Raw genomic sequence first — 276,501 nt, 5'->3', positions numbered from 1 at the left:
TCTGAAGTCTCCCTCTAATTCCCAGGGTATCCTTCCGATTCCCACAGTCTACATCCAATCTCTGTAGTCTCCCTCTGGCCCCTAGTCTCCACCTGATCTCCACAGTCTCCCTCAGATCCCCACTGTCTGTATCTGGTCCCCATAGTCTCCCACTGATCCTCACAGGACCCCTCTGTTCCCCCAGTGTGCATCCTATCACTGTAGGGCCCATCTAACCTCTGCACTCCTCCTTCGATCTTCTCAGTCTCCCTCCGATCCCCACAGTCTGCATCTGATTGATATACTCTCCTTCTGATTCCCGTAGTCTGCATCGTATCTCTGAAGAGTCCATCCAATCTCTGTAGTCTCCCTCTGATTCCCACAATCTCCCTCAGATCCCGATTGTGTGCATCTGATCCCCAGTCTCCCCACAGTGTGCACTGTATCAATGTGGGGCCAATCTAATGACTGTAGTCTTCTTCGGATCCCCAAAGTATACCTCTGATCCCCAGCCTCCTTTGTGTCTCCAATGTCTGTACCTGATTCCCATAGTCTCCATTTGGATGCTTCTAAACCCCACAGTGTGTATTTTATCTCTGTGGGGCCCATCTAATCTCAGTACTCTTCCTCTGATTCCCAGAGTATCCCTCTGATACCCACCGTCTCCCTCTGATTCTCATAGTCCACACCTGATTTCTGTAGTCTCCTGCTGATCCTCAGTCTCCCTCTGATCCCAGCAGCCTGCATTTTATCCCTGTAGTGCCCATCTAATCTCTGTGGTCCTCCTCTGATCCAGAGTATCACTCTTATTCCCACGATCTCCTTCAGATTACACCTGATTCCCATAGTCTTCATCTGATCCCTGTGTTCGCCCGCTGATCCTCACTCTCCCCCTAATCCCTAAAGTGTGCATCCAATCTCTGTAGGGACCATCTGATCTCTGTAGTCTTCCTGAGATCCCCACAGCCGCCCTCTACTCCCCACAGTCCTCATCTGATTGGTATACACTCCCTCTGATCCCCACAGTCTGCATTCTATCCCTGAAGAGTCAATCTAATCTCTGTACTCTCATTCTGATCCCCAGACTATCCATCTGATCCCAGTCTCTGTCAGATCCCCAAAGTCTGCATCTAATTCCCATAATCTTCAATGGATCCCTATAATCTCCCTCCTTCTGATCCCCAGAGTATCCATCTGATCTCCACAGTCTCTGTCGGATCCCCAATGTCTGCATCTACCTCCCATAATCTCCACTGGATCCCTATAGTCTCCCTCTGAGCCCTATTGTCTGCACCTGATCCTCACAGTCTCCATCTGATTCCTGTAGTCTACAGCCAATCCTCACAGTCTCTCTGTATGGCCCATCTATTCCCCATAGTCCCACTCCGGTACGCATAGTCTGCATGTGATCCCTGTGGCCTCTCTTATCCCATCTCTTGATAACCACCATGTAATTCCTTTTTTAATTAATTAAAAGCCCCCAAAACCCCCATAGTCGCCCTGTGAACACCAGTCTCCTTATGACCCCTATCATCTCCCTTTGATCCTAGGCTCTGCCGAACCACAGATCTCCCCATCTACCTTCTGAACTCCCCTTATAGCCTCCAGAATCCTTTTGACCCTAAGTCTCCTTCAAAGTGAGATGAATCTCCTCGGATCCCTTTCTCTTTCTGTTAGGAGCTATCCCAGAACCTTTATCAAATTCCATTAGTCTCCCTCTAAACTCTAAAGTGCCTCACTAATCCCCATAGTCTACATGTGATCTCATACTCTTTCTCTGGACTCATAGTCTATCTAATCCTATAGTCCTTACCTGAGCTCCACAATCTTCCTTCAATACCCAGTCTCCCTCCAATCCCATTATCTCTCCTTGATTCCACAGTCTCCCTTTAATCCTTTAATTCAGTGTCAGGCCCCAGTAGTCCCATATGAAGCCCAACATGTGTATTTCAACCCAGCAGAGATTCTTTCTGACGCCAAATAATGTTGCCCAACTAGTTTATTCGCACTGGTGGAAGGAGAGGGTGAGTTGGTCACTCTAAATTTCAAATCTGTTAACCACAGATAACTCACTTATTAGACTGGCCTCAGTTAATTACAGTAGGACCATACATTTGGCAAACTATCTATCAGCAGTATCTGATGGTCAGGTGTATTAGCTTGTAAGTTTAAGGCAGCTGTTGCAGAAATTTGTGTCTCCAGCAAGCCTCAGGGTCTGGTATTTGCACGATTATTCCTGTAGTTAATGTACCTAATGGAGAGATCTGTTTGTAATCTGCTCGTCAGGAATTTGAGACATTATAATACAGCCTAACGGGTTAATATCTCTTAATGTCCATTGCACAGAACACTTTTAACCTGCAGGCCATATGGGCTGAAACACATCTAGATAACACAGTCGATGTATGTGTTTGTTGCAGAAATCCATGTATAACCTGCATGTCACATGTTCTGATCCTGGTACATAGTTCAGTGCGTCAAATACCTGCACATAAACTGTAAGGCGTGTTTGAACATTTGTAGGCCCTAACTCAAACTTCTAGTCGTCAGAGAAAAATCAAATTAATGAGTTGCGTAGTAATTTACACCTATTATTATGTGGCAAGCAATTCTGTTTATAAAATGTGCTATGTATTTGGTCAGTACTTACATACTTCGATGCAAACAGCTGTAAAACATTTGATATATTACATCTATTACGTGTGAAAAAGACCCTTTGTTTTCAGTGCCTTTATCGAAGGCCTGAAGCAAGTTATCTGGCGGCAATTTCTGCTGCTTATCATTCTTCTGGTGGCAAACTACCCTGTCTGACAAAATGTAAATAAGGCCCTAAGTACAAACTAAAGAGCTAAAATCTGGTGGACCACATACGTCAATGCAACTTCATTCAATATGGTCAGACTTCCGGTGGCAAGCAATTCTCGCCGCCATCTAGCCTGCCACCGATTCCAGCCTCGTCTCTGTTTGAACCCCTGCCTACCTGTTAAACCGATGGCCCAGTAACCGGAATTATGGGTTCAGTGATATTCCACCCAGACAACTCACCTGCTACAAGAAGCTGAAATCTCTGGTTTTAATGCCGGGTTAAAAAAGTGCGGAAATTGGCACAGTAAGTCACATTTCTGTACGTTATTTCCCAAAAACTCCCAATTATTTCTCCTCTCTGAAATTACTGGGACCCCGGTAATGCTAAATCCTGGGGAGGGAAATAACTGGGACGTTTATGGGCCCCTCGGCCTGAATGATTTCCCACACATTTTTGGTACCGGTGAGAGCATCTCTCCTGCATCCAGCCTCACTTCTGTTTGCACAGGGATCGTGCACCAACATGTGACGTTTATGATGTCATTCAGCCAGTATCCTTCCCCTGGAGTGGAGGGCAGCGGGTATAAAAGGGGTTTTGAGAGAAAGAAGTGCCCAAATCGTGGCAGGGTTTGTGTAATTGACTGTTTTACTTTTCTCACAGCAGCAAGAAATTGTGCCACAGGGTATATGAGAGTGGTACTAGATAGCATTGCGACAGTGAGTGTCTGGAAGGTATGGCTTTCTTCCACATCCAGATACAGAAAGCTGATTTATCTGTAGCCTGGAAACGGTGCGGCATGGCCTGCCACTCATAGAAGATTCACGTGAATGCTTCAAAATGGATAATTCGACAGACCCTTGTAGATTCTCCATTTCTAGAAGTGGGGTTAAAGTTCCAAAATCCCTTAGATATGTTACGCTTAACAAGACTTTATAAACTCGTATAACTGACTGAACAAAGAAAATTAATGTCAACTGAATCACTCAGAATTTATAGAAGTGTGTACCTTCTTCTGGTTCCACAATGGAGGCAGATCACCAGAGGAACATGTACCTTCTGCTTCCACAATGGAGTCAGATCACCAGAGGAACATGTACCTTCTGCTTCCACAATGGAGTCAGATCACCAGAGGGCCATGTATCTTCTGGTGCCACACCAGGACAGATTACCAGAGAAGCATGTAACTTCTTATGGATTCACAGGACAGGTGAGCCAGAGCAGCTCACCAATAAAGCAAGGGCCTTACTCTGACTTTGCATGACAGGCGAGCAAGAACAGATCAGAGAAGCTTAGGGCTTCCTTTGGCTCCAAGAGACAGGCGAGTCAAAGCAGATCATTAAAGGAGCATGCAATGTTCTGTCACTCTGCAAGGTAGGAAAGGCACAGCAGATCACCAAGGAGGCTTGTGCTTTACTTTGGCTCTACAGTGTCGAAAAACCAGATCGGATCGCCATGAAATATGTAACTTCCTTTCGCTCTGCAATGCTGAAGAGCTACAGTAGCCATCGAAGAAGAATGCCACTTCCTGTGGCTCTGTGAAATAGAAGAACCACAGTAGATCTCAAGAGAAATATAGGACTGACAAGCCACAGCAGATACAAGAGCGGAATACAGCTTCCTCCAGCTCTGCAGAATAAGTGAGCCACAGCCCTATATGAAGATTGGAAGGAACTCCTCATTGGGTCAGGAGGTCTTTATTATACTGGCTGCAGTTAACCACAGAAGGACCATAAGCACAGGAGGTCATGACGGACAATGGTCCGGGTTCCTCACCTTCTGTCCAGCCCTAGACGTTCACCTCAGTCAGCAACGCAGGTCCAATGGCAGGTGGCTGGAGCTGATAAGGACTCCAACACATAAAATGCAGCCTCCTTCAGCACCACTGGAATCATCCAAAGCTCCACTTCGAGAAAACCGAAGACCCTTTGTTCCTGTGACAAAAAAACACTTCAGGCAAGAATATTATGTTTTTAAGCAGGGCAGTGAGGACAAACCATAGGATTTAATCTTGGCCACCAGTAAGCCAGTGCTTGGCCAGAGAAGATCTCTGTCTTCCCTACAGCCTACACACACCTCTCAGCCCTCTGTTGACTCTATAACTTCTGCGTGGGCCCAAAATGAATGCTGTTTTCAGGTCTCCAGATGAAAAACAACTTTTGTGTTACTTTGAAATTCAATGTGAATTATTGCTGGTTTTGGCCAGTCTTGATGTGCTTTGATTTTAAACCTCAACATTTCTTGCTACTGTTCTGGTTCACTCTTCACAAGGACAGCACCTAATAAGGACACCAAAGCTTCATTACCTATTGATCTAGAACTTTAATTTTCTATAGAGATCTGCATTTGCCTTAAAGAACGTATTTTTTACTGCCCTTTCACCGATTTTCACCAACTGTATTTTCTCTTCCACACTCACCATAATACGTGAGCCACCCACGTTTTCTTGCTTGGAGTACATTGTTAGGTCTTACTTGACATCACAGCTGTCTGCATGAAATATTAAGTCACCAATCATTCAAAATATACACATAATGGGATTAGGTTAAGCTTATAACAGCAGCTCTCCCTCTCCTCATGCTACTGGCTGTGTATACTTCCACCTCCTACCAAGTGTGCTTTCACTGCAATGTACAAGGGACTATTTTACAGACCAAAGTACACTGAGTCATCAGACATTAAATGGTTTACCTTATAGAGGCACTGATACAGAAATCTTTTTTTTTTGTTTTTACTATAGCCAGCTTTTAAAATTTTTAGTCAGGACTTAAAATGCATGTTGGACCTATTGGCTTAGCCAATGCTTATTACATAATGCATTCCTACATTTAATGCATACTACTGGGCATTTTATCACTTTCATTTTAATTATATTTCAAATATAAATGTTTCTCACCGCTCACAATGGGGCATATTTACAAGCCCCTAGCGCAGTGGTTTTCAAACTTGTTAATGTTGCACCCCCCCAATGGGAAAAAAAATCATTGGGACCCCCTCAGAATTTTTCATTACTATTCTATTAAGTTGGCAATGTTTAAATAAGTCTAGACTTATTCAAACATTGCAGTTAAGTTATGTTACTTTTTTTGCAAACGCAATAAACATGTTTCTGCTTAAAACAAAGCACTGTTATCTGCACAATCCTTCTTTTGGCCAGAGCCTGGCGCCCCCCTGGGATCACCTGAGGCCCCCCCCAAGGGTGGCCCGCCCACCAGTTTGAAGACCCCTGCCCTAGCGCCTCCTTGCACCACCCTAGTGTCATTTTCTTTTACACTACGGCGGTGACAAGGAAGCATTTTCCTTGTGCCAGATTTACAAAGTGGCGCAAGCAAGCATTGCGCCACTGTGAAACCCCTTGCGCCACATTATGTCTGCGCCAGGCATAAAGTATGCAAGGGGTGGCGTTTCCACATTAGGAGGCCCAGAAAAATGGTGCAGTGAAATTTACGAGATTTCCCTGTGCTATTTTTCTTGTCATAAAGTGACGCTCCCGTTGTTTCCATTGGGACTCCCCATGCATTGCAGGATTACCACTGTCATTTGTAGTGCTAGTCGACCAATGCGCCACAATAGCATAAAAAATGTAGACTCTATTGTGCTAACGTGTGCCATGGTGTGCCGCATTGTAAATACGGAGCTACATGGTGATGTTAGCGGGGTGCAAGAAACGTGGTGCATCATAGCTGATGCGCCACTTTCTTGTAAATATGCCCTCACACATTTTAAGTAAAGCCTTGTGCTCTGCCCAACCACCACAGAAAGAAGGGGGTTTGGAAATTGAGACGTTTACCCTATTTTTCTGCACGGCTGAACTGGCCCAGAAGCTAGTTAAATGCGAGTTGGGAGCACCTCACAGTCCATGTATTTCAGAGCAGACAGATTTACTCACATTCAAGCTGGACCTTCAGCACGTGAGGAGGGGGGCAGTAGGGTGTGAGTAGCTCTAGATCAGGTACAGTCTGTGTTGTTACAGCAGACAGGAAAACGGTAAAACCGAATGGGTCTGAGTGACCTAATCTGCCCTCCATCATGTATAAGTGTTATTTTTGCCCCTTGAGCGCATGGACACAAGAAAGCCAAAGGAGTGGAAAAGCATAGAGAACAGTGTATAACAAAGCATGTTACACAGGGAAAGGATTATACCAACTCATGGAAGAAACAGAGGGGCGTATAGCACAGCATTGCTGAAAGAGAAAAACCTATCATGCATGGGAACCTGGAATCCCTTTATAAAAGCCAGCCTCTGAATTCATCATTAACAGCGAGATGCAATGTCAAATCCAGCACCCAAAGTGAAAGGCAGGTGACAGAGCATAATTACAGCCACATTTTAAACAAGGAGAACAGGAACTGTCTTTCCTTCTTCATTTTTCTGATATATTTCTTTAAAAATAAAAAGTGATCTACAGAAAGAAGATATTCACAACAACGTGATTATTTTTCAACAGCTATAGGTTGGTGCATGACAGATAGAATCTCTGCATATTTCTACATATTCTGAGTCACACCATTTTTAACATGACTTACCTTAAACTGATTCTGTTATCTTTTGGCAGAAAATATTAACTGCTTTTTGGTGGACTGTATTTCCCTGTACAGATTATGCTTTTATTTTTCTTGTCTGCAATGAATTTGAAATAGCAAGGCAGCAAGGATATAACCACTTTCTGGAAATGGTGATGTGTTATTATTTATTATAAGGAATAAAATACCTTCTGCCATATGTTAAAAGGATATTGCAAATCACCTCAGAGTTCAGTGGTCTTACAGAGGCACTCAACCATCCATGGTCACAAAACTTCTCTGTGGCTTGTAATGTCCTTATAATGTACAGTAGGAGGTACTTTAATCCATAAGTACAACAACGTATGTTATAAAGGGACAGTCTTTAACAATGCATTCCTCAAAGAGGTGTGCTTTATAATAAGGCATGCAACAAAGAAAAGGGTGTATAGCAAGGCATGGCATGACAGAGGAAAACCTGTTATAACGAGAAAGGCTTATCATAATAAAAGACATTTTAGAAAGAGAAAGATGTTTAGGAAGGAATAGCACAAACAGCAGGGCTCATAACAGGCATGCACCATGGAACGCCTCTTTATACTGGGTGCTGCAAAAAGAAGGCTTATCCTTAAAATAAAGCATTGATGTTTGGTAAAAGGCGTAGTCATTTTAGGAGCAGTGATTTGTAAAAGACCATCTGGTTTTCAGAATGTATGCAAGATGAGGAGCCACATAATTCACCTGGTCGATTGTACTACTAAGATTCCAAACACTGTGCTGTCTATATGGATAACATGATGAAAATGTATTGGTTATAATAAAAGATGAGGTTCTAACCCAAACTGGCGAAATTTGCCCACCAAAGCATATAAATTACTGAGCCAGCACCCCACGATTGACCAGCATGCAGCCTCTCTCCTTGGCAGACAGGTCAAGCCCATGGATTGTCTCAAATACTCTGCTCAACATGTGTTTCATCGAAACATCAAAGAGCAGGCTACAATTGTTTTGTAAGGGGCATCGTCAGAAAGACAAAGAATTAAGGGCCTAATTTAGATCTTGGTGGTAATAATGCCAATCTGCTTCGGTGGTGGACCCAAAATAACCATCAAGTCTATGCTGTTCCACCTGCCGTATTTAGATGTATGCTGAACCACAGACCGCCATGTCGGAGCGCTCTTCCAAGCCGTCAGGCTGGCGGGCTCCCGCCGACCATATTTAGATGTTACTGTCCTGGAGGCGATGTACTTGTGGCAGTTTGCTGGTGGAGGGAGCCTCTTGCTGGACCCAATGAACATCATACAATGGCAGTGACAATGGAATAGAGGTACGTCACACACATAAACACACTGTACCTTAGCCATATATGTCCCCCTGGACAACACTCTCAAATTGCACACACACACAGACGTATTGACTGACATATAAACCACTGGAAGCACAACATCATAGGTATAAGTCCCTTTGCAATGAGCACTCTTTGACATACTCGATGAGTGTGAATGTAACGTCACTGTGGTGCCAGCATTCATTTGGCAATTAATACTGACACCAAAATGACAGTTGTGTATATGTATGATGTGTCATGTACCAGTGTGTCCCCATTCATGTCCCACACAAATGTGCTCCCGACATATGCGTGGCACAGTAATTCAAAAAATTATTGTGACATGTATGTGACTGCAGTGGTCCTGAGTTCGTAATCTGTGACCTCACAACATACACAGTGAATGCAGGTTCCCTACCTTTAAGTCCAGCGATGAGGGGTTGTTTTCTCAGTGGTCCAGTGGCAGAAGTGACGGAAGGTCATGTCCAGTCAAAAACGGAAGTGGAATGGGGAAAAAAGGTAGGTTTGACCCCATTCCCCCTTCAATCCGCCAACTCAGGTGTGGAGGTTGGACCGCCACAGTTGACTTGGCGGCAAGGCACATCCAAATCTGCTTGGCGGTAATGGTTCTGGTGTCAGCCCCTAATCCCAATGCTGCCATTGAGGAGATTCCTGGTGGAGTCGGCCGGACTTGGTTGCTCTTTCACCTTTGGGACCGCCAACATCTATATAGGGCGGGCAGACTGCCAAGGTGGCTGACGGGTTACCCATCGTAAAATCGACAGCGGGCCAAGATCTAAATCAGGCCCTAAGTTTGTAAGGACGACTGAGAGGCGTTGACCCTCAAGACTGAAAAAAAACCTTAGGAAAGGTCTGACAATTGAGTGTCAGACCTGGGCACTTCCTAAAGCCGGTCATGGGTGACGTATTTATTAAGGGCCTTGCTTGATGTATGTACATGATAAACTACCTCTTGCTGTATGTTATAAGGATATTGTCGTTCACAGAGGTGTTCCATGACCATGAAGAGGAACGAGACCAAAGGCCAAATATTTTTTATAAGATTATAGAACTCCAATGTGACTTGCAATATCCTTTTATTGCAGAGCTGAGAATACTGTATTCCTTATAATACATGGTCACACTATCACCTTTCCTAAAAAAGAAATAATAATAATTCTTTGTGTCTAGCACTTTCATGTTCATTGCAGACATTAAGAATAAAATCAGTTGTACTGTGAAATTTAACACACCAAACAGCAGTTAGAAGTTTTTTGCAAAAAGAAGCTGTTTGATGTAAATCAGATTCAAAAAAGGCTGTGATTCAGATTGTGTGGAGTAGAGATACTAATATATAGCACGGAAAAAAAAAAATGTTGCGATAAATATCTCCTTTCTACCGAACACTTTTTTCTTTTGAGAAAAACACATTAGAAGGAAAAGCCAGTTCTTTTGTTTAAAGGGCAGATGCTATTGTGCTCTGGGACCGGCTTTTTCCCCTGGCTACTTGATATGACCTCACAACATCACTGCAATCATGTATTACAGTTCAGCAGCTACATCATCTGTAATAAGAAAAGTAGAGAATGGTGTTTATTGCCGTTTGTATGCTCCCGTGTATTAAAGAACTCTATTTAAAGAAATAAGCGAGGAAACTGCACTGAACTAAAGCTTGGAATCTTCGAATGGGATTATTGTGCCATCTGCTGGGCAGCCAAGGAAAGCCTGCCCCTTGCTCTTTATTGCATTAACGGAACGTTGCTTATTTCGGAAATCCGTCTGATAACACAACACAGATTATCCATGAAGTTTATGCATGAACAAAAGCCAGACTAGACATATTCCAAGACCGTAACACCCGTGCCGACAGTCCGGAGCATTCATATGCGTAACATTAAATCGAAAAACGCGCAAACACAGACACTAGAATAACCAGCTAGGCGGAACCAGAGAAAGGTATATTCACTGTCACACACACACCCTTCACTAAATAAAAAGTTCAATACAGACCGGAAAATCAATACAGAATCTTAGAATTCTTCAGATACCAACCAGTGATCTGTACAGATATTTAAGACATCAATTGGCAATCTCTACAGCACCTACATAGAAAAATACAGTACATTAATTAAAAAAATCCCACACAAAATCCCTACTCACTGACTAAAACACTCATGCAGGAAGTGCTGTAAAACAAGGGAATACCACAGCTAGGGCCAAATGTACAAAGCCATTTAGTATTTATTATTGGTCCGAATCGCTATTTCGGGCTTCTGCAATTCCCAAACAGGAAATTGCAAATAGTGATTTCCTATTTGCGATTTCTACAGCACATGTACAATACAATTCCTAAATGCAAAATGGGCATTTAGGAAATGCAATTATCACTGACTCCAAGTCAATGCTAACCATGTGCAATTAAAAAAACAAAAAACAAAGATGCTTTTTTAAAAGTGCAATAGATCACACACATGTCCCTAAGGCATATGTGTGTGCTCTACGTGTGCACCGCTAGATTTGGGGTGCATCATTGCCCATAGCCATCCTTGGTTTTACAAAAACCGGCCCACTGGAACAAATGCAATAGGATTTCCTAATTGCGATTTCCTAATAGTGATTCCTACTTTGTAGGAATTGCTATTAGAAAATCGGTAAGCACATACATTTGCTTTTTGCATTTCCTAAAAAGAGATTTCTTTGTAGTTGCTACTTAGGAAATGCAAAAGAGCATTTTGATATATCTGGCCCCTAATGTTTAGTCGTTTTGAGTTCCAGCCTAGATCTGTGAAAATGCAGTGCATTTGCAGTCTACTGAACCGGGCATTTTCAGCAGTGCATGTACTTTGTGTTTTGCCTTCAAAGCAACAACATGCAGAGGTTATGGAGGCCTCTTGCCCTCAGTTCCAGCTGTGCCTGAAACTAAAGCCTCACTTAAAGGACCATCAGCACTCCTTTTGTTTGACCCTTATCCTATCTGGGCTCTAGCCGTAGCCTAACACGTTGATGCCGAGGAAACAAAGACAAAAGTACTTAGATAAACTATGATTTAGTGGCAGGGTTTGAGTTCTTCAATTCCTCTATGTAGGAGATACGTATGCACTGTAATACAGTAATTATGTAATATATATATCTGTCTACATGGGTAATTAGACTAATATATATATATATATATATATATACACACACATACATGTTTAATATTAACCAAAAGAATCATTTTAGCAATGCATGTCCTTGATACAGGTTTACAACTCACTGAGCTGTATTACAAGAAATTATAACTTGTAACCCGGAAGTAAAATAAAAATCTCTGCAACAAAAGCATTACCACATAGAGCCAATTACATAAAATACAAAATTGTGATCGATGTGTTACACCCTGCCTTTGCAGCAGGCATATTGTTCCTCTTTGTTATTTTAAAATTCAAACTAGAAGTCAGCTTGCACACAGGTCTCTCCAACAAGGCCATTAATAACGCATAACATTGAAATTGTTAGGTACACTAAGCTCTCTGAAGCACGTGCCTACAAAATGTGACCTGTTTACCACTGATTAAATAAGCTAGACAGCTTTACTATTTCATTTGCCCTTGTTGCCAATTTAATTGGGGCAGGGTTTTTAAAAAAAAGTAAATTTATAGGGTGACTGTCATACTTTGTCCTTACTCCTGCGACGTCTTATCTCCTAATTTATGGGATCCTGATACATTTTTCCCAATTTCCAGCACTACGTAGAAGTAAATATAAAACAGAACATCGATATGCCAATAAGAACATCCACTCACAAGCAAGAACATTTCCATATAGATTAGAACATTAGCACGCACTTGAATGTTACATAAATCCCAATAAAGTACTAAGCGAAAATGCAACATGTCTAAATGTAGATCTGCAACAACCACTCACACAGACTGGAGCATCCATACAAGCAAGAGTAGGAAAGTACTCTCCCGGACACAGTTCTGATCCCCATCCCCTCCATTCACACACTTAATTACCCATATAGAAATTGAAAACTTCTACATGGGCAGCTGTAGTATATCGGCCATGTACACAGATTGGAACATACTGTTTATAGATAGCAGAACATCTATACACTGCACACCGTCTAAGACATCCATAAACAAAAACTAACACCTCTCTCTACACGTAGATGTGGCATATAGACACTAACAAAGAAAAAAAATTAAAATGAGTAATCCTGAACACGAATCTCCTATAGAGAAGTCTAGACATCCGTTGATGCGCTCCTAGAGCACTTCTACCTGGGGGATCTAGAAAACTCTCGGACACGTGTAGAATACATAGACACAACCTAGGGCACTGAACACATTTACACATTTCTAAAGCATGTGCACAGAATAGTACATTTGTGCACAGAATCGAACACTAATGATTTCAGTCTAGAACATTTACTCAGACCCACTAGCACCCACAATGACACACCTATAACATCCTCATTCAAACTACAGCATCCTTGCTGTGGGATATTCACCTGACCTCTACATTACCAGGCATGTTTTGGTCTGTATGCTCCATTTTTTGGATCTCAGTTTTAGGTTTAGACCTGTGTTTCTTTCCCAACAATCATGCACTTCAAGTCGAAGGACAATTTCATCCCTACTTTATAGCCACACTGGCAACAAGAGTGAGACCCTGTGCGTACGACAGTCGTGTCATGTCCTGCCTATGTAGTTTCAGAGTACCCATAGTACTAAAGTGTGGACACTGCTGGGCAAACCATTGGTTCTTGTACTATGGGTCAGTGTGCTGGGAGAGAGGACCTTCTGCCTGTAAGGGGAATGAGGAACAACCAGGAGCGGCTTGTGGCGCTTTGAAAGGGTGGGGTGTGCGGGGGGGATTAATAAAAAATAAAGAAAAAAACTTACCTTTAATGCCACTGCAGCCACCACCGCGCCGCTCGTCTGCTGCTGCAGGCACAGGCTCCCAGCCTGCCCTGCGGCCAATCCGAATGCTGCTGTCATGTTGCTGGCAGCATGACAGCAGCGTTTGGATCGGCCGGAGCGCCCAGCCAGGGCGCTCCGAGGTAGAGTGAAAGTCTCTGTCTGCTCTCTCCAATACACAACACAGTGCCGGGTTGGAAAGAGCCCAGTGCAAAAGTGTGTTTGGCTGGCCCGAGACGGCCTGCCAAACATACATGCACACCGAGGGGGAGTGCTGTGCACTTCCCCTCTGTCCCAGTCATAGCACGTGGCCCCACCCACCTTTACTATAAAACGATAATAAACATTGTTTATTATCGTTTTATAGTAATAGGTTTGCAGCTGCTGCTGCTGGGGGGAGGGGGGCAGGAACTCTCTTCCACCCTAGCGGAAGAGCCGCGCATGGGAACAACACTGTGTATGATATGCATGCTGGAGTCACTGCATGCTAAGTCTGGGCATTAAATAATGTCCATTAAATGAAAGCTTGCAAGACATTACACACGCAAAAAACATACTTGTAGATGCTCTTTCTGTGAGGTAATGAATTTCAAAAAAGAAATAAAATGCACACAAAAAAAGACGGTGAAACAATATCTTGATTACAGTGCATGTCCTGCTGATAAGTGCAAAAACGTTCTTGGGGGAAGCCATATGGCTAATCTAAACCCATTCTCTTCCCTTACATTTGAAATCACTTCTTGTGCAGTACTGCTGATTGGTCCTATGCTCCATTCTTAGAACGTCACATTGTATTTCATATAGAGGAAATACTTTACATTTAGGGATGACTAGGTTTTGTGGGCTTCTAAAGTCGTTTTCACATTTATTCTTTGGCTCTTTTACATTCTTTTAAAATAATCTAGCTATCTGGACAGTGGTAATTCCCTTCCCCTGCTGTCTGCAATGCACTGTACATTTTCTTCAAACTATCTATTGGGTTTTAAGTACATTATCCCCTCAGCCTACTGCTAGGTAGCAAAGGGGAACATAAGTGACCGCTAAAGCAATACATGTACCAGTTTCCTTATTATTAAAATAAGGCAGAACATCTAGTCACCTTCTGCCAGGCTACAATGTACCTTTCAAAGATGCCCGTAAGTGTAGTAACATTCCCCCAGGGGAACAGCTAACAAAACTTCAAGAAGCATTTGGCTCACCTCAGTCTGTAAATATCCTGATTTGAGATATCGTGGCAGCTCAGCTTATGCCCTCAGATAAGAACATGTGTGCACACAGTCGTAGAACCCCGCAGACATCCACCGAGCACCTCGAAAGATAACTGTCGAGAGGATTCCTTAACACACTCCTAGGTAATGCAGATAACAATGGCCTAGAACATGTAGAGACACTTAATAGGAACACCGGTGTTGTCCTGGGGACTAGTGTGCTAGGAAACAGACCTGCAAATTGTCTGGTTCCCCGTCTTCCGTTTTAAATTGCAACGCTTTTAACTGCCCCGTCTGCACGAAGATACGCTTTGGTTCAGTCCTTTGAAGGGAGCCCCGGTGACTTCGAGCAGTGATTGTTCCCTCTTTCTTCTGAACTGTCTCTGTCTGATTTGGCCGGAGTCGTCATCTAAGACTGTGCTTGCTCCACCATTGAGGGAAGGGCAGAATGCGCACATCCATACACAGACCTAAGACGTCACTGATAAAAGACCCAGAGCGTCCGTGGTCAAAGATATGGAACCACCATTTTCCTACCGATGCACAGTATCCACCCATGCACAAATGTAAACAACCCCCTCCAAAACATTAATCCTCTCAGACTCACACCGTACATAAACCCACAAAACAAGTTGAAAAGACCGAGAAAAGAGTGGTCAGGGCAGCAATCCTTACACTGAACACCTACTAATGCTTCATCTGTTTTGCAAGTTCCTGTTATTGGTCCCTCTCTCTTGCCATCCACCATTTGAGACAGTGTAGTGAGGGCCTCTCGTCTGTGTCTCTCAATGGATAGTGGGATCAGAAACGTCATTCCAGAAACAGGAAACACGTGGCCCTGTGGACACTTATGCCAGGGCTACATTGTTGCACACTCTCATCGAATGGTATATGTTCTCTCTAGTCTGGTAGGGTGCATTTTAGTTTCATATTGTTTTCTTCTGAACTAAGCTTTAAATAGATGTTCTTTAGAGTAGTGTATCAGGTGAGGCCTGACAAGGGCCCCGTTTTTTAGAGTCTCATGAAAGCACTGGGAGTCTGTCCTGAGAGCCTCAAAGTAGCCAGACTGGGAGAAAACAGAAAACTGTGAGGAATAACGACCATGTGCTTAATGAACCATGGTGCAGTTTATAACTTGGGGCTGGTCAAGCATTCTAGGTTGGATGGGAAAAGTCACAAGTCATTACCTCCTTATATTTGGCCACCAGTCATCCCATGGTCACAGCTAACAGATGCTTATAACTAGAAGCATCCCACATCTGCATACAAATATGTGAATAGCTGTCGAAAAAAACTGTGAAAATCCTAATTATATTTCTTATGCTAAAGGCAAAATTAATGATTAAAGTATTTTAAACTGCACCTACTTTGTCTTCAACATTCCTTAGTGTTTAGAAAATGAGCTATCTGAAATGCGCAGCGTCTCTCTTCCCCATCTGCAAATTTCCCTTCATGTACAATTCGTGTGCCCTGGTGACAAGGTTCCTGTCTCCCTGCATGAGGGCCATCTTAAGGCTTACGGTAAGACATTTTGGGACCGCCCTCCTTTTCGGAGCAGCATTAAATTTATAAACAATTTTCAGCTAACTCAAGCCCTCATGATCCAAAATTATATTTAATTATATCATTAAAACTTTCAGGAACTGAACACCCAAAAGATAACTAGATAGATTGGTAGCTGCACCTATACTTTCAGTGTAGGTTACTCACTGTGTCATGTATACCCCTCTCTGCATCACCTAGCACCGAATAGGAAGTACATTCACTGTGCAGATCAATCAGCATCAATGTGCCTGTACCCAGTAGGGCGCCCTGGTCCCCTTGAAGTGAGACAATTCAAGGGGAGTGACTCATTCTCTGGGTTGAGCAGAGGAAGGATGGAAAGAGGCAAAATAGAGCGAGATAAGAGCAAGGGCCTGATTTATGTCCAATTATCCTATTATGTCCTATGGGGATCATAATACGGTGGATGGGATATCCTTCATGTTTGTGACAGAGCGTTCTCTCTGCCAATGTCTGAATCAGGCCCTAAGTCAGAGGGAGGCGGAAGTACAGAGAGAGTTAAAGAGTGATAAGGAAGGGAGAGAAAGAGAGATGAAACAATAAGAGTAGGTGAGATAGAGAAATAGAAAATCAGAGAGTGGTTTATGGATAGGTATAAAAAGACAGAGGTAGAGTTAAAGAGAGGGATAGGGAGAAAGCTTGGGATAAAGAGAAGCAGGAGAGAGACTGTCCCAAACACTTTCTGGAGGTGGCCTTGGAAGGTGGAGACCCTGAACAGTCACCCACTTCAACTATACCTTAAATCGTCTGTACCCTGCACAAATCTCATACCATTGCGTGCCTAATTCCAGGGTATCCACATATTCACACATTTTTTCTCAGGCTCTTTAAAACATTTGCACACCTAAAAGCATCAGTATGCTTGCCATATTTAATTACAGGGAATAGGAGTCACTGGGCAACAGTGTGAGATGCGCTGGGCTGCCTCCCTGCAAAGACCCACTATTCAGGTGTCCCCTGCTCAACCAAGACTGCAAATTAGATGAGCTTTTATTAAAAATAAATGAGCCCCTCAGTCAGCGTCTGCAGTATGCTGCTTCCTTGGCCCCAGTCATTCACCCCTCCCTCTTGGCGTTTCTGTCAATCTCCATAGAATCTGCAAAGCAGATTTTGACTGTCCCTAGTTATAATTATTCCAATACAAATGTTGCTTATCCAGCCCACAGTCAACTGGAGATAACCGGGTTATATTTGGGCAAACATTTAGTGGGTGTAGACTGAGTTATAGCCCAGGAATATAATCAGACTATGGCATTTTTGGGTTACAGCCTACCCAGAAATCTGATTATACCCAAACCCTGGTTTAGGGAAGATATAACCATACTACAGCCACTTGTGGCTGTAACAAGGCCACTGTCATCCATTGCTACAAACAAGGCATGGCCACCCCTATATATAATCGGACTATCGATGTTCATGGCTTTACTCAGGTCATGGATAAACTAGGTTTTTCCTGAACCCTTACTTTTTGTTATAACAATATGGCAAGAACAGATCCAGATCATAGTGAGGTCATGTCTAACCATGGTTAAAACAAAGCCCCGCCGGACACACCATACTATTACTGGGGTATGCCCTACGCTTAGTAAAAGCAGACAATTAACTGCTTGGATTAAATTTAGTTACTCCACTTATCTTACAGCTAACACGTCTAGAACCACTTCAAAGTTTCATGGCAGACTGGATGCACAATATTTTGTGCCGGTGACCTTCTTCTGAGAAACACCATCAAGAGTAAGAAATGCTGCCGATCTCTTACATTTCTAGTCTAGGTTTTTCTTAGCATTCTGGTACTTGTAAGCCTGAATTCATATTGGGATAAACAGGACTACAAGAATCAGAATTCAATGAAAAATAACGGTAAGAGTTAAGATACTCACGCATGGAATTATACAGGGAGTGCAGAATTATTAGGCAAGTTGTATTTTTGAGGATTAATTTTATTATTGAACAACAACCATGTTCTCAATGAACCCAAAAAACTCATTAATATCAAAGCTGAATATTTTTGGAAGTAGTTTTTAGTTTGTTTTTAGTTTTAGCTATGTTAGGGGGATATCTGTGTGTGCAGGTGACTATCACTGTGCATAATTATTAGGCAACTTAACAAAAAAAAATATATACCCATTTCAATTATTTATTATTACCAGTGAAACCAATATAACATCTCAACATTCACAAATATACATTTCTGACATTCAAAAACAAAACAAAAACAAATCCGTGACCAATATAGCCACCTTTCTTTGCAAGGACACTCAAAAGCCTGCCATCCATGGATTCTGTCAGTGTTTTGATCTGTTCACCATCAACATTGCGTGCAGCAGCAACCACAGCCTCCCAGACACTGTTCAGAGAGGTGTACTGTTTTCCCTCCTTGTAAATCTCACATTTGATGATGGACCACAGGTTCTCAATGGGGTTCAGATCAGGTGAACAAGGAGGCCATGTCATTAGATTTCCTTCTTTTATACCCTTTCTTGCCAGCCACGCTGTGGAGTACTTGGACGCGTGTGATGGAGCATTGTCCTGCATGAAAATCATGTTTTTCTTGAAGGATGCAGACTTCTTCCTGTACCACTGCTTGAAGAAGGTGTCTTCCAGGAACTGGCAGTAGGACTGGGAGTTGAGCTTGACTCCATCCTCAACCCAAAAAGGCCCCACAAGCTCATCTTTGATGATACCAGCCCAAACCAGTACTCTACCTCCACCTTGCTGGCGTCTGAGTCGGACTGGAGCTCTCTGCCCTTTACCAATCCAGCCACGGGCCCATCCATCTGGCCCATCAAGACTCACTCTCATTTCATCAGTCCATAAAACCTTAGAAAAATCAGTCTTGAGATATTTCTTGGCCCAGTCTTGACGTTTCAGCTTGTGTGTCTTGTTCAGTGGTGGTCATCTTTCAGCCTTTCTTACCTTGGCCATGTCTCTGAGTATTGCACACCTTGTGCTTTTGGGCGCTCCAGTGATGTTGCAGCTCTGAAATATGGCCAAACTGGTGGCAAGTGGCATCGTGGCAGCTGCACGCTTGACTTTTCTCAGTTCATGGGCAGTTATTTTGCGCCTTGGTTTTTCCACACGCTTCTTGCGACCCTGTTGACTATTTTGAATGAAACGCTTGATTGTTCGATGATCACGCTTCAGAAGCTTTGCAATTTTAAGAGTGCTGCATCCCTCTGCAAGATATCTCACTATTTTTGACTTTTCTGAGCCTGTCAAGTCCTTCTTTTGACCCATTTTGCCAAAGGAAAGGAAGTTGCCTAATAATTATGCACACCTGATATAGGGTGTTGATGTCATTAGACCACACCCCTTCTCATTACAGAGATGCACATCACCTAATATGCTTAATTGGTAGTAGGCTTTCGAGCCTATACAGCTTGGAGTAAGACAACATGCATAAAGAGGATGATGTGGTCAAAATACTCATTTGCCTAATAATTCTGCACTCCCTGTACAGTTCAAGAGTCCTAATGCTGTTGATGTCATCCCTAAAATGGGCATTTTGTAACATTGCATGCTATTGCCGAACCGGGGTCCTCAAAATAGGTCTTTCCCCTCTAATCTACTGCAGGCCCTGGATCTTACCTCTAAATATGATCCTTAGTTTCCTTTTCCTTATCTGCCACTATGCCACCCAGGCCAGTTCCTTTACCACTGCCTCTTCCATTTCCATTAGGCCTTCCAACTGTCCCTTTGTTTCTGTCTCTCTCTTTTCCATTGATGTCATTTAGAGACTGCTACCCCTGGCTTGGGCGTTGCGACCTAACACTGTTCTTGTCCCGCCTGGCCTCAGAGGTGGCAGTGCCAGGAACAGAAGATAAACAGGGTCCTGATGAGCACTGATTTTTCCTGCAGCTTCCATTTGGGCATTATACGTTCAATTTAATAAAATAAATGCAGAAGTGCAATTCACACTCTAAACGAAAATAATTTAAAAAAATATACATTTTGAAACAACGTGGTGCCATTTTTATAATTCCCATATATTATACATGAACCATGATGTGTTTGAAGAAAACCTTTATCTCTGTGTTTCACAATAATGACAGTGTCTTACAAGTCACCATATAATAAAACCAATTAACAATAAGTAGTAGATCAAACCAATGACGTTTTCATGAATAAGTTCGGTTACACAGTAAACTGCAACAAGTGCGCATTTATGATGGTCATAAGTAGAACGACAGCTGATTTTAGCTTAAACCTACAGAACGGAAATTCAAATAGTTAAGTTTTCAGGTCACGGACATCATTTTGTTGAAAAATACTTTGCTCCAACAACAACGATGGCAGTTTCTGATTCTTATTACACCACTGGATCTAGTGAAGAACATGATGGTTGGGTGTATGGAAACATGGCGCTTGCAACCCTTAACATAGGGCTTCCAAATGTATATCCGGGTAGTGCCACATCAATTCTCTAGCAAACTTTCTGTTTTAATCATTACTGCCCACTGACCACTCAATATGAGATGAGATGGTACTGCCAGGGGCGTAGCTTGGTCAGTATGATTTGAGGGGTGAGGGAGTGAGATTCAAATTTCCCAACAATCACACAGGCATACCAAGGTAAAATACATTATTTGAGAAGCAAAGCATGAGGGGGCTTAACGGGCAGTGGGAAGGGATATCAGTGCGGATTGTTAGGGTTACGCGAAATACAATAAGTTGTATAATAACCAAAGGTTTTGAAAACTTCAAAACAGAGAGGAGGGAGGGAGGTAGATGAAGAGGTGTATGTTTTTGTCGATATGTGCATGTAAAAATCCGGGGTGAAATCCGTCAGCCACCCCACCATAACCGACTGAAAGTACATGTACCCAACTATTTAGGACTGAAAATATTTATTAGGGGGATGTAACACCCCAAACACCCCCCTCCTCAAGCTATGCTCCTGGATACTGCCTAATCCAGTCTCATGGTTATCTGTTCAGTCCCATCCCAGTTTGTCTTTGTGCTTCAGTGTATATAGAAACTCAGCCCACTCCACTACGCATGTTCGGCCACCAACACGTTTCTGTTGTAACACTGCGTTCGCTCCCTCAGCTTCCGCCCATCTGTAGAGCTCTGCCTTCCAATGCTGTGTCTACGGTGCTTTGTTGCCTTTTCTCAATGTGGCTATGCATCGTTTAGCTAAGATTATGGCAAGCTCAGCAAATCTATAAGTTGGGTTGGGGGTGGGGTTGAGGTCTTGTGCGGACAGTGTAATGTATGAATTAATTTAATCTAGCATTCCTGGAAACCACTTTTGGATGATGTGTTATGGAAGCCCATTCTCTGTCAGTCAGCTCCTCCCCAAGTCTTCCGATTAACTGGCTCATAACACACTGTGGTCAATTTTGGACATGCCCAATAGTGCTGAGTGCAACAGGGTAAAGCTTCCTACCATGCCCCAGGGTCAGTAGCATTGAGAATATTATTATTATTCTAATTGGGATTTTGTAAAGCGCACAGCTAATCAAAGAGTGTCCCGGTGCTAGCAGATTGGTAACCACTGATCAGAAAAAAGCATTTCAGAAAGCAAGTTTAAACAGCAGTGTTTTGAGACTTCGTTTAAAAGAACCTTCATATATGATAGCCCTAAGATTCAAAGGAAGAGCATCCCAGCTCGAGGCGGGCAAGGCAGAGAAAGCGCATGCATCCTATTTCTTCCTTTTAGTTTTTGGTACCACCACTGACAAAGCATCGGATGATCGCAGAGTTCAAGGGGCCAGACTGGTGGAAGGCTGTGTGTGCTAGCACCAGATCCCTGAAGTAACCATGCTCACAGACTGGCAACCAATGCAACTCCTTTAAGTGCAAACGAATAGGATCGTGTTTACAGAGTCCTAACAGCAATCGAGCTGCTGCGTTCTGCACTGCAGTCACTTGAATTGGCACTGTGAGACCCCAGTACAAAGGATTAGCATAATCCAAGCGTGAGGTGATGACCGCATGAATTAGTCTTCTGGCAGTATGAGGGGAGCAAAAATAGACACACTTTTAAAGAACAGAGAAGCCCAAAACACACTCCCACCACACTGTCCACCTGGGAGACAAAAGATAACTTATTATCAAAATGTACTCCCAAGTTACGAACAACTGAGGCAGGAGTAGGCGGGGAGGGAACCAAACTTGCTTTCATTGATCCACAGCAAGTTTAATGGTTCAGAGACTTCCACCAGCGTAGCTTCAGTGCTGTGTCCAGGGCGGAAGCACGATTGGGATGGATGTAGCAACCGATTAGAGTTCAGATACCTGGAAAACTTGAGCGTTTATCAGTTTCTCTAAAATTTTAGAGAAGGCTGGTAACAAAGAAATAGGCCTATAATTGGCCAGGATGGACTTGTCAGCTGAAGGCTTTTTCAGCAGTGGAATAAGCTTGAACTTTTCCCAAAAGCTGTAAACAATGGATTGGGGACGAGAATCGTTTTGAAGGGAGTTGAGAGTGGGATTTATAGCCATGTAGTAGGTCACCATAATGAGGGGAGGGGGCGCAGGGATCATGTGGGAACCAGATTTACAAGATTTTACAGCTTTCTCCGAGTCCTCCAGAGAGATAGTAGCAAAAGCAGTCAAAGAACGGGATAAATGGGTAGGGGCTAAACAAAGCTTGTTTCTCTCCCCGTCTCAGCTGACTGAGTGGCCAGATCCTGAAATAATTAATTATTTTGCAAATATTTATGGGATACCTGAGATTACAGTGTCTTTTTAAATGTAAGGTAATGTACTTAACGTTAGAAATTGAACAATGGGTACTAGATAAGACTTCAGACACTATTAAAAGATAAAAAATGCACAGCCCCATTACCGCCCATCAGAACCACTGTGTGTCATCATACCTGCTTGTGTTCAAATCGTCACATCAACTCCATTGGTGAGTATTTCAAAAGCAGACAAAAACTAGAGGGGTAGGCCTTTTGGAGTGAGCACTCGTAGACGGAGTAGTGTTCAAATATTTATTCACTGAGCTGAGACACGTCTGCTCAACAGGGAGTCATAAATAACCCCATGTCTATAATCCCATAATGTCAATGGGTATTCTATGACTTTATCACAATCTATACACAACATAACCACACCTGTGCTGTGGAGCTCTGTGCCAGAAGTATCTTGCCACTTCAATCAGCATGGGAAAGGCACCACACCACTTCCGCAATGCAAACAAACGTACCACAATTGTTGTGGCATCTGCCACCTCATGTGTACATTGTAAATTTTGTGATGTTATTTCATTCAACCATTATGCCACCCATTGCAATTGGGCAGCCAAGTAAAATAATTCCCTATCTCTGGAGATTTGCAAATATCACAAAGAGGTCTTGTGGCTGTTACATCCCCTGACAAATTCTGTTTGCACACTAAGGGTTGAGCCAGTGTAGTATGGGGTAACACAAACAATACAAATGTTGCGATAGCGCCACGATTTTGATGATGGCTATTCTGACAAACCCCAACAGTAGTAGGCGTTATCAGAATTCTGATGATGCTTGAATGTTCACCGCTACCTTGGTTAAGTTACGTGATGTGGATTGAGGGGAAATGGCCAACCAAGATGGCAGATCAGACGCTCCGAGCTAGAGCTCTATTCGGCTTTTTCATTATCCTTAGCCATCCTGTGCTTCCCCTTGACTAATGGCACCGATATTGGCCACCACTGGGCTGGGAGCACTAGGGCGCCCAAATAAAAGCGGGTGAACTGCACCTGCCTGGATGAGTGGCCCTGCCTGGATGAATGAACCCTGCAGAGACATGTCCAGTTGGACCCCTGAGTGTCTAGGCCCTATCTTGAAGGCACTGACACATGGAATCAGTGTAGAGAGCAGCGGGGGGAAAAGAGTGTTGCTGCCAGTCCATGGCGTCCACCTGTACTGAGCTGTGTGGGGCCTGGAAAAGCTGCAGCCCACCAGATGAGAGCTCCGAGCCCACCTACTGGGTGCTGTGCACTGGGGCCCGGACAGGATGTGCACCAGAGGGTAGAAGACCCCACCCTGAACGGAGCTGAGAGGGTAAGCTGATCCATGCTTCCCCTCTCGGATGTAATCACCCGCTGTGGAATGTAAAGGCCTGGAGGTGTGACCCTCAGGCCCTGGCTGACAGCGGGATTTGTGGCTGTCCTTTCTGTCCTATGGGGTAGAAAACAACAGCCCTTGCACAGACGGGGCAGCTGTGGGTGGCCCCTCAACAGGGCTGCCTATATACAGTGATTCCCACTCTCCTTACCCCCCAATGGGGTCCAAGGGATAACATACCGGAGTACGATGCAAGCACCTCCCAACGAGGTAACTGAAGGCCTGGAACCCAGGTGAGAGACGCTCTGGGCCCCGAATGGCAGAGAGGGTATTTGCAAGCCACTGCCCACCTGATCTGGAGATAAGCATTAATAGTGGCCCTTCTACAGGGAGAGGCGATTGAGAGGCAGACTGGTGGGGAGTGACGGGGGGCGCTACACCATGGGGTCCTGGGAAGAGAACACTGGGGTGTGCCCAGAGAGTGCAGTGTCGCACTGGAGGTTCTCTAGTCCCAAGGGTCCTGAGCCTGTTATGCGAACATGGGAGAAGACAGAACTTTCAGGGCCACACAGCAAACTAAAATGGACCAATATACAGAAGGCAATGGAGGCAGCAAAGCTTTCTGGTGCGCAGATCCTAGTAGAAACTGAGCGATCCAGACAGAGACCAGAACAAAAGATGGATGCAATCTCCACTGAGGTGAATCTTCTGCGCACCAACCTCTGCAAAGTGAATGAGCGCTTCTTTACCACGAAGGAGCAGGTTAACAAACTCAAACTCATGAAAGAAGCAGAGGAGCTCTGGGCCAATACCAGGTGCTTCAGGGACCTAACACTATATTTGAATGAGAGACTTGAGGATGCTGAGGGTAGGTCCAGGAGGTGCAGTCTGCGCTGTGTGGGTTTCCATGAGAGGTCCAAGGAGGAGGCTCCTGAAATGTTCCTGGAAAGTTGGCTCAAATGCACACTGGACCCTGGTAAGTTATTTAAGATCTTCATTGATGAGTGGGTGCTTAGGGCATTGGTCCTCAGGCCCCCCCAGGAGCTCCTCCAAGAGCCATTATAGCCTGAATCCACATCTATAATGACAGTGGCCATTTTAAAATGGGTTCGAAGCAAGTAGATCACGTATTGGTTACCATGCCATCTGCATCTTTCCAGATTACACAAAAAGGTGCAGGCCTAGAAGTTGTTTTACTTGGAGGAGAAACAATATCTGAGAAAACTCAACATCCATTACATGCTCCTATTCCCCGCAAACGTTCATGTAATTTATAGGGGGAGAGCAGACTCACTTTTTCACTAGCCCAAACACTGTGTGGCACTGGCTGTAAGCAACTGGTGTGACAGGTTTGCCTGTGAGGCCTGGTCATGGCGATCGTAGGGCCCAAGCCTGTTGCAGACCTAGCGGATCGGCAGAAGGGAGAAAATGGGGCATGACGGAAGAGCATGCCAGGGTTGTGGAACTTATTAAAATATCTACTTGTCCATGGGACAGGTTGCTTCTGAAATCTACTTGTCCTGTAAAAAAAATCTACTTGTCCCTTTGGTGCCATGTGGTGCAGCAACAAATTATGGCAGCAACCTTATTACGCAAGACCTCTGATAATAGCCTTTTTGTTTATGTCAGGGCTACTACTATAATATGACCTGAATACTTTCAATTTCAATCCCTAATATAGCAATTTCCTTATTTTGTCACCGGTCTACATACTGGGGCTGTGGGAAGCAGTAAGCAATAGTTACAGGGCTACAAATCTACTAACTTGCATGTTTTAAGGATTTTCACCGGCTCTTCTCTAATCTTTTCCCATAATGAGAAAAGTAGAAAGGTTGGAAATTTACTCCTGACAATGGCAGAAGTAGAAGTTCTTCCAGGGTTGGGAAAAAAGTGGTTGGAGGGAAAGTAAACTTGTAAACGCTCAATATATTTTCACATGAGCATATTTGCACAAATATTTCCTGGGAGTACAATTTCCTGGTCTACTTCTGTAAGTTCTTGTGAATTCACAAAAGCTACTAATTCAAAGACATATCCCATGGGTGCACTTTTGTGACTTTCTTTAAAAATTGGCTCCCTAATTAGGTCTGGTGTTAATAAAGACATTTTGGGCCTAATTTGTGAAAAGTAAGCACCGCCTTTATGTCATTTTTTGACGCATAAGCAGCGCAAACTTACAAAATATATATGTTGTAAGTTTGCACAGCTTTTGCATCAAAAAATGACGTGAAGGCGGCGCTTACTTTTCATAAATCAAACCCTTCGTTTTTATTAAACTTCTATTTCTCTATCTATCGTCTGGCTTTATTGTGAGTGATCGCACTCTGCTCCTCCACAAGTAGCATATTGGCACAAAAAAGTAGTTTTGTTCAGTGCAAGGAAATACTACGGCAATCAGTGGTGTAACAAAACTGAAAGGAGCTCCCCTACAGAGAACATGGAGCCCCCCCTCCAGACTCACTCGGGGCAGGTACTGTGCTGAGGGGCCCCCTGGGGGGGTGGGGAGGGGGGGGGGCTGCAGGGCCTTTTCTTACGCAACTGCTGGCAACATGTGCTTTTGAGACCAAAAACTTTTTTTTTCTTTTTGCCAGTGTTTGTTACAATGGTGCAGGCTTTGCAGCCCCCACAACAATAAAGTGGTACAAAAACCATGTCAAAACAAGACACTCATTGGCGAAACCAAAAGACTCATGAAAAATGTCAGATCGGTTGGCTTTGCCAGTGCTTGTTTATTTTCATGCTTTCCATGATCTTGTTGAAAATGTCTACACTTATTTTCCTTTGGTAATATTTTTTGTAAATACTAGCATGCATCAATACATTTTACTAAATAACTCTTCAAAGAAATAGCACCTAAACATTCATAGTAGTGAAATGTTTTTCTCTTACTTGCATTTTTTTTAACATTTCATTTTGAAAGCAAAGAATCATCAATCTTGCTTATAAGCTTCTGCAAACATTTGCATCTAATCAGAGAGCATTCTGGGAGCATTATACTTAGCCTCATATTGTCAAACGTTTCAAAAAGTGTGTATACTTTTTCTCTTTTTTTACTGGCACCATTGTCAGTAGTGCAGTGTGACCTTAAAACGTTTATTTCAGCGCTCACTCTAATAATGAAGGCTTTTCATTAATGAACCATAAATATAAGTTTGAACAGCATTAAGATATGTACACTCATATTACTTCAACTGCAGACAGTTCCGTTCTCTGTAAACTGGCAGTGAAAGGGTTTGTGCTGCAGGGGGTTGGGCCTACTTGTCCCAAGGACAAAATAAACATGAAAACTTGTTGCCCTTGACCCCAAAGAATATGTCCCGGGCATCGGGCGATAGGAATTCCACATCTCTGGCATGCTGTACCTCGGATCGACCTTTGCCCATAAGGCAAGCTTTAACTGGTGGACCCAATGGTGCCCACAGATTCCTCTGGTGTGGCCAAAAAGAGGCCCCCTCTTACAGCAACCTCAATGAACTGAGCATCAGTTTCCATGGTGGAAGCAGCCAGGCAGTGAACTGTTACCAAATTTGGTCCTGATTGAACAGAATACCACCATGACTGTAATTTACACTGTTCTTCTCCAATAAATGTAATGTGTTGTATTTTGCAACCAGGTCAGGGGTGCAGGGAATCAGTACTATACAAGTGTAGGGGGAGTAACTTGAAAATGACTACCATGTTGCAGTGGTTGCACGTTGTCCCACGTGGGATGCTTCAGAATGGGGGAAGACTCTGCACACTGCAGAGACAGTAGTATTGGGATTAAGGCCACTGGGGGGGATCCCGGTCCTGACTTCCACTGAGGACCTCAGGTTCATGGTGCAGGGGGCTAGGTGGTTCCCACTTACTTTTAAACAGTTACTGAAGGTCGCAGTGGCAGCGATCCTGCCTTCCCCACCTTCACCACAGGGGATACCTACCAGGTTCTTACTGTATGTGTTATAGTTATGTGGGAAAGTGCTAAGTGCAGTGTTCCCGGGGTGTTAACCTGGGTGGTAGGAAGGGTTGTTTGATGTTTCACAAGAAAACATGTTCACTCTTAGCCAGACTCCAACTGCAAGTTTGGAGACTTGTGTATGCCGGTCTCCAACTCAATAGGGACTGCACCGCTAGACAAGATCAGTGGCGAAGCTTTCACCCCCACAGAACGTCACCACCCCCATGACGACAGGTAACACGATGGGGATTCTTTATATAGCCTCCTGGAATGTTAGGGGCCTCACTGATTACAGGAGAATGCATAACTACCTCAGACAGCATTGGATTGGGATTATCATGCTGTGGAAGACTCATCTGTCAGAGGGGGAGGCCGATAAACTGAAAGGGATACGGGGCAGATCTCCTCCACGTACTCAACATATGCTCAAGGTACTACGATCTAGATAGCCTCGGGGGTCCCCTCTCAGCATAGGTACACTCACGCAGACATGGATGGGGGGTTTGTGCTTTTATACGGTATGCTAGATGGGGTGGATCTATGCCTGTTAAATTCATATGCACCCAATATTGATTAAAGTCCTTTTATTGGACCCTTTAAGAGATCCTGATCCTGTATACTGATATAATCCTCATCTGGGCAGGGGATTTTAACTGTAATTTCAACAGAGACTTGGATAGACACACCCCTGCACCTCACAAAGTCAGGCATGACTGCCGACCTGACAGATGTAATGACACGCCTTGGGTGTGTAGATGTCTGGCGAGCTATGCATCCAACGCTCAAACAGTACTCCTGCTATTCACCCACCCACAGCAGACTAGACAGAATACCAGCGTCCTGGCAGTCGTTCACTGGAAGACAAACGGTGCAAAACCTACATAGAGTTCTATTCCATCACTCCCCTTACTGGTATATAAGGGCAGGGACTGCTGGGTGGGACCCCGGGGCTGGAGTTTGAGCCAACAGGCTCTAAATGATGTTACCTTCTGAGCAGATTTTCAAGTAGCCCTAGACATATATACAGAATGTAACTGGGGGGTGGAGCACGAATATGCAGGGGACTGAATGCGGTAGGTGCGAGGGGAGTAAATATGAAAAACTTATGGTATATGCCATGGTTTGGAACAGACCTTGACCTCCCTGGAGTTGCGGCAGGCACAATTGCAGGCCCAAGGGATGGCTGACCCAGCGCAGGCGAAATTCCTCCTGGAAGTGGGCCAGGATATAGCAACCACATGGGAATCCCTAGACAAACACACACTGAAGGAATATTGCCAAATGTTGTAAATGGAGGGGGATAAGTCCGGTCATTAGTTGCCATGGCTCTTAAAACAGGAAGGTCCCTATCGTTGATTTTAACCCTGAACAAGCCAGATGGCAAGACCACGGTGACACAGGTAACATTAACCAAATGCTAGCTGAGTTCTTGGTACTCTTATATAGGAAGCTGAAAGGGGAGAAGTCCTGGCAGGACAATAACCCCATGGACGAACTGAAGTTACCAAGAATCTCTGAAATTACCAGGGCGGACTCAAAATGAGAGTTAACCAGGGAGGAAAAACTGGTTTCCCGGTGAAAAGGCGCAGAGGAGAGACAGATTCTGGTTAAATGTTATCAGATATATGCAAGGATGCTAGCGAATATGCAGCTGGAAATTTATCGAGAGGCGAACCAAAAGTCGACTCGATGCAGGTGGCAGTTATTGTCATGGTTCCCAAGTGCCTTAAGAATCCGGTAGAACTGGCTTCATACAGGTCTCTATCAATACTAAATGTTGACACAAAAGTGCTTGCTAAAATTCTGGCCACTAGGCTCTTGCCAACAATGACTGCCTTTGTACACGAGGATCAATGTGGGTTTATCTCAGGATGCAACACCTTGATGAATCTCAGACATTTGCGACATGTCATAGCCTCTTTGGAGAACTCACCAGTGAACAGGACCTTGATAGTGCTCGATATCAAAAAGGCCTTTGATTTCCTTAGCTGGGTGTACATGTTGGAGATTCTAGACAGAAAGGGTTTTGGTCCCAGATTGGTAATATGGATCCGCCTCTTATACAGAGAACCGACAGCCACAGTTAAATTGGGGGGCAAACTCTAGCAAAAATTGCCTTTTGAGAAGGGGACGAGACCGGGACTATCGCTGATTCCTATATGCTCTGGAAACGAGCACTCCTTGCCATGAGGCTGTGACAAATAACGCAGCCCCGGGTGGTTGAGGTTGGGAGCAATGTCGCATCAATGTACGCCAATGACACTTTGATGTACTTAACCCTACCCAGGGAATCTATCCCCATCCTGCTGGTGAATTAGACTAATTTGTAACATCCTCTGGCCTCTGCGTTAATAAACATAAGACTGCACTATACCCTGTGGAAGGACTGGGTGATACTCCCCAGATAGAACTGCCAGAGATCGGGTTTCAATGGGAACTGCATGAGTTTCAGTATTTGGGTGTGCAGGTCACTGCACGGCTGTGACCAACAGAAAATGTTATATTGATTGCATTCTAAAGGGACTATGTGCTTCAGTGGACTTCAGGCACACCCTCCCCCAAACCATGTCCTCCTTGAAATGGAACACAAGCAACCCAGGACTGGTTTTGCCCTAGTTATGAGCTCATCAGCCAGGTACATCTTGTTTCACAGTGTGTCTGGGACCCTTATCTAGGCAAACCCTTCCCACTTAGGGTAACACACCAGAGTATACAAAAAAGTGATGGAAGGAATGCTTGAATTAATCTCAGCCTCAGGTAATTACCTGAGCCGCATCCCAATCCATTATTTTTCACACCATGTCACCTTAGTTTGGACCAAGCTATATGCAAATCAATCTCGACCCTCTCTCTAGTCAGAACAGGCTAGTGCGTACTGCCAAGCCAGGATTTCCCTGAACACGCCCGATGTGCGCTGGGTATGCCCCTATGTGAGTCCCAGGCTCACTGTGCCACTGGAACCAAGCTATACCCAGTTGAAGAGCCCATAACAAGGTTGAAACCGGCCCTGGGTTGCTTGTGTTCCAGTTCAGAGAGGACCTGGCCTGGCAAGTTGTGCTGGACTGTTCCCATTAGGAACAGGGTCAAGACTGAATTGCATATGGCTGGGTATAAAACCGAGGTGTCATGGTAGGTGAAAAATGGTGGATTGGGATGCGGCCCTGAGCGATTGCCAGTGGCTGAAATTCATTAAAGCATTCCATTCATCACCTTGTTGTTTTTGGACCTGACAGTTTAGGGATTGTGACCATCGTTGCAGTGTTAAAGCCTTCCTTTACACCCACATTTACATTTGTTGGATAGTTTACGTGCAAGTCACAATGCTCGCCACTTGTCAGCACTTGTACACATACCTTCAATCCTTATAAGCAAATCAGAACAATGGATATCATCTGGAATCCAATCCCTAAGCAAGCACCCTCCAAGTACTTGGTTCCTAACCACCTGCTTCCAGAAAAACATAAGCCTCTATGATGAGAAACAGTCTTGGGACAAAAGGTGCATGCAGGGCTAGTTATCTAATGGATATAAAGGATGGCCTCACACAGCCCAACCAGAAGAACTACCTATGCAGCCCGGTAGCCCTCATCAGAGCAATACTGCTGTTCATGTAATTTGGCAGTATGCCCCTACACTGTTAATTTAATTACAATTGAGTCAGAAACTACAGCGTGAGGAAGATGTGTGGTGAGAGGTAAGGGAATCATCTTGAGTCAACTGGGCCCAATGAGCAGAGGATGTAACAATAAGAGTAATAATAAAACGCCACTCCACTTTTAAGTGTAAAATATATGCTCAGATGTCATGGATGTGATCTTCGGCGACTGTCTGATGTTGGTGTGATCTTTGGTGAGTGTTCAGTATCAGTGCTCCTGTCATCCATATCTGTTAAAGAAACCACCCTGAATCTGCATAATCATCACGACTTCCGGGGAACCAGAACCTATTCTTATCCATTGTGGGAGCTCAATCACCACGCTTGCCTGCTCAGAGTGGACTGCTTTTTGAATGAATGAATGAATGAGAAATTTGTAGAATGCGAAAGCTGGCCTGAGGACAGGACAACATTGAGACATGGCAGCTGAACATACTAAACAAAACTAGAAAAGGTGTCTTGACTTAAAAAGCGCACACCTGTTTCAGCCCATAGCTAAAGAGAAAAAAATCAATGTCTGGTGGTGCTCCAGGGAGGAAAAGGGCCACCAAACACTTCCAACGGAAGCCAACGCCTCCAACAATATGGAAAAAGGTCCTCCAGAGCAACCAAGTGTAAGTGAATTAATAAGGTCCAGCAAATTCTGAAGTTCTATATTTCAGTCTTCAACCAAGTCCAAAGGCTGTTAAAAAGTCTCATTTTGTTGTTATGGGGCCCACATCTTCAACTTCATCAGGGCTAAAATCAAATAAAATGCAACACATTTGATCCAGACTCAAAACATTAAGAGAACAGGGAAACGTCCCATCCCCAAGCCAAGAAAGGAGTTGCCCCTGATCTTACACCAGTAAATATGGGGGACTTTTAGCAGGTTAGCACCCTCATACCTAAGTAATTATGAATTGTATCAGTAGGTCCTACAGGTGAGGAAGAAAATGGGTGGGGAAGAAATGAGGAAATGACTAGAAAGTGGAAAGGGATAGTAGCATAGTCAATCAATATTACACATGGGTCCTGTCTTAGCGATGGCTCTGTAAGTGATCATGAGGGATTTAAATCTGATTCTGTAGTGAACGGGAAGCCAATGGAGTGCTTTGAAGTGTAAAGTAACAGATTAATGCCTCTATGGTTAAGCAATATGTCTAGCTCCTTTATTGTAGATTCCTTGAAATTGTTATCTTGAGTATTTGGGTAATCATAGATAGAGGTCATTCCGATAGACAAGTCTGGCTGAGAAGTGGGAATGCACCACTGTCTTATGCGAGGAGGGGGGAAAGTAAGCCAGGACTTTCCAGAGGGATTTAAGAAGAATGAAGCAAGTGCCAGCGACCATGGTGATTTGTGATTTAAATGAGAGATCTTGATCAAGTTAGTTTCCAAATTCCTGACTGTTTTATAAAGCGTGGGGGAGAGGCCTAGTTCGAATGGCCACCAAATTGAAGATCCTAAAGATTAAGAGTTCTGGTTATTCAGAATTAAGTTTCAGGCAACTGGTATACATCCAGGTAGAAACTACGGAAAGACAGGCTTTAAACTGTTGCAGGGTAAATGAGAGGTTATCACGGACGGTGATGAGTTGTGTGTTATTGTGTTGAAAGCTATGGAAAAGCTGAATTAATGATCCAGCTTTGTTATAAAGGCTGTACCCGAATTAAACAATAAGGGGCTGATCAAGGAGTCCTGGGGACTCAATTTCAAGAGGATAGAGGAAGTAATCCAATTGTGAACTGAGTCGCGGCAGCCAGGATGGGTGGTAAACTATGTCCAAGGTTTCCGGGAGGTTGAATACGAGAGCGGCATAGTAGCCAATATCAGGGATAAAACAGATTTGTTCCGTACTAGCCAGGAGTGTAGATTCCGTGCCGCCACATGGTCTGAAACCAAACTATAAATCATCTACAAGAATAAAGGATTCTAGTAAGCTGGAGCGTTGCTTATTGACTACTCCTTCACATACTTTTGCTACTAGTGGCAGTAGAGTGGTAGGCTGATAATTCAAAGTCAAAGTATTTTATTGTTCAGTTAATTAAAACTTACAATATTAATACACTGAAAATCTTTAAATAAGACAACCATCAATAAATAACATCATAAAAACAAAGCTATTAGTCATTTTGCTGGATACCCAGTTTTTTCTAAATCATCTTATGACTCAACCCACATAAAAAAGGCTTTAACTTTAGTCATACGACGTAATAACAAACCAATTCTTAGCCCGCCAGCTATAAATTAATAACATGCAAATTGGCCCAAACTTGGCCCAAACTTATTAAAAACCAATGTGCTTTAACATACAAGATTTCACCAGCATGGACCATATTCCAACATTATTTAGCATTATTTAGCAGCATTTGAGGACCTCCTGTCAATATCGTAAGCATGATAGGTCTATTCAGTGCAAAAAGGGCCAATAAAAAGAGCTGCCTGCATATCCTAAAAAAGTGCTTTGTGCATATATGAAACACCACTAAAAACGATTCTTCTGTTCCCATCTACAAGGTTAAAACTTCCACGCATGACCTGACAAACAAACATTACTTTAAACTTTCAACATGGACATCTGGTATAATAAAATTCATGTATTTAGTTTACTCCCCTATGCTTATTATCATATTGTTTATGGCACAACTGAAATCATCCTCATAAATATTATTGCTGCCTTTAAGAACTAATCAGTACAGTATAGTCAAAGTAAGTGCTTTGTGATTATCCTGACTTCATCATTGCAGTTTAATTGGCCATTTCCCTTTTAGAAGAGCTAATTACCTATATACCTTTATGAGAATGCAAGACCTGCAGCTGGATTACCAATATAACTCCTGCTTTGCTAATTTTGACTCAGCAATTGACATAAACTTTAACAATTTGCCACAGAACATTGGATCTTGCCCTTCAAAACACACTTTCACTGCTTGCGGGCATGTACACATTGAATTTCTTATAAAGAACCATCTTAACAGCCCTTTCCGCTCAGACATTAGGGCTGGACAGGTGCAAACTATATGACATATGTCTTCCTAGGGGAAGCTGCAGAGACGGCATGGAGACTCTGCTATCGTTCCCTTCCAAACAGGAATGTTAAGACACGTTTGCAGGTCTCCAAAATGAAGGCGCAGCAACTTTAATTTTGCCTTTATGTCTGATCTTTAAGGGGGCCATAAGTTCCTATTACCAACTATGCATGGGTTCCTTTTGCCAACACTCACTTTATCCATTAGGGATTAATGTTTTTTCCCCCCGATACATTGATGGCTTTTTTAAAGGCAGGTTGTGAGATGGTTTGGCCCTAGAGCTCCTCAGCCTTAAAGGTTTTAAAGGCCATATTGAAATAGTTGTGAGCCATGTTATTCCTCGGGTCCCTCTGCGCTTCCCACATTATGGGGCCTAATGTAGATCTTGAGTCATTTCTTAGTTTATAACGAAATTTCAAATTAACAACCAGACTACTTATCGACTGCCTCCTAAGGCCAAACTCTAAGTGAATTTGGGCTGGCGAGGCCTGGTGTGGAAAATTAAACAGGCATCAATAAATTCCTACAGTTGCATTATTAACTATTTTATCCGTTCTTCCTCTTAGGGCCTCAACTCCATAAGTGAGAGAGAGAGGGCATGTTTAGCAGCCATTACTTGCAATAGTGGCTGAAGGGACAGGCCTTTTAAAGAGGACCGTAATGTTGAAAAAGCAGCCAATAATGTATTATTTCTTCTTTGTATTCCAGAACACTGTTCCTTAAATACACCTCTTGAATCAAAAATCAGTTGCAGATACTTCTACTCGGACACATTTTCTAGAGCTGGTCCATCGATATAGAATGTGGGCGTTGATAATCTTCTTCTTGTTACTAACATGGTTTTTGTTCAGTTGAGAGTTGACCCTATTTAGGCCAGATCACATTTCCGCAGGATACAAATTAAATAAACGTGGAGCGAATACACAGCCTTGCTTTAAGCAGTTTCTTGTTGGATTTTGTTTTAGATATTGTCGTGCCTTTTCCCTTCCTGACCCATGTCCAGGTATCTGTGTACAGCAATTGGATAGCTCTCAAAAGGAGAAGAGGAATACCCCAATTCCGAAGCTTTGTCCACAGAATAGGCTGATAATTAGCAAGGACTGTGGCGTTTACAGGGGACTTTCTTTTGCTTGAATATCAAGCAGCAAGTGCTGCTGATGTTTCTGAGGGGGAGACAGGAGAAAAAACAAGAATTTGCAATGCATTGGGTCTACGTTTGCTCAAGTTAGAGCTATTAGCGTTGTAAATTCCTAACTAGACTTTTCTTGCTACATAAATTAAAAAGTGAAAGTAAAACAGTTGACATAAGTGAGCCAATTCAAAGCGTCATGGCTGCCATGAACGTGAAGGAGAGACACAAAAGGAAAAAGAAGTTTGCTTGCAGTCAGCCGTATCAGCCAATGTGCAATTATCCATGTAAGAGGGTCGGTGTCGAAGGCTGTAACAAAACCGCCCCAAGGAGGGACAAATGTTAAGTATTTACCAAGGATAAAGTATTTTTGAAGGGCAAGCCCATGAATGAGGGAAAGTGTTGGACATGCGATGGGCATGGTTAAAAGCCCACAATACTTACAACAGGTCAAATTGCGTGCGCGCTTGACCTATAAAGAGTCTCACGTTATTATTTTAAGGCGTCTGGAGGCCTGGATGATAGGAAATGATATCTTCAGCCGGGACCAGTATGGTTTTAGGGAAGGCCTCGGTACGCAAGAACAATGTCTTAACCTATTGATGATGATCGGTAAATACACGCAGGCCAGGAAAGGTACCCTCTATCTTGCTTTTATGGACCTTAGTTGTGCCTTTGATAAGGTGATCCGGTCTATATTGTGGGAGAGGTTAAATCAGCTAGGGGTGGATCCTAATATTGTAGAGCTGCTCCGGTATCTCCATTCTGGAACGGCTGCAAATGTGAGGGTGGGGTCTAATGGGGAATGCTCAGAGGCCTTTAAGCTTTCAAGGGGTGTGCGCCAGGGGTGTGTTCTGGCTCCTACTTTGTTCCTTCTATATACAAATGGATTGTCTGATTTTTTGATGGAACATTGTAGGGATGTCCCAAAGGTGAATGGTATTGATATCCCTGTGCTGACGTACGCGGATGACGCGGTCCTTATAGCCCACACTATGAATGGTCTCCGGGAAATAGTTAGAGCTTATGCCTCCTTTATGTCAGCTTTGGGTTTAGAGATCAATTTTAAGAAATCACATTTTATGGTTTGTGGAAGACCCTTGAGTAGGGTGGGGGAGCTAAGGATGGAGGATCAAATTATTAGCAGGGTCCATGAGTTCCCATATTTAGGGGTTATTTTTGATGAGAAAGGATCTTGGAAACCCTGTATTGCCAGAAGAGGTGTGCTTTTTCATGCAACAGTTGGGGCGACTTTTGACTTTGCTGTAAGGGTAGGTAGTAAACCTATTAAGCCTTTGCTTGGAATCTATAGGCGGAAATGCCTCCCTGTCCTGATGTATGGTGCAGCACTTTGGGGTTATAGGGATACCCGAGCCCTTACGGTAGAAGAAAATCGGTTCTGTAGAAGGCTATTGGGAGTTGGACAAAATATCCCTGTTTTTTGCCTTCATCTGGAACTGGAGCTTGAGTTTGTGCAGGACACTATCCAGTTGGCTCCCCTTCTGTTATGGATCTCAATCTGGAGTAATGAACATGCCACTCTTAATAGGGATATTTTAAGGGATTGTTTGGCTTGCGACAATGTAAAGAATATTCCCTGGCTGACGCACATAAGGAAGATGGCCCATGATCTGGGGCGGCCTGAATTGTTTGATTATCCTGAGGGCCTGACTAGTCGTGATAAGAAATGGGTTAAGGATAATTTTCTGAGAATCTAGGAGACCAAGAGGGAGGGGGAGGCTTTAGGGAAAAAAATCGATCAGGGATTTTATCATGCTAAAGATGTGGGTGGGTCCTGAGCGCTATCTCTTAAAAGGATGTGAGGGAAAGGTCTCTTATTACTCGATTCCGTTTGGGGATCATTAGAAGTAATCTGTGTTTCCCATTAGGTCAGTATGGGGAAAAATCTATTAGACCCTGCCAATGTGATGGGGTGTCCCAACAGACCTTGTCCCATTTTACATTGTTTTGTGTTTTTTATGCACCGTTCAGAACTCGATTTCTATTACCTCTCCTAAGGCCCAAGGGTTTCGTGCAATATCGTCCTGCTTTTATGTGGTTGCAAATGGCCTCAGATGTATTGGTGTGGAAGGGCCTGGGATCATTCTTGAAGGGAGCTATTACTTGGCGTAAAAATGTAGAGTTTTTAGAATGAATTCTTTTATTTTATTGTTTTTTTATGAATGAGGTTTTATATGTTTATATTCTTGATGGGTGTTTTTATTGTATATGGTTTTATTGTTATATTAACAAATGTATTGGTGATTATTTGCTTTAATGGATGAATTTTTTCATACCGAATAAAGTCTTAAACTTCTCACGTTAGCTCAGCAGGTAGAGAGAGAAACAAGAATTAATTGAGGGAAAGCTAAGAGGAGATATAGGAATAAATGTCCACAATTTTACTGTGAAAAAAATGCAGCAAGGTTGTCACACACTTTGAGAGAAAGGCACAAATTGTTGACAGGTTGTGGGGTCCAGCACAGAGTTTACAACAGTTAAGATTTCATTACAGGAATTAACTAGTTTTTGTAGAAGAGAGTGTGGGAAAAGCTAATATGTTTGTGATAATTGTTAATGGCATATATATTTTTGGCTGCATAGTTGTATTCTTTTCACTAGAGATGCTCATTTTGCATTTCTTTTTTACCACTCTCAGATTTTCAGAATACCAGGGAAAAAATGGAGACCTAAGAAGTGTGTTGTTAATTTTCGGCAGGGGATACTGAGCCCAATGCAGATGAGAGTCAAGTGTTGATACATCACATCCTTGGTGACTGTACCTGAAAAGGAAGGTGGGTTTAAGGGCCAAGGTCTTAATGAAGATCTCTGGGCTGACCTTCAGCCAAGGTGTGGAGATCTTTTTGGGAAGAAGCGGGGAAGAAATGAGGAACTGAATAGAAAGGGAAAAAGGTATAGTAGTGTAGTCAATTAAGTAAGAGGAATTGGGTGCTTGACAACCAGTGAAGGGGAATCTGAGAAGATCACGTCTAACATATGCCCAGTGATATGAGTCAGGCAAGGTCCAGAAGCGTTATATTTGGAGCTGACATGGCATCTGCAAAGGCAAAACAGTGAATGTTATCCAGGATGTCTGAATGTAAATAAAAGTTACCCAGCAAAGAGAAGTTGTTGAGCTTTGTGATACAGGGTTCTAGCAGGGGTGTGGAATTCCTACAGCTCAACGCCCAGGACATATAGTTTGGTATTAAGGATAATACGTTTTCATGTTTATTTTGTCCATGGGACAAGTAGACCCAACCCCCTGCAGCACACACCCTTTGGTTGCCAGTTTATACTACCACATTATGGATCAGGGAATCCCATTGTCTGCAGTTAAGGTAATATTTGTGTTCATATGTTAATGCTGTTCGAACTTGTATTATGTTTCATTAATGCAAAGCCTTTATTATTAGGGTGAGCACTCTAAGAAAATGTTGTAACCTCTGACTGCACTACTGACAGTGGTTCCAGCATAAAAATGTGTAGACATGTTTGCAAAGTTTAACAATCAGAGGCAACATATAATACTCCCAGAATGCTCTATGGGTAGATGCAAATATTTGCATAAGCTTGAAACCAAGAGTGATTCTTTACTTTCAAAATAAAATGCTCATTAAGAATGCAACTAGAAGAAAAAAAAAACATTTTGATAAAATACTGTGAGATTTTAGGTACCATTTCTTTGAAGCATCATTTAGTAAAATGTGTTGATGTATGCTAGCATTTCCAAAAAAGATATACTTAATTGAAAAATCAGTGTAACCAATTTCAACAAGATTATGGGAAACATGAAAATAAACAAGCATTGGCAAAGTCAATAGGTCTGACATTGGTGGTCAGCCTTTTGGTTTTGTCAATGTGTGTCTGGTTTTGGCAAGGTTTTTGTAAAATGCTATTGTTATAGGAGCTGCCTGGCCCTCAGCATCATCATAAACATTGGCAAAAAGCAAAAATACTTTTTGGTCTCAAAAGCACTCATTGCCACAATGGCTCCTGGCATTCTGTGCCAATACGCTCCTTGGGAAAGAGGAGAATGCAGTCACTCACAGTGAATCCAGATGATGAGAAAGAGAGAGAGAGAATTTTAATAAAAACAAAAGGGCTTGGAAAACAATTAGGTACCCACTTCTTAAAGAAAATCACAAAAGTGCACCCCTCTGCATTAACACGGATTTACAACTTTCATGAATTCACATGAATTTACAGATGTAGGCTAGGATATCACACTCCTAGAAAATATTTGTGAACTACATTTTATCACGAGCAAATACGCATGTGTAGATTTGTTCATGCGAAAATCTGTTGAGCGTGTACAGGTTTACTTTCCCTCTGAACACTTCTTGCAAACCCCGGAAGAAGTTTTATTTCTGCCCATATCAGGAATACATTTCCAACCTTTCTCAGTATGAGAAAAGAGTAGAGAAGAGCTGGCGCAAACCCCTAAAACATGCAAGTTAGCAGGTTTGTACAAACTCGAAAGCGCATTCCAACCCTGGAACTACTGCTTACCCGTATCTCCAGCCCCAGTATGTAGATCTCCAGAAAGGTGCTAAATAAGTTAACTGCTAGTATTCAAACCCTACAATAATATGAGCCCTGTCATCATCAGAGAGGCTATTGACCGAGCTCTTCTATAATGATATTACTGCCATAATTTGTTGCCACACTACATGATACCAACGGGACAAGCAGGTTTTTTTTACAGGACAAACAGATTTATGAAGCAACCTGTACAATGGACAAGTAGATATTCCATAAAATTCCACACCCCTGTTCTAGAGATTCTGCCAGCGTGGAAGTAAAGTTAGTGGGATGCCCTGGGGATTGATAGAGAAGAGAACCAGAGAAAGAACATAACAGGTTTCTTTTCAGAGAGAAGATGAGAGCCTCAGTGTTGATAATACTAGTTGCTAGTGACAGAACAGTCCGATTTCAGCCTAGTCAGTGAACTATAGCTTGGACTGAGCAAGGGACTCATGTTTGGGGATAACCTTGGTCATTTAGGCCTAAATTGGTCTGAGTTGTTTGATTTCCCTTCTAGGGGGCAGATAGGGATGGGCTGTTAGCATGAGGAGCAAGGTCAGCGCTGATTTGCAAAAGGCAGGTCTCTATTTGGAATGGCACATTGGGGAAAAAATGGATAGGAGTGGTAGCATGTGCAATTGCCAGGGGTGCGAGCATTACTTTCATTACCTTTTATAGGTGTAAACGATAGGAATACCTGAATCAACATCCAACCCTTTTCCACTAATTTGGCCTTTCTATCCTCTGGAGTTACCGTTCTCTCTTCTGCCGCAGTAAAGCCAGGACCGTCGCGTTAAAAGAATACAGACGATTTAACACAAATTAGTGTTCATGAAACTGGGCAACAAGGTCGAATGGACATGCTGTGATTTCTAAAACAAACAGGCCCTTGGGTAATATAACTGATGTTCAAACAAAACGCTCCAACACCTTCGGCTCGAGCTCGCGCTATTATTAAACTGAAAAAGAACCTTCCAGTTCACGGCCCTTCACGGATTTCAAAATATGAACCAGGGAGGAGGGGTGTTTGAAAAATACATACTTGCACTATGTTTTGTCATGGCGGGCCGAGGCCACCACCAGGACCGTAACTTAAAAACGATTTTTTTTAAACTGTCTGAAGCAGCGTCCTCGGCTTAATAGGCTCCCGCACAAGGCACCTGAACTCCCTCCCTCAAACTTGATGCCTTTAACGGAATTGTGGGAGCGGTTGAGGCACACTGGAGTGCGGTGATGTCAACTGGGGGTGGGCTTAATGCAGATAACATTTTATGAGGGGCGTGGCCCGAGTTCGGTCGCTATGGGCAACTGAGTTCAGAGTTGTTGCCGGAAGTGACGCGGTAGCGGAGAAACATGGATGAAGTACAAGAACTGCAGGGGGAGAGGGAAACACGCAGATTGGTAAGAATTGTCTACGGCAAGTGAGATTTTTTGCTAAACGGCAGGGGCGCCCCAGACTCTCGGATGAAGTGGCGGGACCAACGCGAGCCGAGGAGAGAGTGATGACTGAATAGCGTAAACGACAAGTGTGAATAGAAGAGAGGGGGCATGCGGGATTTGGGAGCAGGACAAGTAGAGAGGCGGCAGAGGGTGTTACAGAGGGGCAGCAGGAGCGGGGTCGATTACAGAGGTGAGTGCGTGTTATTAGAGATGAGGGATACAACGAGGCAAATTAGGACGGAGAAGGGAAAGTAGAGGGGCTGAGGAGAGCAGAGATTAGCGGGCAGGTATTCACATGGCAACACCTTAGAAGAGGAAAGAGGGAGTTAAAAAAAAAAAAAAACAATAATCAGGAGAATGCACCCCCACTCCATTGACTTCTATTGAAACAGAGGCAATACCGGGCAGGAGATAGCTAAAATAAAACTTTTTTTTTCCATCACAAATCGTAAGTCTACTGGCTGAACCGGGTCTATTGGCATGTATGGAACATATGGTGACCACCTGCCAGCAGCGGCTCGCAGCACGCGGAAGGGGCGGGGTGGCATGTGCATGGGGGATAAAAATTAAGTTAACAGTAAAAAAAATAATAAACACTTCTCTATCGCTGCTGCTGCACCACTCCATCCGTTTCTCTGCTGCAGGCAGGCACAGGCTCCCAGCCTGCCCAGCGGCTAATCCTGAAGCTGGTCAGAGCAGCGTTAGGATTGGCTGGAAGCGCCCAGCCAGGGCGCTCCCTTGCAGACTGGGAAGCCTATGCATGCTCTGCACATGTGTGTTTGACCTTCTGAAACGGCTGGCAAAACACACATGCGCTCTGAGGGGGGAATGTGCACTCCCCCTCACCATGTGGCCCCCCCCTTTACAAGAAAACAATAATAAACACAGTTTATTATTGTTTTCTTGTAAAATCTTTGCAGCTGCCGGGGGGCGACGCTCCTCCACCCTAACGGAGGAGCCGCCCCTGCCACCTGGCATGGAGGCAAATTCTGGACAGGACTGTAAAAAAATTAGGACAAAGGGTCACAATTCAGGACGAAGGGTCAAATTCAGGACAACATTTCTAGAACAAACATAAGTTTTACAGACACAGCCAATGAGAGGCCATACCCCACAATGTTATCAGTGCATTTATTTACTATTTTCTACATAGCACTATTTATTCACTTTGGTCTTTTTGTGACTGCCTCCTGGTATGCTGCATTCAGGTGCCACATTTCGTCCTTGTTCAGTAGTAAATTAATGCCTTTCAGCACTGTGTCAAGGCCATCACCTGTAACCAAATCTACCCAGTCTTTCTTGGAGAGAAAGCAACAGCAAAATTGTGATTATGTTTCTAAACATTTTAATACCCCTGGCAAACAGTTGGGAAACATTAAGGTAAGCAACTTTATGCTAGTTTAAACAAGTTGAACAAAAACAACTGGCTCACCTCAGCCTCCAATGGACTTTAAACTTAAAAAAAAATGAATGAAGCAGAGCAGATGGTGTGCGCGACAGTCCCACACCTAAAATCAGGATGTGAGGTATCCACAACTTGTCTGTAGTCTCACTGCACTGTATGCCCAGGACTCTACATTTATCTCAGAGCTGGGAGCCCAGACTACCAGTCAAAAGAGATTAAAAGAGGAGGATGAAATCGAGATCAGATGGGAGATCGAAAGTACATTTTCAGTTGGTTGTTGCTAAGAACTGGATAAATAAGGAAGAGAAGAATAAGGTGGGACAGTTCCTAAAATCAGACAAGATGGGTCCACCAAGAATATCAGAAGGTATTGCATACCTGGGGAGTTATCTTAACAGAGAGGAGAGAAACAGAAGAGGCACTGTCAAGTGGTTGAACAAGCAGCCCCCACCCTCCGTGGCAAATTCTTCTGGTGCAATGGACCGTTGTTCCTGCTTGTGAAGGGTGAGCAGGGGGAAGACCCCTTGCAAGGTTGTTAGGCAATTGCCCACTCTGCCCATGCCTTAAAATGGTTTTGCAATTGAGTAAAAGCCAACCCACTGATCTGGCCATCCCTAAGTGTAAAGTGCACAGAGAATCTTCAAAATATTTGGGATATAAATTGCACAAACAGAATAAGACCAAAAGAAAGATTTCAAAATGTAATTAGTGTTTTTCCAATTAGGCTTCAGATTGAACTGGGAACCAGTTACCTCTCTATACCTAGGGATTAATATCTATCATTTCCCCACTGATCCGCACAGTGGAAATCTGGGCAGAGTGACACTGTCCCTCCAAGCCCAGTTTAGGTTTTTGGTCTTCTCTTCCGCTTTCAGTAATGGACCACGTGGCACTAATGAAGACTGTGTGCTACTCGATTATTGTATTATTCTGCAAACCTTCCCCTGCTCATCCCTCATTCATTCTTCAAACATGCCACAAATCAGATTTGGTCGCTGGGGTGCCGTCTGGTAGCTCCTTCCACTCCAAAGCTACCCATGACTGTGGGTGAATTAGGCCTCCTCGACTTAGAATGCCATTATTTAGCTCAACAGCTCCAACGGGTGGCTTGATGGCTGTCTTGCCATCCACTCCACATGATAGGGTTTATCTGTAAAGACTTTAAGGAGAGCTTAAGCACTACTCATGGTTTCCTATTGATCATTCTACGGAACACCAATCAGGATTATCCTGCCCAGCTTTCTCTTGCCTTGCTAGAACCTAAAAACTCACTTACACGAAGAATATGAGATGGTGAGGTGTTTTGCCGGAGCAAATTAGCTTATTTGAGAACTATTTATTAACAAGCATTTGCAATGTGGTGGGTCTCGCATTTGCTTGTTTTAGAGCTATTGGGGTTGTAAATTCATAACTTGACTTCTCTTGTCACATAAATTGGTCAACCCTGCCTCATAATTTGGTCTTTTCCTACCACATAATTCCAGTGGCCCTGCATATAACTAAATCACTTCCATTTACCTTCTTCCTCTATCTGCAGCCAAAAATGAAAATGTCATTTAGCATCCTAATTTAAATCTGCCATGCTAATTCCAATAGAATACCACTTTCACCACCCTGCCATCAGAGTTGCTGGCTGCTTAACACAATTCACAAAACAAGACAGACACAGAGGAGTAATGAGAGAAATAAACTAGAAAGGTCACCGAAACATATCAAGAGTGTTCAAATAGTCATAGTGTAATAAGGATTTTAAGATGGCCTGAATCATGGTCACAATTGCAATAAGGAGAGATTAATAAAACATATACCATTATCATATAAACCCAATAAACACCTTAATCAGAAATAAACGTTTGGTATTAGACAGTAATGCTCAGAACAGCCCCTAGAGGACACTACAATAAAATAGCATTTGTAAGAAACATGGTCATGTTACCCTATAGTTAGCCCTAGCCACATGAAAAGAACATGACTGCATTACACACTTTCATTGCAGGCCTACTGCAATGATATTACAAATAAGACCTTTAAAACACAAACTACTCTCAGCTGTAAAACAAAAGTTCCAGCCATGAGAGAGATTAAAAAGATACTGAATGGAGGGAGGGGTTATTTTGGGGGTCCCCACTGACCCAGTGATGTGACCAGAGAGTGCAGCAAATAGTGTAGTTTGTTGACTGTAATGCTCAGAACAGCCCGTAGAGAACCTCACAATCAAAATATAATTTGTAATAAACATGGTCATGAAACCATAAGCCCCTAGAGGCCATAAACACAAGAGGATAGAATGGCACAAAATAACGTACTGCAACAAGCCTCACACATTTTCATGCCTACTGCAGTACTAAGGCCATTAAAACACAAAATGTTCAAGCTGTAAAACAAAATTTCCAGCCATAAGAGAGCTTTAAAGGGGACTGAATGGGAGGGGTTATTATTATGGGGCCGCCACTAACCTAGTGTGGGGCTCCAGAGATGACCTAAACAGAAAGAGTGTGCCATGCTGAACATTTTGGTAGTTGTCCTATTGTCCTACGACCACGACATGCTGAGTTATGGGCAAAATTGTTTTTAAAAAGAATGCTTGCAAAGCATTATGGAGTGACTTTTCCCAAGTGCAATGAATATTGTAGTATCTACTCTCTCACTGTGCCGGGAGAGCCACATTGCGGATTTCCGTTTTCTTTTTTTAGTAAAGCATTGATCAATTATAAGTGTTTTTGGGAAAGCTATGGAGCGTGAAGGGGAGAGCCAAAATAAATGACTCTGATTAGGTAACAGTGTGAACAATGTGACCAGCTCCAATACCGCCAATGGAGTTTGGATACTTGGTGAAATAAAGTATTTGCCTAGGCTCACACAATTTGGTCAAGCAGGGAAGCTAGGATTGATCCCAGATTTTTCAGGTTCAGACTGTGCAATTCTGCCACAAGAGGAGTATCTCATTCTGACATCAAAGGTTAAAGCTTCCTCTTTAATTCTTGATGGATGAGATTAGGGCACAGGGACAGCAGAATCCACGTTTTATTTTTGATAGTTTTACATGACGTGAACATTGCCCAGGGACATCCGCGCGCTTCACCACAGATACAGACTCATTTTACACATTTTTTTAATCACAGGGAGATTTGCCGGGATTGACGGGATGCTGAGCTGAGGCCAGGACTTCAACCTGGTTCTCCATGCTACATGGTTGCCAGATGTAACGACTAGGCACACTACTGAGGTTAATGGTGAATTGAGCAGTGCAAATATTGAAAAGGATTAAGCATGGGCAAGTTGAGGGAAGGTGTGCATTAGGCAGAAAGCGGGAGTGTCGCTTTGACGAAAGCACACCCCCCTCCCAGAGGATCTATGATGTGAATGCGTAGACACTAAAAAGTTTTCCAGAAGGACATCGTTACCAATGGGTATTACTTTACTTTAGTTGCATGTACCACATCATACCACAGAGCATCTGATGTTAGTGCTTTCACTAGTAGTTAATCAAGGAGTGGCACTAGGGAGTCCACTCTGGTCCTGAAGAGGAGTCAAGGGGTAGACTCCGAAACATGTAGACCATTTAGGAGGTAAGGTACATAATATACCCCACCCCCAACACCCCTCTTTTAACCATACCACCCCTGTGAGACATATTAAATTAGTAATACCATCCAGAGGCAGGTATTTTTAGCTCACCTAAGACCCTACCACTCCTATCCCTCTTATTATTCACATTGATGAAACTACAACAGTGCTCCCACGTATTCCATCGGTCATAGCACGCCTCGTTCTGCAGCATAACAGGAGGAAACCCAATGATGAAGCTTGCCACCTAGGGGTAACCCTATTGGGTGAGGGTTTTTCACACAAAAAAACCCTTTTTTCCACCATGTGGAAGTTCATTTGGGCTGGGCCTTTTGGTAAAGTTTTATATAGGCTCTAAGGAGGACAGACTCAGCTCTAAAAAACCTCCTTCTCCCTTTTTGTTAGAATAAGTTGAGGGATAGACATAAAAGAGACAGGATTATTTAGCATTAGTGAGGTAAAATGAGATTGAAAAGTGAGAGAGGTACAGGGCAAGTTTAGAGGAAGGAGAGTGAGTTTCAAGGGGCAGGGGTAGAGAGAGGAGGGGCAGAGTATAAAGGGTGGCAGATTCCCAAAAATACTGGTTGGGTGCACCAGACCAGTTTTTAATATAAATTGGGACGATTTAAGGTGGAAAGTAAGTGCAGTGGAATAATTCACTTGTTAAAAGTATGCAATTTGATCAATATTAAGATTAGACTGTACTACTACTATTGCCACATCTTTGCTCTTGCTCTGCTCACATACTACCCACTCTGTCCCTTCTGCCCACCCACTGCCCTAGTCACTCCCTGCAGTGCCTGAACACTCTGTCTACCCTTCACCTTCGGGTCATTCAATTCCCCACTGTGCTCTATTCCCTCCCCCTCCTTCCGAAACATCTACTGGCCCCTCTGCGTGGATGGCATGGTGCATGGCACACAACAAAGGCACACTTAAAATATTTTCGATGAGCATAGGCTCCTGACAGCAGAATTCATTTATTGAAATGAATTCAAGAAAGTGACCTACACATCTGTAGGCAGAAAAACAACTACATTTAACACAATAAAAGTGCTCTAGTCAAATCAATCTTTTACTACCAGCTTTTCGAAAAGGAAGTTTTAAATAAATGTATGACTAGGCTTCTACTGATTGCTCATTTAAAAAAAGATAAGTTTCACAGATTCCAGTATTAAGCAGAACAGTCGGCACTGGGATTCACTGAAAGACACCCATTACAGTTGGACAGTAGTGGTTTGCCTGGGTCTGAATGGTTAAACGGTCACACCCTTCTAAACTAACGGGGACCTGCTCCAAGGCTTGTTGCCCTTTACTTAGAGAGCCTCTATCAGGTGCAATCCTACTCCATAAAATCTCTGATGGTACCTCTGTTTAGAACCAAGCTTTGGTGCACTTTGAAGTGCCTCATCTGCAGCACCTGTATGATGTGCAGGTGCAGATCAGTGAAAATCGCCAGTGCTGCCCCTCCAAAAGAGGAGCTCCTCAACTGATAGTATTGCTGGTGCTTGACTGCCCGTGGCACACAGAAGTTGGCACTCATGCCGATTACAGAGGGATGGGATTAGCAGGGCTATTTTAAAGGGGTGAAAGTGGAAGATAGACAGGTACACTTTCGTTTAGAGAAAGGAGAGGGACATTGATGACTAGGGAGGAGAGACTCAGAGGTGAGTAAGGTTGCGACAAGCAGAGAGAGACAGAGTAGCCAGGCAAGTAGGGAAGATGGAGGCAAGGCATTCAAATAGAAATTAAAAAGGACTAGAGAACAATGAGTAGAGTGATACAGACAAGCAGAAAGAAATAAGGGACAGAGGACGGAATAAGAACGGAGAAGAGGTGCGGGACAGGTAGAGTGTAAAGTGGCATTAGCAGAAAGCAGTGGATAGTCAGGGGAGGCAGAGAAAGAGGAGCAGAGGGCCAAGTAGAAAGGAGTGGCATATGGTTGGGGGTGTTCTACAAGCAGTACAGCTGCAGGGGAATGTGAAAGAAGACAGGCATGTGCAGTGACAGAATAGTCTGCTGTGCCCAGTCTTCCTACTTCGTTCTCCTTTATGTAGATCACTTCAAAACTCCTTTGGTGCACCTCCTGACACAGTAAGAGTGTCTTCTCTTTTTCTTTCTTAGGGTGTGAAGATGGGTAGAAGAGCACGGGCACCCCAGGATTCCTCTCGAGAGGAAACTTCTTCTTCTAGAAAAAATTCAGCTTCAGGTTCTGTTGCAGAGGTGGGTACTGACACTTAAGGTGGTGGTACTTGGTAAAATCGAATGCTTGTGAAAAAAGTCTATGTATTCATATATTTCTATGTGGTATTTGGTAAGTACAAGCCTAGCTGAAATGCAGTGGAGTGCTATAAAAGGTAAAAGAAAAAGATACAGTCAATGTGGGATTCAAGGGGTAGCTAATTTCTTAGAGCATTGCTGGATCGTGATGTAGTGTTATTTAAATAAATAAGCAAAAAAGTGATTGGCGGGATGCTTAAATTATTCTGGGCCACTGGTAATTACTCAGGCTATATCACAGCCCATCATTTTTTGCCCACAATGCCACCTCAGATTAGACTCAACAGTATGCAAATCAGCCTTGATTACTGCTTAATTTGAGCCAGTGGAGGCCATCAGCACTTTTTTGGGGACCAGCACTTATTTTTCTACCTTAGACATTTAACACCAGTTTTAGATGCTGTTAATATTCAATTTGGTTATAAAGGACCTCATGTCCCATGCTCGCATCAGGGCCCATGATGCTCTTGCTTGCACAACTGGTGCTCTCCTACTACTTCATAAGTATGAATGGGCAGAGATGCATCCTTCAACTCAACATTAATCCAGCCCTCTACCTCCATTAGAAATTCTTATAGAGGTGTTAATCAAATGCAAAAAGCCAATTGTAGTGAAACCTCTGGTTTCTTACACCCTCCTTTAGTTCCCTGCTGTGCTGTCTGCCAATTCCTTTAGTTAAAACTAAACTGTCCTGCTGGGGCCCATCACTAAGCAGACCTGTCTGCCTGCCTGCCTTGTTATCGTGGAGGAGGTATTGCAGAATATAAAACGCCACTGCATTCCCCAGAACACAAACAGAGAAACTATGAAAAAACACTCTTTTAAAAAAATTTTAAGCATTCATCCGCCTCTTAAAAAGTGCAGCAATACACGTAAAGTCTTAATTTTTAAATATATATGTATGGATCCAATGGAAAGACTATTAATGAGTGTACTAGCCCATGTGTTTCAAAGGGAGCTCAGCTTCATAAACTTGTAAACCTTTGGAGTAAAAAAATTGGGGAAAAGGGAGTAAAAATGAACAATAAAAGCATAAAGGTCATCTGCCGGTTCCAATCATGTCATACATACAGCAGCTTCATCCAGCTGTGAGGATACAAGGACTTGAACAGAAGTACTAAAGTTACTTTAGGGGAGGAATGGTGAAAAGAGATTAAACCCCAATTTCGATATACAAGAATCAGAGTAGAACTCCAAATCCTTTGTGTACTGTGAGGTAATTGATTAGACCCACTTAGTTACTGCTGGGACCGTCCCAGGAAAGCTGAGCTATAACCCTACACTACAAGTACGACTATTTTTGAGGAGGACTGTAATTCCAAACGACTGTGTGTATGAGTGAGGGAACTTTACCAACCCACACGTCACACCCCTAAACAATTGTGTCAACTCCAAAACGTGGAGTTTTTACCTCAAAAGGCTCGTACTCCTTACCCAAATTATTGCAATGCTTCACCTAATGTTCTACGTGAGTCTACTAAAGTACAGTGTCAAGTTTTGGAGGCCTATTCTTAAGGTTAGGAATGGATTCGACTGACTCGCACACAACCTTGAATTCATGGAAAAATGTGGACCAACACAAACTATAGGAAAGCGCTTTGCTGGAGCAAATTGTTGACTCATTGAAAGGGTCAGAGAGGAGAATGTAACAACCATAAACTCACAAGTTTGTGGATGTTGGCAAACTGCCAAGACAAACCATATTGTTACCCTCCCTCCTCATTACCATACTGTAACCCTTCTGCCATTCCTACCCCTTGCATGGGGTTTATTATTGTGTAATTGAAGACAATTGTGGCCTACAGTTATGAAGTAGTAAATGTCTTTGCGCCTGATGAGTATCCTTTTTTGGATGTCCGACAGGCACTTTCAGCCATAACTAGACATTTTCAGCCGTAAGCAGCTTTGTGAATCAAGCAATTAACTATGCATGCAGTAGAAGAGGTATACATAGTCCAGCAGAGTGGTAGGTCTAGGCTAAGGGTTATTATAAGACATGCCATGAACCACATAGGAGAATTACAAATAATATATTCAGGGTGAACAATTCTGAATCAGTATGCAGTCTTCCTGCCGCATTGCACCTGCAGAATGACATTTCACCGTCTGTACTGCACTGTACCCTGTATACAAACAACTCGGTGTAGGCAGTATGCAAAATATGATGGCAGGATGGAGCTAGCGAGCGCGGGTAACAGGGTGACACCACCCTCTCGCTTCCCATTAAGAAGAGAGCAGTGATGGCTTGAGGGTCACCCCTGAAACAAAAAAAAACGTATAGCACTCTTCCATCTTGCTATGGCAGCATGGCTGGTGCCATATATGAACTTCTAAGGCATACCACCACATGTATGTGGTTGTGGCTTACTTGGTCTACTACAAAAAAAGCCTCTCATCACTCTCCAACAACACAGAACACTAGCAAAACAAGAAAAGGGTATACAGAGAAGTTAAGGATGGGAAAAAAAATCACGACTGGACAAACACCTGTTTCGAGAGTGTATCTGTGTATGTTTTGAGATGAAAAATCTGCCAGATAAATTGAGCTACATTCCAGTGGCTGTGGGGAGAGAACAACTTTTGTGAGACTTCTAAAATGCTTATCTAGATACAGTGTAAGTAAGTAAATAATCCTTTATTGACACTTTCCACAGCTCGTTACCACAATAGATGGGGGAAGCACATGGTGTCTTTCGGACATAGTCATTGCCATAAAGTTTGGTAGAACTCAATATTTATCTTTCAGAGCTTAATGCTTCAGGAGCAAACATTCAGTCCAAGAATCCTAGGCATAAACAGTGGTGTTGCATGAGGTGCATTCTTTTAGACTCAGTATCTGTTTGTGTTGTGGTCGCTAACCATGCCTCCATGACGCAGTGTATGGGTGCATATGGGCTCTCGAGTCACTGCTCTGAATATGTGTGTATATAGCTGTGCTTCAGGGTGTACTGTGCAAGCCTCTGTGGCAGATTTGGTGTGTGCAGTTGCAACACACCTCTTGAGCTTTAGAATTTGCTACCTGCATCCTTTCTTTTGCCCATAACATAACTTGTTTGTTTTATCATTTCTTTCCATGCTGGTCCCTTAGGATGAAGATGATGGTGAAAAGGTACACACTTTTTACATATGTGTGCCTGTCTATGGCTTTGTGTATGCTCACAGTTTCCTCCATTTATGTTGGTTTCTGATAAAGTGTATGGAAATAGGTTGTGGGTATTCACATGGAAGATTACCAAATGTGAGTCACTTGGAAGGAGGAAAGAGTTAGGCTCAGGCAAGGCAGAAACAAAGTAATTAACTAAGTTCACAATTATCTTTGCTGCGAAACACATGAAACATGTTTCACCTACATTGATGTCCATTCTCTGGCTTCTACCCAGATATATAGTAAGACTCAGTACCTTCTTCCTAATTCACAGCACCTCAGGCATCATGTATTACAAAGAAGTTGAGTAAAGCACGCACGTATTGTGATTGACCCAATGCATTTCAACGTAATGATAGAAAGGTGCAGACAGCCAACTAGATTGGGATGTGGTTGTAGTCAGATGTAAGTATTTAAAATCAACCACTGGAAGCAAAAAAGAGAGGTCATAAATGTCCACTCACTATGTTCAACAGATACTAAAAGGGTAGAATACTTTGACTTTATTGGTGAATCATAACAGATTGATACTGTACTGTTTATTGACAAAGACGACAATGTACTAAAGCAATCGAAAAATTGTGCACCAACGTTTTGCAACAGGTCTGATTTTATGATGCAACATATGTAGTAATGTGTTGCTTCACTAAATTTTCGGTCACGGGGGGGCAGATAATGAATTACCTAATGAATATTTATTAGGCAGGTTGTTATTTGTGACTTCCTGCAATTGGCTACAAACACAGGGATTGTGGCCTGCATAGAACAACAGACCACAATCCCTGGGCTAACATTCCAAATGGGAAGCTTTTTAACTTTTTCATGTAGTCTGTTTTCCTTGAAGGAATTGATGCTGGTTTTAAAAGAAACCCGAATGGTAATATAGTTGGGAGGAGCAGGCAGTGGATCATTGCCTGCTCCACTTGAGGTCGACTGACAAAATTCTCAAATGGGGAAGTTGTCCCAAAGGTGGTGTTGGTAACTGACTAATGGTTTGTGCCTGTAACTATGGTCGCAAACCACTGATAAATAGCATTGTGACTCGAAATTATGAGTGGGCACCACTTTTGTGCCACCACATAATTGTGAATTTCAATAGACTGCAAAATGGATTTAGTAAATGGAAAAAATATGTTTTGTGGTCTCAAATTGTGCAATTGTTCAAATTTCAGGCTTTGTGAGTGCCAAATGGTTTTGTGCATTAGCCAAAATCTATTAATCATCACTTTCTTTTTCACATACATACCCCCATTCTGATGTGAACTATTCGTGCATGACCATACAGTCCTTTTTTTAAGGCACCTATAAAAGACAACATTGAAAACAATCGTAGATTTTTTGTTTCTTTTCGTGCATGACATGTAACTTCTTGATTTGTTTGGCTGTGGTCGCTGATTACAGGCCAGTACAGCAGTCCATTTGAAGCTGATATATGGTTCTTCTTTGACGAACGTGTAAATCCTATGCTAGAGTTTAATATAATAAATGACAGAAACTGTTTACAGTCGTCTCTGTAGTCTGTTTCGAGGTGAAAAATGAATTCCAGTCTTATCTTTTTTCAGCATTGTAACTGAGTTACCTGTGACGGAGATTTGTTTAAATTGGGTAATTGTGCGATTTAAGGAGTGCAGTACAACCCCTGTTTTCGTTTCTTTCAAGCTTTCAGTCTTTACCCATGTACACTTGATTTGCAGTAAACTCTGCACCAATGTGTCTAATAGTAGTAAGAAGTGTTTGGTAGTTTGAAAAAACACTTGGATGTCACCTGCAAAGTTATGAAACTTGATGCTCACATGTGCAAGCAGGAGATTTGAATTCTGTAGAAGCAATTTGAAAACGGGGTGATCGGAAGACTAGTGATGACAGTTGCAGGCCACATAATGGATCTGAAATCAGGTGTCCCAGCTTAACTCTTAACAACTTATTGTTCACATATTTGCATAAATCACACACGTTCGCCAACTCCTTGATTCAAGAAAGTAAAATGGAGTGTCAAGTGTCAAAGTCCTATAAACTATGTGCAGCTGTGTATAAATATTGTTATGAAGAACCATAACGCTGCGTTATATGTCAATAGAAAATTAAATTGTCAGAAGTTTTCTATACACAGCTGTACTTGAATGGCTTCTTCCTTCTCTAATATTTATAGAAGACGTGGGATAATAGTGACAGAATAATAATTTTCAACCCGCTGGATTAGCAATGGTACTTTTTCTTAACGGTATTTATCCATATGTGTGAATTGAGAGTGCACTCAATCATGAGTGAGCAATTGATAGTTTGTTGTTAGTGGCAAAAGGTCCTCGGCTTGGTCTTGTAATGAATAGTCTGGACCTGGTTGTGTCTGCGTACATTTGGCTGCCCCCACTTTGATCTGACCGACTTGGAACGGAAGGCTCTGTCTCAAGCAAGCAGACCTTCAGATCCTTAATTTTACCCCTTTCAAAGAGGAACATGTCAATAAAGTACTACAGCATTTAAATTAGAATGCAGTGGCAAGCTACAAAAGTCAGAATTTATGATCATGCGTCTCATGCCCATTCATACAATTTAAGCTCTGTGAAAGTGAACGATTCCTGTGAGGTGCACTATGGCAGTGCATCTCTTAGTGAATGTTTCAGTTGGTACTACTGATTTAAATTTGCACAAAAGAACACAATACGCCCTGACCCTAGCTTCCATTTGGGGGACTATCAAATTAATGTACCAGAAGTATTTCATTGTTTCACAATCAAATACAATTTTCAGTGATAATTACCAGATTGGTAAAGCATCGAAGAGCTTAATTGAAGCTGTACTGAAACACTCTCTAGAAATTAGTGATGGCTGACAAGCAATTGCAGTTGATAAGCAAGTGTATGCACTGAGTGCTTAGAAACTTCATGACTGTTGGCATGTACCATATAAATGTTAGCGGCTAAAGTGATGTGTGACACCAAGAACTTAACTGGTTGAACGTTCTTACCCAATGAAAAACAAAGAATCTGAGGGATGGGAGGAGCTAATTGGTTAACTGGATAACAGAAGATGCAACAGGAATTTCCTTGCATTTTTCTAACCTAGATGAAGGTGGTAAGAAGTTTTGAATTTAGATGGTGTAGTCAATTGGAAATACACAGTGTGGAAATCTTCGAAGCTACTATTTGTGGATGTTCTATACGTACAAACAAACTTGGCTATGTTCCTTTGTTTTATACAGGTAGTGACAAGTCATCCCTGCTTGTAGTTTTTAACTCCAGGACCTAGTTGTCCCTCTAGATGGAATAGAGATTTAAGGTTTAATATCTAAGTGAGTAAGTTCACAGGAGATGTGAGGATGAGTTAATCTTTCCTCCTTTTGTACCAAACTGATGATGAAGTCTTCATAGTGGACATCTTTGGGTTAGTCAATAGCTGAGCATCTGCAGGTAAACTGGGGCACCTCTTATGAAAATAGACCACGTCAGTCTAATCTGTAGAATGCCCCAGAAAGTGCATATACTTTAAGTGTTTAATGAATCACTGAACAATAGATGCCCCTCCCTATGTTAGAATTATGGCTAAGTGGCTACTGTCTTCTCATTGGGCTATGTGAGACCAGCATTAATGAAGGCATTGTATTATAGTAGAAGGGACAGGCCTTATTACCTATCACCTTGAGGTCTGCTTATGTCTTTGTGGGGCACGGATGTAGAATGCAGGTCCAATCTGCATGTTTTTGCGCATGTGTGCTTCACTGACTTGGCACAGGAATCCATCTTAAGATCCTTTGTGTGGATAGTTTCACAAAATGGAGGGATTATTGGTTCTTTTCATGTACTTTGTTAACCTATGAGTGGTGCTTGGCTCACTTCTGGATCTTCTGCTAAAGATGTCACTGTAGCTGGGTGGCAAGAACGGCATATCCTCTATTTCTTGTTAATGGGAACAGATCCTGAACCTTTATGCCCCTTCCTCCAAGATTTTCACTGTATTCAGGTTGCAGTGGCTGATGGGTGGTAATGCCACACCCTTCCCTTTGACGTTTAGCCTCCTGCACACTGTCAGGGCTTACATGGATCAGTCCTCTTCCTGCTTTATAATGGCTTAACAAGTCTGAGTGTAATAAACAAAAAAGGCAGTAAATGCCTGAAACTGTGCTCATTTGAAAGACATGACTAGTATTTTCTGATCATGCCCTGGTCACTGGAGGGGCATGCAGAATTTGTTTGGGTGAGTTTCCCAAGATATAAACTTTGTGCAAGGGTGACTATCCAGCATGAAAATAAATACTAGGCAGATGCCCTTCTCAGTGTGCCAGTGTTTCTCATGACTAGAGATGAGGACACACCCACCTGTTTAAGACAGCAATTAATTGCCAGAGCCAGGGACTTTGATTACCAGATTGCTAGTTTCCATTAAGGTTATGCCTGTTCTGAAACAAGATCCCTGCAACAGAAGCGTGACTGCCTGCTGTCATAAAGAAATTGCTGGACTACATCTCCTAGATGAGAGCCTGCCTTGCGGAGTCATCAACTCCGGTGCCTGATAACTAGGGAGCTATAAAATGGCTTGAGTCCTGAACTCTGTTGGAAGTGCTGCCTGGATCTGGCTTTTAAATAAGGAAGGTAACGTGCAGTGTAGGGTTGATGCTAGAAATTCACCAAAGCATAAAGTAAAAAGAATCATCCATCAAACATCAATGCTACATGTGGACTTGTGGAAGGATCAGCTCTGCAAGGACTTCCCCCGGGCTCAAATTTGTATCCGTAGTGGACCCTACAAGGGCCTAGGGGCTACTGTCTTCCTTAGGATGTTGTTGATTACATTCTGTTCAGGTGGCGGAGTTTTGGCCACTCTACATCATGCTTGTAATGGAGTTCTGGGCAAATTCCGCCAACTGCTGTGTGGCGGAGTTTTTTCTTGCATGCGGCTCGCCAGCGGTAAGTTGGCGAGCACAAGCAACATTTGTTGCCCCGGTGCAATTTTTAGCCGTTAGGAGGACTCCCAGCGAGATTTCTCCAACACGGCGGGCGCGGAATGTTGCAACCCTTCATGGTCAGAAAGCTGCCGCTCAAGTCGAAAATCTACTTGAGTGGTAGCAAAATCAGTTCGAGAAGGTGCATCCTCTTCTGCACTGCGTGGTGCTGTTCATGCTGTTTTTTTCAGGGCAGAATGAGCTCCCGGTGCTAAATCAGAGCACGAGCTGTGCTCCATGCCTATTTCGGCCTGTTTGCAGAATCGTGTGTAGTTTTTTGTAACTCTGCAGAATTTGAGTTCTGCCCAGGCCTAGTCCTAATTCATGATCTAGAAGTAGGAGTTGGTTATTAGGTGGGGCGTTGCTGAGCATATCTGTGCAAACCACTTCTAAATCTGCCAAGCAGTTGTGGAAGTATTCTACATTGCAGCCCTGCTCCAAGAGAGTCTGCATGTCTGCAGTGTTCCCCCTGGTTCTGTGGGTGTCCCAGTGCAGGTAAATATACGTCTCGGAAGTGTGGTCAAATAAACAAAATTGCTTTTGCGTTTGGACACTTCTAGGGTGTAAGCTAGCACCAAAATACTCCTTCCTTTTTAAGTGGTTCACAAGATACTCATTTCTAAAAGAAATTGCCACTTTATCAGAATTGGGACTGAGGTGGGGACACTTGCAGTCCCCCTTCGAACTCTAGCTCAAGAATCTCAGGGACTTCCTCTATTGATGTAGAGATGGGCATGGGCATTGGGTGGGTACCTCAGTCCGTTTTGCCGGGAGTAAGGGAGACTTGGTTTTAGTCTCGAGGGAAACCCTGGAGAGCATTGCAAAGCCTGGACCGTGGTGGGGAGGTTGTGGTGAGCGTACAATTCCACTTTCTCAGCATGTTATTAGCAGAGAGCTTTCTGGATCACAACCTCTCACTCCACCACTCTGAGCTTTTAAGTGTGCGTAATATTCTTTGGGGATTGTAGGTAAAACTATAGCGCAAATTCATCAAGCCTTCCCGATTGATGACCTTGAGTTGTTCAGAACACAAATTTTTTTCTTGCTCTGAAGCACTTCCAGTAGCAGCCTGGAAGTAGGTCCGGCTGATCCTCAATATTGCCAGATTAGTTCACGCCTGTTGGGAAATGTTTGATGCTGCATAGTCAAACATTGAGACAAATACAATAGGTAAGGACTGATACATAGTAAAATAGCCCCCCATCCCTGATAAAGTCAATAGTCGATGGGGGTGACAGAAAGGGTTATTATAAAATCCTGTGCCAATGACATTAGGTTAGACTACTACATTTTGGAAAGCCTTTTAAGAGTGCCGATTGTTTCCTTATGTGCATTTGTACTGTGTTTTTATAGTTAATATGTATATGGAATAAAGTACTTGCTGTTTTCTTTTTAAGTAAATGTGCAGGGTAAATATTCATTGAATGATGTTTTTGTTTGATTTGCTGAGTTCTGTAGTGCAGTGATTCTTATCCTGTGGTCATGGAGCCCCTGGGGGTCCACAAAGCCTAAACAGAGGGTCTGTGACTGATTCGAAAATTAAATAATCTTAGCAGATTAGTAAAGTTTATATAAATAAAGAAGCAAAATGTAAAGTTGAATATTTGGAAAAGTTCTGTAAATGTGAAGGAATTTGAAAGTGGAGGCTAAAAATTAAGGGCCTGATTTAGAGTCTTTGGAACTTGGAATACAGTGGATGGGCTATCACGGACTAACTCCTATGCCAAACTCTAAATCAGGCCCTAAGTTATTAGCCTCAGATTGATTTGTCGGAACAGTGCATGTGCATCGAACAGAATACAATATAGACGATGAGTGGCCTCAATTGAACTTAGAAATGTTTCAACCTTCCAACTAAAGTTTAAAATGTTATCTTTTTTATATTTATTTGTAAATTAAATAAAATATTTCATCATTTGTGTATTTGTGTTATGATTTCTTGTTTCAGTATTATTTGCATATTGTTTTGCGGTTCGAATCATTGCAAAAGCTTAGGTCTGGGTCTCAGTGAGGGTCCCCGGATTCCAATAGTGATTCAGTGAAGGTCCCCGGCTTCCTGTAATGATTAAGTGGGGATCCACAGAAGTCAAAATGTTAAGAACTACTGGTGTTAGAGCACTACCTCCCTGAGTTAGACTGGGACCTCTCCGCTTTATTATCTTGAGGGTAAAGTGCTAAAGGGGTGTACTTGCCACAAAAAAGAATAAATGAAAGAGGACTTGCGTAGCATTGCAGTGAACTTCTGTGGCAAGGCTGTCCAGCCTGTTTGAGTTGTGGGCCATTGCAATTTTGTTATCAACCAATGGGCCAGCAAGTCTTATTTGAAGACCCAGAGGATTTGCTTACATGTCAGGAAGTGATGTTACCATGCAGAAAGAGCCTTTATTGAAAGAGATATCAAATGAAATAACATTGAAATGACCCAATAAAACGCTCTACATTTGGGGTTGGGGATCACTGCATGGTAGTGTATAGGGGAAAAAAATAAATTTATGTAACTTGAAAATAAATATTAAAGATACCTTTGTGCTAAATAATAATTTACATTCATTTTATATATTTACTTTAAAAATAGAACTAATGAAAATATTGGCACAGAACTATTAAATACATTTTTAATTAAAACTTTAATGGAACTATATTAAATTAAAATGATTTAATTTGAGTTAAATTAAAAGGTAAATCCCCGACTGAGGAAAAAATATATTTTAATGTGCATTAATAATTATTAAAAGTAATGTATAGAATTAATTCAAATGTATTTTTTAGTACAATTTATTGTGATATTATTTTTTTAAGTGTTGTTATAAACTGTATTTTATAATTAAATAATAAATTTGCCCGATTTCTGCTTTTAACATTAATGTATATTTATTTAGTTATTATTTTAACTATTTTAAATGAATTTATTTATTTCAGCATTGTTTCCTATGGGTTTTATTTTAAGTCCGTATTCCATTATTTTCAATCGGAGGGCAGTATCAGTGGTTGGCATGTGTAGTGCTGGACTTAGTACTGTTTTTTTAGTAGTAACTTACACTCAGAGTTTGTCAATATCTATAAGTAATACACTTACTTAAAAGTGTAAGTTATACGGTTAAGTTAGAAATGCAGTTTGTGTATTAGGCCGCATGTGTTGTTCACAAGCATGCCTTTGGAGAGGCCTGTGTGTGTTTTTGTTGAATGTATTTCATGTTATATAGCCTCTCCCCAGGAAATAACTTGCTTCATGGTTCAGACTGGTCAAACATTAGAGTGCAACCGCCTCAACTCTGAAGCTCATCTTCGCCAGCTCAACTGAAAGATCAATCTTCCTAATTCAGGAAACTGTCACCATTCTTAGGCTAGTGTGTTAGGCACCACCTAGGCAGTCCTAGGTGAAGAAGTGGGAGCTACAGAAGTGAATTCATTAAGGCTTAGGAAGGAAGTGTAACTGAATCAGTAATTAAAATGGAGCTTTAAAAGAGGGACAGGACCTGGGAACACTACAGCTTGACCAGAGCAACTCCTTTTGAATTTCCAGTAGGATTGACGTCTTATTCCACTGATAAAGCCTCCTTATGGAAGATTCCAGAAGGGTCATGTTGGTAACACGGGTGTGCGTGTTTCATTGGAGGAAGTTTTGCTCATGGCTTGAGATGCATTCATGTGAGTGTACGTCTCTGAAGGTTGTTTTTGCAGCAGACAATTGTATTTTTGAGGTGGTGTATGTGTTTAAATCTTCTTGTGGTCTAATTGTAGGATTTCACCCGTGAGTCGACTTCTCAGTAAGGGTTACTGTAACCCCCGGGTTGGCTGCTACCTGCAGGACTGGATAGGGTAAGGGACTTTCTTCCCAGAGTGCCCTGACAGCATCCGTCAGGGAGCAGCACGCACTATCTTGAGGACACGTACTTTTTGTTTAACATATTCCACTGAAAACTTTTACATATTTAATGGACACGCAAGAACATTGTAACATATTTGTTTGTTACCATTGTGAATAATATCACATGCAGAAAAGTACGTCCATGTGTTTGATGGGTAATATTTAAAGCTTGTGTGTAAAGGCAATTTGCGCACACAATAGAACGCTAATGTAGACGAGACCATGGCCTAACACAATCTCTGTGAATAGACCAAAATGATGAATATAATGATGGAGTGGAGGGGACAACTCTGTGTAAGTTATGAGAGGGTAGGAGTGACAAGGGTGGGGCAGCTGTGTCGTAGCCTGTGTGTATTTCCAATTTGTATTCCCCACATCACAAGGTATAAATCACTTGATCTATGTGCAAAGATCTCCACTGTTTCTTCCAATGCCTTGTATCCCACCATCTTTAATGAAGGAAGTACGCAAAGAAGGAATCTCTGTTGTCACCCACTTATGTACATCTGACCGCCAGATTCTTATTGTGGGGGTGTGTATGGTCTTCCTCCCCATAGCTTTCTCTTTTTTTTCTAATGAAACACCAAGGTCCACACATCTCCTTTGTATTTGGTTCTGTCTGAATGTGGGAATGCAACCAACAAACATGTCTCCAGTGTTACTGTTTGGCAATCTCCTATCGCCCTCTTCAAGGCAGTAGTATTGCATGCCAGAAGGATATCAACTACGAACATTTCAACACCACAGGCATGTAAGCTGCATCTCCAGCATGGTGTCTAGGAGGGCTGATGCGGGGTACATCTGGTGGAGGTGATTGAACTAGATCCACTTAAACCTGCTGTCCCTATCACTTTTTGCTACATAAGTCATGATATTGTCTCAGTCTTCATCTGATAAATCTTTGCCCAGTGCATGTTCCTATTTGGATTTTAGGTCCAATAGTGGTTTACTTGTGGCTTTTAGTACCTTCCTATATAACAGGAGTTCCCCCTTTCTCTTCCACTGTTAATAAAAGCATGGAGAGCACTGCATGGAATTCGCTTTTAGTATCCCCTGCCCTCCAGGTCGATCTAACGACCATTTGTGAGGAAGCCGTATGCCAGGAATTGGCCAGGTGATGCCATTATCGTTCCGCATGTATTCAAATTTCCCATAGAAGTCGTTATCCCAGGGTTCACATCAAATCCGGGAATTGAGCCTACCAGCCATTTCAGGCCTTCCAGTGGCCACTCAGGGAGGATACTGCTCTGTGTGCTACCTAGTACATCCCTATATTGCTACCACCAATGCCTTGCTTCATGTACCAATGTAGGGGCAGGGGTTGATGTAGGCGTTTACTTGATGTGCTACTGTAGCAAAATAATGCTCCAGAGCAGTGGTTCCCAACCTGTGGTCTGAAGACCCCTGGGGGTCCGTGAAGCCTCTTGAGGGGTCTGAGACTGCTTAGAAAATTAAATATTAATAGATCAGGTCTCCAGCATTCAGTAATGACTCACTGGGGGTCCCTGGATTTCAGTAGTGATTCTGTGTGGGTCCCCGAGTTCCAGTAATAACAAAGTGGGGGTCCACCGAACTAAAAAGGTTGGGAACCACTGCTCCAGAGTACTAAGCCAGGCAGGGTAATTTGCAGTAGTGGGGAAACCATCCAAACACTCCTTTAGATGGTTGTGCTTACTCTGAGAAATATAGGGCTGATGTTTAAACATCTCCAGGGCTGTTTTTAGCTCCCACATCAGCCCTGCATGAAACCCTCTGATTTCAGTCCTTCTAATTTCTCTTAACATGCTTGTTCTGGTATTACTGCTGTTCCCAATCCCTGCTGTGCGAAGTAGCTCCCTTCCATTAAAGCAGAGTCACAGGCACTACTTTCTTTTAGACTTCTAAGCTGAACTTCGGGCACATTCCTCAGTAGGAATCTGAGAAATGTTGCTGGATTGTTGTTCCCAAATTTGGCCAACTTCCCCAGCTTGTAAAATAGTTCCTGAAACAGATCTTGTGACAGAAGAAGATTCTCGTGCCCTTGAGACCCAGTATTCTTTGGGGGTTACATATTTCTCCTCTGCTCCCTTGCACTACTTTTTAGCCCTGAGAGGGCTCTGCAATGGATTTTGGAATAACTTCAAGATCAATTACAAAAAAATCCATAATGCAGCTCTAACAAAAATAGCAGTAGGAATTGTGTTTGCATCCCCTCCCTTGTCATTGTGCACCAGCGCGCACTCATGCTTGGAATGTGCCACTCTTGCCAAAGAAGGAGGACAGATAGCTTGTCGCTGACCTAATGGGAGTACGTCACTCTCCCCTTCATCCTTGGGATGCTCTGGTGAGATCATTGACACAGCATGCCACAGTGAGCGCATGGGGAGCAGTGACGAGAGGCGGTGACCTCATCGTCATAGTCCTCCATGTATGGCATGTTGCCATGTACTTCAGTTGGAGTTTACTTTTTGCTTCCCACGGTTTATTAAGATATTTTTTAGGATAGGGAGTAGGCGAAACAGCCTGTTATAAGTTTTGTCTTCCTGTAGACTGCCGTGTTAGCAATTTTGACTGTGAGGGTTGAACTTTACATTAGGCAATGGGTTCTGCTTGTTATAAGTAGATGTTTTGTGGTCCAGAAGCTTTGTGGGGTTTGACTGGGACCTGTACTCGGTTACAGTTGGTGAAACTCTACTTTCTTATCAATTTGGTAAAGATAATATGCAGATGTGGCCTTGTACCCACTGCTGCTCAAGAGACAAAGCCCGGAGCTACTGTATGTAGAAGAGCCCATGTCTCACCGTTGAGTGGGGGTGGGGAGGAGAATCTCACTAGTGTGGTCACCTGGGTGTGGGGGGGATCCTACGGTAAGGTGGGAAGGGTTTAACCCTTCGCATATGCACTTCTTTATTCATTTTCAGTCCATAGACATTTCCAGAGCACGTTTTCTGTACACATTCTTCATGACATCACTAGCGGAAGCACTGCACTATATAAAGGTCAAATACAGCACCACGTTTCATGGCATAAAATCTAAATCTGGTCAGAGTTAAAGGAAGAGTTTAACCTCTGCATCCCAGATGGAAATAACTGCCTGCCATTGCTCCGCCTCCTCGTTGAAACAGACAGAAGGGATTAGCCTATCAGTGCACTATGTCTAGCTTCTCCAACGCTTAGCTTGTGAGCTGCTGGTAGCTCTCCAGCTACCTGTAAGTAGCTCTCCTGCATGCATCCCCGCCTACTAAATAAGAAGCTTTTTCTTGGTTGAATGTGTATATTCCAAAATTGTATGTTCAAGACAAAAATGTTTCAGAACTTGTGAACTGATGTTTGGAGAAAAATGGCTGAATTTAACAAAGTATATATAAAACTGATTTCGGAATGATAAATCATGTGGGGATACATTACTATTATTAGTACTTTTGTGGCAGGGGCATTGCAGTTGTGGCTGTTTTGTATTACCCATGTAGAGGCGTTCCAAATTGACAAAGCCTTTTCTACATTACTGCTGGCAAACCTATATGATGCACTGAGGTGGTGAGTGATAATAATTTTACATATAGTGGCCACTAATGTAATCTTATCTGATGTGGTCTCTATTACAACACTAATAATACTGGTAGCTCACATTGATTTGCATTGAACACAAGTAACTCTTATTACACAAATACTAAGATATGTTACTGCTCATCTCAGATTGTCCTCCTCGTGTCAAGGGTTGTAATGGATGGGTTAAAGCCAGCGCGAGAACAAACTAATTTCACGGTACTCCCCTAATAACTGTCCCTACAGCCAATAAATGATTAACCTGCTACAGAAGCAAAAGTGATAATCGATTCATCCTTTGAAAGAGTGTTCTGTGCATGTGTATGTTGGTGCGGACTCTGGACAAATAGAATAACTCATTCATGCACTTGTGATGGTTCTACATGGTGCTATTGTTGTTCCTTCACATCTCTTTATCGGAGGTGCCTTAAAGATGTCCCCTTCCTGGAGAAGTGTTCTTAAGGGTTGAGCAGCACAGACTCAAATGAAACTGGCTGCAACCAAGTGCCTTAAAGTGAAAGTCACGTAGGCGTATGTAAGAGAATAGTATTGACAGGATGTGTGCCACTAGCAGGGCTTTAAGTGGGCCAGATTCCTCCGGATCGCAGACCAGGAAGTAATTGAAACCAACATGGAAACTGGCGCTTAACGACCCCATAATCATTTCCTTAATTTTAGTGGCAAAAACATAGATCGATTTCTGAACAAAGAATTTTAAAATTGTTAAGGTAATCCTTGTCAACGATTTAGCTCATGTTTATATTTAACGTGTTTTACTTAATGCTGCACTCCCTAGGAGTGTTAACTATTTCCAGGATGTTGTTCATTTGTGTTTTTTTCTGTGTTGCATATTACTGCTGTATAGTGCATACACTGAACTGAGTCGCCTCCAGGTATTTAGAACTGGTCACATTTGAGAACTCTAGATTTGAGGCTAAAGGCAGTGTGAGTTTCTCACAGTGCCTGTCTGTCAGTGGGTCAAAAAGGTGTTCAGAATACATGGTCATTCAATTCATGGCCTCTCTTCAGGGTGCACAGCTCAATGGTCACGTGTTCCAGTTGCAATTGTGATTCTGGGTGCATGTGTGTGAAGGAGGTACACAGTTGTCAAAATACTACCATTACGAAAGTTAAAGAAAAGGTGATGCTTACATGGTGTTGGTGCGTGGTGTGTTTGAGGGGTGGTGGAGTGAAGAGATGCGAAGAAGTGCATTCAAGATAGTGTGGAAAAAAGAGTGCGCAAGAGGAAAGAGATGAGGTGTAAGATATTCAGATAGAGGAGATGTGGAGAGAAAAAGGGTGTCCAAGTCTAACAGAGTGAACTTAACGAGAGTGATGTGGAAAACTGAAGACCGCTACCCCTTCCATAGGCCTCAGTAGTGTTTATTTCACAGGCTCAAGATTTCAGAATTGAAACATTTTAAATAGTAATTATCTTTAACAACATAATTGTTGTTACTCTTCTATCTTTAACAGTTGAGAACCACAGACAAAGCCAGTTGTCCTGTCTGGTTTCTGGTGTATGTTAGTTGTGTTATATATATTGATGCAATAACAGAAAGCTCAGAGAGGAACCAAAATACCAGCAACGTGGCACAGAAATTGAGTTTGTGCATTTAAGTCATGCCTTTAATTACATTGATCACTTCCTTTTTAGAAACATCCACTTGTTTGATCCCACTTAAAAGTTCTCCTCACTTGACAGCTAGCTTTATTTTGTGCCTTTTTTAAGGTCTAGCGCATTCGTCTTGCTTGCGAGGCTCTTGTGCACAGTAAAGGGCTTGGAGCCTGCCTGCCGATTACCATTTGTTGGCTTGCGTGGCACTCTGCTCCACTGCCTCATAATTCGTCACTGCACGCCTGGCATAATTTCTGTTCCTCTCTGATAGCAGGGACCAAGCACTGATTAATGCAACGTAATCACTGCCCGTCCGCTGCTCCCTATGTGATTGAGGTACTATTTTGTCCTGTTTAGGTCGAGCGCATAAGCGCTTTGACCTGTTGTAAATATTGTGGACTCTTAACCACACCCACCGCATGCCCACCACCATCACTCGTTCATGGGTTTGCCTTTCAAAAATGCTTTGTTATCATTGGTAAATGCTTTACGTTTGTCCCTCCTTGGAGCAGTTTTGTTACCGCCTTGGACACCGATCCTGTTACATGGATAATTGCACGATTGCCAATACGTTTGACTGTGAGCGAACTTCTTTTTCGAGCTCGTGCTCATGGCAGCCGCGGTGCTTTGAATCGGCTCCCTTATGTCCCCTGTTTTACTTTTCATTTTCAATTTATGTGGCAATAAAAGTCCAGTTAGGAATTTACAACTCTAATAGCTTTAACTCGAGCAAACTCAAGACCCATTGCATTGCAAATGCTTGTTAACTTTTACTGCTGTTCAAACAGAATGCATGTGACTGTCAAAGACATGCCTGGCAGGACAAACAGAATTGCAAAGTTTTATTCTTTATAGCTAACTTTCTTTTATTTTGGCAAGTCGTCTTCTGGCAGTTTGCACTCATGTTTTCTTTTGTTTTTGCTTGTGGGTGCTGTTCTCAAAAGATGCCTATTATCTTGTTCTAAGAATTGCAAAGCAACTTTGTTTCTTTATTATGTGTAATTTCTGAAATTATGCTTTTACACATAATCATACAGTACTCCCCAATCCACTCCCCTCCAGTCTGTCCCACTACAGTTCACCACAGCTAACCCCACAACAGTCCACCCACCCCACTCCAATCCTCAGAACTCACCCCATTCTAATTTGCCCCTCTCCAGTCCAACACAATTTACTCCACACCACTACAAAGCAATGTGCCCCACTACCAATCTAAAACAATCTGCTCCACTCCAATCCAAAACATGCCCACTCCAATCCAAAACAATCTGTCGCTCTCCAGTCTGCCCAAACCAAACAAATGTGTCCCTGCAATCTGTTGCACTCCAATCCATAACAATCTGCCCCACTTTAGTCTGCCCCGCTGCAATCCAAAACAATCTGCCACACTCCAATTCAAAATAATCTGCTCCACTCCATTCAGCATCACTCCACTCTGCCCAATTTAATTCAAAACAGTCTGCCCCACTCCAGTCTGCCCAATCCAAAACAATATGCCGCACTCCAATCTGTCCCACCCCAATCCACCCACTCCAGCCTGCCCCACTTCAATCCAAAACAATCTGCCCCACTTTAGTCTGCCCCACTGCAATCCAAAACAATCTGCCACACTCCAATTCAAAATAATCTGCCCCACTCCATTCAGCATCACTCCAATCTGGCCAATTTAATCCAAAACAATCTGCCCCACTCCAATCTGCCCAATCCAAAGCAAAGCAATCTGCCCCACCCCAATCCACCCCACTCCAGCCTGCCCCACTCCAATCCAAAACAATCTGCCCCATTTAAACCCCCCACTCCAATCTACCCCACTCCAGTCCAAAACAATCTGCCCCACTCCAACCTGCCCAACTCAAATCCAGAACAATCTACCCCACTTCAAGCTGCCCCACTCCAATCTGCTTCACTACAATCCAAAACAATCCCCCACTCCAATTCAATCCATCTCACCCTAATCCAATCCACCCCACTCCAATCCAATACACCCTAATATAATCTGCCCTACTCCAATCTGTCCCTCATGAATCCGCCCCACTCCAAAACAATCTGCCCCTCTCCAATCTGCCCCACTAAAATCCAAAACAGCCCCCATTCCAATCCATCTCACCCTAATCCAATTCACCCCACTCCATCCCAATTCAGCCCACTCCAGTCCACCCTACTCCCATCCGTTCCACTTGCAGCAACCCAATCCAATCCACCCCACTCCAATCCACTGTAATATAATCTGCCCCACTCCAATCCCAAATAATCTGTCCCACTCCAAACAGTTCCACTCTAATCTGCCCGCTTCCAGTTTTTCAATCTGCCCCACTCCAACCTGCCCAACTCCAACCTGCCCCACTCAAGTTCAGGTTCAAATTCCTTTATTCGACTGTGGTACAGCCATAAAAGTACACAATTAAATTTTCAAACTATATTAAATCACAATCTCTATAGTGCTATGTGCTACAAAGACAGGTTTACATTGCAAACATCCCTGGCAGAGCTCACACAATTAGATCAACGCCTTAGTGAAGGTGCATAGAAATTCTTGAGCGTCCGGCAGGCTGTAAAAACAAACTCACATAAAAACATGTTTCATCATCACACAATTATTTTAAAAAGAGCAACGACTGCAAGCACCTTGTCAATTTTCGTAACCTAATCAAAGGCATTAAAACATTTTAGAATATTTTTGATAAAAACTACAAAAAAAGTCAAATGTAACATCGTCTGTTTAAAAGTATTATTATACGGGCAAATCTGTGAATCTAGATTGTGCTGAAAGTCTAGCTGGAAACAAAGTAGGTATTTTATCCTATCTGCCTGAAAACGGAAAAATAAAGAATATTCCCACCTACCTCTCCCAGCACAAAGATAATTACTTAAAAGTATTATCATGGCTCATTGGCAAATAAGTCACAACTGATGCTTTTAACGATTCAGTGTCCAGTCTTTTTTTTCTGCACGCAAGTAATGGTTTGGCTTGTTTCCTGCCCATTGTGGCACACAATTCATAATTAGTAAATACCCGAGGTGTGCCAATCGCATCCAAGGATTCTTATATGAATGCTAACCAGGGGATTTTGAGACCGTTATCATATGCCAAGCATTTTTTAATTATTTCCCTGGATAATGATGCCTCTTCATTTTTCTAGATTGAAAGCCACAAAATTGGTGGTAGTATTTGAATACTATCACTTGTATACTTAAGCTTGTATACTTAAGCCCTAATTCACTATGACAAATATAATAAGGGGGTGGAGAGAGGGAGTGGTAAAAGTTTCAGAAAAAGGGATTTTCTTCTACTTGGATTGCTGCAGTGTTCCTGATACCCATACTCTTGCTTCATAGGTAGCGACTGGGGCACATTGCGTGGAATAGATTTGAAGCCTGGGGATGGCATGCTAAAAAGTGAGTCGACTGCTCTTGATAACTTAGTTCTCCAACACCGTTGAATTAAGTCACCCCAGGTAGGAAAATGTATTAGTTTGGTAAATTTGATTTGTTCCAACCACGATACCAGTAATAGGGGAGCACTTTGGGCCACAGGACATGATAAAGGATTTTTAAAAATGTGTTTCCAGTTCAAGAGTGCCCCTGAAGTCAATGAAAGAATTAACCAACATGCGCAAAGCTCTGGGTGTACGTGCCTTAAAAACTGCAATGTCTGCATAAAGCAGAACTGGGCAAGGGGTGCCAAGTACCATGGGAACATCTAGCGTACTAGTTATTAAATGAGCACTCAATTTATTGAATAACAAGGGGGCAAGCATGCAGCCCTGACGTGTTTTTGTATTTGTATTTGCACATTCAGAACAGAGTTACTGAAGCGCTAAGCAGGTGACAAGGCTGAAGCGGAGCAGCCACCTATAATGCGAACAGCCAAGTCTTTAGATGCTTTCGAAATGGCAGAAGGGATGATATCTCTCCAGTTTTTAGAGGAAGCGAGTTCCAGAGCCTGACAGCTGCCAATGAGAAGGCTTTGTCTCCCCATTTTTCTTCTTATCTTCTTTCTGTCTGGGCCAGCCTAAGCCCAGACAATCTTAAAGGGCGGTTGGGAGTGTACCAATTAATGGCAGATTGCAAGTATCCTGATCCTTGAGAGTGGAGGGCCTTATGATTCAAGCACAGTGTCTTAAAGATAATGCATTTTCTGATGGGAAGCCAGTGCAGTTTCTTCAAATCTTCTGTAATAGAGGAGCATTTCGGCAGCCCAAGCACTAGTCGAGTGGCAGCATTCTGTATTAGCTGGAACTTGTGGAGGGATGATTGGTTTATATTTAAATAAAGGGCATTACAGTAGTCCAGTCTAGAAATTAAGATGTTGCGTAGGTTCTCATTAGGTTAATGAGGCTACTGAAATTGGGCACTAAGATTGCATAGATTTTGGGTACTGAGTACAATTCCACACCTGGTGACACCTGTCGGCTCAATCCGGGGTTTCCGGTTAACTAGCAGCGCCCCATCTCTGACCGAGATGGTTGTGGCAACCAAGCTCATGGTAAGATTGACTCCCCAGGGAAGCGTGGTACATCAGGTCACATCCCGTTCTCTCAGTTGCCAAAATCTCACTCAGGCAAAGACAGCAGAGGCAGAATATATTTCAACAAGCATTTATTAAAATATTTGCATTTTAGATAAAAGCAGATGCATAGCAATAACGAGGATCATAAAAGACAATATGAGCAGCAATGTGACTAAAAATGTAAAACACAAGAACAGTCCTACCATGTTGTCTAAACAGGGGAGTGGATCTATAGCCCCTCACCTACGCTAAGTTTAAGCACAGCATACTAAGCCTAATATGCCCTTCGGGTTCCCGCCTAGGAGAACATCATCCATCATACCTGAAGAAGAGGCCTGAGGTCTAGAGAGACACTGCCCCCATCTAGTTCAGGGCTCAGCTGTCTAAACAAGTAGCTGTAGCGAAGCTTGCAGCAATCAGCATACAGTCATGGTCATCTGGCTGAAATCTCCCACTAACATATCTGGAACTAAGGGGTGTTTTTATAATAAAACAGCTGACATTCTAAAAAATGGCCCCCACGTAGGAGTGTGTGTGTTTCTGTGAATGCAGGAGACACAGCATACCACGTTTGTCGGCAACCCTATCTGACTGTGGCTTTCAAGAAAGCACAAAGTGAACTATATGTCCTACTAAGAACACAATGCATTCCTAGGTGAAAGGATAATAAGATAGAGAGAAATAAAAACAGCACCGCAAATTAAGCTATTGCTAGAAAAATAAAGCAATGCTGTGTAAAATGTAATAGGGTGAAGGTGCACAGCGGCAGGCCAAGTTAGCTAAAACAACATGTCTAAAACCTGACTAAAATAGCTATACAACAATGATGACCACCACCACTGTCGCCCTGAGGTCTGGCGGAATGAATGGCAGATTTTTTTTTTGAATTCTAATGATCCAAAGGCAGGTATTGGCAATTTTATCTATCTGTGAATTAAAAGTCGGAACTGAATTGCAGATGACCCTGAAGTTCCTGGCTTCAGAAATAGGAGTGAGAAGGGACCCACAGATATCAGGCCACCAGCTATGATTCCAAATGGAGGTGTTTGACCCAAAGATAATGACCTCCGTTTTATCTCCGTTCATCTTCAACCAATTATGGTTCATCCAATTGCTGATTTCTTTTCTGCAGGATTGAAATCTGTCTGCTGTAATCTGTATATTGTCTTGAATATTGACAATAATTTCGATGTCATCTGCATATGAAGACACCTTGAAGTCAGAAGAGTGGATGATTTAAGCCAGAGGAGTCGTACACATTAAAGAGGGTGGGGCTATGCGACGATCCCTGAGGGACTCCACAGGGAAGCTGAAAGGGGGTTGAGCTGTAGTCGCCACAGCTAACTGTCATTGTCCTGTTTTGGAGAAAAGACTCCAGGATACTCCTACCTGGACCTCTCAGTCCTGCCTGATGTAGACGATGTAGCAAAATTTGGCTTGAGATAGTAACGAAAACCACTGACAGGTCCAATAGTATCAGGATGGCACCACCTCCCTGGTCAACCTGCCTCCTAATGGAATCTGTGCGGATTCCGTGCTGTAGTGTGCACCCCACGCTCAATGCAAATCTCCTTTGTAAGCTCACCTCTATGACCGAACCTCACTCTGGCCCTTATGTTTTTATGCATAAATGCCAAATGATGTATGAGTGGCTCCTTCATCCCCATTTCCAACACAATTTGCCATAATCTCACCCGATTAACACAGTTGAATGCCATGGTGAGATCCATAAATGCAAAGTATATAAGGACCTGTTTCGCCACAGTGTATTTACCTAGAAGTAGTCTGAGATTTAAGCACTGCTCCTGCATTCTAATCCGTTTTTGCAAGCCATATTGACAAAGGCTCAAAATTATTTCCTCTACCCACTCTGTAATTTTGTTTTGAAAAACCCTCCCAAAGATTTTGGCTGGTATATCCATAAGAGAAATTGGACAGTAACAGCTGGGAGAGGAACAAACACTCTTTTTAAAGATTGGTACGATTGTGGATAGAGACCATAAATCAAGTAAAGATTCATAGTTTAGATTGTTATAGACATTAGTCGACAGAAGGGCCCATAAACGAATATTACATTTAATCAGGTAAATTGGTAGGCAATCTAGCCCCAGGGCTTTCCCTCCTGCACTCTGCGTTATTGCAACTGTGACTTCTTGTAGGGTTACATTAACTGCAGGCTTTAGTTCAGTTATCATACTAGCCTCTGTTACAGAGTCCCTTGCTAAATACATTTTAGAGAAGTGTGTGTCCCACACCTCACTACTAATACAACAGCTAGTTGACAGCTTCGGTGGGTTAATTGACCTTAAAGAAGAAACGAAACTCCCAGAAAGATTCACTATTCTTGGTGATTGATGCTTGTGCAAGACTGACCCTCTGCTGGCCAACCACCTTCACCTTCCACCTCTCAGTTACAGCTTTGTACCTTTTTCAAAGACCATTCACTACTAAGGCATCCTTTGAGTGGGCAGTTAGGGCTTTTCTTAAATCTTCATTAGCCCTTGAACGCTCATGATCAAACCAATTTGGAGTTAAGTGTGCCTTTTTCTCTATTTTTATGGGCCTGGAAAAGTGATTTTTGGTACCTGACAAAGAGCTATGAATACACTTGCTATGTTATCATTCCCATTACCGCCAACGTCTGATAAGCAACCCAGAAAGAGATCTAGATTTTTCTGAATAATTTTGGCCAGCCTTTGTAAGTGGTCACGAAGGTTCCAACAAACTTTTAATGTTCCTTTGGACGTCTGCAAATTACAACGTTCTGGTTGGATCTGAAAAGTCGTTTTGGCAGGCATGGTAATTACAATTTCAATAGGATTATGATCACTAAAGTCTGAATGGACAATGAACTCGTGCACCAACCGTTCTAATAAATTGGTGGATACAAAGATGTAATCAATTATGGAGTAGCAATTCCTGTCCCTAAAGGTTGGCACACCCACATCTCTTGCTCCCACCTTCTCAAGCGCATAATGTAAATCCAGTGATGCCAAAAAGTATCTTAATCCCTTACTCCTCTGATCAGGGCCAGTGACCAGTAAAGACTGAGATCCTTGATCAAGACATGCACATTTAGCATTAGTGACCTGCTAAGTGTAGATAAGCTTGTTGCCCCCCACCCCCTGCGTCTCTGACTCCACAATGGGCTCAATGAAATCAAACAAACATCCGATTTGGGGAGTTTAAAAACTCATTGTGGTAAAAGTTATTGAAATGCACTGGGGGTTCTCCTTATACAGCCCTGCTTGATAGCTATTTTCTAATGCTAGAGCGCTACTACCTAGCGTAAGGCCTATCCAAGTAATGAGGCCACCCGAGGCCAGACCTGAGACGGACGGAATGGCTGGTGTGCTAAAGCAACAATACACGACAAGCATTATGGGATCTACTGCCCAAGTTTCCTGCAACATAATAATGTCATAACTTCATATTAACTGTTGCCAATCCTGAAGGGGCATTTTTTATTGTAACCCAGCTATATTCCAGCTCAGTACCTTCATTGTGTCCCACCTCTCACTACTGTCTGAACTTGGGAGATGGTTACACTGTGGTAATTTCAGAAATGTGGGAGCTTCTTGATTAATCTCACTGGGAAGTTTCTCCATCGTAGAGGGGTGGGAGAGTGATGCGACCGGGCAGTGGGCGGTTGCCAAGCCATCAAGTTAATCACACTAACCCAGGTCACTTAATGGTGTAAACCTACTTCCCAGGCTCACTTATAGTGTACTGGTTGGCCCACAAAAGAACAGGCACTGAGTGCCGCTATACTGCGTACCAAGGTCCATCTGGGACCACACACAATCTCTGGTTTGTAGAAGTACCCGAATGGATGTTGCCTGAATCCCATTTAATCTGGTTCGATTAGGTGGACCCAGAGTGGTCAAAAGGGGGCAACAATGTTGGGGTTATTAAAATTAACTAATATATAATCACCTTCTGTTTCGAGTAACTCATGTCTGTGGCACCAGAGGGAAATCCTTACAACTTATCAAGTCCCACTTTGCGATAATGTTGTCAGCATCAGAGGGGAGGTAATCAGTTTTTTTGTAGTGTCTGCAGACGATGGTACTGTCTCGGGGGTGTGTGCTAGTGCCCTCTGGATTAATGGTGGATCCCCGTTGACATTAGTAGTAGAGTTAGCATTACTGTTATTAGGCCCGCAACAATTACAGCGTTACTATCCTTCTGTAAAAACGCTATCTTATTCACTTGTGCTTTTAGTTACGTAAGTTGTTCCTCCATTTGCTCTGATCTGGAAATAATCAACTCAAAGCTCTTGTCACCATCTTTTATGCCCTTTATGGGGATATGTCTGCACTTCCACTGACACTAGGACTCCCTTTTTTCTTTGGGGCAGTTGTGCAGCACTTTCTCTTGCTACAGGAGCTAACGGTAGGGCTTGGACAAATACGTGAATAATTATTTCCCCCCTTCCCCCACCCCTCCCCCTCCAAAGGCCTCCCTCCTGGATATCTCCTCACCTACCCAGTGAAGAAGCCGCCAATTCCTCATTTTGGATAGCTCTTCCTCTTTTGGCCAGAGTTGGGGATCTTGTTCCTGTAGAAACAATGGTATCACCTGCTCGACTAAGTAGCTGGACCTCCACCATGAGAGGGTCCTCTTTCAAAAAAGAGTCTTTTCTCGGCTAATTCCATTTCCTTTGATACCACAGAAACAGCCCGGACAAGTAACCCTCAATGCTGGTAACTTTTACGGTACTCGGTGGTGTCTTTCGTGTGCCTGCTCCCGCCTTTCTCTTTCCCATGATCCGAGTGCGAGCCAACCACAGTTGACAAATGTAAAACTAACATCAAATCAAAATCAAATCAACAATGAATACAACTGTCCTATAAAATTCCATATAATATACCGGTTTGGAAGTGCCAAATTAATAATCCCTCAGATGACGCTTTATCAGGGCCCACACGTTCTCCTATTGAGTCAGATTGCAAATTTGTCAATTTGATAACGCCCAGTGTCTCTCATAAAGAGCGAAAAATAGTTCACAAGTCAAAAAAAGGAAAACTCCAAAGACTGACAGCTGCGTGGGTCCGCCACTTCAAGGTTAGACGAATAGGCTCAATGTCTACCAGTTACCTAAAACATTAACTATTAAATTACAATATACCTCAGTGGCTGGAAAATCCGTTTATAATCCGTTCACACAACTGCAGGACTCACATCCGCTTGGAGTTCCAGGAGCAGGGGCTATGTGAGGTGGCCCTGCTCTGCCTCCTTCTGGTGCCATGGGCGGTGGACCGGCCTGCCCTTGGCCCTTGCTTTGCCCGGGTGTGGCCCAGGAAAGGTGCTTTAATTTATGTGCCGGTTGGCACGCTCCCAGGCAACGAGCAACTCCTGCAGCGGTGAAATGTGGGGCCTAAAGTCCCCGCCCAAACTGATTGCGTCCCGATCAGCAGGGAAAGGTGCTTTAAATTATGCGCTGGTTAGCGTGCTCCTTTGCAACAAGCAGCTCCTGCCTTGGTGAAATTTGGTGCCTGAAGTCCCCCGGCCCAGTTGATCGCTGTCCCACTCAAATCCCAAACAATCCGCTCCAATTCGAAACAATCTGCCCCACTTCCTTTCACCCCACTCAGTCCACTCCATCCCAATTCACCCTCTCCAATCCACTACAGTCCGCCACACAACAGTCCTGTCCACCCCATCCAACTCCAGTCCACCCCAATTTACTCTAATCTGATCCACCCCACTCCAATCACCTCAAACCAATCCAATCCACCAACACTATTCCACTCCAATACAATCCTTTTTAATCCACCCCACTTCCAGTCCAGTTGAGTCCACATTAATCCACCCTATTCCAGTCCAGTCCACCCCACTCCAAACCACCTTAATCAACCCCACTCTACTCCAGTCCAGTCCACTCCAGGCAATCCACTCCACCCCAGTTCAATCCGCTCCAATCCGCTCCACCCCAGCCCTGTCCAAACCACCCCAACCCAATCCCCCATACTCAGCCCAATCCACCAGATTCAGTCCAGTCCATTCCATCCCACCCTAATCCACCACACTCAATCAATCCACCATCTCAGTCCAATCCACCCCCGTAAATCCAGTCCACCCAACTCCAGACCAGTCCACCCCACTCTAATCCAGTTCACCCTATGCCACTCATATCCAATCCACCCACCCCACTCCACACCCTCCACCCCGCCCCACCCCACCCCAATCCACCCCACACCACTCCAATCCACCGCAACGTACTCCAATACACCCACTCTACCCCAATCCAATCCACCCCTCTGTACTCCAATACACCCCACTCTACCCCAATCCAATCCAATCCAGATCACTGCATCCCAGTTCAGTCCACTCCATTCCAGCTAGCCTACCCACTCCAAGCCACTCCACTCCAGTGCAATCACTCCACCCCAATCCAGTCCACCCGACCCAATCCCAGTCCAGGCCCCCCGACACAAGTACACAATCCATCCACTCCACTCCAGTCCAATCCACTCTAATATAATCTGCCCCACTCCAGTCCAAAACAATCGGTCCCACTCCAAACCGCCCCACTCCAATCTGCCCCACTAATCCATTTCATTCCCCCGCTCCAATGTGCCTCACTCCAATCTACCCCACTCCAGTCCCTAACAACCCACTCCAGTCCACAACCATCTGCCCCCCTCCAATCTCCCTCACTCCAACCTACCGCACTCCAGTCCCTAACAACCCACTCCAATCCAGAAAGTCTACTAAATGCCAGGGAATTCTAAAAAATAAAAAAAAAGGGGGCTGATGGCTACCAACCAGTATGGGCAGTGTTATGCCCCCAACCCAACTGAAGGGGTAACAGTCTTTCAGCTCTTCCCTGCACACTAAAACATCTTATCCCACGGCAAGCAAGAGACATTTGACTGTTTTGGGTTTTGGTTTTACGTTTGGGCCATGAGAGCTTGTCTAACTCTCAAAATTATCCCACTTAGAATGGTGAGGGCTGCAATTTTTGGACTTTGGGACGCTTCCATCTAGAAAAATCTACGAGACCTAGACACATCTGAAAAGTAAACACCAGGGTGAATCCAGAGTGGTGTGCTTCACATGCACCCCGCACTATTTTCTTACCCACAATGCCCTGCAAACCTCCAACTTTGCTTGAAATCCCACATTTTTCCCACATTTTTGTGCTGAAACCTTCCGAAATCTGCAGGAATCCACAAACTTTCTACCACCCAGCCTTGTTGCATCTATGCCGATGAAAAATTCTGCCCCACTTGTCAGCCTAAAAATGTTTTTTTCCAAACTGCCCTTTTGAACCCGTTTTGGTTCCCCTCCTTTTCGACATGTTTTTGGCTCTTCCCTGTCACAGGCACTTGGCCCACCTACACAAGTGAGGTATAATTTTTACCGGGAGACTGAGGGGAACGTTGGGTGGTAGGAAATTTGTCCCGGTGCGGTGATCTGACTCACAAATGTGGGAACAATTAAATTTTTTAGCTAAATTTGAGCTTTGCTGAGGATTCTAGGCAAGAAAACACTGGGGGATCCACACAAGTCACACCTCCCTAGTTTTCAGAAATGTATGGGTTTGGTAGGTTTCCCTAGATGACTGCTGAGCCCAGGACCAAAAACGTAGGGGCCCCTCGCCCCACAAAAACAGGTAGTTTTGTATTTGATCATTTTGATTTGTCCACATAGTGTTTTGGGGATTTCCTGTTGCAGGCACTAGGCCTGCATATACAAGAGACGTACCATTTTTATCGGGAGACCTGGGGGAACGCTGGGTGGATGAAAATTGGTGGCTCCTCTCAGATTTTAGAACTTTCACTGAAAATTGAGGAAAAACTTTTTTTTTTTTTGCCAAGTTTTGAGGTTTGCAAAGGATTCTGGGTAACAGAACCTGGTGAGAGCACCACAAGTCACCCCATCCTGTATCCTAGGTGTCTAGTTTTCACAAATGCACAGGTTCGGTAGGTTTCTCTAGGTGCCGGCTGAGCTAGTAGACAAATTCCACAGCTAGGCACTTTACAAAATGTGATGTGTCCATGTTGCGTTTCCTGTCGCAAGCATTAGGCATACCCACACAAGTGAGGTACCATTTCTATCGGGAGACTTGGGGGAACACAGAATAGCAGAACAAGTGTTATTGCCCCTTGTCTTTCTCTACATTTTTTCCTTCCAAATGTAAGACACTGTAAAAAAGACATCTATTTGAGAAATGCCCTGTAATTCACATGCTAGTATGGGGACCACGGAATTCAGAGATGTGCAAGTAACTTCTGCTTCTCAACACCTTATCTTGTGCCCATTTTGGAAATACAAAGGTTCCCTTGATACCTATTTTTCACTCTTTATATTTCACCAAATGAATTGCTACATACCTGGTATGCAATGAAAACCCATTGCAAGGTGCAGCTGTTTATTGGCTCTGGGTACCTACTGTTCTTGATGAACATACAAGCCCGATATAGCCCCGCAACCAGAAGAGTCCAGCAGACGTAACAGTATATTGCTTTTGAAAATCTGACTTCGCTGGAAAAAGTTGCAGAGTAAATATAAAATGTGGAGGAAAATGGCTGTTTTTCAGCTCAATTTCAATATTTTTTTTAATTACAGCTGTTATTTTCTGTAGGAAAACCTTGTAGGATCTACACAAATTACCCCTTGCCGAATTCAGAATTTTGTCTACTTTTTAGAAATGTTTAGCTGTCCGGGATCCAGCATTGGTTTCACACCCATTTCTGTCACTAACTGGAAGGAGGCTAAAAGCACAAAAATAGTAAATACGGGGTATGGCCCAGTAAAATGCCATAAGATGGTGAATTTAGCACCGCAAACACTTTGTTGACGCCATTTTTAGGGAAAAAAACACAATCTTTCTTCTGCAGCCTTTAATCCCCATAAAAACCTCCAGGGGAACCCACAAACTCTGGATACCTCTAGAATCCCTAGGATGTTGGGGAAAATAGGGCTGCAAATTTGTCGTGGGTAGCTTATGTGGACAAAACGTTATGAGGGCTTAAGCGCGAACTGCCCTAAATAACCAAAAAAAGGCCTGGCATCTGAGGGGGGAAAAGGCCTGGCAGTGAAGGGGTTAATCCAAAACAATATGCTCCACTCCAATCCAAAATAATATGCTCCACTCCAATCTGCCCCACTCGATGAAGAGCACCATTCTTCTCTTGGAGTCCTCATGTATGGTAGTCTTGGCCTCTTTGATGAGCTGCCAAAAATAGTACAAAGGACCCTAAGAATTGTGTGCTCTCCCTCCATCTGCATTGACTCTTACATCTGACATCTTATGGCTCATTTGCTGCCAAGGGAGTTTCCTTCACTGAGCAGAGTTTGAGGAGATGGATATTTGCTGTCACCTGAACTGTGTGGTTGAATAAATTTAGAGTGTTGACATTCATCTTGGGGTCAAACATGGGCAGATACGGCTGTTTCTCAGGCTGTTTTTCAGACCATCAGTCCGATGACATTGGCTGATATTGGCGATCAGAAGATTTGTGTAGCAGGTCAAAGGTGCTGGCAGCATTTCAGATCTAGTTTGAGTGATGGTGGGAGGCACATGAGTTTGGTCATGACGATGCATGTTAGGTCCAAGAGTTTTGATTTGGTGTAAGTAGGCAGCATGAAGTGCCATGAGATTTTAGAAGTACCCAGCAGGTTGAAAAGGGCATCCTTCATAGTCTTAGTAGATATACCACCTGGGATATTGAAGTCCCCAAGGGGTATGTTGTTCATATTGGGGGTAAAGGATACAGTGAGTAGGGTGGATATTTTAGCACTGAAGGCTGCATTGGTGCCAACTGAATAGTAAAAGAGGGTGGAAGTTAAAATCAAGGTGCTAGGGAGAGCAACTCGACAAGAAAGGAGCTCAGAAAAGCTGGAGGTTGCTACTGAACTGTGCATGGCCATGGTGATAAAAGGACAACTGCAGTGCTGGTTTGTTGATGTGTTCAATACTATGGATTCGAGGATCCCGACATCCAGGATGTATGTATTGGCTGCTTATTTGTACGAAAGATGGTCCCATGGATGTTTCTGATGATGAGATCATCTATGCCTGCTTTCATGCAGGGTATAGAGCTAACACTCATCAACATGAAGCACGAAATGTGTTGAGTGTTTTTACTCTGTGGGGTAGTGAGTGGCCTATTGAGGTTGTGTGATGTGAGTATGCATGGATGAAATGCACGGATGCAACATTAGATTGAGTTGGTTATGGGAAACCTGGAGATGATGCACATGGTGTTTTTGATGAGAGGATCTATGATGCTGTAAGGTATAATATCTGAGAACCAAGAGGTCGGGCCCTATCCAGCCACAACAGGCCCAACAGGTGGCAATCTTGTCTCCCTTCATCCTTTGCTTCAGCTATCCATGTGTGAGTGACTTGGAGGACCTGAGACTTAAGCCTCTGGTTAAGGAGGGAAACCATTTCTTGCTTCCAATTGAAATGAGAATGAGTGCCTGGTCACGTGGCTTGTCTCAAACTGAACTTCAGGTTGATTGATGAAAAGACAGTGACTTAAAAAGTTTCTGGTGTGGGCAGGATAAGGTTTCTTGCTTGTGACAGACATATGCTTGATGCAGCAGAGTATTACCTGCTTGAAGGTGAATTGTAGGCCATATAGCCCACTCAATCCTGACCTGAGGACAATATTGACAGTAACATAGCAGATGATTACAGTTTGACATTTGAGAACAGGCATGTATAAATTAAAAATTTTGGTTGCATATTGGCGGAGGGTGCCTTAATGGTTCACTTTCTTTGAATGTCTCTCATCAAGTGGCATGTTGAGTATTTGTTTCTGGGTGATCTCAGGTTTTTACTTGTTTCCATTTGCTGGGTGTGTGCTGGTAGCCTGTTGCTAGGTGCCATGCTAGGAGGACTGATGTGTGCTGGAGAGGTGCATATCAAGGGACTTTGGGGACTGCATGTTATTCCCTCATCACTGGTTTCCTTTTCGGTGCCGGTTGTCAAGTATGGTGATGGATGGCTGTCACTGGGTGTTATGTTGAGTGAAAGTTGCATGATGCTGTGTTCAGCATCTTTGGGTGCCTGTTGTCAGCTTCCATGTTGGATGGGCATTGTACAGGGCATGCGGTGTTGTCTTGGGCACAATAAGGCTGCGCTGGGGAGGGGGGCGGGCATACCTGATGTGATCCTGTAGAACAGGGATGCTCAAAGTACGGCCTGCGGGCCTCATGCGGCCCCTCTGACCTTTACATGCGTCCCCTGGGGCAACAGGAGCACTGGGCAGCTGTTTGCTCGACTCTGCACTAACAAAAATATTAAATACACGCACAGTCATTTATTTCAAACTTAATTGGTGCTAAAGAAAGGAAGTAACTAGGAACTTCTGCGCTTAACTTTAGAAACGCCTTCATTTTTAAAGACATCTTGCAGCATAAGTGTAAAACTAAGACAATCTCTTCAATATTAATTAGGTGTATTTAGTTAACATGCAGAACCTTTTCGCCTTAGTACAATTTATTTTATCAGTGCATTGAGATGCATTCCTTTTAAAGTGATAGTTTTCAAACATAAATTTGAAAACATGAATTATTACCCTTACCCTGAGAACACCGCCAATAGTAAATTAAAGAGGCAAGTCACTTGGTATGTGCACTTTATTGGTGGCCTGGGTTCCTATCATACATAAACAACATTATAGTTTATTAACTCAAATGTAGAAGCAGGTTTTGTGCAGCGCACACCATGAATCCTGTATTTCGAGGTCATCTTAAATGTGATAATGCAGAAAAAGGAGGGAAAGTGAAACTAAACAATTGCCTAGGATCACACAATTTGGAAAAGTGGGTAAGCCGGGATTAATTCCAAGTTTTCTGGTTTCCCATTGTTTATTTCAGCCACTAGATGTATAGCCTTTGCTTCCCCCACACCTACCTTGCCACCAATCAACCTAGTCACCCCACCCGAGCGCCACCGCCCTGGCATCAATGCGGCCCCCAAGCACGTCACAGACCAAACTTTTTGGCCCCTGGGAAAATGTTTGCGAGTACCCATGCTGTAGAACAAATATCAGGGCCACTTGATAAACTCAGTTCTCTAATATTGTTCACGTAAGCTTATATCATCTGTGTAAAACCACCCACATGGCAGCATCCTTACTAAAGATTCTCTTTTTGTCATCCGCGTGTATTGCAGATGGATTGTTCTTCGTTGTGTTCATTTCTCCCTCCCATAAGGGACCGTCCCAAAACGCTATTATGTCCTCGTTAAAGTGAATTTCATCCTCAGACGCCTGTCGCCATATATAGAGCGCTTCCTTTGCTCCAGTGCAGCCCGTCCTCCTGAGCCCTGCAGTTATTTCCGAATCAGGCTGGTATTTTTTCCCTCCTTCCCCTCCCCCTTGTCACCCACTGCGATGCTGCGGTTGCTCTAAATTTAGTCTCGTCCTATTTTGGGCGATGGCGGAGTTATGCCGGGTCAGTGTCATGGCTGCGTTTTCCATTGGGTCGTGGCCCCAGGTTTGTGCTGTGCTTTTCCCACACTCGATCGTGTCATGGTTGCAGAAGGGAGCGCTGCTGTGGCCGGTTCATGTGAGGAGCAGCAGTCTTCAGGACAACACCTGCAGAGGTTAGCACGTAGGCCTTCCATCCGAGCTGTCCTCATATAAAACGATAGTAATCTGCTAAATTTCCATATTTGCTTTATTGACGTAAACAAAGCCAATAGCTAATAAAATTAATTTGATTTTTAAATAAAACCATTGTGTCTACACCGAGTCTTCCGATAATCCCTTACATAAAGCGGTGATCACCCGATTTTTAATGGGGCTTTAATCTGTGTTTCTTTTCTGGGATATCGAATTGCGTGAACTATGCTTGGTGGTGCAGTGCCTTTTTATACGATAATGGTATAGTACCACAGCTAAAATTTCCACAGCTTCTTGCTTCTCTTTGTTTTTTTAGGGCCATACTGTACCTTATTGGATGTGGGGTCCAGGTTTTCACAAAGGATAGGCTCCTAATAGAGGTTTTGGTGGATTGAATGCAGTTCACCGACCTTCCCCCAACCCATGTGAATGGGTCCTCCCACCTACCCCGCAGTCCCCTCTCCCCCATCCTTATCGGAACAATCCCATCCCTTTACCTGCGATGGTATCATGCTGGTCTTTGTATTGGTGGGTTCTTCATCACATTGACATTGATGTGATGTGACTGTGTGTACTTTGTCACCGTAGAGGAGAGTGTAGTGGAAGCCATCATGTTCTCTGTATTGACTAAGGTTCTTGCACTGTTGTAGAGTTTTGTCCTATGTCTGTTTTTGCTTTTCTGGCCTGCTGTCTGACTTTCCCTAGTTAACTTGACATCATTGAGATCTCAGAGCTTGCTTCACAGTTTTGTTGTAATTTTCCAGTCTAGTACAATTCCTCCGCTAGACCCCCACAGTAGCGGAGGGGGCCAACTGCACACTCAACAGCCTGTGGGCACACTGACTGTTGGTTAGTGCTGGCTGGCTCAGTAGTGAAAGGACAAAGGCCTTTTTGACCTGTACTCACTGGGAGGGGTCTGCTGACTGTCACAGGCAAAGTACCTTCAGTCCTGCGTACTTGAGGACAATCGCTAACCCCTTCCCGCAGTACAAATATGGTGAGTAGTAATGTGGGGCATGTGTTTGTGTTGTGTGGCTTGTGTTTTGTATGTTTAGGGGCCCATTTCATGTGTGAACGAAGTCCTCTGTGAGAATACAGTGATTGCAGGACACATGCAGTTTTCTGTTCAGGATTTCTCCTGTGTATTTGCCAATCTGAGTGTAGCTCTCCTGCATCAAGTCCTAGAGCCCATCTGAGAGGGTTAGGGTATCAGTACTTGCATCCTGCTAGGCCAGGCCCAGGATACATCTGGAGATATATATTACTGACCCAAACCAGTTTGGCTACGTGGCAACTATGTCCCCAGATCTCTTATGTTCTACTTCTCAGGATTTCTACACTGTACCTCCTTGAAAACCTTTCACAGTAGCCATGTGAAGACTTCACCATTGTCTGGAAACATGAAAAACTGTTCCCGAGAAGCGTGCCCACTTCCCGCAAAGGAGGAAGTTGTACTTTTTACCTGATTGTTTTGAATTATGATTTCTGAAGCTGGCATTTCTTGTTACTCAGTGTGGCTTCCTACCAGTGAGCCAGAAGCCTACTCCGGCTTATGCGACCCTCCTTTTGCTGGTTCAAGCCTATGACAGGGAGACCCATGATTATACACCCTATCCAGGAAGCTGAGGAGCTTGAATGCCTGGGGAGGGGTGGCGATGTCCTTACCTGGCCTGAGTGAACAGTAATCTGGAGGGAGGGCTACTTTATTGACTGAGTCTTTCCGGTTATCATGAGGCAGTAGCCAGCTGGCTGTTACCAAATCTGATGACAACTTCTTGTCATCAAAGACCTGGAACAACAGGTTTTTGAGACTGGGCTCCCATTTAAGAAGCTTTTCGTCGAGGGAGCCTGTTGCACCCTTCTTTAGGCCTGAGAGGGACATCCTTCTAGGAAGAGTGATTCTGGACACATAACTGACAGTGTGATAGGATCCTATTACAAACACCAGTGCCCCACAGTTGCTAATGAGAATAAATTTGTCACGTGAGTAACCTAGGTCCCACATGTACTTCTGCCGCAGTACGTTACTCCCATGACCAGACATTTGAGGTGCCACCCCCTAAGTTTGATACTTCCAGATAGTCAATACGTTTATTACCAGCACCAGTAACTCTTTCATTACAACACTAACTTTAATGAGACCTTATAGAGTTACGACCCTGACCACCAGAGGACCATGGCCAGCTTTAACTGGACCCCGGGAGCTTTGACGCTGAACAGTTTATCCCTGCCAGAAAGAAATTTGCCTATTTTGCAATGGTGATTCAAATTCAATCGTGGGTGATTTCTTTTTTTAAGATCAAACCAGCATAGACTCGGACATGACGTAAGACACACTGATTACCTTTGTGGAATTCCCCATAGTACGAAACTTTCAAACAGAGCCATACGACAGCCAGCCAGCCGAAATCCAAAATAATCTCGTTGTGTAAAGAGATGAACATTCCCTGTACTTCCGTCGAGGTATCAGTCTAAAGCCGCGACCTTCTGTACCCCCTGCAAATGGACCTCTTCTAATCAATCACGCACCGCCCTACGGCCTAAGCTTGCTACTGGCGCAATGATCTGATGCATGGAGTTGGCCTGGCAGAGACCTTGCTGCGCCCTGTAGTCGCCGCAAGGGGGCACGTAATGCTCTATAAACCACCTCGACTGAATAACGTGCACAAAGAGCCTTTACCAAGGGTAGTGTGCTTCACAGGCACAGCCAGTCGAGCTTGTCTGCACTTCACTGAAGTTACGGACATTTTTAGTTTTTCCTTAGTGCGCCATTTTGTGCTTTAAATGTGTATAAAAGCATGGTATGAGGCATGGCAGCCAGAGCTGTTGACTTTGTAACTGGTTCGTCTGGGCTAAACATCCTGTGATTCTGGGCAAATCACTTGATCTCCTCGTGCCTAAAAAAAATGAACGTGCCCTTGTGTAATGTAACTTGTGCTCATGTAAAGCGGGTAGGATTCGCGAAATATAAAACCGCGTCCAAGGGTAAGTTTCAGAACAGTAAAATATACAGTTGGTCGTGCGGTGAAGGGTTTAATTGTTCGACCAATAAATCAGCAGCCACGGGGGTGGTACCACTCAATGAAGTAGGGTTGTAGGTTGCTTATCAGTTGCAGTATCTGCACAAGCAGGAGATATTATGTTCATACTGTCAAGCGACAGGAAGCAGCCACGTTTGAAATCTAACCGAGAGCTGGTTCTTTCCTCAGAAGGCTCTGCTCGAGTTGCTATCCCAATAGGGTGACCAGATTTTGAGGAGCAAAAACCGGGACAGGTCAGACATAAAGGAAGGACTAAGGGCCGTATTTATACTTTTTGGTGCACAACTGCGCCAACGCAGTTGTCCGTCAAAAAATTTAACGCCATTCCAAAGCGCCATGCGGGCGCCTTATTTATGGAATGACGTTAGCCGGCGGAGCTGACTGGTGTGCATCAAAAAAAATGACTTACACCAGGCAGCGCCGGCGTAGGGGAAAATGGAGCTTGGGCGTCAAAAAATGGGGCAAGTCAGGCTGAGGCAAAATTTTGGCCTCAAACCGATTTGCGCCATTTTTTTTTACTCCCAACCCCCATTGAAATGACTCCTGTCTTAGCACAGACAGGAGTCATGCCCCCTTGCCCAATGGCCATGCCCAGGGGACTTACGTCCCCTGGGCATGGTCATTGGGCATAGTGGCATGTAGGGGGGCACAAATCAGGCCCCCCTATGCCACAAAAAAAATATATATATACTTACCTGAACTTACCTTAAGTTCCCTGGGATGGGTCCCTCCATCCTTGGGCGTCCTCCTGGGGTGGGCAAGGGTGGCAGGGGGTGTCCCTGGGGGCATGGGAGGGCACCTCTGGGCTCCTTCCGAGCCCACAGGTCCCTTAACGCCTGCCCTGACCAGGCATTAAGAAATGACGCAAAAGCGGCTGGACGTAATTTTTTTTTTACCCGCCCACTCCCGGGCTTCATTTTTGCCCGGGAGTGTATATACGGCGCACATGCCTCGGAGTCATTTTTTAGAAGGGAACGCCTACCTTGCATATCATTAACGCAAGGAAGGTGGCCACGCTAAAAAATTACGCAAACTCCAAGATCTTTGGCGCTAGACGGGTCTAACGCCAAAGTATAAATATGGAGTTAGTTTTGCGTCGGATTTGCGTAAAAAAAAAACGACGCAAACAGAGTATAAATATGCCCCTCAATACATTACTCACTTTTATATCTGGCCTGTCCCGCTTTTTTTGCATAGCTTTGTGAATGTGTGCCATACGTGTGTGTGTATATATATGTATATATAAATAAATATATACACACACACACATATATATATATATATATATACACACACACACATGTACAAGACTACATATATAAAATTAGCTATGGCTTGACCCCCCCCCCCCCCCTGCACCCCCAACCCGCCCCCACCCACCTCTCTCTGCTTCCCACTCCCTCTCTCTGCTGGGAGCAGCCAGAGGACTGTGTAGCCTGACAGTAATAGATAAAATACTTTAATTATTTCATAATTTGTAGGCCTCTTTAAATTATGCTTCCCTAGATGCTCTAACCTTTGTCCCAAAGACCGGGACATTTATTTAATAATATGACCTTTGTCCCAAAAACCGGGACATTTATTTAATAATATGACCTTTGTCCCAAAAACCGGGACATTTATTTAAAATTAGGAGAAGCGTCAGGACACTGGGACAGTCCTCTAAAAACCGGGACTGTCCAGGGAAATCCGGGACGTCTGGTCACCCTATATCCCAAACACCTTGAATTATTGCTCGCACGTTTCCCAAATGAGACTTGTAAAAATAAGCATTCCCTCTTTGTTTTGCTATGATGCTGGCCGCATTTTTCTTGTGCACTCATGTCGATTCTGAGACACTTGGTGTCACGGAGTTACTGGGTGCGATTTTGCCACATCTGGTAATCCTGCATGTGGGAACACTGGGTACACATTCATCAGGTGCAAAACGGGGGCAAGGGCTGGGGGCATGTGCACAGCTTGTCGACCACCCAACATTTGCAACTTAATGGGGAGAGCGGGCAATGCTCCCCCTCCAAGCCAGACTTCCGAACCACGACCCTCCTTATATGGTAATTGGATCAGAAAAGGGCCTGCTGTTCTACACAAGACAAAGGTCCGCATTGTTTTTGACGCAGTAAATACACCCCATGTGTTATTCCCTATTTTGGGCTGACAGTGTCCATGCTGGTTTTGACCCAGATGTGCATGTTGGTCTCTATTGATTCACATGAGTAGTGGGATTTAGGTGCCAAGATACCAGCCAGAATACGAAATTCTGGTACCTCGGTGTCCCCTCATCCAAATCTGGGCTGCTGTTACCAAGGCTACATATGTGTTTCTCGATAGGCTTCATCCTGTAATATGTTGGGTCATTTTGATGCCTGTGGGTTGCACAAGAGGCTCTTAGCTCTTGTTACAGGAGGCCCACGCAGTCGTATAAAATGGCTTCTGTTGGGCGGAGCTGCTAATAAATTTACTGAACAGGAGCTAGCATTATGGCTGCAGAAGAAGAGGGGACACACATAATATGCCTTGCCTAGGCTGCCTGACTACGTAGCAATTGCCCACGATTAAAGTGATTCTGCTATAAAGTAGGATACAAATAAAAAAAATGAGCTCATATCACACAAAGAAGGATGCTAATCTTTGAATATTTAACTATATATCTATTTCACTGAAAACAAAGGTTAAAGTCAAGTTATGCTTACTGTTGGTAATAACATCTCATTGTATTTTAAAGTGAATGTATGATGGAACAACGAATGCTGGAACGACTCACGCTTGAACAACTTGGTCGGAACAACAACCACGTTGTTACCACAAATGCCTTTACCACGCATGCCTTTATAGCGATTTTCCGTTGTTAAAGCATGCCTAGGAAAGACATGTTTGGGAAAGCCAGGTGTGGTTCTAGGAAGCAACTGTCCTAAGGCCCAGAGGTACCCCACCTCTAATACTAAAACTACCCTATCCTCCCCACCCCTAAAATAAAACAACCCTGGATACCGATCACCCACCCTGAGCCCTAAACCCTTCCCCGACCTCACCCACCTGACCTAACAACAAGTAACCCCCGCCTGCCCCTACAAACAAAACTACTGACCCCAAAAAACCAAACTACCCCATCCCCCCACCCCTAAAACACTAAATACCTGACCCCCTCGCCCCCAAAAACTTAACTACCCGACCCCCCTACCCCATCCCAAAAACACTAATGACCCCCACTCCCAAAAACCAAACTACACCGACCCCCCCACTCCCAAAAACCAAACTATCCCGACCCCCCACAACCAATCTACCCAGACCCTCGCGCCCCTAAAAACCAAACTACCCTGGCCCCCATCCCCAAAAACACTAACTACCCTGACCCCGCACCCCCAAAAACCAAACTACCCCGACACCCCAACCCCAAAAACCAAATTACCCCTGCCCCCCTCCCTACCCCCTAAAACACTAAGTACCCCGACAGTCATTATTATGGATGGCTGTAATAAAGGCCTTGGTGACGTTGTGGTTCAGATGGCAAGTCAGGAGCAACGAACTATAGTTTGTGCATTGAGGAGTGCAAAGCTAAATAAATCAGTTATCAAAAATGAGGTATTTAGCTATTAGTTAAGCAGTTACAAAGTTTAGAATTTATTTGTGGGATTTATTTGTGAGGTGAAGTCTTCACAATCAAATCAAGCCATCAGCCATTGCGGAAGATCTTGACCAAGAAGGGTTTGGATTTGTTATCAGTTTTCCGTTTATTACATTCTCCGGGTCATTAATATTGCCACTGATTGTTTGTCAATGTCTGTCTCCTGTGATAAGCATGGTGGGGTGAATTCAGAGGATGAAGTTTGGTTGAGGAGAATGTGTGGGCTATCATTCAGGAAGCTGTTCTGGAGGAATGAGGTGGCGTTAGATGAGTTTTTTTTTTTTTCTATCGATGGACACAGAAAACAAGTCGAGGTATTCTTCAGTAATAATCAAATTAAAATTTATAAAAGATCAAATCACTGAGAGATCAATAATAACTATTCGTAAGAAGTCAATGATGCCCCAAACAGACTTCACCAAGAAGTTGCCCCATGTTCTATCATGTTCTAGTTCTCGGAGATTTGGGTGAAGTAGAGCATGTTCCAGGTAGCTAATCTTTGCCAGTTTATTTCACCACTGGTCACATGTTGGGGGCAGGTGTGTGGGTGGGTAGCATTTTCCTGTAGGTCGTTATGTTAGGAAAAACTTTTGCAAGTACTGTAAAAAAAACATAATTTGTCTAGGATTTCTTAACACATTCTTTTCTTCTATTAAACCAAAATGAACTGCCTCGGGAAAGCTAATGGTTGAGCCCTGAATTTCAGACTTAAAAAATTAAAGCGGTCACCCCAAAATGTAAGCAGGCACGGGATTTCAAGATGCATATGTTTGGAATCACTTATAGACTTGTCAGTGCTTTGTGGGCAAGCGGGAAGAAGCTTAACTTAACGTCCACTTATTGAAGAATAAGGTAAAATGAAAATTAGGACTGTGAAGTGTAAGCGAAAGTATTAATTTTGAGTCAATCACTATGCACTAAGCCGGCTGAATTAGCTCATTTTGTCGGTATACAGGATATTTCAACAAAAAGATAATTTCTTATACCAATAGCCCAGTCTCATGTTAATGGTTCAGACGAATAGAGCTGATGAACAGTGTTTTTCGTCTGTTTAACCGGTAGTATGGAAAATTCCGTGAACAAGTGATTCAATTGAATATATGAAAAATTCAACCTAGCAGCCAGTATCTTCAAGGGTGTCCCTGGAAGGGCGGCTTATTTTCCTTCTAGATGGAGAATCCTCTGAAGAGTGATGGCCCAATGTCCTCGAGCCTAGAGAGCCACGACCTTCTGAGTGAATTGACTCGGCTTGAGTGACTCGTGCCCTGGGCCTCGCCCTCTCCCCTCCAGATATTACTATTATAGCATCTTTGTCTTAAAGGACTCCTCAGTGGTAGCTCGTCTTAGTGTTTTCCATGTTTATTGTTTGGATTTTTGCCCCCCCCCTTTTCAAATTTTTTCGTCTCATCCTGTCTTAGTTGATGGACTATGCTTACATAAGTTGACTCCCCTCACGTTTTTAAGAGATTGATTTTTTTTTTTTTTTACACAGCTACAGCAATAATGGGGTTAATTGGTGAAGATTCTATCGCTATTGTCATGAGCTCCTATATGCAAAGTATTGCTCTCTTCATACTGAAATATGTTATACCTAAAAAAAACCTTAATAAAATATGTGTAAAAACAGGAAAGAGTCTCATGGAAAAAATATATTGCCAGTTTTCTCGAAATGCTCAGTTGTGCTTAGTGTTGTACCCAGTGGCGGCTGGCACTTATGGAGAGTGGTGAGGCGGGCAAATGGGTGGTTGCATGCACTATCATGCCACCAATAAATGATAAACCCACTTGACTTGCATGCTGCATGCACACACATCCTACCCCTCGGTGCAGTCTGGTGCTCAGCGTGGGTCCCAGCCAACTCCCTTAACTAATCCTAGTGCTGCTCTCATGCTGTTAATCAGCATTAGAGAAGCACCAGGATTAGAGGGAGCAGCCTCTCTCGGCACTCCCAAGGGCACGCAAGGCCTGTGGTTTCTCTCAACCCAGCTGTCTTAAAACAGCTGGGCTAGAGAGATTTAAAGTGTGCATGTGTGGGGCTGATGCAAGATGGCCGGCCAAAGGGACATGCATACTCTGAAGTAAAGTGCACATGCAGCCCACCCTCCTCCTTGCTGCTGCCAGTCAGCATGGCCCGCCCACTCCTGACACCTGCTTCGGGACAAGTGGATGAATAATAAAATGGCAATAAATTAACTTTATTACCATTTTTTTTATCTCTTGGGCTTTTGGGGCCATTTTAATTAGGAGGGTGACACTCCCCAGCTCTGATGGAGGAGCCGCCCCTGATTGTACCCTTTTAGGTGTAACCCACTGGAAAACAAAGACTTCATTCTCTTAGGTGGATTTTAGCTTGAGTGTATGGGATTTGAAGCAGCTTGTGGAGCCTTCATCTGTTCTTACAGAGAGTAGAGTGTCTTTTAGCACACTTTTTAGGTGATTTCCCTAGCTGAATGAAACATGGCAAATACTCTGTTGATATATCTTTTAACATGCATAACAGTATATATTTTTTCGTATGTGTACATGTCTGTCTCAATTCTGTGTATGGTTCTCAGCCATGTGGAGTGGTTATTGGCCAAATTGCTGTCGGTGTCCAGTCTTTGGAGTTGCCCAAGCTGTGCCTTCAGCCCAGCGTAGATGACCAAACCCGCAGGACAAAGCCGTTGGGCAGCTAAGTGGAGGCTGGCTTCCTTTACCTTTTTCATTTTTTATTGTTTTATTTATTTTTTATCAATTTCTTAGTTTGCAGAACCCAGTTCAGGTTGACCATCCCACATTGGTCCATGGCTCTTTATTGGACCTCCTGCAGATTTGTTAACCTGGAACCAGGGCGCAAACTGTACAGATCATTCCTGGTCCATGAGCCCTTTCTAGAGTTTACTGACCACAAAGACAGGGTGTGCAGACCTTGAAGCCATGGTTGTGCTATGAGAACCATGCTTTATTGTCCATGAACGTTTTGACCTAAAGCAGGTCCCTTTGCGGCTCCCTAACTGAACCAGAAGTCAGGTGATGCTCCCCCTGCGGCCATATGATTCCTCTGTTTATTTTCAATCTTGTGGGACCAAGTCCTGTAACGGCGACTGCAACATATCTCTTCAAGCGGTGGTCTGCCAAATGAAATGGACAAAAGGAGAAAAGGCTCCATTTATACAATAGGATTCAATTATTTTTTTGGAAAATTAGTCCGTGGGTGGTTCAATATCTTTTACCCTTTAAGCCCAGCCAAACTACTGAACAGCTTTATACAGTTTTCCCAGGCGAAAACATCTTCTAGGCCAGCCAAAATCAAAGCACTTTGTGTAAACAACCAAGACTACAAGGCAGCCGTAATACAAGTAATCACAGCTACTCTCTTGGTTATCAAAACATGAACACAAGTTTGAGCCCTGCACACAGTGAGCCCTCCAGCTCAGATCCACTCACTGAGCTCTAATCACAGTCATCCTGAAACCTGCCCATCAATTGGGGCCCACAACATTATGGCATCAGCTGTCCCTTCATCGGTACGAGACGTTCTCTTGTGGTGTCCTACCACTCCCCATTCCAAAAGATCTTGCAAACAATGGTCCAAAAGGGGAACACTTGTACCCAGCCACCCAACGGCCACCTGTCTCTTCGCTAATAATAGGGCCAACTGGGCAAGTCTGTAGGGGACTTTATGGGGGTCATTATGACCCCTGCGATCAGTGATAATGTGGCGGTAGTACTGCCAACAGGCTGATGGTACATACCGCCACATTATGAAATTGCCACTCCGACCGCCATGGCGGTAGTAGAAGCCGGGCCGGAGATAACAATCTGCAGCCCGGCGGATGCTAATGTACAGCCGGTGGCATTTTGAGCCTGCCTACTGCCACGGTTTTCGTGGTGTTCGTAATGCCACGAAAACCATGGCGGTAGGCCCTACCACTGACAGGGAATTCCTTCCCTGTCACTGGTAGGAGGCCCACCCACCTCCCAACACTCCCCAGATGCCCTCAACCCCCATCCATCCACGCTCCCCCACCTTCCAATCCCCCAAACCCCCATACACGCACACTTGCAGACATGCACCACGCATACACACACTCACTCACACAGGCATACACGCATGTGTCCTTTCATTCTTGCACACATCCGTACCACATTCACACTGACGTGCAGACACGCATTCACATTTCCATTCATAAACGCATTCTCACTCATGCAAGCACACACGCAAACATGCAAACAACACTACACACACATTCGCATTCACGCACACACTCACACATTCATGCGCACACACACACACACACACACGCGCGCTCCCACAGAACACCCCCACCCCCTCCATTGTCGGAAACCCAACTTACCTGCATCCAGGGGTCTTCCGGCAGGGGACGGGGCACTGCTACCGCCAGCAGAACACTGGCAGGCCGTATTATTTGTCATAATATGGCTGGCGGCGGTCTACTGGTGTGGCACTGCTGGTGGTAGCAGCGCCACCTTAACATCATATGTCAGTATGGCCACAGCCGGATTTCTGCCCTTCTTGTGACGGAAATCTGGCTGTGGTCATAATTTGGCAGACAGATGATAGCCGCGTTGACGGTCTTTTGGCGGCCGTCGCCGTGGCGGTAGGCGGCATTTACTGCCAACCTCAAAATTAGGGCCTATGTCTTCTAGGGCACACCACCACTCCCAGTAAGCAGGCTAGCAGCATCAATGGTATTTCAATCCTGTGGTGGTCTCTACGCGTGGCTGCCACTACCTGTCCCCAGTAATCCATGATGTTTTGGCATTCCTATGCTAGATGAAGGAAAGTGGCTCCAATCACACCACAGCACCCACACTTAGCTCTCTTTGCTGGCTCTATCTTATTCAAACTGTAGAGAGTGACTTAAGTATGATGTAGAAAATGGAAGTACAGCAGCTTAAATCTGTTGTTGTAAGACACAGTACGCATAAGGCCCGTCGCACTCGCCCAAACCAAATCTGAAATGGACAGTTCAAATTTTCTTTCCCAGGCCCCACCTGCTGGGAATTGCTGGGGTTGCATGTCATCTCTAAGAGCTTTGTAAAAGATGGTAAATAGGTGACGTTCCTCTCCCCTCCCAATAAGACCGTCAAGCACTCCAAAGGCAGAAGTCTGTCCAGAGCTCCTTCGCAACACTCTCCAATTTAGCATAATGTAAGAAGTGGCCCAGTCCAACCCTAAATGAGTCCTGAGCATCCGTAAACGTAATGAAGGTCACTCTGGGTTATATATCACCCACTAAAAGAGTTCCTCCCTCCCTCCATTGTTCCATAGACATGGCCAAACTCCTGAACAAATTTACACCAAATCTAGAAATTAAGGAAAGACACTTCCTTGAATAAATGTCTACTTTCATTTTTCAAGTTTGGTGTGTTTCCATTCACCATTTTGTTCTGTATCAGAGAGCAAAAATTGCTATGGAAAATAAAATGGGAAGCAGTTTTTTGCAACCCCATTTCTCTTCCCTTGAACTTTGCTTTTACAATAATATTCACTAAAATCATGGTATATTTAGTTCTTGCAAATGGCCCCAACTATGTTGATGTCTATTGAAATGTCTGCCTTCTGCGCTAATGGACTGCTCTGCGTTTGCCCTCTTGCTGGAACAGGAAACTGACTACTCTGCAGTTAAAATAGTTTGGTTGATTTCAAAGTCACCACAACCTAACAAAGTTAAGCTCTTGTGAAACATTTCATTGAAAACAAAATGCCATCTTGTCAGATTACCTCAGTTAAACTAGACTAACTGCTTACATTAACATTGAGATACTGAAAGAACAGATCCAAGAGTATATCTTCAATACTGCTTTGTGATCAAACCAACTTCACACACCTATCAAAAGTGATCTCTTATGACCCAGACTGTTCGCAACTAGGTTGATATCCCATAGACAGAATGGAAGCTGAGGCTAGAATGCCCTCCACAAGCATAATGAGCCCTGCTTCTTCACCAAGAAAACATTGATATGCTTATAGGCTGTTGTTACAATTGCACTGGAATGTAGTCCAGTTGTCTGTTCATTTATATTAGTAGTTGTGAGCATATGAGAGCATTTGAAGGGGAATGGAAGGTTCTGAATTGGGGTTGGATTTAAGAGAGAATGATGCACATATTAATGGGGAAAGGCATGTGCGTCTTCACATAGTGAGAATTCAGCAAAGCTAACGTTAATATATGTGTTGGAATCTGTAAATACAACTTAATCTCCTTCTTTTCAATATTCAACAGGGTCTACCACCCAAACCTGCTCGTCGGCTAGGTGGATGGGCGGATGAAACTGGAGGATCTTCCAAGTGAGTATCAACTGTTCCCAGGGTACAGAAGGATGAGTGTGTGAATGCAGGACAGCTCAGAGTTTATACGAGAAGAATGCCTATGCTTATAAAAGGAGCTCCCTTTCATTGTATAGCATGGCTCAGAGGTTGAGGCATAATGTGCTGCCTAGAACCCTCGGGGAAGAGACATTTCCCTCTACTCCATAGGTGATGACCTAACATCTACACTATGGGCCTGATTTAGAACTTGGCGGATGAGTTATTCCATCACAACGGTGACGGATATCCCGCCCCACAAAATATAGATCCTATAGCATATAATGGGATTTTTATTTCGGGAAACAGGATATCAGTCACCATTGTGATGGAGGAACCGGTCCGCCAGGATCTAAATCAGGCCCTATACCATCAGCTGGTTATGACAGTGTATGTGTTGTCTTAGTAAAGGCTTATAACATGCTGTATGTTTTTGAGTGTGATGTATGTGGTGCCTGAGTGTTGGCTAATGTGGTGGGCTATGATGCATGGTGGTCTGCATGTTGTGCCTCAGTTCTGGTTCTCAGAGTCGGTTGTTATTTTAAGTGTGCTGCATGTGGTGACCATGTGTGCTTAGTCATAGTATTTCTTATGTAGTGTCCAAGTTTGAGCTCACAGATTGATTCTAGTCTTTGTGTATGACATGCTGGATCCAAGTGTGGTCTGTCTCTGTGAGTTTGTATTCTATTTGTGCTGCATGTTTTAACTAAGTGTGGGATGTTGGGGAGGTGTGTAATCCTTGGTGTGCTACATGTTTTACTGTGTGTGTGCTCATGGTGTGGAATGTGAGCCTTAGTGTGCTGTTTGTTGTGCCTGAGTTACCGGCTCTTAGACATCGATGTGAGTATTGAAGCTATTGTTGATATGCCTCATGCAGGGGCTTTCCAAGTTTGGGATTTCAATGTGGTTAATTATTCCTAATGTGCTGCATGCTTTGCCTGAGTATGGGCTGTTGGAATGTAATGTCATTTGGTAGATGCAGTCCCCTAGAGTGTGGGGCTCATAGGGTGGGTTATGGTTCTTTGGTGAGCTCAATGTGGGCTAAGATTGGGAATTACATGGTTGCCATGCGGGTGTTGCTTCTGTGTTAGGTCCTTGCTTGCAATATGGTTCTTTTGTGTCACATGCAGTGTGGGAAGTGTGGGCCCATAAGATGGAATTCTGAAATTGTACCTGTGGCACTCCAACATGGGTTTAAAATCCAATATTTGGTTTATATGAAGTTACTTAGTGTGGGGTAGTGGGATAGGATGCAATTTTGTTGTATGGCACATACATATTGTGGGCTCATAGGATGCTCATATGATTCTAATGTTGCTTGTGGTACCCTAATGTGGACTTAATGGACTCACTTACGGAATAAGGGCTTATCAGGTTTCTAATAGTGTGGAACATATGGGTAGGCTGTCTGTGTACCTATTTGTGTGTTTGTAGAGGCACTATGGGGTAAAAAAGTGACATTTCCCATCATAATTCCCACACAATTTTTGCTCCTTTATACAGAAAAAACGGCTGACTGGAACTTAGAACTTGATTAAAGGAATTCCCTTTGCTTGGTTTGGTGTTAATCTGTTCAGCAGTTTTTGAGAAACTAGCATTGAAAAATTGTTTCAGTCTTGGCATGAAGAGGTTAAACTATAGAGTTATCTCCATGTTGATCGGGGAGGGTTCATGAACCTGGGTTTACGAACCTCCCATGTGCGGGAAATTCAGAAAATATTCAAAACTGTTGAGATCGTTTTTTCCCCTGATAGCCATTTTGGGTCCACAAATCCAAGGCTTGGATTGCAGACCTGAAGAAATGCCTAGTCACAATAGTGAAAAATCTATTGCAGTCAACATTACAGGTCTCTGGGGATTCGGTCCTCAAATCCAGAAAAGTAAATTGAAATGAGCCAGAAGGGGGCAGGAGTAGCATTCTCTGACCTGAATAAAGTGGGAGGAGCAGATTTTTAAGCTCCCCACACTTCCTCTCACCCTCCCCTAACATCATTTCGTAAAAATAAATACATTTTGTTGAATGGTTTGCATACCACACAGCTAAATTTGTGGGTCCCCGAGTAGGTCCTATGGAGCTCCCATGGTTCACGAAATCAAGCCCCAGGTCTGCGAACCTTTGGCAAGAAACCCTGGCCCCTTGTTCTGCTACTGCAGGCTGTCCGAGGAAGGTTGGCCAGTGAGCCTGGTTGCAGGCCAGGCCCTGTTGTGTCCAATCCTTGATGCACCCCGCTGGCTGCCCCAGGCCTTAGGCCAGCCCTATAGTCATCCCATGCTGCTCATGGTCTAAAAAAAGTACAAACCAAAGGTTGGCTGCCTCTGAATGTTTGGGTACAGTGCCTGTCCCTTAGGTCAAAACCTTTGGCCATGCTCTACAGGGGTTGACTGTCCTCATAATCCTGGGCTCAGAGCCCTGCTGCCAGCTCAGACTGCACAGGGCTGATGGTTGTGCACAGTGGAGGCTTGCTCCCTTGTGGGAGGTTGGGTGCAGGTCCTGACTAGTGGCCAGGACCAGCGACCATTCCCCATTGCATGGCTGAAGGCCATGTGCTGCAGGGTTTGGCTGCATATACAGGGTTGCACGTAAATAGGAGAAGTGTAAAAACATTTGGATGGGTTTTATGATCAAGAATCCCATATATTCAATAAAAAGTAGGTTTTAAAAATCTTAAAAATTCACAGAAAAAAAATCACATTTAAAGTGAAGGTATAGTTCCAAAACCAAACCGAAACCACGAAATTCACCAGTTACAGTTAGGTAAACCAGCCATAGCTTGCACCATTGGCATGTGCTGCTTATGACCCCTACATATGACATTTCCTGTGACATCTTAAATAATATAATTCATGACATCACTGATGACAATTCAAATGACATCATTAATGACATCACGGATGACAACTTCCAGTTATGTATGATTTGTCTAATGATCTTGATGATGAATGTAGATATTTCCATGATATGAGTAAAATCTTATTCTCATAATGAGTCCTTTTGAATCTAGTGCTTTTGTGACATAATAATAGTCGTGGTTGTGTTAAAACAGTTGAATGCTTGTATATTGTCTAGATAGGTATTCCTTTCAGTGTGTCATCATTTAAATATTATTCTATGTTACATGGTAATAGTGGAGCAGGTCTCCGTCCCTTTGTCCGGAGGGCAGGTCTCTGTCCCTTTGTCCAAGAGCAGGTCTCTGTCCCTTTGTCCGGAGGGCAGGTCTCCGTCCCTTTGTCCGGAGGGCAGGTCTCCGTCCCTTTGTCCGGAGGGCAGGTCTCCGTCCCTTTGTCCGGAGGGCAGGTCTCCGTCCCTTTGTCCGGAGGGCAGGTCTCCGTCCCTTTGTCCGGAGGGCAGGTCTCCGTCCCTTTGTCCGGAGGGCAGGTCTCCGTCCCTTTGTCCGGAGGGCAGGTCTCCGTCCCTTTGTCCGGAGGGCAGGGCAGGTCTCCGTCCCTTTGTCCGGAGGGCAGGGCAGGTCTCCGTCCCTTTGTCCGGAGGGCAGGGCAGGTCTCCGTCCCTTTGTCCGGAGGGCAGGGCAGGTCTCCGTCCCTTTGTCCGGAGGGCAGGGCAGGTCTCCGTCCCTTTGTCCGGAGGGCAGGGCAGGTCTCCGTCCCTTTGTCCGGAGGGCAGGGCAGGTCTCCGTCCCTTTGTCCGGAGGGCAGGGCAGGTCTCCGTCCCTTTGTCCGGAGGGCAGGGCAGGTCTCCGTCCCTTTGTCCGGAGGGCAGGGCAGGTCTCCGTCCCTTTGTCCGGAGGGCAGGGCAGGTCTCCGTCCCTTTGTCCGGAGGGCAGGTCTCCGTCCCTTTGTCCGGAGGGCAGGTCTCCGTCCCTTTGTCCGGAGGGCAGGTCTCCGTCCCTTTGTCCGGAGGGCAGGTCTCCGTCCCTTTGTCCGGAGGGCAGGTCTCCGTCCCTTTGTCCGGAGGGCAGGTCTCCGTCCCTTTGTCCGGAGGGCAGGTCTCCGTCCCTGTGTCCGGATGCAGGTCTCCGTCCCTGTGCCTGGATGCAGGTCTCCGTCCCTGTGCCTGGATGCAGGTCTCCGTCCCTGTGCCTGGATGCAGGTCTCCGTCCCTGTGCCTGGATGCAGGTCTCCGTCCCTGTGCCTGGATGCAGGACTCCGTCCCTGTGCCTGGATGCAGGACTCCGTCCCTGTGCCTGGATGCAGGACTCCGTCCCTGTGCCTGGATGCAGGACTCCGTCCCTGTGTCTTGAAGCAGGACTCCGTCCCTTTGTCCAGAACTCCATCCCTTTGTCCGGGAGCAGGTCTCCGTCCCTTTGTGCGGGAGCAGGACTCTGCCTCTTTGTCCAGAAGTAGGTCGCTTTTCCTTTGTCTGGGAGCAGGTCTCCATCCCTTTTTCTGGGAGCAGATCTCCATCCCTTTGTCCGGGAGCAGGTCTCTGCCCCTTTGTCTGGGAGCCCCTTTGTCTGGGAGCAGGACTCCGTCCCTTTGTCCGGGAGCAGGTCTCCGCCCCTTTGTCTGGGAGCCCCTTTGTCTGGGAGCAGGACTCCGTCCCTTTGTCCGGGAGCAGGACTCCGTCCCTTTGTCTGGGAGCCCCTTTGTCTGGGAGCAGGTCTCCGTCCCTGTGTCCGGGAGCAGGTCTCCGTCCCTGTGTCCGGGAGCAGGTCTCCGTCCCTGTGTCCGGGAGCAGGTCTCCGTCCCTGTGTCCGGGAGCAGGTCTCCGTCCCCTTGTCCGGAGGGCAGGTCTCCGTCCCCTTGTCCGGAGGGCAGGTCTCCGTCCCCTTGTCCGGAGGGCAGGTCTCCGTCCCCTTGTCCGGAGGGCAGGTCTCCGTCCCTTTGTCCGGAGGGCAGGTCTCCGTCCCTTTGTCCGGAGGGCAGGTCTCCGTCCCTTTGTCCGGAGGGCAGGTCTCCGTCCCTTTGTCCGGAGGGCAGGTCTCCGTCCCTTTGTCCGGAGGGCAGGTCTCCGTCCCTTTGTCCGGAGGGCAGGTCTCCGTCCCTTTGTCCGGAGGGCAGGTCTCCGTCCCTTTGTCCGGAGGGCAGGTCTCCGTCCCTTTGTCCGGAGGGCAGGTCTCCGTCCCTTTGTCCGGAGGGCAGGTCTCCGTCCCTTTGTCCGGGAGCAGGTCTCCGTCCCTTTGTCCGGGAGCAGGTCTCCGTCCCTTTGTCCGGGAGCAGGTCTCCGTCCCTTTGTCCGGAGGGCAGGTCTCGGTCCCTTTGTCCGGGAGCAGGTCTCGGTCCCTTTGTCCGGGAGCAGGTCTCGGTCCCTTTGTCCGGGAGCAGGTCTCGGTCCCTTTGTCCGGGAGCAGGTCTCCGTCCCTTTGTCCGGGAGCAGGTCTCGGTCCCTTTGTCCGGAGGGCAGGTCTCGGTCCCTGTGTCCGGGAGCAGGTCTCGGCCCCTGTGTCCGGGAGCAGGTCTCGGCCCCTGTGTCTGGATGCAGGTCTCGGTCCCTGTGTCTGGATGCAAGTCTCGGTCCCTGTGTCTGGATGCAAGTCTCCGTCCCTGTGTCTGGATGCAGGTCTCCGTCCCTGTGTCTGGATGCAGGACTCCGTCCCTGTGTCTGGATGCAGGACTCCGTCCCTGTGTCTGGATGCAGGTCTCCGTCCCTGTGTCTGGATGCAGGTCTCCGTCCCTGTGTCTGGATGCAGGTCTCCGTCCCTGTGTCTGGATGCAGGTCTCCGTCCCTGTGTCTGGATGGATGCAGGACTCCGTCCCTGTGTCTGGATGGATGCAGGACTCCGTCCCTGTGTCTGGATGGATGCAGGACTCCGTCCCTGTGTCTGGATGGATGCAGGACTCCGTCCCTGTGTCTGGATGGATGCAGGACTCCGTCCCTGTGTCTGGATGGATGCAGGACTCCGTCCCTGTGTCTGGATGGATGCAGGACTCTGTCCCTGTGTCTGGATGGATGCAGGACTCCGTCCCTGTGTCTGGATGGATGCAGGACTCCGTCCCTGTGTCTGGATGGATGCAGGACTCCGTCCCTGTGTCTGGATGGATGCAGGACTCCGTCCCTGTGTCTGGATGCAGGACTCCGTCCCTGTGTCTGGATGCATGTGTCTGGAAGCAGGACTCCGTCCCTGTGTCTGGAAGCAGGACTCCGTCCCTGTGTCTGGAAGCAGGACTCCGTCCCTGTGTCTGGAAGCAGGACTCCGTCCCTGTGTCTGGAAGCAGGACTCCGTCCCTGTGTCTGGAAGCAGGACTCCGTCCCTTTGTCCAGGAGCAGGACTCCATCCCTTTGTCCGGGAGCAGGTCTCTGTCCCTTTGTGCAGGAGCAGGACTCTGCCTCTTTGTCCAGAAGTAGGTCGCTTTCCCTTTGTATGGGAGCAGATCTCCGTCCCTTTTTCTGGGAGCAGGTCTCTGTCCCTTTGTCCGGGAGCAGGTCTCTGTCCCTTTGTCCGGGAGCAGGTCTCTGTCCCTGTGTCCGGGAGCAGGTCTCCGTCCCTGTGTCCGGGAGCAGGTCTCCGTCCCTGTGTCCGGGAGCAGGTCTCCGTCCCTGTGTCCGGGAGCAGGTCTCCGTCCCTGTGTCCGGGAGCAGGTCTCCGTCCCTGTGTCCGGGAGCAGGTCTCCGTCCCTGTGTCCGGGAGCAGGTCTCCGTCCCTGTGTCCGGGAGCAGGTCTCCGTCCCTGTGTCCGGGAGCAGGTCTCCGTCCCTGTGTCCGGGAGCAGGTCTCCGTCCCTGTGTCCGGGAGCAGGTCTCCGTCCCTGTGTCTGGGAGCAGGTCTCTGTCCCTTTTTCCGGGAGCAGGTCTCTGTCCCTTTTTCCGGGAGCAGGTCTCTGTCCCTTTTTCCGGGAGCAGGTCTCTGTCCCTTTTTCCGGGAGCAGGTCTCTGTCCCTTTTTCCGGGAGCAGGTCTCTGTCCCTTTTTCCGGGAGCAGGTCTCTGTCCCTGTGTCCGGGAGCAGGTCTCCGTCCCTGTGTCCGGGAGCAGGTCTCCGTCCCTGTGTCCGGGAGCAGGTCTCCGTCCCTGTGTCCGGGAGCAGGTCTCCGTCCCTGTGTCCGGGAGCAGGTCTCCGTCCCTGTGTCTGGGAGCAGGTCTCCGTCCCTGTGTCTGGGAGCAGGTCTCCGTCCCTGTGTCTGGTAGCAGGACTCCGTCCCTTTGTCCGGGAGCAGGTCTCTGCCCCTTTGTCCAGGAACCCCTTTGTCCGCGAGCAGGTCTCTGTCCCCTTGTCCCGGAGCAGGTCTCTGTCCGCAGGTCTCTGTCCCTTTGTCCCGGAGCAGGTCTCTGTCCCTTTGTCCCGGAGCAGGTCTCTGTCCCTTTGTCCCGGAGCAGGTCTCTGTCCCTTTTTCCGGGAGCAGGTCTCTGTCCCTTTTTCCGGGAGCAGGTCTCCGTCCCTTTTTCCGGCAGTAGGTCTCTGTCCCTTTTTCCGAGAGCAGATCTCCGTCCCTTTTTCCGAGAGCAGGTATCCGTCCCTTTTTACGGGAGCAGGTCTCCATCCCTTTGTCCGGGAGCAGGTCTCCGTCCCTTTGTCCGGGAGCAGGTCTCCGTCCCTTTGTCCGTGAGCAGGTCTCCGACCCCTGGGAGCCGTCTTTGCCCCCGTGCCTGGGAGCCGTCTTTGCCCCCGTGCCTGGGAGCCGTCTTTGCCTCCTTGCCTGGGAGCCGTCTTTGCCCCCTTGCCTGGGAGCCGTCTTTGCCCCCGTGCCTGGGAGCCGTCTTTGCCCCCGTGCCTGGGAGCCGTCTTTGCCCCCGTGCCTGGGAGCCGTCTTTGCCCCCGTGCCTGGGAGCCGTCTTTGCCCCCGTGCCTGGGAGATGTCTTTGCCCCCGTGCCTGGGAGATGTCTTTGCCCCCGTGCCTGGGAGATGTCTTTGCCTCCGTGCCTGGGAGATGTCTTTGCCCCCGTGCCTGGGAGATGTCTTTGCCCCCGTGCCTGGCAGCCGTCTTTGCCCCGTGCCTGGCAGCCGTCTTTGCCCCCTGCCTGGCAGCCGTCTTTGCCCCCTGCCTGGGAGCCTGCTCGTCTTTGCCCCCTGCCTGGGAGCCTGCTCGTCTTTGCCCCCTGCCTGGGAGCCTGCTCGTCTTTGCCCCCTGCCCGGGAGCCGTCTTTGCCCCCCTGCCCAGGAGCCGTCTTTGCCCCCCTGCCCGGGAGCCGTCTTTGCCCCCGTGCCCGGGTGCTGTCTTCCACTTATGCCTGGGAGATGATTACACCCCATTTCTGGGAGCGGTCTTTCTTCCATGTACCCTGTCTGATGGCTGTCTTCATCCCTGTGTAAGGAAGCGGTCTTCTGCCCCATACCAGAATGCTGTCCGCCACTCAGGGTCTGGGAGTGGTCTACGACGCAATGCTTCTGAATCTTACTAGTCCTATATGTCTGGTGCCAGTCCTGGTCTCTGTTGGGATTAGGTGGAATAGGACTTGTATCCCTCGATTACTTTGGGCCTCTGGCTTCCTGGGGGCTCCTTACTATTGGACCCAAACTGAAAGCTAAGTACAGTGGTTAAGCACTTGACTCTAAGGCTAATGTAGCAGACAAGACCGCGCCGTACTCTGGGAGGCGTTGTTGACTAGAAACTCAGAACTCGTCAAACACAGTACTATCAGTTCAACTGTGCTGCCAATTCAGTCAATGTTTTCACTTTTAAAGAGAAAATATACTATATTTTCACACACTGGTACCTACTTCACATAAAATGCAAATGCATACAGAGATCTTCCGGGTCTGTGTTCATCATCCTGGTGAATAAAGGCTGTTTTCATCCTGGTGTTTGTGAGCTGCCCTGTGCCTTGAAGAGTCTTATCTTCCATGTGTCTGAAATCTGACCTTATGTCTGGATCAGGCCTCTTTCCTTTGTCTTCTTTCTTAGGTCCCATAGCCATGCTTATCGATGTCTCATCTGTGTGACCACTATCCTTGTCTATGTGTCTTCATCCTTGTATCTGAGAGCTGTCCTCATCCCTATGTCTGAGAGCTGTCCTCACCCTGTGCCTCAGGAGCTGCCAGTGTCCTGTGGCTGAGAGCTGTCCTCATTCTTTGTCTGGCAGTGAGCCTTGCCCATTTGTCTGAGGTCTCTTTATTCATGTTTCCCACTGTTGCCCTCTTTCTTGTGTCTGAGAGATGTCCTCATTAGTGTGTCTCAGGTTTGTCCTCGTCTAGTGTCTGAGATTTGTCCTTGTCCTTTTTAGATCAAAGCTTAAAAGACAATGTAACTGTTTGGTTTGCCAAAGATACCTTGGGGAGATTCTGAAAGCTTCCCTGGGAATGCATTCTTCCCATTGCTGATCATTGGGCTGGTGTTTTGTAACTCACATTTGCTTGCTTTCTATTTGCTGGCTTCAATTTTTTTAGGCTGTTCAGCTTGGCTTCGGCCCCTCCCATGGAGTATAGCCTATTTACTGTATTCTTCCAAGGGTGCTCCCTTTCTGTAAACAGGCCTTTAAACCTTGTTCTTAGCTTGTCACATTTGCTGTCCATTTAAAGACAAAGGTCAAATGTCGGGCTCTGTCTTCTGAGGAACCATGGTGTTTACTTTTCTTTATCAGACTTCAAGGTGAGAGGATTTATGTGACAATCTAGGTGTGAAAGCAAAGGTATTTTTCTAGCACACAACAACATTTACATTTCTGTAAATTAACTGTGCAGATATTTCAGAATAAATAAAAATTAGGAAAACACAAATGAAGCGCATTTTGCGTAGCTCTGGAATGTGATGAAATCAAATATTTTAATTTTCTGAAAACAAATCAGTACACTAGGCGATGACATTTCCACATATTGTCATGTGTGTGTTGTATAGTTTTATCAGTAAACAATATGGGCCTCATTATGACCCTGGCGGGCGGCGGAGGCCGCCCGCCAGGATGCCGCCCTCCATAATACCGCTCCGCGGTCAGAAGACCGCGGAGGGTATTATGAGTTTTTCCCTGGGCTGGCGGGCGGTCTCCAAAAGACCGCCCGCCAGCCCAGGGAAAAACTCCCTTCCCACGAGGATGCCGGCTCGTAATCGAGCCGGCGGAGTGGGAAGGTGCGACGGGTGCTACTGCACCCGTCGCGTATTTCACTGTCTGCTACGCAGACAGTGAAATACTAGCGGGGCCCTCTTACGGGGGCCCCACGACAATCCTTACCGCCATCCTGTTCCTGGCGGGCGAGCCGCCAGGAACAGGATGGCGGTAAGGATTGTCAGAATCCCCTCGGCGGCGCAGCGAGCTGCGCCGCCTTGGAGGATTCTTAGGGGCAGTGGAAAACCGGCGGGAGACCGCCGGTTTTCCCGTTCTGACTGCGGCCAAAGCGTCGCGGTCAGAATGCCCAAGGGAGCACCGCCGGCCTGTCGGCGGTGCTCCCGCCCCCGTTGGCCCTGGCGGTTCTCTACCGCCAGGGTCATAATGAGGCCCCATGTCTGTTCAAATGTAATGATCATTTCAATTGAAAATATGTCTGTAATGGCAGTGAGCTACTACACCATGTATACTCCATACTACACCACTCCATTCTACACTGCCCCACTCACCAGGACTGTACTCCATGCCCCACCGCTCTACTCCCCACCACTCCATTCTGTGACACTCCACGACACACCACTCATTCTGCGACACAACACTCCATCTCACTTCACTCTACCATACGTCACCTCACCCCAGGTCACAGTTCTCCAGATCACTCCACACCACTCTTTGTCACTCCACGCCATTCTACTCCACTAATTGCCACTCTGACATGCCGCTCCACTCTACGACATGTCACTTCTCCCTACTCTACGACATGCCACTCCACTCTGTGCCCCTCTACTCTAAGACACTCCACTCTGACATGATAATCCACTCTATGCCACTTCACTCTATTCCACTCTACAACTGTACTTCCCTTTGTGCCATTCTACGACATTCTGCTCTGTGACACGCTACGCAACTCCCTCTGTCACTGCATGCCACTTTACTCCACTCTGTCCCACTCCCGATTACAACACTATGCCACTCCACTCTCCTCCACTCTATGCCCCTGCACGCTACTCACTCCACAACACTCTACTCTGTACCTCTCTACGCCACTCCACAACACTCCACTTTGACGCTATGCCACTCCATTTTAAGACACTGTACTCCACTCTATGCCACTCCACTGTACGACAGTCTACTCTACTCCACTCTGTGCCAAGCCAATATACTCTACTGTACACAACCCCCTCTATATTCTATGCCACTCCATGACATGCTATGCCACTCCACAACACGCTACGCCACTCCATGTCACTCCACAACACTCCACCGTACGCCACTCTACTCTTCAACACTCTATTCCACACCGCTCTCCATCACACCACTAACTTTTAGCCATGCTGAACAGCAAACACACTGGTATACAACATGGCTAAAACACATTGGCAAAGCCAATAGCTCTTGCATAGGCGTATATATCAGAATTAGGAAAGCAAAAATGAAGTACCTTTTTTGTAATTCTAAGGTGTGGTGGAAACAAATATTTCAAAACAAATCAATATATTGGACAGTGCCATTTCTACAAGTTACTGTTTGTGTGCTTTATAGGTTTATCAGTAAAACAGTATGCCTGTGCACATGTAATGGTCATTTCAGTTGAAAATGTGTTGCCTGTATTGGCAGAGCTCTACCACACCATGCATACTTTACTCCTCTCCACTCTGTGCCACTTCATGCCACTCTGACATGCCACTCTGACATGCCACTCCACTCTGCGGCACTCCATGGCACAACACACACTCCACTCTATTCCACTTCACTCTACGAAATTCCACTGCCATCCACCGTACGACACATCACTGTACGCCGCTCTGACACTCTTTGATACTCCGCTCCACTCTACTTGACTTTATGCCACTCCGCTACACTCTACGCCACTCCAGTCTATGCTGCTCCACTCCTCCACTTTACTCTGACACGCCCACTCCACTCTGACATGCTACTCTACTCTGTGACATGCCACTCCACTCTATGCCACTCCACTCTGCCGCTCTGAGCCCCTCCACTCTAAGCATTCTCTACTCTACACTCCTCTACTCAACTCTAGTCTAAGACTCTTCACTCCACTCTACACTACGCCACTCCACTGTACTCCACTCCACGGCACGCCAGTCTTTGCCATTCCACTCTACTCCACAACACTTTACCCCACTCTACACCACTGCATGACACTTTTCTCCACTCTACTGCACTCAACTCTACATCCTTCCACTCTATGCCACTCTACTCTATGCCACTCTCCGACACTGTACTGTATGCCCATCCACTCTGACACTTTATTCCACTCAGTGTCGTTCTACAACGCTCTGCGCCCTCTCTGTTCACCAATTCACTTTGCTCCACTTTACGACACACTACTCCACGCCACTCCACTGTATGACACTCATCGGCACTCCACTCTACTACATTCTATGCCACTCTGGCAGGCAGAAGGCACTTACAGGATTGGATCGGTAAGGGTTGAGATTCCAACAGGATTTTTTAGCTGATCCTGACCCAGGCTTCAGGCTCAAGCTTAGCCTGAGGTTTCAGTGGCTCGTCCGCCCCCAACACGTACTGAGCTTAAAGCTTGACAAACCCACTAGTGAACTGTGAGCGTAGATTGTAGCAGGAGCCTGCTGAGCTGTGACGTAGCAGTGCAGCTAGGCTGGGGCGTGATAGGCCAGCACCCTCTCGTGGAAGGCTAAAATAATGGATCATAGTGTAGGCAAATCCTACAGATGGTAGGCCCTGCCCTGGCTAGTGGCTGATTCTACCCTACCTTTACCTGCCTTTGAGAGCTGCTTGCCTGTCGAGACATTACATTTCACCAAAGAATGGTTCTCCAACCTCCCAGGGCTATTCTACAATTATTCATTTGTTCCACAGGAATCCTGGTACCAGGGGCAGCGGGGCGCTGGACTGTTTATGGAAGCAGCAAAAGGGCACTTGGGGCGTGGTGGCAACAAAAAACAAAAACATTTGCCCCATCTTCCTCCGGAAGGGCCCCATCTTTTTGGCTGGTCGTGTCGTTATTTAGTAGCCCACTTTTCTCCACTATGTGCAAGGGTTGATGCCTTACCAGTACTCGTGCACCTCTAACTTCAGGGCAGAACAGAAGTAGTGGCGGGGGTCCAGTTCCTGTACAGTAGGTGGGCTGTGGCTGCTTGGGTAACTATGAAGCCAAGTGGAGGCGTTAAGCCAATTAAACAGGAGAGGTCTGGTTTTGGGGGTTAGCCCCACTAATCGAGCCCCCCATCACACCTCCTCGGAGACGTGGGACCTTCAGGACTTGGCGCTCAATGTCAGCAGTCAATCGGCGCCCCCTCCCTTTACCGCCATTAATTTCAGGGCCAGGACCAGGGGACGCGTCCGTTCATCAGCTCTAATTGACACTAAGTGATCTGTCGGCTCCGTGATGGACGGCCCGAGTGGATCCGTCACAATATATTTTACTTTCCAACAACTCCTCCTGACAATTTTACCTTGTCCATCTCGCTGTCTGCAAATAAATCTCTCCCGTCCTCCGGCGGCGCCGCAGTTGGCACGTGCCAAGGGCATGGGGGTGGCAGGGCCGCCGCGAGGCGCGTATCAATTACCGGTGTTAATGCGCAGGAGCTCGGGCCTCCTGCGCGCGCACGCCCGGCCTGCTAGGGTTCTCCCCGGGGAGCACTAACGCTCCCCTTGTGAGTGACCTACCACCAGAACTTCAACTTCTGGAGAGAGAGTTGGCTCGGTCGTAAACGTGGCCTTGCTCAAAGCCCAGCCCTTTTGCCGTCTTCCTTACCCTTCCTGCTTCCTGCCAGGCTAGGCCTCCGATACCACCCAGCCCTACTACACCTCCCCAGTATTCATTAATTGGTATAAATCGGTATTCACGTGGCGGGGTGTTTTGTGCACCAATGTCCATATTGTGTCCTAGGGAGACATACCACGTGGGCAACAATTAGCTTACTGTATCTAGGCCACGTATCTTGCACTTTTTATTAAATGGGGTTAAAATGGCGCCTGCGTCGTACTCCTTTAGTATTTCGTGCGCCACAGCCCGACCTGTTCATTGGCTGGATAAAGTCGAAGGTGTTGTTATTACCCAAGTCGGTGACCCTCGTTGTATGCACTTTGGAAGGATGAACACTTGAGCTGCCCCCTCCGGGATTCTAATCTGTCTCACGTAGATTTGGTTATCTGGCTGCCTCGAGGTGTCAGGTGTGGCCTGATGTCCCATGAAATGCCATACCGCCTCGAGTCCTTAGACTAGTCACTGCTGTATCTGATGCACAAGTGCTGTGAGGGAGAATATGATAAGTTCTTATTTTGAGAGACCCTCTGAGTTACTCTTCTAAGATCTCGGTGAGACCCTCTGAGAAGTTCTTTCAAAGCTGTGAGGTCCACCACCAGCTGTTGTCCTGGAGCTATCAACGCCACTTACAGGCGTCCTCGTGGGAGCTTTGTGATACCTGATAGCCACTCTCCTTGGAGCAGTAACAACTTCTCACTGCTACATTCCTGAGGGTTTTGGGGACACATTCACATTTGCAGTCCAGTGAGCTCCAGGAGCCTTTCACAGCTCCAACCATGTCAATCTCTGAGGGCTGCGAGTGCGATGGTCTCCCAAAGCTGCACCAAAGGTAGCTCTAAGGAACTCTCAGAGCTCTGAGATACCTCTAGACATGCCCTCATATGTGAATGGGTGTTTTCAAAGTGGCACTCCTGAGGGCTTTGGGGTGCAAAACTTATTGTGGGTTATCTGAGGGGGACCGCAGATCTCGAGCCCATGAACCATCTGTGAGAAACCCTCAGATCTGCTCTCATGAGAGAATTGAGTGGTCCTTAGGGTTACTTCCCTCTGAGCTTTGCGGGGCAGTTCTTTGCATAGGAGCTTTAGGAGGGACTCCGTTCCAATCCTAGGAGGTCTTGAGTATCTCTGATAGCTCCACCTCTGTGATCGCTGAGATGTTCACAGCTGCCGTCCAGTGAGCACGAAGTACCCCATGCAAACTCCGCTAAGAAGTGCTCTTTCTGTCTGATTCAGAGCATGCAGCCCTGCTGGGGAGTTCTCCACTGCTCCATTACAAGTACAGCGGCCTGCTAAACAGCGTTGATACTGTTTGTTTTAAGGTATAATACCAATGCTTAGAAGTAGTGGCTTTGTCCCAGTTACAGTATGATACCTCAGCTGAGTAGTGCAACTGCCGCATTACATGTACAAAAAAAAAAAATCATGATGGACGGAATGCTGAACAATGCAAACATTCTCCCCTAATCACAGATCTGGGTTTAATCCATTGTTTATTTGCCACCATGCCACCCCAGTTTGGACCCAGCCATATGAAAATCAGTCTTGACCCTGCACCTCATGGGAACAGTCAAGCCCAAACTGCCAGTCTGGGTCCTTCCTGGACTGGAAACAAGCATCCTGGGAACGTTTTTGGGGTATCACCCCTCATCAGCCAGGCTAGCTTGAATCCATTGGCACAGTGAGCACAGGACCCACGCCTCAGCATACCCTTCCCACTTACGGTGAGCAACGCAAAAAAAAAAAACACAAACAAACAAACAGATGATGCTGAACAAAGCAAACATTCACCCCCAGTCACAGATCTGCGTTTAATCCATCATTTTTTGCCCACCATGCCACCCCAGTTTGGACCTAGCCCTATGCAAATCAGTCTTGACCCCGCTCTCCAATAGGATCAGTCCGGCCTGAACTGCCAGGCCAGGTCTTTCCTGAACCGAAAACAAGCATCTTGGGACCAGTTTCAGGGCATCAACCTCGTCACCCAGGCTAACTTGAAACCAGTGGCACAGTGAGCTTGGGACCCATGTCAAATCTGCCTACTGTATGAGGCAAAATGTTTATAACTGAATTTTAAGTGTGTTCTACAGCTTGCAAAGATCAACTGAATTGTAAGCTTTCTTTAAGTGGCATAAAAAAGTGTTTTCCAAGAGGTGGAATGGGAGGAGTGGGGTTTGCCAATTTTTGTTGTTCTCAGGTGCTGATGGATCAAAGCCTAGGGTGTCCACCTCCATGCAGCTGTTTTCTGAATCCCATTCCATATGAGACCATAATGCATTCTGTATGTTGTGGTCTTGCTTTCATTGAGCTGATTAGACTAAGACACCTGACAACAATGATTTGTCAATGAAAGATTCAGGTTTGGAGACGGTGCCTGTAATGACCTTTAGTGCGGTCGGTCACTCTGCCAAAGGCCTGTCCTCTTCTGAGGGTCCCCTGGAGCCCAGACAATAGCATTGTGAAGATATCACTGGCCTTCCAGAATAGCGACTGAGAGTATCTCATTACCTAATAGAGCGATCTCATGGGAACACTGGGGTACCTTGTATCTGCTTCCACGAAACACTCCAAAGCCGTTCTTGGGTGCAAGCCCTCACATCTGCTGTCCTGTGAGCTGCTGGATGTCCTCGCAGACAATCTCCCTGAAGTTGTTTGAAAGCCTCACAACTGTTCTCTTGGGTGGTCACCAAGGCTCTCGCAGCCACTGTCTTAGGCAGCATTAAATGTGCTGTCATTGGGGATTTTTGACACCTTTTAAGTTTTCTCAGTAAAGGCACTCACTTCCTTGGAAATTTCAGAGGCTCTCACGGTCACTCTCCTGGGAACTTTAAATCACCATCATAACCACGCTAGAGCGCAGTGACCTCTTCTCTGTGCGCCCCCCCCCCCCCCCCCCCACCCTCCGTCTTTGACAGAGTTGTGTCCACTTGAACTTTTGGCATTTGGTACGTTGACGAGCCCGTGAGCCCCACTGGAGTCGTTGAGGCATTTCTTTGTCGACACCCGGTGTTCAGTGGACCGACCCAACCGGTCAGTACAGCGCTGCTGAACAGATGCTCTGGAGCGCACGCTGGATTTTAGCGGACTCTGGGCGCTAACAACTTTTCGGTATCTGGGGTGCAGGAGCCCCCTCTTACCCATCTACTCCCACTCTAAGCAATACAAAAACTACGGTGGCTCGAAAACTCTGGGTTATTGTGGGAGAGGGTGGTGGAGGGGTTCCGTCACCAATGAACCGTGATACCACGAGTGACAAGAATTTGAGGGGAAGCAGGGAGCCTATATTTTGCCTGATGGGAGCTTCGCTGCGGTTGTGGGTGGAGGGGACTCAGCTCAGCAGTTTAAAGGTACTCATCTTGTGATAAACAGCAGAGGGCGCTCTACGTCCAGCAAAGCACGAGGATAGATTCAAGACAAGAATCACTAACGGGCTGTAACACGGCGGCCTACTCATGTTAAGCGGTACTGTTCTTTTACACTGAGGTCCTGATCTTGGAAATGCACTACTCCCACTCTTCCTATTAACATAATAGAGTTCTGCATTGGTTTGTAAGTGTATTTTAGGATAGACCACAAGCTGTCTGAGAGCCGAGGGTAGCTGCCCTGCTGATTATCTGTAGCTGGAGAATCTGTGGTGAGATTAAAAAGAAATTAAACGCAGGCCCGAGAGCTAAAATGAACGCGGAACACCAATATGAATCGCAACTCGCCAAATCCTGGCTAGTACTTAAAGGGTTGCATTTATTTATACCTTTATTAGAAATGGGACATTTTGGGTTAAACAGGTAAATAATTTGATGAAGTTTTAAATGCATATTTTCTGATCCTACTTAAGAAATTCTTTGAAAAAGTTGTTGAAGGTGACATTTTAAAACCAGACAGGATTTAAACAAGGATGGCGAGTTGAAGTAATAGGCGCTCAATCAATTACAATGAACGGTTTTGGAAAATCAGCCGTTGAACGAAGAAGTTCACCATTGTTAACACCTACCTGTAGAAGATATGGTGCCAGCGCCTCTGTTGGGGCCCGAACGACTTTGGCTTGAGCCTGGTCGATGTCGCACTACGAAGTCACAAAGAGCAACCTGTTGTCATGCAACCTGACTCTAAACCAGTGCCTCTGCCAGTGCTGTTTGTAATCCAGTGGTTGCACGTGGTAACCACCAGCACTCATTTTTGGGGACCAGCACATACTTTTCCTCAACAAAGTTTGATCCAGAGCAAGACAGAGAAAAACACAAAAGGGGAAAGAAGGGGGAAGAGAAAGAAAGAACAACACTGCTAACGGGAGAATGCAGACATGGAAAAGAACCTGCAGAAGTGAGACAGAGGTAGAGAGTGCTTGGTGGTGGATTAAAGAGGCGTGAAGCTGAGGCGCCATTATCTTTTTGGTTCTGACCCTGATCATATGCAGGAGCGGGAGGCTCTCCCAAAGGATGACTATGATGGTGTGGAGGGAGATGGTTTGCTCTCCAGTACTGATGATGTCTTAATACATTGATTTACAGATTGCCAGCGAGCTTGACATCTCATCTGAAACAGAGCTTAACTCGCTACTTGGGTCACCAGTGGAAGAGATTGTCTCATTTGCAGTCACAGTTCAGAGGACTGCTAAGGCACTATCATGTTGCTACCCTCGGCTGAGACCAGAACAGATGTTTTAACAGAGTCCTTACAGCTTGGGAAAGCTGCGTCCAAGCACTTCCTTTCTTTTCACGATGCCTTCACTGATATTTTGTTGGCTACCTGATCACAGCCTTGTTCTTGCTGGCCTGTGAATAGGCAAGTAGCCAGATGTCAGACTGGTGACCCAGGTTTTCTCACCAAGCACTCCACCCCAGAAATCGTTATTGTACAGACTTCGACCAATAACTTGAATCCCAACCATTTTCCTCCTGCAAGGGAGTCCAAGAGGGTTGGGGCTTTTGGCAAGTGCATGTTTTCTTCTGCCAATTCAGCATTGATATCCATAAATCCTTTTTGTTTGGTGATAGGTGACACACACCCGCATACCAGCAAGATTTTGATGGTGGTCCCGGAAGACCTATGGACCTCTTTAGCCCACGCTTTTCATGATGGGCTGGACACGGCCAAATATGTTATTTGTGCAGTTCTGGGTATGACGAACTGCTGGGGGAAGAGCTATTGGTAATAGTATGTTGCTTCATTAGCGTGATTGGATGCATTCCACAGGAGTCTCCAGCGATGTACAGGCCTCCCTTGTAGATATGCCATTTGACAGGTCATGCCTGTTCATTGAGAAGGCAGCCTCTATGTTGGAGTGCTTTAAGGACAGCAGGGCTGCAGTGCTCTTTTTGGGACTACTGACCCCTGTCAAACAGTATCCGCATCAATTCAGAAAATTTAGAAGCTATTCCAGGGAAGCACATAAAGAAGAGAGGCAGCTCTCCCAACCAGTGCAGCAGGCACTGCCGGTCACCATGGGTATTGGTTTTCCAATTCCTCTTCCCTTGCTGCAACAAACACAAACCACTTTATTTTGCCCATACTGGCAGATGCCAAACCAGTTGTTTGCAGGATTCAGCATTTCCTCCCTTATTACAGACCCATCATACCAGATAGACGGGTTTTACAGATTATTCAAAATGGCTAAGCCCTGCCTTTTTCTTCTGCCCTACCCATCATTCCTACCTCACCAGAGTGAATTTCACACAAGCACCTGTCCATTCTGTTACAGGAGGTGCAGTTGTTACTCTTCAAGGGTGCTATCAAGATGGTTGCAGACTCACAAAGAGGAGAAGGTTGTTACTCTCTTAGTTACTTCTTCCGAAAAAGGATGAGGGCCTCAAGCCTAATCTGGGCTCTTGGGTCTGAATGCCTTTCTGTAGAAGGGCAAACTCAGAAGGCTCATGCTGGCCCAGGTTCTGTCTGCTCTTGACCTAGGAAACTGTCTGGGCTCATTAGACCTGCATTATGCGTATTGTCATATACTGGTCCTGCAGTCCCTCGGATATATGTGCTTCAAGGTAGGCCAGGAGCATTTTTAGTTTGCTTTCAATCTCACCAGCATTGCTCAGGTATTAACAAAAGTGATGGCAATGGTTGCTGCCCATCTTTAGAGGTTGATGATACCACAATTCCTGTACCTCTATGTGCCAGGCTCACCACAGCCTGTCTGGACTGCAAACCTGGCATTGTGTGCGTTCACTGTCAAGGAGCTGAAATCCCACCTGAGTCTTTTGCAAAGGCTGCCACTCAAAGGAGCGATCCTGGACACAGTAGAGTTCAGGGTTTTCCTTCTGCCTCAAAGAGTCCAGAGGATTTGGGTTATGATCCCAATGTTTCTGGTTTTATCCTGAATCATGTGAGGATAGCCCTAAGGCTTCTTGGCCTCCTATTCTCTTCATCCTCCTCAGCTGTGCCTCGTGGTGGATGCAGACTCTGTAAAGGAATTTGAAGTTCCCTTTGTCCAAGCATCAAAACAGTCGACTGATACTATCCAGGTGACAGAGGAGATGTCTCAAGATATGCAGTGGTGAGTGCTCAAACTCAAATGATCTATCTGCAAGCACCACTACTTTCCCTTCCCTGAGCACACTGGTGACGGATGGATCACTGCTGGGCTGTAGAGGTCATTTGGGGAGGTGGAGCTCAGTGGGCTCTGGTCTTCAATTAAAGGCTGACTCAGTATCAGTGTGCTAGAGTTGCAGCCCTTTCTTCTGGCTCTGATGGCCTTCCTTGCTGTCCATCAAAGGGAGGCTGGTGCAGGTTCTCATGGACAACACCACCACCATGTAATACTGCAACAAGCATGAAGGTGCAGGGTCCTTGGTCATTTTTCAGGAGGCTCTGCACATCTTGGGGTGGTTGGAGTGCCAGGGAATTTTCCTGATCAAGAACCACCTGGCAAAGTCCCTGAATGCATGAGCGAATGAACTGAGCAGGCAATGTCCACATCCTGAGGTGACGAATGGTGCCTTTCAACATTGGGGAGAACATTGACTCTATCTTTTCTGCATTGTCTAGAACATGGAATGCTGAACGTTTTGCACATTGGAGGTCCTTCAAGAAAGCTTGTTATGAGATTCATTCCAGCTGGAATGGAACACAGGGCTCAAGCTCTGAAAGAGTGCTATAGTGACCAGGCCTAAGTCATCTTAGTGGCTCTGCATTGGTCCTGGAGAGTGTGGTACCTGGATCTTTTGGGCATGAGCTTCTGTAGTCCAATTAAGCTACCACTTCATTAGGACTTCCTGTCTCAGTAACTGGGCAGGGTGCTCCACCCAAATCTGTGCAATACACACCTACATGTGTGAAAATTGAGTGATGATAACTGACTGAGTTTGATTTGCCACTTAAAGAAGTTGATTTCATCCTTGCTGCCAGGCGCTCTTTTATGGAATCCATTTGTACCGTTTGCTGGGACAAGTTTGTGGTCCAGTGTGGAATTCACAAAAATGATTTATATGTGAAGCTGCCTGACCTCCTTTTGTTTGTTTGATCTTTGGCTCAGCAGTGGTCACTCTTAAAGATTATTTGTCGGCCCTTTCCACCTTGGTACTTTTACTGGACCAACTGTACTTTTTTTGTATCATCTGTTCTGATGAGATTTCTTAAATGTTTGATACATGCTCCCTCCCAAACTATTTGTAATGCCGCAGTGTGGGGGGGCTTAACTTGGTCTTGACATTTCTTATGAGTATGTCCTTCGAGCTGACGCACAGCTGATCATTCCCTCTTTTGACTTTAAAGACCATCTTCCTCATAGTGATTATGTTGGCTCGTCTCATGAATCAACTACACCACCTTTTTCTCAGACAAGCCAATGCTGAGGACACAAGTGGCATTCTTGCTAAATGTCATTACTCCCTTCCACTAAGGGTAAATCATCACTCTGATCCTGTGTTCTTTGCTTTCATCTGTTGGACACCAAAAGGGCTTTAAACTTTTACATTGATCATACCAAGGACAATCAAATAGACAATCAACTTTTCGCGGAGTTCTCCCAAGCATACAATAGAAAGGCTGTTCAGAAAAGGATCATGTTAAGGTGGATAGTCTTTTGCACTAAGATCTGCTACACACTGGCCGAGAAGCAGCCTTTGAATGGCGTGAGAGCTCATTCCACCAGCAGAAAGGCTCCAACCACCACACCACATTGGCATGCAGAATACCTGTCCGCAGCTACGTAGCCACAGCAGGTACCGGCAACAGCAGCAGGATCAGATAGCAAGCGCAGGCGTGGGTCCTTGACCAAGCTTAGCACGCGCTTAGCATAGTGCGTGCACAGCTGTTGCCGAGTGCGCGCCCCGGTTCCACGGAGAAGCGGCCCAGCCAGGCCTGGGTGCGGCTTGCAGGCACCGGTGAGACTCGCTTGCTTGGCCTCAGCTCTCCTCGCTGCCGGGAATCGCAAGTCAGGTGAACTCCAGGCGGGACTCCAGCCTCCCATCTCCTGTCACACTCTAACACTCACCCAGTGATTAAAAGAGGAGTCCCCACAGACCTCGAAATCCTCTAGGGGGGCCAAAAGAAAGTGTGGTGAGAGCATGAGAACCCACAGCTTCCTCCTCTTAGTGGCACATGACAGAATACAAAATTAATGAGGAGAGAAAAGGCCGCCCCCAACAAATAGAGGCGGCGGGCCAAAGGAGGTAAAACAAAGCATGCCACAAAACCCCAACTCATGGCACAGAAGTCACCAAAGGGCGCAACGGCCTCAACGGCTCCAAAGGTGGGTTTCCCAGGACCCCAGGAGAAGACACAAAGGGGAACCCAGAGGATAAAGGGTGGACCCAAAGAGATCCCTGAGTACTTCACGCCACTGGATAAAAACACTAACCACAAAACCATCACCAAAGGTTCAACCCTGAGATGCCATCCAGGATGGGGATCTTTCAGTGAGAGCGCAATCACCCTGGGAAGCTCCTGGGTGGACGTCCCTCCAAGCTACAATGCTAAAGAATCCATGCCAAATCTTTCCCAACCAAGATCCCTGCCCTGCTTGGATCCCTCACTCAACAAAACTGGGCATACTCTTCAGCCATTAAAGCAGTCATTTGCTCTATCACCCACCATAGTGATAACTAACAGAACCATAGTTACTGACAACCTTCCCACGAAAGGGCATTGCATTGGGGAAATTCAAAAAGGCAGCTGGGACAATCTGGCCTCAAAACTATCAACCCCAAGGTTAAATTTGCCCAACCACCCCAGTGAGGCCTCTTTAGCACAGGAGGAGTTAGACGAGGTCTTCAACATTGACGTAGACGAAGGAGATGACCAACTCACACCCACAAAGAGGACCAGCAACCAACCCCTCACAAACTCGCAGCTCACGTCAGAAACCACACAAAATCAGAGGTTCATAGACTCTGACCCTCTACTCCTGGCAGGATGGGCCGCTCTAAATAAAACCCTCACAGCCAAATGCTACTATTTTCAACATAGACAAACTAGGCATTCAAATTCAAATCTTGAAAAGTTTGGCTACCACAACTATGGGCATCGACAACTAGCTGGACAGATTAAACTCGCTAATCAAAAGAGCTCAAGCACAAGTGGAGGCCGACAAAGAGCTACCCACCCAGGGCCATCATTGCCACTACAGCCCAATCTTGAATAAACTGCAAGAATTGCCATCAATCATGTCTACGATAGTAGTAAACTTAAAACAGGAAGCCGAACAGTGGCGAAATGGCAAAATGTGGACACATGATCAACTAACCCCAGGAACATCAAACAGATCTCAAATGGCAGTCCCCAACGTCTCAACGCAGCCCGAAGCATGCCCAGAAAAGATGCTGGAAGCCCACCCGAGATGAAGGTCCCTTTCTTCCTGGACTGTCTAGAGAAAACAAGAAACGGCTAAGGAAAATGCACAATAAACCACCAATGGGCCAAGAAACCAAAGCCCATCCTGCACACAGAATCTGGTGCAATGACCCATTGGGAGGAAACTTGGAAAAAGAGTCAAGCATCAAAGAGGAACTGATAAAACGCCCGCCTCACTCCCAGTCGTCAGATAACAAAGCTCTGCCCCGAGACCACAAGGTGGCAACTATCCTCAAAGGCAGCAGACAGAGGAAGGAACCGACTCTACTGGAAGCATTAACCAAGGAATTCCCAGCAATGCTGCAGCACCGTAAAGGCCCAGCGAACCCCAATCAAACTGCTCCCGGTCATACGCTCTCCTGCAGTCAGCGCCCTCTGGCTCATTCCTTCAGATCTCACCTTTCGCGCCCTGGGTTGAGTCAGAGGGGAACCTGGGCCACCACCACCTCCCAAGGGGCTCACTCCACATTAACTAATTTGGCGGAACTTCACATGAACCACGCCCAATCTGACAAATACGCAGTTTCCACCCAGGCCACCCACCCGGGCGCAGTACCTGAAAAGACAAGGGATCAATTGAAGGTTCCTTCCACAACGGGGCCCATCACAAAGACCATAGCCCGCTCGCATAACTCAAACTGCATAGTGTAAGCACCCTCTGATGTGGAGCAAATGATAATCACCGATGTTGAAATTACATCAGCACTGCACTTTGCAAAGCCCCACACAACTGCGCCCAACCCTCTTCAGAACTTAAAAGATAAGGGCACTCATACCCTAATCTTTCATCCCACGTACAAATCTCGGGGCCCTTGCGACATCTTAAATAGAGGCAACCTCTTGAGAATCTGCAATGCCATCTCAGTGCCGGAGCAACTAAACAGCAAAGACCTTGAGTATATAGCCTTTCTGGCACCAAGCATAAGAGTGGCACAAACGACTGCGCAGAAGTCTGCCTTAGCAGCGCGGAAAAAGTGAAGCTAATACTATAAAAATCTGAGGCCTTTGAACTTTGGGGCATAAAACTTAAAGAAGTCAACAAGGCAAAAGTACCCAAGTTTCCCCATCCCACATGATACCATGGGAAAAAGTGACGGAACACAGACAGCAAACCACAGGAACGACGCTCCGAGATCAATCCTACAACATGCCAAGGGAGCTTCCTCCCTCTTCCCCCTGAGACCCAGAAAATTCATAATATCCATCACGCAGGAGAAACCAAGCAAAAAGTCAAGACCTAGTAATGGACCTACTAAAAGGGGAAACCATTTGGAACAAATTATTCTCTTGACTGTGACACACCCTGTTCCCCAAGACAGGCGTGGGGACCCAGAACCACCAAAAAAATAGCTTGAACCCTGGATCACGGCACAAACCTGCCCTGGACAACACAAAAATAATATCCTGGAACATAGGCGGGTCAACCAAAATCAATCATGACCCAAACCTGGATTCCTTTCTGAGAAACTTCGATATCATCTGCCTACAAGAAATTTGGCATGTGGAGGAAAATCCATTAGCGGGATTCCAAGAATTCTTTAGCCCAGCAACAAAAGAAAAAAGCAAGGGACACCCCAAGGGAGGCCTTTCCAGCTATATAACCACAAGTAAATCATTAAAGGCAAAGAAAATCGACCAGCTTCCTGCCCACATGTAAGCCCTCTTCTTTGAAAACTGGCTTCTAGACCAGGAATCAACCTCAGTCATAATATTCCACATCTAAATCTACCCCTATGCAACCTATAAACAGCAGTTATTAGACACTACAAAAAACGAACTGCAATCCCTAAATGCCTCATACAGGAGTGCATCCTGGCTAATCACAGTTGATTTCAACCTAAATATGGCCAACCATATGTACAGGAGTACCAGAGAAGGAGCCTTAGATGAACGCCTAGGCATTCCACTGCAAGTATCACATTACAGCGACATAGACAAATGTGATCACCCACTGTTGAGAGAATCGGAGGCTTTAGGATTGAGGGCCTTAAACGGTTGTTTCTCAACAGACAGACCAATGAATCCAGCGCACATATCAAAGAAATCAGCTAGCACCCTTGATTACACATTTACATCCGTAACTTTCTTCAATCACATTCAAGTATTTAGCATAGAAGTAAGATGCGAAAGTGATCATCATCCGCAAGTCATGGAAATCACAAACAACAATCACTACATGGCCCAAATTCACAACATAGGGGCACAGGATCCAGGTAGCCATCTCCACCAAATACGATGGTGAAACCTGTGTATGGGAAAATATGATGCTTGGAAATCAAGCTTATCCTCCAACCCAGGGACCCAGCTGGATATATTCATCAGATGAGAAGCAATGCTAACCTCACTAAGTGACCAGCTAGCTTACAATGGCACAGGCTCTGACCCCCCACATAACAAAAACCAATGGTTCACACGAACTCTAAAGCAACAAAGGCAACAGCTCAATAAAGCTGCCAGAGCTCTAGAGGAACAACACATGGACACCAGACAACATGGTTCCTTCCAAGCTTTCAGAAAGAAATACTAGAAGGCAGTCTGGGAAGCAAAGCAGCCGAACCAAGACCAGAAATGGATCAAAGTTGTGGAGGCATGCAAACAAAAGAACAGCCGCCCCCTTTGGTCCATCATCAACCAATTGGAACGTTGGGTGGTAGGGACCTTAAGCAACACCGTGCCTGAAGCAAAATGGATCGAATACATCTCCGAACTATATGTCAAGAAGCGGAGGAATGCAACACGTGCTTAAACCACGATCCAAATCACTTAACCTTCGAAGCACTACAGATCATAGAACACCTAAGGCACTGCAGAACCAATGGTGCCCCCGGCCCAAATGGCCTCCCGACTGGGGTCTTAAAACACAATTTGGAATTTTGGTCCAACCAACTTAGAAATCTGTTCAGCTCTTGCATCATAGAAAATAAAATCCCTGACTACTGGAGAGGTGCAATTCTCCATCTAATTTACAAGAAAGGACCGTATGGGAACCCCTACAGCTATCGCTTGATTGCCCTCCTCGACACTGATTTAAAAATATTCATATAGTGCCTGCTAGTTGAGGTAAAAGACTGGGCTACCTAACTGAACCAAACAGGTTTCCATCCCTCATCATGCACCACTGACAACCTGGTAGCACTAGCATTGCTGGCATCAAAAATATACAAAAAAGAAAATGGCCTTGTACACCCTCTTTCTGGACCTTTCTAAAGCCTTTGACTCTGTGGAATGGCACAGATTGTGGAAATAACTAGTGGAACTCAATATACCACCAAACCTGCTAAAAGGAATTCAGCTCTTATATTCTGACAACTGGGCCAGGGTAAAAGTTGTCTGCAATGGAAAAGTCTCGGCGAAAATTCTGATTGGAAGATGAGTAAAACATGGCTGCGTCTTAGCCTTGATGTTATTCAATCTATATCTTGGAGACCTGTGTGCACAGATGAATTCTGCCAGTTCCCATCCCCACAAATTAGGCTACCAACTTCTGACTGCACTTCTTTATGCAGATGACATCGTCCTCTTGAACCTATCAGGCACAGGGCTTCTAAAAATTGCTAAACACCCTGGATCATTACTGCAAATCCAACAAGTTGATGTTAAACTTGGAGAAAACCAAGGTAGTTTTCTTCGGCAAGCACATAATAAAGAAAAAGCAGTGGCTCTGTGGAAACCAGCTTGTGGGCAGACCCATTAGCTACAAATACTTTGGAGTTTTCTGCAAGTAAGGTGGTCTCACCACCTGCATTTAGACGCCCTGAAAACCTGAGTGGCATCACAACTTGCAGCACTTCAAAAACTATTGATGAAATTGCAAAGCCCAACCTGGAGGCCGCTCCTCACAGTGATCAGAGCTAAGTTCCTGCCCTCTCTGACATACGGCTTAGAATGTTATCCCGGCAAGTTTAATGCTTTCTTGAACATCGCCCAGAGTAAAGTTTTCCAACTTTTCTTCAGCCTTTCACACTGCTCCTCACCAGCACAAGTCAGACTGGAATTCGGGCTACAAGACCAAGCCCTGGTACAGAACTGAGCTATCCTCAAATATGCCTCTAATAAGACAAGCCCCCCCCCCAAACACACTAAAAGCAGTAATCCGGGAGGAATCAGGCCAGAACTCACCTGGGGACACAAATTCACGGTCTGACAAAATTGCGTTAGCAATCAAGCAACTTCAGGCAGAAGAGCTGTGGCAAAAGTCCTTACCACATAAAACATTTAAGAAGCTAATAAGCACATCAAACAGCTATTGTGGATCAAGGACAAAGACAAGTTCAGGTCATGGTCCCATTCAGGGATGACTATAAACATGTACAAGACACCAAGAGCACCGGCATAACTGGTTGAAACTCTAAACAAATTCCTAAAAATAAAGGTGCTGCATGCCAGGTTGGTTCTTCTCCCCTCACTAGACATAGTCCCAAAATGGCACAATCCCTCACAAAACGGGTGATGCAGTCTATGTGCAAATAATAAGGAAGACTTTCTACACCTTCTATGCATATGCTCCACACTGTCACACTGGCGCAAACTGTTCCTCAAAAACATGTTTAACGCAAATAACATTTGATCATGCAGACAAGCCATCTTATTTTGTCTCAAAGGATCGACACCTCAGCACATGCCATGTGTAGCAAAATTTATATTAAAGCAAAATTTATATTAAAAGCAGAACTCCTTTTTATAGCATGCGTTAACAAACTCTGGAAACTGAGGGCGACATTCAGCGCAAGATTAAACAACCTCCTTCACTGTACTCTCTCGCTCACCCTAGATGCAGAACATTACAGTCAGCTCAGAATGTGAGAGGCAGTTTTTAAGTAATCATCACCCCTGATGAAACAGCCATCCTTTTAAGTGAACTTCCTACCCTTAGCTAGGGTCCGTTGTTTTACACTGGGTGAGCGTGAATTACCGTTGGTTGTTTCTGGCCTACCAATTTTATCTTTTATGTAAATTGCTGATTGCAGCAATTTTTATTAATTGTGCAATAAAGGTTTATCATCATCAAGAGTACCTGTCCGTGCTGTCTCCCAGGCTGCGACGTAGGTATCATTAAATACTTTCATGAAGCACTGCTGAATTGACAGCCACGTCTGGAGGGAGAGACGTTTCACTCGCTTGGTCGTACAAGACATTTTGATCTGCATCCACTCCACCAACTTTCTGCCTGAAGTGGTACTGCTGTGGTATCTGTTCTAAGCGGAGAAGTCTGTGGTTAGAAGTATCAATCAGAAGAATAAGTTGCTTTCCTTTGGTAACAATCTTTCGGGTGGATAATATATCTAACTCAAAATTCCTCACTGCCCTACCACCTCTCCCTTCTGTGGAGTGGCCTCCTTTTTAACACCAAAAAAGGTCCAAAGTTAGTATTTTGCACACCTTTACCAACAGTTGTTCTCATTACACTTCTGAAGGTGCATTGAAGGAAAAAGACAAGAAGCTGATGTTAGCACAGAGGGGTGGTGCTCCTCTCTGTCACCTACAGGGCGGTGTGCAGCCAGCATGGAGCCGCATGGCACTATCTAGTTGCATAGGAGCACTGCTTTTGAGAACGTTTTCTAGATCCATTCTGGCTCCTGGGAAGTATTCAAAGATGAGGAATAAACAGTTCGAGCATCAACAAGAAAGGGTGTTATTAAGCTAAGTAATATATTAATTTCTGCCACATGACAACAGTATTACCCAAATCGCATAGCCTAAATGCCAGTATACAAAAATTATTTTTTTCACTAGTAAATTAACTTTCCACCACCACATATCTCTTGCTACAAACATCTCCATCTCAAAAACTCTGCAACGATTTGGCCTTTCACTTCTCAATTAAAATCTATTAATCAATTTAAAATTGCGTCATATTCTAGGGACAACAGACCCTTGTGTGGAAGAGCGCTTTATAATTTTCATGTTACATAAGATTTAAAATAATATAACATTCTAATGCACACAGAACCAGTAGTAATGCCAAAACTGCTTAGGATTGAAAGACACATTTTCATGGCCTTGATGGTCATCCTGCTAGGAAAAGTTGTGGAACACAACAAACTTTAAAATACACAATCAATCAGGGTTTGTAAAGTTCAACTACTCACCCATATGGGTCTCAAGGCGCTAAGGGGTGTATACACAGTAATGTTGGACAAGTACGACCGGAAGTATAAGCCGCTTATTGGAATTCTTACAAAACAGTTGAGATAAGAGTACTTCACTGACAAACGATGATTCCAATAGATGCAACGGGCCAATGAAACGGTTCAATTACAATTTTAACAATGATGGGTTGCTCTCTAAAACACTATATTCAGGCAATAAGTATCCTGTGTGTGGGAATCAGATGCACATTCTCTTTGTCATTTTTAGGGCTGGCTTCACAGCAAAGTTGTCAACAAAGCCGTTTTCTACAAATCTTTAAAATGTATATAGAGTAGCTTTAGCTCTGCAGAGAGGAATATTTCTCTCTCACCAGTTGCTATTGCGCAGTTCGAGGTATGATTCTACATAAATCATTGACTGATTAATTATTTTACATCTCTGAAGTAGATGCGCGTATCACACAATACATAATTTCGTAGATACATAGTTTGCAGAAAACATTTTTTTTTCTCGACGACAGCAGGCTTTTTAAAATGTTTTCATCTGAAGTAAAAACGGAAGCCAGACTTATAGTCTTTGCCATTGCAGTTTGTTTTGATGTTAGTTTTTCCTCAGTATCTTCAGCTCAAAACAAACACTAGCCAAGAGGTGTTTCGTCCATCTGGACTTTTTCAAGGCTCTAATTGCAACTGTGTTGTAATAGCTGATTCTCAAAGCCCTATTATTAAGCATGTCTGTGTATCAGGATATAAGTGCACGTCCACACAGATGATAATGGTAGATGCTATTCGAACTACTGAAATGTCAGTGTATCCTCGATCCATCTCTCCAGGAAGTATGCAACTGATCTCTGGATGAACTGTATTCTGCAGTTATCCTCCTCTGGCTCTTTCTTGTGCTATGAGATGACCCGAAGTAGATCGCGATCAACATTGTGTCCAGTGATCCTCAGTCTGGCAAGTGGGTCTGACCAACTGCAATAAGTGAGTCCAAGGGTACATGCAGTGCCGGGATTGGTTTACCTGACGGCATGGTTGCATGATCGTCAGGTAATCAAGACCGTCTGTGCTCCTGTCTATGTAGTGTTTCAAAACTGATATTATGCCATGAACAAACTAAAACAACTAAAAACAAATAGACCCTGGCACCTAAAGGAAAGGCACCCCCATTTTTAAATCACAGTTCGCCAAAAACTGTAAGGGTGGTATATAAAGAGTGCATGGTTTAATACATATCTGGGAACGAGTATTTTGAATCATTTACTGAACCTGTGTCACTGGTTCAAAAATCTTAGATAGTATTGTTGGGAGTGGCGGTTTGTACAGCACACAAGGGCTTAGCGGCTTTGGTAAAAACTGGATTAAACGATGGGGCATTCAGGGACATGGTCTCCTATTGATTATCACGAACAATAGTACCAAATTATGGGTCTGATTACAATTTTGGAGGAGAGTGTTAATCTGTCCCAAATGTGACAGATATACCACCCGCCGTATTACGAGTCCATTATATCCTATGGAACTCGTAATACGGTGGGCAGGATATCCGTCACATTTGGGACGGATTAACACCCTCCTCCAAAGTTGTAATCAGGCCCTATGTGTTTTAAAGCACTCTGAGCCACCCCTGTGGAATAAACTGTAGAGGGTTTAAAGACACGTTTACATCTCTCTTGAAAGGTCGTGGGAAACGATGCACTTACAACACACGAGACAATCATTGTATACCCAACTCCGTAAAGCTTCAGTTCGATTAAACAGGGACTGTGACCTCCCTAAGCCCTATTCATTTTTTGAAAAAATGTTAGAAAGCATTTAATGGGTGAGTTTCAAATGTACTTTTACAAGGAATTACATGTGATATTTAAACAATGTTTTAAAACTATGACACACTAGTATCTGCTGCCCATGGTGGGACATGTACTCAGGGTTGGAGCACCAGGAAGACTGCCAGAACTCTATTCCAAGCCAGTCCTCCAGTGATCCCCAAAATCCATGCCAGAACTCCTAAATACCTGCCCCATATTCATAAAACAGGCTCATGTATGCACATTGTTTCTTTGAAAAACGTTAGCACCAAGTTAGCAGGAAACTGACCACTCTGAACAGCACAGCATTACTGATGCAAATAATGGTGAATGTTTCCTCCATTCGTTATAACCCCAGCCTGCACAAAATCGTGGCATACGTAGTCTTCAGAAGGCTCCAGGCACCTGGCACTACATTTGGTGACAATTAGCAAACTGCTCCCTTGTGCCTCAATAAAACTGCATTGCTGGTTTCCGCAATCTGACAATAATACACACGTTTCACCCTCGTTGCCACTGTCAAAGTAATGGTTATGTTTTCGCAGTTCCTACTCTGGTTCTCTACACTAACCTTGTTCGGTTGCTCTCAGGCAGACTGACACAAAGGTGAGCGTGCGTACTCACACAAATGCAGGGGAAAAAGCAGTGCTTAATTTGTAAATAAAAAAGTGCTGGTGCCCAAAGCTGCTCTCTGAAACATGCGGCTGCTACAATTAAATGCGTGTGCAAGGAATCCTGAGGCAGTGTTTTCCTGAAGTCATCTCGGCCTCTTAAATCCATTTACAGCCACTCCCCGCCCCTTCAGCTTACTCTTGCAGCTTTCTTCTTTCTCCCTTTGTGACACTTTCTCGTTTTTTCTCTTTCTTCACCTTTCCCATATGTGTCTTTTGCTCGCAGTAAATACTTGAGGCAGAAAAGTAAGTGCCGGCCCGCACCGGAAATCACCGGCTCAAATTAAGATCTGGGAAGGTAGAGGAAGACACACAGATACAAGGATAACAGGCTAACAGATAAACGAACTCACGTGGAAAGGCCAAATTAGTGTTAGTGCACAACAGTCACCCGCAAGCACTAACACATCCACAAAGACATTCATTGACTCTCTAAAGCACACAGGCATGCAATCAGGCCATACCTACTCACATAAGAGAAGCAGAGCCAACAGGCTCTCACAGAGGTCATTCTAGGACCATCCGAGATCCACCCTTCTGGCTTCAGCTGGCTTTAGAAGTTATCTCTGGGCTTCTAGTAGCCCCACTAAACTGGAGTCAATGTAATGAGGTGGGATCAGGGGCATTGCTTTCTCAGTCATGGCCAAAGGAGGAAGGCCATGCTCATCCATGTTTGAGAAGGTACCTCTGACTCCAGTTTAGTGGGACTAGTGGAGGCCCTGGTGTAATGAGGTGGCAGCTGGGGCAGCTTTCTGTGCCTAGCACAGTGGACGAAGGAATTGGTCAGCCAGGTGTAGCCATTTTTAAGATAGAGAAGAGTGGGAAACAATATATACTGCATGGTAGCGAGTAATAGTGGCAGCACATAATTAAAAGGCACTGCACACACAAACAGATGTGGAGGGGAAATTGTGTCTTGAAAGTCCTGGGGCTGTATCACATAGGGCGACCCGCTGGGGGTGCTACGTTAAGAGGCAGTCTGCCACAATTTTGGGCTGGTTCTTGACTAAAACTGTTGAAGAGCTGGGGCAGTGCCAGTTTACCACTGTGACAGTGGCCCCTATTTCAAGGACTGTAGAAGACAGCTTGCCACATTCTGCATGGCGCACACATCCAGTGGCACAAACCAACTTTGTTGCCCAGGAGCTAGGAAGCCGCCTGGGGCCGCTGTTCCAAGGGTAGTCCTTGCACAGTGGACTGGAAGAAGCTAGGCTTCTACCTCCGAACTGTGTGGAGTCTGCCAGTTCCACACCCTGCTGCAGGGGGCGCCTGTTTACCACGTAGGGCCTGGGCGCTGTCCCCACTGGGCACCAAGGTGACAGCCGCCTGAATGCCAGCACACTTCAGAGTGGAGAGCCCATGCCAGGCCTGGTGGGCGTTTCAAGTATTCAAGGACACTTTCACCGCCATTAATCCCGGTTATGTCCCCAGTTAAAATTGCTTGAGTGTGTCCAATTAGGCACGAAATACCGTTGACTGCATAAAAATGCCGCGCGAAGGCGGCCTTCTAACCTTGTTAGCTCCTCCTGGGCTGAGTCTGTTGTGTGCCATCAAATGGACGGGGAAGGAGGGAAGAGAGTTAGGCAGGAGGTGGGAAGCTAGGTGAGAAGAGGTAGAAAGCAGGTTGTAGGGAGGCGCGAGGGGCAGGAGTAGAGACGGGAGGGCGCATGGCGATCGGTAATGTTAACAGTGAGTGGTCGAGATACTCACCCTGTCATTATGTGCTCAGTAAGAGAGCATTACCAGGCATGGTGATCCGAGTACGTTCTAAGCGCTGCACAGAGTTATTGATCCTCAAAAGTGCCAGTGTCATATGTCTTGTCCTCACTCTTACGTTCGGCCTGTTTTGTGTCCAGCTAGATCTGTATAAATCTTGGGCCCACTTCTCAAAAATGTTGCGATAACTTACTCTTGTAGTACTCCTGAATTCCACAAGTAAGTCTGGAATACTCTTGCTTCTTACTGGAATTTCTTAACAGGCAAGGAATATGACAAAAGTAAGTTACACTTTCTCATAGCACAATCTTTGTGACTCGGAGCCCTTGTGTCTGCCTTTATGTGCTAGGTACTTACAGTTTTATTTTCTAGTCTGTATAGACCTTGTGTGTAGGTTTGCTTAGTAGCCTGGGTTCATATGGATTTTTTTGTCCATTTATTGTCCAGCTTTACTTGCTGTATTTGCAGAGACTTTTTTGCCTGTCTTAAGTTGATATGTTTTTATAGATATTTGGAATAAAGTATCTCCTGCTGTACATTGTAAGGATATTTCAAGTTACAGAGGAGTTTAATATGTCTGAAGACTGAGTTCCTTCATAACGTCATAGAACTCCAAGGTGACTTGCAATATCCTTATGTTGTACAGTAGAGAGCCTTTTATTCCTTGCAACACATGGTCACACTATTTCCCTTCCAAAAAAAAAAAAATCGATCATTGATGTCTTTCTCTCTGATGTTTATTGCAGACAAGTATAAAAGCAGATTCTGTAGTGCAAAAGTAAACACACCAAAATGTAGTTAATCATTTTTACGAAAAGATTAGAATCTGTTTAATGTAAGTCAAGTTAAAGAGATTCTGTGGTTCACATTGCATAGAAACACGCAGAGATTTGATCTTTCCAATAGAGACCTGCGGCATGAAAAAATAAACAAATTAAACACTTCCACATTAACAGCTCCTTTCTGGTGATCACCTTTCTTTTTAGAAAAACATCAGAATAGGCAAAAGCCAGTTCCCGGTTTCCCAATTTAAACTGCAGCTGTAATTATACTTGGTGCATTACCTACCATTCACCTTGGCTTCTGGTTCTTGCAGCATGCATTGAGATGTCAGAAGTGAATTGTAATAGCTTAATAAAGTTGTGTAGCTATTTCGTTTCTTTATTACAGGCGACTAGAGACATTGGAACTTGACTGTAATAAGGAAAATAGAGATGGGCATTAATAAAGGGATTGCAGACTCCCATGTACTGTTTAGAATTTATGTTCCTCGTCTTTCCCTGACATTTTTGCAGAGATCTTATGTTAAGTTTTGCCAGCCGCATCTTTATGAATCTGGTGTACAACATTAATTGCCATGCCTTTATAGATTTGGTGTACAGCTTTACCTGTCGCGTCTTTATGAATCTGGTGTACAACATCACTTGCCATGACTGTATAGATCTAGTGTACAGCTTTACCTGCCATGACTGTATAAATCGGATGTACAGCATTACCTGCCATGCCTGTATAGATCTGGGTACAGCTTTACCTGTTATGTGCTTATGACCAATTTTAAATTGGTGCTAACCCATTCGCAAACGGGAAAGGGGCCACACGGGACCCCTTCCCCTATGTGAATGGATGCAAAAATATTTTTTCAGAGCAGGCAGTGGTCCCACAGACCACTACCTGCTCTGAAAAAATGAAAAGAAAACTTTTCATTTTTTAATTAAATGCATCCCGTTTCCTTTAAAGAAAACAGGCTGCATAAAAAAAAAAACACTGCTTTATTTAAAAGCAGTCACAGATATGGTGGTCTGCTGTCCCCAGCAGGCCACCATCCCTGTGAGTGCGGCCATTCTCAATGGGGTCTCAAATTGCGACTTACTTCATGAATATTTATGAGGTAGGTAATTTGCGACCCCATTGGGAATCACAAACAATGTAGTTGACACTGTTGTACATCAGGTTTTGCGACTCGCTAAGACTCGCAATTTGCAAGTCGCAAAACCTGATATTTGTACATTTGGCCCCCAACTGTTTTGTGCTCCTCAACAGGGACCTTTCCATCACTCCTCATGTAAATGGAACTACCAAGACTAAGTTTCGCTATCTGAATCAACTCTATCTCTTGCAGTTCTTTCCCAAAGTCACCTCAGTTCTTACCACAGTGACTGCTTAGTTGGCTATCTGTAATGCATTCTACACAGAGGGCCCAAAAAATCCTAACCTGTCCCCTCTGGCCTTTCAGCCAAAAACAGCAGCAAGCACAATTCAAAATCATTTTCCAAGTTTACTGGGTACTAACTGCATACTGTCCAAGATCTTCCTGCCTTACCAGCCTGTTAAGGAGCCATATGACTATCTTACTCAAATCAGTTGCCTGTATACTCAGCCAGTTTCAGAAGGTTTGCTTGGCGGTCCGTGAACTTCATTGTAATCATCACTTTTTTTTGCAAAGGGCTTAAAAATCCGGCTATGGGCATTGGTTCACAGAACCCAATTAGGGAGAGATGGAAGTAGAATGTTCACATCCTAGTCTCCTTCCTGAATTAGAGGCTGAATGTACGTCACACAGTATCACTGGGAGCAAGTCCTAAAGCAGGCCTGCTCGCGTTGAAAGAAGTTTACCTCCAGCTCTGACTTTTCTGGCTAAAATAAAGTGACCCTCAAAGTGAAATTTCCGGTGAAATTGGATGATTTTATCCTGTGCTTCAAAATATGTAAGAGCTGTACCTTAGATGGCCCTGTGGGCAGTTACCAAAACATTTAATTTGACACTGCCATGAATAGGAAGGCATACATTCTGCGCAACTTTGGTGCACCCCTGAATAGAAGATGTTGCATTGTTGACTGACATGCAGTACCTGTAGTGGACTTGCGCAGTATAAGCCTGTGGCGAACAAACAAAAGATCTAGTTCGGTATAAGTAAAAATGGATAGGATGTCATAGTCTGGAAACTTTTGCACCCACTAAATGTAGCAAACATTGTCATTTCACTGCTCATCATTGTGACGTCTGTACTGAAATACAACACCTAACTAAATGCAGGTCCGCAATCCCCGAGTACCACAAGTTCCAAATGTTGCACCTCTCCATCCCTATGCAGGAGATGGCGCACAAATGGGAGCAGACAGGTCCAGAATCCAATGTACGCCATCAAGCCCATATGTGACCTCAGTCCAAACATTACTCACAGACCTTCATGGGGCTTTGCTTTGCATTGGTTCTGTTCAGCATTTTGGCTTGCTCCTTTTACGTCAGAATGAGTCAGTGCCTCATATGGGGAAGCCGAAGATTTCTCACTCTCTCCCCACTTCTTTATTATCTATATTTAGGCCTCTACCACTGGAGCATGTGGAAATGGGGGGGGGGAGGGGTTCTCCAACGAGTAGCTTGTGAGCTACTCATAAGTAGCTCTCCTGTGTGTAGCCCAGCTTACAAAACTGAAACGTTTATGTTTAAAACAAACATGTAAACTTGTCTGATGTGGTCAGTTTTAAAATTCTAATATTCCTAGCTCTGGGTGATTTTCATCAACATAAGTAGCTTTTATTACAAAAAAAGGTTGGAGACCCCTTTGATCACGTCAGTCCCACTCTATTGTAGTTGCAATGGCCGCTGATCAAACAGCCAATGCTCTTGGCAACAAATCCATATCTAAGGAACGGTTGACACACTGTTGCTTAGTAAGAGCTCTGACGTCCACAGAGAGTCATTTTTTAAAAGGTCCCAGGCACGGCAAAGTCAGAGTGGGTGTGTGTTGCTTTTTGGTGTGTGCTCCTAGACTGTGGAATTATTTACTAGCTCACTTACGAACTGAATCTTAGCTGTTGATGTTTACAAGGGGCATTAAGACCTGGCTGTCTTGCCAGGCATATTTCTAGCTTTGAGCAACAGGTTGGCTTTTTCTTGTTTACAGGTTCACCTTGAGACCCGCTGTAGCAGGCTATACAAATCTCAATTAACCTAGCATAACATATCATTAAGCAGCACTAGATCAGTAAACACCCAGATCTGCACAGCAGAAGTCAATTGGAAGGGCATGCTGCAGTTCATTTGACACTCATTCCACTTTAAAGGATTTCAGAGTACACCATACTGAAATCAACAGATCCCACACCAGCAAATCGCTAAGATTAAGAAACTCAGGATATCTGACGCATCTCACAAATAAATATGCTGCATGCAAGATAGTGAACATGCTTCTGCATCTGAATATACAAGGTCCCCGAGAAGCAAATGAAGCGAACTGAGAGAAAAAAAAGAAAAAACAAAATTGGTTTATCTTCAGCATGAATAGTAATTTCAGCAGGCAGCAGCAGACATCCTATGAGCATACCTTCCTACAGTGCCTCACATTGCCCCACTGCCTCACACACGCCAGGCAGTTCAAACTCCCCACCCCACACAGCCCTTAGGAACATAACCCGTGACCCTTACTGGCACACACAACAGCGTCACAAGCAGCCACCACCAGGTAAGTGGGCTTATGAAATAATTGATAACCAGTCACAGGGAAGCTGACAACATGTAAGACGTTCTCAAAGACAATAAGCCCTTTCTTCCATTAGAGATACTGATTGGTGTGCGACTGATCTACAAAAGCAGAAACGCGTTCCGAGGGGTGAATTTGAAGGCAATGTTGTAGTTAAGTACAACATATTTGTGCTGTGACACAGCTAAAAATCAAGTACTGACACATTAAACGTCCTAGTCAAGTGGCATCTAAAAGAGATTTAGGATATAGACCATGGGGATTGCTTTACAAATTTCCTGCTAAATGAAGCAGTTGCAAGAAGATATGACTCCAGAACCCTCACAGGAACAAATTGGAGAACTTTCTTAGGTTGATACAAACCAACATGGTGAGCACAGGCATAGCTTGCTAACAGGTCGTCATACTTGAGGTAGGGAGATCTGAGAAGTGTGAGTGAAGGAGTTGATGTTTTGACGTTGTTCCTTACTGGGCCATTCCCATCATGTAACCAGGCCATGCAATGATATCGTTGCTTGCCTCACTGAACCGATTGTGGCTCCACACCCACTGGATTTATAATGCCCCATCCGTAGGTGTGTGTACCGCCAGGTTCTTAGCAGAACTCAGGGATTTCCCTTGCCACTTGCCATATCATGCCACGCATAATTTTTCCATACATTGCACCAGAGGGTCTCCGAAATGTCCATCTACCTTGCAGTGCTCAGTCTCAATGTTCCATGGGGCAGCAGTCACCACACAGCTAAAATGTTGTGTGTGCCAAATTGTGAACTGAAGAAGGTAGTACAAATTGTGCCACGGAGCGGGACAGTTCTCACACGGGGGTGCAGAAAGCGCCAAAGGAGTGCAATGGGCATTTTCAAGCTCTGGTGCATTTTGGTGTTAAAAAAAAATGCTGCAGATACCCAAGTAATGTGGGTTGCACAGGTGCATATTTTGCGTCTGCCCGATTGATTGATTGAGCTTTCCCTCATGTGTTTATGAAGTTTGTTTTTCAGTCTCCCATAGTGTTTTGTGAGTAGCAAGGTTCCAGATGTAGAACCTACTACCTCCTACGTGGTGGATTACAATTGATTTTTTGTCAATACAATTGATTTAACAAATATAATTATTGATCTTTTAAAATGAAGGGGGCCTTTAACTTCTTAAGAAACTCTTTGAATCAGACAAATTGAATGTCTTTTATCTCCGCAATATGTTTACCAACTTGTTTTTGTTAAAAGAATCATATATCTCCATTTTCTGATGGATACAACTACCTATGGATTCCTCACCTAATGAATACTCCCATTGCGCCAGCATTCGACGGAAATCTTCTTCCTAGCTTCTGCACGTCGACGAGGACGTCACATTTGCCCACGCGACGCCGTCTGACGTCATACAGGCAATAAGAGGTCCTCGCCGACGTGCCGACGTTAGTTCCCTTTTTTCCATGCCATTCGAAACGGTTATCTTCGAGCGAGCTACTGTTGCTGTTCGGCAGTTACAGTGTGTTTTTGGCTGTGTGTTTTTTCTCTGAGGTTACTATGTCTCAGAGGAAGTCCGGTTTTAAGCGCTGTCGAGAATGTGGGGGCAAAATCTCGGTTACTGACCCACATTTGGACTGTTTGTGGTGTTTGAGTTCCTACCATGATGTGGCCAGGTGTGATTCATGTCAGCACATGAATCCGAAAGCCCTGAAGGAGCGAGAGGCCAAACTTTTTATGGCGAAGTCGAAGAGAAAGGAGAAGAGGCACCATAGAAAATCCTCCTCGCCGAAGTCTCATCGACGTCATCGAGACTCCCGGCGCCGTCGGGAATCACGGCGCCGGTCGAGTAAGGAGAGGTCTCGGTCGAGGTCGCCATCGACTCTGCGTCGGAAGACTTGGGAGGTCAGTCCCACAGTCACTCCTCATCCATCGACGCCGTTGCCTTCTCCAGCCTCGCCGACTTCGCCCGGATCTTCGGGCCAGCTGCCTTCAGTATTTGAGGTGCCACAGCCTCAAATGTTCTCACCGACGTTGCAGACGTCGAGGCCGGCGTCGGTGTCGCCTTCGATCCAGGCACCCCAGTATCCGGCTTTTCCGGCCCCTGGAGCCGATAATACCGCATTTTTAAATGCAATGTTTTCCATCTTTCAGCAGATGGCTCCAGGTGGCGCACCGGCTGGGCCTTCGGGTCCTTTGGCTTTCAGTTTGGGTACTCCGGCTCCGCTGCGACCAGTACCCTTCATGCCCTTTCTCCCCTTGGGGAACGTGGGCTCGGCGCCGGTGTCGGCTCCGGTGGCTTCAGAGGCTTCGGCTCCGGAGGTTTCGGCTCCATCGGCTTCGGTGTTTCGGCCAGTGACGCCGTCTGGGCCTTCTGCGACTCAGAGGCAGTCTTCTCTTCATCCGACTCCTGGTTCGGCGCCGATGCTACCTGTGGCGCCTGTTGACCCGGCGTCGGACGGATCCGGTGATCGGCGTCGTTCTTCGACATCTGCTGACGCCATGTTGACGCCGAGGATTGAGGAGAGGCTGCATTCGAGGAGACGTGCTCTCCGTCTCTTGGAAGAACAAGAGTATCAGCAGGTCCTGGAGGAAGGAGAAATTGAGGACTCTGGCGAGGGTCTTCATGGGCTGGACACAGCTAGTGGCCTTGATACTTCCCCTGAGTGGGACTTGTCATCTCCAGGGGAGTATACTGAAGAGGAGGCCACTTTTCATGCTGTGATAAAGAAGGCAGCTAACTTCCTGGAACTGCCTTTGCCGGTAGCTGAGGCGAAGCAAAATCTGCTGACTGAGGTTTTACATCCGGCCTCTACATCAGCAGAACCTCTTTTGCCATTTAACGAGGCGCTGCTGGAACCTGTATTGGAGGTCTGGAAGAAGCCGGTATCTTCCTCGGCTGTCAATAGGTCTGTGGCCAGGAGGTATCGGGCTGCATCAACTGACCCTGGCTTTCTTTCCAGACACCCTACGCCTGAAAGCTCGGTGGTCCAGGCTTCCTGTTCGACAAGATCTGCGCCTGGATCTTTTCCATCAGTGCCGGCGGACAGGGACTCCAAAAAGATGGATATGCAATCAAAGAAAGTGTTCTCGTCATGTAGCATGGCGTTAAAGTCCACCAATGCTACGTGTATTTTGGGGAGGTACATTTATGCTCTGATGGACGAGATAACATCTACGTGTACAGAGGTTCCTCAAGGGCTGTTGAATCTCGCGTCAGACGCTCAAGCTGCTGCAACCCAGGTTATCCAATCTGGGTTGGATACAACTGACTCAGTGGCCAGAGCGATGGGCACGGCTGTGGTTGCGAGAAGACAGGCTTGGCTAGGCAACTCAGGGTTCTCTTCGGATGTGCAGTCGACCCTGTTGGACCTCCCTTTTGATGGGGACAAGCTCTTTGGTGCCAAAGCAGATTCGGCTTTGGAGAGGTTTGGTCGTGGCTCATCCTCCTCCTCCTTTCAGGGGAAATTCCAACAGCCTACCTCTTCTCTCGTCTATAGATCTTTTAGAGGGAGGGGTAGGGTTCGTACCAGGGGAGCCTCTCAGTAGCACTCTGCCTCTTCCTCTTCCTCTGGAGGGGTGCAGCAGGGAAAGCAGCCTTAGGCTTCCACCAATTCCCACTCACTCCTCTCCTGTAGGGGGAAGGTTACTGTATTTTCTTCACAAGTGGGAGGTTATCACATCAGACGCCTGGGTTACCGGCATTGTGAGAAAAGGCTACACCCTTCCCTTTCGGGAGTTTCCACCCCCCATCCCGCCCCGCCATTCTTATTGTTCAGAAGAACACCTCCTGTTGTTAGAACAGGAGGTTCAAGTCCTCCTTTTAAAGGGTGCGGTGGAGTTGGTTCCAGAGCAGGAAAAGGGTCAAGGTTGTTATTCAAGGTACTTCCTGATTCCCAAGAAGGATGGTCGGTTGAGACCAATCCTGGACCTGAGGATGTTGAATTGGTTCCTCAAACAGGAAAAGTTCAAGATGCTGACCCTAGCTCAGGTGCTTTTGGCGTTGAACAAGGGAGATTGGATGGTGTCTGCCGACTTGCAGGATGCTTATTTTCATATCCCAATACTCAAGTCGCACAGGAAGTATCTCCGGTTTGTGGTAGGGTTGCAGCACTATCAGTTTGCGGTCCTCCCGTTTGGTCTTACTTCAGCACCTCGAGTCTTCACGAAGGTGATGTCGGGGGGATAGCAGTATTTCCTTACCTGGACGACTGGTTGATCAAAGCCAAGTCCCCGGAGCTTGTGTTGCATCATCTGCAGTCGACAACCCAGTTGTTGTTCGACCTGGGCTTTTCGGTGAACGTGCCCAAATCTCACCTAGAGCCCTCTCAACGCCTCCTGTTCATAGGGGCAGTACTGGATACAACATTGAATCAAGCCTTTCCTCCGCCTCAGCGGATTCAAGACCTTCAGGCTTTGGTTCCAATGTTTCAAAGTGGAGCGGTCATTCCAGTCCTCAAGGTCCTACGTCTGCTCGGTCTGTTTGCCTCCTGCATACTGTTGGTCACGCATGCTCGCTGACACATGAGGGCTCTTCAGTGGTGCCTCCGAAGGCAGTGGTCTCAACACAAAGGAGATCTCGAAGGTTCTGTCAAGATCTCCAGAGATGCTGCCACGGATTTGAAGTGGTGGATTGCGGACGACAATCTTTCCCGGGGAAGGCCGTTCATGCAGCCTCCACCAGTGACCACGGTCATAACGGATGCTTCCACTCTAGGGTGGGGAGCTCATTTGGGGGACCTGGAGATCAAAGGGCTTTGGTCTCCAGGGGAACAGATGTTTCATATCAACCTGTTAGAGTTACGGGCTGTACGTCTGGCTCTCAAGGCCTTCCTCCCATCCCTTCGCGGTCAGTCGGTTCAGGTCCTGACGGACAATACTACCGCAATGTGGTATATAAACAAACAGGGAGGAGTGGGGTCGTACCTTCTCTGCAGAGAAGCTCTTCGGTTATGGTCCTGGGCAAAGGACCATCAGATTTGCTTGGTAGCAAATCATCTGGCCGGAGTCTTGAATGTACGTGCGGACAGTCTCAGTCGACATTTCTCGGCCGACCACGAGTGGCGTCTCCATCCAGATCAAGTCCGTCTAATCTTCCAGATGTGGGGGTTTCCTCGGATAGATCTGTTTGCCACCCGGGAGAATTCGCACTGCCCGTTATTCTGCAGCCTCCAGTATCCGGTGCAGGGAGCGTTGGGGGACGCGTTTCAGAGAACCTGGTGCGACCAGTTGCTTTACGCGTTTCCCCCCCATACCCTTGATTCCTCGAGTGTTGAGGAAAATACGCCAAGACCGGGCCCAAGTAATCTTAATTGCTCCGGATTGGCCAAGGAGGGTGTGGTATTCCGACCTTCTTCAACTCTCAATGTGCCCTCCGCTCCGTCTCCCTCTCAGGGCAGACCTCCTCTCGCAGTCGCAGGGGCAGGTTTTACACCCCAACCTCCAGAGCCTGCACCTTCATGCCTGGAGATTGAACGGGGCAACCTGAGTTCCTTTTCTCTCCCGCCTGATGTAGTGGATGTTATCTTAGTGGCCAGGCGACACTCCACTAAATCTACCTACGCTAATAGGTGGTCTAAATTTGTGGTATGGTGTGGAGAGAGGCAGATTGATCCCTTACGTGCTCATTTGTCGGATGTTTTATCTTTTGCTTTGTCTTTAGCACAGGGGGGTTGTGCAGTGGCTACTGTTAAGGGTTACTTGTCTGCCTTGTCAGCCTTTATTTGTCTTCCAGACCAGCCTTCATTATTTAAATCTCCTATAGTACTTAGATTCTTGAAGGGCCTTATGAATAAATGTCCTCCAAATCCTTTCGTTATGCCTCAATGGGATTTGTCCTTGGTCCTAACTTTCCTTATGGGGTCCCCTTTTGAGCCTATGCATTCTTGCCCTTTAAGATTGTTAGTTCTTAAAACATTTTTCTTGGTTGCTATAACATCTGCAAGGAGAGTGAGTGAGTTGCAGGCTCTATCGGTAAAACCCCCTTATACAACTTTTTATGGGGATAAGGTGGTGTTGAGGACCAAAGCTGCTTTCCTTCCGAAGGTTGTTTCACCCTTTCATTTGGCACAGACAATTACTCTGTCCACGTTTTATCCTCCGCCTCATCCTTCAAAGGAAGAAGAGAGACTACACCGCTTGGACCCAAAGAGGGCGTTAAGCTTCTACATAGACAGGACGAAGGATTTCAGGCTGGAGGATCAGCTTTTCATCGGATACGTGGGAAAGAGGAGAGGAAAGGCAGTCCACAAGAGAACACTCTCCAGGTGGGTTGTTCTTTGCATTAAAATGTGTTACTCTTTGGCAAAGAAGGATCCTCCTGATGGTATTAGAGCTCATTCCACCAGAGCTAAGTCGGCCACTTCGGCCTTGGCCAGGGGTGTTCCGGTGGTCGACATCTGCAAGGCCGCAACTTGGTCGTCCCTTCACACTTTTGCGAAACATTACTGTTTGGACTCTGAGGTCAGAAGGGACGGCCATTTTGCACGGTCAGTGCTGCAGGATTTCTTGGTTTGACCATTCAGGCACCCACCACCGAGCGCGGTACTGCTTTGGGGCTCTATTCATTAGGTGAGGAATCCACAGGTAGTTGTATCCATCAGAAGAACGAGTTACTTACCTTCGGTAACGACTTTTCTGGTGGATACATAAGCTACCTGTGGATTCCTCACGGTCCCACCCGCCTCCCCGTTGCCTGTTTGGTCTAACCAAGTAATTCTTGAGTGTGCTCCTCTTGGCTTTGAGGATTGGTATAAATTATGTATATATGTATATATGTGTATATATATATATATATATATATATATATATATATATATTTTTTTTTTTTTTTCTTTTTTTTATATATAGTTTATATATTTATTTACTTGTTTAAAAAAAATATATATATATATTAAATTAGTAGTCCATCTTTTCACAATGATGTGTTGTTTACAATGTCATTAAATATGGCTATTGTCTTTCATCTCAATGGATTATTGTTCTCAGGCACGTAAAAAATGTTGGTACTGACGTCGGCACGTCGGCGAGGACCTCTTATTGCCTGTATGACGTCAGACGGCATCGCGTGGGCAAATGTGACGTCCTCGTCAACGTGCAGAAGCTAGGAAGAAGATTTCCGTTGAATGCTGGCGCAATGGGAGTATTCATTAGGTGAGGAATCCACAGGTAGCTTATGTATCCACCAGAAAAGTCGTTACCGAAGGTAAGTAACTCGTTCTTCTGCTTTATTAGCCCTATAAAGTTACCCCGTTCTCCTTCTCCGGTTTAATATTTTTACTAATGGTGACAATACTTGGTGAGCTGTGGGCATCCTTTGAATGATGCACAGTGTCTACACTTGGTAAAATGCTGGATATTGCCTATTGCTAGTATTTTGTATACTTTGTTTTTGATAAATTATCGAAAGTTTAATTATATTTTTGAAACGTTTAAGAGACCTACATAATTTGATACTGGTTCCAAGGGCGTAGTTTAGCACCCGCTGTACCAGCTTAACCAGGGGTGCTTGGGACAGACTGAATTATTTTGTGGCCCTCTTTGATCAAAAGACAGATGGAGAGATTTTTAAATACTGGAAGGATACACAACTGTGGTATTATGGAGGCAAATAGGTTTGGGATGACAGAAACTAAGACACATTTTGAAAATGGCAAAGAAAAATTAGAGGCAAATGCAATGAGACGTTGTGAAGGAAAAAAGAATGCAAATAAGAAAAGATAGAAAGTCAGAAGGAAGCAGGATGTAAGTAAGTGCAATAGGAAAATGGAAAGGGAATAAAGGACGGTAGGAGAAAAGAATGAAGGGTAGCAAGAAAAAAGGAAAAAATAATGGAAAAAAAAGGCGGGGCGATAGAAAGAAGAATAATAGAAAAATGGAAGGGTGATAGAAGAGAAAGAACGAATTACCATGATAGACAAATGGAAGGGTGATAGAAAGAAGAGAAGGGAAGAATTACCAAATGGAAGTTGGAAAGAGGAGTAAAGTAAGGAGAGGTGGATAAGAAAGGAAGAAATAATCGAAGAATGGGAAGAAAGAAAGCAGCAAATACAATTAAACTGAAATATGAAGGACATATATCTAGAGAGAAGGACATATGAAGTAAAAGAAGAATGGACCGAAGAAAAGAAAGATGAAAAAAGGAATGATAGAATGGGAAATTAGGAAAAAAGAGATACAAGTAGGAGAGCATGATGGAGAGAAAAAAAAAGAATGAATTCAACACTGGTAAATCTGTAGTTTTAGTCCAAATTCTTTTAAAATCATGCCATAAAACGCATCATTTTGAATTATTTTCCTAATGGGAACAATTAAAGCTGATTCCTTAATAGAAAGTTTCCCGATAGCTCATTTTGTAGAATATTTCGTTCAGTGTGGCTCCAAGTGTGGGCTGTTTTGTTTTTCTGGCTACTCTTTTGACTGGTTCCATATTATTTTTTCTCATATATATAATTTTTGAATTTCTGGGTTAACCAATTTGGTGTTTACCTCCAATGCAAACTACAAGTCTTATTAGTTAGCTGTTTGCGCCTTTAGAACAAATATCAATAAAAACATGTTTTAACAGCTCCGGGATTATAATGCTTTCTTGAGGGAGTTGGGGCGCATGAATAGGTCACTAGAATACTGAAGGGAATAAAAGGGTATTCTGGTTAGACTCCCGGTCCGAGGGCGATGTGATGACGTCTGCGTTCGTTCGATTTGTGTTAAATGGCGCGCTGCAAAGGGCGTAACGCAGGTCTCGCATCCCCTTCAGGGGGCAGTCTTAAGCCCAAGACCAAGGAATACCTGAGAGACATAGTAGACTGAGGCGAACCTTTTGCATTCTTCGGGGTGGTGCATCATTTTACGTTACGTCACTGGCTCCTGCGTTCACGTTGTACCTGGCCCCAGAGTGAGGGATGAGGGCGCGTGCAGCATTAAGGACGAAGGCGTACGTTACAGATACAGACGTTGCAGAGGCGCGTGAGGAGAAATGCATATTGAGAGGAATAAAGAAATACGTGGCGCAGCGAAGCTCGTGTTTACTCCTGATGCGAGCAGATAAAGGCAGCAATCAGTACATGATGGAGTGTCCTCCGGACACAGAGCTGGCATTTCATTAACTTCTTAAAGCGCCACCTCAGCACCTTGTGTGTTTTACATACTGAATATTCAACCCGAGGCTCTAATCAGGACTGCATTAATGTGGGGGTTGCTGGGGTGGACCTGCCTGCCACTTGATGATTATTGAAAGGCCTTTTCACTGCGTCTGTCAAATGCTGTCACTATGGGCATTCAGGAGCTGCTTCTGGGTTCAGTACCTTCCACCTACCTGGAAAAGATTTCTCTGATCGCCATCCCACCTGGACCACAACCATGCTCCCTATCGAGCAGGGGTTCCTATTGACCCTAAATCTCAGATTCCTGGAGCAGGTACCTAGTACCCACAATTCCCACTTGCGCCTAGATAAGTATCTTTAGTCAGGTTCCTGTAGGGAAGGGATTTGCAGTGTGCATTAAACGATCATGGCAAGCTTGAATTGGCACGTTTGCTGAAATTCTCATCAGCGATCTAAAAACTAAAATGTGCAGACAGACTCAAACATTCCTCTCACTCTCCTCAGTAGTTGTCACTTACATTAATGGTGAGGTTTTTGGGTGTACTTTTAATACTGCGGGTTTTTCGTCAAATCAGAATTGGGGCTTTAATAAAGCACACTTAACCAGGGATATCTAGGCACCTTCAATACTGTCAGGGAATTAAAAATGATACGTTTTCAACCTCTTCTTGAACTAATACCAAAGTCTTTCCGAAGACAAATAGGAAGGACCAACTAAGACCAAAGCCTTTCCTAAGAGAAGCTGAAAGTCTGTTCCACTATCAAACCCTAGCGACCTGAAAAAGATTTCTTCTTTTTGTGTTCTTAATAGGAGGAATAGTCTACCATTGCATGTCTGCTGATGTCAATAATAGAAAAGAACTATGTACAACTAAACCAAATTCCGAAGGATGAAGGCTCTGTCGTGGGAATTTTTCAATATTAAAGCAAGAGTCTGCAATTTGACACAGTCAGCTACTGGGAGCCAGTGAAGCATACGAAGAAACGGGCTGATGTGTTCACAATTATGATTACCCATCACCATAGAACATTGAAAGCCCACTATAGCTCGCACAGTGGTGGTTCTCCCCTCTTTTGGTTTAAGAGATTTCAACTTGGACAGTAGGGACATGTGAAAATTGTAGGTTTTAGTTAAGGAGTCGCCCAGCCCTTCAAAATTTAGACCACTGTCTAAAACTAACCAAATTGTTGTAACCTTATCAGAGATGTCTACTGTTCAAGCCCACGAGGTCCACCAATTATAAATAAATGCTTAATTTTCAAACCATGAACTTGGAGCCAATAAACATCAACTCTGTTTTATAAGTTAAGTTCAGGCAATCGATCTTGAATCTATACTTGGATAGTGGACATCAAAATAGAGAGGGTATCTGTATCAGGTTCTACATCACCAATCAAAGGAAGTACTAACTGGGTATTCTTTGCATAGATGTGAAACCCTATCTCCCACGCAGCCAACAAATCATGTAGGGCTAACCACAGATATTAAGTAGCACAGGGAACATCATTGCATCACTTCACATGCAGATTCCATCTGAAAAACACCTGGTAGGAGGAAGAGGAAACACCAGCAACACAAGAGGGTACTCAAAACTTGGTCATCTATAGTATTGAATGCATCTCCGACATCAGGCAACACCACAAGTTCTGCCTTTCCTTAGTCTGCACTTGACAATAGCCTCTCAGGGTATCGGTACAGATCCAACAGCTAATGTTGAGCACAGGATCTATGCAAACTTTATTAGCAAATCTGAACAGAAGATACAGACAAATCTGGGAGGCAACTCCTTTCAAAGCATGTATGCAAACCTAACTAGTCATTAAGAACAGAAGACCCTTATAGGTGAAGGAGGTTACACTAGACACTGGATCTATGCAAACCTAACTAGTAAATCTGAACAGGAGGTCCATAGAGTTCTAGGGGGCGACACTGGACACAGGATCTATGCTAACCTAATTACTCAGTCTGAACAGAAGGTACAAACAAATCCAGGTGGTAATGCTGTTCACAGCATCTATACAAACCTAACTAGTCATTCTCAACTGAAGAACCTTATAGGTTCAGAAGGTAACACCAGACAGGGGATCTATGCAAACCTAACTACTATCAGTAGTAAATTTGAACAGAAAGCTCACAAAGATCTAGGCAGTTGCGTTGAACAAGGGGTAGATCTAGATATGACCAGAAGGTCCATACAGATCCAAGAGATAAAGTTAAACACAGGATCCCTTACCAAGTAGGTCTGATAGAGCCTTCCATTGATATTTGCTTGTAATGTATACATAAGCCCTCTGTCGAGCTTTACCTACAAGGTCCCCAAAAACATTCTGAGCAAAGGTCAATACAGATGCAGAAAGTAACAATGTTCACAGCAGTTACGAAATGTTAACTAGTAAATATGAAAAGAAGGCCTGAATTTCACAAGTTCTAATTTATTCATCTAACTATAACTTGCTCTGCCATCATTTTTTGGTCTTCCGCCAGGCCATGCACCCATCCCTAGACAATTCCTAACCCATATTGTCTTCTATTCTGGAAACCTTCTGTCTTCCTTCTGGGCAGCCTAACTCAGACTGCACCCTCATTCGCAAGGGAAAGGGGCTGAACAAGCCACAAGGATCAAGGGGTTGAGACTGCTAACAGTGTAACTCTGTTGTTCATTCCTCTCGAAGGAAAAGGCATAACACTGGAGCAAGGTAACCACAGAGAGCATATATTATGTATACAGAATACCTCAACACCAGTACGGAGGCACACAGTAACTCTGGGAACTGATAAGTGCGAAACTATGAGCTCCGCCGAAAGTTCACTGAAGCACTGACATGTTGCCTTTCGTGCGTCACACAGATGAGTGCTGTGAGGGCGCAGTTCGTGATATGCCTCTGCCACAGCAGAAGGTCACAGGAGATGTGTAGGGCAAACCCTCTGTGTGTGCTGGAAGACAACTTGTCGACTCAAGATAGGTTTCCTGAAGTTGTTGTGCACAATTTTTTATACAGTCTGCTTCAAGCAGGAATGTTGACCCTGGGATAGTTGCACTCCTTTTTGAACTGCCCTTGGTCTTATCTTTATCAGTGCAGTCCTTGTGATCTGAGGTTTAGGAGGTGATGGCCCCAACTTAGGTGCTAGGGCAAGACATTGAAATGACAAAGTTATGCATGCACCAGTCTGATAAGTGAGAGTTAGCCACATATTACTGAACACAACTGTGTTCTTACTAATGAAAATAAAATAGATTTTTTATTCCAATAAATACAATTTGTACTATTGAGAATATAAGCAGTGCTTGGTAAGGGTGTAAGTTCTATTTAGCTCAGTAAACTATAGCTTTGACCACTGAAATTATGTGATGCTGCAGCAATTTTCGCATAAATATGGATTTACTACATTTGCCACATAATCCATCATTTGCCGCATAAACTTTAGATGTTAACAAAAAAGTGTTTCTAGCTCAAACACATCAAAAGTTATTAAAAACATGGCGACACATGTTCCTGCGCACTGGAATGCCCATCACAAAGGTGGACTAGCCATCTTTCAGTTTCTTGTTGCTGTATTTGAATGTTAAATTAGTACTAATAGGGTGAACTATTTCACTGAAGAGTGTTACAACATGTAAAAATGACAAAATAATGAAGTGATACTATCACAGAATGTGCTGCATTACCCCACGGAATTTGCCTTTTCTCATTGCATAATTTTGCAGCATTATTTAGCCCTCTGCTGCCACATAATTCTAGTGGCCCTGATTATAACTCGTGAATTTCTGTGTTTTTCTGTTTTTTAAATATTAGTTTTTATCTCATTTCAACACCACACAGCATTACTTTAACCTTTGCTTTTTTCAGTGATTTTTATTTTTATTTTTTTATTATCAAATTCAAACTTTAGCATATACCAAACTCCCTCAGGCAATCTACAGCCAATGGCCCCTTTGGCCAGTCCTGCTCCCAACCCCTCAGAATGTTTGCTACTGAAGGAGTAATCATCTAGACACACCTATTTTTTCAACCCTCTTATTTCCCACCAGAGCACCTTTTAAATGCTAATTTCTTGAAAACGATTATACAGATTTACACCAAATCACAAAAAACACTCCTTCTGAGTAAAGTTCTAACTTTCTGCCACATTTGGTTTGGGAAATGTAATTTAGCTGTTTTTTTCTGTATCAGAGAGCAAAGATTCCTATGTGAATAAGCATGGGAAAGCAATATTTTGGGACACCTCTTCTTTCTTTGCTGCAATTGATGGATCAACATGAATCTTTTCATGGAGGAACCAAGGTGGTTGAAGTTTCTTTTGGAAAGTTTGGTGCAGATTCATCCAATGGTGCTAAAGTTATTGGTGAAACAAAAAAATGCTCTTCCTATGGAAACTCTGCCTATCTATAACTAGACAGTGGCGAAGTAGAGACTATATTATATATTTCATTTTGGTTCACGGATGATCCATGAACCCGGGTTTGTGGACCAATGGAAACTCTGTGCTAACCATAACTACACACAGGCTATTGTCAGAGTGTAATTTATAATTGCTAAATCTGAACACAAGGCACACACAGACCCAGGCAGGAATTCTACATTGGCGCACTTTCTCAGTGTGGGCCATAGAACACCCTTAACTCTCGGCACCTAACGCAGACTAAGACTGTGACCCTGTCTGTAGCACCTCCGGGACACTTTCACTAATATGTCTCTGTTAGACATTTCAGGACACTGGATCAATATACATACTCAGAAGTTCAAAGAGAACAGAATGTCTTGTTTGACCTAGACCTCACTAAGAGTAAGGTTGAGAGGTATCCGCTGTGAGACAGCTTTCCTCATCCAGACTGGCCTGGTGTTCCAACCCCCCCCCCCCCCCCACCACCACCACCACTAAAACCTCCTATGCACAGACGGAGTGTGAATGCATCACTGGCCAGTGAATAGCACCCGTATCCACAGCCTCCATCCCTGCCCACCAGCCCCCATTCCCATTTACCACCTGCTCAGAGGAAGTGGGAAATTAGGTCATTAAACCCCCTGAAATTGCGACCTCTGCAGAATATTTCCTGGGAAAACTTCCATTCCCTGCGGGTTAGATAATGATAGGCAGATTTGGGTGCAGTGATACTAGCCTGAAATGTTGTTTTCAGCCACCTGATATACCCACACTTAAATCTGCCAAACTGGTAATGAGGTTCTAGTAGTTAAAGCTGGACCGATGAGTTTTATATATAAAACTAGTAAAGTACAGCAGAAAACTGTGTTGGACCTACCAGTTAATAGTGGACAAAAGATCCATACAAACTGGTCCATTCTCTTCCAGGGGATCCTCATCAATAGTCATAAACATTGAATATTCCCGCCCTCGTGCGGGGACCCCGGAGCATCCATAAAATACACACATAAAAAAGTATGAAATATGCACGAAAAAAAAATATATATGTATAGCATTTTTAGTAGACAAATTTTCATACTAAACTCATATAAACGTGTTTATAACAGCAATGCAGACTATATTCATAAACAAGCTAAAATGCTTTATTTCTATGGATTTTTTTTTTTAAACAGTCCTTTTCAAAATTACAATAAGAGAAAAACTTTCCAAAGCCCCATAGCTGGGCCCAGGGAAAGAAGCAGTAGCAACATCAGTGAAAAAAGAGAAAAAATTACATTGAAAACAATGGAGCATTATTAGCCAATAGGTTGCATGCAGGTTAACAAAGGAGAACCATAAAATTCTGGCACCGTGCCTTTAAAACCCTGAGCACCTCCAGTATCCCACCATGCCTCAGGGGTGAAGGAGAGGTGACAGTTGGTTCAAGGTTAGGTCAGTTCTTTTTTCCGGCTTCTTCTGAGAGGATCCTGGAGCATTGAGCTCTCAGTTTTTCTGAGTTTTTCTCAGGAAAATACTTAAAAACAGCATTTTTTCTGTTTTCACTCGACATTTTACACCTTTGTCTGAGTCAAGAGACTTTTTTCTGACTGAAAAATGCCTTCTCTTTTTGTGAAGTGCCCTTCCTGTGGGAAGAAGAAGGCCCAGTCAGATCCACACACTCTCTGCATTGTGTGTTTGCCTCAGAGTCACTGCCCTGACACTTGCAGACACTGCAAGAACATGTCAAAAAGGACTCTGTAGGACAGGGAGAAGATCAGACTTCATGGTCTTCATGAGAGGCAGCTTCCCAGGCAGCCAACAAGCCATTCTCAGGAGAGACAGGCTAGATCGACGTCAGCAGGTAGGAAGGTACCTGTTTGTTCCCCGTCGACGTCATCGCTGCCACCGTCACATCGCCATAGATCGCCGTCGACCCGACCAACATCGAAGGATACGACGTCGAAGGAACATGGCCACCACAGGGGCAGATCTCCGTTGACGGCAACCCACCGATCGACGTCGAGCCAGCACCGGCGTGCCCATTCGCCGTCGAAGGTCTTGCACCCCTCGACGGCACGAAAGGCCTTGCACCCCACGACGGCGTGGCATAACAAATGGGTGCTGAACATTGTAGAGAATGGGTACTCTCTTCTTTTCAGACAACCTCTTCCTCACTTGCCACCAACCAAATGCAGTCCGGCTCACATGAGACTATTACGCAAAGAGGCTCACGCCCTTTTACAGAAAAAAGCAATAGAAAAAGTCCCAGTTGCGCACAGAGGGAAAGGAGTATACTCCCGCTACTTCCTGGTAGCAAAAAAAGGTTGAGAAGGAATTTTCAGACCGATTCTGGACTTACAACTACTGAACAAGTACATAAAAAAGCAAAAGTTCAGGATGCTGGCTCTCCACCAGATTTTCCCTCAGCTACATCGAGGAGACTGGATGTGCTCCATAGACCTGCAAGACGTGTACTTTCATATCCCGATCATTCCCAAGCATCGGAAATTCCTACTCTTCCTGATAGCCTCCCAGCACTATCAGTTCAAGGTGCTTCCGTTCGGCCTAAAATCTGCCCCTCGCGTTTTCTCAAAATGCGTAGGAACGGTAGCGGCGCATCTAAGGAAGCAGAAAATCTTCATTTACCCATACCTAGACGACTGGCTACTGAAAGCCTCCTCTCCAGAGCAGGCGAAAAGCCATCGGGACATTGTGCTCAGTGTTTTCAGATCTCTAGGTCTACAAGTCAACTATCAAAAGTCCACCCTCATCCCAACGCAAAACCTCCACTACCTGGGAGCAATACTGAATACAGAACTCGAAAGAGTGTATCCTTCGGAGGAACGACTATTATCACTAAAGAGAAAGTGTCAAGACCTTCTGAGGTCCAACGCACCTACGGCCCGTCAGGTGACATCTCTACTGGGCTCCATGGCCTCGTGCATTTTCATTGTCCCGAATGCCAGGCTACATATGAGGCCTCTTCAAGAGGTGCTGGAAAACAACTGGAACCAGAGCACAGGCCGCTGGGAGGACAGAATGCGTCTTCCGATAGGAGCACGACAATCGTTACGATGGTGGATGCACAGACCTCACCTATCAGTAGGAGTTCCGTTTCACCAGCCAGTCCCGTCCGACAATCTGGTAACGGATGCGTCTTTTCAGGGATGGGGAGCTCATCTGGGTTCCCTTCAAGCTCAGGGCCTGTGGTCCGACAACGAAAGACAGTACCACATCAACCTGCTGGAGCTCAGAGCAGTTCATCTGGCTCTCAAGCCTTTTGCTCCATCGATTCAGGGGAAATCTCTTCTAGTGCAAACGGACAATACAACGACAATGTATTATCTGAACAGACAAGGAGGAACGAGATCCCTGCCCCATCTCGGGAGTCTCAGGCCATCTGGCATTGGCTCTTAGCGAGGGGAATGTCTCTTACAGCAGTTCACCTACCAGGGCAACAAAACGTGGAGGCGGACTTCCTGAGCAGAACTCTCGAGGACGCCCACGATTGGGTTCTTCACGACGAGGTCGTCGAAGACATCTTCGGTCAGTGGGGTCGGCCTCAATTAGATCTCTTCGCAGATGAGGAAAACAAGAAATACCCAGACTTCGCGTCCAGGTTTTACCGTCCGGGGTCTCGAGGGAATGCCCTGTTGATCGACTGGTCAGGGATATTTCTCTACGCTTTTCCACCAATTCCCCTCATACCTGCGGTGATAAACAAACTCTACAGATCCGGCACCAGAATGATTCTCATAGCTCTGCAATGGCCTCGTCAGTTCTGGTACACAGATCTCCTCAACCTATCAGAACAGCCTACAGGAGGCTGCCGTGCAGACCGGATCTCCTTTGCAGGCTGGGAGGCAGGATACTTCACCCCAACCTTCCCTCTCTGAGCTTGACGGCATGGCTCCTGAATTCCTGCAGTATGGGCACCTAGGGCTCTCGCAGGAGTGCAGGAACATCTTAAAGGAGTCCAGACGACCTTCCACGCGGCGTTCTTACGCGTTCAAGTGGAAGAGGTTCTACATATGGTGTTGTCAGCAGGGTCAAAATCCTATACTGGCTCAGGAGGAGGTCATACTGTCTTACCCACTCCATTTGGCAAAATCGAGCCTGCAAATGTAATCTATTAAGGTACATTTATCTGCCATTACAGCCTATCGTAAGTCACCTTCTCAGGAATCCTTTTTTACAAGGCCAGTAGTCAAGGATTTCTTAGAAGGTTTGAAAAAAGTTTTCCACCCATTCGAAAACCCTCCCCGCCATGGGAGCTAAACATAGTACTATCAAAACTCATGGGCCCTCCTTTCAAACCTATCCACAAAGCCTCTTTGCAACACCTTATGTGGAAGACGGCTTTTCTGGTATCCATTACTTCCGCGAGGAGGGTCAGTGAAATTCAGGCTTTGTCCTCCAAAGAACCATACACAGTCTTCCACGAGAATAGAGTGGTTCTGTGAACTCATCCATCATTCTTGCCGAAGGTGGTGTCAGAATTTCACATTAATCAGACTATTTCACTACCAACTTTTTTCCCCAATCCGGATACTCCGGCGGAGAAAGCTTTGCACTCCCTGGATTTGAAAAGAGTGCTAAAATTTTACTTGGATAAGACCAAACTAATTAGACAATCTCACCACTTATTTGTAAATTACGGCCATTTGAGAACAGGCGAGGCAGCCTCAAAACAAACCATATCTAGATGGATAGTTTCATGTATTGTTACTGCATATCAATTGGCTAACAAACAGCTACTTGCTAGGCCTAAGGCTCATTCGACAAGAGGAAAGGCGGCTACGGCTGCCCTCCTTACTAATGTTCCAATCTCTGAAATTTGTAAGGCTGCTACATGGAAGTCTGTACATACATTTACTAGGCATTACTGTTTGGACTCAGATGCGAGAGCAGACGCCCAAGTTGGGCAAGCATCTCTGAGAAATGTGTTTGCATAATACATATCTCTTCCTGCACTTCTATTAGACAGTCCGCAGAGTTAAGGGATGGGCTTGCTAATCTATTCAGTGTTTATGACTATTGATGAGGATCCCCTGGAAGAGAAGGATAAGTTACTTACCTGTAAATCCTAGTTCTCTTCCAGGGTTATCCTCATCAAAGTCATAAACAACCCACCCTCCTCCCCGGACGCAAGTCTCCTAGAAGTGCAGGACACACTATCTTTTGAATCTGCTGGACAAGTTGTCACCGTAAAAAAGTACTGACCTAACTGTGAACCAACTGTCACCTCTCCTTCACCCCTGAGGCATGGTGGGATACTGGAGGTGCTCAGGGTCTTAAAGGCACGGTGCCAGAATGTTATGGTTCTCCTGTGTTAACCTGCATGCAGCCTATTGGCTAATAATGCTCCATTGTTTTCAATGTAGTTTTTTCTCTTTTTTCACTGATTTTGCTACTACTTCTTTCCCTGGGCCCAGCTATGGGGCTTTGGAAAGTTTTTCTCTTAGTGTAATTTTGAAAAGGACTGTTTAAAAAAATAATAATAATAAAAACTCCATAGAAATAAAGCATTTTAGCCTGTTTATGAATATAGTCTGCAGTGATGTTATACACACGTATATATGAGTTTAGTATGAAAATTTGTCTCCTAAAAATGCTATATATATATATATATATATATATATATATATATATATATATATATATATAAAAATTTCATGCATATTTCAAACTTTTATATGTGTGTATTCTATGGATGCTCCGGGGTCCGCGCACAAGGGCGGCAATATTCAATGTTTATGACTTTGATGAGGATACCCCTGGAAGAGAACTAGGATTTACAGGTAAGTAACTTATCCATCTCTACAATTGCCCACAACGACCCCTAAAAACTGCTTGCCGTACTTTGTTCTCTGACAGTATTATAGGGGAGAGCTTTGCACTCGGAGCCCCTCTAACCATAGCTTACCTGTATGTGAATGTGTTCCTAGTACCGTGTAGTTCAGTTATATTTAAAATATCGCTATTTACGGCCTTCAGGTGGTCTTCTAGAGGGAGTTGGAGACCACCAGGGAGAGAGAGTTGCCTGAAGTGTGCAACTTTGATGGACAATGCATGTCTTGGTACCACTTTGTTTTGGTACTTCTATGTACACTGAGTTTTAAGGTGGCCATTAGGCAGCATGCTAACAGTATATAAAATAACTAGAACGTAAAACAGACCTAATTATTAAAGCTGAACTGAAGACTTTAGGACACCTAGCTTGTGTAAGTCAAGCAGACTTAAATAGGTAAAGCTAAAGGCAATGCTCAGTAAGTTATGCTCAGTAAGTTAAGAGTTTGCTTCTGAAATCTGTGTGATCTGCTGGTCACGGGTTGAAATCCAAGTAGGGGAAACTTTAGTCCTTCAGAATCTGAAGTGAATAGATTGGGAAACGTTAACATGAGCAATAGTTGGGCAAATTACAGCTATGTGAAATGGGAACTACAGGAGCAGCGCTATTAGCCACTAAGATGATTGGCGTTATTGTAGAACTAGTGCAGAGGTTCCCTGGTATCCCTGATAATGGCTGCCTTTAGGTTTTTAGTGCAAAAAAACATTGATGATTCTAAATAATACTTCCGGAGTCACAGTATCCAGGTAAGTGGAAGTTTGGAATCTTAAAGTGTGTTAACGACAGCAGAAAATGTGCCAGTCTTGCAGCTTTCTGCTATCGTAATTTGAGCAGGAAAGGGAGATTGCTAGGTGGTAGGCCAACATACTCCTTGGGTCACCTACAAACTTGCAAGTTTTGGGTACTTGGAAACATTTTTCTTGGACGTTTGCAACTTAAAACTTTTATAAAGTTATACTATAAAAAAGTTGGTTAAACCATTTTCCCAAAGCAGGGAAGGAGTACCCTGCAGTTTTCATGGGGACAGAAGGGGTTTCCCCACAAGAAAATAATTGTATTCCCTTTGGTCAAAAAAAGAAAAAAAGTGAACGTGCAAATGCATTTTTCCTCTTAACCCACCTGTGCAGACGACCTACCATAGTGAAAACTCTTCACAAGCCAGTGTTGGTCAGTAGAAGTAATGCGTGAGATTGTTACAATACCACCCGATAGTTAACGCCCTAACCCAACCACAGGCAAGTCTTTGTGAATCAGGCCCTAAAGTAGGCATTTGTGGTGGCCAGCCAAACTTTGTAGAAGTCAAACACGTTGCCTTCTGTTGTTTTCACTTTAAATATGCTAAGCGTCATTTACTATTTTGTTGTAATCTTTATTCTGTTAGTTCAATGGTGTCTGGTTGCATTTAAATTATATCCCCAAAAAATTACTAAAATTTTCATTTACAGGCAGAATTGCTTAAATGTTTTAAGGTTTCCCCAACAACCATTGTTCGCTCTTAAATGACAAGGGGGCATGGACGTTATTTAGGGGTTGCCAAGCTTGCAGGAGTGGTGGGGGGGGCAGGACTGGGGGAGATAAATAAAAATAAAAAATAAACATACCTCCCCCGACATTGCCGGCTGCCTCACGCTCCTCATCTTATGGTGTCCCAGCAGTCCCTGCCCTGGAACACCAGCACAGGCTCCCCCATGCAAACCTGATGCTGCTCTCATGCCATAGCTAGGATGAAAGTAGTGTCAGGATTGGTCTGAGCTGCTTGGTCTGCCGCTCAGACACTGCGTTGGCATCTGTGGAGTTTCTCTCTCAATGCGCATGTTAGTTTGGCTGGCCTAAGGTGGCTGTCCAAGCTTACATGCGCACTTAGTGCTCTCCACTCCTCCTCCCCCCTTCCATGGCCCATCCCCACCCCTCCCTTCACACACTGGCTCAGCTGAGCCAGCAGCTGAAAAATAAAATGAAATATTGTTTTATTTCTCAGCTGCTGGCTCTTAGCCAGTGGGGCGACGCTTCTACGCCGCTGCGGAGGAGCCACCGCCGCTAGCTTCCTTCATACGACCCCTGGCACTGCCTTTGTGATCCCTGGAGGTGGAGGTAGCAAAATCAGGGCAGAAGGACAGTGGGCACCTCGTTCTTATGGACATAGGTTGGGGCTCCAATCTCGTTGTATTTTGTCATTTTTTATAACACTAATAAGTGAAAAACAGTATATTATTTACTATTCATGTAATACAAAATTGGGTACAATTTGGCATCTGAGGTAAGTAAAAAAAACAAGCTTATTAATGTATGTTGGGCGCAGGTGAGTGTGTTTGTGTGAGAGTGTGTGTGTATATGTGTGACAATGTGTTTGTGTGTTAGCATCTGTGTGGGAGTGAGTACATAGGTCAAATGGCATATAATGTCACTTCTGCTACCCCAGTGAATTGAAGTTCAGGAGTGGGGAGGGGGCTTTCCTAAGTTTACCATTACTTAACTTTCTCCATGAAATAAGGTGCAGTTGCCTTGTTTTGCTTCCAGGGGCAATGTTTCGCTCTTTCTTCGGTTATTCAGCCCCGTACGCACCGACATTAGCCGATTTAAATAGTAAAAATATTAGCTGTAAAGTTTCGATTGAGAACAATGAAATCATAAAAATGTCTTGTTTTGCACCTGTAGATGCTGAAATGAAAGAAGCCAGATGTTGTAAATAAAGTAGACCTTTTGATCTACAGTCTATTCCCTACCACTCTTTCGAACAGTACATTCACGAAGATGTCTAGAATGCGATTACAAACAATACCTCCCACACCACAAAAGGGACCTGAGGTTTCATCATATTCTTTCTTCATGGTTGTGACCGGAGCTCAGTCTTATTTATAGTCCGTTACGCATTGAAATACTCATGTTTTTATCCATTATTTTGTCTCTTGTAAGCAAACGATTAACTGGGCAGGAGCCGTTTCCAGTCGACCACAAGGGGGCACTGCTGATCCATTATATCTCCTTATAAGGAGGTCGGCAACTCCTTGCAAGGACTCTCCTGCTTTACATTTCTGATGGCAACCATCGCTTGTCCTTTCCTAAGCGCATTGTGTCACCCCTGCTCTTTCTTTCTGCAAAACTGCAAGACTTTTACTTTCTCTCCCGCGCATTGTTAGGGTCGTGGCTGAGCGATGTGGCTCGCCTTGCTTTAAAAAGGGACGCCCTGCTCTTCTCTCAGACATATGTGAGCAAACTTTGCCCACCTCCCATTTTATTTAGTTTTATTTTTGTGGTTAAATAAAGTGCGAACCAGGCCTGCCCGGGTGTCGAAGCGCTGTACGATGATGGGTGCATTTAAAATTTGAACACCAATGAGAAACTGCAAGTGCGTTATTTAATAGTTGGTAAAGATAGAAGGAGGGGGAGGTTAAAAAAACGTTAAGTGAGATGTATTCCACATCCAGTAACATAAATCCGCTGATAACCATTCTGCTAAAGCAGTGGGTATTGTCATCTGACTAGAGTTGGCTTCAGAATGTCCTTATTAGTACCCACTCCCAATAAAAGGGAGAAATACACTACCATGCCAAAAGGGACGAGTTATAGTGTCAACAAACAAAAAATATTTCCCTCTTGGGCTTATTTTCATATTAAGTTGTTATATAAATAAGAACAAGCCTTCTGTAAATGCAGTTATAACATGTAAACCAAATATACACTCACTTTCTGTCTTTTTATAGTTAAAAGATTAGACTGTTTATTTAAACAAAATAAAAAAAAATACATATTATTTCTGTTGCCGATGCGGTCTTCGTAATAGCGATCTGACTCGGCTGGGAGCAATAAGAAAACAGGATGACAAGAAGGGCCTGTCGGCAGTACACAGCAGTTTCCTGTGTTTAACATTGTGTCCTGATGAAGGTGGTGTGAACCATACTTGAGTCCGCCGAAATGCCGCGTCCACAGGCAGGGATTTTGTTTAATGATTTTACATATAATAGTGATATGGATATGAATTCTGACAAGAGTGTGTGTATAATATGAATACACGAGTTGTATTTTTGACGTATTAGAATTATGTGGAAAATCCTTTTACTGTTGTAGTGACTTACTTTTTAGAGTGTAATATGATGTTTTTAAATTGAGATTAAATAAATAGTACAATCTTTTAACTATAAAGAGCTAGAAAGCGAAATTCTATTTGGTTTAGATGTTATAACTGCATTTATAGAAGGAATGTTTTTATTTTTATAATATGGACTTCGTATGAAAATAAGCTGAAGTGGGACATATTTTTTGTTTAATAGTACCCACGCTTTGGAGAATTTATTTTTACCAGATGTGCAGCATTTCTGTCACCCAAACCCCACACCAAAAAGGATCTTTCTCCTTAGTGTCTTTTTAATATTCTATCTATTGTTGCCCTTGTGGGGCGCCATCCTTCCTGCGAGCACAGCCTCCTTCCTGACAGTTATACTTGGAAGAATCACAGTTCGAAGTTGCTTTTATGCGCTACATGGTTTATTGGACTAATATTCCTGATTAGGGGATCTGTGTTTCACCTCATGAACACCGAGTCAAATCATTTTGGTTCCACACAGCCTTTTATCCTTCTGATGTCGATAACATAACTACATTTGAGCTTGGCAACAATACATTTCTGTTTCTAGTACCAATATCCCCTTTGAACTTGAAACGCATGTTCTGTTTTGTTACATAGATACATAAAACGTATCAATCAAATGCCCTGAAATTAGATTAAAGATTGATTTAATCAAGCTAGACCTATAGATGGTTATGTATGTATGTAGTATTTGTATAGCTTAAAACTAGCCTAGCCTTTAAAGGCGTAAGAAAATCCCCAAATCGTATCTACTTTTAGTTTAGGACCAAATTCATCTACTTCCCATGATCAACAGGTTTCATGACAATTTTTTTTTTCTCTCGGCACGAGTTAAAAAATGAAAGAAGGTTCTTTTTAATATCCGTGCAGAATGTGTTTGCTCTTTAAACAGCATTTTCCATATCCCTTACGAGGTCTAAAGCTCTTTCCTGGGTGGTCTGGTTGCATTATGTGTATATTGTTTCATACTCCTGGTGAGGTCATCAAGCGCTCTGATTTGCATCAGATTCCTGGGTACCCTTCGGAGTGCGTGGCTGGCAGAGTGTTAGTGACCTGGCTTTTAAAGGACACGCTGATGAGGTGCATGACGTTTGATGACGTGTATGCCCAGTGCTCCGGGTCTGGCTGCTGCATATAAGCATGGGTGCTGCAGAGAATGTCAGGATAGATGCAGCAGCGCCTCTTACCATCTTTTGGGGGTGGGTGGTGTCATATGTAGAAACAACCGTTGAAGTGTATTGATGGGGTTGATTGCGGTATAAGGAGGTCTCCCAGTGACATAAAAAGAGCCAAACTGTTGGTGGCATAGTTAAAACATCAAGAATTATTACACGATGTTTACCTAGGAACGATTTGAGCAGCAGAATAGCAACCCACTGGAGGCACTTTAAATAGGCATGGGTAAAACTGCATTACATCACCATAATCTCGCGTAATTTCAGTGATTTTGCATTACGCTTGTGCCAAACTCCCGAAATTATGCCACCTACCGTAGTTACACGCCAGCGAGAACGCACGCAGCTGTTGTTCACTATACTTACGTTTTCTGTGCTTTTTTTTTTTTTTTAACAGAGCATGCGTTTTGGCCTCCAAAAATGAACATGAGTACACACTAAAACATTGCGCCAGATGCAGGTTTTGCACGTTGCGTAATTATGCATAATTATGCATACATTTGTGTAATGTTTCTGAAATTTTGTATAATTATGCAAATAGAAATTACATGAATTGTGCACACCCAATGCTTTTAAACGACAAAGGAGTGCTCTTTGAAATGTATTCAAGAGTGACGGAGAAACAATACGTTAGAGCCAATGTTATACCATCTAAAGATTAATCTGTGGTGTTTACTCCGGATTAAGCAGTTAATGGTACAGTGAGGGATAGGGTCGAGAAAGAGACGCAGGTTATGATGCTAAACCCTACCTGGCTCTAACGCCTGCGTGGGGCAGATGACACAGAACAAAACCTTCCTCCCTTTACTTAGACACCTGGGCTGGATACACAGGTAGATGAGGATTAATTAGGCTCTGACGTGGGAGTAGGAGTCAGACGATAGAGGGGATGTTCTGAATGACACTGCAGAGAGGAGACGTGTAGTTCAGTCACAAGGCGAGAGATTGTCACTCTCTGAAGACCCACCGTTACACAGTTCTGGTGCTTTGCAGGTGTGGGGTCGGCCCACATCTTTCCATTATTACCAAATTGTTGATGCCTTTTATTAATGCCCGTTAGGTCATGTCTTTCCTTTACATAAATTGGGGTTGATCAACCGTTCTGTTCATTAATGCCCAGTGCAGACCTGCCAACTTAAAGAAGTATTTCACTGTGAGGAGGAAGCAAAGCTTTTTACCGAGAACCACTTAAGCGGCACTTCTGCCTCCTCAGAAAACAAATAAAAGTTTGCTGCAGCTGGCGTCTATGCTCTGCGGTGTTTTGAACCCTTTAATGGACATCTGCTGTCCGGAGCCACCAAAGAGGAGCTGGAAACCCACTCTGGGCAACGCTCTCCAGCGCATCTTACCTACCGTGTGATGTGGGCTCCTCCCGGGGTGACCAAGGGAAGGAAGCTGGGATTGTGTGGCACATTGTGAGTTGGCAGGTCTGCCACAGGATCATATTTAACCCTTATATGAGAACCAGTCGATCACTTCCTTATGTTCAGGAAGGGGTGGCAGTCTGCCCTTAAAGTGTATCAGTTTCAGATATCAGTAGACACGTGCTCCCAAACTGCCCACTTGGAATCACTTGGGAGTGCCACTTGTTTGGGTCCCAGAAAAGCTTTACAGAAAAAATATCTGTTTCCTCTGTACCTTTTTTCGTGCTGGCTGCCCTTCTGGTATACCCAAAGCTAGACTTGTTGAGTTGCTGGTCTTGCACAATGTTTGTTTGTGGCCTTCGCAGGCTCTGCCCATGTGCACTTGTGAATCTATCTCCTGCCCACACTCACATTTTTGTCTTTGTTTTTTTTCAGGTCTGGGAAGAAAGCAGATGACATTGAAGAGTAAGTATCTCCCATCTACCAGTTCTGCATCTCCACTGGCTGCACCCATCCTATTGGGATCAACATTTATAAACCGTGATCCTTGCTCAGTAGAATACGAGGCTGGACCGCAGATACCAAGAGCAGCGAGAAATAGATTGCACATTATAGCACTACTAAAAGGCAGCTTTTTAAAGCATCATAATGCCCTCAGTTGAACCTCTCAATGCATACAAACGCCATTTTAGGTCGTAAATGGATTTTAAAGAGACGGGCTATCATTTTCTGACATCTTAATAATCTATTCTTTTGTCATCATAGTGCTAAGGTGAGGTGGTCTACCTTCCCCTTACTCTCATATCCCCTATCCTGGCATGGTCTGTTTACCATCTTACATTGCACATGACGACTACTAATCACTAGCCTGTCCCAAAAGAAGGGGGAGTGGAAGAGCACAACAAAGGAGCTGATCTTTGGGAGAAGCGGACGTGCCATATACATAACAGGTGCAATACCCCTGGCATAGCTGTACTGCAAATTGCCCAGGGAAAATGCCATGTGCAAGACTACTGAGTCTTGCTGGATGCAAGTATCTGTTTGCAGAACTGGGTATTAGTGCCTGCTGTTTATTGGTTCCAGCTTCACCAGTATTACTTATATGTTTATGTTGATCATAAGGGCTACTCATTAACTCAGGATGAAGCAAATGTTCAGGTTGAACCCCGCACGTAAGACCAGTTGACACCCTATAGGGGACCTGAGGTTGGTTCAGCCACTCAAAGGACTTTTAATAAGCAGCATTACCTATGGCTGTGTGCCTGCATCCAGAGTCCATTGAAAGTCTGAAGCAGTGACATGAACTAGATGGGGATAGGTGGCTTGTTTATTTTCCTCTGGGAGGGGACAGATTTTAGGTGCGGGTCCAGTCAGCAATATTGCCCACATGCTGCTGTCTGGAGTGAACATCTATTAACTGCCCTTTACCCATATAATGCACCCTCATCTTTGTCTTATGCTCATGATTGTGGGGCAGTTAATTAGTAGCGGTCCACCACCTCAGCATAATGCAACACTTAAATGCCTTTTCACTGTAGTAGGTGCTGATGATTGTTGTAAGCCAATCAAAGAGCAGTACAGACCCTGGGAGTGTAGAGATGCTTGGTTGTTTGGCTGGGGAATAAAGACATACAGTACAGACACATCTATTAATTTCAAGCTGAACAGAAGGTCGCTCTTCCAAAGTCTGTGGAAGTATTTCCGGCATACCTGATGATATCAAATGCCTTCCCTGAAAGGTGTGTGTGACTGAGCCTTGAGCAAGCAAGCACGATTGGCTGCACTGCAGTGTCATGGGGTTAAAGGTGATCAGATGGATTGTGAAAGAGAGAGAACATCACATAGCTATATGATCAGAAGCAGTGTGCGGTTGAAGGTTGTTCAGAGGCAGGGGATAGGGTGTTCAGAGACTGTGGGTGTGGAGGGCTTTCAGTAGCTAGATTTGAGCCATGGCGGCTGGCAGTTTTAGGGGAGGAGGGGGCGGGCGGGAAGCACACTCACACTCATTCTTTCACACACACACACACACACACACACACGCACGCCCATTAACAACACTCATCAACATTCAAACATACATGCACGCACCAAACATTCATTTAAAAAGATCACACACACTTACCTTCAGCCTCGGAAGTCCCAGGAGCGTTGGGACTGCTGCCTTCCCTCTCTGGCTGACCTTAGGTTAGCCAATGAGGGAAGGCAGCAGTCCCAACTTTGTCACAGAGTGGGATGGGGTCAGTGAGACTGCTGACCCCTCCCCACTCTGTGACGAGGTGTCAACTGATTGACAATCGCCCTGAGCGCTTCAGGGCTTAAACCTGAAGCGCCCAGTCAATGTCGAAGTCAGTGGGTGACGCTTCCCCTCTTCACCCGGGGGAGGGCCTAGAGGCACCTTTGCTGAGCCGAGGAGGTCACGCTCTCAGGAGCTGTGACCTCTTCAGCACAGCAAAGTTCAGCTCAGGCAGCCAGGAGTTTGCACAAATCGCACATGTCTGCTCCTGGCTGCCTGACCCGAACATGATGAGTGTCTGTCAGGCTGACCTTTGTTCAGCCTGACTGGCACTCTTCATGAGGGGCATAAGGTGGGGGAGGCGTGGCCCCTCCGCCCTAAAGGACGGGCTGCGCCTGGATTTGAGGATACGTATGTAGAAGTTGTGAGTCCTTAGTGCAGGATGTGGTGGATAAGGATGCAGAAAGGCAGAGTATGTTGCAGTGTGCGCAGAGCTTGTGTGTGTGTGTATGTGTGTGTGAGTGCATTTGCACAGACATTACGCACAGAGATAGTTTGCAAGCAGAATGGTGCATACACGCCGTGTCAGGATATGCTGCTGTGTGTGTGTGTGTGTGTGTGTTCGTTCAGTTGCTCCATGGGTCAGTGGCTGTGGTTAGAGGTAAGATGCAGAGACAGGCAGTGCTTGAAATGGGCCGGTACTGACCGGTACTGAGTAACGGCATTGTTTTATTTTGAGAGGGGGAGTACCTGCTCTTCTCAAGAAAAACGTAATACTTTTAATTGGAGAGTACCGGCACTTCTCCGAAACAAACAGGTACCCTGATACACAGTACCTGCACTTCTATTTTTCCATTTCAGGCACTGGAGACAAGAGTGAGAAGACGCTAAGTATAGTGCTCAGACAGTCTAGGTGTATGGGTGTTAGCACACAGAGGTTGCACTCAGGGTTAAGGGTTGAGTAATAGGAAGTGGGTAAAGACTTGGTTGAGGGATGCGGTAATTGCAGGCAGTGCTAGCTTAGAGAGTGAGTACAATCGGGTGCGTGTTTTGTGCGTATGTGTGTGCATGGTTACACAGGTTAGGTTCACAGGCAGGGAGCAGGGCTACAGGTGCATAGAAGGTAGAAGGGAGGATGTGGAGCTCACAGGAAGTGAGAAATCAAAGGCAGTATGTATTTTCTGTATGTATGTGTGCATGCACAGGTTGTGCTCAGAGGCAGGGCACAGGGATGCCAATGTGCAGCAGTTGTGTGTAGGGATGTGGTGCTCACAGGCATGATGTTGTCTGGTGTGCGCGCACATGGTTGCGGAGGTTGTGCCCATAGGAAGGGTGCATGGGTGCATAGAGTCTAGATGTGGGAATGTGGTGGTCAGAGGCAGCTCAAAGGCAGGGTATAGTGTGTATGTGGTGTAGAGGTGATGGGTGTGGGAATGTGGTGCTCAGAGGCAGCTCAAAGGCAGGGTATAGTATGTATGTGGTGTAGAGGTGATGGGTGTGGGAATGTGGTGCTCAGAGGCAGCTCAAAGGCAGGGTATAGTGTGTATGTGGTGTAGAGGTGATGGGTGTGGGAATGTGGTGCTCAGAGGCAGCTCAAAGGCAGGGTATAGTGTGTATGTGGTGTAGAGGTGATGGGTGTGGGAATGTGGTGCTCAGAGGCAGCTCAAAGGCGGGGTATAGTATGTATGTGGTGTAGAGGTGATGGGTGTGGGAATGTGGTGCTCAGAGGCAGCTCAAAGGCAGGGTATAGTGTGTATGTGGTGTAGAGGTGATGGGTGTGGGAATGTGGTGCTCAGAGGCAGCTCAAAGGCGGGGTATAGTGTGTATGTGGTGTAGAGGTGATGGGTGTGGGAATGTGGTGCTCAGAGGCAGTTTGTAATACCGAGTGTACCCTAAGGAAGGATGTTAAGGGTGGAGGTGCCAACAGGTTATGGCAATAGCGTGCTCACCTTACGACAGGCGTGGGATCATATGCACAGAGTAAGGGTGTGACCTTGGAGTGTGTCGGGACCGGGTGCATTGATGTGCTGCGGGGTATCGCGGGCTCTCTCAGGTTCTCTTTTGCTTCTTTCCAGTCACCGGCTGCGACAGCAGAGCTTGGAGGGGTCGGATGATGGAGGAGGTAAGAGCACCCCTGCTACACATCTTATCACTGGGATTGTTGAAGATGGAACTGCCACTGTGTTGAGGTAGGAGGTGGGGACAGGCATTCTGTCACAGGTTTTGTTGTTTAGCATCAATACTTTCTCTCTCAGCCTGTCTGTGCTCTTTGTCTGTGTTCCTCTTTTTCTTCCCTTCCCTCAACCCACACTCCCACCCCACTTTCTTCGACCACTCCCCTCCTCCCCCAGTCTCAATCTCTCTCTCTTTCAACCATGTTCAAAAGGTCAGAGACACAGTTAAATCCTGGGTAGTCATGAATGATCACTGATAAAGCATGGTGTGTTCAATAACATAGAACGCGGGCGTTGATCTTTACTGTGGATCCTGATGTAGGCGAGGTTTACTGAGCAGCTTCAGCCTTGGTATTGCTGTTTTCCTCGGTGTCACAGGGACCTGCCCATTATTGGTTGCAAAGGTTAGTCAAGATCCCCTTCATCTCCTTGAGTCTTCAGTGACCGCGTCGATTGAACAGTCAGTGCTTTCTCGGGTGCTGGTTGGAGATGGAACTTAGGTACACAACGCATAATTTCCCCAACTAATGAAGATGGTTGACCTGTCACAAGTATTTTGTGCTTCAAAAATACATCTGTAAGACGGTTTTAAATCGAGAATCCTTTTCCATGCTTTGTGGCAAAAGGTTTGTGGGGCTGGTTTTCTGAGCAGTTCGTGTAGTATTCAGGTATTCAGGGTTATTTCTGTGTTTGTTTAAGTTTTCGGTCACTGGTAGGAGAGATGCAGAGAAGCAGGAGGTGCTATCTCAGTCTAGCACAAAGGGCTGTTCACTTTTGAGTCCAGAGTGGCTTAGCAGGCTTGGCTGCAAGTGATGAGCTTGGACATCTAGGCCCATAGCTATGAAAGCCAGAGTTGGCACAGCAGATGGCTTTTTGCAGTCCGTGTTCTTCCTTAGTCCTAACTCCATACCGTTGGCCTTTGGCTCACAGATGGCAGGTGTTGCTAACAAGTGAACTTCAAGAGTCAGTTTCTTGAATATGGCCAACCCTAGCTGGGGCCTTCATTGTCGAGTGGCCTAAGACTATGGCTACCTAGAGGGCAATAAGGTTTCAAGTTCAAGGTCCAATCCAGTCACTGAAAAGCAGTCAAAGTAAACGTCTCCGGGGGCCCTCGTAGTCCCCCAGATATCTTAGTGTCTCAGATCATCATCCAGCTGGGACCGAGGCAGGAAGTGGGGGCTATGGTAGAGATAGTACTCAAAATGTTTTCGTTGGTGTTTGTGTAAGCTTACAAGCCAAAGCCTCCGTTCCAGAGCTGCTCGCTTGGACTTTATAGGTTGTCGTAGAAGTTGCCTTTGAACCAGTGGATCGGCTTCTTCCATTGCCCCTTAGTCTTCAGTCAGGCAGTGCCTGCCACCTCTGGAGGGCAGACAGGTGCTCCCTACCACTACAGGCAACTCTTCAGCCAGCTGGCGGTCACCACCACAAGCCCTGAAGAGGAAGTCAAGGTCCAACATTCCCTGTTATAATGGGTCATAGTGCTCAGAATGTATTTAATTTTGATTAGGGAGGGCTGGACAAAGGTTCAGCTTTAAAGGGCTGGCCGCAGCCTGTTAAGGCTAAAGCTTGATCCACCGATTTGCCCTGCTGCTGGCATACTAGAATTAATATGTCAGAGCTCATTGTTTTTGTTTTAATAGCTCTTTATTGATTTGTAAAGTTGATGGCAGTATTTTTTGTCAACATTTGGCAGTAGTATGTACATTAACATGGACTGATTGTGCATACAGTTTAATCATCACACGGTATGAGCAGCAAATTGTTTTTTTTTTGTTTTGTTTGTTTACATGAGAATATAGGTGCCACGCCGGTGTGCTGACTTCAATTTCTTTTCATGACTTTCTGCGTCAGAACTGTGGACCCACAAAGAAATCTGGCTCTGGTGTGCCAGAACTAGGGCCCTGAAAGGGAAGTCCCTGTCCTTAGAAATCAGTTCACAGAGCGGGAAGGATGGGTGGATCGGTAAGGAATCTGCAACTAGAATATGTCTCTACCAGATAATTCATTACCGAAGGTAAGTAACTTGTTCATCTGATAGAGACTTCTAGCTGCAGATTCCTTACCTTAGAATGGATACCCAAGCAATACCATCACCGAAGGGTGGGTCTGCAAACCAAGATCATACAAGGAAGTCCTGCAGGACCGAACAGGCAAAGTACCTGTCCCTATGTTCTGCCTGTCCAGGCAGTAGTGTTTGGTGAACATGTGCAATGAAGCCCACGTTGCTGCCTGGCAGATGTCTAGGACTGGAACTCCGCAAGCTAACACAGCGGTTGCAGCCGTTACTCTAGTAGAGTGATGGGGCAAACCCTCCAGGGGTTGTTTTTTTAGCAATTAACAATTTTTTTTATGCAGAGAACAACTCATCTAGAAATGGTTCTCTTCTGCACTGCCCGACCTTTCTTCACACTCACATAACCCACAAAGAGTTGATCATCCACTCAGAACTCTTTGGTACAATCAAGATAGAAAGCCAATGCTTGGACACAGAGTCAACAGACGCCACCTAATGGCGTGCAGGGTACTGCTCGAAGAAAAATCACTGGATCCAGACTGACGCTTGGGGGAAATTCTAAGGTAAGGAATCTACAACTAGAATATGTCTCTGCCAGATAATTCATTACCAAAGGTAGGTAACGTGTGCTACTCCACTTGATCAGTTCTCTAAGCCACTATGACACAGTCGGAGCCGCAGGCGTCTTCTACCACATCGCTATGCTCCCTTTCCCCAGAAGCAATGCCAGGTCTATGAATTTGGATGTGTTCTTGGCTTTTGATGGTCTAATGAACCTGCCCAATAAGTGTACTTCGATATTACTGTCTAGGGGGTCTACCTGTAAATTCTGTCAGCACAGAGAGCAAGAAATGCCCAATATGATTGTATGTGGGGCATTCACATAGCATATGTAAAAAAAAAAGAAAATCTGCCTAGTCAGTTTGGCACCTGGTGCACAATTCCTGTCTGATGCTAAGGTTGTGTAGCATGGTTGTCGGCCACAATCACCTGCCTTGGTGGAGCGAGCCCTAGCAGTAAATCTGAAGGATATGGAGTGTTTACTCCCTCCCTCCTTGCGTATCTGTCTCAGTAGGCTTTAATTGTTGGTAGCGACCAAGGGTAGGGGTCTCTCGGTCTCACCCCCGCATTCAGTTCTTGCACGAGGTTCTTGTTGCCTATTATGCTTGTTATAGCCCGTTTTTCTGTATCTGACCCTACTGAAAAGCACCTTGTCATCCAGAGCAGCTGAGCAGCTAAATAGTAGGTCTCAGGGTTGAGTCCACCAATTTCTCCCATCAATGGACTGCATGGCCTTTTCTATCAAGATATGTTTCCTCCTCAGGTCAGTTCTGAAAAAATGGACCTCAAGTCATGGAAAAGGGATTTTTGGTAAGGTCAAGGGAGAGCCATAAGGGAGTTTGGGTGCTGTCTTAATGATAGCCACCCTTCTGAGGGAGGATAGTGGAACCTAAGCCAGAACAGAATAGCCTGTCTGACATTAGTGACTCATTCATGCATGTTTTCTTCTCAGGCCAAGATCAGTATGATAGATCTGGACCCCCAGGCATTTGAAGGTTTCTTGCTCCGATCTTATATATAACTCAGGGAGTTAGGTATCCTCAGTTCTCTAAAGAGGAAACAAACATGACATCTAATTTGATCTTGTGGTCCAAAATGGCTCCAATCTACTCAGCAGTGATATCAGTTGAGACAGGGTGTTTCCTGGTCCCTTAGAAACAACAGTGTGTTGTCTGCATACCACTCCTCCGCATAGTATCTACTCTTAATTTCTACTCCCCAGTCCAGGCCTCTGGATCACAGCAGATATGCTAATGGCTTTAGGGCAAAGGCAAACAGGATAGGGGGTAGAGAGCATCTCTGTCTGGTCCCTCTATATATCTGCCATCTGTCTGAAAATATCTTGCCTGTGTTTACCCTTACAAGTGGTTGCAAGTACAGCGTCCAGATCTATTTCAGTATGTTCCCTTTGAGCCCCATGGTATGTTGCGTCCAGTTGCGGCTCGAAGCACTAATAAGGGGCGGGGTGGGTGCGGCGTGAGGAGGAACTGGTTTGGCAGGGCTAGCGGGGAGGTACATTTCATTATTTTAAAAACGAACCTTCTCTGCCACTGCACTGCTCCTCTTGCTCCCGTCGCTGCTGCAGGCACAGGCTCCCAGCCTGCCCAGCGGCCAATCCTGGCGCTGCTCAGAGCAGCGTGAGGATTGGCTGGGAGCGCCCAGCAATGGTGCTCCCAGGCAGACTGGGAGCCTGTGCAGGCTCTCTGGAGAGAGCCTACTGTGCATGTGTGTTTGGCCGGCTTAAGACGGCCAGCCAAACACACATGCGCTCTGAGGGGGAGTGCTGTGCACGCCCCCTCACTGCTGGTCACCTCCATGGCCCCACCCCTTTCAGAACGAACAGATAATAAACAAAGCCTATTATTCTTTTGTTCTGTAAGGTTTGTATCTTCTGCTGCTGTCGGGGCGATGCCCCTTTGCCCTTACAGAGGAGCCGCCCTGGTTGCATCTGAAACAGGTTTGGCCTTAATAATGATTCAAAGGTGTTCTCTATGTCTCGAGAGGCCACATATGGGGACGCTGGGATGAAGCTAACTTGGTTCATGATATGTAGCAACCTGCGTAGGTTAATGTGAGTTGTGGCCTGGGACAAAGCCAAACTGGTCTGTTTGCACCAACCCAGGCAGGTAAGGTAGCAGTCAACAGGCAATGATCTTTCCTAGTATTGTGCATTCCGGTGTGAGAAGTGATAGTGGTATATGCGATCGGACGTCAAGCAGGACCCATTCCTGTTTAGGTAAGACCATGATTATTGTCTCCCTCATAGACTCCAGGAGCACCCCTACATGTTGTGCCTTGGTATACCTGGTGTGGAGGCGGGCAACTAGGTGTGACTTGTAGGTGCTATAAATCTCGGGTGGTAAGCAATCTATTCCGGGCATTTTCCCTCTGGCCAAGTGATCGATGGCAACTTTGATCTCCTGAACACCTAAGTCTGCGTTAAGGAATAGTGTTAGTTCAGATGTGAAGCTCAAAATGTTGAGAGTTGAGTTATTTGTATGCGTTTACGGGTTGCGGAGACATTGTATATGGTGTGGCCGTAGGCCAGGAATACCTTGTTTATATCTACCTATCTTTATATCTATTTATGTTGTGACAAGCTGGTCTGAGCTTGTCTGTACAGCCCCAATAGGTTTCCATGGGGTTTCCTATCCAGCCCACCCCATGCCCTTCCCCATGTTAGTGTGTCAAGTATTATTTAGAATGTATGCAATGGAGACTCTCCATCAGTGTCTCATACATTTTAGTAAAGTCTAAAAGTTGCAGACTATCTCCTGAGCTTGTTATTGCAGAAATTTCTAGTGTGCAGAACTGTCTTTCAGTTTCTGTGACTTCTCTCATCAGCGTTGTCGTAATACTGCAGGAGGTCTTGATGCACAGATCTCTAATGACTACTTTGAAGGTGTTCTATTACACATTTAGGTGAGAAGCCGTACCTTCGTTCACCCTAAAATATGCATCAGTCGCATCTCCAATTGTAATTCTAAAGGGGGAGTCTAATAGGTCTTCCTGAAGTGTAGTGTTGGTAATAGGGGATTGTGGTCTGAGTCAGTACGACACAGGCATTCTGCGTTTTGTTTGTGGATTATAAGCCTGACAGACCCCCATGAACCTGTCGAGACTTGTGTGAAGTCGGTGTGCACCTGAGTAGTAGAGTATTCACAGCTCCCGTCCAGGACCTCTTCCATAATCATGGACCACTCCTCTGGAACAATTGTCATGTGTGGGGGTGGGGGCAGGAGCCACCCAAATCAACCTGCCCCTGGAAAAGACTGAATATATGGTGCCTCTCCGGCGTTTCTCTAGCGTGTTTAGCTCCAGTGGAGTCAAGTCAAAGCTGAATGTTGATTCCCGCACTGAGGTAGAAGGCGGACAGTTATTTCTCATGGCAGGACGGTAGCAGGTCACAAAAGACAGTGCAGCCTTCCCTTGCAAGGGGGGAGGGTCACTTAGACTAGTGGCCCTCCTCGGGGCATCTTGCTACAAAAGAGCTCTTCTGGGCACGCTTCAGCCCTATCTGCAGAACTCAACTGATAGAATTTACTCTGGAAGGGAGGTGCGTGGATTTGGAAGCCTTTGCTTCAGAAGACCGAATCTACCTGCCCCCGAACGGCCAGTGACAGAGAGAGTATTTCTTGGTGGCGGTAGGATGAGCGCCTTGAGTGTCTGACTCGGCACGGTGGCCTGTAGATCTGCCACTGGTCCGTGGCCCCAGAGAGCACCCGGTGACGCACATTGTAGGGGCGCAAGTCTGCAGGCTGGCTCAGCTCTGCGCCGTCGTCCTTACATCAATTATCTCGTTTTCTTAGTCTTCGCGAGGTTTCTTTCTGTCTCGGTTTCTGTCCCTTCCCCAATTTCCCTCTCCCTTTCTCTCTCGCTCTTTGCAGCCCTCCATCCCGCCGCTGCCGGATTGGATTGCTTTGTTGGGCTTCTGAGAGCTTTGAATATGGTATTTGACAGTCTCGGTTTACCTAAAAAAAAGACTCCTAAAGAGCAAAAAAAGCTGTCTTGAAAGATGATTACAGAAACACGACAGCATCATTTAAAAGTGCCGCGGGCGCTGCTGTGAAAGATGTGGCGGCGGAGGAGGGATTGGGCGAGACGCAATTCTGATTGTTAAATACTTCCCCGGGGCCCTCAGACCTTCCTCCCTGTCCCCCACTGCTCCAGCCGTCATCACACACAGGCCGCCGCCATCTCGAAAACACCGATTGCCAACATCTGTGATCAAAACCGCTTCTCCATCAGCAGCTGCCACCCCCACCCACCCGCAACTTCCAAAGGGCAGCTACTGAGAACCACCACCCGTCACCGAGTGAAGGGGTGTGCAGTAAACACTCCTCTGAAAACCGAAAGCGCGAAAACACCACAGGTTTAATTGGAAGCAAACCTGGCTGGATGCTGCGATATAGGTAGATTCTTACAAGATCAGCTCGTGACTTTGTTCCAGGCAAGGTGAATTACACAGGATCTGTGGATGCGGTGGTTGGGGATAGTTGATTAAACTGATCTGTGCACGAAATGGTTTCTGGGTGGTGGATTAAACATGATCTGTGCACGCAGTGGTTCAGAGATGGTGGGTGATACAAGATCTGGTGCAGTGGTGGATAACAAAGAATCTGTGGTGTCGTGGTCTGGGGTGGTGGTTTAAACAGGATCTGCTGGGCATTGGTCCTTTGAGGTTGACTATACAGGATCTGCCATGGGTGGTAGATTAACAGGATCTGTTGTGCAGTGGTCCTTGAATGGTTCTTGAATGGGGGATGAAACAGGATTTGCCATGCAGTGGTGCTGGAGTGGGGTGTTTAAACTGGAGCTTCTGTGCAGTTGTCTAGAGGTAGTGGATTAAACAAGATCTGTCATTCAGTGGTCCACTAGTGGCAGATTAAACAGGATCTGTCTTGTAGTGGTTCATGTGTGGTGAATTGCACATGATATCCCAATGCAGTGGTCCTGTGGAGGTGGATTACAAAGGATCTGCAGTGCAGTGGTCCATTGGTGTGCATTATATTGGATCTGTAGTGCAATGGTACTTGAATGGTGGATTATACTGGATCTCCCATGTAGTGGTCTTGGGGTAATGGATTAAATCGTTGGTGGAATAAACAGGATCTGCTGTTCAGTGGTCCACTGGAGGTGGATTAAACAGGATCAGTAGTGGCCCAGGTGTGATGGATCATGCACAATATCCTGGTGCAGTGGAACTGTGGTTGTGGTTTACACAGTATTAGTATCTTCTGGTGCAGTGGTCCTGTGGTGGCGGTTTCTGTCGTAGTGCAGTGGTCCATCCCTAACAGTGTTAGAGTTGTATTCAGATTTCGCCCCTGTTGTGTACCTGGGATTATAGATCACTTGGGAGCTCCCCAGCACTGTTGAAACATGACACATTACGCATGAACTGCATCTGTAATGTTCCAGTGGTCGGATAAGGCACTGGACATTGTTGCGTATCAGGGTTTTGGTACCTGCACAAGATATGCTATCATCAATTGTGTTCGGTGGAATACACCCCCCTGGTTTTATAGTGTTCCAGAGTGGTGGATTGAACCAAGCTGTGCCTGTAGTGAGATTATGGTTTAGACTTTTCTGCAGTGGTAGATTGTATAGGACCAGTAATTCAAGTGTTCAGGAGCGGTTAATTGCACTGTGCCTAATCCAGGTGTGTTGAAAAGAGATACATTTGCTACTGCGTTGTTCAAGTGCACTGCATCACAAAGGGGCTGCTCCTACAGAATTCAAACACAGTACATTACACAGCTCGAACCAAAAGTATTCAGGGGTGGCGATCCAAGACATCATATGTATTTATTTCAGACAATTTCATTATTAATGCCCAGCAGGTGTGAGTCTTTACCAGTCAAAGGCCTGCTGGAGCATAGTTTTATGTGCCACGGTTCCTAACTGTGAATGGGTGGTTACTGCATGGGGCACACACTGCTGATCCCACTTAGAATACAAAGCCTTCTCTTGTGCTTAACTCTAGGGACAGGGTGTGGATCTTGAAAATTGAATAGGGATTATTGTTATACCTTAATATCATGGCCAAAATATTGGGGATTAAAATATTGATGTGTGTAGATTTTCTATACCTAAATCTACATATATGTACCTTGACAATATATATATAACATCAAGGTAGGTAGATGAGAAAGAACAGAGTAACTGGCTCTTTTACTTGCTAAGTGTTTGATCCTCACCGATGGAAATCACCCACCCTGCCTATGCTCTGGGCGCACTCCGTGGGTGCCTGGGCCCACTCCGTGGGTGCCTGGGCTCGTTCCATGGGTGCCTGGTGCACTTTGTGGGTGGGTGCCTGGGCGTGCTCTGTGGGTGCCTGGGCTCGTTCCATGGGTGCCTGGGTGCACTTTGTGGGTGGGTGCCTGGGCTCTTTCCATGGGTGCCTGGGCTCTTTCCATGGGTGCCTGGGCTCTTTCCGTGGGTGCCTGGGCTCGTTCCGTGGGTGCCTGGGCTCGTTCCATGGGTGCCTGGGCTCGTTCCATGGGTGCCTGGGCTCTTTCCGTGGGTGCCTGGGCTCTTTCCGTGGGTGCCTGGGCTCGTTCCGTGGGTGCCTGGGCTCGTTCCATGGGTGCCTGGGCTCGTTCCATGGGTGCCTGGGCTCGTTCCATGGGTGCCTGGGTGCACTTTGTGGGTGGGTGCCTGGGCTCTTTCCGTGGGTGCCTGGGCTCTTTCCGTGGGTGCCTGGGCTCGTTCCGTGGGTGCCTGGGCTCGTTCCGTGGGTGCCTGGGCTCGTTCCGTGGGTGCCTGGGCTCGTTCCATGGGTGCCTGGGCTCAAGCTGAAAGTTCTGCCTCGCACCGGGAAGATATTAGGGGCCCGCATAAATAACCTATCTCTGACAATTGGGACATTCTGCTGAGTGAGCCATGGTCTGCCTTGAGGGATGATAATCTCCCCCTTGACGCACCTTCGCCCAGTGCCAAATTGTGATTTTTAGTTTTCCCAGATCTACGGATTATTCTTTGAGCGGTGACGTTTCCCTCCATCAGTGGAAGTAATAAGCACCTCAGTGCTCTATTTGTTTCGGTTTTCCTCACAAAATAGCTCTTTTATTTGCATTTCTGAGGAGTTGTGTCTTTTTTTATTGCTTCTGCAACTATGTGCTCTTTTTCCTCTGTCGTTCTGGTGTGCGCATTCACGCTAACCGCGGCTCCGCGCGCCTCTGTACTATTCGTTATGTTATGATGGATGTGCACTGAGCAACGGTGTGGAAACTGTGATATGTCTACCGATTGCATGCGAGACTGCATGTGAAAAAATATAAAACTGCGTAATAAAAAGATTTAAAAAAAATATCAAGGTAGGTAGATGTGGAGTTGGTAGTGGTAAAAACGATATTCCCCTATGTGCATTTGCCTGCTCGATATTTTGGTCCTCAATATTTCGACTACGGTTTTAAGGTATTGTGACATTCCTTACTTGATATTCCAGACTACTTTCTGGAGAGCAGAGATTTCATGTGAGGAAACTCATTTTTACAGCTTCCGTCTCTTTGATCTTGGTGCTGAGCGCACGCCACAGTGCAATTGTGTGAGGCATGTGTTGGGTAGTATCAAATACCACTTCAGTCCAGGAGCGCTTGCTGCTGAAAAATAAGATTACAAGCAGACTGTGGTGGATGAAACCTCGCTCTCCGTAGAGGACGGTGTACCAGTGAGTTAGGTAACAATAAACGCCCATCATCTATCAATAGCTCCGAGAAACTGCTCAGGGGGGATAATCCTGTTATCTAATGTTACTGTAAGTGGCCTACTGTTGGACAGACATCACTGCTAAAATGTGCTGTGGTATGGAGGATGGAGTCCATCTCTCAAAGGTCTGAGTACTCAAAAGATGCCACTGGTCTTCACTTGCTTCTCCTGCGAAGAAGGAAGGGTGGGGACTGTGTACTGATTCACAGGTTGTGCCATCACTTGGCTGCCAGAGACCCCCTTGGCTTTGCAAAGTACAAACAAAGTTGAAGAAAATCAGTGCTTTAACGCGGAGGGTATACATCGCTTCAGGGCGCTAGACGTGTGCTTCTCTTGTTGTATGTGGCTAAAAGGAGGATAGGGGTACTCAGGGCTGCCCCGGCCTTCATCCGCTTTTCCATAAGGTCTTCATCACCCAACACGTGGCTCTATCTGTGCCCGTTGTGCTGTCCTGCCAGCTGTGCCACTTTGTCTGGTGTCCTAATGTGCCTCCAACTATATCACAGTTTTACCTTCAGACAAAACAAACATTGTACAGGGACAAGGTAGCAAGCATCTCCAGTTTGGGCAAAACTTTTACCAATCAAATTACCTATAAAGCCAAAGTTCATCATTTGCAAAGTGCTCTCCTGCCACACCCTTTGCAATAATTTAGCAAAATACATCACCAGTAAGATAAAAACAGCAAGCCAAACCAACACTGCTGACTTGCACTGTTTTAAAACCTCAACAGAGAGTTACGCTTGGTGAGCCACCTTCAATGGCGGAGAGGGTGGTGGACCAGTGCAGCTAGCAGGGATGTCATCCTCTGGGGCGAAACCCCTTCCAGGACTGTATAAGTTGCTTCTGCTGGTGAAAGATCTGTGCTGGCTGTGTGTGCAATACTTTGCCACATCACCAAAGCCGTAATTAAAGACAGTGGCAGCAAGGAGCTACTTTAGCTCATCGTCAAAGCCATAGTGTAAAGTAAATTGAATAGTGTAACAATTCCCACTATTTCGCAGCTGGATGAAAATAGTAAGAGAAGCCTTATCTATGACTAAAAATACAGGAAAACCTCTCTGGAGTTGACATCTCGTTGTCTTCCGAACCTCCTTTTTTTTTTTTTATTCCCCATCTGTGAACTCCGACTCTCTTCCCAAAAAGGGTGCAGTAAGCCATGACTTCCCCAGCAAACCCCATTTCTAATATTGTGGTGAACCAAAACAGTAAGGTGCTGGCAGTACTACTCTCCGCATTTGTTATGTGTCCTCCGTTCTCCCACAACCTTTACTAGCAGGAATAGCTGAAGACCACTTTCTGTTATTATGGAGCAGCTGGTGTTTTATTGCTGGTATCAGCTGGGCCGAAGCTGTCTTTTTTCTTAGTATGGACAGGCAGAATGTCTTTATTCATTGATCTTATGGAGGGGCTGCAGGCTGTACTCATTGTCAATAGGAAGAGTCGGAAGGCGATAGTCTGTCAGCATGGAGGGGGCTACAGGACACATGCTTTGTCCTTGTAGAGGATTGAAAGTCTATATGCTGTAATTTTATGGAGGGGCTTTAGGCCGTAATCTCTTTTAGTATGAGGGGATTGCAATCCATATTGCTTGTCTCTGTCAATGGTTAGAAGGTCATATCAGTTTTAGTATGGAGGGATGACTGTAAGCAACATTGTCTGTTAGTTTGGAGGGGCTGCAGACTATGGCCCTCATTACGACCCTGGCGGTCGGTGGAAAAGCAGCGGTAAAACAGCAAACAGGCCGGCGGGAAAAAAAAATGGAATTATGACCTCAGCGGTTACCGCCGTGGTCATCCGCCACTTCACCATTCCGACCACCATGGCGGTGATGACCGCTGGGCTGGGGATTTCGGTCTCCAGCCCGGCGGCCGGCACTAGACCTCCAACGGTATCAGGACCCTGCATACCGCCATGGATTTCGGGTGATTGGGAACCGCCATGAGATCCATGGAGGTAGGCACTATCAGTGCCAGGAAATTCCTTCCCTGGCACTGATAGGGGTCTCCCCCACCCCCCACAACCCCCACGAGTCCTTCCCCCACACCCCCTGCCACCCCCCAAAGGTGGCACAACCCGACTCCCCACCCTCACCCCAACATGCACATATACACACCCCTACACCCACACACCCCCAACATGCACCCCTACACGCACACATACATCACGACAACACATACCTGCACACATACAGACATGCACACCGACCGACCCGCACACATTTCCCATACACACAGCACCCCCCGCACGCATACACACACTCACACCCCCCTCTACACACTCACACGCATACCCCCATGCACGCACACAACACACATCACCCCCTCCCCCCTCCCCTAACGGACGATCAACTCACCTTGTCCGTTGGCCCTCCGGGAGGGGACAGGATCCATGGGGGCAGCTCCGCCACCAGCACACCGTCACCAGAACACCGCCACACCGAATCATGGGACATGATTCTGTGGGTGGTGTTCTGTTGACGTGGCAGTGGAGGTTGAGCAGCCTCCACTTTCCCGCCGACCGCCAGTATGGCTGCTGGTGGCTTTCCGTACGGAAAAGGACAGAGGGCTGCCAGCAGTCATAATACGCGGCGCGGAAGACCACCACCACTGGCGGTCTTCAGCACGGCGGTACCTCAGCAGACTTGCAAAAAGACCGCTGAGGTCGTAATGAGGGCCTATATTCTTTGTTAGTAGGGAGGAGCTGGAAACTATGGGCCTGATATAGAGTTTGGCGGAAGGGTATTCTTCGTCACAAACCTGCTGAATATACCGTCTGCTGTATTACAATTCCATTATATCCTATGGGCATTGTAATACGACGGACGGGATATCCGTCACATTTGTGAGGGAGAAACTCAACCCCCAAACTCGAAATCAGGCCCTATATTCTTTGCTAGAAGGGAGGAGCTTCAAAGTATATTATTTGTTAGTAGGGACGAGCTGGAAACTCTATTCTTTGTTAGTAGAAAGGAGCCAGAAACTACATTCTGTTCATATGGAAGAGTTGCAGACCATATTTCTTGTTAGTAGGGAGAAGCTGGAAACTACATTCTGTTAGTGTGCAGGAGCTGCAGACCATGGGCCAGATGTACGTAGCTTTGGGTTTGCAATTTCCTAATAGCAATTTTTTGTAATTCGCTATTGGGAAATCCAGACAGCTATGTACAACAGTGTGTTTTACAGTATTTGCAATTCCCAGTGGGTCGCAATTAACCTACCTTATTATTATTCATGAGGTAGGTCCCAATTTGCGACCCATTGGGAATTGCTATAAACACAGGAATAGTGGCCTGCAGCATGCCATTATGTCTGTGTTTGCTTTTTAAATAAAGCAAGTTTTTTTTTCTTAATTCAGCCTGTTTTCCTTAAAGGAAAACGGGAACCATTTCAAAAAGAAAACTGCAGAGTTCTCTTTACATTTTTTTAAGAGCAGGCATTGGTCCGTGGGACCACTGCCTGCTCTTAAAAATAGTTTGCGCTCACATTCACAAAGGAGAAGGGAGACCCCTTCCCATTTGCGAATGGGTTTCCACCAAGTTGAAGTTGGTGGTAAACTGCAAATGTTTTGTGACGGCATTTCGGACGCAAAATATTGTGACATGCCAGAGCAAGTCACTATTAGGAAGGGGCGCCCTTCTTATTACTGAATCACAAACCCTATTTTGCAATTAGGTAATAGGTTACCGAATTGCAAAATAGGGTTTCAACATAAAAAATTGCTTTTTTGCAGTCGTTTGTGAGCACAAAAAAGCTACGTGCGTTTGGCCCAATATTCTTTGTTAGTAGGGAGAAGCTGGAAACTATATTCTGTTAGCGTGGAGGAGCTGCAGAGAGTATCCTTTATTAGTAAGAAGAGCAGGAAACTATATTATGTTAGGGTATACTTTATTAGTAGAGTGGAACTGTAAACTATATTCTGTTAGTGTGGAGGAGCTGCAGAGAGTATCCTTTATTAGTAAGAAGAGCAGGAAACTATATTCTGTTAGTGTGGAGGAGCTGCAGAGAGTATACTTTATTAGTAGAGTGGAACTGGAAACTATATTCTGTTAGCGTGGAGGAGCTGCCGAGAGTATACTTTATTAGTAAGAAGAGCAGGAAACTATATTCTGTTAGCATGGTGGAGGTGTAGAGAGTATTCTTTATTAGTAAATAGAGCTAGAAACGACATTCTGTCCGTGTGGAGGAGCTGCCGAGAGTATACTTTATTAGTAAGAAGAGCAGGAAACTGTATTCTGTTAGCGTGGAGGAGCTGCAGAGAGTATCGTTTATTAGTACAAAGAAGCTAGAAACTATATTCTGTTAGCGTGGAGGAGCTGCAAAGAGTATACTTTATTAGTAAGAAGAGCAGGAAACTATATTCTGTTAGCATGGTGGAGGTGTAGAGAGTATTCTTTATTAGTAAATAGAGCTAGAAACTATATTATGTCAGTGTGGAGGAGCTGCAGAGAGTATCCTTTATTAGTAGAGTGGAACTGGAAACTATATTCTGTTAGTGTGGAGGAGCTGCAGAGAGTATCCTTTATTAGTAAGAAGAGCAGTAAACTATATTCTGTTAGCGTGGAGGAGCTGCCGAGAGTATCCTTTATTAGTAGAGTGGAACTGGAAACTATATTCTGTTAGTGTGGAGGAGCTGCCGAGAGTATACTTTATTAGTAAGAAGAGCAGGAAACTATATTCTGTTAGCATGGTGGAGGTGTAGAGAGTATTCTTTATTAGTAAATAGAGCTAGAGACTATATTCTGTTAGAGTGGAGGAGCTATGGGGAGTATTTTTTATTAGTAGAGAGGAGCTGGAAACTATATTCTGTCAGTGTGGAGGATCTGCAGAGATTATCCTTTATTAGTAAGGAGAATTGGAAACTACATTCTGTTAGTGTGGAGGAGCTGCTGAGAGTATTCTCTACTAGTAAGGAGAGCTGAAAAATATATGCTTTTATTCTGGATGAGCTGCAGACCATACTCTTTGTTAGTAGGGGGGAGCTGAAAACGATATGCTTTTATTGTGGAGGAGCTCCAGAACATATTCTTTGTTAGTAGGGAGAAGGTGGAAACTATATCCTGTTTGTGAGAAGGAGCTGTAGACCATATTCTTTATCATAATGATTGGGTGAATGTCTAATAGTCTGGTAGAGATGAAGGCTGTTTTCTTACTCTGCAGGGGCAGCAGCCAATATTCTATGTTAGCATGGAGAGTTGGAAGGCCCTGTTCGCTGTTAGTGTGGGGGAACATGGACAATTCCTGTCAGCCTGGGGGACATTCAGGCCATACTCTTTATTAGTATGGTGGCACTGTTCTCCATTAGCATCGCTGGGGGATGCAGACCATATCCGTTGTAGATACAAAGAGTTAGTAGGTGATATTCTTTGTTACGATGGAGGGTCGAATGTGATATTCTTTATCTGTCTGGAGGGTCTTGAGGCGATATTTTTTTATTAATATGGAGGGTTGGAAGGTGATATTCTGTGTCAATATGGAGGGCTAAAAGGCCATATTCTTCGTCAGTATGGAGGCGTGAAAGGCAATTGTCTTTGTCGGTATGGAGGGTTGGAACGCGATATTCTTTGTCAGTATGGAGGGTCAGAACTCAGAAGGCGATATTCTGGCAGCAGAGAGGCTTGAAAGGTAATTGTCAGTGTGTAGAGTTGGAAGGGAGTATTCTTTGTCAGCATGGAGGGTCAGAAGGCAATATTCTTTGACACTATGGCGGGTTGGAAGGCAACAGTCCTTGTAAGTATGGAGGGTAGAAAGTCGATATTCTTTGTCAGTTTGCAGGCCTGAAACACAGTGCTTAAGTTGAGCCGGTGGTTTCGGGTGCGGGGCACCGGCACTTATTTTTCTTCCGCGAGCATTAACTGCGAGCAAAAAACATAAATGGGAAAGACGGAGGAAGAGAAAATCGAAAAAGTGTCACAAATCGAGAAAACAGAAAGCTGCAAGAGTGAGCTGAAGGGACAGGGACTGGCTGTAAATGGATTAAAGAGGCCCGAGATGCTTCAGGATTACGCTGCCTCGGTACTCCCCGCTAGCACATTTAAATGCAGCAGCCGAGTGCTTCAGAGAAGCGCTTTGGGAACCGGCACGTTTATATTTACAAATTAAACACTGCTTGAAAGGCAATATTTTGTCAGCCTAGAGGGTAGGAAGGCAATATTTTTTGTCAGTAGTGAAGGTAATATTGTTTGTCAGTAGTGAAGGTCCAAAGGCGACATTCTTGGTTTTTGTGGAGGGCCGGAAGGTCTGTAGTCTCAAATCGTATGAAGGGGCTGTAAGCCACTCTTTCAGTTCGGAGTGACTGCAGTCTGTATTCCATAATTGTGCAATGAATACGGCTGCTTGGATATCTCACCCTATCTCACCTCCTTTTGTTACTTCATGTTTCCAGTGGGAGCAGCTAATAATATGTGGTTGTGCTGCGCTAATTAGTGCCATTTTCCGGTGTTTGCTTCGTGCACCGTTTGATGTCTCCTGAAGTATACCTTCGTCAGTGGGGATGAGCTGCAGCGCACTGGGCGCTTTGTAAAGGCGCGGGATAGAACTGAGGCGCCTCATGAATATGGAGCAGCCAGTGACGCCGAGCGCGGGCCGGCGCGCGCGCCGCTTTATCTTGGATCAGACTATCTTCCCTCGGCCTGTTTAGCATTCGCAGACAGCCGGGCACAAGGGAGCGGTCCCGCCAGAGGACAAATCGCATGTATCTTCAATCGTTAGCTACAATCAAAAATATATACCATAAGAAAGGTTATTCTCCGGTTGTCTATAACTCTGAGGACTGACACAGCCATTCTGACCCTTTCACCTCTAGGGCTGAGGGTGGTGGATACAAACCATGTGCACAGGCCGTCTCCACGGATATTCGGTACTTTCATTTTATGGCAAGGAAGCTTAGGGGGAAAGGCACAAGGCACAAGGTACAGTGCTTTTCTCTATTAGGACTGAATGTTCCCAGGACGTTTGCACTGCAGTACAGAACCAGTCGCCTCTAGGGTAGTGTGGACAATTGGATCCGGCACAGTCGAACGCAGCCTTTCACCTATAGAGTTGTACTAGTAGAGATATGCACAGCCTCTCACCTGCTGGACTGACCGAATGGCACGTGGCACTTGGCAGAAGGACGCAGAACTTGTTTAATTTCCAGGCCTGTGTCAAACTTTTTTCCTAGTTCCTACATTTTTATAGATCACCTATCGGCGTTAAAGATGAGGCAGTTAAGCAGTCTGGGATTAAGAGTGACGGAACATTTCACCTTTTGGACTGAGTGGATAGAATATGCAGGAGATTGGCTGATGAATACAAAGCATTCTACCTCTAGGAATGTCAAACTTTTCCCCAGATCCTGAAGATGTAGGGCTGGCAGCACTAAAGATGGAAAGCGTGAGTGGTCTGGGGATTATGAGAGAGATACAAACCTTTCTCCTTTTGGACTGACTGGAAGGGATTACGAGATAGGCAGAAGGATGCAGGTAATTTCACCTTTTTCACAGATCCTGAATTATCAGGAATAACAGCAGTGTTGGTGTCAAAGGAGAGACTGTTCTCCCAGCTGATCAGAATATGGCTCCTTTCTCTGAAATGAAATGTTTGTCTTCCAACGCCTACCTGATTTCACTATGCAGTATGATTGCACTGGCAAGGCCTTGTTCAAGGCATGCCCTGCAAAGGTTGAGCCAGATTTAGTGTGATACGACTGATGGTCACATAAAAAGATGAAGGTCCAGTCAAGGGATTTCTTTAAAAAGAAGTAACACTTTAATAAACATCTCAAAATGAAAGTAATGGAGAAATGGTAACCAATGGTGAAAGTCTTCCAGGAGATAGTAAGGAATGTGGAGTTCAGGCCTGGACTCTTTTTCACCATCTGCCACCTGTTGGTTCAGGTTTTTCTTGCGTTCCAGGGACGCTGTCAGGCTCAGCGCCACAGTTAGCTTCTGATCTGCCCTTGGCTTGGACAGTGTTTTTAACATGGTAAACTATGTCGCGTCCCAGGGGTCTCGTTCCTCACAGCCCTGGGGAGGCATACTTCAATAGTGCAATCACAGTCTAAGTTTTAGGATCCTCCTTGGTTACAGTCTGTTATTCTGTGTTTTTTTGTGTGAAATATTCCGATATAGTATACCTGAATAGGTATCACTCCCCCCCACCCTATTCCTGCTCGTTGTAGGAAAATGATTATCTGGCTGAGATACTGGGGCTTCTGGAACGCCGCAGGCGTCACCCCCAGGGGTCTGTGCATACTACTGTGCTACTGTGGGCTGATCTCATGATCTACATCTTGCATTCGAAAAATTGCATTGCCCCCTGAGGAATCCCAAACTACAGATGGCTCTAACCTTCCAAGAACTTGTTTCAGCTGGGGAATCGTAGGTGTGCTGACTAGCTGGAAGTCCTAGCTATCCTGTACTTAGGGTCCATAAATCCCACCACTGTAACTTAGAGACACAGGCTACAGGTGACAACAGAGGACTTTATTGCCTTTGGTGGGAGGCCACCTCTCAAACCTACAGAAGGCCATTGTAATCCAGACCTCGATGGGTCATTTTACAGTCAAAGGCAGAACTTGTTGACCTGTTGTTGAGCTAAGGTCTTGGGACATAACAGACTGGTTGGTGCCAGGACCCCAGCAGAGTCCGCCAAGGCTGTTACTGAAGGTTGGTAGACCCTTGGAACACTAAAACCCTTCTTGAATGCTGTGCTAGCTTGAGGTTGGGGAGTATTGGTGGCTGGGGTGTCCACAAAAGGATTTGATGGTGCAGAATCTCACGTCGCTTATTAGAAGGGTCTACTATGTGACCAATAATATGCAGTCATGACACAGTCTTTGGGACATTAATAATTCAATAGTGTTTACACAAGAACAAAGGTACACAAAAGGCGACAAGAACATATGACATCAACACCTGACAGTCCGCTGTGATCTGGACACAGGGGTAGGTTAAGGCATTCCTGTTGAGATCATGGGAGAAGGGGTTATTTGCATGGTAGAGCATTACGTTCCAGAGATCCACAAGTATTTCAATATCCTCGAGACTGCTGGGTTCTGTTTTAGGATTCATAATTCCATTTCTTAGGCAGCCTTTCTTAATCCATAATATCTCCATCTCACTAACTGCACACACATCCCTGAGACGACAATCAGACTATGAATGCCTCCTGTGAGGTTCACAGTGACATGGTTTCAGATTCAGGGTTAACCTATCCTGATTTGTGTCCCCGGTAATCATTGCCTTGTGTCCAGCTTTTTGATAGCCATTGGACCCAGGAATTTTATCTCAGATGTTAGCAGTCTGATTACATCCAACCGCCAAGATGTAATTTATGCCTTCTATCCATTGGCTGTTTTGCTTGGTCAATTACAGGGTCAGATCTGTGACTCTACTTCTGTATTTCCCCCTCCCGCATGTAGAAACAGCCCCAGCAGCCACACCATGGGGAATCAGTTATGGGACCGCCAATACTTCTGTATTTCCCCCTCCTGCGTGTAGAAACAGCCCCAGCAGCCACACCATGGGGAATTAGTTATGGGACCACCAATACTTCTGTATTTCACCCTCCTGCGTGTAGAAACAGCCCCAGCAGCCACACCATGGGGAATTAGTTATGGGACCACCAATGGCCTCATTAATCCCACTTATTACCTGTTTCCATTATGGAGGCACTACTGAACAACTTCACACCATATGTAAAATATTTGGACATACTCATTGCTTACTTTATACTTTGGTCCTAAAGGTCTCCTCTGTGGCTTGCTGGGGTGGGTATAAGATCTGCATTACAGACAGGAAGGAGTTTTCTGGTGGTCTCCTTTCACCATCAGTACCCCCCTTTCCTCAGAAAAGCACTATTAGCAGCCATTTTCCTCTGATGTGTCAGTTGATGCACATAGCCCTTTCTGAAGGGTATATTTGATTCTCATACATTTCCTACTACACACTTGAGGTGCGTAAAATGGTTCATATTGCAAGGGCTGCAGCTATGGCCATTATTCTGAAATCATACACAGAGGGTTGGTAGAGTTTATTCCTGGAGTACAGCAAACGCTTAAAACATACGGATCGTTATAACCCACCAGGCTGCCCTGGAAGAGGTGATGCTAGCCCACCAGAGTAAAAGTGGGGAACACTTTGAATGTACCCCTTGTATGACAGTTAGCACAATGGCAGCATTAGAGACAGTATTCAGCTGTTCCTCAGATTAGAGCCACTGCATAGGCTACAAAGGGAGAACTTGAGATGGGCCTTGAAATAACACTGAGCTGGGTAGCTGTGCTGAAGAACAATGGACTTTCCTCTCCACAGCCTGATGGGATCAGGAGGTTGTAGGAGTGTTACAGAGCTTTTCACCTCCTGGAGTTAATTGACTAAGACAGGGAGAATCCATCACGTATAGGACTGCATGGGAAAGGGTAATTTACTCAGAGGAATACAAATTCCCTTATCTCTAGGGGCTCAAGGAATATATATATATTTATATTATATATATATATATATATATATATATATATATATATATATATATATATATATATATATATATATATATATATACACACAAATGCGTGATGTCTCCCTTAGGACTGGAAGGACACACATTTATACTTTTACATTTTCTGCAAAACAAGCGGCCTTCTGCATATTGTGCCGTAAAAGTGCCGTATTTTGTTTTAGTTTCTACACCGGGTACTGATCCAGTTCAGGTGTTAATTTTGCCAAATGTTCTGCGAAGTGCACTGTGCAAACATGATTGCAACCAGGGAAGCTTTGACCCTTAAAACATTTGCAGCTCTGCACATCTGGGAGCTGTGCTTTTCGATCTCTGCCGATCTGTAACTTTGTTGGTGTAGAGCTTTGTTAGCCCAAAGATGAGGTCCCTGGGTACAGTCTTATCCTGGGGTTGCTTCTCTTGAGGTGCATCATTTGGTAGCTGAAAGCTGTGTTGGTTGCAAGTTCGCTAGTCGAGCAGTGTTGGTTGGGAGCCTTGCTGGTGGAGCTGCATTGCTTCGGATCTGCCTTGGTGAAGTGGCTCTGTTTAGGAGCTGCTTTGGATTAGAACTGCCTTGATCCAGTGATGCATTGTTTGTGCACTGTGCTCGCTAGAGTTGCATTGGTTCAGAGAGGCCTGGTCTGAAGATATGTTACTTGGGGATACGTTACTTGTGACCTGAGTTGATCTGGTGTTGACCTGATCTGGGCTTAGACACACTTTTGAACGAAACCATATTTTATGAGGCCAATTAGGCAGGAGCCCCACTGTGTGGGCATCATGGCTGTGCAGCTCGAGCCAGATCTTGCTAAGGCCTCTGCCACCTGTCACCGTGCACAGAAGAGGCAGCTTGCTATACATGCTGCGGGAACGATGGCAGTGGCGAGGAACTGCAGACCATTTTGGATTCCTTATGGCTCTCAAAAGTCACAGGGCAGTATGACTCGCAGGAGCTGTGGCATCCTGGACACACTGTGCACACTGCGGGAGGTGTCCTCTTTAACTGCTGAATATTCATCGCAGGCTGGAGCAGTGACCAGCAAGACCAGCTTGTAGCGATTTGTGAAGAATTATGCATACTACGAGTCACAAAGTAATGGCCATCAGTGCAGAGCTTCGGTCACAGACCAATAGACATAGGGCCTTAGCCATGGAACTTAGCGTGGCAACTGGTGGAGCTTCCAACACTATTGATTATAACAGGGCGAGAGCCATAGGGCTTGAAACAGGCTTACAAGGAGAGGAGCAGAGACTCAGTCCTGGAGCGGAGACTGGACATTTGAGAAGGATTAGGAGCTGCAGTCACAGGGCCCCGGCCACTGGGTCTGGAAAGGACACGCGCGGAAGGTTCTCCCAGTTCTGAATAGACACAAGACAAAGAATCAGTGGAGAGTTTAAATGGAGAGTACCAAGGGATTGAAGCGGGCACAGGCAGAAGGGCACTGGAGCTCAGTACAGACACAGCAGAAAAAACAGTGTTGAATTGAGAGCAGGGGCGCAGCTTAGTGTAGGAAAGTACCATCTTGCCTGGCATGTTACCCCCATTTTTCACTGTATATATGTTGTTTTAGTTGTATGTGTCACTGGGACCCTGTCAGCCAGGGCCCCAGTGCTCATAAGTGTGCCTGAATGTGTTACCTGTGTAGTGACTAACTGTCTCACTGAGGCTCTGCTAATCAGAACCTCAGTGGTTATGCTCTCTCATTTCTTTCAAATTGTCACTAACAGGCTAGTGACCAATTTTAGCAATTTACATTGGCTTACTGGAACACCCTTATAATTCCCTAGTATATGGTACTGAGGTACCCAGGGTATTGGGGTTCCAGGAGATCCCTATGGGCTGCAGCATTTCTTTTGCCACCCATAGGGAGCTCTGACAATTCTTACACAGGCCTGCCACTGCAGCCTGAGTGAAATAACATCCACGTTATTTCACAGCCATTTTACACTGCACTTAAGTAACTTATAAGTCACCTATATGTCTAACCTTTACCTGGTAAAGGTTAGGTGCAAAGTTACTTAGTGTGAGGGCACCCTGGCACTAGCCAAGGTGCCCCCACATTGTTCAGGGCCAATTCCCCGGACTTTGTGAGTGCGGGGACACCATTACACGCGTGCACTACATATAGGTCACTACCTATATGTAGCTTCACAATGGTAACTCCGAATATGGCCATGTAACATGTCTATGATCATGGAATTGCCCCCTCTATGCCATCCTGGCATAGTTGGCACAATCCCATGATCCCAGTGGTCTGTAGCACAGACCCTGGTACTGCCAAACTGCCTTTTCTGGGGTTCACTGCAGCTGCTGCTGCTGCCAACCCCTCAGACAGGTTTCTGCCCTCCTGGGGTCCAGCCAGGCTTGTCCCAGGATGGCAGAACAAAGGACTTCCTCCGAGAGAGGGTGTTACACCCTCTCCCTTTGGAAAATGGTGTGAAGGCAGGGGAGGAGTAGCCTCCCCCAGCCTCTGGAAATGCTTTCATGGGCACATTTGGTGCCCATTTCTGCATAAGCCAGTCTACACCGGTTCAGGGACCCCTTAGCCCTGCTCTGGCGCGAAACTGGACAAAGGAAAGGGGAGTGACCACTCCCCTGACCTGCACCTCCCCTGGGAGGTGTCCAGAGCTCCTCCAGTGTGCTCCAGACCTCTGCCATCTTATCTTGGAAACAGAGGTGCTGCTGGCACACTGGACTGCTCTGAGTGGCCAGTGCCACCAGGTGACGTCAGAGACTCCTTCTGATAGGCTCCTTCAGGTGTTGCTCGCCTATCCTCTCTCCTAGGTAGCCAAACCCTCTTTTCTGGCTATTTAGGGTCTCTGTCTCTGGGTATTCTCTAGATAACGAATGCAAGAGCTCATCCGAGTTCCTCTGCATCTCTCTCTTCACCTTCTGCCAAGGAATCGACTGCTGACCGCGCTGGAAGCCTGCAAAACTGCAACAAAGTAGCAAAGACGACTACTGCAACTCTGTAACGCTGATCCTGCCGCCTTCTCGACTGTTTTCCTGGTGGTGCATGCTGTGGGGGTAGTCTGCCTCCTCTCTGCACTAGAAGCTCTGAAGAAATCTCTCGTGGGTCGACGGAATCGTCCCCCTGCAACTGCAGGCACCAAAGAACTGCATCACCGGTACCTTGGGTCTCCTCTCAGCACGACGAGCGAGGTCCCTTGAATCCAGCAACTCTGTCCAAGTGACTCCCACAGTCCAGTGACTCTTCAGTCCAAGTTTGGTGGAGGTAAGTCCTTGCCTCCCCACGCCAGACTGCATTGCTGGGAACCGTGACTTTTGCAGCTACTCCGGCCTCCGTGCACTTCCGGCGGAAATCCTTTGTGCAAAGTCCAGCCTGGGTCCACGGCACTCTAACCTGCATTGCACGACCTCCTAAGTTGTTCTCCGGCGACGTGGGACTCCTTTGTGCGACTTCGGGTGAGCACCGTTTCACGCATCCTCGTAGTGCCTGTTTCTGGCACTTCAGCGGGTGCTGCCTGCTGCTGAGAGGGCTCCTTGTCTTGCTTGACGCCCCCTCTGTCCCCTGACGCAATTGGCGACATCCTGGTCCCTCCTGGGCCACAGCAGCATCCAAAAACACTAACCGCACGATTTGCAGCTAGCAAGGCTTATTGGCGGTCTTTCGGCGGGAAAACACTTCTGCACGACTCTCCACGGCGTGAGGGATCCGTCCTCCAAAGGGGAAGTCTCTAGCCCTTGTCGTTCCAGCAGAAACCTAAGCTTCTACTGTCCAGTAGCAGCTTCTTTGCACCCACAGCTGGCATTTCCTGGGCATCTGCCCATCTCCGACTTGCTTGTGACTTTTGGACTTGGTCCCCTTGTTCCACAGGTACCCTCGACTGGAAATCCATCGTTGTTGCATTGCTGGTTTGTGTCTTTCCTGCAGAATTCCCCTATCACGACTTCTATGTCCTTTGGGGAACTTTAGTGCACTTTGCACTCACTTTTCAGGGTCTTGGGGTGGGCTATTTTTCTAACCCTTACTATTTTCTAATAGTCCCAGCGACCCTCTACAAGGTCACATAGGTTTGGGGTCCATTCGTGGTTCGCATTCCACTTTTGGAGTATATGGTTTGTGTTGCCCCTATCCCTATGTGTCCCCATTGAATCCTATTGTAACTATACATTGTTTGCACTGTTTTCTAAGACTATACTGCATATTTTTGGTATTGTGTACATATATCTTGTGTATATTTGCTATCCTCATACTGAGGGTACTCACTGAGATACTTTTGGCATATTGTCATAAAAATAAAGTACCTTTATTTTTAGTATAACTGTGTATTGTGTTTTCTTATGATATTGTGCATATGACACTTGTGGTAGTGTAGGAGCTTCACTCGTCTCCTAGTTCAGCCTGAGCTGCTCTGCTAAGCTACCATTATCTATCAGCCTATGCTGCTAGACACCCTATACACTAATAAGGGATAACTGGGCCTGGTGCAAGGTGCAAGTACCCCTTGGTACTCACTACAAGCCAGTCCAGCCGCCTACACTTAGTCAGTGAGATTCGGCAGGGGACGGGGGGGCGGGTTGCAAATTTCCCAACTAACAAAAACAAATGTATACCAAAGGACGAAGTATTGAGATGACCAGGGTTTGGGATACACTGTTCCCACGAAGAACAGGCGTAGTACTGATTTGTATTAGGTGGACCGATCTCTAAGTTCCTGATCTAAAAAAATTAAAACCTTTTAGTGAAAGAAGGACGAAGAGAGAAACCAACAAAGGCATAGGAGACCCAATTCAGGGCCGCCAGACCCAAATCTCAGGTCAAGAATGCAATTATTTGGGGGATGTCACACCCCAGACATCTCCTCTGAAGACACACCCCATTTAGAGGGTGAGAGCCATAGGCCAAAGCGCAGGCATAGCAGGAAGGAAGGAATCTGAGCCCTGCCCTGGAGCTCAGAATGGGCAGAGGAGAAGGATTCAGGGCCACAGGACAGGGCAGAAGTCACCGGGCTGGCGAAAGGCCTAGTAGAAAGGGAGCTTTAGCCCAGGAGCTCAGTGCGGACGCAGGGCACAAATCTACAGAGCTATAATGCACTTTAGATTTTGCCTCTTTTGTCTCACAGCAGTGAAATAAACGTAGAAATTCCACTTTTATGTTGGCTATATATTGTCATCGGTATGCCTTATATACAGCGCTTAAGTCCATTTGTGTAAGACCCCTCAAATGTCCTTGGAGACCCTCGGTAACGTTATCCTTGGAACTTTACATGTATTTTACCTTCGATAAGGTACTGGGTTTGTTCAGATACTCGTATGTTGTAAAGGAATGCTTTCTAAGTTGTTTCATTGGCACTTTAGTAATCTTCCCCAGCGTAGGTGGCTATGTTAACCCTAAACCTAGATCTGTGGCACTAGCAACTGTGTTTGGCAGATGTAGACATTATGGGGGTCATTCTGACCCTGGCGGCCGGTGGCCGCCAGGGCCACCGACCACGGGAGCACCGCCAACAGGCTGGCGGTGCTCCCACGAGCATTCTGACCGCGGCGGTTCAGCCGCGGTCAGAAGCGGAAAGTCGGCGGTCTCCCGCCGACTTTCCGCTGCTCGGGGGAATTCTCCATGGCGGCGGAGCGCGCTCCGCCGCCATGGGGATTCTGACACCCCCTACCGCCATCCTGTTCCTGGCGGGTCTCCCGCCAGGAACAGGATGGCGGTAGGGGGTGCCGCGGGGCCCTAGGGGGCCCCTGCAGTGCCCATGCCAATGGCATGGGCACTGCAGGGGCCCCCGTAAGAGGGCCCCACTGTGTATTTCAGTGTCTGCAATGCAGACACTGAAATACGCGACGGGTGCAAACTGCACCCGTCGCACATACCCACTCCACCGGCTCCATTCGGAGCCGGCTTCCTCGTGGGTTGGGGTTTCCCGCTGGGCTGGCGGGCGGCCTCCTGGCGGTCGCCCGCCAGCCCAGCGGGAAAGCCTGAATGGCCTCCGCGGTCTTTCGACCGCGGAGCGGCCATATGGCGGTTCCCGCGAGGCGGGCGGCTACTGCCGCCCGCCTCAATGAGAATCACCCCCTATGTTGCCACAGTCACTACGTGCACTTTAAACATGTGTCACAAGATATAAATATGTAACTCATGGCAGTTAAAGTTATCTACGGTTTTGCTTTTTCTTAGAACACAGACATACAAAGATGAATTTGAAAGTAGAAATGTTTACATTTTAGGTATTTAAAAAAAAACAACAGAATTAATATAGTCTGTACCTGTGCCCTTGCTAATCATTCAGGAGTCAGCAGAAAAAAGTGGGTCTGCATTAGTGAAACCAGTTAGTCTTGGCAGTAAATCCTATTGGCTAGGTCAGTGCTTTTTTGTGTAAGATAGTCATGATGGATGGATGTGCATCCACAGAGGCCATCTTTACACGCATTTGTAAAGTTTGAATAAACCCAATCAAAAGTGACCCTGGTGGATGTGCGTGCATCAACTGAAGACAACTTTGAATGGAATAGTAATATTGAAACCAAACACATTCAAAGATGTCCACGATGCATGTGCATGTATCTAAGAGGGACATCTTCGAATGAGACTGTAAAGTTGGTGCCAAACCTGTATAAAGATGGCGCATGTATGCATCTGCGTTAGCCCTGTTTGAATGCGGTTGTTCAAATAATACAAGCCCATTTCTTGTTGCCTGCTGCCAATGCAGGCACCCTAACTTTTTGCCGTCAGGCCTTCTGTTTGTGCTGCCTTCATTTCTGCTGGCCTTAGGACTCTGCACACTTTACCACGGTTAACCAGTGCTAAAGTGCTCTCTCATTAAAACATGTTATATTGCCTTATAACCTATTGGTATATTTAATTAACTTGTAAGTCCATAGTAAAGTGGCACTACCTTTGGCCAGAGCATGTAAATTAAATGTTACTAGTGGGCACACATCACTGATTGTGCCACCCACTTAAGTAGCACTTTAAACATGACTCAGGCCTGCCATTGCGGCATTTGTCTGTGCAGTTTTAAACTGCCATGTTAACCAGGCAATATAAACCCTTTGACAGGGCCAAACCTTCCTTTTTAGTACATGTCAGTCACCTCTAGGATAGGCCTTTGACAGCCCGGAGGGCAGGGCACAATGTACTTTGAAGTTTTAAATGTCCTGGCAGTGAATAACTCTCAAATTCGTTTTTCACTACTGCCAGGCCTACCTCTCCCATAGGATAGCATTGGTGTTACCTTATAATATTTTATGAGTGTAATTTCCAAAAGGGAACAGGTAGCCAGTTCATGTTTGGTGTCTCTGGAATTGTAATGAAAAATCCTAACATATGGTGAAGTCGGATTTTGAATTACAGTTCTGAAAATGACACTGTTAGAAAGTTTGCATTTTCTTACCTTAGTCATTTGGTGCCTGCAGTCTGTCTCTGGGTCATGTGACTGGGTTTAGCAGACAGCTGGGTTTTGTGTATTTCTCCTAGCCAGCTACAGACAATGGGGAGCTTAGTTGTGACTGGATGTGCCATCAATGACAGGACGGGAGGAAGGAGTTGTGCCCAGCCCCAAAGGCATGCCTCTAGAAGCTTCTGCCCACTTCAAAGGCACAGCTGGGTATAAACACTAAACCTCAGGTACAAACTCTTCAGTACACTTCTGGACCTGGATACTCTGCAAGGAGGAATGACTGCTGTGAAACAGGCTTCCAACAACCTTGCACCTGCACCTGGACTCTGCCATCTGTGAGTCTATCTTCCAAGTGGTGCCACCTCAGTCCTGAACCTTTGCAAGTGGGCGTAAGGGCTCTGCTGGCATCTAGATCCAGCGGAACAAGGGCATCTGCTCCGATTCCCAAGCAGAACAGACCCATTCCCGCTGCAGTGTGGACCGGACCCGTTGCAAAGCCCTGCATCGCCTTTGCAGCCACATCTGAACTGCCACTGTGTGACGCATCCTTAACACAGGCCCTCCCATCCCTTGTTGAGTGCAGCCTCAACGACAACCCCGGACTCCACATCCTAGCTTTGCAGTTCCTTAGAACCAATGGATCACCCAACTTTGCATTGCAAGCCCCGCCGACGGGATCCTCGACGACCACGCAGGCCCTATGATTAACATGGACTGGAGCGTGCTTCTCTCATGCTCAGCATGTCCATACACTAGGGCTTGCCACATTTTCCCTGTTTCTTCATTGTTTTTTTGTTTTTTTGTTTCTCCTCTTTGTCTCAAGTAGTGTATGTAACAGTTCTCAAAGTTCAAGCCATACAGGTTGTGCTACAGTGAATTTACAGGAGCTGACTTGCAAGAATGCTGCACCTCTACAGCCATCCGTCCAGGGCTCATCTGCTCCTTAAGTTCCTCCATCATAAAAAAGTATTTGTAGAAATGTCCATTGCTTATGCAAAACAAGGGTAACCTAATTCCTTAGGAGATATTTCATTTTTATAATGCAAAGCAAGAGTAAAGAGGTAAGTAAAGGCTTTTGGATACTGGGCATAATATAAAGCTTCTTATTTTTGAGTCAAGTGACAAGGTATCTCACACACAGTACAATTTCCCCTCTGTTATGAGCACCCTAGGAAGGGAGAGGGGCATACTTGCTGAGCACCACATCTATGTGGGACATATTGATTGCGCCTCTTGATGGCCTCTTTGCCTCTGCACTTACTTATGTAACATGGAATTTGGCATGAGCAGAAATGATTCCCTCATTTGCTTGAGGTCACATCCCTTCTACATGAGGACACCCCCCCTTGGCATTGCACCGGGGCCAATTTCACATAGTGCAATCCAAATTACTGAAGGGGCTGCATGTGTCTCTGGTGGCTTTTGATACGTTTGAGAGATTAGTTTTATCCATGAACACCCATGAGATTCATACACAGTTGGAAGAAGCCTAAAAAAGTTATGATAGCCATGAAGATGCCAAAAACATAATGCACACCCTCTTTGCTGGTACTGCTGTTAATAACTATCAGTATCCTACTACAATGTGAGAGTCAGCAAGTCGTTGGGGCCTCCTAGTCCTAGATACTGCAACATGTGCCAACCATTCTTCTACCTTTTTTATGGGAGGTCCCAAAAGGGTACACACTTTCCTCTAGCTTTCCCTCTAGCCATTCTAGCTTCCACAGAAGGAAGAGCAGGTGAGAAAAAGAGTTGTGAACCCAAGGCAGTTTTTAAAGACCAACTGGTGTACCATCAGTAGAGGTTCCTCACAAGTAGTAAACGTAATTCCTATTCTAGGGGAGGGACATGTTGAAAAGTCACCTTGGTTATAGTGAAACATCCTTTCACTTGAACTCTGAGGGTATGAATATAGAAACACAATAACTCACACAGATGGTCTGGGGACTGCAGGCTGTTGTTTCCATAGTAACCTCTTATTTTTTGCTAACATGATCTTTCTTTTTCATTCTCTCATGGTAGACATTCCTGTGATCCCGGACTTGGAAGAAGTTCAGGAGGAGGACCTGGCAATGCAAGTGGCAGCTCCTCCCAGGTCAGTCTTTACCTTGTAGTTGTTGCATCAGCATGGATGGAACAAAATATTGTTAATCATAATCAAAATTATACGCAGTAACCACAATCATATTCACAGAGTATTTACAGAGTTTTCAAGGGATGCCTAGCCTTAACAGAGTATGGTAATACATCCACATTCCTGTCACTGACTAAAACAGTTCGTTCCTGCATACCCAATGTTGGTGGTTGTGAATGAGATCATGACTGTTTTCCTATTACCCCAAACCCTGCCCCTCCTTACGCTATGAATCCCAGGGGTAGGATCACCATCAGGGTATTCTCATATCTTCCAAACTGGATTGCTGTGGAGGGGGCCCACATGCCCGCTAGGATTCCTACCTCGGGCGCCCCGCCATCCTCAGACTCCACTTCCCGAAAAGGCCAGTGATCGCTTCAGACCTTCTGCGCATGTGCGGGTGGTTGGCCCTATGGGCCAGATGCGAGCGACTGCTCGCAACCCCCGCGCCCCGTAATGTCGTCCACACTTTGCAGCCAGCACCCCTTGGAGGGTCCAATTAGCTTGTCACCCAATTTTTGTACTAAAAAGGTACCCGTTTATATTTCCAGTCATGATCTCACCCGCCACAGGCCACATCGTTGACTGATGATGTGCCTCCACCCTCCACCCCCCCAGAGGAGGTCACGTACGCTGAGATAGCCAGGCGAATATATTCCCTAAAAACATTTCATAGCCGACTCGTGAAAGATGGACTCTGTCCTGCAGGAAAAACCCGTCTCCTTTAATGCAGCCATTGCAAGACCACAGCCAACCTTGGAGTCCGAAACAACTTGGCCAAATGGCTATTGATTGTTTTCACTGAGTCATTGAGGGCTTTTACTGAGAGCCTGCCCCTCGAAAGAGTACGAGGAATCCTGTACGACCAAGCAAGGTCAAGTTGAGGGAATTGTTTTGGCCAACCATCCAATTTCCGATATTACCTGCTAAAACAGCTGCCAGCACCCTAGAGAAACCAGATCATTACCCCCAAGGTGCAGGACAATGATGCCTGGTGATGAGTAGCCTGGGGGGGCATTGAATCCAGGAATGTCCTTAATTGAGTCAGCCGCAGCCTGCCTCGGCCAAAGAAAGAGATACGGAAACCAGCCTCCGATGCCCATGACGCAAAGGCACTCCTTGTAAATAGTTCACCTGCACGTCGGACATGGGAAGGTCCGATTACCCACACCTTGATGACACCAGCAACTCTTGCATGCACCGGAGTCTTCGGGACCGTCAAACACTTGTCGCAAGCGTCTACAAAGAGTACAAAGAAAGCGAGGCGTCAAAACATTAACTCATAACATATGCAGTCTCACATATCGCTTGTAGCAATCAGACGACCACCTTCCAATTCTCTGTACCGTTGCTCCAGGAAATCCCATTGCCACAGCCGTTGTGGCTGCCCCTATCCTAAAGGAGCGAGTGCCAAAATCAGAGGCATCCAAACCTGCTGCCAGAAGTGAGCGCTTAACTACCTGTGAGAATTGGTACCTAGTAAGTGGTGTGCCGTCTGCATGCACCAAAACCGCACCGTCTCCCCTGGAGCGCACTAGGAAGACCTCTAAGTTCTGTATAGGGCAACATGCGCTACCCGGGGCTCTATGCAATAGGATATGGTCCCCCTTTCCATCTTGATTCGCATTAGAGCGGGGAACGGTGATCACCAGACACCCAGACCCCTCTGGCCAATGAATATCCACTGAATTTGCTGCCCTCCCTTAAGGGCCCTTCTCACCAAAGATGATTTTGTACCGTCGGGCACCCCCCAAAGTAGCGCAAAGAAAGAAATAGCAGCGTAGTGACGCCTGGTGCATGCAACTGACTTCCCTTCAACCCTTAAAATTTCAAAAAATGCTAAGACTGAAGACGGATCAAAACACGTTGACGATACAGCCCCACCCCTGAAATTAATATATGCTGCAAATGGTCCCTGATAAACCTTCTGGGTGTTAAGCTGGCTGCCAGGAGGTCCGGTATTCCTTGACACCAATTTGCCACAGATGTTCTGGAAAGGGTGTTGAGAACTCCTCTGCTCCAGGGAGGTGAGACCTGAAAACCTGCATCTTAAAACGGGAGAGTGAGTCAGCATCGTTATTCAACACACCAGGTACGTGTTTAGCACTGAAAGTCACATTCAACCTTAAACACATCTCTTTCAGCAGCCTTAGGATCATCTTGCACCTAGCTGCTTGATGGTTAGTGCACTCAACCACTGACATATTATCTGACAGAAAATCACAGACTGATTCCGAAGTCCCTCTGGCCAAATCGACAAAGCCACTAGAATTGGGAATAGTTCCAAGAAACCAATATTAGCAACCAGGCCCTTGTCGACCCAGTGTAAGGGCCATCGCTGAGACACCATGCTTTACCAAATATTGTCCCAAAGCCTTCGCTGCCAGCTGCAACTGTGAAAAGGCCCAATTCCTCATTGGACCTAGGCGGACTGGGCCACCCTGCCATTCCCATTAAAGTCATGTAGAAAGGTTTCCCAAATCCTCATATCTTTCACTGGGGCCCCTTGGTCCGGTCGGCGAGTAAGAAACGCGCTTGCCGACCACGGCTGCCTTATTAAGGCCGGCCCTTGATGTCACTGTTGTGCACGACCCCGGAGGCACAAACAGTGCTTCGGGGTCCGTGGACCCTTTTCAGCCAATCGGCTGTAATTTTGTTGCGGGAGGGGGCCAGTGAGCCTGCAGCTCCCCGACCCCCACCCCCACGTTCTTCGGCCCAGCGCCGCTTCCATAAGTGGGACCCCCTGATTGTGGTGGCCCCGTGCATTCTGAAGGAAAATTAACTGGCAGTACAGCATATGCAGGCACTGTGTCCTGGCACAATCAGATTACTTTTCTATCAAACATGATGGTTGGTGGAGATGAGATGTTTGACATCACATAAATATTTGATGAGATGGTGTTTATTGTTGAAATGAAGGCACATTTGCACATGACATGTACTCGTGAACAACTTGTGCTTAAAAGAAAACTGCGGCCTGTAGAAATTTCAGGCCATAATAGTGGCTACCTTGACAACCTGGGCATGTCCCAAAATAGTAAACGGTGCTTCGACAGTACTAAATTAAGCTATATGCCTGACTCTTACCCATTATCAGCTTTGTGGGTACGCTGCCACTCAATGGTAGGACTGTATACTGCTTTAAATACTGTAGAACTGGAGCTCTGTGGCCCAGTATGGCACATGCGTTGTGTGGGTCATACAAGACGCACCCTTTTCCTGTTTGTATGTGTGCCTTCTTTCTCACCTAAGCAGTGTTTGTCTTAAAATTTGCTTCTTTTGTGCTCCATGATTTTTCTAATAGGGGTGCTAGCCCGATATACTTTTTAAATTGTAATCTTTTTTTGCTGGTTGTTTTCCCCACCACTACTCATTCATTCAGCTCATGTAGCGTGGCCTGCAAATCTCTGGTTTAAAGTGATGTGTGTCAAGGGATATCCTGTTTGAAACAGCTGACCTGTTTAGCCTCGCTATCTTGTATATGGGGAACTGTCATCTAGTGCACACCGTTCCTCTGTTCTCTACCATCACTACAGTCTCTCTCTGGAGCCAACTAGCCTGCATGCAGAGTAAGGGTGTTCCGGTCCCTGAGGAGATGCAAGGAAGAGGCGAGCACATGGTTTCAGCCACTGAGCACTTCTCTGATCAACTTTCCTGCCTGTGAGCCACCAAGGTACCTGCAAGTAGTGACATTAAACGCTGCAAATGTGAAGGCATCAGGGAGCAAGACATTATTTCTCCTACTACAAAACAATCAATTTCATCCGGGTAGGGGGGCGGAGTCAAGATGGCGGCTGGTGCGGACGCTTGAATCGGAGCTCCGCAGAGGCTACAGGGATTATATCCTGCCGAAGCACCGGACGCGGACCACAACACGCGGTGCTTCGAGAGTAGCCACAGGGGAGACCTTGGCACTTCGTGGACAGACGGCCGCTCCCGGTGCGGCGGAGACAAATCGGCTGGGGATCCTTGAGGACTGGGCCTCCTCTGTGACACTCCGGATCAGCGAAGGGAGTGGCTGTGTGGGAGCGACCGCTTCGGGCAGCGAGTGCCGGATTGCTGCCAGACCTGCAGTGGTGAGGTGGGCACTCACCTTGGGGCCTGGTGAAGCCGACGGGGCCGGCAGGATCGGTGCAGAACCTGGCGGCCGCGAGCTGAGATCGGCAGCTCTCGTCCAGAGTTACGGGCCCGTGTGTGATAGCTGCGGAGAGTGGCATCAGAGAACTTTAGAGCACTTTATAGTGGCACTCCTGGGACACCGTAATAGCGCCAGGTGAACTATACTGGAGGGCCCCACCGTGGCACTTAGTATCAGAAGGACTTGCACCGCACACCGGCAGTGAACCCCTGGCACGCACTGGGGCAGGGGGGTCTCCTGGCTGGTCCCCTACCTCCACCAGGAACCCGAGTTGTAATTTCACACGCATGGCTTCGGACACAAGGGGGTCTCTATACAGTGGGCCTCAACCTACAGACGGAACAGCGAATTGAGGCCTAGGCTAGTGGTGAGATACCCTATTCTCGGCCTTCTGCAGCCTTGCAGGTGCTCTTGGCCATCCCCTGAAGTGACTCCTTGTTACTATAGTGGTGGGGTATTGATTCCCAGAGTGCTGAAATGATGGGTAAAGTTAAGGGCTCCAAAAACGCTGGGCACGAACCAGATCAACCCCTAAGAGATGGAGGCACACTGGAAACCCTTGAGCAATCAGATGCTACACTTAAATTGCATTCCGCTCAGTTTGACAGAGTACTCCAAGCCATTCTAGATATGAAAACATCGCTGGAAGCTAGGATTGACGCAATAGCCATAGAGGTTAACATATTCAGAGTGGATCATCACAACTTTACGGAATGAGTGGAGGGAGCGGAGTCCTTGCTTGCTACCCTTTGCCCCACGGTGCAAGATCTACAGGCCCAGATGACGCAGGTGAGGCAGGAGATGACTGCTCTGCACAGGCGGGCAGAGGATGCTGAAGGGAGATCTCGCCGCAACAACATTAGACTGGTAGGATTTCCTGAACGAGTGGAACGTCCTAATGAGGAACCTTTTGTGGAACAATGGTTGATCGATACTGTTTTGGGTGGCAACTCCTCGAAGTTCTTTTCCGTTGAAAGGGCCCACTTAGTGCCCGGCAGGCCCCCGCACCCAGGGGCACCTCCATGACCTATACTTGCCCGTCTCCTTAATTTTAGGGACCGGGATTCAATTCTGCAACTCTCCCGCTCTCATGGACCATGGCATCACGACAATGCAGAGATTTCAGCCTACCCGGACTTCACCGCTGAAGTGCAAAAACAGCATAATTCCTTTGTTAAAGTGAAACAACGTTTAAGAGAACTGAATAATAAATACGCATTTCTATTCCCTGCAAAACTACGGGTGATTGACGGTGAGGCGACACAAATGTTTAACTCTCCGTAGGACGTGTGGACCTGGTTACACACCAAGGGGCTAATGCACCCCTCTCAGGAATCCTGAGAAGAGGCCACCTGGCTGACTCTGCGTGGTACAAGACGCAAACGAAAGTCCAGCAGAACGAGGCCGTCTCGAGCCCAAACGGCCAGGGAGCGAGAGAAGGCGATAAAAGAAGCATTGCAGCTGTCTAATAAGCCGTTTTTTGCTTTGGCAGACAGTCCTTCAGTTCCTTCTGATACGGACACAGGAACTCCACCGCCCTCCCGGAGTTCGCTTGAAGAAGAAGGCCCGACATTGACTTCGCGCATGGCAGACGACCTTTGATAAAACTGACGTCCTGTGAACTGTTGAAGTTGATGCAGTTTGAAGATTCCCGCGGAACTGGGTCTTGCATCGCCTAGGTCGCCCGGCCTCATCGGGTCCTGGGCTTGCCCATGTTATGTTTCCCCAGGGCCTACAACACTGACATCCACCTCATCCACAGTTTTCGTCACACCCCTCCCCCCAAGGACAGGGAGCGGTAGGCCCAGTGCCTTGACCGAAGAGACGCATGCATATTGCAGTTCTTTATGCACTGTCGAATGTTCAGGGTATTCTGGCATGACCCTTGTTGTGGATCAGGCCTGGGCTCGGGGAGTTGTTTCTCTTTTTCTTACAGTTTTTAAGTGCTTGGTGATCAGGAGGGATGCGGATTCTTGAGGGGGGTTTGAGGAGCTGGGAATGGGGGGGTGAAAGAGGAGGGGTAAACAAATTATTGACTTATGCTATGTTAACCTGGAACGTCCGGGGTATGGGTAATTCCATCAAAAGGTATAGGGTGTATTCCTACCTTAGGCGACGTCAGACACATTTCGCCTGTCTACAGAAGAAACAATTGACGCCGGGGTAATTACTTAAGCTTAGCCGTCGCTGGAGGGGCCAAATTTATGGTACGGGATACTCAGCATATGCCAGGGGTACATTAGTTTGGGTAGCACCAGAAGTACCCTTTGTTAAAGTCCGGGCACACATAGATCATGAGGGGAGGTACGTTCTGTTGGAGGGCCACTTAAATGGTCGCCCCATTATGCTGGCATCGATATATGGTCTAAACACCACACAGGGGACTTTTCTGACTGAGTTGTCCCTGACTTTGATACATGATCCGGATATTCCTTGTCTTTGTGCAGGAGACTTTAACTGTATACAAAACACCACTCTAGACCGTTCGACCCCTTCTTTACCGAACACTCCTGGTCTACAGGCTACTAAGCATTACCAGCAGTGGTCCCATTCTATGTGTTTACAGGATATCTTGCGGTTACACCATCCCGAGGACAGGGAATACTCTTAATAAGCACTAGGCTACCAAGTACATACAAGACTGGACTACATCTTCTGTGACTCACTCCTGTGGCCCTCTATCCGTGGTTCTGAATACCTGGGCAGGACTTTATCTGACCATAACCCCCTTAGGGTTACTTTTGAGTGGGGTAAACCCAAACCGACAATTCCATTGTGGAGGCTCCGGGTAGAGGCCCTGCAGGATGTGGCATACAGAACTAAGATAGGCATCACTATCACAGAGTACTTCCAACAAAATTCGGGATCGGTAGATGACCCCAGAGTGGAGTGGGATGCGATGAAGGTGGTTGTACAAGGCCACTGTATGGCCACCTCCTGGGGAGTGAAATCTACCCTCATGCGTAGTATATTGAACCTTGAACAGGAAATACGTCGGCTGAAAAGGAGGCTATATCTGACCCCTTAGCACGCCCGTTGTTGGCAGCCCAACGCTGTCAATACCGAGAAGAGTTGTGTGGACTTAGAAAGGTAGACTATAAGACGTATTTGACTCAGCAACATAGAGATGGGGACAAACCGGGATGCACGGGGCCCCGAACGATAGTGGGAGCGATTCAGACTGCTGGGGGGAGGTGGTCAATACCCAAGAGGCAATTAATGAAACCTTCACACAGTACTACAAAACGCTGTTTGCGGCTACACCAGCCCCCGCTGCTTTCCACAGTCACTCAATGCTGCAAGACCTTCCCTTTCTCACCCTGATGCAGCAACAAAGACATGACTTAGAACAACCGCTACAACTGGATGAAGTGCAACTGGCGATTGAACAAATAGCCAGAGGGAAGACCCCTGGTCTGGATGGGTTCTCAGTTGAATTTTAGGCTACTTATGGGGCTCTCGCGCCTCAGCTGCTAGAAATGTACAGGGCATCATATCAACGGAGATAACTCCCACCCTCACTGTGTGAGGCACTTATTGTGGTACTTCCCAAGCCTGTCAGGGACCCGCTGGATGTGAGCTCATATTGACCCCTATCCATGCTTAACATTGACTATAAGATCCTGAGTAAAACCCTGGCAAACTGATTGCTCCCACTGATTTCCACCTAGATACACCCTGACCAGAATGGATTTGTACCATGCAGAGCCACTTATTATAATACCAGTTGCTTATGCCACATCATTGATGCGGCTTCCAGGGGTAAAGGCCTGTGTCTCTGGATTTCGAAAAAGCATTTGATACAAGAGGATGGACCTATTTGCTATGAACGCTGGAACACTTTGGGCTGGGTCCCCGATTTCTACGGTGGATCCAGCTACTCTATACTGCTCCCCGGGCGAGAGTCCGCACTGGCCACCAGATGTCTTGCTCCTTTCCCATCCAGAGGGGCACACGGCAGGGCTGTTCCTTTCCCTGGTGCTCTTTGCTCTGGCCAGGGAGCCATTGGCAGCGCAATTGCAGATGAAAGACCTTGACTGGGTACTCTGGGTAGATGAACGGTGGCATATTGCGTCTCTCTATGCAGATGATGTCTTAATTTATCTAAGGGAGACCGATGGTGCCCTCTCTGAGTTATTTGCTCTGTTAGACCAATTCAGTGAGGTGACTGGCCTTAAGGTGAACTGGGGCAGATCATGTGTGTTCCGCCTCCGCAGGGCTAGTGATATACCGAACCAGCCGACAGGTAGTGGGCGACTTGTAGGGGCCAGAGCGACCATTCGCTACCTAGGGATCAATGTGTATCACTCAGAGACGGACCTAGTAGAAGGCAATTACAGCAAGACGTTGACTTCCATCCAACGATCTTACCCTTCTGAATGTGATTGCCCCTCTCCCCTGTGGGTAGAGCAGCCATTGCCAAAATGTTGATACTCCCCAGATTGCTTTACTTGTTCATGGCGTTACCGATCCCGCCTGGAAGGGCCTTCTTTAAAGCTGTGCGCAGTCCACTGATAGTACTTATATGGGGTTCTGGACGCAAGAGGGTGTCTCTAGATGTACTCCAGTGCCCTTTACTTGAGGGTGGCATGGTGGTCCCAGCCAAAGAAACCACCATCTCTCTTGAAGAGTAAGTTAAAGCCTCCAAACCGTTGGCAGAGCCCTCCTTTTGTCTGGTTCGAACCAAATGTTGAGGAAGAGCTGTTACAGGGGAAAGGACATACCTATTCTGCAGCCTCACCAGAGGCTAATAAGTCTGATAGACTTCCCCTAGAGTCTGTTAGCCCCTTCCAAGACCATTTCAATAGATCCACTTCAATTTGGGTAGTACTTTCTCTTCATTATCATTACTGGATCCAGATTATCGTAGATGAAAAAAACGTGTAGGTGGTTCATGATATAGGCTACAGCTGCTCCAGCAAACAAACATTTGCCTCAGTCAGCATTGCAAGAACGTCTATAGAAGGGCAAGAGGCTCTTCTCTTAGAAGCAATAGATCCAGCCCTACCCACAGAGCAGAAGCAGGAAAAAATCTCACAAATTCATAAAGGTAAAAAGTAAAGATCTCAGTGCTATAGTTCAAGATGTTTTGCTCAGGTTCTGGCAGCCATCCGGATAGTGTTTAGTGGATTTTCAGGAGGCTTACTTTCATGTGACCCTCCTGCAGGTACACAGTATGCACCTCAGATTTACGTGGAAAACTACACTCCCAGTAGAGAACCCTACCTTTAGGTTTCACTCATGCCCCAGGACTTTACCAAAACGTCCCTTGTGGCAGCCTGTTTTGCAACTGCACATGTCTACTGCAGGCAGTCTAATTAGGCATCCTGACTCCTGAAATGAACTGAAAATCATCCAGGAAGCCCCCAACCTCATTGTAGAGGCTGGGATGCCAAAAATTAGATAACGTTATTGACCACCTGACTACTGGGTGCAATTAGTTTGCCTTCTCGATAAGAAGGTGGCCAGAATTCTTAGGGAATGGGTTGATGTTGGACTAAGGTCTTTCCTATATGCCTTCTCTCTGACCCTGAGGAGCCTTCAAAAGATCAGTGACAACCCAAGGTTTTCACTCTACCTAGTGCCACCTACAAGTCACAAAGTGGGCTCTCAGACCTGTTCCAACTATATCATAATGGCTATAAACTGCCATCCTACAGAAGAGACTGCCTGACTAGGGTGTGATGGAGAGCGCTGCACACATCCCTGTTAATGCTGAACATGAGTGTGTTATTCCTGTGGAGCTAGCCTTTGAAAATCTAAATCTCTGTGCTAATAATCTTCATGTCTTCCACCAAATCTGTCAAGAGGAGCTAAATGGCTGAGATTCTGTCACTGGTCATTGTCAAAAGAAATCACTTAGCTTATTTTCTCAATGACTGATATTGTCTTCTTCATGTCACCTGGCTGAAGCAGAGGTGCATGGCTACACCTGAAAAACATACTTTGCTTCCGTTTACACCTACTGGAACAATCCTTGTGAGTCCTTCTCCATAGCCATTGAGCTCTGATGTGCCTAATGAACCAGTTCTCTCCCATCAGGTGCCATGCAGTGGCTTGTTTTGCAACCTGACCTGATCAGATGATACATATTCTTTTTAATGTGTGCACTTGTGTGACCTATAACTTTTCTCATGGAAGGCTTCTTTTATGGTGGCCATTATTAATTACATTCATAATTAATTGTCCACATGGTGAAATCCTGATTGGCTCAATTTTACCCCCTTGTAAGCCCCTAGTAAATGGCACCCAGGGCATAAGTGGTAGAGGGGTCCCCAGGGATGCAGCATGAGTTTTTGCCACTCTAGGTGACCCATGCGAACTACTAATGGCGGGCCTAAAATTGCAGACTCACAGAGGGGTGCAACACTTGCCATGAGTGACACAGTTCCATGCACTGCCTTACGTATATGTCAGACACCCCTAAGGAAGGCCTCTGCAGCCCAGGAGGCGGGGTGCATTATATTTGAGGTGCAGACATGTAAGCATGAGCTTATATACCTCTATAGCATCCATTCCATTATGGTACACTATAAGTGCATGCTGGTCTATAGGATAACACAGGACTTAAGCCCCGGTTGACCGGAGCTGCTGGCTCCATTATGGTGACACCTAGATATGTCGAGCGTGGTGTCAGACAACTGCCTTCTCTCCCCAAAAACAAACCTTGACTTGAGGAATAGCTGGCATGCACTCAGTTGACGCACCAGAGGTTGCCCACTTGTTTGCCCCCCCGTGCTCAGGTTGAGCAGCCCGCGCTTTTTCCTCGCTTGCTGCCGCCAAGACAGAGTTCTGACCTCCTGTCAGGCTGCCTGGACGCTCCCGGAGGTCAGAACAAAGGGCTGGGGTGAGAAGGAGGTCACACCTCCTGCCTCACAGCCAGTTCAATTAATAGGACCATCAGGGTAGTCAGCTTCAAATGCTGCACCGCCCCTGATAGCCATCTGCGCTGTGCTGCGAAAACAAACTTCCCCCTGCCGACAGGTACATTTGCTTGTGGACAGGCAGGAAATAAGGTATGCAGTACTGTGCACACCCCCAGCAGGCTGACCACACCTCTAGGGTGAGCAGCTCACTGATTGCACTACATTTTGATTTCTGCCATCTTAGGAGTGGCAGAATAGAGGGTTCTGAGGAGCTAAAGGTGACCTGTCCCACTGGATGCGGCCACCTCAGAGGCAGATAAGCTGTAGGCACTAGCTACCCATTGGCCACTAGTCTCCACACCCCTACCTCTCCTAAATACAAGATTCAGGGGACACGCCTGACACCAGAACCTCAGATTTAATGGACTTAGTTCAGAGGAGGACACATAGAAGCTCTGCATCACGGACAACAAGACATGCCCACTGCTCTAAAACAAAAGAGGGAAACTCAGTACCCTCAGTCTCCCTTGGACTGGTGGCACCAGTCCCCTGCAACCTGCAGGTAAAAAGACGCTCTGGAACCAAAGAAACGCTGGCCATCGGGCCTGCCGAGGGATCAACTGGATCCAGTTGGTGAAGTGCATTGTGGGAATCGTAGTTTGGCCTTCCATGAAGTTACTGGGCGTTACTACACTCCCCCGGATCTCCAGACATCTCTGAATCATCTTGCTGCACTAGCCAGGTGACTGATGCCTTATCTTGATGCTGCAGGTCACAGTGTGCAACCCAGCCCCAGCTGAGATTTTGCATCAACTTGCCATCATCATCATGCCAGAGGTAAAATCTGCATCAACGCGAGTCGTTCAGCACCACTGACAGCCAGGACAACTCTGTAATCAGCCCTCACGGACTTGGTAGGAGCGAACTGGGTCCCAGAGCCCACACCACCATACCCCTGAAAAGGTTCCCTGCAGCTCGACCTCCAAGTGGTCGTTTCAGTGACATCTCTGCCCTTGACTTCAGCGCGAGTCTCGTTCAGCACCACAGACAGTCAGGACAGCTCTCCACGCGGACTACAATGGCCAGGTAAAACTGCTCTGACTATCCTGATCTGGTCCCAAAGACTGCACTAGCGTAACCCCCAAAGGTCACATGCAACTTGTCCTTTAAGTGCTCTTTTGCAACTGACTTGAAGGCGATTTCTGCAGTGATTTTCTATTGCTTCTAAAATCAATATCTCTGGTTCTCCTGAACTTATACTGTTCATTTTGCTGTCGAGATTTACATAAAAATTAGCTCTATATTTATAAATTGTTGTCGGATTTCTTTTGAGTCGTGTCAATTACTTATCGTCCATGTTTGTGCTGTGAAATGCTTAACACATATTCCTTTAAGTAAGGCCTGACTGCACTTTGCCACACTACCAGGACAGAGCTACGGATTTACTGGTGTGAATTCAAGGACCATCTCTTGGGTACTGTGAGAGTATTAACACGGTGAGGACTAAACCCACACCACATAATACTCCACTTTCGACACTCATTCTGAATCTGTAGGCTGTTTCTCATTATCAGTTTCATCATTCTCAGCTTTTGGTGAAGGTGCACATTGACTGACAGCCACCTCTACACAGTTTTGACCCTCCCCATTGCTGCCCAATTCATAACTGTAATTCACCCTCTCCTCTGCCATGCCCCTCCACCACACCCCCATCCACTATGCCTTCGTTCTCCATTTTCTCTCTACCCCAGATGTTCCCCCAGTTCTTGCAGTAAACGTCTACTGTTGTACCACTCTTCATGCGTTCTCTGTTAGGTTTATGCTACTGTGTATAAGTAGTAATAGATTCAAGAGCAAACCCAATATTCCTAATATAAACATAGGTTAAAGTTCTGTCTTGAAACAGCTATTCGCCTATGTATTCATTCAGCATTCATTTAAACTTTTTTTTACGTTAATACATTTCCTGCCAGAAAAGGGTGTCTTTTAAAAACAATACAAATAAAAGGAGAGCAATTAGCCCAGAGCACAGTGATGAAAACCCTGACGTGCTTAAACGCTTACATTTGAGAAGATAGGACCTTAAGATGTTCAGTCTTTCTCTGCAGGACTAAAATATGACTCAATTTAAGTTCATGGACAGAGGTTCTGAGCAATACACAAATACCTCTGGACTTCAGACATTAATTAGTATGTTTAAGTTTTTCAGTTCATTCACTGCAATGAGCCACAGTAGTTAGAAGTGCTGATGCCCTGGTAGACCTGTTGGCTTTGGCAAAGTCTACCCAGTGGAAACTCAAGCTTGATTTATTGGGACCAATTAGGTGCTTTCAAACAGTTATTTTGTCTATAGTTTTCCACAGGCCTGCGACTCCTTTGAGGCAGATGTCGTGCTTGAATCCAAAAGTATATTGGAACAGCAGAAAAAAGCAAAGATCTCTCAAGTATAGGCTGTGTGGGGGCACTGGGGCCTCTGGACACTCTCGCCACCCACAAAGGAGGGAGGTGTAGGGCCCAGGCAATTTTGCAGCGTGCACAAGAACAACAGGTTGGTGTGTGGCACAGGAATCTACATCACAAGAGAAACATTTGTTTTAGTCTGTAGGGGAGAGCATGCCCGCCATTCAGAGTACCACTTAAGGGCTGGTTACTTTCACTTTTGTTGTATAATAGTATGTCCGCATCTTCAGTCAGTAGGGTAGAGAAAGTGCCCAGTGCTGGACCTTTGTTTGCCCCTCATGCAGAGGTGCTTCTGTCTTACCAGAAAACGCTTCTGCAGGGAGTTCTTTGGGCATAACGTCTTCGAGCTTGCCCAGGGCAATGCAATGACACTAGAGCATGCTCCGCGTCCTGAGGAGCACCAGCATGTATGATTTTCAGGCCAAACAAGAACATCCGTTTCCTGATGTACAAGCAAGCTGGGTTTGGAAGATTTCCCTAGCTTGGTACTCCAGGACCAGTTTCACCCACAGATAGGTGTCCATTCCAGTTATGAATGTTCAATGACCAGGAGAACACAGTGTTCCATGTAGGAACTGGATAGATGCACATACAGCAGAACAAGGTCAGCAATGAAGTTAGTTCATTTTTTATAATGAATAACCATTATATTTAAATATAGCCCAATATTGTCAAATAGAATACAGATGACTGTCATGTGAAAAGAGCCCATAACAGTACTCATTGTTTTATTTATTCTCTGTACTGCCCTACAGTGATCCAGGAGGATGTGTGTAATGTTTCTCCATTGTCCTCTAGTTTATGGTTACGGTCTCTGTTTCGACAACAAGCTGAAAGAAGCACCATCCCTTCCCTCTAACCCTCAGGCTTTTCTTTCAGCATTCAGGTGAACCGGGTGATGACCTACCGTGACCTTGACAATGATCTAATGAAGTATGCTGCCTTCCAAACACTGGTAAGTGAATGATAGGGTGTCAATGCATGCCTGTGATCCCTGGAGCATTGGAGGAACGTTGACACATATCCTTGCCCTCTGCAAGCAATGTTTGCTCTTGTTGCATTGAAAATGGACTGGCAAAGGTTGCAAACCAGAATATTGAATGCATAAATCACATCTCACATAAATGTTGTGTCCTAAGTATTGTTTATATAACTATAGCCCCACTGGATTATAGATTTTCTATTTTCCACTCAAACGGGGTGTTATTTTTGTAGATGAATTTATGGCCACAATATTTATCAGAATATACTCTAACAGTGTTACTGTGAAACCACGCCATAGCAAGGCCTTGGCCGAAAGGTTGAGTGTTCTTTAATATGCCAGGCATGAGAGAACAGTGATGTGATTAGCGAGTTGAGCATTTGTTAACATGCCGGGCACAAGATAGTGGGAATTTAACTGATCAAGCATTCGTTAACATGTCATACGTCATATCATATATGGAACAGCAGTGATGTGTTTAACAGTTTCACATTTACTGTAATGTATTGTACCTGAGATAGCAGGGCCTTGGAGAGTTCACAGGTAGGCATCCTTCCTTGGAGTGGCCCCTGTTCCTTCGGAGAGATGTTTCACAGACACTTGATTAGCCTACTCAATTGTTGACCTACCATCTGCCTTTATAAACGGACTAGAATTTGTATTGTAGCACTGCTGCATTAGGACTATCTAAGTGTTTTGTTTGTTATAACACATTCTCCATCCAATAATATGGAATGTATGTATATAGCATTTCTGTAGTTTGAATCTAACTAGAAGGCAGCAGAGTGCTCTAAATGCCTCTTACTCCCTTTGCGAAATGTTTCAAATTGTAAAATCTCCAATGGAACCAGCACCATACACTATCTCTCCCGAACCAACAGCAGCACGCTGCAATGAACACACGCCCCATCCGAGACACTTTCAACCACAACCAGGCAGCAGAGAAAGCCAGACTCGCAAACTTTTCCACTCTTACCCTCTTACCCTTGAGAACTTCACACTGCTATTCATCCCCAAACATAGCACAGAGGCTGCCCTTCTGGCGGTTGTCGAGAAGGCAAAAATGCTGCTTGATCAGGGTGGCACAGCGGTCATCATACTCCTTGACTTTAGCGTAGCATTCGAGATGGTGAACCATGGTATCATCATCAACAGAATTTACAGCATAGGTGTCACAGGAATGGTTTTGAAATACCTCTCCTCCTGAAAATCAGGACATTTTAAGTTTTCGAATATTCTTGCCCTTCCGACATCTTCCCTTGACAGTGTGGAGTTCCACAGAGTTCATCTCGGAGTCCAACTCTTTTCAGTATATATATTCTTCCGCTAGCTGAAATCATCCTGTCATACAACATCGTTGGTGTTGTACGCTGATGACACCCTACTTGTACTCTCTCTAACCCATGGACGGGATCCCCTGTCCTCCAATCTGAGACCATGTCTGGGGACAGTAGCAAGATGTATGGCAGATGCCTGTCTCAATCTCAACGGGGACAAAACAGAGTTCATGCAATAGGGAACAACCTCAACCTCAATTGTAACATAGGCTGGCCAGACTGCCTTGTCACTGCCCCCGCCCCCCAGGCAGCTATTAAGAGCCTGGTGGTATGGTTGGACAAAACACTGAGCATGAAAGTCCAAGCTACTAAACTCCCTGCCTGCTGCTTCAGCACTTTAAGAATGCTTCGGAAAATACTCTTCCTGCTTCCTCCTCTCTCAAGAAGACTCGCTGTCCAAGCAATAATACTTTCCCGTCTGGACTACAGGAACTCACTATACCTGGGGGCCTCAAAAACTGTGATCAACAAACTGCAGGTGGTACAGAATGCTGCAGCCCGAGTCCTCCTTAATATCCTCTGACACAGCTCAGTTCGGCGGGCTCTAGCAACCCTGCACTGGCTACCCATGAAGCAGAGGGTTAAATTCAAAGCACTCATCATAGCCCATAGCCCATAGGCTTTTCAGCAAAAAGTCCCAACAATTCTCTAGTCATTGATTCTCCCTTACTTGCCCAATAGAGCTCTTTGGTCCTCCAATGTCTATCTGGCTGCGATGCCTTCCATTTGAAGAGCAAGAAGCGGAGGGTGGTGCACCTTTGGCGACACTGTGGCCAAGCTATGGAATGCCCTCTCCCTCAAGCTTAGACTCGCTGATAATGGACTTAGGTTTCGCAAAATGCTAAAATCATTGCTATTCGACAACCTGATCCCCCACTGATCATAACGGTAGGACTCTGTGTTGCGTTTGTCAGCACTGGGATGCCTACGGGTAGCTATGCTCTCTGTAAATGCAAATAGAATAGAATGGTCAAAATAAGGGAAGAGGAAGTCGAGGCGTGGGTGGTTACTGCATTGTGATGTAGTGTTCTAAATCTTCTCTCTTTCTTAAATTGGATCAGCTTTGGGGCCCAGCAGCTGCTCCTTCGCTATGGCAGAGGAGCATGCATCCCGCCAGCAGCTGCAAACCTTTAAGAAAAATGAAACGATAATAAACAATGTTTATTATTGTTTTATTTTTAAATGGGTGGGGCCATGGAGGATGACTTGGACAGAGGGGGAGTGCTGTGCACTCCCCTCAGTGCTCATGTGTGTTTGGCCGGCCGTCTCAGGCTGGCCAAACACACATGCGCACTGAGCTCGCTCCAACCCGGCACTGTGTTGCCGGGTTGAGACAGCAGACCCGGACTCCCAGTCTGCCTGGGAGCGCAAAGCCAGGGCACTCCGAAAAATCCTAACTCTGCTTTCATGCTGTCAGCAGCATGAGAGCAGCATTAGGATTGGCCGCAGGGCAGGCTTGGGAGCCTGTGCCTGCTAGTGAAGCCAGAAGAGCGGCACGGTGGCAGGAAGGCAGGTCAGTTTTTATGTATTTATTTAATGTTTTCCTTTATTTTTTTCCCCCCCGCCACGTCTGTCCCGCCTCTTTACCGCACCGCGAGCTGCGACTGCAGTCCTGATAGGTACAGGGATGTTGTTCCAGGTACTGGGCGCATAGATACAAAAATCCTGCTTTTTTTACTAGTTAGTCTGCAGAATGATGGTGACCTGGCTGCTGGTGTGCAGAGATCCACCAGAGATGGAGAGCTTGATCGTAAGATAAGTGGGGGTGCCGAGTATGATAGTTTTGTAAATAATGAAGCTGGTTTTGAAGTTGGTGCAAGCCGGCAAGTGGAGCCTATAGGGAGGATGTGATCATATTTTTTCAGACCCTGGGTGAAGTGTGCTACTGCACATCAGAAGCCTCTAACGGTTGCTATTCTGGAGTCTGTGGATTAGAGCATTACCACCATCTAGATGCAAGAGTACAATGAACAGCAGTTCCAAAGTCACTTCCTGAAGAAATTGTTTGACTTTCTTTAAAAGAGAGAGCTGGTACCAGGCCATATTTGTTTTTTAGGCAATCTATTCTTGGAGGATGAGGTTGGTGTCCAGAAGGAATTCAAGTGACTTTGTATCCAGTGAAAATTGGGGTTTGATGCTGCCAGGGTATCTCTTTGAGCCAGGTTTTTCTGGTTGTTATTGTTATCCAATAACAGAAACTCTGTCTTGGTTGCGTTGACCTTCAGGTAGACACTGGATATCAAATTCAGAAGATGTGCAAGTAGTGCTTGAGGTTTTGATGTCTAAAGCAGAGAATACTTTCAAGTATAGTTGTGTATCATCAGCATATTAGTGAATCTTGATGCTGTTATCTGCGAGTAGAGCACCAAGCATCTCCATGGTTAAAGGTGTCCGGTATAGTATGGGGTACTAGGGGACTCCAAGGGTCATAGGTATCTGACATGGAGGTGCCCATATGAGCAAACTAATGTCAGTTGGAAAGGTAGGAGAAGAACCAGTGAAAGCCATTGTCAGTGAATCCCAGGGTGAGTATGAACTTGGGATGGTTGACAGTGTTGAAGGCAGCTGAGAAGTCCAGCAGTATCAGAAGGAAGGAGTCATGTTCATCTTTGGTCAAGAGGCATGGTCTACAGTGTGTAAAGTTTTCGGACTATGTGCTGCAGCACAAACTGAAACCAGACAGGTAGTCTTGCAGACTATGGTTAGTACTGAAGTGGTCTTAGAGTTGAACATAGACTTATTTTTCAGTGATTTTGCAATGAATGGTAGGTGAGTGATGGGCCAGTAGTTGGCGAGGTCATCAGAGTCTAGTGTAGGTTTCTTTAGGAGTGGGATGATCTAGTCTGTCTTCTTTTGGAAAGATGCTGTGAGTGAGGGAGGCATTGATAATGTTAAGAACGGGTAAGAGTACATCTCCAGAGGGAGCTTCGGTGAAGTACAATGGTAAGACATTATCTTCATAGGAAATGGCTTTGAGGGAGTTGTGTGTCAGTGACATCTGGAGAGATGAGGCTTTGAAGGCTCACCGCTGCAGGATTCTACAGGAATGGGTGGATGTAAGAATTGAAGTAGGCTTGGTGTTGTCGATTTGCTTTCAGATCTTCTTTATTGTTTCACAGAAGAAGAGATTGATGACATTACACTTTTGTGTGGGGTGAGGAATAGGTTGTTTCGGCTGGGGAGTGATGCAGTTGTAGATTTTCTTGAATATGATTCTGCTTCTGTCGGTGGGTTCTTTGATGGTGTTGGTGTAGTACTTTGCCTTTGCTGGGGTGATGAGCTGTCTGTGTGTTGAGTTGAGGGAATTCAGTATCAAGAAGTCCTCAGTATTTCTGTTTTTCTTCCATTTTCTTTCTCGTCTGTGGATGAATTGTCTGCCAGCAGGATCTTTAGACTACGACGGTTCTAAAGGCTCGGACTTGCACTTGTGTTTTGAAATTGGAATGTTGATGTTCACATACCTTTCCAAAAACTGTTGAAATTGTTTAGAAGGGTTTTGGCTTTGGAAGTGGAGGCAATAGGGTAAGAGATGAGTTAAAGCATTGGCACAGGACCAGGAGAACTTATGGATAACAGCAAGGCCTCCTTTGTGTTTGTTTTTTTTGTGCGCAGTTCACACAATGGATGTTGAAGCTGTGGGAAGAAGGACTGCTAGGATGTGCAAAGATGTGGATATGAACCATGTTTCTGTGAAGAGGGCATCACACTTGTGTTAGATGATGAGTTCTGCAATGTATGATGCGCGGATTACTGCAGATTTAGCATTGGTGAGCATGACATGAAATGTGGATTCTGTTTGAGGGTGTGGTAGTTAGTGGGATGAGTGTGAGGTAGGGTCTATGTGTTGTGAGAATGTTATGAGTGTCTGGGTTGTCTACATCTGAGTGTGATTGTGGGACTGACAGACTGGAGTGCTGTGTGAAGCAAAGAGGAATATGTGTAACATTGATTTAAGGAATGAATCAAGACTTTTCAATCAAGTAATTCCTTCCTTTAGGACCTAGAAACTCGTTTTGTGACATGACAGCTCGGATTACCCCATCGCATTTAGAATGGCAAAATGTTATATCCTCTTGTGATACAAGTCCGGCCAAATGCCTGCCATGAACATAAGCAACCTCAGCAGCATGGTCTTTTAAAATCTTTGACTGCAAACAAATTCTTATATTTTGCACCTCGGAGTTGCAATGCCTTCTGTATTCTTTCAGCAAGCACACTGTCTTTCTCTTGCTTTCTTTCTCTCTCTCTACTTTCAGGCTTTCTCTTTTTGACTCTGTCTCTCCTATTCTGATGGCATGCACACCCCCACTAACTCACACTGGCACCTCTACCTATGCACACATGGACCAAGCCTCCTCTACGGTATGACTGCAAACTTGCTGTCTCTTTCACTATGACTGCACAGACATGTCCACACTCTGACTGAAAACATGTAGTATCTCCCTTGCCCTGGTTCAAAATACCCACTCTCTCTCCCACATAAACTCATACACTGTTTCTCTATTTCCTGCAGACGCACATACTACCTTCTCTCCTTTCCAACTATATACTCCCACACAAACGTTGCTTCCTCCCCTGCGACCATGTGCACTAAATTTCTTATACTCCATGACTGCAAACATACACTGCTTCCTTTACGGTTTTTGGGAACACCCTCTCTTCTGTATGACTGTGTTGACTATAGATCTACAATTGTCATGTGTTTTTTTCCAGGATGGAGAGATAGACCTGAAGTTGCTTACCAAGGTACTTGCACCTGAGCATGAGGTTCGAGAGGTAAGCCAGACCTCTAGTAATGTCTTTGTAGCTTGTGAACAAATGAACTAGCTGCTTTTATACTCAGTGGAAGGTTTTGTGTTTTGAGGCAATAGATAGCCCAATTTGTTTAATACTTAGTGGTAGCTAGGGCTGGAAGCAATTCTGTTGTTTAAGACCTACCTTCTGGAATGCATTTTCATACCTTCCTGTTGAAAGGGTGTTCACAACCCCATGCATGCACAGAGCATGCGCCATGTCTCTCTTACAAGACACCTATTTTTTATTCTCCTCAACGTCTGTAAAGCCAAAGGTGTATATCCTTAATATGTCCAGAACGCCTACAGTTGGTTCTGACTTTATCTGTTTATGTGATATTTAACATTTGCCCTTCATCTTTCTTTTCTTTAGAGCAGTGTACGACTGACTTTCTGGTAATTTACTACTTTCACTTTCAAGTCGAACCATACTTTAATCTGAGGTATAGACCAATGGTGCTACCTTACAGAGAGAAGGTCCTTCTGCCCCTTTCTTAGAGCAGCACATGACTGACCTTTGGGTAATTAACTACATTTAACTTCTAGTGGAACCAGGCTTTACTCTGAGGCATAGGCCAGTGGCTCTACCTAACAAGCGCACATCCTTCAGCTGCAGAATTGGTGGCACTCTGAGCAAAACGGATTCTACATCAGGCAATCCAAACAAGCCTAATCATGGCAGGTTGCCTGGCTGAAAGTTCCACTTGCATTGCTCTAGTTTGCACTCAACCCAAAGAATACTGTTATTTTTGTCTGTGCAATATTGTTATACAGTAGTCACATGACGATAGTCTTCCATTAATGTATGGGACCCTTATGAATGGCCTATTAAAGAGGAATGAGTTCCTCCTGTACAGTGGAGAGGTGTGTCTGAAAGGGAAGAGTGGAGGGGGGTGTTATCTCCCCAAAAGCAGAGTGAAGCAAGTAGGCATAATCTGTTGGCACTTCTTCTTGGGAGACAGAGGCTCACAATGCAACAGCCACAACCATTATGATAAAAATAAAAACACAGTAGGGATCCTAGGGGAGAATAGTGGCTTCAATTCAGTTCTGGCATACATAATTTGCATCACTTAAACATCCTTAATTCAGTTTGACTTTCTTTTTTAACATTATAAAAAATCATATGCCTTCCCTGTGTCTACCTTTGTCTCCTATGCCAGGAGGTAGAATAATCCAGTAAATTTAATGGCTTCCAAAAATCTGACTGAAGCACGAGGGATAGAGCAGCGCAGGAGTGCATTCTATGAAAGCTTTTTAGTGATAGACATTTAGTCAATTTAGGCCGCCACAAAGTGTAGAAAAAGAGCAGTGATCAGGGATAAGAGTAATATATATAGTTTTGTCACACTAGGCATTGTCACTTAACTTACAATTTTAGGTTGAATTTGAATCCACTAACCTGTTTTCATAACTGTGAGTATTTTAAAGATAAATGTTATTATTATTACACGATCCACTGCATCGACTATAACATGATTAACATTGCAAGCCCACATCACATTGCATCTCCAATTCTATTAATTTACTATGAGTTCTGAAATCCTTAACCACTTAATATAGTTGGTTATATTAACAGAATCACAGTGGCACAATTGACTCCTATGATTGACTGCATAGTTTAAAGTAATGTGCTCAAGTACTGATATTTATGATTAAACTCAGAAATTAAAACCAACAGTCTTAACGAGAGTCCTACTTTTAAAATTGGAGGTAATAGAGGCAACAATCAGCTCCAGCTATTAATTGAGTCAGCAGCATGGGAAGGTGAAGGGTTGTAAGACTGCTTTGTTCAACATCACAATGCCAATTCTAATACTTTCTATGAACTTAGTTAGCCCTGTGGCATCAGAATTTACATACTGGAAAGTATTTGCTCTACCACTCTGTGATGTAAGAGAGCCTCTGCTCATGGTACCACTGGTAACCATGTCGGTGCAAAACAGCATGCCACAAAGGAGCAAATATAGGTTGCAGAACTTCCTCTGGACAGCAGCCTGAATTGGTATACTGTATGTTTATTGACTCTGTCAATGTATGATACAAGGGAGAAATTGCTGCAAAGCATTCTGAGTGCCTAAAGCAAGCTCGGCTGCTCAGCGAGTCGCAAAAGTACAAAGATAAGGCAGATATGTTTAAGCAAAAGAGGAAAGGAAAGGCCACAAGTAAATTAAGCTACAATAAGGCCAGCAAATATGAAAGTGTGATCAGGCATGCTAGAAACTTAGCAGAAAAAGGAAAAAGTAGAAAACGCCAGAGAAAATGACAAAAGTGGAAAAGAAGAAAAAAACAAGAGGTAGTGAGTTTGGAAAATACGAGGAAGCAGAAAGAAATAGAAATAAAAATAATATAAATTAAAAAATACACAAAAGAGAATGTTTTCTGTATCTAATAATCATAAGAACAGTGGAGTGCATAGTTCTATAGAAAAAAAGAAAAAGGATATTAGTGAAACTTGAAATGAAATCCTTGTGAAGAGCCAAACATTATAAACTGTTGAGTGACTGCAAAACCAGTGCCTAGCTGACACTAAGACAACAGAGATTTAGTAAGTGACAAAGGGGATAAATGTATTCAGCATGTGGGTACAGAGAAGAATGAATGGCTATTATGAAGAGTAAGGGCACCTGGAGAAAACAGTGTTTACCTAATGCAACTCTGGTGTTTGTAATATGGTCTTTATAATCAAATATGTTACCTAAAAATATAGGAAATGAGCATGGGATCCAACAATGCGCTTTCTCATACAGAAATGTTTATGTATCAGCTTTTTGATTAATTTGCGGCATAAATAGTGTACCATATATTACATTAGATTCAATATATAGGTGATGTTTTTACAGTTTGGAATGTTGCTGAATCCAAGTACCAATCATTGATTGTGATATTCAGCTAAATATATTTTAGTGAAAGAAAATCCATCAGACACTTGGCAGTCAAAACTTTATCGGAAACTACCATATTCAGATTTTTTTTCACTATCTCACTGACTGAAACAGATTATTACTACCAACTAGTGTTCTTCCACCCAAAGGGTACTGTCAAGGGTTACTGAGTAGCCAACTGCAGGGTGTCTAGCTTATAGTCCTGGATCTCATTGAAGTCCTTGAAAAACAAAATGTATTTATTGAAAAAATGTAGATAATGACATTAGCCAAAGCTAAATGGTAGAATAAGCAAATATTTTGTCACCGAATAAAACCCAAACTAAATTGTTGAAGCCAAAGGAACCAAATTCCAGTGAGGAATTTAGATATGGTTATATAATCTTTATTGTAAACAAAAAATAAGAACCATTAATCTACCTTGAGACATAATAGATAATGTTGTAAAATTACCAAAGAAAATGATAAATGAGCTCAAATTTGCATACAGTTAAAGCTAGAGTTGCAGGAGTATGTTACTGAAGAGTGAGCTCTATTTAAACTTCTTCCGAAATTTACTGTTGACACAAAAAACAAGAATATGCCCATCTTTAAATTGTGGAAATACAATCATGTAAAGAAAAGCAATAGTGTAGATCATCCATAAGCATGAAAACGTAAATGTGTGAAAATGTACATCATGTGACAGCTCTTGTGTTATTTACAGCATAGAGATTTTATTTTGGCAGTATTACTTACGTCAAACTTCTAATAAGACAACCAACTTCAGCATCGGAATTGAGGATAAGAGAGCGGCAAGTCAAATATATGCATGAATAATGACAAATCATGACACTTTAGCAAGTATGGACATCAAACAAGCAACATTATAATTCAAATACCAGAAAGAGTCAAACCACTCCATCGATGAGGCAACAGAATGTCATCTCATACTGTCACACCACAAGGGTCACTCACCTGAATTACCAGGACTCCTGTTGAAGTAAAGATCTTCCACCACTTCCCCCTGAGGTTACTCCTTAGTATCTGAAGGGACGAATGAAACCAGTTACTGACCCTAGGGGGAAGGAGATAAAGAGAAATGGTTCTTATGTACGTGGAGCTCCAGTGGAAAGAATAATGGCTATGTATTAACACTTTTGAGCAAGACCCTTTAAGTTCTAGTGGCAAGGCACACTCTTTCTGCCAGGAGAGGTACTCTGTGACAAAAGAAAACAATCATTCCTGGCAATCATACTTGAATACTTTACTATCAGCTTGAGCATGCATTCTTGCCATACCTTCAGTTATTTGCAGCTTACCACCACAAGTCTTAAACCCACCATTGAGTTTACCCTTCTACTCTTCGTAAGATAAAATTAGACTTAGGTGAATTCTTGCTCTTTTTCAAAATGTTTCATTTAGAGAATGTTTATGAGTGTGAGTCCCTGAGATAATGTCAAACAAAAATTACAGAAAAAAATCAGAGTCTACTTGGGAGTCTTTTTCCTCTGCTAAACCTCCCTCATTTAAATTCACACTGTAAAAGTGTCCTTGAAGAAAGGAGAAACCAAAAACGAGTATTAGTCACTTGGGGCCATATGTACGAAAGCTTTTTCCCATAGACACAGAATGGGTAAAATCCTTTTGTACATCTGGCCCCTAGTGCACTAACCTGTGATCCATGTAATGTGCCTAAGTAGCTGGAGTGTTGAGTGGCAGTGAGAGAATGATGATTGTAGTCATGGTGAGGGGGTGCACCAGCGGCAGTCAAATGACTATGTTCCAGGGTTCATGGTTGTAGAAAGTTGTCTCAAAGAGACGGTATTCCAAGAGCGGTTGGAAGCCCCGGCTTCTAGGGTCAGTGTATGGGTTGCTCCTGTTACAGGCTGCAGGGCTCAGAACCTACAGACAGTGCTGGTGGAAGACACAGCTCTTGTTTCAGACAGATGGACGAAGCCAAGTCGCCCACACTTTGGACGTGATATTTAAAGCTCATCCTGCACATGGAGAGTGCTGTCTACCAATCAGAGTGCAGTCTCCGACAGGAAGAAGGGGGCCTTAATTAGTCAGCAGCCCATTTACAAACAAAAACTAAAACTTTGTTTTTAAGTTGGTTGCTGTGTAGGCTTGGCTTGCCTCCACGATATGGTATGTGCAGCTTAATGTTGTCCTTCTCTTTCTCTTGCCAGGATGATGTCAGCTGGGACTGGGACTATCTTTACACTGAGGTGGCTTCGGAGCTTCTTACAGAGTGGGACCAAGGACAGGCCGAGAAAGAAGACACTGTGAAACCGCCCCCTCTCCTTGCCTGATTATATAAAATGTTCTGCCAACACACCAGCCGGGCAGCGGACTTTGGCAATCAGGACTTCATGCTTTCACCTTTCTATTGATGCTGTAACTTATTTGTACTTTTTGTGCCATAAATATTCCTTTTTTAAATATTTTCCTCTTTAATTATTTACACTTCGAATCCAACCCATTTAAGAGCAGGGGGTGTGCGTGTCGGATTCTGTCACTGTCAAGAAGCAATCTTGGACTACTTATGACCTCCCTTTTACTTTTATCAAATCCATATATTTTCACCCCTCACTCCCAATGCCTTTCCTTCTCCAATTCAATGACGTGGCTTTAAGTTTTTGATGGTCTGCCAACTTGCAGTGGCATAGCCAGTTCGTCATAGGCTCTAGTGCAAGGAAGGTAATGGGCCCCAGGGCTGCTCTTCAAATTTTTAAATACCACAATAATCAGGGTTCGGTGGGCCCTGGTGCCTCTGCATCTACAGCATCAAAAGAAACTACGCCCCTGCTAACATAGAATTGTAAGTGCTTCTCCATTATGGCGGACAGGCCGGTGTAGTTGTGCCTACTATGTACACTGCAGCTGGATGGAAATGCATGCAGTTTGCAGTTGTAGTACCACGGTGGCAGTCCTGTGATGTGCTGTGAGATCCATTCCCTGCTTCTACATCGATCGACTTGCTGAATGATCCAGGCCGCCTATCGTAGGCCGGGCATACTTTACCGGGCAGATTTGGTTAGTAGCTATCCTGCTACTTCTTGGCATCAGTACTTTTTGTTAGGTTCCTCAAACATGGACAGAATGCACTGAATTTAATATATGATTTTGAAATGGTTGGTTTCTTATATTTGTGGTTATGGTAATGGTGGATTTATAACCAAATTCGAAATGATCTCATATGAGACTTTAATCACTGCTGGTTAAACCAGCTTGAGATACTTGAGATAATGCCTCATGTTATATGAAAAATCAATGCCCGGAGCTTCTCACCCCTGTGCAATGACAATTACTACATCAGAAGAAATATCATCACTCATAGCACCAGCCATCCTATAAACAATGTGAAGTGGTGTCTCTTGCCCCAGGAAACGTTTCTCTTACAGAACATGGTAGCCTATAACCATGGCCACTTGAATTATGCGTCAGGGCATGATTAAATTATGTAGCAAGGCAGGCTAAATTATGCTGCAAGAAAGGCAAATTGTGGCACAAAGCGGCACATTTTGTGTTAGTATTATGTCATTTTCTCAGTTTTACATGTCAGCAGTGACGAGGTAAAGGTTTTATCTCATTAGTACTGCATTAACACCCACGTACAGCAATAAACAACTGAAAGGTGACGAGTCAAACATTTAGGATGGCCTTACAATGCTCAGCAACACTTGACGCAGTGTTTTTCGAAACCTTCGATCCATTTGAGCCAGAAACTATTTTTCTGTTACAATCTGCAGCAGGGGATGGATTATGTGGTAAATGTGTCAATTCCATAATTACCACGGCCACAGCACTGCATAAACCCCGTGGCCCTGCCTGTAACCAGTGTTGAGTAACATTTATTGTGCAATAAGCGTCATGATGTACAGTGCCTATCTGCTTGGACCCATCCTCAGGTAAGCCCTCTCACTACTCAACTTGTTGATAACAGAAATGGCAAAAAAATACATACATGCCGGGGCCCAACGATTTTTGTAGCAGATCACCTCTGTTGCCAATCTCTGCAAGCCCTACCACTGCTGCCTCTATCAATTGGTTCCATCCTTGAACATAGTTTCTTTGTCAGTCCTGTTCCTGTGTACTGCACTCACCTGACCCCAAACTATATCTGCACAAGACTAGAGAGAAGCCAATCTATACATCTGGCCACTATGCAATAAGCATAGTGGTCATAATAAATGTTGTGTTGGAGGAGGCAGTTTTAAAAAAGTGTTGTTTGACCAGAAGACAATGGAGTGCATGTCTTGCTTGTGTGATATTATCGAGTTTCCTTGGGCATGTGTCTTTCCTTATGGTAAAGTTTTCTATGAGTTATAACTTTTTCTATGTATATTTGGTTAGGCCCAAATAGAGGTTATAGCAGTAGCTTATTTTAAATAAGGCACAGGTCCAGATGACTGCTATGAATAGGTTTGGGAAAGAAAGAAAAGATGTTATTGATGTGGCTTAATATGTGGTCACAAGAGGCCACGAACTAACTATACTGTGATTGAAGCTAATATTGATCAGTGTCAAAACCAAAAGGCTTAATATGGGTTCACTGATCAGGTGGTGTTCCCACAATCGCATCCACTATGAATTTAGACACCTGTTAGAGTTCTTCCAGCTATAAATCGTTTGGTCTTGTCACCATTGACCTTAAGAAAGTTGTTGCTAATCCATTCTTGGACCAAAGTTGAAAGTGACTGAACATTTATAAGAGAAAAGGGAGCTGCTCCTGTGTAAATGAATCAAGATTTGGGAAAAACATAATACACAGTGTAAGGGACTGCTAAGAATCTAAGTGATCTGCTCAGCTGGAGACAGAAGATCATATAGATAGTGAATGGTACAAGAGACAGAGACGAGCTTTGGGGAACACCACACTGTACTGCTGAAATGTCAGATATGCAGAGCGATAAGCAGACAGATTGTGTGTAATCTTGCAGAAAGGAAGAAAACCATCTGACTGCTGGTCTTGCATGCCAATTCCGTAAAGGGGAGAGAGCAAGATACCATTTTCAACCGTGTCAAATTCAGTGGATAGGTCAAATAAGATCAGTCCCAATGTATTCCTGATCCCTAATTTCTCTCATATCATCTATTACCATAGTGTGCGCTGCTTCTGTGGCGTGTCCTGGGCAGAGACCCATTTGCCATCCTTCTAATAGATTTTACTTCTCATCTTGATGTAGCTAGTTAACTGCTTAGGTGTAGCTGTTTTTATTAATTTGGCAAGAAAAGGCAGGGGTGTGATAGGATGTTAGTTTTGTGTTATGTTGTCCAGGGCTTTATTTTAGATAAAGGTACCACCGCTCCACTTTTCTAAGCTGCACTAATAGTCTCACTATCAAGTGACAGGTTGATGAAATTATAAATACATGGGTAGTAAACGTCGCTAGTAGCTTAAACATGGATTCTGGACAGATCTCAACAGAAAAATCAATGTTTTACTTTATAAAATAAGTCAAAGACTTCCACTAATGGCAGAAAACGTGATCAGTTGTATATGGAGTGTTGCAGCCACTAACTGGATCCTTTATTCTAGTTTTTTTTTCAATTTCTAAAGTTAAGAGGCATTACTAAAGCATTGCAGAATTCTTGTGTGGGATTAGATGTACTAGCTCTTCTATGCGACTGCAGGAAATGGTTCACCACCAAAAACAATTGTTGAATGTTGAATGCTAACAATGTAGAAACAAGGTAAATGGATCTGCCTTTTGTAAGCCAAATTTCATAACGTTTTAAATACAGTCTGCAGCGGTGTCAGTTTTGGCGTAGCCTCAGTGCCATTTGGGTACTTGATTGCAGACAGCAAGTTGCTCTTCTTTTTAAGAGTCTCTGTAAACCATGCTTTGATTCTTTTTTTCTGTAACTGGAACAAGTTCAATTTGAGACTATAAGAAACAGTACTGAGGTTCTCTTCCGAGGCCTCAGGTCTGCTAGAAGGGAGGTCAAAAGTTGTGCATAAGTTAATGTCGTTGAGTTTTGTCCATTGGTACAGCACTTATTACATTATAGACAAGATGAGGTAACCTCCTATAACATAAGAGACATTGGCACACAATTTATATATCAACAGGGGCATCACTCACAATTCCCACTATTTTGGATCCAGTGTGCTGTGAAACCTATATCATATTTGCTCAGTATGAGGTCACGCAGAGTCTAAGCTAGGTATGGCTGACACTGCATTGGACACTGATACAGAAGGATGAAAAGTGAGGGATGAAGACTATCTCCATGGATTGGGGGTGTAGAAAGGGCACACTGACAGTGGAGGATGAAGAGTTTGAAGCTAGGTTGGTTTTTATTTTACTAGTATGTTATGATGTGGCACCTGACACTGGTGTAGCGATGAAGCAGAAAGTACTGAGAATGGAAGATGAAGAGTTGGCTCCTCTGTTCGGTGTGAGAAACTGGAGGAGGATTTGTCAGTGGTGAGACCAGTTTGGTGATGAGGCAGAAGAAACTAGCACAGAGCAATTAGCAGAAAAAGCAGATGATAAGGTCACTGAAGACTGAACATTTAGCACCTAGGTTGTATAAATGAAACTCTAGTTAACATTATTTAAGGACCGGAAAGAAAATTCTACTTTTTAAAACTAAGAGCAGTAGGACACACTCCTTTTGGGGTCTCTGCCATTTTAAATCTTTAGATGATCAAGCCGCAGAGAACTTCTTCTCTGTGGCTTGATCATTTAAACACTAAAATTGTTATAGACTTCTTCCAAAGTCTATTTATTACTTTATCGACATCCACTCTGTGAAGCCGACAGAAACATTGACGTTCACAAGAGAAATGGAGAGTAACCAGTACTTTACTTCCTCAACATCCTAAAGAGCATGGCACTGAGCTTCCATCGCCGCTTGAACCATCTAAACAAGACACAGCCTGGCACTATGCTCCTCCCACCCATCAATGTTCTTTAGAGGTTTCCTTCTGAAACATACCATTGGAGCTCACCTGTGTTGGTGCTCAGCTGTAGGACTGGCGCTGTGCCTGCTCCAGTGGCTCCAAGGCATTTACTTATTTCCAGCATATATTTGCCTCTGATGCCACTGTTTTCACAGCGGTCAAGGAGTGACAGTGACTGTGCAGTGTGTGTGTGTGAGGATCTCAGATTTCTGATTCTCTTTTCCCTGCACAACTGACAAAGAAAGTTACCAGAGAAATCAGATTGGTCCTTTGAAGACTGAGAGTGAATGAACAATTAGTAATACACCCCTGAATGTCTGTTGTGATGGGTGTAGGACAGGCCCATCTGATACATGTGTAATGGGCTAGGAGTCGGGCGGAAGCTACAGCATTAGGGCTTCCCGTGGTTGTCAAGCATCTCCACAGCTTGATCCTAAAGTAGGATTCTGCCACCAGTGACCAGTGGGAATTTGAGTATCAATCAATAAAAGGGTTAGAAAAGAGAGGGCAGTCATCAGCTTGCGAAAGGGGTGAGAGGAGGTTTAATGCCTGTTGTCTTTAAGAAGTGGAGGCGGGAATATAAGGAAAGTGGAAGTTGCATGGTACCAGTCTGAGATAAGAGATGGCTTTAGTGAATGCTGACTGGGGATAGGATCAGAGAGGAGACAGGCAACACTGGTAACCAACAAAAAAATGCAACACCAGCGTGAGGGAGGAACTTAAAGCATGAAAAGGAATCCAACGAAGGGAACATTGGAAGAGAGAGAAGATGTAGTATGCACCCAAGAAGGCTAATTTAAAGCAATGAGCTACAGCTTTAACAGTGATAGTCAGGGGAGGGAATGCTTAATGTTTTTGTTGGTTGTTTTGTAATTTTCAGCAGAAAGCAAGGCATCAAGGTGCACTCAGATGTAGAGAGAAAGGTATGGGGAGGAAACATGCATTGCCAAATACTGGTGACCTTGTATTTTACTGACTTCCTTTGCTTATTTCAGTCTGTGTAGCCCTTCTACCCACTAGTTTATACTGTACTTATATCCAGAGTTATAATTGTAACAAATTGGTATTTGACCGGCTTTAAGGATTGGGGGACATAATTCGGGGTTTCAGAGTCCAGCTCAGGAGTCCAGATCACATTAATTTTGTTCAGGGGGTCTGGAGTTCTTTGAAGGAGCATCTTGGTTGAGGCCATTTTATATAATTCGGTAACCACACTTTCTGTCTGGATTATTAGAGATCTCCATTGTCACGTGTATCCACACCTTGGCCATAGCAAGTGATGTCACAAACCATGTCCTCTGGTGTCCGGAATTAAGTCAACATCGTGGAGTAGGATGAGTTTGACTGAGGGCATGACTTTCTGGTCATTGAATTAATTACAGTAGTCGTCAAAGTGTGTACAGGGCCATGGTGTGTTTCATTTCCAGCACTTCAAGTCTGTTATGAGACCTGCTGTTTGTAGACATAATGGTGTTCAGTACTAGTTGTGTGGGGTTTTGATGTAAGTCAATTTGAGAGTGGACCCACTCAGGCCTTTATCACGCGTCTTGAGCAAGGCGTCACAGTACATCTTGGTATAATGATGTGAGATGCTTTGGAGCAGAAGTTATGCGTACCTGCTTTGGTAGGGGTGGAGAATAAGTCAGAAATTATGGTCCGGGAAATGCCTAACACTAAACCCTTGTACAAGCCCCATAACTGTAGGTGGTTCAGAAAATGTGATGTTCTAAGGGTTTGAAGAGTCATTGCATGCCCGAGACTTCAGGAAGGTGTTCATTTAAATATGGCGCAACACTTGACTCTGAGGCAAGTCAAAGTCAGCTCTTGGTTCTGAGAGTGTTTAAAGGCTATCTATCCCCCAGAAGGAGATGGTCGACTGAGTTAATCCTTCTTGAGGTCGACTTTTCCAAGTTGTACACCTCCTTTGCTATAGATGAAAAAGTGGGTCTAATCCCATTAGTTTGTTTAGTACACCAAGCCCTGAGCATGCAATTTGTCACTGAGTTTAGACATGGCACTCAGGGTCGTGTTCTGGATGGAGAATATGTAAAACCTTGTGGAAGCGTAAGGCTTCTAGTTTTAGAATCACCTGCACAGGGCCATCTTGTCAATTAAGCTGAAAGGTCTCAGCCTACCAGAGTTTGTAAGTGTTATAATAAGATTCAATATGTAGTAAGCAGAGGTTACGTAAGCATGTATCTGTGTGTAGTCATGCTGTTCCGAGGGGAGGACGGTTGGTGCCACAAGCAGGGTCGTATCATGGACAGAAGATTGGGGAAAGAGGGGTGTGAGTTTCAGATTTTCCAACAATCATGCTGGCATATAGGTGGTCATTATGACTTTGGGGGTCTTCCTTGAAGACCGCCAAAACCGCGGGCGCCACCATTTTACAGGTACTGCTGGATTTCCGCCCCAAGATCCAGCAGTAGTCGTGCTGACAGGCGGAGGCTCTGGGGCGGTTCCACCACCGGCCCCGCCCTGCCAGAGGGACTCCACCAGCCGTTTTACGAGCTGTAATATGGCCTGGCGGTGTCCTGATGTCGGGGCACTACTGAAGGTGGAAGCGCCCCTTCCAGTTACCTGCCAGACAACCTCATCCCCAGACCAGGTAAGTTGATCATCTGACAGGTGAGGGTGGTAGGAGGGTGGGGGGTGTTGTGTGTGAGTGTGTGTTGGCTGTGTGTGTGCATGAATTTGTGTATACATGGTTGTATGTCTGAATGTTGAAGTGAGTGCGTGTATGCATGTAAGTGTGTATACGTGTGTGTATGCGAGTGTTGTGGTGAATGTGAGTATGAGTGTTGTGGTGAATGTGAGTATGAGTGTTGTGGTGAATGCGAGTATGAATGTTGTGGTGAATGCTTGTTTGTCTGCATGTGCATATGCATGTTTGGATGGGTGTGAGTATGCGTGGTTGAATGTGTGTATGAGTGCTGAGGTGAATGCGAGTATAGATGCGTGTGAGTGAATGCGTGTATGTAAGTGTGGGTGAATGAGTGTATGCGTGGTGTGTGTGGGTGTATGTGCATGTATGCGGGGAGGGGTGTGGTGGACGCTGTGCATGGAGAGAGGGTGGGGAGGAATTGTGCTTGCTGGGGGGGGGGGTCATCTACCAGTGACAGGGAAGAAATTACCTGTCACTGGTAGCCTTTCCGCCAGGGTTTTTGTGGCGATGCTACTGCCGCAGAAACCCTAGTGGAAAGGCTGCTCCCAATACCGCCAGCGGTCTTCTGTGGACCGCAGGGTCAGAGATGCTCATCTTCAGCCCAGCAGCTGCGACCGCCCTGGCGGTATGAGTGGAGATGTGGCAGGTTGCCCAACAAGCCACACTTATAATGTGGTGGTCTTCACCGCCAGCCAGGAGGGTGGTGCAACCTCCACATTTGCCCGGTGGTCAGAAGACCGCCAGGGTCAAAATGACCACCATAATGTTAAAATACATTATATGACAAACAAGATTTATGAAAGGGGCTTAAGGTGCAGTAAAAGGGAGAGGAATGTGGACTTGCAGGGGTAATAAGTGAGAGAAAACAAAATATTTGGTAAAATAGCCAACGTTTTTGAAGACTTTAAAGCAGGCCCTTTGTTTTAAAAGTTTGGCGGTGGGGATTACTCTGTCACAAACATGACAGATGTTCCATCCACATTATTACAATTCTGTTATAATCTACGGAACTTGTAATACGGCGGACGTGATATTTGTCACGTTTGTGACAAGTCAAACTCTAAATCAGGCCCAGAGAGAGAGGGAGAGTTTTGAGTGATCTTTTTTTTTGTCTGTGTGTATGCAAAAATTCCTGGTGAAATTCAATACACACCATACTCAAAGCACCTGTACCCAACTATTTACCAGAAAATTAATTTATTTAGGGGTGGGTGGCAACACCCCCTTAAAGCAACGCATGGCCACAAATGAAAGATCTAATGTACTTGCCCATGAGCTGCAGTGTACGCCTCTGAAGTGGTTACAGTTTTGACAATCTGAATTCTTCATCACAGGGACAGATGGGGTTGAGACAATCTGTGGAAATCTTAATGCTTGTTACTATTTAGAGCGGGGTCCACATTAATTTAAAAAATGGCCCTAATTACATCTGGCCAATTACATTGTGACCATCGTGATAGCAGGTGCTGCACTGTGTATTATACCCGGTAATCACCAGATAAAAAAAGATCGTAAATTTCATTACTTTTCATGATGCCAAACATGCCGGAATTTGAAAAGATAAAAAGGCTCAGTGTTTACAGGGGCATGTGGATTTTGGTGCATCAAGTCATTCCCCCAACAACCGCATCTGATTAATTCCAAACACCTCTGTGTGAGATTTTATTGGATGCAATAATTATCGCATCTGACATTGTCCATTTGTAATCAAGCCTCTTATGTATTGTAGCCCAATGCTGACATATAGGCCTAAGGATTTTAGCTGTGTGGTCACCCACTGGAAGTTGTAGCTTCCGACTGAGGCACAGGTGGTTTCGTGAGAACTGGGCATGGTCAGGAACTTCTCCCATTTGATTTTGTAACCTGAAAATTGTGCAGGATCATTCTTTTGGGCAAGAAGGAATGGCAGTGAGGTGCGTGGTTATATTATAGTCAGATTTATGTCACACGCAAAGAAATGCTTTCAGTTCTCTCGGATGGTGTAACTAAGCCCTTTATTTGAGCTTTCTGTATTACTGCCCTCGAGTGGTTCAAGGGCTTTGATAAAAATGGAGGGAGAGAGTGGGCACCCCTGCTTGAGTACCCCTGAGAGTCGGAAAGGTATTAGATAGAAAGCCCCCGCACGTAACCCCAGATTCAGGCTTTGAATACACCCAGTGGACTTGGAAATAAAATTGATTACCCAGTTCCACTCTATCAGAAGCATTAGGATCGTTTCTGGATTGTCCTTGGTAAGCCACAGTAGTTGGGAAAGAGTTTTAAGGTGCTCCTTGATGAGCTATCTGGGACAAAACTAACCTGTGTTTCGTGTACCAACGATGGGACATCTTTCCTGAATCTAGTCCCTAAGATTTTTGCCAGGATTTTTAATATCCATATTCAGTTAAGATAATGTGTGATAATGCAATGCAAGCGATCTTTGTCTGGTTTTGGGATCAGTGCGATTACAGCGTTTTTGGAGATTTCCTATTGTTTTAGCTTCCACAATAGCTGCATGAAACCATTTTATTTATTTAAGGGATTTGTTGTGTGGAAATGCTCCAACAATTGCTTTGGTTTTCTACTATAATCTGACAATTTTGAGAGATGTACGTTTTCCTCGAAACTAGATTCTTCCTCTCAGCAATCTTGCTTATCTGAATGCTATAGGTTTTGTAGGAATGTGGCAAAGGGTTGCATTATGTCCTGAGGGTGCTTGAGCAATCTTCCGGCTGTGCCCTTAATCACCAGGATGGCAGACGGTATTTCATATTGTTTCAGGTGAATTGCCCATAGTCATATAACCTTTTTGTCTCATTTGTAGTGCCTTCGCTGGAGTCTTGTGAGACCATCTTCATCAGCAGTGAGATTGTAAGTTTTTGGTCATACCTGGCTTTAGGTTCCTGAAGTCTTTGTTCCATCCGGGTTTGTTCCAATTGATGTTGCCATTCCTGTAGTGCTGAGTCTCTCAGAGGCTGTCCTCGTAGCATGGCCATAGTTGCTGCCCACAGAATTTGCACTGTGAATGTAAAGTGCTCATTTCCTTCTATGTACTGTTTTACCGTTGCTCTTCATGGCTTCTTACCTTCTGGCAAATCATATTTACATTTTTCATTCTCCATGGTTTAATGTAGCACAGAGCATGATCAGATATTCCGCTTTCCAAAATCTCACTAGTTGATACCTTTGGCAGAAGTGATCCACTTTCTAGGAAGTAATCTATGTACATGACAGCAAAGTGTAAGCACGATCTGTGGAATGTGTCAGTCTCCACAGGGCTCCGTCTATGCCATTCACTTTGCCTTGCTTTGTAGACTTGTGAATGATAGGTGTTCATATGCCCATAACTAAATTTCGATCCCCATCTACTGTTGTTCTGGTGCAGCTGAACTCTGTGTGGAGTCTGTTAAGTTGTTGAAAGAAGGGCACGTTTGATTGCTTTGGAACATATACGGATCCTAGCATACCTAGCATAGGCAGTGTTAAAAACACACTCCTGCTCAGCGCCAGGATACCTTTGCGGGCGATAGCGCACTTTACAAATACACATTTCCTAGGATGATAGGAAAGTTTGCTATGTACATCTTTACGAAGGCATACCTACACCTTTGACATGAATCCATGTTTTCACTACTTTGCAAGCAGAAGATTTCAGTATTGCAACCCAGGGGCTGTGTTCACTCCAGGGGGTGGACACAGCCCTTAGAGTCAGTTGCCTGTTGTTTCCCTTATTTTGCGGTCTGAGCCACAACAACACATACTTCTACTTCAAAGCACCAACATTCATAAACCTACCCAGGAAAAGTGTCTGGTGCCAGATAACCCCATGGTATATGTGACACCTTCAACCTGACCTGGTTTTATAGCCAAATACTCTCTGCATCCTAGAATGTATGCTTACTATATTAAAATCTAAACTAAAAGTCACAGAATGCAACATGCTGTTAACTAAAATGTTGGGACCTATTCACAAACTGTATTTTGTAGCAATGTAGTAGTACTAAAATAGTTGTACTAAATATACTGCAAACCTATGAGCAGAGACACCACCTTTGCCTCTCCTAACTTTTCCTCTACAGAGGTCTCAGTAGTAAATGTGGAAGGGACACTGGAGGGTGACTGGAAAATGAGGAATACTTACTACTAAATTGAGGGTGCTAAAAGAGAAGTAAGAAGGTGTTAGGTGAGGGGTTTAGGGTGGGACAAGCACCCACTCACAAAAGATAAGCCAGTCCTATGTGCAAACTGCTCTTCTAAAGTTACTACAACCAAAAGGGTTACAAAACAGTTATAAATGCACTCCAGCTAATAGTTGGAGTAAGTACAGCACCACACCTTTCCAACCACTGGTACTTCTACATCCTCCCATAAAAAATAATAGAAGTAGGAATGAAAAACTCAAAAAATGTTTTTATTTCACATAGTTTAATAACCTTTTATTATTAAAAAAAATAATGTAATAAAGCTTTATTAATATATAATTAAATTACTTTTAAATAATTCTATTAATCACTTAGTACATAAAATGTGTATGTATATGTATGTGTGTGTGTGTGTTGCTTTAGGTGGGATTTTTTTAAATAATTTAAAATACAAAAAATAATTTAAACTTCTATTAGATTTAATTTAAAATTTAAATTAGGTTATTGTTGTAAATTTTCATATACTGTTCTAAAATTTTAGAAATGTGTAAAACTAGTTAATATTTTAATGAAAATATATATATTTTTTTAATTAGATAATTTTCTTTTACACTTTTCCCTATACTTTACCATACAGTGATCCCCACCTAGATGGCAGAGACTGAAGCCTTTGTGTAAAAAATTACTAGCAGTAACTTTAAACTAGTAATTTTTTTTTTTTTAATATTAAAATAATTAAACATGATTTATCATGTTTAAAGATTTATTTAAAAAAATCCCATCTGAAATAAAGGGTTTGTAATTACTTATTATGTAAAAGAAATTAAAAACAATATGTATAGAATTTATAGAGGCTCATCTAATTTTTATTAAAAAATTGTTGCATTTATTTTTATATTAGAAAACGCTTATTAAAATGTTATCATTCAAACATTTTTTTTAAAGCATATATGTCCAACATTCAATTTAATTTATATATATATATGTAACATAAAGTTAAAATATTTCCAATTGGAGCTCTATTTTAAGTCACTGCCTCCATTATTGTTTATGGGGTGGTGTTGCATTACCAGTGGCTGTTCATGTGTGGTGCTGGATTTAGTACTGCTCTTTTTTAGCTGTAATAATGTTACATTCATAAATTAGGCTCTACCCCCTGCTTCAGGGGCTTGAGAAATACAAGTGAACACTTTTGAGAAACATTATTCTCTGAAATGGTATAGAGCCCAAAGTTGTAACGTTAGTCAAAAGTGTATGAGTAAACTTACAAGTGTAGATCTGTGAATGGGCCATTACAAGTGATGGAAAAAATTGCCAGGGCCACTGGAAATGTGCGGCTGTGCCGATTTTTGCATAATTACAGATTTGCCAAATTTTCCACATAATCCATCGCCTGCCACATAATCTGCAGATTGTAACAAAAAATATTGTTTCTAGCTCAAACTGTTCAAAAGTTACTAAAAGTGTAGTGACACATTTTGCCACGCAATGAAAGGCCATCTGCAAAATTGGACTGGTCACCTTTTTGTTGCTTATTGTTACATTTGGGCATTAAAATGGTACTAACGAGGGGCAACCAATGTCCAGACAGTGTAACCAAGTTTTAAAAAGTTGAAATAATGAAATAATATTAGTACAAAATGTGCTGCATTATTCCGTATAATATGCTTTTTCTTGCTGCATAATTAACTAAACCCTGCTGCATCATTTTGCCCCTTCATCGTCAGCTTATGAGTTCTGAAAATACACACATTTACTTCTCACATACACGCATTTCAATTTTGGTATACGTATATTAATTCAACAAAGCTAAAGTTATTTATTAGTCTGGGCTGCACAGAGGAGAGCTACTTCTAAGTAGCTACAGAGCTACTCGTTGGCGAAGTATGGTTTAAAATTTAAACCTGGTTCCTATGATGACTGAAAATGAAACCCTGACCATCTTCCTCCAAAATCATATAAATATTGGTCATCTTTATATAGTATTTTGGAGAGCAGCTTCTAATGAATGCAAATAACCCCATGAGAGCATTTGAAACTACACGCTGCTCATCTCCTTTCAAATGGGATGAAGTTTGCAGAAGGTTTGCACAACTTCTAATCCGATTTGACTGCCATCTGAAGAACTTGTATTCTTTTCAAATACACACCCAGCACACAAAGACTTCAGTACCATCATCAGCACTCCCCTGCTTGCCCTTATCCAGACCTGTGATACCTCTCCAACTGAGGAAAAATTGAGTATCACAAGAGGAGCAATCCAGTAGACTAACAGTGCTGATGAAATATAATGTATTGTAGAGTTACTTTTAACCATTAAAATATCAATAAAAATGAATGATAAAGTCAAAGTGACATCTGAATCCCATCTGTCAACTTCATATGAATAAACAATGATGCTAAAATGTGTAATTAAAACAATCAATCTTTTAAGAAGTATTTTAATTCCCGAGTCTGTCCAGTCAGTTCGCTCTATGCTATATTAATTTAGTTAGACAATAGGTCTAGGTTATTAAAACGTTCATTTACAGTAGTGGTGCAAGATGTAGGGCCTGATTAGGAGTTTGACGGACGGGAAAGCCCGTCCACCAATCTCCCGACAGGTTGGCTGCCACCTTCGTGGCCACCACCCCACTGGAGCTATTAGGAGATTCCGGCTAGGTCAGCCGAGGTTTCCACCCTCCTGCCTAGCGGGAAACTTGCTACAGCATTGTCTCCAGCTCGTAATCGAGCCGGCAACTATGCTGTAGCCTGCAGGGTCACCAGCACCCTCACAGTGTTCACTATGTGCAAAACAGACAGTGAACATTGCGACGGTGCTGGGTGGGGCGGGGGTAGGGCCTGCACCACCCATGCCAAGTGCATAGGCCAGCCTTTTCATGGTGGTCATAATCCCAAGGGCATGTAGCTCTGCCGTGGCGGATTATGATCTCCGCTGTCGGGATCATAGATCCTGGCGGAACTCTGGCACTCTGATCGCCAGGGTTTTAATGTGGTGGTTGGACTGCCGCAACAGTGGCAATCTTGACTGCCACTGCGAGTGTGGCGGTCTGAAGAATGCCACACTCGTAATGAGGCTCATAATCTCCAGTCGACGAAAGGCTGGATGCAACAAAACTTTTCTTTCGGGTTGGTGACTATAACATCAGCAAATTATATGGGTCAAGCTTTCTTTACAATGGTAGCATAGTCTGCAGGCCGCTGATGGTCTTTGATTTTTCTAGTTTTAGAATAAAAATGAAATGAAAAAAACAAAGTTTAAAGACAATTTATAGTTGGGAAAACATAATTTATTATTTCTATACAAAAGAAAACATAAACTACACTAAAAAGTTATAGTTATAACTTAGTTATAATTTCTGGCCCAGCATAAATTTTGTATACATACAGAGTGTTCTCAATGCATTAGGCAGAGTAAGTTAACTATAACTCTGCCCTCTACCACACACAGTGTTGTCATAAATGCTGTCTTTTGAGATGGCTACGGAGGAGAGAGCCTCATACACAGTGGTGGTACGGAGGGCAGCTGAGGTCTTTGACCTTGGCTGGAACAACAGGGCATTTCCCTGGTTGTTCAACACTTGGAAGGTTCTTTGAGCACCAGGGCAGGAGAACTCAGTCAAAGATGCCTAACGGATCACGAATGGCATCTCCACCCAGAGGTGGTGCAAGGTCTCTTTCAGCATTGGGGAGAGCCTTGGTTAGATCTAGTTGCGCCCGTCTAGAACGTGCAGTGTCAACAGTTTTGTGAGCAGGAGTTTCCAATGTGGCTCTCACTTGGATACACTTTTCATCGTGAGTGGAGCTCAGGCCTCCTGTATGCCTTTCTGCCCATACCACTCCTGCCCAGAGTTTTAGGAGTTCAGAAATAACAAGACACAAGTCATTTTTGTGGCTTCGGACTGGGCACGGAGAGTCTGGTACTCTAAGCTAGTGAGCATGGACATCGATCCTCCGAACAGGCTGCACCTTGGGGAAAATCTTCTGTTGCAGCAGCAGGGGAGGGTTTTTCACCAAAACCTGTCCACTCTCCGCCTTCTTGCGTGGATATTAAGCGTTGGAAATTGACAGCGTTCAACCTTCCTCGTGAAGTCTGTCATGTTATTCTGGCAGCCAGCTGTCATCCCATCACGTTGTCAGAGTGAAGCTCCTATTGCTCAGGATCTGTACGAGATGACAAGTTAGGCCGGCTTCCAGGCACCTCCAAATCTGGAAACCTTTGTAGCACAGAGTATTAGAGTGGCCAGGTGTGGGGAAGGGAAATAAGGAAGGGGACTGCCGGGAAGGAGACTCGCAAAAAGAAATAGCAATACACACAGCAATGTAATCTTATAACTAACTATCACACTGTTATAATCTCTCAGTCACTCTCACAAACTCACCGAAATGTACTGACTATCACACCAAGAATATAATGACAAAAACCCCAAAATGAAACAAAAAATACCCCCCAAGCTAAGTGTTCTGAAGATATTGTTAAAGCTGATATTCATTAGGCAATTCAGCAATATTCTGCATTTCTCAAATACCCTGTCTTAAATAAAGATTAATCTTCCAAAAACATTTAAGTTAGTATCATCTTTGCAAAACAAAAATATATTTTACATTGAAGGATGTAGGAGGCTGGACTGGCTTGTAGTGAGTACCAAGGGGTACTTGCACCTTGCACCAGGCCCAGTTATCCCTTATTAGTGTATAGGGTGTCTAGCAGCATAGGCTGATAAATAATGGTAGCTTAGCAGAGCAGCTTATGCTGAACTAGGAGATGAGTGAAGCTCCTACAGTACCACTTAGTGTCATATGCACAATATCATAAGAAAACACAATACACAGTTATACTAAAAATAAAGGTACTTTATTTTTATGACAATATGCCAAAGTATCTCAGAGTGTACCCTCAGTGAGAGGATAGGAAATATACACAAGATATATATACACAATACCAAAAATATGCAGTATAGTCTTAGAAAACAGTGCAAACAATGTATAGTTACAATAGGATGCAATGGGGACACATAGGGATAGGGGCAACACAAACCATGTACTCCAAAAGTGGAATGCGAACCACGAATGGACCCCAAACCTATGTGACCTTGTAGAGGTTTTATTAGAAAATAGTGAGGGTTAGAAAAATAGCCCACCCCAAGACCGTGAAAAGTGAGTGCAAAGTGCACTAAAGTTCCCCAAAGGACAAAGAAGTCGTGATAGGGGAATAATGCAGGAAAGACACAAACCAACAATGCAACAACGATGGATTTCCAATCTAGGGTACCTGTGGAACAAGGGGACCAAGTCAAAAAGTCACAAGCAAGTCGGAGATGGGCAGATGCCCAGGAAATGCCAGCTGTGGGTGCAAAGAAGCTTCTACTGGACAGAAGAAGCTGAGGTTTCTGCAGGAACGAAAAGGGCTAGAGACTTCCCCTTTGGTGGACGGATCCCTCTCGCCGTGGAGAGTCGTGCAGAAGTATTTTCCTGCCGAAAGAACGCCAACAAGCCTTGCTAGCTGCAAATTGTGCGGTTAGCGTTTTTGGATGCTGCTGTGGCCCAGGAAGGACCAGGATGTCGCAAATTGCGCCAGGAGACAGAGGGGACGTCGAGCAAGACAAGGAGCCCTCTCAGCAGCAGGTAGCACCCGGAGAAGTGCCAGAAACAGGCACTACGAGGATGCGTGAAACGGTGCTCACCCGAAGTTACACAAAGGAGTCCCACGTCGCCGGAGACCAACTTAGAAAGTCGTGCAATGCAGGTTAGAGTGCCGTGGACCCAGGCTTGGCTGTGCACAAAGGATTTCCACCGGAAGTGCACAGGGGCCGGAGTAGCTGCAAAAGTCGCGGTTCCCAGCAATGCAGTCTGGCGTGGGGAGGCAAGGACTTACCTCCACCAAACTTGGACTGAAGAGTCACTGGACTGTGGGAGTCACTTGGACAGAGTTGCTGGATTCGAGGGACCTCGCTCGTCGTGCTGAGAGGAGACCCAAGGGACCGGTAATGCAGCTTTTTGGTGCCTGCGGTTGCAGGGGGAAGATTCCGTCGACCCACGGGAGATTTCTTCGGAGCTTCTAGTGCAGAGAGGAGGCAGACTACCCCCACAGCATGCACCACCAGGAAAACAGTCGAGAAGGCGGCAGGATCAGCGTTACAGAGTTGCAGTAGTCGTCTTAGCTACTATGTTGCAGTTTTGCAGGCTTCCAGCGCGGTCAGCAGTCGATTCCTTGGCAGAAGATGAAGAGAGAGATGCAGAGGAACTCGGATGAGCTCTTGCATTCGTTATCTAAAGTTTCCCCAGAGACAGAGACCCTAAATAGCCAGAAAAGAGGGTTTGGCTACCTAGGAGAGAGGTTAGGCTAGCAACACCTGAAGGAGCCTATCAGAAGGAGTCTCTGACGTCACCTGGTGGCACTGGCCACTCAGAGCAGTCCAGTGTGCCAGCAGCACCTCTGTTTCCAAGATGGCAGAGGTCTGGAGCACACTGGAGGAGCTCTGGACACCTCCCAGGGGAGGTGCAGGTCAGGGGAGTGGTCACTCCCCTTTCCTTTGTCCAGTTTCGCGCCAGAGCAGGGCTAAGGGGTCCCCTGAACCGGTGTAGACTGGCTTATGCAGAATTAGGCACATCTGTGCCCAAGAAAGCATTTCCAGAGGCTGGGGGAGGCTACTCCTCCCCTGCCTTCACACCATTTTCCAAAGGGAGAGGGTGTAACACCCTCTCTCGGAGGAAGTCCTTTGTTCTGCCATCCTGGGCCAGGCCTGGCTGGACCCCAGGAGGGCAGAAGCCTGTCTGAGGGGTTGGCAGCAGCAGCAGCTGCAGTGAAACCCCAGAAAAGGCAGTTTGGCAGTACCAGGGTCTGTGCTGCAGACCACTGGGATCATGGGATTGTGCCAACTATGCCAGGATGGCATAGAGGGGGCAATTCCATGATCATAGACATGTTACATGGCCATATTCGGAGTTACCATGGTGAAGCTACATATAGGTAGTGACCTATATGTAGTGCACGCGTGTAATGGTGTCCCCGCACTCACAAAGTCCGGGGAATTGGCCCTGAACAATGTGGGGGCACCTTGGCTAGTGCCAGGGTGCCCTCACACTAAGTAACTTTGCACCTAACCTTTACCAGGTAAAGGTTAGACATATAGGTGACTTATAAGTTACTTAAGTGCAGTGTAAAATGGCTGTGAAATAACGTGGACGTTCTTTCACTCAGGCTGCAGTGGCAGGCCTGTGTAAGAATTGTCAGAGCTCCCTATGGGTGGCAAAAGAAATGCTGCAGCCCATAGGGATCTCCTGGAACCCCAATACCCTGGGTACCTCAGTACCATATACTAGGGAATTATAAGGGTGTTCCAGTAAGCCAATGTAAATTGGTAAAATTGGTCACTAGCCTGTTAGTGACAATTTGGAAAGAAATGAGAGAGCATAACCACTGAGGTTCTGGTTAGCAGAGCCTCAGTGAGACAGTTAGTCACTACACAGGTAACACATTCAGGCACACTTATGAGCACTGGGGCCCTGGATGCCAGGGTCCCAGTGACACATACAACTAAAACTACATATATACAGTGAAAAATGGGGGTAACATGCCAGGCAAGATGGTACTTTCCTACAAAGAAGTAATTTCCTCTGAATTTTCCTTGCAATACAGATACACAGATACAAGCAAACACATTGTTCTATTCACAGTGTTCCTTTAGTTATATAACTTCATATCTTTAGAAACAGGAAAAGAGCAATAAATACTGCATCTGGCAGACTGCCAGCAAACTCCAGGAAATGCCTTTTGTTTATCTACTTAAGATAACATCGCCCCACTAAGAGCACCACCTGCTCTTCAATAAACTTGGAAATCAACCTCCAGAAAACACTCTTTCAAAGCCCAGAGAGATAAGGCCTGCCAAAGCCAGAGGAAGGACCAAACCCAGAAAGCTCTAGAGGAATAGTGAGCACCTGTGTACTGGGTGTGGCAGGCTTTATAGTCTGGACACACCCAACCTGGTTGTTCTGGAAACCTCTACAGAAAGCATAAAAAACAAGCAAACATCTGTGTAATGATAATGTCAAGGACAATTAACAAGCATAGGCTCATGCAAAAGGTAATGTTATGCATACAGCTCAGATTATTCGTAGACAACAGGCATAGGCTCATGCAAAATGTAAAACAAGCACAAGTCTGTGTAATAATAATAATATCAAGGACAATCAATAAGCATAGGCTCATGTAAGAGGTAATATTATGCATACAGCTCAGATTATTTGCAGATTACTAGATATACTCGACTGATTCTCCAAACTCTCTAACACATGCAATGACAATGCCACCACCAACGTGCTCTGGGTGCGGCCTCGTGCATTATTACACCAATGTCTCAAACATGTACGTTGAAGAACTCGTAACGCATTGGTTGGAGCGGGCCCTTGACAGCGCACTACCATATTTCTGACAGTACTCCCCTCTCCCAAAAGCGGTTTAGGGCCCGGCTTTTGGGGATGGTGATGATGGAAATACCGGATTCATTGAGGAGCATGAATATTAGTGACATGTTCCCAAGAATTGTTTTCAGGTACATATCCTTTCCAAGAAACCAAGTACCATAAAGTGCTGTTTTGCTTTCCTTTATCTTATGACCGAGCTGACAAAACTTCTCTGGAATGCACTTCTTAGTTTAAAGAAGACATTTATTATTACTTCACCACGAGGTTCCTGAGAGACGAGATTAGTAGGTTGGAAGCACACGTTTAAAAGTAGTCACAGCAATGAAAGCAAAATATATCACAGTACTTCTCAATTGCAATGTACACAGCAAATACATGTGATTATATTATAACATAACTTCGAAGCAAAGAATAAAAGTCAAAATTCATCACCGTAGTGCCTGTCACTGCTCGTCATCTTTCTCATGCCTGCAAGTTGATGACTCCTGGTCAACTGCGAGAAAGAGATTTTACACCCAAATGGGAGGTCAGGCACCTGACGTCCGCTCCTGACTGAAGTCCTGGAAAATTCCCCCTTGCTGCTGGTCAGGGACACCGTAAAGAGCCTGCTACCAGGCCCCTTAGTCAAAACATGCTGGCCCAGAGTGGGAACAGAACAAGAGTTGGAGAGTGGCCACGTCTCCAAACCTCGCTTGTTCCCAGGGCTGGATAGAGAGGAAAACACAAAATATACGCTCTCTTATCACGCTAGGGTTCGGTGTGAACACAATACGAAAAACACAGCTTGGTCTACCATGTAGAAAAACACAGCTCATCTGCAATGTCGAACTCCACATTAAAGCCAATAGGCAGCTAAATTGAATACAAAATGTAATGTCTAATGCCACATTAAAGCCAAGAGGCAGCTAACCTAAATACCAAATGTAATGTCTATTTCCATGTTAAAGCCAATAGGCAGCTAAACTGAATACAGAATGTAATGTCTAATGCCATGTTAAAGCCAATAGGCAGCTAAACTGAATACAACATGTAATGTGCTACTGATGAACATTGAACAACTAATATGTGCAGTGGTGAAACACAAAGTCATTGGTCAAACACAATTAATGGCATAACAAGTGCGTCCTCTGTACTTTGAATCCAAAATAGCTTGTACTTCGTACTCCCAATCTCCATTTACCAGGATAGGCGCAGGGAGACTTGAACTATGATTGTTAGCAGGTTTAATGAGTGAAGTGTGAAAAACTGGATGAATATGAAAGGGAGCCGGGGAGTTTCAGTTTATAAATTACTGCGTTCACTTGACGTATTATTTCATACGGTCCTATATATTTTGGATGAAATATACTTTTGTGTTTGAAGTTAAAACATTTTGTTGAAAGCCATACTTTTTCTTTTGGCTTATATGTTGGGCCCATCCTGTGATGTTTATCATATTGCAATTTATATATATTTTTTCGCCTTATCAAAACAGGCTTTGATCTGCTTATGTATACCGTGCATATGGACTAAAGTGTATTTTACTGCTGGTATATTTATTGTGTTTGTAGGTAAAGTAATGGGCAGCATTTTTGGATGATTACCATATAATCCAACAAAGGGTGTGGTGCCAATAGAAGAATGATAGGAATTATTATAAGCGAATTCAGCTGGCCATAGCAACTCTACCCAGGATGTTTCAGCGTCACTGGAGTAACAGAGTAGATATTGTTTCAGGGCCTGATTTAATCTTTCTGTCTGACCATCTGTTTGAGGATGGTAACTGGTTGATAAGTTGGACGCCACTTGCAAGGATCGGCACCATGTTTGCCAGAATTTCGATGAAAATTGAGAACCCCTATCGGATACAATTATTTTAGGTAAACCATGAATACATACTACTTTCAGTAATAAATCAAGGCTAGTTGATCTGATGTGGGTAGGTATTTACAAGCAATGAAATTAGCATGCTTTGTTAGACCTAGATCTATGATTACCAATATAACTGTGTGTCCCTTTACTTTAAGTAACTCTGTGATGAAGTCCAAGGGAATGTGTTCCCAAGGGGTTGACTGGATTGGAAGTGGTAGCAAAATTATTTTAGGTTTACTATGATCTGATTTATTTCTGGCACAAATTTCACAGTCCCGAACCATTTGTGTAAAATCTTTTTTCAGTGATGGCCACCAGAAATATCTGACCATTATTTCTACAGTCTTTTGTGGCCCTAGATGTCCTGCCATAGGATGTATATGTAGCCACTGAAAGGCTAATTTTCGAAGTTCTTGTGTGGGAAGGTATACTTTAGATTCAGGAGTAGGTAATCCTTGAACTATCGAATTTTTTTTATTCTTAATCCAGTCAGGCCACTCAGTAATAGGAAACGGCTTTAGAATGTCCTCTAAAAATGCTTCAACCGTGGATATACAAATCACTTTATCAAGAGCGATAATAGGTTGTGGTTCACCAATGGTGTGGTTTGTTATGGAATTTTGTCGGGATAAGGCATCCGCTTTTCAATTTTCTTGACCCGGTCTGAAAGTAATAATAAAGTCATATTCAGGGAAAAATAACATCCTTTGGAGTTGCCTAGGTGTCAACAGTCGAGCTGAACTCATGAATTGCAGATTCCTATGATCTGTGCATACAGTTATTGTATATTTGGCTCCCAAAAGATAATGTCTCCCTTTGCGAAAAGCATGGCCAGCAGTTCCTTTTCTGCAATAGTATAGTTTTGTTCTGCCGTATTTCATTTGTGGGCAATGTACGCTACAGGAAGGAGTTGTCCAGATTCACTGTGTCTTTGTGACAATATAGCTCTTATAGCTATGTCGGAAGCATCTGCTTCTACAATGAAAGGTTTTTCAGTATCTGGATGTGCTAGAATAGGACCAGGAGTGAAAGCCTTTTTGAGTTGTTGAAATGCATGATTGGCTTCTTCTGTCCATTCAAATTTGACTTTATTGCGTAATAATTTGGTAATTAGTGCTACTATCTTGGAAAACTGTTCAATGAATCGGGGATAAAAAAAATCGCAAATCCAAGGAAACATTGCACATTCCTAACTGATGTTGGTGTTGGCCAGTCAGATACTGCTTGAATTTTTCGTTCTGCCATTTGCATGCCCGAAGGTGTTAGAATGACACCCAAAAACTCAACCTGCGTGACATGGAATTCACATTTACTCAGTTTACAGTATAGTTGGTGTTCCCGCTTAATACCTGTTTTACGTGAGTTTTATGAAGGTTCTCAGATTCAGAGTATATCAAAATATCATCAATATAAACTATTACAAATAAGTCTAAATATTCACGTAAGACCTAAAAAAAAAATAGAAATGCGGCAAGCGCATTCCAAAGGGCATTACGAGATATTCAAAGAGGCCGTATCGTGTTTTAAATGCAGTCTTCCATTTATCCCCCTCTTTGATTCTAACTAGATGGTATGCCCCTCACAGGTCCAGTTTTGTATAAATTACAGCAGATTTTACGTGATCTAAAAGGACAGGGATTAATGGAAAAGGATATTTATTCTTAATTGTAATCTTGTTCTATGCTCTATAGTCGATGCAAGTTCAGAATTCTCCATTAACCTTCGAAACAAAAAAAAAAGGGGATGCAGCTGGTGATTTTGAAGGACGGATGAATCCATTATCTAAATATTGGTCAAGATATTGACCTAGGTGTTTATTTTCTTTCTCAGACAATGCATAAATAAAATAGTTTGGTATGCTGGACCCTGGTATTAAATCAATTTGACAGTCATAACACCTGTGTGGGGGGTAATACTGCAGCTTGTGTTTCATTAAATACATCTGCAAACTGTTTGTACTTGTTGGGTAGTTCAATGTCCTTTTCTGCTGCTGTGGCGATTTGACTTGTCAAAAAAGAGTCGGACTGGGTTTTGTCTGATGTCTCGGAACAATGTGTAAGACGGGTTGAAGAGGAAAGAATTAACGTCTGTTTTTGCCAGTCTATGGTGGGGTTATGTTGTACTAGCCACGGCATTCCAAGAATGAACTTATATTGAGGAGCTTGAATTACATCAAATTGAATGCTTTCTGTATGTATTTTGTGCTCTTTATCTTCACAAACCATGGAGGTAGATATGGTTTGCATAGTTACTTGGCCAGCGCAAAGCCTTTTTCCATCAACAGTTTGTACAATCTCTGATTTTCCTTTCTCTACTCAAGGCATATGTAACCTCTAAGCTGTTTCATAATCCACAAAATTCCCTGTGACACCTGAATCCACCAGGGCTAGAACAACATTTTCATGACCCTCCAGCGAGAAGGATACAGGCAAACGAAGATGAGGTTTAAAAGTAGTGGTGCATGAGTTGACTGAAGGTAGGCAAGAGTACCTAAGAGGTCCTCTTCTCTTCTTCTTGGTTTTTTAGTTTTCCGATCCAGATTCTAATACAGCTGCATTCTTTTTCGGGGGCAAGACTTTGTTTTAGGTTTGGTAGGACAATCTTTAACAAAATGGCCTTTACGACTGCAATACAAACACTGTCTTGTGTCTTCGAGTTTCTTTTTCCTCTTTGGACAAAGGTTGACAGATCATGCCTATTTCCATAGGATCAACAGAGGATTCCATCAAAACCTGCACGCTAGGCTTATCATTTCGCCATCCTGAATTTTCTGGTCTTTTATGATCTCTTTTACTCTTAGCTAAGTGATGATCAAGGCATAAAGTCAGATTAATTAGTTCTGGACATGAGGTTGGCTGAGGATCAATTTGAGCCAAAACATCTTTTAGTTCATACTTTAGCCCTTGATAAAATAAAGCTGACCTCTTCTCTTCAGGCCAAGATGTTTCTGCAATCAAACGTTTACAGTGAGCCAAATAGGTGATTAGATCCTTATTGCCTTGCTTTAACTCTAATAGCTCTCAATCAGCCGAGAGAGTTACTGAACGTCTATCAAACACCTTTTCAAATTCTTCCACAAATCTCCGCCAGTTATATAACAAGGGGCTATGTTGACCAACTAGTGGAACAGACCATGCTGCTGCGTCTCCAGAAAGGTACGAGATATAGAAAGCAATTCTTGATTGAGGGTCTGGGAAGGCACTTGGTCTACAATTAAAATGCAAGTCTACTTGAGTAAGAAAGATTTGTACCTTGGTAGGGTCTCCTAAAGACCTCTCCTGGGCTGCCAGAGGGATTTAAGTAGGAACTCTGACCGACATGCTAGTGGGAAATGTTGGTGGTTGGGCCCCTCATGGCATGGCTTGAACTCCAGTGGGATTAGGTATTCTGCCTTGTTGCTGTTGCAACTGCTCAAATTTATCTGCTAGAGCAGCGGCTGCATTTTTAGCATCTACTAAATCACGCTGCATTTGCGAGATAACCTTTAAAATATCATCCAAGGTGGCCATGGTTAAATATTGTACAGACTGGGAGGAAAATTTATTTGTGGGCTCACTATTCTGTCAGAGTGAGGCTCCTATTCCTCAGGATCTGTACGAGATGACAAGTTAGGCCCACCTCCAGGCACCTCCAACTCTGGGAACCTTTGTAGCACAGATTATTAGAGTGGCCAGGCGAGGGCAATGGAATTAGGAAGGGGACTGCCGGGAAGGAGACCTGCAAAAAGAAATAGCAATACACCCAGCAATGTAATCTTATAACTAACTATAACACTGTTACAATCTCTCAGTCATGAGTTTTTTTCTCTCACAAACTCACCACAATTTGCTGAATATCACACCAAGAATATGATGACAAAGAAAACAAAATGGAAAAAAAATACCCCCCAAGCTAAAGGTTCTAAAGATATTGTTAAATCTGATAATCATTAGACAATTCAGCAATATTGTGCATTTCTAAAATATCCTGTCTTAAATAAAAATTGATCTTCCAAAAACATTTAAGTTAGTATCCTCTTTGCAAAACAAAAATATTCTTTACATGGAAGAAATAATTTCCTCTGAATTTCCCTTGCAATACAGATACATAGATAAAAGCAGACACTTTGTTCTATTCACAGTGTTCCTTTAGTTATGTAACTTCATATATTTAGAAACAGGAAAAGAGCAATAAATATTGCATCTGGCAGACTGCCAGCAAACTCCAGCAAATGCCCTTTGTTTATCTATTTGAGATAAAATCTCACCACTAAGAGCAGGACCTGCTCTTCAGTAAACTTGGAAATCAACCTCCAGAAAGCGCTCTCTCACAGCCAAGAGAGATAAGGCCTGTCACAGCCAGAGGAAGTCCTGCTACAGCCAAAGGACCAAACCGGAAAGCGCTGGAGGAATAATGAGCACCTGGGTACTGGGTGTGGCAGGCTTTATTGTCTGGACACACCCAACTTTGTTGCTATGGAAACCTCTACAGAGAGCATAAAAAAACAAGCACAAATCTGTGGAATAATAATGGTAAGGACAATCAACAAGTATAGGCTCATGCAAAAGGTAATGTTATGCATACAGCTCAGATTTTTGCAAACAAAAAAGCATAGGCTCATGCAAAAGGTAAAACAAGCACAAGTCTGTGTAATAATAATATCGAGGACAACCAACAAGCATAGGCTCATGCAAAAGGTAATATTATGCATACAGCTCAGATTATTTGCAGAATACTAGATATGCTCGACTGATTCTTCAGACTCTCTAAAACATGCAATGACAATACCACGACCAATGTGCTCTGGGTGCAGCCTCATGTGCCTTACCACACCAATGTCTCATTGAAGAACTCGTAACACATTGGTTGGAGCGGGCCCTAGACAGACATCTGTATCCACCTGTTGTTGGAAGAAATTGGTGACGTGGTGTACAGAGAAACATATTGAAACATATTGATCCGCTGTCTGCACCCCTTCCTGAAGTCTTTATTATTTCCCTTCCCCCGCAGGGTTCTGCTCTGGGCACTCTTAAGGGCTATCTATCATCTCTTCCTGCCTTCCTGCAGCTGCCTGACCAACCCTCCTTGTTCAAGTCCCATCGGTTACTAACAGGTCTAGTTCATCTTTTCCCTCCTTCACCATCTGTAATGCCTCAGGGGGATCTCAATCTAGTCTTAACCTTCTTAATGTGTGCTCACTTCGAGCCTCTCCACAACAGTCCCCTCAGGCTTCTGATTTTGAAAACAGCCTTTCCTGTGTCAATTATATCTGCCTGCAAAGTGAGTGAGCTACAGGCCTTATTATATAAGCTGCCTTACCTCCCTGTCTACTCTGACAAATTGGTGCTTTCCTCTGAAAGTTGTTACCCCATTTTATGTAGGTGAATCAATCACACTGCCTACTTTTTTTGCTCTCCACCTCCCTCTAAAGAAGAGGAGGGGCTGCACAATCTGGACCCAAAAAGTTTGTTGTCATTCTACTTTGGTCACACAAGAGTTCCGGGTGGATGACCAACTCTTCATTGGGTATGTTGGTGCAAAGTAAGGTCAAGCGGTGCAGAAGCTGACCATCTCAAGGTAGGCCGTACTCAGCATTAAAATCTGCTACGCATTGGCCACGAAGCAACTTCCAGAAGCCTTGCGAGCTCACTAAAGTTTCAACATCTGTGTTAGTATGCGGCGTTCTGGTCCTGGACATCTGCATGGTAGCAATGTGGGCATCTGTGCAACATTTACCAAACGCTACCGTCTTGACAGTCAAGGCCAGAGGAATGGGCACTTTGCCCGTTCGGTCCTGCAGGACTTGCTTGTTTGAAATTGGTGTGCAGACCCACCTCCGGGGAGGTATTGCTTGGGTATCTATTCAAAGGTAAGGAATCTGCAGCTATGTATATAATGTAATGTAAATAAACTTATAGAGTGCATGATTACCCAAAGCTGTCTTAGTGCTAGTGTTCCAAAGAAAAAACACCAGAGCCTAAATCAGAGCTGAATAATATTATTTATATGTCTGTGAGAAAAGCCAGGTTTTTAGCATTTTCCTAAACAGCAGCAAATGGGATTGAGAGCTTAAGTTAAACGGAAGAGTATTCCAAAGTTTGCTAGCACCAAAGGAAAAACTCCTGCCACCCCGTCTTGCTTTATTTTTCTGGGAACAGCCACTAGTCTAGCAGAACTTGATTTAAGCAAACGGCCAGGTGAGTGCCAAAGAAAGATTTTTTTAAAGTATTCTGGTCCTGTCTGGTGAAGAGCTTTGTGCCCCAGACACAGTGCTATGAAAACCATCCTTTCCCTGACTGGTAACCAGTGAAGGCTCTGCAAGGATTGAAAAATTGAGTGAGTTTTGGAATTTTCAAAAGCAGCCTGGCAGCTGTGTTTCAAAGAGCTTGAGGGTTTTTTACCAAACGCTTCTGGGTTCCTATTTACAGGGCATTCCAATTAGCGATCATTGAAATAACAAGTGCCATAAGGACCGTTTTTTGTAATTCTAAAAGAATGAAGGTAAAGATCTTATTTAGAGTCGTAAGGAGGATGAAACAAGAGGAGGTGGTTTGATTTATTTAGTCTGACAAATATGACTCCCAGAAGTCTATCAGATGAACAAGTTACTTACCTGCAATTACACTTTATTTGGTAGAGGCTATATCTAGTTGCAGATTCCTTATCAACTCGCCCATCCTCCCCGCTCTACGAACAGATTTTTAGGGACAGGGCTGACCCCTTTCAGGGTCCTAGTTCACACTAGTCGTCAGTGCACTTCACAACTCCGTGCTTCTGGCATGGAAAATTGTAAAACTAATTGATTTCACCACACCTGAGTAACGCTTATATAGGAACCGTGATGTCGTTCCACCGCTACCACATGGAGCAGATCGACTGGCCTGATGGCGCACAAATGTACTGCTCATGGAAATCTTCCGGATCCAGAGTGATGCCTGGGAAATTCAAAGGTTAGGAATCTGCAACTAGATAGTCTCTACCAGATAAGGCGTTACCAAAGGTAAGTAACTTGTTCAGCAAGGTGGCTTTGTGTGCCTTATTAAATCTCATTGAAGTCTTACGTGGCCTTCAACATCTTGCATGAGGCAATGGCAACTCAAGGGCTTTGCAAATCTGGGCCCAGGTTTTTAACCTTGGCTGCCTGGGTCAAATCTTAGCTGTAGATGTTAGGAATGCAGATTGTAGAGCTGAACTTTTTTGAGCAACCAAAATAATTACATTTGTTTTGGTTTGAATCATCTGCATATAGTTCTGTGCCATCTAATCTTGCACTTCCTGTAAATGTACGACAGGTCGATCTGAGATTTCAGATCCTGTTAATACTTAATACAGAACTGTGTGTCGCCTTACCGTGTGAGGTCATAATCTCACATCCTGTAAGCACTCAGTTACATACATCGGGCACACCATCTGTGAGCACCCAGTGCAATAAACCAACCGACATTCCTTGAACACTAATGCCCATGCCTATGGCTTGTCCTTTAGGAAACCAGGCCCACAAACTGGTCTCACTCCCTCTGAGTGCTCAGACTTGCACAGTGGTACCTCCTACACCAGCACACAGCTCACTAGACCCATTTATTGTGTGCCTCAAACCACACATATCATCCTTACCTCTTGTTGGCAGGCAACATACCAGCTCCAGTTAATGTTAAAATGTTGAAAACATAATAGAAACTGAGAAACCCCAAAACGGATATAATAGTTTGTATTTCCTATTTTATTTTTGGCATAAAATTGTAGTTTGGCATGAAAAATGCAAGTTAGGGTTGTTCATGCGGGATGGAGGGAAGTAAAGATGAAACACAAGCATTGGCAAAGCCAAAAGGTTTCACCTATGCAGGAGCTATTGGCTTTGGCAATGCGCTGTAGCCGTATTTTACACCAGGCGTGGCTGCTGTTCAGTGTGCCTAAGACTGAGAGATTTGGAAAGGCATAGAGTGTTGCAGAGTGATGTAGAATAGAGTAGAGGAGGGTGTTGGGAATGGTGTGGTGTGGCATAGAGTAAAGGGCCGACGTGGCTAACTTTGCTCACATGGGGTGGGGTGGGTGCGGCCCGTGAGGGTAGTGGGGAGTGGCTGTGGGAAATGGTAAAATTTAATTTAATACAATAAAAAAAACTCACCTGATCTGCACTGCACCCCCCAATGCCCCACCCCTTTCACAACGAAAGGATAATAAACACCGTTTATTATCCTTTCGTTGTGAAAGGTTTTGCAGCTTCTGCTGCTGACAGGGGGTGACGTTCCTCCACCTAACAGAGGAGCCACCGCTGGTGAAGGGGTGTAGAGTTGAGGGTTGTACAGTGTCATGGAGTTAAGTAGAGTAGGGTGGAGTTGAGTGGAGCGACACAGTCATGGAGTGGAGTAGAGTGCCATAGAGTGGCACAGAATGGAGTCATATGTTTTAGAATGAAGTGGCAGAGAGTGGAGTAAAGTGGCGTGGGGTGGCATACAGGGAGCTGCAGAGAGTGTCATAGTGTGCAGTGGAGCAGAGTATTGTAGAGTGGTATAAAGTGTTGTAGGGTATAGTGTGGATTGTGCCAGAGTGACATGCAGTGTAGTAGAGTGGAGTGGCAAAGAGTATCGTAGAGTGGAATGGCATGGCATAGATGGAATGGTGTATCATAGAGTGGAGTGGCGCAGAGTATCGCGGAGTGGCGTAGAGTGGAGTGGCATGGAGTGGAGTGGCACTGAGTGAAGTAGACTGTCAGAGTGAAGTGTTATGGAGTAGAGAAGGGTGTCATAGAGTTGAATGGTGTGGAGAAGAGCAGAGTGGAGTCACAAAGAGTTGTAGAGGAAGAGAGTGGAGTAGAGTGGAGTATGCTGGTGTAGTGCGCTACCATTACAGACAACCTATTTTCAGTTCAAATGACCATTACATTTGCACAGACATAAATGTTCCTGATAGAAACATACAGTACACAAACAATAATGTGTGGAAATTGCATCACCGTGTGTATTGATTTGTTTTGATTGTAGTAAAATATTTGTTTCCTGCACACTTCAGAATTACAAAACAAATTGCTTTATTTGTGCTTTCCTAATTTGGAGATATTTCCACAGTTCATTTACATACATTTAAACTTAATTGTGTGATAGAAAAAGCCTTTCTTTCCACATCCCCAGATTATCAGGTAAATCCTCTCACTTTGGAGTCGGAGAAAGAAAAAAACCTCCCTTGGAAGACAGAAAAGGATCTTTCACTTCTGTATTTGAATGCACAGCAAATGTGACAAGATAAGAAAAAAATGTAAAGTCTTGTTTATAGAAAGTGAGCCCTTGCAGAAGTATACGGGTGATGCTCCACAGAAAAGACAAAGACATACTGAACAGCCTAAAACAAACAAAGCTAGCAAATTCAAAACAAGCAAATGTGAGTCCAAAATCACAAAGCCAAGGGTGAACAATGGGTGTAATGCATTCTTAGGGCACCTTTCAGACTATCCCTAAGAAGCGTTCAGCAACCGGACATCTGCGCTGTCTAGTAGGCTTTGACCTAAAAATAGTCCAAGAGTAAAAAATGTAAAAATAATGTAGCAGGTAGGTAAGAGGCTTTGGAAATGTTATTAAATCATACAAAGGGAGACAGAGTGGTTCACATGCGGTTCTAACCTATCATAAACGAGAAATGGGACAAAGGAAAGCCAAATGAAAACAAAATGTAAACAAAAAATAGTAATTCTTTACTATGTTAAACCAAGTGGTGCTCTTTCAAATAAGTGGATGTTTCATGACCCAGCAAGTAATACATGCAACACAAATCTCAGGCTTTAATACTGAACACATCTAACAGTATACTACAACAGCACACCAGACACAAGATTACGCTGCATTTTTGAAAGCCCAAACAGTATGGAAACCACATTACTGACATCCCACAACTACACAAATGCTCGTAATAACCAGTATAACAAGGAACTATAGTCTTCATTTCATATCAGTGCTAAACCCTGAACACCAGTCTGCCTGCTGTTAGGCCCTCAACTCTTGTGAGCATTCCATCCCTATGCACCCACTTCCAGTGAGGATCTTGTTCATACAGAGGCCACACCTCCTTTGAGTACCTAGCGCCACACATTGAACCCTCCTCTGAACATTTAGCCTCTGAGCACCTTGGAAATATCTCCATAGATGAACAGACCCTAAACCTATATTAAACAACTAAATGCTCACACAAGCCTGCCGGTACTCTGACCTGAATACTGATCCAGCTTTTTGTGACAACACAAAGCTGTGCATCAGCCCACATCCTCTTCGTACTGATCGACCATCAGAACGTAACAGTCCCAAGTCATATGGGCACCCAGTTGTCACACTCTGAATCACCTGAAGAGACACCATGGGGAGCAGAGTGGTAGTTCTTCCGCACTAGTTTAGCCCAGCAGCTCAGTTACTTGCACTGATGGGACTAATTAAATCCTCTGGTGGCTAGGTCAGATACCAAGACAGCTGCTCTATATGAAGTATCTGGATTGGCGTAAGATACTGTAGGACACTGCAAAACAGTATAGGGTAGATGCAGGAAAAAACACTTTTGCAGCGTTGCCCCGCAATACTTTTTGTTGTTGGTATAACCCGGTATTTTATACACGGGTATTTGATGTCTGGAGTAGCTGGGCCTCTTTGCCATGTCTGTCACTTTGATAAGTCAGCTGTAAATGTGCAGTGGTTTTGTGCAGCTGCACAAGTTCAAATACGAAACGCAAGGAGATATTTTCTTCACATGCAAATGAAAAAAAGATGTTTGGGTAATAATCTGCAGATGTCTGTTTTTTAAAGTTTTTAAGATATAGACAAAACCCTTAAAATTACTACATTTTCTCAGACAAATACTACACACTTCAAAATGTCAACATGTTGGTAAATAAATATGATAAAATCTAGGCAAATATTGGATTTTGATTATTCAAACTCTTGGTTTTCCTTAACAATAGTTTTGGCAAAGGGCTGATCTAATTTGCCAAGCTCAACACTCTTTGGATTTAGATCTCATCTTCTAGGTTCACACCTAATTTTTGGGGCGACAGAGGTCCTACTGCCTATCTTCAATGGCCAGCTCAAACAAGAGCAGCGTACCCAGGTCACATTTCCCTGTGAAAAGAAGGCACACCATTTTGTGTAGGTACTTTACCTTCGGAAAAGGGAAGCCCTCCACAGCCTGAAATTTGAGCAGATCTGACATGGGGGGAGAAATTTTCTTGATAGAATGAATTGGCCTCGGGAGGAATTTGGAAAGCGGGGGAGATGGACCGCATTAAATCAAAGTTCTGACATGTTGAATTTCTGTAGTAAAAAGGGCACAGTTGTTGCAGTAAAGCACATGACTAAAACAGGAACTGGGTCTCATGGCTGACAATATTTGCGAGATACCCTGTGAGGACTTCACTTTGATTTGCTAAGGCAGAGTCAGGAATTATAGTCTGGTTTTAACCTTTAGAACCCATGCATGGCCAATGCAGGGGAAAGCTGACTTGTACAGAGGAAGATTAAAAGAATCCTGCCCGCTGCCACAGGAAGAGTTCCTATCTGCCTGATTCAAGACTGGAGAGAAAATCGCTGGAGCTATAGAGGTCTTCCGTGGGCAAAGGAAGATAGCTTACTGCGGGCCCTCGAGGACTTAAGGGCCCAGGTTCTATGCCGTGGAGCCTACTTGCAAAGTGGAGGTTTTCTTTCAAAGGTGGGGAGTGCCGAGGTTTTGTGAATAGAGGGACTGTACCTGCCTTGTATGTGGAATTCTCCTCTGTGCCTCAGAAGCGCAGGAGGTCCTAGGAACACAAAAAATATGGTGGTGCAGCCAGATCCCGAGGACCAGCCGGAAGTAGACATTTTGCTAGTAAACCGAACTGGAATTAGGTTTACTAGTGGGAGAGCCACCTCCAAATGGAAACCATGGTCTTGAGTCTGAGAAACCGCTCCTGAATAAATGAACATTTTATGACGATTCTTTATACCAAAACATTCTTACTGGTCTTACCTCATTTCGGGAAATTGCTAATTTTCATTTAAAAATACAAATGCACTACTGGCCACTTGTTGCTGTTTTTGAGATTCAGGTTCAGCAAATATATATTTTGTTCTGTTTATCCAAAAATGGCTTACAAAAAGCATCACAAATCCCTTTCACCTTACCCCTTGATCACCCCGACAGATTCCTTTAATTTTTGTGGCATTTTACTAATTACATTTGTACGTTTTAACTATCTTGTTTTGGACTTTTTGTGTTGTTTATTTTTAGGGTCGAACCTGCGAGAGCATGCGCAAGTGCATGTGTCTCCCTGTGGACAAAAAGGGCTTGGAGCCCGTTCCTTGTTTATTGTTTGTTGGCTCGCCTGGCAAGATGCTTTACAGCCTCGTAATTCGTCACTGCAGGCCTGACATAATTTCTGTACCTCTCTGTGTGATAGGGACCAAGCACAGATTAATTCAATTTAATTGGTGCCCATCCGCTGCTTCCGATGTGACTGAGATACTATTTTGTTCTTTTAAACTTCTACTGACCTGCAAAGAGGTGTGGGAGTGGCAAAAAATGCTCAGCAGACCATCCAAATTGCAAAAAAATTATTTCTATAGTTACCTTTGTTTTATTTTGCAAAGTCTTCTTTTCTAACTTTGCACTCATGTTTTGGTTTTGTTTGTGTGCGCTGTTCTCAAAAGAAGAGGATTATCTTGTTCTAAATATTGCAAAGCAACGTTGTTTCTTTCTTATGTGTAATTTCTGAAATTATGCTTTAACATATTTGTGCAGTACATCCCAATCCACCCCACTCCAATCCCACCCACCCACTCTAATCCACACCAATCCACCCCATCTCACCCCTCATTAATCCCCCCACTCAATCCAATCCACCACTCGCTTAGCCACCCCCCTCCAATCCAAACCACTACCGAATCCAATCCACCAGGCTCCAATCCTCCCAGTCCACCCCACTCCAATTTGCCCCACTCAAATTCAAAACTATTCTGCCCCATGCCAATCTGCACCACACCAATCTGCCCCACACCAATCCACCCACCGCCAGTCCACCCCACTCTAATCTGCATCACTCCAATCGGAAACAAACTGCCTCACTCCAATCTTCTCCACTCCAATCCAAAACAGTATGCCCAACTCCCACCCCAAACAAACTGCCCACACCAATCCAATCCACCTCACCCCTATCCAAGCCACCTATTTCATCCCAATTCACCGCCCAATTCAATCCACCACACACCAATCCAACACACCCATCAATCCAATCCACCCCAATCCAATCCATCTCACACCACCCCACTCCATTCAAATCCACCCTACTCCAGTCTTAAACAATGTGTCCCACTCCAATCCAAAACAATCTGCCCCACTCAAACTGCCTCACCCTATTCTAATTTACCCACTCCATCTCAGCTCACCCCACTCCAATCCACCCCATTACAATCCAGTCTACTCCACCCCAATCCAATCCAATCCAGCCCAATCCAATTCCCAGCACACCACTTCACTCCACCCCACTCTAATCCAATCCACCACAATCTGCCCCACTCCAATCCTAAACAATTTGCCCCATTCTAAAGCAATCTGCCTCACTCCAAACTGCCCCACTTCAGTCCAACATAATCTGCCTCACTCCAATCCAAAAACAATTTGCCCCACTCCAATCTACCCCAGTCCAATTCATTACACTCTATGATGCTCACTCTATCCCAATTCACCCCACCCCACACTAATCCAAACCACTCCAATCCAACCCAGTCCAATCTACCACCTCCAATCCACCGCACTTCACCCTAATCCAATCCACCCCACTCCACCTTAATCCACCCCACTCCAATCCAATCTACTCCAGTCCAAAACAACCTGACCCACTCCAATCTGCCTCACTCCAATCCAAAACAACCCACCTCACCCTATTCTAATCCACCGATTCCATCTCAGTTCACTCCATCCACCCCACTTTAATCTAATCAACCCCACACCAATCCAATCTAGCCCAATCCAGCCCAACCCAATCTTCTGCACACTACCTCACTCCAAAACAATCTGCTCCACTTCAGTCCAAAACAATCTGCCTCACTCTGATCCAAAACAATATTCCCCACTCCAGTCCACCCCACTCAAAACCAATCACTCTATCCAGTCCACCCCACTCCATCTGCCTCACTCTGATCCAAAACAATATGCCCCACTCCAGTCCACCCCACTCCAAACCAATCACTCTATCTAATCCACCCCAATCCAGCCCAGTCCAATCTACCCCGCTCCAATCCACTTTACCCCATCCAATCCACCACACTTCACTCCAATCCTATCCACCCCACCCCAGTCCACCACAATCCACCCCATTCCATTCCAATCCAACCCATTCCTATCCAATCCACTCCAGTCCACCCCCCCCATTCCAACCCACCCATTCCAATCCAGCCCATCCCTTTCCAATCCAACCCACCCCACTCCAGTCCAGCCCAGTCCACCCACTCAAATCCATTCCACCCCACTTCAGTCCAATCTACCCCTGTCTAATCTAATCCACTGCAACTCAGTCCACCCCACTCCAATCCAGCCCACTCTAATCCAATCCAGCCCACTCAAATTCAATCCACCTTAATCCACCCCACTCCACCTTAATCCACCCCATGCCAATCCAATATACCCCACACCAATCCAATACTCCGTACACCAATCCAGTTCACCCCACTCCACTCCCCCATTATCCAACCCACTCAAATCCAGTCGACTCAGCTCCAGTTTACTCCCCCAATCTAATCCACCCTACTCCAATCCACCTCGCCACATTTCAATCCACCACACTCTACTCAACTCTACAACTCTACTCCCCATACTCCACTATACGACACGCTGCTCAAACAAATCCACTTTACAACACTTTACTCCCCCACTCCGCTCTACAACACTCCATGCAACTAACCTTTCGCTATGCTGAACAGCAGCCACACTGGTGTACAACATGGAAAAAAAACACATTGCCAAAACCAATAGCTCTTGTGTAGGCGAGACCTATTGGCTTTGCCAATGCTTGTTTAACTATGTTGTTGTTTTGGCGAGCTGTCTCGCTTGTACTATACACATTTCTCTTAGAGAAACTTTGGAATGAGTCAGCTGCCAGGGGTGAGCCAGATATACCTTGCAGGAATCAGTTTTCCTATTTGGAGCTAGATTTTTGGGGGCACTGTGGACACCGAATCGCGGGTGATATCAATTATGCCCCAAACCCAGCTTAACAATGCATATTTTAAAGAACTATAAGCAGCAGGTTCCACTTAGCCATTGTTTAAACGAAATCACCAACAGAATTAGTTTGTAATTATAATTTGGCGCTATAATATCTTTTAGGTCACAGTGCGCACTAAGTATGATGCACAAAATATAATACGTAGAGCTTAACTTTCCTAAAATATGACCCTTAATAGACTTCAGTCATCTGGAGAAAAGCAGGAGCATATGATAAAATGGCGAGCAAGATTTTATGATGTTGTAAAGCTGTGTAGTATTTCTCAGCAGCCCATAATCAATGTGGGGCTAGACACCAAGGTAGTAATGTTGTGACTGTATCATTCAAGAAGCTATTTTAGAAGGATATTGCCTTGCAATTTCGACTCAAGACTGTACTTTTCACTCATGGCGACTTCTGTTGACTGGCCGGGTGTTGCATGGGCTCCTCTGTACCTTGTACATAGTGCATTCCAGTTTCTAAAGTCGGCGAAGTTAGTAGCCTCCTCGTTAAGACATCTATGCTTGCCCACACGCCATATTTATAACAAAAATAACTATTTCGGTTGTTTGTAAGCACTATAAATAACAGGTAAAACTATAATCCAATGTAAGGACACTTAATATATTTTGACTTCAGAAGCATGTAAGACACAATTGCTCTTTACGTGTTTTGGACTTGTGACCCAGATAACACATTTGATTTCAAAATTGAACACATTACTCACGGAACCATTTTGCCAGACCTTGTGAGCTGTAGGACACATCTCATGCTTCAAGGTGATCCTTGGAGAGTTTCTTAGGATTACCACAGGTGAAGGCAGGACGGACCAATAGATTCAATTGTCACAGATGTAGTTGGACAAAGGTAGGACTTCCATCAAATGGTGGTGGGTGGCCCTTTTGTCATATTAAAAGAGCATTTATCTCAGTGGCCACCAAGTACAGCGGACGGAACATCTTCTTTCTGGAGGATGCCCCACATCCACCCAACACTTAATAAGGCCCTTAGTGTGAAGATGGGCTCTGGTAAACTGGAGAGACACCTGAATAAGGAAGGTGCCTGTGTCGATTCCCTAAGGAATGCAGGTAGGTCAACTGTTGTCTAGGAAGAAACAGTGAAACAAGGCAGCTCCCATGGTTTCTTTACTAAGTGACTAAGAAAGCCGGAAGGCAAGGTGGGTAAACTATCTAGTCCTTTCCTTGAACAGATCCACCCAGAGTGTCAGTGTGATGGTATGACTGATGCCACCTCTGCTGAGAAATTAGATAGCAGTTGCTCTCATGGTGAGTTCAGTATACTTCTGCTCGGCAAGGGTGACTAATGGGCACACGTGGGCAGCTCACCCCCTCTCACACTCTATCAGGTACATCCTTACATTTAAAACCTAGCCCTGACACCTCGTTCTAGTTGGATTCTAGTTTCGGCGAGGTCATATGTTCTCAGACTCTAACCGAACTAATGTGCTGTTTAGTGGCCTCTCAGCTCTGGTGGACTTTCTAAGATCCCCTCAGCATGAGCTTGGCCAATTAATCTGTGGGCAAATGTTACATTTCTGGTTAGGTGATTTGGTTACATTTGAAAGGTTTTGTAGCATATAGTATTTCTGGTTTGAAAGGTTGTATGCTACAGATAAACGGACACCTTCCAGGCTGGTTGCTGCCCAACCCCAGGACAGGCTCAGATCTTCTCCAATTCACAGATGTGTATGTTTTATATCCGAATGGGGTTTCTGGGGTCTTATAACACATGGCATTACTGACAGGACATACCCCCAGTTAAGGTGGATCCTGGAAGTAGAGACTAACAAAACGAAAATCTATTCAGAAGACTGCCGTCAAGCAAAGTTATGGGATCTGAGGCTTAAAGATGTTAACTATTATGGAGAAAGAGATTTGAATGATATTTCTGAGTCTTTGGTGTTTAAAAGAAATTCTGACCAGTTACATTTTTTCATTCCATGCAAAAAAATCCTTCTCTATCTACAGAACTGAACAAATAAACCAGAACAACCATAAGTTACAAGAAACAAAGAGTCCCAAACAGATTAAGATGTTTGGGGCTTGACTGAGAGTTCGCCAGACAGGGTACTCCTTCTCAAACCCAACGGAGTACCCAGCCTGCCCAACCCTAGGCCCACCCTTCTCATTTAGAGGCAGGGAACCTTAAGGATTCCACCAACTGAGGCACTGTTGGCTCTGTCAACTGAATTCTTCCTCCAGCAGCCCAGCCAAGTAGGAACTGCCTGAGGATGGACATCACACCGTCCAGCCTAAAGAGGATGAATAATGTAATGCTGTTTTTTTTCCCTGTCCATCACTGCTTTCCTGTCAGTAGGGGGGAGAAATAAAACATTAATGACTCCCACACCTTGGGCTAAAAAAACTTCCAAGGTGTGGGAGTCAGTGTTTTTTTTTAATTTTCAAAAACAAACTCTCACTTTGGAAGGTTTTTTTTTATAAACCAAAAAATGTTGATATGACTGCCAAAACAGTTGATAGCTGTCCACAAATTTTTTAAACTCTGAAATGAACTGCCAAGAGGGCATTTCCTTTCAATGTATAGACTAGACTGCAGGGTCAGTGGTCATGCCAAAACTTAGCAGCCAAAGTACCCTCTGGATGGTGGACATAATGTCCTCCATCATCCTGTCCGATAAAACTCAGTCGCCAAATTTAACCTGTTCAATGCATCGGATGGCCGGGAGCCATCCGACGCTACAGTGCTCATGTGCTTCAAATGTCTCCCGGCCATATTTTTTTATTTTTAGGGGTAAGGGCTGCCCAGAACGGGCATTACAATACCACCACCCCTCCCCCAAAAAATGTCAGCAGTCTTTCTGCCCCTAAGGGGAAGATGGAGGCAACAGTCCCCAATCTGCACCCCGGGGTGGGTGGGGGGGAGCAGAAAGCCCACTAGGCACCAAGAATATTTTTTTATTCATCTAGGGGTGGGTGCTGCTTAGAATGGGCACTGCAATGCCCTCAACCCCCCCAAAAAAATCAGCAGTCTTTCTGCCCACCTAGGGGGCAGACAGGGATAACAGGCCCCCATATTAGTTTATAACCCCATCTGCCCCCCGGGTGGGGCAGAAAGCCCATTAGGCACCAGGGATTGTTTTGGTAGTGTAGGGGTAGGGACTGCCCAAAATGGGCATGGCCATGACCCCACCACCACCCCCAAAAAACAAAATAGGCACAGTCTTTCTGCCCCCGGGGGAAGATGGGAATTATTAATTCTGATCTGCCCCCTAGGGTGGGCAGAATGCCCACTAGACACCAGGGAAGCATTTTAAAAAAACATAGAGCGGTGGGGGTTGGCCAACACAATGGGCTACGTTATGCCCCCCCACCCCAACTGAAGTAAGCAACAGTCTTTTTGCCCTCCCTGCGGACTAAAGCATCTCATCCCAATGGCAAGCTAGAGGACATTTGGCTCTTTTGCATTTTAATTTTACATATGGGCCAAGAGAGCTTATCTAACTCCCAATATCGTTCCACTTGCAATGGTGAGAGGCTGCACTTTTTTAACTTGGGTACACTGCCACCTGGAAAAACCTACCAGACCCAGACACTTCTGAAAACTAAACATCTGAGGGACTCCAGGGTGGTGTGCTTCACATGCACCCCACACCATTTTCTTACCAACAATGCCTTGCAAACCTCCAACTTTGCCTGAAATCACACATTTTCCCTACATTTCTGTGATGGAAACTTCTGTTATCTGTAGGAATCCACAAAATCCCTATCACCTAGCATTGGCCCATCTGTACTGATAAAAACTCTACCCCACTTGTGTGGGTGCCCAAAGCAAAGTCTGCCTAAAAACATATGGAACTAAATCTGCCCTTTGGACCTGCTTTGGTTCCCCCTCAATTTCTACACGTTTTTGGTCCTTCTCTGTTGCAGGCATTTGGCCCACCTACACAAGTGAGGCATAATTTTCATTGGGAGCCCAAGGGGAATGCTGGGTGGTACGAAATGTATAGCTCCCCTTAGAACACAGAACTTTCCATCACAGAAATATGAGGAAAATGTGATTTAAGACATATTTTGAAGGATGCAAAGGGATTCTGGGTAACAGAACCCGGCAAGAGCCACACAAGTCACCCCATCCTGGATTACCCTAGGTGTCTAGTTTCCAAAATGTGTAGGTTTGCTACGTTTCCCTACGTGCCAGCTAAGGTAGGGCCCATAAACCACAGCAAAACACAGGTCAGTTTTGCGTGGAAAAATGTGATGTATCCATGTTGTGTCTTAGGCCATTTCCTGTTGCCGGCTCTAGGCCTATCCACACAAGTGAGGTATCATGGTCATCAGAAGACAAAGGAGAATGCTGGGTGGAAGGAAGTTTGTGGCTTGGTGCAGATTACTGAACTTTCCATCACAGAAATGTGAGGAGAATGTGTTTTCTTAGTCACAGTTTGAGGTTTGCAAGGGATTCTGGGTAAAAAAAACGGGTGAGAGCCACACAAGTCACCCAACCTTGGATTCCCCTGGGTGTCTAGTTTTCGAAAATGTATAGGATTGCTAGGTTTCCACAGGTGCCAGCTGAGATAGGGCCCAAAAAACACAGCTACCCACTGCAAAAAACGGGTCAGTTTTGCTTGTACAAATGTGATGTATCCATGTTGCATTTTGGGACGTTTGCTGTACCGGGCACTAGGCCTACCCTCACAAGTGAGATACTATTGTTATCAGAAGACATGAGAATGCTGGATGGAAGGAAGTTTGTGGCTCGGTGAAGATCCCAGAACTCTTGATCACAGAAATTTGAGGAGAATGTGTTTTCTTAGTCAAAGTTTGAGGTTTACAAAGGATTCTGGGTAAAACAACCTGGTGAGAGCCACACAAGTCACCCCACCCTGGATTCCCCCAAGTGTCTACTTTTCAAAAATGTATAGGTTTGCTAGGTTTCCCTAGATGCCGGCTGAGCTACAGCCCAAAATCCAGTGTAGGCATATTGCAAAAAAGGGACAGTTTTAGTGGAAAAATGTGATGTGCCCATGTTGCGGTTTGGGCTCTTTCCAGTCACAGGCCCTAGGCCTACCCATACAAGTGTGGTACCATTTTTATTGAGAGACTTGAGGGAACCCAGAATAGCAGAGCAAGTGTTATTACCAATTGTCTTTCTCCGCATTTGTGTTTTCCAAATGTTAAACAGTGTTTAAGAAAGGAGTCATTTTGATAAATGCTCTCTGATACACATGCTAGAATAGGTACCCAAAAGTTCAGAGATGTGCAAATAACCACTGCTTCTAAACTCCATATCTTGTGCCTATTTCAGAAATACATAGATTTCCCTAATACCTATTTTTTCACTCTTGATATTTTACCAAATGATTTGCTGTACACCTGGTACACAATGAAAACTCATTGCAAGGTGCCGCTCATGTATTGGCTCTGGGTATCTTGGGCTGTTGATGAACCTACAAGCCCTACATATCCCCGCAACCACAAGGGTGCAGCGGATGTAACGATATATTGCTTTTGAAAATCTGCCATAGCTGGAAAAAGTTACAGATGAAAATGTAGACAGAAATAGCTGTGTTTTTTAAACTCAATTTTTTATTTTAACTGTTACTTACTTTCTACAGGAAAACCTTAAAGGATCCACACAAATTACCATTTGCTGAATTCAGAATTTTATCTACTTTTCAGAAATGTATAGCTTTCCAAGATCCACCATTGGCTTCACACCCATTTCTGTCACTAACTGGAAGGAGGTTGAAAGCGCAAAAAATAGGAAAAATGGAGTATGCCCCAGTAAAATGCCAAAAGTGTGTTGAGAAAATGTGGTTTTCTGATTCTAGTCTGCCTGTTCCTGAAAGCTAGGAAGACGGTGATTTTTAGCACCACAAATCCTTCGTTGATGCCGTTTGCAGGGGAAAAAACAGATGCTTTCTTCTGCAGCACTTTTTTCCCATTTTCACAAATTAATAAAACATATATTTTTTTTTAATCACTTACCTGCTCCGCGCCGCGCCGCTCCTCTCGCTGCAGGCAGACACAGGCTCCCAGCCTGCCCAGCACCCAATCAGCATCAGGATTGGCTGGTATCGCCCAGCCAGGGCGCTCCAAGGCAGACTGGGAGCCTGTTCCTGCTCTATTTAGCCCAGCAACTGTGTTGCCGGGCTGGAGAGAGCCTTCTGCGCATGTATGTTTGGCCAGCCCGAGACGGCCGGTCAAACATAAATGCATAGTGAGGGGAGTGCACAGTGCACTCCCCTCATCTTATCATCCCCAATGCCCCGCCCCTTTAACAAACGAAAAGATAATAAGCATGATTTGGAGGGGCTGCTGCTGGCAGGGGTAGGGGCGACGCTCCTCTGCCTTAACAGAGGAGCCGCTCCTGCATTACCTTCAACAGGCCTAAAAATATGACATTCACAATAACAGCAACTTCACAGTACTGGTGTGGATTTAACACAGCAATTGTAAAATTGCATGCCATTTTACTGTTAACCCAGTACTGTGCAATTTGTAATCAGGCCCCCGGGGTCCAAGGATGTGGCAGTTCCTCTCTTGGAATACGGGGGGACAAAGTATACCCTTTTCAAGGACCAGGGATGTAGCCTTACCTCTCAAACAGATAAGGCGTTTCCTTCCTCAAGGCGCTGAGATATGCAGGGCCATATTTATACTTTTTGACACAAAACTGCGCTAACGCAGTTTTGCGTCAAAAAAATTAGGGCCGGCTAACGCCATTCTGAAGCGCCATGCGGGCGCCGTATTTAATCAATGACGTTAGCCGGCGTTAGCCGCGGGCGCTGCCTGGTGTGCGTGGAAAAAAACGACGTACACCAGGCAGCGCCGGCGTAGGGGGATATGGAGCTTGGGCGCCAAAAAATGGGGCAAGCCAGGTTGAGGCAAATTTTTCGCCTCAACCCGATTTGCGCCATTTTTTTCGACTCCCAACCCCCATAGAAATGACTCCTGTCTTAGCAAAGACAGGAGTCATGCCACCTTGCCCAATGGCCATGCCCAGGGGACTTCTGTCCCCTGGGCATGGTCATTGGGCATAGTGGCATGTAGGGGGGCACAAATCAGGACCCCTATGCCACAAAAAAAAAAAAAAAAAATTACTTACCTGAACTTACCTTAATGTCCCTGGGATGGGTCCCTCCAGCCTTGGGTGTCCTCCTGGGGTGGGCAAGGGTGACAGGGGGTGTCCCTGGGGGCATGGGAGGGCACCTCTGGGCTCCTTCAGAGCCAACAGGTCCCTTAACGCCTGCCTTTTCCAGGTGCTAAAAAACGGCGCAAAAGCGGCCGTACGTCATTTTTTTTGACCCACCCACTCCCGGGCGTGAATTTTGCCCGGGAGTGTAAATACGGCGCACATGCCTCGGAGTCAATTTTTTAGACGGGAACGCCTACCTTGCATATCATTAACGCAAAGTAGGTGTCCACGCTAAAAAATGACGCAAACTCCATGGACTTCGGCGCTAGACGCGTCTAACGCCAAAGTATAAATATGGAGTTAGTTTTGCGTTGGAATTGCGTCAAAAAAAACGACGCAATTCCGGCGGAAACGGAGTATAAATATGCCCCGCAATGTTTCTAAACCTGGCGCTGGTACTTGACCAGAAATTGTGTGAATCTAGGCAAACCATTTACTCGCACTCTACCTCAGTTTTTAACTGCATGCAATATATATACACACACTAATTCGAAGATATTTATTGAAGGGACATGCTCTTGCCTGTAGCCTGCCCCAGGGTGCTCTTTGTCTCTCCTGAGCTTTACAAGGCCTTGCAAGATGTACACTTTTCCGAATCTCTGCAAGATCCCTTTAATGCGAAGAGCAGGCTTCTGAGATGGGAGTGTCGGGCGAGTGCCAGTCTTCGGAGGGGGATTTTCTCCATTACTACCTCCACCTGACCCCGGACTCTGCAGCGCACCCCTGTCCAGCCTTATTTTCCACTTTTCTGCCATCGCTCCCCGTGCGCCTTATCTCCCAGCTAACCTCGGGCCGCAGCCCCTTATCAGCCGCCATCGGCCTCCACTTTCATTATCCCCTTATTATTGCGATAATCGCCAGGGTTGTTATTAATAAGGGCCCGGTGGGGCGGGGGCGCTGACAGGCCTTCCTTGTCCCTTCTCTCCACGTATTTTAATCCTGCGCCCTTATCTGGGCTCGAGACAACCTGATCCCTCCATTTTAATTAAAGAGCCACTGGTCAAGGGGGGGGCGAAGGCTGAATGACGGGCTCTGTGCGCACTTCCGGGGGTCCTGGGGCGGACTGCCGGGCCCTCGACACGGGGGCTCGGTGATGGGCCCTGTGTAAATCAATGGCTGCTAGTAGATTAATGGGCCCTGTGCGCATGGCGGGTGTGCTCATGACTGTCAGGCCCTGTGCCTGTCAGGAGTCCCAGAGCTGAGGGACAGGCGTTCTGCATTGCTGGAGGCCCAGGGGCTCAGAGATGGGCCCTGCGTGTGCCAAGAGTTCAGAAGCCGAGGGCCAGGTCGTGTAGGTAATAAAGACCCATCTTGGGGAATGTTGGGCCCTGTGCATATCGGGGTGCAGTAGCTGCGCCACAAGCCTTCAACATATTGGAGGTCCAGGAGTGGATAGACGAGGATGTTCTACATTTTTGTAGGTTCTGGGATCAGCTACACACCCCACCCCCTACTTTGGAGAAGGGAGCGTCTAAGAGGTGACTTAAGTGTCACTTATTCCTCTGAAAATCAGGGCTTTGGATGTGAAGATCCTGCCACATCCATCTCCTGTTCTGTGGTTCTAGTGCCCTCTGGGGGTTCATAGTGGTCCAAGAGCTGAGGAACTGGCACAGTGCATAAGGGTGCTGCATTGTGCCATCTGTCACCTCCTACTGGCAGAGTACTGCGACACTGAGTTCTACCACACCTGTTGCTCCCCTTTGACCTCTGCTGTTTGGCGCTGATGTCAAGTATTGCTTAGACCTTGACCTCCATATTTTCACAAACAATGATGCCGCTGGTGCCCCACATTTTGAATATCAAGATCCCATGCAGCCCCTACACAGTGCTGTGAAGCTGCAGAGTTAGAAAAGACCCTTGGACAAAGGAAGATACTGATCGTCGTAAATACCCAGAGGGATAGACACCCCACTGAGGTCCTCGGACTTTAATGTGAAGGGCTTTTATCAATGACGCCTTCAGAGAATTGTAACATCATGAGCATAGGGAGTAATTTTTGATACACTAGCCAAACTGGCGTCCTGTGTCCCTAAACCTTCTTGTGTGATGTTGAATAAGAGGGCACCCCTCATTGCAGCATAAAAACCCTACTCTGGCTGGTTGAAACAGAAAAGTGAACCATTTTCGTTTCTGTGCTACACCTCACTCGCCATGAAGCACGAGAGTGCCCTGGACCCCAGAGGGAGATCATAAGATGTCAGAGCACCGTCACTGAAGCATCATCAAACCTTCATGGAAACATCAGAATAACTCCTGCAGTGCTCATCTTTCAACCTATGCAATCAGCCCCATCAGGATCTACGGGGCATTCATACTGCTACAAGAACGTGTCCCTGGCCCTCAAAGCTGCACTAGCAGGAGGTACTGTGAAAGTGGGAGACAGTCGCTTCTCTGCCAAACGGCCGCTTCAGTGTCCTGGCAGTGATAAAGGTTGCTGACCCCAAAAGCAGTTCTACGAGTGTTAAAGCTAGGACACGTTTCTTTCAGGGTCAGTAAAAAATGTGCAAACAATGTGGGCCTGAGTTAGAAGAAACAGCCAAGTTGTAAATAGTGAGAACTGGCCTGCCTGATGCAATAACAGGCGTTTGGGAACAGACGTTCCTTGCGGCAGAGGGCACACGGCAGGAATGTGATTGAATTTCCGGACGAGGGCCCAGGGTGTCGGGCCCTATAAATGGCCAAAACATATGTGAATGCATGCATTGCTCTGGAGGTGTAACTAGGTGCTGTTACTTTACTGGTTTGTCAGCATGTGTCCCTAAATATGAACTGGTGACGGTATGGAGAGAAATGGTGGTTTGGTTATGCACTGTAGTTCATGCTTCAGTATTATGCTGTGTTTTTACAAACTTTTATCCCTGTGTGGTTTTAGAAAATCACTTCCCATCATCTTGTGTAGGGGAGAGTGCGCCTGATAATGTATGATGCATGGTTAGACGTCCCAGCCATAGTGTAAAGGTTACTGGATTCGAGAACAAACAAAGCCAGAGGCTTATCGACTAGTTGTCTTTAACAGGCACCTATCCACTGTTCCTGTACACTTTGTGGGGTGCTCGTGCGTGTACGTGTCTGCCAGAACTGTGGTATACCTCATTACGCTGAGAGTCACATACCTGCAGCCGAGGCTGGGTTGTGAGTGCCATGAAGGTGGTATATACCTCATTGTGCTGGTGCAAGTGAGTGTTACATACTTGCAGCAGGAATAAGGAATGAGTGTTAAGTGTAATTGTGCTGGTGTAAGTATTACATACCTGCAGCATAGGGACCAGTGGCGAGTCTCTTTGCCCTGCTGCAAGTGAGTGGTAGCTGCTTGCAGCATGGGAATGGGTGGTGACTGTCTTTAGATGTGGTATACCTCACTGTGCTGGTGCAAGTGAGTGTTCCATATGTGTGCCATAGAAATGAGTGCTAAGTGTAAGCATTACATACTTGCAGAGAAGGGACCAGTGGCGAGTCTCTTTGCCCTGCTGCAAGTGAGTGTTACATATGTGTGCCATAGGAATGAGTGGTGAGTGTAATTGTGCTTGTGCAAGTGAGTGGTATATGTTTGCAACATAGTATGGGTGGCGATTGTCATGGCTGTAGTATGCTTATTTGTGCCGGTGTATGTCAAAATTACATACCTACACCTTATGAAGGAATGGCGAGTGTCTTGGTAGTTGTGCAAGTGGTGCACTACAAGAATGTGGTATTCCCCACTGTTCTTGAGTAAGTAAGTATTACGTACTTAGGGCCATATTTATGGCCAAGCTGTGCAGCCCAGCAAGTCACCTTGCTACGCGGCCTCGCAGGGAAAGGGCAGGATTGTGCAGTATTTATCCAAAGACAGCGCATTCCTGTCCTTAACCCAGCGCTGGCGCACAATGGGCTGCTTTGCACCACGGTGCAAGGGTGCCTCCACTGCATGTAGGATTGCTTTTGTGCAGGAAGTGGCAGACACACACAGAGGAAAAAGCGAGGAGAAATAAAGATATTTCTCCTCGTGACGCCTCATCTGGCGAGGTGTAGGTTTTTGGAGCATTCCCAGGCCTACCACGTCTGGTAAATCTGGGAATGTGTCAAATACCATGGGTGTTGAGTGGTAACACCCAGGCGCCACCATGAAACGCCTCCATGGGGCAGAGTAAGGCAAAGCAGCGATTTGTGCTGAGTTGCTTTACTCAAGATTTATGAAGCCACTCAGGGCCACGCCAGGTGGCCTTCCGTGGCTTCTGAATACGCATTTTAGGCTTGCGTCGCACTTGCACGACTTTGCATGGTGCAAAAGTGACGCAACAGGGCTCGTAAATATGCCCCTTACTGCATAGGAATGCGTGGTGAGTGGCATAGATGTTGCATACATTTTTGTGCTTGTGCAAGTGAATGGTACATGCTTGTAGCATAGGAATGGCTGCAATGTCATGAATGTGGTGCACCCTATTGTGGTGGTGCAATATTCAGCGCAGGCATGATTGGTAAGAGCCACACAGTGATATACCTCACAGTCCTGCTTCGTGTGAACATGTCCTGTCATTCATGTGACCTGCACTCTGGGTGCGAGTGATCCTCACACATGTGCAGAGCACGTCTGGTTGGTGCATGTCGTATTCCTCATTGTGGTGGCGCCAGTCAGGGCTACATGTGTGCTGTACGAAGATGGTTGCTGAATAGTTTTCTAATGCGTGTAATTACCTCATTCTTGCGGTGCCAGGGAGTGATATGTGGGCGCCTCATGCCATGCACAGCCACAGATGCCAATTAAAGTGCTGTGCCCCCGAGCTGTTTTTCGGGTTCCTGTGTTTTTGAAGTGAAAATTGTGCGACTTCAAGGTGCGGCCGACTGCCCCTAAATGGTTTTGTTTTTTAATTGCAGCGCGCAGCGCCCCCGCCATTGCACAGAAGCGTTTTTCAGGCCGTTTGGGCCTTTTTCTGCTGCTTTTTATTTTGTTTAATTCGGTCTACGAGCTCGGGGGCACATAGCACATCAATGCCAGTCTTTGATAGAAAGAGCCGGGCTCTGACAGGACCGAACGCGCACATTTGGTATAAATTTAATTAAAAATGTACCTTTAGTGGTTTGTCTCAACGCAAAGCAGTCGGTGCTATCTTTCCACCCCTCTCGTTGTTGAACGAGGCGCTGGCTCCCTCAGTCCTATCCGAGCTGTCTACGCTGTGATCGGGGGGTGCTGTGTCAAACTACCGCCCTCAAATTAGAGGGGTGCTGCTTTACCCCCATACATACAATCAGTCCCGATTTAGGCGGGAGTTTTATTTCCTTTTTCAGCCCACTTGATTTCGTAGCGTTCTCCAGCTTACAACTCCTTTGGATCCAATGTAAGTTGTTAGAAACGTAAATTTCCCATAAATTTTACTTTAAATCGTTGTAACTGATGCTCCTAAATACCATTCTTCCTAAAATAATCGGGGTGGGGTCTTAGAATTTCTTGCTGTTTTACCCCAACACCCCCTAACATTAGAAGGCTGCTGTCTTCAAAGCGCCTAGACGCACCTATTAACCTTTGGATAAAGTGCGCTGCAAAAATGTGAACTAGTACTATCAATAGTAGCAGTTTTACTCCACTTGTGCCCCTCTAATCAGAAGTGTTTTGTTGCCCCATCAGATTAGAGGGGTTTTGCCTCACACTCCCACAGATCGAACTACGCGGGTGTTTTGTCCCTCTGTGAGTCTTCCCCCTGATCAGTGAACTTGTAGGGGGTCACTTAGCAGAATACAGATGAGACTGCATGTGTTCCCTGAAACCGGGATGATAAAAATAAATGTATTTCTTTAACTGCTCTTGTTCCTTTCTAAGTGCTGTAAATAGCAAATGCTATTATTACCTTAAGGAATGGTTCTCAATTTACTAACTTATGAGGGATAGAACTTTGATAACATCTGATATAACTAAGTAGATTGTTAAGGAAAGCCACCAGGGTAGGAATCTCACAGTTCAATAAAAACACAAACTCCCAAGAATGATCACAAGGTAACAACCTTGGCACACGAGTTAGAATCAAAATATCTTCTCCACGATAATCACGATTGTAGTCTAGAAGTCGATAGTGATCTCCAAGCTATTCATAATGCAGTCAATTAATACTGACAATCACGATAATTGCACCTAAAATAATAACTCTGATGTACCAAAAGTGATTAATAAGAACTTTACAAACAAATCTAAGTAAAATAAAGGTAACTGGTTAGGACACTCAACGAGACCCAACAAGTTAATATCAAAGTTCACATTTTCACTTTTAAGCGTTGTTTGTTTAGGAAACCTTCAATCTCCTGCTTTAGAATTTGTTTTTTCACAATACTTTACAAGTTGGATCTCTGTTAACCCAAAAGTTCCAACTACACCGGATCAGCACCTGCATATTTAGGTTGGAGTGACCTTGGTAGAGGAGAAGTTGACACAGGGGAATCTGTGATTGTGAGCCCCCCCTGGAAATAAAAGCACAACAAGACCACCTAGGACTTTCTTTGAGTTCTGGATCTGGCTGGCAAGCAAACCTGTGGGATGCTGGTCCTCTGCACGACCAGGTAGGGATGCCTAAGTGAGGATAGGTACTCCTCTTATGACACCCATATCACTAATGGTGGTGATGGATGTGTATTGAGAGTCGAACCAGAGGCTAGTGAGCACTGGGAAATAGCAAGATAATAGGGTGGTTACCACAAGCAGAGGGACAAACAAATGAGGGCAAATCAGAAGAACCAGTGAGGCACCACTCAGCTGATGCAAGTGGTATGTATGTATGTATGTATGTGGTATTTCTAAAGGGCTTACCTAGCCAAAAGGCAGCCGGAGCACTGTATATGGTCGTGGTACAGCTGACTGTAGTTGTAGCCTGATCTCTGGCAGCTTGCTCCAGTATATTGAAAGGGATAGAGAGGACTTTTTTTTTTTTTTTTGTATATGTTTATTGAGAAGTACATGTCAATATACAGACTGTGTTAAATAGAGAAACAATACATCAAATTATGGCCATATATGAAAAATATTATGAAATATTAACTTTTCAGATTTCTAAACACAAAAAAACAACAAAAAAACATTATACATATATCAATAAATGCAATATATGAGATTATTTATAAGGCATCCAACTGTGCATTAACTCTTAGAAGTAGACCTATAACAGAAAATATGGAAAGAAAGAATTATGCAATATGTATTAAACCATATATTATAGGGTGTTAGAAGACAGTTGAGATAGTAATCTCATGCAAATCCACATATATAACATTTCAAATGCAGATATTCCTGCCAATTCAACAGTGTTGAATTGGTGAACAGTAAGTCCTACTTAAAATAACAGTGTTAATGGGTGAGATATCAATTGTCTTAATAACAGCATGACTCAAAACAATAATAAAGATAGGAGACAAAGAATGAGAAAACGTTTACGTGTGAATATTAATAGAATATGTATTAGCTAGAAAAGGTTTCCAAATTTTGATGAAAATCCCAACATTATCTTGCAATCTGTAAATCAGCTTTTCATATGATGCCATGTTATACATTTCAATAAGCCATTCATCATGTGTAGGACGTTGTGGTGTTCTCCAATGTCGTAATATACAAATTTTTGCTACAGTGAGTGCAATAGCAATCAATCTTCTTGTATGGTTTGTTAGATTTGGGAGATCAGTAACATCATGTAATATAACTAATTTTTCTGTTAAAGGAATGGGCACATGTATAGCTCTGTGTATAGAGGAAGTTATAGAAGACCAGTATTCCGTCAAAACTGGACATCGAAATAAAATGTGTAAGATATCACAGTCCTCATGAGGACACCTCCAACAGGTAGAATGGTGTAGTAAACCTGCTGCCTTGAGTTTTTGTGGTGACCAGTACCAATTATGAAGAATTTTGAAAAGAGTAAATTTCATTCTTGCCTCTCTGATTCCTTTATCCATGTTCATAACAACATCCGTCCAGTCCTCATTGGAATACGCAACATTAAGTAATCCTTGCCATTTGACGTGGAGTTGTGCTAGTAATGGTGATGAATGTAGTTTATGCACAATGAGATTATAAAATCCAGAGACCGCTCCTTTCAATTTCCCCCAAGTTTTTAAGTATTGTACGACTGGGGAATCCTCAGGTATCTACGGAAATGGTCCTAGTCTACTAAGTAGAGCTTGTTTCAATTGTAAGTATTTCCTCTCTTGAGAGCTAGGGAGTTGAAATTCTATCTGAAGCATCGTAAAGGTTTTAAGCTTGCCTTCTAAAGTGAATAAATGATCCAGCATTAGAATACCTGCTCTCTCCCATGTATCCCAGGAAATTGTCTGTTTCCCTATTCGAATATCAGCGTTATGCCATATGGGAGCCTTATTATGTAGCCTCGGATTACTCTTAAGGAGTTTGTGGGAGTGTATCCAAATCTTAAGCATAGACTGAATAATAGGGTTATAACTTTGTAAAGCAGGCGATTTATGAGTATAAAACATTTGCAAACCTGAAGATACCTTTAAAGATTGCTTTTCAATAAGAACCCATAGTGGGGGGTCATCCTGTATTGGCCAAAGATAAACCAATTGAGATAAATGGAGGGCTGTATAGTAATGTTCAATGCATGGTAAACTAAGGCCACCAGATCGCCTGTGAGCAATCAGTTTGGAGATTTTGAGTCTAGGTCTCAGAGATCCCCAAATAAAGGTTTTAATACCTTTGTCAATGTCTCGCAGTATTGATATTTTAACTGTCAAAGGTAACATACCTAACACATATGTGAAACGAGGCACTATAATCATTTTCACTGCCTGGACTCTACCCCAAAAGGACAGGTTAAGATGGGACCATTTTTCATATTCTGACTTCGTTTTAGCAATGAGTGGATCTAAGTTATCTTGAATCATACGTTCTAAACCAGTGTTGATATAAATACCTAGATACTTCAGGCGATCCGCTTTCCATTGAAAATTGTAGCCTAAGATAGCTGCTTTTGTTGTGCCCCGGGACAATGGGAGAGCTTCACTCTTATTCCAATTGACTTTGTATCCAGAAATGTTTGAGAAGTGAGAAATAGTAGACATGAGTGCCGAGAGTGAAGTAGGTAGATCTGTAAGTGTGAGTAATATGTCATCCGCGTATAGAAGTAGTTTTGAGATTCCTGCTGGTGTAGGAATGCCTGCTATTTGTGAACACTGTCTTATTGCTGCAGCCAGAGGTTCAAGTGCAAGAAGAAATAAGAGGGGCAATAAAGGGCAACCCTGGCGGGTACCTCTTTGCACTAAAAAGGTTTTTGAAAGGAAACCCCCACAATTCACTTGTGCAGATGGTGTCTTGTATAACCATTTAACCTTAGAGATAAAATCATCACCTAATCCCAACCTATGCAATGTACGGAACATATAACTCCATTCAATGCGGTCAAAGGCCTTTTCAGCATCTAAGGATAATGCTACTCTGTCTTCTCCAGCATCCTTAGAAAACCAAAGTATGTGAGCCAAAGTGCGGAAATGGCTACGAGAGTTTCTGCCTGGCATGAATCCAACTTGAGAATTATGTATGAGTTTAGAGATAACTTGTTTGAGTCTTTTGGCAAGAATGGTGGCTAATAGCTTTGAATCTGTATTCAGAACAGATATCGGACGATAGTTACTGCAGTATAATGGATCTTTCTCAGGTTTGGGAATGACAGTTATGATAGCTTTATTTGAGAGTGAGAAGAGACTACCAGTTTCCTCTGCTTCTTTATAAACCTCATAAAGGGCATCTATTGCTTCTGGTTTTACCCAACGGTAAAATTCCCCAGGAAAACCATCTTCTCCCGGTGCTTTATTGTATGGGAGACTGGAGATTGCTTGCGCAATTTCATCCTTTGTTATTTCGCCAGTCAGTATGAGCCGGTCCTGTTCATTGAGACAGGGTAGTGTTATTTTATCAAAGAATTCCTGTTCTTTGAGGAGTTCATCATCAACTTCTGAACTATATAACTTGGTATAATAATCTGCAAACGTATTAGCTATTGCTTGAGTCTCAGTTATTAGTTTACCCTCAGGGTTATATATAGCTGGAATAGCTGTCATAGCTTCTCGCTGTTTTAATCATGCCGCTAGTAAACGGCCTGCTTTTTCTCCTTGTTCATAATTGCGAGCCTTAAGTCTATATAGCATATATTCTGCTTTGGAAGTATATAGTGTATTAAGTTCCATCTTCGCTTTTTCCAATCTGCATCTGGAAGCTTCAGTTGGATTACTAAAATGAGTATGTGTCAGTGTTTTGATATCATTTTCCAAAATGGCCTGTTGTTCTATTCTGCGTTTATTTGTTATGGCAGAATCCCTCATAATTTGCCCCCTAATAGTGGCTTTTGCAGCTGCCCATAAGATTTGTGGAGAAGAAACTGATCCTTTGTTATCTTTCATATAAGTAGTCAAATGTGATTGTAATTGTGACTTTTCTGCTGGTAGTTTGTAGCGCGATATGTTTAATCGCCATGGTTTCCTACAAGGGCGTTTCAGACCCCAATCAAGCTGGAGACTGATAGGAGCGTGATCCGACAGTGCAATTTCTAAAATATCACAATCTAGTACTTGTGGTGTAATAGAATGTGAAATAAGGAAGTAATCTATTCTAGAATGGGAATCATGTACTGTCGAGTGATATGTAAACCCTTTATCTGATGGATGTAGTAAACGCCAGATATCAATCAAACCATGATCTTCTCTGATGTCTCCCAGTATGGCTCTATCTCTACCATGAGTTGTGTCCAGGGGACCTGTCCTGTCTAAGATCACATCTGGCGCAAGATTCCAATCGCCTCCCAAAACTATTCTGGAAATTCCCATTTCTGTTAGAATTCTATTTAGATGAAGGAAAAAGGGGGCTTTAGTCCCAACAGGGGCATATATGGAACCCACTCCTAATATATTGTTACCAACTTTAAGCTTCGCTAAAACAAATCTACCATCCTCATCTGACCATGACTGAAGTATTTGGCATTGCAGTGTTTTCCGTATTAGAATGGCTACACCACTTTTCCTAGTAGTAGTGTGGGATGTAGCATCTCCTGATATGTGAGAAGGGGATTTGCAGCTGTAAAGTATCTGGCCTACCCAATCTCGTTTTAATTTTTCTGATTCTATGTCAGATAGATGAGTCTCCTGGATGAGAGCAATATCAGTATGTTTGGAGGCTAAATAGGAAAGAATTTTCTTCCTTTTAATGTAATTAGTAAAGCCATTGACATTGAGAGAGACAATTTGCATAGGACTTGTTGTCATGATGATGACTAAAAATGTTAGAGTATATTTGTACTGTGTGAAACAGAGTCAAAATGCAAAAAAAGGGAAAAGGAAGTAGATAAACTATATGGTAATGTGATAATGAGAACTTACTGGAGGAAAAAAAAAAAAAAAAAAAAAAAACTATCTGGAGTATAGTAAACCTGAAACCAATATGTGAAACTATAATCATAAAATATTGTTAACACTAAACTCTAAATAGTGTAAGTACACCGTTCTAAGTGCTAGAATGTAAAAGAACACTGCAGATCAAATAATATGTATCTTTCGTCAGTGGGTCTAAACCTCAATTCGAAACCCAGACTCTGG

At 44.9% G+C, this 276,501-nt stretch overlaps 1 protein-coding gene across 2 annotated transcripts; it reads left to right on the top strand.

The window, feature by feature from the left end:
- Positions 1 to 41,806: 41,806 nt before the first annotated feature.
- Positions 41,807 to 221,050, top strand: IFT43 (intraflagellar transport 43). 2 transcript variants are annotated; one of them, XM_069208441.1, is made up of 10 exons: positions 41,807 to 41,941; positions 49,077 to 49,175; positions 52,321 to 52,341; positions 96,318 to 96,382; positions 160,938 to 160,967; positions 164,811 to 164,857; positions 195,054 to 195,126; positions 209,509 to 209,584; positions 215,662 to 215,724; positions 220,798 to 221,050. In XM_069208441.1, the coding sequence occupies exons 1-10, from the start codon at positions 41,894 to 41,896 to the stop codon at positions 220,918 to 220,920; spliced, it is 645 nt and encodes a 214-aa protein (XP_069064542.1). In that variant the 5' UTR covers positions 41,807 to 41,893; the 3' UTR covers positions 220,921 to 221,050. The 2 variants fall into 2 exon arrangements, with proteins under 2 accessions (XP_069064542.1, XP_069064543.1); XM_069208442.1 differs by lacking the exon at positions 52,321 to 52,341 and having other exon boundaries at positions 41,846 to 41,941.
- Positions 221,051 to 276,501: the final 55,451 nt, after the last annotated feature.

The sequence above is a fragment of the Pleurodeles waltl genome, chromosome 9 (genome assembly GCF_031143425.1).
Source record: "Pleurodeles waltl isolate 20211129_DDA chromosome 9, aPleWal1.hap1.20221129, whole genome shotgun sequence".
Lineage (NCBI taxonomy): Eukaryota > Metazoa > Chordata > Amphibia > Caudata > Salamandridae > Pleurodeles > Pleurodeles waltl.
Note: the sequence above shows the minus strand (reverse complement) of the source record. Positions and strands in the feature narration are given on the sequence as shown.

What these genes read in the sequence shown, in the direction of transcription:
- IFT43 (XM_069208441.1), top strand. Translation starts at nt 41,894, where the DNA reads ATGGATGAAGTACAAGAACTGCAGGGGGAGAGGGAAACACGCAGATTG. An exon ending in AGAGGGAAACACGCAGATTG is followed by an intron (nt 41,942 to 49,076) that starts GTAAGAATTGTC and finishes TTTCTTTCTTAG; the next exon opens with GGTGTGAAGATGGGTAGAAG. An exon ending in AAAGCAGATGACATTGAAGA is followed by an intron (nt 160,968 to 164,810) that starts GTAAGTATCTCC and finishes GCTTCTTTCCAG; the next exon opens with TCACCGGCTGCGACAGCAGA.